Raw genomic sequence first — 244,132 nt, forward strand, 5'->3', positions numbered from 1 at the left:
GGTGTATGACTAAGTGGTCCTACCTTCATTTTCTTCCTATCTGGCAGGCTGAAATCTGTGAAGAAGGTCTAGGCTTGTCTGTGGGAAGAATGCATATGGGCCTGGCTCATAGAAAGGAGAGGATTTTGGCTCATTAGGAGAAAATTGTTATAGGTGTCCAGGGACATCCTGGAGACAGTAAGAATGGCCTTCCTGTGCCTGGCCAACTTGAAGCAGTTTTCCCACAGTTTCCGTCCGACCTCTATGAAGGAAGCCTCATACTGTACCAGGTGCCTGTGGATCCTCACTCCAGTTCCTGGCTTCAGTGGTCGCCTTGGCCTGGTGCTAGCGTGCGCCTACTTTCCCATTCGGGATTTTGCCCTGGGGAACCGTATTCCTGATCATTCTGTAGCCAGGTGGGCTCCGGTGTGGTAGGTCAGAGCTGTCTGACATTACTTTTAATTTTAGGTAATTTACAAAGTGAATAAACTCATATGTCATGGGTTCAGTCTGTTTACATGCATACACACATTTGTCTCGTATAGTTACGTTGTCCTTTTTAGTTTTGTCTTCTGTCCCTGTTGTTATAAATGCTAAAAAGCTGTGTACTGTAGCGATCATTGAGTATCGTAAGAATATGGTTCCTTATCAGGTTCATTTTTCTTTTTTATGAAAAAATAAAGCTCAGTTAAGTCTTTGCAGTGGAACCCCTCTGCCTCTTGAAAGAGAGCCTCTGTGGAAGGCGGAATGTAACAATGTTGGCTCTTATGAGATTATTTGAGAAAGATCAATGCATAAAATAGTATGGACATTCAATTAGTAGCTCAGATATTTAAGAGTAGGAAGTAGGAACATGATGGTCATTTTGGGAAATTGTGTTTTCAGAGTCACTCACTAATTGGATTGCTGAGTACTGCGTGAGTGGTTTCACGTAGCATCACATTCCATGGCCGTTCTGACCTGAGGTAATAGATGTGGAGGTGAAATGAAATCCATCTTCCCGAAGAACTGCTGGTTGTATGAAATGATTAAATTTGATTTTAAAATAAAGCATTAAGTGCAAACCACTAAGAGTTCAAAAAACGACTCACAGGTCCCATGAAAGACGATTGAAAGCATTTAGCTTCCAAACAGTTTGCTCATTGCAGATGAAATGCTTTTAAATTGATCCCAGTTATCATGCCAATAAATTAATAGGATGGGGAAGTTACTTGTCTTCCTCCATCTTTCAGGGACAGACTTCTTTCTTAGCAGACTTCCTTCTGAAGTGGTAAGATTGGATCTCAGTGTTTGACCTCTTTTCCTGAGCTAACAGAGGAATCTGTTATCTGGGATGTTGAAACCTTGGTTTGGTACTGTGAAAAGGAAAGTCATCATGCTGGGAAACGTTTCCTTGGTGACAAAGATACAGGTTTTGTAGAACTTTTAAAATTCTTAAGTACTTGTTATTTTAAGCGCCCCAAAACACTTGTGACTATAGCAAACTATGTCTTCAAGATGGCCCTGCAGCCTGAGCCTTTAGTAGCAAAGAATGTAGGGAGTGTCTTCACATTCCTGGAGAGTTTGAGAAACCCTTGGCAGTCTTGGGAATAAACAGATCTATATCTCTGCTAAAAATAAATCTTTATCTTCCACAGGATAATCTTTTCATCTAATACCAGCCTGAATGTTATGCAGTATAAATAGTTATTTTTAATGTTGAAATGATTGGTTTTTTTTAGATATTTCAATATCTGATACAAATACTGAACACTACTGTCTTCTGAACATTTTAAAGTAACATTGCAAAGTAAAAAATATGACCAAGTTTATGTTGATCCTATCTAGCAGGGATCAGCAGCATCGAATATGGGTGTTGGTTTAAGGACCAGCTGCTCCACTTCTCTTTCAGCCCCTTGCTAATGGCCTGGGAAGTCAGCAGAAGGCTGGGCGCCTACCAGCCATGAAGGAGACCTGGGAGAAGCTCCTTGCTCCTGGCTTTGGTCTGACCCAGCCCTGGCTGTTGTGGCTATTTGGGCAGTGAACCAGCAGGTGGAAGATTCTTCCTTCCTTCTTTTTCTTTTTCTTTTTCTTTTTCTTTTTCTTTTTCTATTTCTATTTCTTTTCTTTTCTTTTCTTTTTTCTTTTCTTTTCTTTTCTTTTCTTTTCTTTTCTTTTCTTTCTTTCTTTCTTTCTTTCTTTCTTTCTTTCTTTCTTTCTTTCTCTGTTTATTTCTTTTTATTGCAAAAACAGATAGACAGAGAGGAGGAAAGACAGAGAGGAAGATCTTCTGTCCGATGGTTCATTCCCCAAGTGGCTGCAACAGCTGGAGCTACACCAGTCTGAAGCCAGAAGCCAGGAACTTCCTCCAGATCTCCCACGCAGGTGCAGGGTCCCAAGGCTTTAGGCTGTCCTTGACTGCTTTCCCAGGCCACAAGCAGGGAGCTGGATGGGAAGTGGAGCTGCTGGGATTAGAACCGGCGCCATATGGGATCTTGGCACGTGCAAGGCGAGGACTTTAACTGCTACTCTATCACGCCAGACCCTATTTATCCCTTTGTTTCTCTGTAACCCTGACATTCAAATAAATATTTTTTAAGGAATATCTAGTGTTTTCTTTTTTCTCATTAATAGCAGAATATTCTTCTACATCCTTCTGATAATATTATTTGTGATATTGACCCCAATATCTATATTTTAACTATATCTATATTAAATTATCTATATTATCTATAATATCTATATTATATCTATATGTAACTATTCTGGAGGTCATTGAATTGCGTCTTCTTGGATGCTTGACTAGCGCAATCAGTTTTTTTCTTTTGCTTCTCTTATTTTTAAATGCCTCCATTCACTTTCTAAAATTTTATTATTTCATTTTATTTCATAGTTTCATAGGCTCTGGGATTCCCCCAACCCCTCCCCATTCCCTCCCCTCCATATTGTTACAGTAATACAGTTCATATCTAGTCATGATTCCTTCATTGCGGGCATGGACCATGCAGAGAGACCAGCATCTTATTGTCCAGATAAATTCAGCAGTTTCACTGGGAGACCATCCTTGGTCTGAAAGTAGAGTTCAAATGCCTCCATTCACTTTTAAAAAATAAATATTTATTTGTATTAGAAAGGCAGATCTGCAAAGATGAAAGACAGAAAGATTGTCCATCTAGTGGCTCACTCCTTAAATGGCAACAACGGCTGGAGCTGAGCCAATCTGAAACCAGGGGCAAGAAGCCTGGAGCTTCTTCTGGATCTCCCACGTGGCTGCAGGTCCCGAGGCTTTGGGCCATCCTCTGCTGCTTTCCCAGACCACAAGCATGGAGATAGCTGGGAAGCAGAGCAGCCAGATCACAAACTGGTGCCCCTATGGGATCCCGGTGCTTGCAGGGCGAGGGTTCAGCCGATTGAGCCATTGTGCCTGGCCCAAGTATCTCTCACTTTTAATTGCCTATGTGCTTCTGCATAAAGTGTATTTTTTTTCAAATCACAAAGCTTCTTTATTTAGAAGCTTGTTTGTTGAGTGCTTTCCTCATACAATTCAAACTCTTTAGCTGGTTCTTTGGGTTCAAAGCCAACATCTAGTAGTTATAACATGGATAGCCATGGCTGAATTCCAAACATTTTTGAAGGAACTAACAAAACTTGTTCACGGAGAGTAAGAAAGGTGAATAGGGTTGTAGATGATTGTCATTTTGTGATTTTCAAGTCTGCAGTATGATTTAAAAGAGAGCAGTAAATAATAATGATTATGCTAATTGTTTCATGAGTTTGAATTGATTTGTTGCTAATTAGTGACCATCACTCCCATTTTGTAGATGAGGCAACTGGGGCTTGGAGAACTTGCTTAAGATTACACCCTGGTGAATGGCAGAACGGGACTTCACCACAGATCTCCACAGAGCCTCTGCTTGTAACTATAACCTTAAGTATTTAAAGTGTAGTTTTTAGAATAGATAGTAGTTGTTCTTGGTGTCTAATTTAAAACTAGAAGGCTGAATATAGTGGGAGGAATTTGTTTTTGTCCATATATCTTTGACATCAATTTCCCCTGCCTGTGGACAAATAGCAGTAAGATGTTCTGTAAGTGTAAATTAAATATATGAAGATATTATGGACATGGCAGTTATGAATAGATCCTGCCCTTGTTTTGTGCAGATGATAATACCCTGTGTTGATATTACCCACACATGTTTATTTTTTTGTTAAACATATCTTGGACATCGTTTCAGTTATTATTTAAAAAATACTTCTTCATTTTCCAAAAGGCTGCATAATATTCTGCTGTGCCGATGACCACAGTTTACTTAATTATTCTCGTGCTGAAGGGTACACAGATGTTTTTGTATTTTGCTGTTCCAAGCATCCTATAATGGATGACATTGAATCTGAGCGATTATGATACATGTGTAACTTCGCTGTATATGCTAAACAAGAAACCGTGGGATTTCTGAGTGTGGGATATTTCAGTGTAGGAATAGCTATACTTATAACTAATATAGAAGTTGTAATGATATATTATAAGTGTGATATATTATATATTATAAGTTGCATGATATATTATAAGTGTGTATTTTCTATCAGGTGGGCTCTGTATCATGCCCTGTGACCACACACACACACTCACACACACACACACACAAGTTCTAGTAGAATTCAAACATGAGAAAAGGGGAGATTATGGCATAGTTGACCTACAGTGAGATGAGAGTTATCTGCCTATGAGCAGATGTTTACTAAGCAGCGAATCTTCCATTCCTAAGTAACAATGACATTAACAGGTGGAGGGACTTCCTTGGAAAAGCGCTGGTGCGTTGGGCCTGTATAAGGATTATGGTGTGATTCATGCTCAAGAAACAAGGCTGTGTAAAACGGGCTGTAACGGCTCTGTTGCCAGGCAGTGTGCCCACAAAATGGGCTAAAGGGAATTAATATTTGTGTAAAATGGGAGAGAAGCACAGTAGGCGTATGTGAAAGGGAGTGTGGAACTGCGTGGTAGAAGAGCATGCAGGTGGCTTGTACCCTCATCTTCCTGGCTTCTGCCTCTCTGGGCTGTACGGTGACCGTGAAGAGAAGTTAATATTGTAGTACTTCACATTTCTACATGTCATTGAGCGGAAAATTGCTGTGTCCAGGTGTGGTTCTAGGTATGTTGAAAAGCACATATGTGTAACAGAAAAATAATACATACCCTAACTATGGGTTTTTTTTGTTACTTTTTAAAAGTCATCTAGATTTTTGAAATGAGTTAAAATTGAGTTTGATTTTACTTCCTAGTGATCTGATTTTTAAATGGTACATTATTGAAATGTCTGTTGCGTTTCTTCTTGGCTGTTTGCTGTTCCTTTGTTATTAGCTGTAGAATCAGTGTTTCATGAACTCGATGCAGAATAAACCCACATTCATTATTAAAATTCTTATTTTCCTTTATCTGGAAATAGAGGTCCTTAGTTTATTTGCATTGTGTTTGGTACAGAGCAAATGCATGTAAAAGAGTGATGCTACCATATTTTTTAGTTGTATCGTGTTTATTTATTACAATAGTCTCTGATAAGCCTTAAGTAGACACATTTTAGGATCCTGCACTCCTGAAATTTCTTCTAGATTTCTCTCTCCAGTAGTTTCACCGTGTCATGCCGTAGAGTTCCTGTCACTGTCGAATACCTGCCTTGGAGTAGGGTTGGCAGACTAACTTGTCCCCTTTTCAGCAGTTTAATGACTCAATGTTGTTTGGCTCACGAAAGTGCAATGATTAGGTATGCTCTTTGTGTAATGCTTGACTGTGTTCTAGAGCTACTACTGTTTTCTTCCTGAAGTTACTTCTCAAACTTTCCTTTCCTTCTTTAAGACTTACTTCTTTCTCTTATTTATTTGGAAGGTCTAGAGAGAGAGCTTTCATCTGCTGATTTTCTCTCTAAATGGCCAAGATTGCACTGTGTAGAAGCTAGGAGCCAGGAACGCTATGTGTGTCTCCCACGTGAGTGGTGGGAACCCAGGTACTTGGGCCATGCTACCTTGCCAGGCACCGTGGTGGAGGGCTGGATCGGAAGCAGATCAGCCAACACTTGGATGGTGCCTTGATGTGGAATGCATTGTAAGCAGCAGCTTAAACCTTCATGTTTCAACACTTACCTTCAGCATCCTCTTCATCTGGGCTGAAGGTGGTTGTGGTGTTTTACTTGTTTGTTTGCCTCTTGACTTATCTGTCTGTGTCTTTACTTTTTACTTTGTATGTTTAGCACATTTTCTTATGCTGAAAAAGAAGGAATAAAATATGAATTCCCATCCATTTTTAGAATGTAATCACAATACAGCTCATTACTATTTCATTCAGTGTTTCGTGGATTGTGGCTTTCTTATGGAATGCTCACATTTCTATTTAGTCTGATAACACATTAATCCATTTATCAAGCACTACTAAATTACCAATCATTATAAGATAACCATGTCTCTGAGTCATGAGTTATTTATTTAAAGATTTATTTGTTTTTATTGAAAAATCATATATATATATATACAGAGAGAGAGCAAAGAGGAAAGAGAGAGACTAAGATTTTTTTTTACATTTTATTATTATTATTATCATTTTATGATACAGTTTCATATTCCCTTATCCCCTCCCCAGTTCTCTCCCCCCCATCTAGTTTCTCTATATCATTACTAAAATATAGTTCTTCATACATAGTCACATGTCCATCATTGCGGGCATGGACAATGGCAGAGAGTCCAGAATCCTATTGTCAAGATATAGTAAACAGTTTCATTGTAAGTCCATCTTTGTCTGGAAGCAGAAATGCATACCACACTACGTCTTCACATCTGGATGTTAGTCTCCATTTCACAGCTACTGTACATCCCCTCAAATGAAAAGTCATAAAATCAACAATAGAAAATCAACAATGCCATGAAATTAAATGACATGTTACTAAATATGACAGTCTCCATTACACAGCTACTATACATCCCCTTAAATGAAAAGCCACAAAACAAAATCAACATCCGGGAGAAAAAAGAAATTAACAACAACATGAAGTTAAATAACATGCTACTAAATGACTAATGTGTAGCTGAAGAAATGAAAATCAAGAACCTTCTTGAAGAAAATGATGCTACTGCATGATCCATGAGTCATTGAAGAATTTATTCAGAAGAAAGTGTTTTGAAGAGATGAAACCAACAGAAAACATCAAAACTCATGCGATATAGTTTCCGCCGATTTTTGTTGGTGAAGTGTGTCTCTTCTAGACAACAAATAGATGGGTTTTGTTTTTTAATCCAGTCTTCTAATCCATGACGTTTGATTGAGCTTAAGCCATTTACATTCGGGGTTAATATATATAGGTGGTACTTTGGTCCTATTATTTTAGGAATGAGTTGTTCATTGGTTTAGTTTTCTGTTGTCATTTTACTGGGATGTTCTTCCCATTTGTCTTTGGTTTTGGTAGGTGCTATTCCTCTTCTCTGTCAAGAGAACATCTTGAAGTATCATTTGTAGGACAGGTTTGGAAGAGGCAAATTCTTTTAACTTGATTGTGGAAGAATTTTATTTCATTTTCAAAGACAAAAGAAAGCTTTGCTGGATATGTTATCCTGGGCCGACAATTTTTTTCTTTTAGAATCTGGAATATGTCACTCCATTCTCTTCTGGCCTGTAGAATTTCCTGTGAGAGATCTCCTGTGTGCTTAGTTGGCGTTCCTTTATTTGTGAACTGATTTTTTTCATGTGCACATTTAAGGATCTTTTCCTTATGTTCGATTGAAGAGAGCTTGATGATCATGTGTCTTGGTGAAGATCGCTTTTGATCAAGCCTGTTGGGAGTTCTGTGCCCCTCCTGGATCTTGTTTCCCAATTCTTTCTCCAGATTAGGGAAATTTTCCTTTATGATTTCATTAAAGATATTTGTAAAGCCAGTTTCTCTTTCTGCACCTTCTGGGACTCCCATAACTCCTACATTAGGCCTCTTAATATTGTCTTTCAATTCTTGAATACTTTTTTTTGACCTGATCCAGCTCTGCTTCCAGCTTTTTGTTTGCTTCCCCCTGATGACAGGAAATATCTGCCAATTCTGAGATTCTTTTTTCTGCTTGCTTCATTCTATTTTGGAGACTATCGACTGTACTTTTAATTTGCTCTACTGTATTCTTAATTTCTGATATATCAGCCTTGATTTGCTTAATTGCTGCTGTTGCTTTTGTAAAATATTCCTTAAATTCTTTGAATTCTTGTATGAGCGTCTCATTGTTGATGAGAAGCTGTAAAATGCATTTTCTGAATTCTGTGTGTGCCCCATTTTCTCAATGTCTTCCTCAGTTAACTCTGAGGTTGGCATAGGGTTTTGCTACTTTGCAGGGGAGTTTTCAGTAATACTCATTGTGCCTTTGTCTCTTCTTTTGCTCTTGGTCATTGTACTTCTGGTTAGCAAAGTCTTCTCCTTGGAGTGGGTTTCTAGACTGTGTCACTCACAGGTCTACAGTTTGACTTTACTTATTGCAGTTGCTACACAACTCATTGCTTGCAGCCACTCGTGCCACAACCTCCAGTGAGTTCCAGATCTGGGTTCTTATGTCAGATTTCCACAAAGAACTCCGTAGCCCCAACTCCTGCCTCACCAATCTCCACCTCCTGTGATACCATGCTGAGGCTGCACCATTGTCTGTACAACCTTTCTCCCACTTCTGGTTGGAGTAGGTCCTAGGATTAGGGAGACACCAGGTGTCCTACCTAATTAGGTTGTTGGTGGTGCCGATTTTGCTGGAACCTGTTGGACATTAGGTCTGGGTGGCACACAGACCTATTTTGGCCGGTAGGCTGCCACAGTTGGTATTATTTTCCTGCAGGACCAGTGCAATCCACGGAACTCAGTGAGTTCTCACGAGATCAGTACATACGCAGTTCACTGTTGTCCCCTGCAGTCCTAAAGCTTTTGCCACAGTGTGCAAAATGGCACCTGACGTACCACTACTAGAGTTCTTGATCTGCTGGCAGTCAGGTCTGAGAGCTACCTAGACCTGTCTTGAGTGGAACCTGTAGAATGCCACGTTGATGCAGTTCACTGAGTCAGAAATGAGTTCACTCCCAGCTCAGCGTATGCTCAGTCCTTTCCCTTGCCTTTGTCTCCTTGAGCAAAATTGTGCCCAGTTCATCTCTAGGGGGCTGACTGGACTGTGAAATCTACCCTCTTCTCGCACTGTTCATCTGGGATCTGCTGCTCTGTCTTTGCTCCTGGTCAAATCAAGCAGGCCAGCAGGACGGACAGTTCTTTGTCTGGGTTCACCTCCTAAGCTCCCAGTAAAGTCCCTTCCCACCTGGTTGCTGGTGGAGTTCAGATTGGTGTTAGCTGAATGCTGCTGGAGTATCAGTCACTGCAACACCACACCATTGTGTCTGCTGCTTTCCTGTGACTTTCAGTCTTCAGGTACCCCTCTGCTGTTGTTCTGTCTTCTCCTATTTCCTGGAATGTGTCCTCTCTGCTTCTTCCTGATGAGATGTTTCTCAGTCCGTTTAAATGGGTCCTTACCCTATTCCACCATCTTGATTCTATCTCACTGCCAGGAACTTGTTAATACAACTCCATCACTCGATTCAGGTATCATTCAGTGTATCTACTTTTTAGTGTGTGCCCAGTCTCTCATGCCATTAGTACTTCCCTCTCATCACCTTCCAAATCCTCCAACTCTTCTCCATCTCTGTAAAGCTGCCATGTTGAGAATGTTGTACCTGTGCAGCTTATTATTTTTCTGTTTCATTTGTATGGTGTCTCAATAAAAGAATGAATACCTGAAAAAGGACAAAAGAGTCTTAGTATTTACTTCTATATTATTTGGTGTTTGGTAGAAAAACCTATTTTAATGTTTAGCAGCTAAGTTGTTTTCCTTAGATAAATTACAGTTTGCATATACTAAAATGATAACATATTCAATTTGTATAGCCAACACACTCAAAGATACCTGTAATTCAGTTTTCAGCATAAGTATCAACTTTGATGAGAGACGTTTACAAATGTATTTGTTTGAGAGGCAGGGATACAGAGACCAAACTTTCATTTGCTGGTTATTCCCAAACAAACCGACAGAGTTGAACCTGGGAGCAGGAGCATAAATCTAGATCTCTCGTGGGTGGCAGGAGCCCCTCGCTTGAGAGGTCACTGTTGCTTCCTGAGGTCCGCACTGACAGGAAGCTAACATCAGGAGCTGGAGCTGACCCTGCAGCTCAGGCTCTATGATACAGCCCACGCCATGGTGCTGGCAGCTGAAGGTCCCTCCCTGAGTGGCCTGTGTGGGTTACTCACACTGAAACCTCTCTCTAATTACTCCTTATGTCGATGGTGTCTTTGTCTGTCTCTCTCTCTCTTCATCCTTCGCATCCTTAGAAAATAAGTTGGGATCTTTTTATGTTTTCACTTTTTCTGACTGTACCAAGGTGCTTCCATACATAAAATGTCACTGTTGAATGAAACATTTTCATTCAATAGAAGAGGAACTGAAAATCCATTCTAAATCTGTTTTTTTTTAAACTTGGATCCTATGTTTTAATTTTTTATGATGTGTAGTACTGAAATCATGTTGAGAATCATATTCTGTAACGTAGTCAGCAGTGTGCTTTCTGCAACGTTGCACCGCGGAGGCAGAGCAGCTCCTCCATGCCCTATTCAGGGGTGTTTCAGGTTACCCGATGATCTTCCGTGAACTGATGAAACTTGGGAGCATCTGCCACTCATTTTTTATAAGCACTTCTGTTAGGAATTTGGCTAGCAGCAGGTTTCCAGGTTTTAAAGCTGTTTTCTGTCATTTATTAGCTGTGTAACCTTGTACAAATTACCCAACCTCATCTCTGTCTTAGCTTTATCATTTGTAAAGTGGGGATAATGATAGAACCCATTTTATAATGTTGTTACAAGAATTGAGACAATATCCCCAAAGTATCTTAGCCTGGCACAGGAAAGATGCCTAGTATGTGTTAGCTGTTATATTCAGTATGAGGAAGATAATATCTGGTGTATTCACCAAAAAAAACAACTGAAATAACAGATTTTGTGGCATACACGTAATCAGGAAGATGGTAAAGGATTGTAAGAATTTTTTCAGTAATCTGAAAATGAACTTCAGGTTTGTTTGTTTCCTCTTACTAAGTTAAATGGTTTCATAGACTTCAGATAGCTTGGAAAGTGCTAAAGGAAAGTAAAATCTTAAAGGCTAAGTAAATGAATAAATGTATTCAGTTTGGATTGTGATTCCTGTTTTGAATGAGAAAGGTTGCCTCAGAACTTGTGCCTGGGCTGGTCTTTTGTGGTCCATGCAAACTATGATACTTTATGATTGATTGCATAAGAGGAGTCGACCCTGTGGTTCTCTGCCTTCATGTCCCCTATCTCAGATGCCCAGCGTCTGCCTGATGCCCTCTGGTGCACATTTGCCGCACGCCATTGCATCTGAAGATGTCACTGTGTTCCTGACTGGCTCACTGGTTGAGTTAACCACCTTGCAGTCTACCTTCTCATGACTTGGCAGACTCCAGGCCTGAGCTTCTTGAGGCTTGTGAAGCAGTCCGTGACTTAGGCTCGGTCACCCTCCTGAGCAGTGAGTCGGTCTGTTGTTATGGTGAATTACTCTAACATTTTTAAATGTTAAACCAACCATGCAGTCCTACAGTGAACTTTGGTCATTGTGTATTATCTTTTTTTATTGGGGTGATTTATATTTAATCTCTCTTGATATATATGCTATATAATTATATGCCTTTTTAATTACTTTCACTCATGATTCAGGGACATTAACTCACATTCTTTCACTCTCATCTCCCCTGTTTTTCAACATCTTGAACAGAAGCTGTAACACGAAGCGATGACTAATCCTTCTTTTCCCCTAGTCCCTGGTCTCTGTATTTACTTTCTGTCCCTGGAGTTTGCCCATGCTAGTTGTTTTGTATTAAGTGAAATCAGACCATGTTGGTTCTTTTATGTGTATCCAGCTCATTTCACTTAGCCAGGGTGTGTTTCTGATGGTCTTCTACCTTCTGCCCTGCACGCATTATCAGCTCTTAACTGGAGACTCACGTGGACTTTTCTGCACATTTCTGAAATTCTTTTTCTGTACAAATGACCTTCCCACCATTAAAGTGGCTTTCTGGGCTTTTGGCAGGGGGGGCGGGGGGTGGGAATGGGGAACCTCCTCCCAGTGCTCTAGGTGAAAGTTGGTTTAATAGAACTCATTGTTCATTTTCCCCTTTCTTTCAGTTTTTAGAGTTTTTTTTTTAAAAATTCTAGTTATAAGTTATATATTTGTATATCTATATGCACAAACACATATACACAGAATGACCATTTTCTCATATTCTCTGACTTTCCTAGTCATTTTATTAATGAATTAAAGGTGTTTTGGGGCCTACATCACAGCTCAGAGAGTTTAAGTTGCCACTTGTAATGCTGACATCCCATATTGGCGTGCTAGTTCAGATCCTGTCTGCTTTGCTTCCAAGGTAACTCCTGCTGCTGCTCTTGAGAAGGCAGAATCTGATGGCTTGAGTGCTTGGGCCCCTGCAACCCACATAGAATACCTAGATGGAGTTCCTGGCTCCAGGCTTCAGCCTGGCCCTGCTGCAGCTGTTACAGCCGTTTGGGTAGTGAACCAGCAAATGGGAGATCTCTCCCCCGCTCTGTCACTCTGCCTTTCAAAAGGTATTTTTTGAAGATTTTTTTTTTATTTTTAGTGGAAAGAGTTGGAGAAGGAAGGAAGGAAGGACGGACAGACAGATAGGGAGAGAGATCTTCCATTCATTGGTTTACTTCCCCTGTGGTTGAAATGGATGGGGCTGGGCCAGTCTGAAGCCAGAAGCCTAGGAGCCTCTTTTGGATCTCCTATGTGGGTGCAGGGACCCAAGACCCTTGGGCCATACTCAACTGCTTTCCCAGGCCATAAACAGGGAGGAGCTATCAGAAGTAGAAAGCTGGGACACACACCATCATCCACATGGGATGCTGCTACTGTAAGTGGAGATTTTACTATATTATGGCGCCTTCCCCATCAGGAAAATATTTTGATAAATAAATAATGAACACTTCTCCTTAAAGGACCTTTCTTTTTAAAGGATTTTTATTTATTTGAAAGGAGGGATAACAGAGAGATCAATTTTCTATCTGCTGGGCCACTGCCCCCAATGGCTGCGATGGCCAGAGCTGAGTTGATGCAAGCTGGAAGCCAGGAGCTACTTCCAGCTCTCCAAAATGGGTGCAGGGGCCCAAGGACCTGAACCAGCCTCCGCTGCTTTTCTAGGCCATAAGAAGGGAGCTGGATGAGAAATGCAGCTGGGACTGAAATTGGTGTTCATATGGGATGTTTGTACTGCAGGTGGAGGATTAGCTCACTGAGCCATCACACTGACATTTGTTGTTTCAGTCTTCAGAACGTAAGTGCTGAGATTATACAAGATAAGTAAGAGGGCAGTATAGGATGTGTAAGATAACGAGTTTTCCTTTGTAGTGTCAGACGTGATACAGAGATTAGAGAACTATTCAGGGTAGGTCAGTGACTACGTAGCAAAGTACTAGGTGCTAAAATAAGTATCTGCTGTGCTTTTGTATTTCCTAATGTGCATTTTCTAAACTTTAAACTCTATTTTTTGCTATCTTGAAATAGATCTTGAAATATTCTAATAGTGTTGCATTTGTTAGTAGCTGGATGAATAATTACAGTACGTCTAATGCTTTAGTTTTTTTTTTTAAAGAGAGACAAAGAGTGGGAGAGTGAGAAGGAGAGAAGGAGAGGGAGTGAGGGAGAGAAAGCAAGAGAGAGAGACAGACAGATGTGCTGTTTCACTCTCACTGCCTGCAATGGCCAGGGCTGAGCCAGACTGCAGCCGGGACCTCGTGTTCACTCTGGGTCTGCTGTGCCGGTGGACGGGAATCAGCCGTGTCAGCTGTCAGATGCGGCCTCACAGGGTGCACTTTGGCTGGCATCAGGAGCCAGGTGTGTTTGAGCCTGAGCACTCGGGTATGGGATGCAGGCTTCCCAAACTGCATCTTCCCACCCCCCTAGATGATTTAAACATTTTATTGAAATACAGCATATATGCCAACAAATGTATATACATGTACAGTTTTTGAGTTGTTGGTTCTCTAAATAATACCTTAATAAAAATAAAAAGGACTAATACCCTAGTTTTTCATTTATGTTCTTTTTGTTTTCTTTGTTTTTGTGTATGTATATAGATATATGTGTGTATATATATTTTGTGTATGTATAATATATATAAAATAAATTTATTTTATTTTTGATGATGTTTACATAGTTAAGTAAGGAAGTATGTCCATGTGAACCACCAATTAGTGTGGGGAGGGTCAAGGAATGGGGGAAAGTGGATGAGACAACTGTTTCCAGTCTCTTTTTTTCTTCCTGTTATTTGGAGAAAGTGGGGAGAGAAGGGATGAGGACCACACCCAGCAGCCCATCAGCATCAGTACCCGGGGACGTGGGATGGCCACTCAATCTCATCCCAGGGTCCCTGATGTGGAGCATGTTTCAAAGGTACTGCTTAAGTGGTTTTGATAGTTCTGAGAGGCTGTTGTGTTTTTTTTTGTTTGTTTTCTTTTTAGAAAAGATTTATTTATTTTTATTGCAAAGTCAGATATACAAGGAGGAGGAGAGACAGAGAGGAAGATCTTCTGTCCGATGATTCACTCTTGCAGTGACTGCAACAGCCAGAGCTAAGCTGATGAAAAGCCAGGAGCCAGGAACTTCCTCCAGGTCTCCCAAGCAGGTGCAGGATCCCAAGGCCTTGTGCTGTCCTCGGCTGCTTTCCCAGGCCACAAACAGGGAGCTGGGTGGGAAGCGGGGCTGCTAGGATTAGAACTGGTGCCCATATGGGATACCAGCACCCATAGTGGATCCAGGCGCGTGCAAGGTGAGGACTTTAGCTGTTAGGCTACTGCGTCGGGCTCAAGCATTATTAAAAAAAATTTATTTATTTTTATTTCAACCCCCAGTCCTGGCTTCAGTGTACTGGCTGGTGATATGGCCCGACTTGGCCCCTCCTGCACCCCATCCAAGTTCTCAGATCTGCTAGTGGATGTTATGAACTGACCAAGCGTGGCCCACCCCCTGACCTGACCCACATGTATGCCAGCAGGTACTGTAACCTTGGTTCTTGCGCTCACCTGCAGGTACTGCAACCTGACAAAGGAATTCACCAAACTCCTCTATCCAGTCTCCTCCCAGTGGCAGATCTTGTGCATACTGGTGGATCCCTGGCTCAGGTTGATTTGATCCACCTGTTGTCCTGGCAGGAATGATGTCCTTACCCAGTTGGCCCTTGTTGGTTTTTACTGTTGGGTGTTGCAGCCCAGCCACACCTAGTCTGTGCCCAGACACAGCTCTCACATGGCTCAGTGGGAGCCGAGACCTATCCCAGCCCATTTTACACCCACCCTGACTCTCAAGAGTACCAGTGGGTGCTAGAGTTTAGCCCAGACCAGTCCTCCCCAGACCCAGGCCACACCTGTGCCAAGGGAAATTGAAGCCATGTTCAGCCCAGGCCAGTGCACCAATTCTGGCACGTGCACTCACTGATGAGAATTCCAGTCCAGCCAGGGTTTCCCCTTAGCTTCCCAACCAGGCCTATTCCTAGCCACAGTACTTGCATGTGCCAACAGATATTGCTGTTCCATACAGGTGAGCCCACATATTGCTCATGTATTTATTGACTTCATGAGCCAACCTCACAGAACCTGTTCTCTTTTCTGACACTCTGGTGGGTTCCATGTTGTAGCCCTTCAAGTAGAGTGGCATTGTCCATGGAAGTTCCAGAGAAGTCATTCCTTACCTGGACCTGAACTTTAAGGTACTTGCTGATTCCCACTTGTGCTATCTCTCAGACTCTCTGTAAGTCCTATACTCCCAAGATCCCAGAGCTCATTGCTAGGTGGACTGCTGGCTTGGCCCACGCACCATTGGCCTGGGTGCCCCCAGGAGCTGCCACGTGGCTGGGGGAGTCGAGTACCCGTGCCTCTAGCTTCAGACTCGCCTGGACTGCCACCACTAAGGTGCCAATAGTGAGCAGAGTCAGGGCCCTGCGTCTGCCCAGATCCAACCACAGTGTAATTACTGTGGGAGGGGGATTTCTCAGGGCCTGGGACAAGCTCAGAATTTGCCCACCACCTGGCAGCAGTGGCTAGGACCCCATGCATTGAGCCTGACTCGGGCTGGGTCCTCCCAGCAGCCGCCACATGACTGGAAGAGTCGAGCACCCGTGTTTCTAGCTTCAGACTCACCTGGGCTGCCCACACCAAGAGCTGTTTTCTGTATATGTTTGATGATGGACACTGTGGTTAATTCTGTGATTTAAGTATTGTGAAGAGTGACATTCTACCTGTGGTGGTGCAGGTATCTTTGTGCAGTGTATTCATGTCCTTCGGAAATTTATGATTTTTAGGTTTTCTCCATATATTAGCTCCCACAGATAAGAGAAAACATGATATTTGTCTTTCTGGGTCTAACTTTCTCTGATACAGCTATCCCACTCCTGGGAATATAGCCAAAGGAAATGAAATAAACATATCAAAGAGATACCTGTTTATAGCAGCTCCATTCACAGTAACAAAGATATGGAATCAACCTAGATATCTATCAGCTAGTGAGTGGATAAAGAAAACGTGATGTGTGTGTGCCTCTTTATCTGTCTATGATGAAATAGTACTCACATAATTTGGTATTTAGTTTTAAAAGAAGAATGAAATTCTGACATTTGTAACCAAGCAATGTGCTAATCTCCGTTAGGCCTAGTGCCCATCCTATGGGTGATGTTCTCTAGAATTCATCTAATCATACTGTGGCATTAATTTTTCTAATTGTGTGCTTTTTAAAATGTTTATTTTATTTACTTGAAAGGCACAGGAAGGTGGTTGGTATTAACTACCCCAGCTCAGTTTTCCCACATGTGCTGGTGCTTCAATGTGACCCTTAAAGGTCCTCCAGTTCCCGCCTTCAAATGCTGTGTCAGTCCCCTTGTTTACCAGCAAATACATTGGCCTTGTCTGTGAAAGTCCCTCAATAGTCATTCCTCACCTGAACCCTTAGGTCCCTGATCTCCCCAACCTGCGCCACCCTCCAGACACCCTGTAAGCCCACCCTCCATGTCACCAGAGTATGCCACTGGGTAACCTGAGGGCTTTGCCCTGTGCCATTGGCACCTGGGCTGCCCAGGGCCTCCCCTCTTCTGGGGAGTTAGGCCTGGCTCTCTGCACCAGTGCCAGTCCAAAAAGCACCCACGTTGGGATGGGGTAGGTTGGGCCTGGGAAGAGCATCTTTTGTTGGTTAAGCTCCCAAATGGCTTCAATGACTGGTTCAAAACCAGTAGCCTGGATTCCATCCTGGTCTTGCACATGGATGTCAGGGGCCCAAATACTTCCATTGTCTTCTGCTGCCTTCCCAGGCACCTTGGCAGGACGCTGGATCAGAAGCAGAGCGTCTGGGACTAGAGCTGGCAGTGCTGGCTTTGTAGGCTGCAGCTTAACCCACATAACCACAGAATCAGCCCTGTAATTGTTTTTCAGGTTTATAATTCTAGTTTCATAAATTGTTCCTTTTAAGTATCTTATAGTACGTATGTGTAAATGTTATGAATTAGATTTTAGAGGAACTTTTATGTCAACTTAATGGATTTGTGTATGTATTGAATAACTGAATTGCAACTTTTAATTTCAACTTGAAGTGTTCCCTGAATAAAAATTTGAATTACTGAAATGTATTAGGATATGTCAGGACTATGATAGAAAGTGCTAAGGACTATATTCATTTTATTTGAGTGATCATATTGTTTTATGGTAAAAACAGGCCATTTTGTTCTGGATGACAATTATTTTGTAGTGAAGAAGTACCTTGGAGTTATAGGCCCTTTTTCAATTTTATGTGCATTTCTGTCAGCTGAAAATAATTGCTGATTTGGGCTTTTCTTGGAAATAGAGATGAAAATTATATTATTAACTTTATAGGGAGGCATTTTTAAGACATTAATCAGATATATTGCTCTAGAAGCAGTGGAATGTTGTTCTAAAAAAGGCACAGGGCAATAAAGAAATAAGTTAATTATAGAAAAGCTGTGTTGTGATTTAGATAATCTGAGACTGATGGCTGATTCGTGTGTAGCTCAGTGCTAAATATATGTGCTGCAGTCATTCAATGTAAAAAGATCCCACAACCTGCCCTAACTCTCCGGGCTGAGGCTCTAAGTTTGTTTTTGGTTTAAAAGATGGCATCCCGTGTCCTTTGTCTTGCACATATGGGACAAGGAAACTTCCCAGCATTTCCCACAAAACGTATCCCACAAAATGTATTCCGATTCTTGCCCATGTTGTGTTTAACACACACACACACACACACACACACACACAGCTTATGTATTTCTGGGACTAGGAACACCTACTGAACTGGGCTGTATTAGTTTGTTTATAGCTGAGTGTCTGGAGAAATGTGTTCATGTGACTATACTTTGACTTTTCTTCATATCCTCCAAAATTATGGTCAGACTCAGCCACAAATAACAACTAACAATTTTGTAGCCCTGAACTATGTGTCATATAGTATTTTAGATCCTTTTTGCGTTTTAACTTACTTAATCTCCACATTAGCCCCATGAGTTAAGTAATACTCATTTTCCCATTTTACATATAGGGAGAAATACTATATACACAGACAGTGACAGAGATGAAATATGGACACAGGTGTCTGATATTAACCCTCTTATGCATTTTTAGATTTATTAATAAATCATTTTCATTATCAGTGTTTAAACATTGTTTTAATCCTACCATGGTTTATACTGCTTCTATCTGTTAGACTTCTCCAAGCTTGTTTGATAATTTTCAAAATTTCCACTAGAGGTCAGTCTATTACCTGGCAATATAAATATTGTCGCTTATCTGTTTTTCTAAGTGCAAAATTTTAATTATATGAAATTAAAGTGTGCTACGAAAGATACTTGGATACCAGAATAATTTTTGAGTTAGGGACATAGACTTTCATCTTTGTACTAGTAAAAATATATATGACAATTATGTGACCCACTATTAAGTCAGATTGTCTTTGCAGAATTTAATCAAGATATCCTGTGGCATGATACCTGCCAAGGAAGAAAGCTAATGACCTTGATCCTTATTTATTGTCTTTAAATTAACCATATATTAAACATTGAACCATTGGATCAGTAGTACTCCACATCCCCCTTTTCAGGATTCATAAATTAATCAAGGATTTAGAATATACCCAGAAAATAATGAAATGGGGAAGCAAGTTAGTGTTTAGTATGAGATATGCTGATAATTTTTTGTAAGATTTTATTTGAAAGGCGAAGTGGCACAGAGAGAGAGAGAGAGAGAGAGAAAGCACTCTATTTGCTATTTCACTCCCCAGATGGCCACAACTGGACCAGTCTGAAGCCAGGAGTCCAGAATTCCATGTAGGTGGCAGGGTCCAAGCACTTGGACACTCGCTGCTTTCCCAGGTGCATTAGCAGGGAGCTGGATCAGAAGCAGAACAGCACTCTTATAAGGGTCACCTATGTCTCAGGTGGAAGCTTAACCCACCACAGTTAAAACCCATGATATTCTGATAAATTTAAGACAATATGGGGGCCCGGCGTGATAGCATAGTGGTTAAAGTCCTCGGTTTGCATGCCCGGGATCCCATATGGGCGCCAGTTCTAATCCCGGCAGCCCCGCTTCCCATCCAACTCCCTGCTTGTTCCCTGGGAAAGCAGTGGAGGACGGCCCAAAGCTTTGGGACCCTGCACCTGCCTGGGAGACCCAGAAGAAGCTCCTGGATCCTGGCTTCAGATTGGCTCAGCTCCAGCCATTGCGGCCGCTTGGCGAGTGAACCATCTGATGAAAGATCTTGCTCTCTGTCTCTCCCCCTCGCTGTATATCTAACTTTGCATTATGGAAAAAAAAAAAAAGACAATATGGACCTAAGGCTTTTTTTTTAATTAGCTCAGGTGCCACTACGGTGGCTTAGTGAGTAAAGCTACCACCTGTGATACCAGCAACCCATATGAGCAATTCAAGACTTGGCTGCTCCACCTCTGATGCAGCTTCCTGTTAATTAATGTGCCTGGCAAAGCAGCAGAAGAAAATCAAGTCCTTGGGCCCCCGCATCCATGTGGGAAACTCTGGGGAGGCTGCTGGCTGCTGGCGTCAGATCGGCTCAGCTCTGGCTGTTGTGGCGATTTGGGGAGTGAACCACCAGATGGGAGATCTTTCTCTCTGTCTCTTTTTGTTTCTGTAACTCTGCTTCTCAAATAAAAATAAAATAAATAGTTTTAAAAAGTAGTCCAGACACTTTTATATCTCAGCTCTTAAGTTTTAGATAGCAAGGTAGGGAGTTAAGATGTAGAAACCTAGATACTCTGTTTAGAAACATTCTAAGGTAACTTATGTGCTTGCAAAAGAAGAATGTGATAATGCAAAGGGCTTGAATATAGTTATTTGGAGAGTCTGACGTGGTCCTCAATAGAGAGTAATTTATCAGTTGACCAATGGTGTTAGTGGTATGTTAAGTAATGGTTGTGGCTTCTGTAGGTTAAATAAACCCTTTTAGGCAGCCTTCAAACTAACTGAAACGATATGGCTTGACTTGAGATTTGTCACACTGGAAATGAATGGCAACATTTAGAAGAGGCTAGGACAGCGGGGAAAGTTGCACAGGCAGGACAGCCCCTGTGGTCTGTAGGTCTGGGTGGGTAATAAGTAAAAGCCAGGGGTTATTGGAGAGTGAGGGACAAGCAAGTCCGATAGATGATAGATAGATAGATAGATATGGAAGCAGATAGGGTGGTAGACAGATTGCGTCTAAGAGCAGAGAAGTCTTCACAGGCAGCAGGGAAGAGTAAGTGAGCTTGAAGGTAAGAGTCAGTGATGTCTCATAGGACTAACCCATTCTCGTGTACTCATCATGTGCTAGCTAATGTGTTAAGAGCTGTGAATGTATTAGCTTGCTTTTTCCGTGTCCTGCAAGGCAGGTCCTAATCTCATTTTATAGACAAGATGACTGAGGCTCAGATACTTTCAATAACATGCGTGCTAACATCTGGCATATCAATTTTAAGACTGACATGGGAACACAGGGCAGTGGGGCTCCAGCTATGTGCTTCCTGACACCAAGACCTGCTTCTTTTTAGCCTGATGTTAAAAAGTATTTATTTTTTGGTTATTTATTTGAAAGAGGGGTGGGGATATATCTAGAGAGAGAGAGAGAGAGAGATTTTCCACCTGCTGATTTTTAAAAGTATATTGTTTCTTTCATATATGTAATATAAAAGGGGATTTTAAGGGAGAAACCCCACCCAGTCTCCCACCCATCCCAGGTCCTGGATGTGGGGCATGCTCCGAGGGTCTTGCTTAAGCAGTCCCGATAGTTCAACAGTTATGAATTGCTGCCAGTCTCGCCGCTCCAAGCATGATGAGGTCGTTGGAGAATCCACTGATTGACATAGTCCATCAGAGTCTCCATTTGCCCAGTTTTTCACTGCCAACATATGGCTGAGGTGGTTGATGGACTACTTCTGTCCTCTGTCTTTTCATGGCCAGGGTTCCGAGTCCGGCAGTTTGTTTTTAAGTGTTTGCCAGGATGGGGCCAACCAGGAGCTCATTCTGCTTTCTCTCATGTGGGTGGCAAGGATCCAAGTGCTTGAACAGTCACTTGCTGCCTTACTTGGTGCACATTCGCAGGTGACTGAAATCAAGAGCAGAGAGATGTGGGATGGGGATGCTGGATGGCAGTGTGACTCCTGCACCAGGCACTTGCCCATCTCTGCCCCAGTTTTATGCTGCCTTCAGTGTAGGGATGGTTCTAGGCTTGTATTCAATTGCAAGTTAACCCATAGGTAAACTTTAATTACAACAAAAGCAGAGGTTAGCACTTTAAGGAGATGAAGGCAGGTGTATTTTTGTTACAAAAGTGAAGTTTCTTAACCTTTGCCTACAAATCACAATGAAGACCTCTATTCCCCATGTGGTGCTGGTTAGATGGTGGTGAATTTGTCTTGTACTCCTCACTACTTTGTTGTCTTTTCTTCCCCCCCCCCTAAAATCCACTAATTATCTTACTAGGTGTTCTCTCTGTTGGCTTAGTTTTTCATAAATGACACTCCTGGAGGTGACCTCTCAAGGACTTTCTAGAGTCTTAATAGGGAGAGTAGTGGGCAAACCTAAAAGGAAGTTTAGGGATCACTAATTTGGTCTGTCAGTATACTTTTGTCACTTTATTTTTGCACCTGCAGGCAGCAGTGCTTCTGAGACCTTTGAGTCCTTTAAAGATAGCTTTGATCCCAGATCTCTTTCTGCTTGGGATATGTTTTTGAAGGGACGAGGACAGGATGTCAGCTTTCTTCTCCCAAAGGCACCCGTTGCTGCATTTCCCCTATAATCTAGGACTTTCATCATTTCCTCCATGTTGATGGTAGCACTAGACCCGGGGAATAGCATTTGTCTTTTGTTTTTTGACCTAAGTGACTGGTAATGGGTGAAAGGTCCATCAGCTAAGAATGCTTTAATAAGGCCCTCTTTTTTTTTGTGGCCTAGCCAGGGTCTGTCTACAGCCAAATGCAGAAAGTATTTCCCAAGTTCCTTCACTTTTTTCTTCTGAAGTTCCTTGAAGGTGAGAGTTAGGAAGAGCACATCACGTGCTGCACAAGGGCAAGCAGATGGAAAGTTCTCTTTATATAGCGTTTAATCTCTTGGAGAAAACTTTGATTTATTTGACAAAATAATACAGAATTCTTAACCCAGCAGTACAATTTAACACTGTGTCCGCAGGCACCACAACTCCTTTCTCAGAAGAGAAGGCTCTGCAAGATTCCGTAAGGGCAGCAGGGCTATTTCTCGCCCACAAGGCTTTTGGGATTAAATGTGCTCATCCCTGTGTTTAATCTGTCCATGCCTCAAGTTGTCTTTCTCTCCTACTTGGTTTTTCATAGAGAAGGAAGCTATTTAGTAGAAATTCCTTATAGTCAAATCTATAAACTCACCCATGCCCATCCATTCCTCTTCCAATAGCTTTCCAACTAGCCTTCCTACTAGTCTTTGCTCTGGCCTCTGACAGCCTGTGGAGGAAGTCATATTTTACCAATGCTGAAATGATCACGCCACTACTTTACTTAGACTTTGTCTAGTGCTATGAATTATCTTTAGGATATAGCCACCAATTTTTATTATAGCTTTTGAGGTCCTATAGAATGTGGCTTTTGCCGTCTTTTCATTCAAGTTTGTTTGCTTGCTTATTCATTTTTATTTATAAAGACAGGCAAGAAGAAAGAAAGAAAGAAAGAAGGCAGGCAAGCTAGCTAGCTCTTATCCATTGCTTCACTCTGCAAATGCCCATGGCTGTAGCAGGGAACTGAGAACTCAGTCCAGGTCTTCCACATGTGTGTTAGAGATGCAGGTACTTGAACATTGTCCTGCTGCCTCCCAGGGTGTGCACTAATATTAAGCTATATGTCCCAGCCACTATATCAAATGGTTGTCCCTATCTCAACATGTTTTTAAAGATTTATTTTTATTTGAAAGTCAGACTTATAGAGAGAAGTAAAGACAGACAGACAGAGAGAAGGAGAGAGAGAGAGAGAATCCTTTATCCACTGGTTCACTCCCCAAATGGCCACAATGGCTAGAGCAGAACCTAGCCTAAGGAACTTCTTCCAGGAACCTGGGAACTTGAGCCATCCTCTGTTGCTTTCCCAGTCTATAAGCAGGGAACTGAATGTGAAGTGGAACAGCCTGGACTAGAACTGGCACCCACATGGGATGTGTCAGGGCTGAAGCGGAGGATCAGCCTGTTGAGCCTTTGCTCTGGCCCCTATCTCAACATTTAAAAAATGTTATACGTGTTTGTTTTTATTGTTTGAAACTCAAAGTCATACATAACTCCCTCACCACACACACACACACACACACACACACACACACACACCCCACACACGAAGAGAGAGAGAGAGAGAGAGAGAGAGAGGAAGAGAGAGAGGGAGAGAAGAAGAGAGTGCACTTGTAATTACTGGTTTACTCCTCAGTGCCTGTAAGAGCTGGGGCTGGGGCTGAGGCAGGAGCTGGGGCTGGGGCTGAGGCTGGGGCTGGGACTGGAGCTGGGACTGGAGCTGGGGCTGGAGCTGGAGCTGGGGCTGGGACTGGGGCTGGAGCTGGGGCTGGAGCTGGGGCTGGGGCTGGGGCTGGGACTGGAGCTGGAGCTGGGGCTGGGACTGGAGCTGAGGCTGGAGCTGGGACTGGAGCTGGAGCTGGAGCTGGAGCTGGAGCTGGGGCTGGGGCTGGGACTGGAGCTGGGGCTGGGGCTGGGACTGGAGCTGGAGCTGGGGCTGGAGCTGGGACTGGAGCTGGGGCTGGGGCTGGGGCTGGAGCTGGGGCTGGGGCTGAGGCTGGAGCTGGGGCTGGGACTGGAGCTGGGGCTGGGGCTGGGGCTGGGGCTGAGGCTGAGGCTGGGACTGGAGCTGGGGCTGGGGCTGGGGCTGGGGCTGGAACTGGGTCTGGCTGAAGTTGGGAACTGGGAATTTATTTCAGGTATGTGCTGTGACTCACCATTTCACTGTCAGTAGCATCGTTCTTCTGCATGGTCTAGCCATATTGGTTCTCTTTGATTCTCACCATGCTGCCAAGTTCCTTCTCAGGTTTTTGGCATTCTTTGCTTTCTCTAGCTGACTGCCCATTGTCCTTTACATCTCTGCTCCCACCATTCTTCATGGACAGTCCCAGTGTAGTCATATTTCTTTCAATTATCACCTCAGTTTGTGTGTGTGTGTGTGTGTGCATGTTTTAGTTGCCTGAAAATTGTGTCTCCCTCTTGAGTGTCTCCTTTCACTTTGTGTGTTTTCTGAGAACCTGGGAGTTCCAAAGGAGGGCTCGTTCATTTCCTTGTATAATTCGGAGAGTGAGCTAGAAGCCTGGTGAGTGTAATAGAGCTTTCATTGGTAAAGACTGCTGCTGGTGAAGAATGGTTCTGTATAGCCCAAAGGGACACATTATCCGCTGTGTTTGTGATGACCTGCCCCAGCCAGGGAATGTCTTTTTTATATTCATATGTGTGGAGATTGATGTTTGTGCACATAGTCATTATTCCTCTAAGTATAATCTTATGTCATGGTGGTTATAGGCTGGGCTAGGGTTGTTTCGGCCATGACCTGGTAGGCTGGCTGGAGCTCGGGTCACCAACCCAGAAAGCCATTGCTGAGAGTGCTCTCTTGGTACCATGTTTATACTCTCACCGAAAGACGGAACAGAACCATGTGAGGCTGTCCTCCTCAAATTTAAATCCCGTTGGACACTCCCAGCAAACTTCTAGGCTTTGCATTCCAAGAGAAAAGATGGTTATTGCCAGATTGAATACTCCAAAAAGGTCTGATTATACCCAGCCTCGGGGTACTTGTACTTTTTGTAATTTGTCACTAAAGGAAGAGGCTTAGTGACTCTCTGCAAAGTGAGCTCCATAGAGTCTGTGTTTCCTTGAAACGGGAAGTAACTCAGAGGTTTTTTTTTTTACTTAGATATTGTAATCCATGCTTCTTGCATATTCTAATATCTGCTTAAACAACCATTCTTTTACTCATTCATAGTTCTATTATATTTGTAATTATGTGTTTATAAAAATTGTCTGCCCCCTATAATGTAAGGTCTGAGAAGGTAGGAAGTATTCCTTTCTTCTTCATGGGTGTGGCTCAATTTTCTCAAAATGCTTTGCATATAGTTAACATTCCATGCATATTTGGTGGGTGAATGAACTATAAGTTTTCAAAGGGGAATTTCAAAAGTAGCTATCACATTTAAGAATTCATAAGGTATTTAGGAAAAAATTGGCATGTTTGCCCAATATTCTTTATCGTGGAACCAATTTAAAGTCAATACATAGAATGAAAAGCAAAAAAATCCTATGAAACTAAGAAATGGCTCAGTTCTAAGCTATAGATTGCCTTCTGTGGAGTATAATAAAATGTGGGTGAAATCAAAGGATGTCAAAGCTAGTACACACCTCTTTAGATTATAAAGAGAGTGCAAGTGTCACAGAAAGGGAGAAGACCCCAAGAAGCCCGTCTTGTGAGGTGTGCTAGGAACAGAGCCAGTGTCTTATCTCAGAATAGGGAGAGGTGAAACTAAGGGGACAGAAACTTTTTATTCTTTACTTCTGTTCCTTACCTACAAGGAAGTGGCAAAGAAGAAAGAATTAGTGATAGTGAGTATTGCAGCAGTTGACCAGAATTAAATGAACAGAAATGTGGAACCAATAAATTAGGAAGCAAAAGTTGACTACTCTGCTCTACTCTGAGTATGCAGCCAAACACATTTTGGATTAAGACTTATTTAAAAAAAAAACACATATTTACTCAAAGAAATTGAAGGGGAACATTATTTTAAAAACCTGAAATTAAGGAAAGCAAGATAATCCCATGTGCTGGTGAGATGCATGGAATTTGAGGCTTTTGCCTGTTGCCAGCCACGTTTCTTGCCTTGTGGAGAAAGCTGGGCCTGTCTGTGACAACGAGCCGTGCCACATGAATAGTCCCAGTGGAGATAGACATTCCTGATGATGTTTAACTCCACTGGTCCAGTTATCCTTAGACCCAGTGCACTTTATTCACGTCTCTGAGTTAAATGAGGTATTCCAGTGTTCCTCTAATAAATTCCTTTTATGTAAGCTATTTCAAGTTAGACTTTTACCATAGGCTTGTAACCTAAGTTTTATCTAATGTAACATAGATAATAAAGAGACTGAGAAGATCCAACATATGTGTCATATGTCTGATAAAGAGGGGAGAACAAATGACAGAAACATTTCAAAATTTAATGGATAACAAAGTCTTCAGAGATGGAATTAATCAGTAATCGGTTTATCAAAAAACACAGTCGGCCCGGCACAAAGGCTCAGTGGCTAAATCTGCACTTTGCATGTGCCGGATGCTATATGGGTGCCAGTTCATTTCCCACCTGCTCCACTTCCCTTCCAGTTCCCTGCTTGTGGACTGGGAAAGCAGTAGAGGATGGCCCAAAGCCTTGGGACCCTGCACCCACACTGGAGACCCGGAAGAAGCTCTTGGCTCCTGGCTTCAGTTTGGCTCATCTCTGGCCGTTTGGGAAGTGAATTAGAGGGTGGAAGATTTTTCTCCCTGTATCTCTTTCTTTCTGTAAAATGTGCCTTTCCAATAACTATAATAAAAACACAGAGTTTATAAAAAACTCGAACAGGTTGATTAGTATCAGGTAAACATGTAATAGTAGAGTAGGTTGTACTTTAAGATGGAAAGAAATCCTATAGACATTTCCAAGCAAAAAAAGCAAGTCACCCAAAAGGGGGAAAATCAGACTGGCCTCAGGTCATGGTCAGTAGCCAAAACCAGGAGGTGGTGAACAGGTCCTAGAGCTCCAGTGGGAGTTAGTGTGACCCACAGATTTGATGTCTAATTAAGCTATTGTTTATGTATAAAGATAAAAGACAAGATTCTCAAACATTGAAGTACCTTCTGCCTGAAAAAATGTCTCATGAATAGATGAAATCACCTAAATGATAAAGAGAAATTATTTAGGACTGGAGAAGCAGAGGTATGAAGGGCTTGGTTACGGAGTTTATTTAAGTGTAGAGTTAGCCAAATCTAAGTAACTGTGAAAACAGAGGGAAATGCAAATGATCTAAAGTTACTAATGAGTAATGGATTTATACCACAAAGTGGGAGAAGTGAGAAGAGGTAGAACTATGTTTAAGTGTGTGAACTACTCTTTTATTTTAGTGAAAAAAGGTCGGTAGATACAGCCTGAAGTTGAAGAATTTGCTAGTCTGAGTTGAAATCTTTTCATGGATCCTGCTAGCTTGTGTAATTTCAGATAAGTTTGAATCTCATGTACAGTTTTAGAATGTGCATCTCTAACGTGGCGATAATGATGCTACTTCACTGACTAGGATTGTGAAAATTAAATGTCACAATGTGTGTGAGGTGCTTGGAATAATACCTGGCTAAGAGTGACCATTCCATGAGAACTGTGCATTTATTGTTGTGATTATTACCATTTTTAAAGAGAAAAAACAGGTAGATAGTTTCATAATTTGGGACAGAGAAGGTCTTTTAAAGTTGTTTATCCTAAGTGATGATTAAGGATAAAACTAATAATTTGACTTCATAAAATCCAAAACCTTTTGCAAGGCGAAAACATCATAAGAATCAGTGAACACACACCCAGATGGGGAAGGATAATTGCATCATTTTTGATAGAAGATGGAATCATTTGAAAAGTCAACAAGGAAAAAAATGAGCAAAAATCAGTATGAATTAATTTGCAAAAATTTACAGCAATAAATGTTTAAAAGATAAGAACTTATAAAGCAGTAGAATTAAAAAGGAGATGCTGTTTTTCATTGATTAAATTGACTGAGGGGGAGGTTGAAAATATCTACTAATGGAAAATAATGTGATGAAGTACATATTCTTGTATTCTTTCTCGAGAATTTGGCATTTATCATAATTGTAGAATGCTGAGGCTGCCATCCACCACCTCAGTGTCAGCATCCCATATGAGCACTTTATGAGCTGCTTGAACTGCGTGTTGATTCGAGTCCTGGCTGCTTCACTTCTGATCCAGCTCCCTGCTAATGCACCTGGGAAGGCAGTGGAAGATGATGACCTTAGTGCTTGGGCCTCTGCTACCACATGGGAGACCTGGATGGAGTTCTAAGCTCCTGGCTTAGTCTGGCCCAATCCTGACTGTTACAGCCAGCTGGGGAGTGAACCAACAGATTGAAGAGCTCTGTTTGTCCCTCTCTTGCTCTTTTTAGCTCTGCCTTTCAAATCAATAAAAAAAAAAAATCTTTTAAAAACATTGTAGGGTCCAGCTCGGTGGGCTAGCGGCTAAAGTGCTCGCCTTGAATGCTCCAGGATCCCATGTGGGCGCCGATTCTAATCCCAGCAGCTCCACTTCCCATCCAGCTCCCTGCTTGTGGCCTGGGAAAGCAGTCGAGGACGGCCCAAAGCCTTGGGACCCTGTACCCGCGTGGGAGACCTGTTAAGAGGCTCCTGGCTGCTGGTTTTGGATCAGCACAGGGCACAGCCCTGGCTGTTGTGGGAGTGAATTATTGGACGGAAGATCTTCTTCTCTGTCTCTCCTCTCTGTATATCAGACTTTCCAATAAAAATTTAAAAAATCAGTATTTTATTAAAAAAGAATATGCTCTTCTTTAACTGATGTTTCTTGTAGCTTTATAATAGAAATAAATTGGAAATATCTTGATTATGGGTATGAATTTGCTAAATAATTTCGAGTGCTTAAATATAACATTCTGTACCCATGAAAACAAAAGATGTATAAATATATGAGGCTACTGTGTAATATTTATGGAAAGAGTATAATTAAAAAATAAATACTTTGGTACAAAATTATGAAATTATATCAAGGGTATTTAAGAGCAAAAAATTTTATCATGAGAAAAGCACATAAATCTCAAAAAATGTTTACACCAGAATAAACATTTTAATTCAATTATTTGACAGGTATTTTGAAATATTCTCATATGCAGTTTGCCTTTATAGTCTTGAATTCTGTTTCCATAGATTCAGTCAACTATCAGTGGGAAATATTTGAGAAAAAGAATTGCCTGTACTGAATATGTAGGCTTGTTTTTTTGTTGTACTTGAAACAATACCCTAAGAAATGCATTTATATAGTGTTTATATAATTTTAGATATTGCAAGTTATCTAGAGCCGATTCAGAGTACTCAAGAGGTTGTATTATAGATTACGCACAAGCACTGTACCATTTTTGAATAAGGGACTTGAGCAGCCTCAGAGTTTGACATTTATAGGGGATCATGGAACTGATCCTGTATGGCTATTGAACAACAGCTCTAAATGAATAATGGAAAAATGATCGGGGGAAAGTAATTTACATGAGAATGGGTATAGTATGATCTTACTTACTAGAATAATAAATGTATTTATACTTCTGCATGTGCATAGAAGATTTCTAGAATGTTATACAAAATAGATTGAAAGTATTTGACCCTGAGGTAGGGACTGGAGATGCTGTGAATTTTTCATTTTATACCCTTGAAGCTCTTTGAATTTTTATTTTAGCAATTCTTTTTAAATTTTATAGTAATTGAAACCAACAGGAATATTTCAATTGGTGGTTACTATATTCTTTTCAAAATGGAATTTAAGGGCTCAGTGTGATAGTTTGTGTCCCAGCTGCTCCTTTCCCGTCCAGCTCCCTGCTTGTGGCCTGGGAAAGTAACAGAGGACAGACCAAAGCCTCCCTGCACCCACATGGGAGACCCAGAAGAAGCTCTTGGCTCCTGGCTTCGGATCAGCTCAGTTCTGGCCCTCGAGGTCACCTGGGGAGTGAATAGATGATAGAAGATCTCTCTGTCTGTCTCTCCTTCTCTGTATATCTGCCTTTCCCATAAAAATAAATAAATCTTTTAAAATTGAGTTTAATAACTGGGAAATAAAATTATTTTGAGTGAAAGATACTGCAGTTCAGGTAAGTTCAACTAACATTTATTCAAAATTTAGTAGAATTTCACTTTATATGAAGTACTTTTACGAGAGCTTTTACTGCTTATCAGCCAGTAAGACATGTAATACTTGACAGATGCTATAAATGAAAGTTCAGTTTTGAGATAGAGGTTCGGTTGTCCTAATTAAACCAGAAGAAATGAGTCTGTTAGCGAACAGTTTTTTTTATTGCAGACTGTTGGGTACCAAACTGGAAAGTAGCATCAAGGGTAGGGAAACACTGCTGTTGCTAAGTGGTGTGCATCCAGGTCTGGCATTTTGTTGGCTTTATGCTTGGGTTGTTGATCTGATGGTTGCTGAAGGTGTTGGGATGTGTGAGAAATGATATTAATGATAATGTGGATGACAGGAAAATAAGATCTGCCTTCTAAGAGAAAACTAGAAATGCTGTATCTGCCCATGATGTTATGTCACTGTTATATGGTTATAAGGGCAGTGACTTTATCAAGAGTGATGTACTTCTGTGTAGTCAAGCAGACCCCTTTCCCCAGCATTTTCTGGAGTTTGGCCATGTGGTTTATTTAGAAATTATGGCTTTTTTATATTAGAGAGTCTGTGATTCTTCAAAATCTTGTGCTCAAGACATTTGAGCAATGAGAAATGATTGCCCTATTCTGTTGACATTAGCTGTTCAGATCCCTGTATTCCTGTGGGCATTTCCGCTATTAACACTTACATTGACATTGTTGATGTATTAGGAAACAATTTGAACATAAATGTGTTTGTTTCCTAATGATCTAATACATGAAAAATCACACTGCTGTTTTATTAGGTTCTGTGTGTGTGCACATGTGTGTTTACATACATGCCATAGGTATTTCTCCCATATCTATCTATGTATGTATCTATCTATTTGTTCTATGTTTTATATCATGTGATGTGGACATAGTGTAGTGATGTTTATAGGGCTGTAGGTATCTGTTTATAACAAGAGTATGTCTCCTTGAACAAATCTATGTTGATCTAAAAAAGCAAAAGCTTTTCAGTTTAAGTTTATGTAGTCCATCTATTTCATAGAACTCAGTATTTGCAAAAATATCTGCAAATGAATGATAATTACATTTTACCTCTTTTGTAGGCATTGTATTGAAGCAAATTAATTCAGCATTTCCGATTTTATACTAGTTTCTGTAGTTCCTTCTTGGTGGTTGACTAGGCTTTCCTAGTTCATGGGTGCTAGTGAATTAGGTCATTTTCTAAGCTAGAATTTTGTGGAGGACTATAACTGGGAATAAAGTTCCAAGTGCCTTGTGTCAAATTCCTTTGAATTTCTCGAAACTTCTGTGACTCAAAACTTACTGCACTGTGCATCTTCTGCATGTTTATTAACATATGAAGAAGTCCTTGCTTTTTTGTGAAATTGAAATATATAAATGTAAATGGCATGTGATTGAAGACCCAGGATTTTACTCTTTGCCAATGGATTGTTTGAAAAAGCCTAGCTGTCTCTGAGGGCTTTTTTTCTACACTAGCAATGATCTGAGTTAAAGTTAAGTCTTTTGAAGTTCTGACACAGTATGCATGGATTAAGGAGTTGTATCCAGTTTATATCGCTTTCCTCAATCTGACTTAGGATACTCAGATTCTGCTCATAGCAGTCCACCTAGTAGTTGTGTTATAAATTAGTAAAAATATGAGACAAGAATGTATATTTTTACTGGAATATTTAATATTTTCGTTGTGTAAATATGAATATTCTGATTCTAGCACAGGAATTCAGCTTTAAGTTGAAGTTTGACTTCTTTGCACTTTTTTTTTAAGTAGAAAGTATTTTAGTTACTTGTACATTTTTCAAAGAGTGCATTGGGGGCGCGCCTTAAAAGTCTATGATTCTGATTCATTATTCATAGAACAAGTATTTGTTAAGTGCCTACTTTGTGTGGTACTGTGTTAGGCTCTGGAAAATGTAACAGCAAGTGAAACTATAGTCCTTTCTCTCACAGTGGTGTGTGTGGGGAGGTTGTATAAGTGTTATGAAGAAAAAGTACAAAATTGAAAGAGAAAACTGGAGGAGATCAATTTGGGTTAGCTGTTTTAAAAGGCCTTTCTGAGGAAGTGGCATTGAAACAGATCCAAAGAAGGAATTTATCAGAAGGGGAAAGGGTTGGAAGGAGTTCCAGGCAGAGGCAAGGGGTTCTGTGATATCATTTTATAGTACTTATGACCTTTTTAGATGCTTATGTAATTAGGTACTAGTCTATGAGCAAGACAGTTTATAGAGCTGTGTTACTGAAAAGATGCATATAAATTACGTTTTTATAAATGAATTCCTGAATTCCTGCAGGCTTATATTATATTCACTGTGCTATATCATCTGAGCTTGATTGATGTTCAGTTGCTTCAATTACTGCTAGATTGATCTTTTTAAAGCACAACTTTGATGATCTCTTTTTCTGCTCAGAAATCTTTACCAGCTCCCCAATTACCCAATAAAATCCAAACTTCTCCCCCTATGATCTGGCCCTCCTAAACAGGCTCTACTCCAACGTTCTCTGATTCTGTCTGCAGTGCACTCTGGCAGCCGGCAGACCCTGTGGACGAGCGTGGGTGCTTTCTGCTGTGTTCGCTTGTACTCACCTTGCGTTTTTGCCTTTAAAAGTGTATACCTCTGAGAAGGTCCAAATTGCAGGTGTGTTCCAGGCCCATCCTGAACGTGACCATGTAGTCTGTTTCTTCCCTCATCTCCTCAGCTGGAAGTTACTTTTTTCTTCCCATTTCCTTTGACACTTTATTTTCACTGTTCTTTAGATATTTTTTGTTTGTTATTTTTTTCAAATTGATGTTTTTAATCAACAAAGAATTTATGCATTATGAGATATATAGTGTTCTGCCTTGATCCATGTATACAGTGTGAAATGATTAGACAGCTAATTGACATCTGTCACTCCGCCTATAATTTTTTTTTTGCAGTGAGACAGTTGAAATTTACTCAGTTTTTTTTAAAGTATACATTAAAATTTATTATAGATACTTTGCTGTAAACAGATATCAAAACTCAATCTTCCTAAGTAAAACTTCATACCCTTTGACTAACACCCCTCTTCTCTCACCATTTGGTCCCTGGTAACCATGATTATTTCCACAGGGTTGAGATTATATGTGTTAAGTGTGATCATACAGTGTTTGCTTTTCTGTGCCTGTTCATTTCAAAATAAGCTTAGTATAATGTCTTCTTTGCTTATGCACTCTGTTGAAAATGGCAGGGTTTCTTTCTCTAAAAGAATAAGCAGTATTTCATTGTAAATATGTGAATACACCTGGACGTATGATGGGGTTATGTCCTGATACATTGAGCATAAATTAAGGCAAAAAACCTTTAATACTCCTAACCTGCTTAATGTCACACCTTATCTGAGCTCATCTAAATGTGCTCAGAACACATTAACATAGAGTTGAACAAAGTAATCTAATTCAAAGCCTTTAAAGAAAAAAGAAAATAGAATGTCTCATGTAATTTATTGAATATTTACATAAAATGCTGGCAACATGGTAGACTGTAGACGTTGTTGTACCTGTTGGGTGTGTGAACAGGGAGCTGTGTCCTGCTGCCCAGAATATGGAGCGAGTATAATACCATGTCTTATGAGCCTGAGAAGAGGCCAAAATTCAATGTACATTTTCTACTGAACGTGAAGCATTTTCGCACATTGTAAAGTTGAAATATCATGAGTACAACTATAGTAAGCTGAGATCCATCTGGATACCACATTTTTTTTCCATTCATCTGCTACTGAGCACTGAGGTTGTTCCTGAATCTTGGCTATTGTGAATAATGATGCAGTGAACACGGAAGTTTAGCTGTCTTTTTGACATATTGATTTCAATTTCCAGGAGTGGAGTGCTAGATTGTATGTTAGTTCCATCTTTAGGTTTTCAAGAAACCGCTATATTATTTTCTAATATCTGTCCTAATTTATATTCCCACCAACAATATGCAAGGGTTCCCTTTCTCTACTTCTTCGTCAGCAGTTTTGTCTTTTTGGTGAAAGCTGTTCTTGCAGGTGTGAGGTGAAAGTTCACTGTAGTTTTTTTCTAGTTTACTAATTTATTTTTTATTAGAAAGGCAGATTTACAGAGAGGAGAGACAGAGACAAAGATCTTCCATCCACTGGTTCACTCCCCAAATGACCACAGTGGCCAGAACTGAGCTGATTGAAGCTAGAAGCCGAGAACTTCTTCCAGGTCTCCCACGCGGGTGCAGGGTCCCAAGGCTTAGGGCTGTCCTCGACTGCTTTCCTAGGCCACAGCAGGGAGCTGGATGGGCAGTGGAGCTGCCAGGACATGAACTGGAACCCATATGGGATCCTGGCAGATGGAAGGATAGTATTTAGTCACTAGGCTATCGCACGGGAACCCTCACTCTAGTTTTAATTTGCATTTCCCTGATGATTACTGATGGGTGTTCTTCGTGTACCCGATGGCATTTGTATGTCTTTTTTTTTTTCAAGAAGTGTCTGTTTAAGGCCTTTGTTCCTTTTTTATTGGGTTATTTGTTTTCTTCCTATGAAGTTGTTTGAATGCTTGCATCTCACAGAGGCTAACTTCATTTTCAGTGGTTTTTCGGTTATTGTGTGGGATAAGTATACAGTTTAATTTTGTTCTGAATATAAATAACCTGTTTTTCCAACACCATTTATGTAAGCTGTTCTTTCTTTCTCTTTTGTTAAGGATTTGTTTATTTTTATTGGAAAGTCAAATATACAGAAAGGAGGAAAGACAGAGAGGACGATAATTCACTCCCCAAGCAGTCACAATGGCCAGAGCTGAGCCAATCCGAAGCCAGGAGCCAGGAGCCTGTTCCGGGTCTCCCACATGGGTACAGGGTCCTCTGCTGCTTTCCCAGGCCACAAGCAGGGAGCTGGATGGGAAGCAGGGCTGCTGGAGACGTGATCGGGTGCCCATATGGGATCCTGGCGCATGCAAGGCAAGGACTTTAGACACTAGGCTACTGCTCCCGGTCTGCTGTTCTTTATTTATTGTATGTTGTCAGCACTGCTGTTGAAAATGAGGTGACTGTAAATGCTTGCATTTATTTTATTGGTTAGTGTGTCTTTTTTTTTTTTTTAATGCCAGGACCACGTTGTTTTAGTTACAATATCTTTACAGTATTTGTTGGATGCTGAATGTAATGCCTCCAACTTTGATGGTTCTCCCCCCCAAGATTGCATTATTTGTCTCCCTTCTTATTTTGAAGTTATTTCTATACACATTTTATCTTCATAATTCGAGTGGTAAGCTTCTTGAGGTCAAAGCCTGTGTAGATGAGTCTTTACTTCTCATTATGCCCAGCATAGCCCCTTTCATGTAGTAGCTCTCCATAAAACTTTGTTGAAGGAGTTTGTAAGCTAATTGAGGGCAGTTAGGTTGCCTTTAAAAAGTAGTCATCTTTAAACAGATACATGAAGGGACTGATAATATATGTAAATCTTGTAACGTTAGTAATGTTGAGTTCATGTTTTCTTAACAAAGGGATACTGTTTTATTGCACTGTTCAAAATTTTTTGTCCATTTCAGTGGCATTGACTCACAGAGATTATTTTAGATTCATAAATGATGCTGTCATTTCCATTTTTGCCTCTCTTTTGAAGGTTTGCATGCTCATTTAGCTGTAAAAAAGATTGAAAAGAACAAATAAACACTCTTCCTGGGTGCTGATATCCACTGGGGAGAAACAGATTTGAAAGCATGTCTAGGTAATGTATTTAGTTTGATTGTTTGGGGTTTTCCAAGTGCATGTGGCTTCAGATAAGTTTGGAATAATCCCAAATAGAATTTCCTTATTCACTGGTACATTTGAACTTTTGCTTCTGATAGACAACTTCCTACCTACAGGTTTTATTAAAAACCATTTTATTTTGAGAAGTTGTGCCCTTTACTTCTGACTGAATAAACATCTGAATAGCTTTTAGACTGCTCGTCGGGGTGGGGGTAGGTGGGACTAGGCTATGGTTTTAACTGACGAAGTTCTCAGGGTGTTTCTTAATGGAATAACATTATCCCCAGGTGATATTGAAATACATGGGGCAATGACTCACTTCTTAAATTCATTTTCAAGAACAACAAAAACAAAGCGTAATGGCAAAACAATGTGTAAATGCTTGTTATTGATTTAGTACTAGATTTAACAGTATTGTCTTGGCTAGAAGTGCTTCTTTAAAAGTCACTTTCAGTTATATTTACTTTTCCTCTCTTATATAAAATGGTGAGTTATTTACAGGGAAATAGCTTACTAATTTCAGGCTTTAGATTGATTCTATTGTTCTGAAACTTTAACCCTGAAATAATGTATGATTCTGTATAAATCAATGAATATATGTGAGTCATGGGATTTGAAAAGTTTAAACAGGTCATTGACTTTCCTTACAAAAATTTTTATCTATCTAATAAAACAATTGAAGAATTAAAAAACTGTAAAGAAAACCTACAAAGAAATAAATTATCCTTAATTTTAAAAGACAGTCATCATTTTAGATACCTGTTACTAAATAAATCTTTAGGTCTAGGCCACAGTTAAGGATAATGTAGATCTAGAATTAAAAAAATGTAAACATAGATTTTCACTCTGGGGGAAGTTTTCATATTGGATTAGATTTGGAGCATCAGAGTTTTTAACAACTGCTTTAAGGTCATTTTGAACTGGAAGTTGTGAATCATTATTCAGAAAGACCATATGGGCCTTTTGGCTGTTTCTGTTTTCCTTGTTCACATTATGTTTCGTTTTTCTTAAAGAAGAGAGAGGGAGACACACACACACACACACACACAACTAGAGAGAGTACACGTGCGCAGGAGGAAGAGAACAAGAGTCAGGGATGTGCTGTTTGCTAGTTCATTCCACAAACAGCTGCAGTGCCCAGGCTGTGGCCAGACTGAAGCCAGCATCCAGGAGCTTTGCTCAGGTCTCCCAAGTGGATGCAGGAGCCCAACTTGCACTGCCTGCCCAGGCATGTTAGAATGATGCTAGATCTGGAAGTGGAACAGTTAAAACTCATTGTTGTAGGTGGCAGCTGACCAACTGCCCTTCACAATGCTGGTCTCACATAATAAGTATTTTATAAAGAGTGTTATAATTTTATAATTATTTGGTTTTAACATGTAAACACCAGAGAGATTGATTTTTCATCAGATGTGACCAAATAAAACAATAGTGTTTTAATTTCCATAGTTAAAGAAAAACCCTTTTTGAGCTCCTGGAGAGTGAAGGTATTTGAAATACTTTCATCTGCTGACTTTTTAAAATATTTTTATTTCTTTGAGAGGTACAGAGAGATAGAGAGAGGGAGAGAGATAGAGAGGGAGTGTTTCCATGTCCTGGTGCACTCCACAAATTCCCTTGGTTAGGAGTGAGTAAGGATAAAGCTGGGAGCTGGGAGCATGATCCACTTCCTTCACATGGGTTGGAGAAATCCAGTTACTTAAACCACCATCACAGTCTCCTAGGTTGGTATTGTCAGAAAGCTGGAGTTGGGAGCTTGAGCTGTGTATTAGGTGGGACATGGGGTTCTTAACTGTTAGACTAAATGCCTGCTCCTCTTCTAATGTGAATGTCAATTACATGGACTCTAGTGTCCCTCTTTGGAGTCCTTGAAGCCAGCTGGTACGGCAACATCTCCAGTGAACTTGTGTGTTTTTATCTGCCTGGCCATTTTTGACACTGTAGGGGATTCTGATGAATGAATAGATACAGACCCTAAGAACAGAAAACAGTCTGTATTAGGCAGAATCAAACTGATGGGACTGCTAAGGTGTGAAATGTGGAAACTCATTCTTTTTCATTTATTAAAATTCATTCATTCAGAAAATATCCATTTATTGTTCAAGTGCTTGGTATTAATTTTGATCAGGATTTCTCAACCTTGGCACTGTTGACATTTTGGGTTGGATAATTCTTTGCTGGGGATGTCCTGGGCTGGGCAGTTCTATGAAATGTGTAGCAGCGCCCTTGGCTTCTGTTCTGTGGATGCCAGTTGTACTTGTCCTGTTGTAAGAACTAAAAATGTCCCTAGTCATTGCTATCTGTCTGCTGGGAGAAGACATCGCCTCTGTCCGAGGACTACTATTTTACATGACAAAACATTTTAAAAGTATTTCATATCTACACAAAGGGAACAGATTTTTAAAAAAGATTTATCTACTTTTTAAATTGGAAAGTCAGATAGAAAGAGAGGAGAGACAGACAGGAAGATCTTCTGTCTGTTGATTCACTCCCCAAGTGGCCACAGTGGCTGGAGCTGCGCTGATCTGAAGCCAGGAGACAGGAGCCTCTTCCAGGTCTCCCACGCAGGTACAGGGTTCCAAGGCTTTGGGCTGTCCTCAACTGCCTTCCCAGGCCACAGGCAAGAAGCTGGATGGGAAGTGGGGCTGCCGGGATTAGAACCAGTGCCCATATGGGATCCCAGTGTGTTCAAGGCGAGGACTTTAGTCATTAGACTGCCATGCTGGGTTCAGGGAACAGATTTCATTTGTTTTATGCACACAGTCTTAAGAACACAATGATACCAGTTTGCCATCTCTATATCCCTCGCTCCAACTCTCCCTTCTAATTTCTTATTTTTCTTTTAATTTTTATAATGACAGAGTTTCAGTTTACATGTGAAATGTATTTTGTGTTGTTTTTCTGTCTGAAATTTGCATGCTTTCCCTGTGATTTGGTCTGTCAGTATTTCCAGGGAGTTTTCTCGTTCAAAAAGTGACTCAGATTTTGTAAAGCCAAGCGGCACAGTCCATGTTTGCCTTAGTCACAGCAGAATAAAAAACTTCCATCATAAGAAAAAAAATAAATAAAAATTAATCTAATCATGACTCTGTGCCATTGTGACACCTTCAATCCAAGACCCTACTACTTCTTGGTATTTTGATCAAGAACAAATTCTCACAAAGAAACCCAAGTCACTTTATTTTTCTTTCTTTAGTGATAATCCTATTCATCTTTTGTCTTAAGGGCTCTGTAGGGTAAGAATTCCATTACTATGGGGACTAATCTATTTCTCTCTGCTGCATCTTTTTTTCTAAAGTTCTTATGAGAGATATGAAACGTATTCTGAAAATTCATTCAAAGCTTTAAAACGTATTATATTCAGGAGAGACAGATTTAAAGATTGCTGAAGTTACTGGATGAAATACTTCAAGCAGAAATCCATACTCCATTAGCCTCTCTAACATGGTGACCTTAATTTTCCAGATATTTTGCCCTTTAAATTGAAAGTAGTATTTTAATGCTAATTTAAGTCTTTTGGAAAGGCTTATAATGTCACAGACTTAAGTTGTGAAACATTTGAAACAAATGAAAAGTAAAATAGCAGCTGACTTGGGACCGTGCAGTTTTACGTATTTCAAAATACATGGTGACACAAGATACACATGGAACAGCCTTAATGCAGTGTAGTTGGTGAAAAAACAGTCTGGGTAGGACTTGCTCACACTGAGCCTGAACAGAATTTCTTCCGGTGGATTTTTCTTGTCTCTGCCTGAGGAGTTGTTTAGTTCTGTGAAAGCGTGGTGTGCATGAAGCGACCGTGCACCTGCACAGCAGCTCCCGAGGTGCCTGCCTCAGCAGATGAAGCTGAAACTGGAAAGCTGTTCCAGTGGCGCATCTGGAAACTGAGAACCAGTTTTTCAGAATCTTCTAGAAGAGATGACGAATCTCTGGTTCTTTCATTAATAAATTAAGTCAATTTTCGAATAACATACTAATTGAAAATGTATGCATTTGTCAAGTAATTGGTTTAATGTACTCTAATTCCTAAAATTATAAGTGACTGAATTCTTTAGAAGTCTTTAATTTCTTTATGCTTAGATGCTAAATAGATCTTACAGTCTTCACTTTGTGGCTCGCTGAAGGATGATACATCAAATATTATTTATTGATCAAGAATGATAAAATTTATATTAGCCTCTATTTGTGTATTTTCTTTTGAGTTACCTGTTGAGTGTACTGTATCCTCACCAAGCCCCTTCCCATACATTTATGTTAGTTGCTTACCATATAAATCACGTATCGTAATGCCAAGGAGCTATTTAATGAGTTACTAAGGAGCATTCTTTAACGTAAAGAAACAACTACATATCGATTTACCAAATCTTTCATTGTCCTGTTGAAGTCCAAACCTATTGCGTAGTTTATTTTACTCTGTTGTTGATGCTTTGGGATGCTCTGTTGTTTTACAAATGAAATTATTTCTAACTGTTTGTTGGCTGTAACCCGTTTTTGCTAAGAGATTGCTTGTGACAAATCTCTAAGTCAGTTTTGAATCTGTGTGTTGGCCAACTGGTTTGCTGTTTTGCCTTCCTAACCCCCGCATTACTTATTACTGCACTGAGCGAAGAAGTTGTGAGATGCAGCGCAGTGTCCGGAGTTGCCACCAAGCTTCCGAGTCCTCGGGTTGGTAGCAGTGCAAGTCTCCATAATGATGGGCTCAGCAAAAAATCTTTAATTTTTACCTGGATTTACATTTTTTCCAACAAAACTATCTAAAATGTTATTTTTAAAAGAAAAATTTTACTGATTTTTCACCCCTCTGAATACCTTTTCTTTAAACTTTCTCATGCAGAAGTAAGTCCTGACTAGATATGATGTTTCTTGGACGTGACTACATTTATTCAGGGTAGATGAAAGTCTGTAGAGCTCACCAACTTACACATCCCCACTGATGTCATTAGAATATTTGGGAACATTCTTAGCGTTTAGACACTTCTTACTGTCAGAATGATAAGGTGGCCAGGCTATAGCCAGTTTCCGCTGACTCATTTAGGGACTATTCCTAAAAGAAGATTGTAATCTCTATCATTGCCTTTTTAACATCTTATAAGAAGAGTAGCTATCCCACTTCTTTTTCAGAGTCTATAGAGACAAACTGTCATCAATGTGTTGACTGATTCATTCATCCATTCATTCAACAAGCATTCATTGAGCATGAGAATGCAAGAGAGAATACATTGAGTTAGCCACTCAGCAATACTTATAGGAAACTTCCTATTTTTTGGAACCCATTTTTTTTTCTAGAAAAATTCCTGTTGCTGGCTTTTTCCTTTTGTTAGTGGTAATGCACCAATCTGTAAAAGGGATGTAATGGCTATGGAAATGATAAAATTCATCCTTAATTGTTGTATATTGGGAAATAATAATTTAATGCAAATTAAAATTCAGTAATAAATTACATTATTTTATATTGTATATATTTACAAGTCAGAGCTGTTGAGAATCAAGATGGTGGAATAGGGTAAGGACCCATTTAAATGGACTGAGAAACATTTAATCAGGATGAAGCAAAGAGAACACATTCCAGGAACTAGGAGAGGAAAGAACAACAGCAGAGGGGTACCTGGAGACTGACAGACACAGAAATGCAGTGGACACAATGGTGTGGTGTTGCGGTGACTGATACTCCAGCAGCATTCAGCTAACACCAATCTGAACTCCACCAGCAGCCGGAACTCCAGCAGCAACCAGGTGGGAAGGAACTTTACTGGGAGCTTGGGAGGTGAACCCAGACAAAGAACTGTCCGTGCTGCTGGCCTGTTTGATTTGACCAGGAGCAGAGACAGAGCAGCAGATCCCAGATGAACAGTGTGACAAGAGCATGGATTTCACAGCCCAGTCAGCCCCCTGGAGCTGAACTGGGCACAATTTTGCTCAAGGAGACAAAGGCAAGGGAAAGGACTGAGCATACACTGAGCTAGGAGTGAATTCATTTCTGACTCAGTGAACTGCATCAACGTGGCATTCTACAGGTTCCACCCAAGACAGGTCTAGGTAGCTCTCAGACCTGACTGCCAGCAGATCAAGAACTCTAGTAGTGGTACGTCAGGTGCCATTTTGTACACTGTGGCAAAAGCTTTAGGACTGCAGGGGACAACAGTGAACTGTGAATGTGCTGATCTCGTGAGAACTCACTGAGTTCCATGGATTGCACTGGTCCTGCAGGAAAATAATACCAACTGTGGCAGCCTACCGGCCAAAATAGGTCTGTGTGCCACCCAGACCTAATGTCCAACAGGTTCCAGCAAAATCAGCACCACCAACAACCTAGCTATATAGGACACCTGGTGTCTCCCTAATCCTAGGACCTGCTCCAACCAGAAGTGGGAGAAAGGTTGTACAGACAATGGTGCAGCCTCAGCATGGTATCACAGGAGGTGGAGATTGGTGAGGCAGGAGTTGGGGCTACGGAGTTCTTTGTGGAAATCTGACATAAGAACCCAGACCTGGAACTCACTGGAGGTTGTGGCACAAGTGGCTGCAAGCAGAGAGTTGTGTAGCAACTGCAATAAGTAAAGTCAAACTGTAGACCTGTGGGTGACACAGTTTAGAAACCCACTCCAAGGAGAAGACTTTGCTAACCAGAAGTACAATGACCAAGAGCAAAAGAAGAGACAAAGGCACAATGAATATTACTGAAAACTCCCCTGCAAAGTAGCAAAACCCTATGCCAACCTCAGAGTTAACTGAGGAAGACATTGAGAAAATGGGGCACACACAGAATTCAGAAAACACATTTTACAGCTTCTCATCAACAATGAGAAGCTCATGCAAGAGTTAAAGAATTTAAGGTAGCAATTAAGCAAATCAAGGCTGATATATCAGAAATTAAGAATACAGTAGAGCAAATTAAAAGTACAGTGGAGAGTCTCCAAAATAGAATGAAGCAAGCAGAAGAAAGAATCTCAGAATTGGAAGATATTTCCTGTCATCAAGGGGAAGCAAACAAAAAGCTGGAAGCAGAGCTGAATCAGGCCAAAAATAGTATTCAAGAATTGAAAGACACTATTAAGAGGCCTAACATAAAAGTTATGGGAGTCCCAGAAGGTGCAGAAAGAGAAACTGGTTTTACAAATATGTTTAATGAAATCATAAAGGAAAATTTTCCTAATCTGGAGAAAGAATTGGGAAACAAGATCCAGGAGTGGCACAGAACTCCCAACAGGCTTGATCAAAGTGATCTTCACCAAGACACATGATCATCAAGCTCTCTTCAATTGAACATAAGGAAAAGATCCTTCAATGTGCATGTGAAAAAAAAATCAATTGACTAATAAAGGAACGCCAATTAAATTCACAGGAGATCTCTCACAGGAAACTCTACAGGTCAGAAGAGAATGGAGTGACATATTCCAGGTTCTAAAAGAAAAAAATTGTTGGCCCAGGATAACATATCCAGCAAAGCTTTGTTTTGTCTTTGAAAATGAAATAAAATTCTTCCACAGTCAAGAAAAGTTAAAAGAATTTGCCTCTTCCAAACCTGCCCTACAAATGATTATAAGACTGGATTAAAAAACAAAACCCATCTATTTGTTGTCTAGAAGAGACACACTTCACCAACAAAAATCGGCGGACTGCTTCCAATTTTGGGTCCCCACCCCCTCTCGTAATAACCATCAGGAGCGTTCCAGATACCCCTCAAAACAAACAAACAAAACTAGAATAGATAGACAGAGAACAACAAGGAAAGCTTAGAAACAGACAGGAAACAGTCAGCGTGGATGCACTTATAACTCACTGGGTGGGACACAAAGATTAGTTACTCCTCACTGGGGTATGGAAGATTTCTCTGCACACCCCTCCTAAACATGCTCACCTAAACTGTTGACATATATCCTGTTAGAATTATAGAGTTAGACCACCTGAAAAACAGCCAGGTTCAGCGAAAACATGCTTCAATGCTATAAACTGCTAAAGACTAAAATTAAAATAGGCATGAGACAGCTGAATAGCAATCTATAGCCATTTTAAGGTGTATAGAACACGGTTGAATATAAACCAAAATTGAAATGTCTATGAAGAAATCACAGGTTGTGGTTGAGAACCTGCATTTTCCTAGTAACATATTAGTTAATCAGTACCATGTCAATTAATGTCACAATGTTGTAAATGGTTGGAAATATTATGTTGGGGCTTTTAATTGATTGGGATGATACTCTGCCGGCTCTACCTTCAGACCAGAGATGGTCTCACCAACAAACCACTGACCTTACCAGGACAATAAGATGCTGGACTTTATGCTTGGTAAATACCTCCAATGAAAGAATGTCAACTGAATTTGAATTATGGAAATGTAACAAGGTGGAGCAGTCCGCCGTGGGGGGAGGGTGTGGGGAGGGGCGGGGGAAATCCCAGTGCATAAAAAATGTATCACATAATGCAATGTAATTAATTTCAAAAAAATGAAATGCAATAGAAATATGTTTAAAAAATCGGCGGAAACTGTATCACATGGGATTTGATGTTTTTTGTTGGTTTCATCTCTTCAAAACACTTTCTTCTGATTAAATCATTCAATGACTCATAGATAATAAAGTAGCATCATTTTCTTCAAGAAGGTTCTTGATTTTCATTTCTTCAGCTACACGTTAGTCATTTAGTAGCATATTATTTAACTTCTTGGTGGTGTTAATTTCTTTTTTCTTCCTGATGTTGATTTTGTTTTGTGGCTTTTCATTTAAGGGGATGTATAGTAGCTGTGTAATGGAGACTGTCATATCTAGTAGCATGTTATTTAACTTCATGGTATTGTAAATTTCTTTTTCTTTCTATTGTTGATTTTGTATTATGACTTTTCATTTGAGGGGATGTACAGTAGCTGTGAAATGGAGACTAACATCCAGATGTGAGGATGCAGTGTAGTATGCATTTTTGCTTCCAGACAAAGATGGACTTACAATGAAACTGTTTACTATATCCTGACAATAGAATTCTGGACTCTCTGCCATTGTCCATGCCTGCAATGATGGACATATGACTGTGTATGAAAAAGTGTATTTTAGTAATGATATAGAGTAACTAGGTCAGAGGGGGAATTGGGGCTGGGATAAAGGAAATACCAGGAGCCTATGGAACTGTATCATAAAATGATAACAACAATATTAAAATGTAAAGAAAAATTAAAAAAAGAAGCATGTCAGAGCTGTTGGGTGGTGGTGGTGGCCAAGGAGAGAGAGAGAGAGAGAGAGAGAGAGAGAGAGAGAGAGAGAGAGAGAGAGAGAGAATGTTCCACCTGCTGGGTTACTTCCCGGATGGCCATAATGCTGGCCCCAAGTGCTTCATTTTTTTGGTTTCAGATATTCCTGAACCCCAAAGAGGACCTGTTCGAGGGGTTTGGTTTCTAGTCTGGAGGGATAATGGTCTTGTTGTACAGAATTTAATGATACTTTTGAAGTTCCTAAATTTCAAAACGATCAAGTGCTTTGGTAACACTTTAGGTGCTAACTAGCTGTCAATGCTTGGACCATCAGTGATTTTGATGCCGAAGCTTAGAAGAGAGCACAGCACCAGACAATGTGCCAATTTGGACGAGGTACCCTCCTGACGTCCAGGCAGTCATGGCAAAGTCTCTGCTTTCTGTTTCTTTTGTGTAAAGGAAATAATATTTCTCTAAATAATATTTCTCTCAAGCTCATTACATGTCAGGCTTAGGGAGGAATTTTCCTACTCTTTGCCTCCCTGCTATCTTTCTGGGTGCATAGGGAGCTCCATTATCCCTATTATCTCAGAGACATACCTGGACTGCTTGCACTCCTAGCCATTTTACTCAATATTTCGTCTTTTCCCAGAGACACCCAGGATGCGTTTCAATGGTAACCTCTTCTTAGTCCTTGGGCTCCTTCAGATCAATATGACTGTACAAAGGCACACTTTCATTTCTGAGTGTTTCAGTTTGCAGTTCTCTAATAATAGCAATTTCATTTTAGTGGATCGTGTGCCACTCAAACCGGTATACTGCATATCAGAGCCACAGATTACCTAATTGTTTTCCGTGGGTGATAATTTAGTATGTTGAATCTTGGCCATCCACTGAATTTAGCAGTCTTTCCTCTCTTAGGAGAGTGACTTTGAAACTGTCTGACCCTGACCTCAGTATGGAAAAGATTGACTTTGCTTACACATTCCCCTTCCCTCACATACATGCAGACAACTGAAGCAAGCTTGAAGAAATCATTCCTTTATGACCAGTGCTATACTTTTTTTTTTTTTAAGAAAAAGATTTGTTTTGTTTGTTTGGAAGGCAAAGTGATAGAGAGGAGGAGAGACAGATCTTCCATCCATTGGTTTAGTTTCCCAATGCTGCAGTTAGGCCTGGCCGAAGTTGCTATCTTGAAATCCCAGGAAGGTCTCCCACATGAGTAGCAGGGACCCAGGTAGTTGAGCCTTCTTCTGCTGGTTTCCGAGTTGTATTAACAGGAAGTTGGATAGGAACACAATAGCCAGGACTCAAATCAGAACTCTGATGTGGGAAGCTGGCATTGCAGGTCGCAGTTTAATACACTGTGCCACAATGCTGGTTCTAGTGTTATATTCTCTCTTTCTCTCTTTAAAAGATTTATTTTATTTTTATCTGAAAGACAGAGTTACAGAGAGAAGGAGAACCAGAAATACATATATAGAATCAAGTGTCTGCAAATGGCTGGAGAGGAGCTCATCCAAAGCCAGTCCCCTCTTCCAGGTATTCTACATGGAAACGGGCTCAGTGATTTGAGCCATGCTTTGCTGCTGTCCCAGGCCAATAGCAGGGAGCTAAATGGGAAGAGGATCCGTTGGGACACACAGCAATGTTCATAAGGGATGCTAGCACTGCAGGTGGAGGCTTAGCCTACTATGCCATGGTGCTGGTCCTAGCAGTCTTCCTTCTTTGCTTGCTTCTGTATTTCCTACTTTTTTATTATATATATTTTTTATCAATTATTTTGCATTATGTGACAGTTTCATAGGCTCTGGGAGTCCCCCACCCCTCCCCCTCCCCTCCCCCCTGGTGGATTCCTCCACCTTGATGCAGTATTACAGTTCAAATTCAATCAAGATTCTTTCCTTGCAAACATATACCAAGCATAGAGTCCAGCTACTTATTGTCCAAATGGGTTGAACAGTTTCTTGGGGAGACCATTTCTGGTCTGAAGTTAGAGCTGGTAGAATATCATCACAGTCAGTTAAGAGGTAGAGACAGAGATCTTCTATCTGCCGGTTACAGCTCCAGATGGCACAATGGCTGGGACTGGGATAGGGTAGAGCCAGAAGCCAGGGACTCTGGAAGGGTCTCCTGTGTGGGTTCACGGGCCAAGCACCTGTGCTACGCTCTGCTGCCTTTGTAGATGCATTAGCACGGAGCTGAATCAGAAACAGAATAGGTGGGACTTGAAGCAGTGTCTGTATAGGATGGCAGTGCTGCAGGTTGTGACTTAATTCACCATGCCACAATGTTGGCCCTTATACATACATACAGTACATAAAACTTCATCTTCATATCAAGATTAAAAGTCTTAGAGAATCTTTATTCTTCCTGCATATGTAGTTGTCTTCCTAATGGCCAGTTTATATGGAACTGGAAGAGACAGTGCTTGCTCCTGATGTGTTAAGAGCTGTTGTACCCTTTGCAGAATTGCTCCAGTGCATAGCAAGTGAAACTCTTAGCAACCGCAGGCTGAGTCCCTGGCCGTTTCCATTTCTGGGGGAGAATCTTTGCTGCACCAACAGTGCCTTCTCCACCAGATCTGGATAACCACCATCCTGTAATTACAGTGGAACCACAGCTTTGTTGGATGTTTAAAAAACTGTTTCTTTTTCACCTTTCTTAACTTGCCTGCTTTGAATATGGAGTTTTCTGTGTGTGCTGGGCTTTGTTCATTTGTGGGATGTAATGGTAGGAAAAGCGCCAGGTCTGGCTGTACCTGGCCAACCTTCACCTCACTCTTTCAAGACCTTTCTGTGGCATTAGTTCTGCAGCACTGTCAGTACTGTTGGTGGCAGCCCTGCTTGTATTCAGCTGTGGTGGCTTTTGGTCTTTAACTGTTTCCTATACACCTTGCATATTTTCATCTGCAATATTTCTTCTGCCTATGACAACAAACACACATAGATATCCTTCTTCAATTTTTCTTTTTGCTTAGGATGAAAATGATTTTTTTGTTTTAAATAATAATATAAATATGTAAATCTTAAGATGTAATTTCTGTTGTTGATATGTTCTGGGCCACTATTTTGGTACTAACATCATGGGAAAACAGTGTTAATGTGCAAAAATCATTTCCAAAGCCTAGAGTTAGAATGGTTGAAAGATGTCTTAATAATAGGAACATTTTCAACTGATAAATATAGGCTCATAGCATCTGAAACATTATTAGTATTCTTTTAAGAGCAGACATCAATCTCAGAAATCTTATGTACAAACATGACAAAATTGGTCTGTATTGCACTCTGATAAAATTACAGATGGTTTTATTTTCTTGATATTTTTATGAATGTGAAACATTTGCATATTATTACAATAACTTCCACAGCTGTCAGAGCAAAATCTGATATATTGTTAATGATGCATTTTAAAATGGGGTGCATTCCATACATATTTTGTTGCAGTTATCTTATAGGTTTTTTTAAGATTTATTTTTATTTTATTACAAAGTCAGATGTACAGAGAGGAGGGAGAGACAGAGAGGAAGATCTTCCATCATATGATTCACTCACCAAGTGGCCGCAATGGCCGGTTCTGTGCCGATCTGATGCCGAGAACCAGGAACCTTTTCTGGGTCTCCCATGTGGGTGCAGGGTCCCAAGGCATTGGTTCGTCCTTGACTGCTTTCCCAGGCCACAAGCAGGGAGCTGGATGGGAAGCGGGGCTGCCGGGATTAGAACAGGCTCCCATATGGGATCCCGGTGTGTTCAAGGTGAGGACGTCAGCCGCTAGGCCACGCCGCCGGGCCCTATAGTTTTTTTTTTTTTTTTAAGAAGAGTCTTAAACCTTGTGTGTATTATAGTCAGGCTCAGCAGATAGAGCGTGCACTCTCCAAGTTTCCCCAGGAGTGCCCATGGCAGACATCTCTAATCCATCCGTCACTCTTGGGCAGTCTCACTTCCTCTTCTGCACAGTGACCAGGCTTGTCGCTAACCGAAGAGACAGTACCTAAAATGAAAGTTCTTTGGTGTATCAATTTTGTATCTTGTCTATAAAAGTGAATACATGAATATAAGATCCAGATTGTGCTGAGGTTTGGAAAAGGGAAAACACGATGAACAAGGTGGTGGTTTCAGCAACAGATGGCCAACTCTTGGTCAGAATTTACGGACTGTTACATTCTCTGTTGTGACCTACTCAGATCTACCAGGCAATAGCTAGATGATTATTTATGGGGGTATTCCAATACAATTTTATTTGTAAAAATGGGCAATGGGCCTGGTTGGGCCACCAGGTCATAGTTTGCTAACTCCTGGTTTAAATCATTGCTTCTCAAAGTGTATTTTCTGTGGACAGGTGGTATCAACATCATATGTACATTTTTGTTTGAAATGCGCACTCTTGTTCCATAGTCTGAACTTTCTGAATCAGAGTAAAGGAATGAAGACTAGAAATACGCACATTTACTCAATAGTGAATTGACTCTATGCTCATTAAAATTTAGGAGCCCTTGTTTTAAACAATATTGCACTTCTTCAAAAGTTATCCAGAATCAGCTGTGAAAATACTGATCTTTAATCATTTTTTCTGTTTCTTCTGTGACAGTTGATGGATGTAGTCAAGTTTTCTACTTGTTTACACATTTACATGTAACTAGAAGATTAGCTATTTCCTCTAGGTTTGAAATTTGTTGCTGTAGTGATTTTAGATTGTTGCTCCATGATTTTTCGCATTCTTATCAAGGTGTGGGTTTATATCTAATCTTCTTGTATCTAAGGAGGCTTGTGTCTATTTTTCACTAACAGAATTTAGCAGTAGTGATGCTGTGTAGCTCCCAAGGCCATGTGACTCTACCCAGGTATCAGGGATGCTCACTCTGGGGAAATCTGTGCCCAACTGAGATACATGATTGTGCTGGTTCCAACGTGCCAGAGTGGCCACATGTCAGCATCTCTGTTGATGGCCTCAGCCTTTGAGCAGCATCTATTGTCAGTCAACTGAGAGAGCAATACTGGAAAAACAATCTAATTTGAATCTTTAGGTATCAGCAGCCAACCTGTCATCTCACTGTAGTCATGTGAAGTATCCTGGCCTGACCAAGCCCTTCCTGAATAGTAAATTATGTGACCATAATAACATAGTCATTGTTTTAAAGTCACTAAGTTTTGGCGATAGTTTGTTATGCAGAAGTTGTACCTGGGACCTAAAATTGCAGGTACTATTGCATTGTTTTATTGTCTTTCTTATCTATGCTTATAGTATTTATTTCATATACTCTAATATTTTGTATATTTGCTTTCAGTTTTCTTTGATCAGAATTGAGGGGATTATTTTATTAACTCAAATAATCAGTTTTTTTATACTAGAAAATGAGGTTTATTTATTTTCACTGATATATAAAATTTGTATATCCTAATGGTGTACCATATGTTTTAATACATGTCTCCATTGTGTAATGTGTGATTCAGGGTGAGTATCTCTAGCTCCTCAAACATCCATCATTTCATTATGATTAGAACATTCAAAATGATTTCTTCTCATTTTTGCTAATGTACAATACATTATCATTACCTATAGTCACCTTACCGTGGAACAGAATGCCCGAACTTCTTTAGCTCATCCAATTATAACTTAGCTCCCACATTTCAACCTTCCCCCAACCCTGTCCTCTCATTTTGACCTCTGCTAACTGTCATTCCACTCTCAACTTCCATGTTTTTTAGAATCCACGTGTTAATGAGGTCAATGTGGCATTTTTTTCTGTGCCTACGTTATTTCAGCTAATGTAAGGACTTTCCATGTTGTTGCAGTTGGTAGGGTTTTATCCTTTTATGGCTGAATCATATTCCATTGTTAAAGGCACCACCATTGTCTTTAATTCATCAGTTGATGGATATGGGTTGTTTTGTTTCTTGGGTATTATGAATTGTGCTGCAATAAACATGTGAGTGCACGTATTTCTTCAACAGATTGATAGCATTTTGTGTGAGTAACATGGGATCTTCAAAGTATCCATGCCATGTAAGGTAGGATATGCTCATGTTCCAAAGATTAGGATATAGGTATTTTTGCGGGACCATTCTCTCCATCACAGAGGCCCATACATGGCTCAAGACTAAGCTTTTTGGGACTGGCATTGGGATGTAGCCGGTATACCCATGACCTATGGTGCCAGTGTCCCGTGTCAGTTGTGCTTCTTGCCTCTGCTACTCCACTTTTGGTTCAGTGCACTGTTAATGCACCTGGGAAGGCAGCAGAGGATAGTTTAAGCGCTTGGATTCCTGCACCTACACTGGAGACTTGGAAGAAGCTCTGGGCTCTTGGCTTTGGTCTGGCCCAGCCATGGCCATTGCAGCCCTTTCTGGAGTGGACCAGTAGATAGAAGATTCATTTTCTGTCTCTCTTTCTCTCTGTCTCTCACTCTGTTTGTCCTTCTGTCTCTTTAGCTCTGCCATTCAAATAAATAAAACAAATATTTAAAAGAAAAACTAAGTGTTTCCCAGGAACCTTAGGAATTGGTTTGTGTGCTATACACTGGTCGTTAGTCTATGTTTTGGCTTAGCAAAGAGAAAGTCCTGTGCTGACCTTTTTAACTGGGGCGTATTAGAGCAGAGGTTCTCCTCTCAGGCTCCAGGCCCTGCCTGCCTACTAATCCTGCAACAGGCAGACAGACAGTTAAACCCCAGTTAGTAGAAGAGACAGCAGTTACCTTTTCTGGCTGCCATTACCTACGATCTTTTCTCCCAACAACCTATTTATTGAATAAATGACATACTTGGTAAACTTAGACTTCAGCAGAGAAAATAATTTAATGGTTAAGTTTGGAATCAGTCTTGGTATTCAGATCCTAGTTCCACTGCTCACTGCGTGTGTGGCCTTCGGTGAGTTACATAGCCATACTGACTTAATTTTTCCTTATCTGAAAATGGTGATAGTGATAGTGACAATAGTGATACTTGAAGTTTAAGTGAGCTATTAACCATTCATGGCAATTTCTTGCATTATTTGATCAAAGTAAAATGGACTTATATGGAAGCATTTCATTTTGTTTATCAGCTGGTACCATGTCCTCTAACCATGTCACAAAACTCATTGTGTAAGTTTTGGTTACATCTTTTCTTTATTATATTTTATTTTTTTTATTCATTGATTACATTGTATTATGTGATACAGTTTCGTTGGAACTGGAAATCACCCCACCCCTCCTCCCGCCCTCCCCCCATGTGGAATATTCCACCTTGTTGCATATCCACTATTAAGTACAGTTGAGATTCCCTCTTTGCAGGCATAAACTAAACAAAGAGTCCAACATCTTATAGTCCAATCTAGTTCCTCAGCTTCCTGGGGAGACCCTGTCCGGTCCGAGGGCAGAACCATCAGATTATCAACCCGATCAATTAAAGGCTCCAACATACCCTCAGCAACAATTAACTTCGTTGTGTAACTAATAGTTATAGTATTGAGTAACCAGTATGTTAAAAACAATTGCAATTTCTTAACCATCTTCTGTGATCACCTCATTGTCAATTCAGTTTTAGTTTATACACAACATATAATATACATAAAATAACATGGTTTACATAACATCCTATCCTCTTAAATTAACGCAAACATGTGGTATCTGACCTTTTGGGATTGGCTCATTTCCCTTAGCATTATGGTTTCCAGTTTGGCCCATTTGGCCACAAAGAACTGCATTTTGATTTTTTTAATAGCTGAGTAGTATTCCATGGAGTAGATGAACCATAGCTTTCTTATCCAGTCTTCTGCTGATGGGCATTTCGGTTGCTTCCATGTTTTTGCAATTACTGATTGTGCTGCTATGAGCATAGGGGTGCATGTTGGCTTCTCATAAAACAGGTGTTTTGGGTATATTCCTAGGAGTGCTATTGCTGGATCATACGGTATGTCAATTTTGAGTTGTTTGAATGTTCTCCATACTGGTTTCCATAGAGGCTGTACCAACCTGCAGCCCCAAGTTTTGGTTACATCTTGGGCTTATTAGAGATGTATGGCCAAAGAAGACCAAGAAGCCTTATTCATTATTTTGGGTCACTGATTTATGTCTGAAGCCTTGGCTTTTAGTCTTAAAGGCTTATTACAAAAATAGTCTTACCTGTGTCTCAGAATTACTTAGGTTCAAGATTACAGAGAGATTCAGAGAGATACCTGCTCCACCATGTTTATTGTGGTGCTACTCATAGTAGTCAAGATATGGAATCAACCAAGGTGCCTGTTATCCCAATCTATGGGTTAAGAAAATGTGGTATTTACACACAATAAAACATCACATATACATAAAACAATGAAATCTTATCATTTGCAGTGAAATGGGTGAGATTGGAGACTATCGTGTTAAATGATACAGCTAGACACAAGAAGAAACACTGCATGTTCTTCCTTGTTTATGGAAGTTCAAAAATACGCAGCCTGAAACAAAGTAGAAACTGGGAGGAAACGGGAAGTTGGTTAATAGATGCCAAATCAGAGTTAGACTGAAGGCATAAATTTCTGGTGTTTCTTCCATTTTGTGAAGCAGTACCAAACAAAAATTTTTGTACAAGGGTGAAAAATATTTTTTTCGTGATTTAGTCTTGACAAATCATATATTTATTGGGAATTTAAAAAATTTATTCTTGATCATCCAGTTTACTGATTATTTGTATTAATCTTTTATGATTCTTTTTATTTCTTTAGCATCTGTTGTATGTCCCATTTCTGGCATTATTGGAGTGTTCTCTGACTTTTTTCTTTAGTGTAAGAGTTTGTCTATTTTGTTTATTTCAATATCACTTATATTCTTATTAGTGTCTTCTGTTTTTTTCCATGATTCAGTCTGGATGTGTTCTCTCTCTCTGTCATCTGCATGTGCACGCGCGCACACACACAGAGACTCCCAGTTGATTTGAGTTCAATCTACTGTTGTGCCCACTTCTTGCTACCAAAATGTGCTAATATTTTTCTTCTTGATAGTTATTTAAAATCCATGACTAATAAATTGGGTGTTTGAAGGCTCAGGTGATAAGTTTATGTTCCTAGTTTTATTCATATCATCCACTCATGTACCTGTTCTTTAAAAGTTTTTAATTCTGTGTGCTAGACATTATGTTTGCATAGCTGTTTGTAGCAATAATCAGAGGTGATGTCAGTGATGTCAGCTACTCCTGATAAGGAGGATGTTTGTTTCTGCTGGCGTCTGATGGGGGATGGGGGTACAACCAGTCCAGGATTCTGCCATCCCAGTTTGGAGACAGAGGTTTCTGTCTGTTGTTATTGGTTGTAAGTCCAGTAAGGGGCCTTCCTGAGGCTCTTGGCTTTGGTGGGCTTTAGATTGCAGTTCTTTTCCCCTTACCTCCAGGAAGTTGGAAGAACCATGCCTCCAATTGTCAGTGGTTTGCTCAGGAATTGGCAAGCGCTGTCCTTCCTGGATTGCCATTATTTCCCCCATTTTGGCCTATTGATTCTTTCCTTTTATCTTAGCTCTTTGAAGCCTTTAAACAGATTTTTTTTTTTTGCCTTTTGGATCTAGTCTTTATAGTTGTGCCCAGCAGACTAGCTGGTCTGAATTTTCTAGTAGTACATAATCCAAATGTCACTTTCTTTGTGAAGTATTCTAATATCCCTAGGCTGAATTAATTACTCTCACCAGGGCCTGTGTTGTATTTTATAGCATTTATTGTAATATGCTGTGTACTTATATTTTCTGACTGCTCTCCCATTACCACAAAACAACTCAAACTTTGTAACCATCTTAATTAAGTTTGGCATTTCAGAATATATTCCATAACTCTTTTATTTTGTGCCTTTGGCACATGAACACATTATTTCTTTATTTCAAATAGTATCTATAAATTAATTTTAGTTTAATTTTTTTAAAGCTTAGATTTTCCCCAAAAGAGTAGTTTTAATCATGATAGCTGAGTTTCCAGGATAACTCACAAGAATGATTTAACCCACCATTGGATAAAACTGAAAAATTATAAGAAGGGTGTTAATAGTGGTTATAGTAATTAATAAAAAAGTGCTGTGATTAAAATAGTGTTTAAAAATCTTGAGTATCTTTGATTGAGAAAGGTAATCGTAATTTTAGTAGGGTAAAAAAGTGAGTGGAGGTGTTGTAAGATTTTAAGAAGACAATGTGAGTGTGCAAGCATTGTCAAAGACTGGTAATACCATCTTTATATGGAGCCTAATTTCAATTCCAGACTCACAGCTGGCAACCCCACGCCGCCTGCTTCCCGACCTACAGTTCTGTTTGGGTTGGTCCAGTTGTATGGATCGCATTATAGATTAAATCAACACCCACGATTACTGCCTTATTATTTCTTTTTAATTTTTAAAAATCTTATGATATAGTTCCATAGGCTCTGGGATTGCATCTCCCTCATCCACAAATCCTCTCCCCTCACTGATTTCCATTATATAATTACAATAGGATAGTTCTTCATAAACAGTCATGAGTCTGTCATTCTGCTATTTAAATGAATCTTGACATTGTTCGAGTCTAGCATCTTATTGTTGAGTTATACTTAACAGCTTCATTGGGAGTCCATCTTTTATTTAGAAGTAGAGATGCATACTGCATTGTGTGTTCACATCTCGATACGATAGCTTTATTTTGATTGCAAATGACACACGTGTAGCATGCTGGAGGAAAAGCTTTTTGAGGCACCAGGCAGCATTTGGAAGGGCCTAACATGCAAAGATGAGGAATTAAATTAGGTAGAATTAACTCTACTATAATAATGAACAAGGGTCAAGGACAAAACCACCAGATTCTGGCACCTGTTTAAGATAGCTTTGGTTTGGTTAGCTCCACTGGCTGGCCGTGAAGGCACGGTGGCACAGAACTCCTTGCTCGGTTTTGTTGGCAGTTTGAGTAAGTGACAAAAGAATGTGATCATAATCATTAACAACCTACATGTGTTATTGTTCATGAGTCCCAGAAGGCAATCCCAGAGGAATTAGAAGTATCATTTCAAGAATGGGGGAATATATAGTACTCAAAGATGAATATTCCTTGGGGCCTGGAGGCGTGGCCTAGCGGCTAAAGTCCTCGCCTTGAATGCGCTGGGATCCCATATGGGCGCTGGCTCTAATCCCAGCAGCTCCACTTCCCATCCAGCTCCCTGCTTGTGGCCTGGGAAAGCAGTCGAGGATGGCCCAAAGTCTTGGGACCCTGCACCCGTGTGGGAGACCCGGAAGAGATTCCTGGTTCCCGGCTTCGGGTCGGCGCAGCACCGGCCATTGCGGCTCACTTGGGGAGTGAATCATCGGATGGAAAATCTTCCTCTCTGTCTCTCCTCCTCTCTGTATATCCAGCTTTCCAGTAAAAATGAATAAATCTTTTTTAAAAAAAGATGAATATTCCATCTTTTGCTGAATTGTTTTTCCTAATTTGGGCTGTGATAACACATTTGTAAGAAATCTGCTGTGAAGAGCAACCCAGCCCTATACTTGAGGACACTAAATATGTAAGAAGAAAGAAAAGGGGAAAAGAGGTGATGATGTTTCTGAGGCAAGCCAAGGTCAAAATGTAATCACAGACAGACTGAAAAAGATTTGGCACTTACCTAGCAAAGTCACACTGTGAGACGGGGAACAAACTGATTGGACAAGAAGAAATCTGAATTAGCAGAATAGAAGCAAGAACTTAAGAATGCCAAGGAAGTTCAGGAGGAGCATCTAGGCTTACATTTTTGGTATTGTACGTGTTACCTTTCACAAAACCATCATTATGGCACAGAGAGTGAAGCAGTTGCTTGCCTTATCATAGTGCCAGTTTGAGTCCTGGGCTACTGTGCTTCTATTCTGTCTCCCAGCTAATGAACTTGGGAAAGTAGCAGATGGTGGCTCCAGTGTCTGAGTTCCTGACACCCACATGCAACACCCAGATGGTGGTCCTGATTCCTGGCCTCAGCCTAATCAATCTCTACCTCTTCAGTCACTGGGGAGTAAACCAGCAGGTGAACGATCTTTCTTTCTGTTTCTCCTTCTGTCATACTGCCTTCCAAAATAAATATTTTTTTAAAAGCTACTAGCTCAGGGAGCTCCTAAGTAGTAAGTTTTCAACAAAATTCTGAACATTGGCTAAAATTCTTCTTAGGACTCTGATGTGATTATTTCAGAAATGCTTTCCAGCTTTTGTCAATAAAACTCAAACTGTCCTTCAAGATTTAGGTCAAATGCTACTTCTTTTTATGGATTTTTCACTTCTCACTTTGCTCACTTTGCTGGAAATCACCTCTCCCTTCTTTGAGAGCCAGTAACATTTTTTAGCCTTTGTGTATGTATCGTGTCCTACCTTAGTTCACATGTGTTAGGAACCGAACGGTATTTTTCTGTCTCTCCTCTCTAATTCTGCAGGGGTTAGAACAGAATCTTACATAAATTATGTACACAATAAATATGAACTATGACAAAATGGAATTATGTATGGCTATGTAAATTTCTATCAGTTACAGAAGGGTAGCAAGAAAAACTTGAGAAGTCATTAGAAATAAAGAATTGAAAGACTTTTATTTTGAAGTTCTTAGCTTGTTTTCATACCATCTACTTAAGAGAAAGATCTATACTTTAATCTAGATCTTCACTTATGACAGTTGATGCAGGAGTATGTGCACATTGAATCCTTTGTAAGCAGTTTGCTTTGATCATTTCTGCAGAATCTCTATTATAACTTAGAATTGCTACATGTTCATAAGTTGTGAAAAGTATTTTAAATACTACTGTTTTGTAATAATTCAGGATTATGGGATCATTAAACATTTTTATTTGTCTCAGGACATCCTAAAAGATGTTTAGTTAAGTAATGTTTATTTAAATTCTGCTGTTTCATTTGGACATTTTTTTTAAAGATTTATTTTTATTGCGAAGTCAGATATACACAGAGGAGGAGAGACAGAGAGGAAGATCTTCCGTCGGATGATTCACTCCCCAAGTGAGCACAACGGCTGGTCCTGTGCTAATCCGAAGCCAGGAGCCAGGAGCTCTTCCAAGCCTCCCATGTGGGTGCAGTGTCCCAAGACTTTGGGCTGTCCTCGACTGCTTTCCCAGGCCACAAGCAGGGAGCTGGATGGGAAGTGGAGCCGCCGGGATTAGAACTGGTGCCTATATGGGATCCCAGCGCGTTCAAGGGGAAGACATTAGCCGCTAGGCCATGGCGCCAGGCCCCATTTGGGTGTGTTTTTATAGCCCATATTTTCTGTTTTAACTGTTGATTTCATTGTAATTTTGAAAGTAAATATTTTTACACATGTAATTCTATAAGGTTATATAATTCAATTGTAGAATGGAAATCCACCACAGTTGCATGGAAGGTTTTCACTTGAGACAGGAGTGTGGAACCACCTGCCCATGAGCCTTTTAAAACCCACAGAATCATTTGATCTTTCTCTGGCAAGGCAACCACAGTGAGAATTGAAACCCAAAAAAATCAGAGAGCAACAGGGCAGAACAGGGCGAGGACATGTTAAAATGGAGAAGCATTAATGAAGGAGAAGCAGAGAGTGTGCTCCAAGAAATAGGTGTGAGTATGTCAGTGGCAGAAAGACACCTGGAGACCTTGGACCTACGGGAGCAGCAGAGACCACAGAGTGGTGCTGCTGCTAACAGCTTATCCCCGTGGTGATCAGAGCCCTGCCACAGTCAGATGGGAGTGGAAGGTCACTGGGAGCACAGGTGGGCAATTAAGCCATAGAACTGTGGATCCTGCTGATCTGTTTAATCCAATTAAATGCACCTTCTGTAATATCCAGGATTTATAATGATGGTAGAACAAACAACCGTGTGAAGAAATGGATGAAGGAAATGAACAGGCATTTTTCAACAGATCAAATACAAATGGCTAATAGACATATGAAAATCCTCAGAATCCCTAACTACAAGGGAAATACAAATGAAAACCACATTAAAGTTCCACCTAATTCCAGTGAGATTGGCCTACCTTCAGCACTCAACTAACAACACATGTTGGCATGGATGTAGGGAAAAAGGTATCCTCTTCCACTGTTGGTGAGAGCGTAGGCTAGTACAACCACTATGGAAGTCAGTATGGAGAGTGCTAAGACAACTGAAATTTGATCTGCCATGTGATCCAATTATCCTACTTCTGGGAATATATCCAAAGGAATTGAAATCTGCATGTGAGAGTCCCACAACCTAAATTTATACGTAGCCACACAATCCACAGTGGTGAAGTTATGGAAACAACCCAGATGCCTGTCAAAAGATGAATGGGTAGAGAAACTGTGGTACAACTACTCCATGGAATACTACTCAGCCATTAAAAAGAATGGAATTCTAACAAAGATGGACTTACAATGAAACTGTTTACTATATCTTCACAATAGAATTCTGGACTCTCTGTGATTGTCCATGCCCGCAATGATGGACGTATGACTATGTATGAAGAACTATGTTTTAGTAATGATATAGAGGAACTAGGTGGGGGGAGGGAATTGGGTAGGGGATAAGGGAAATGCCAGGAGCCTATGGAACTGTATCATAAAATGATGATAATAATAAAATGTAAAAATATTTTTAAAAAGATAGCATATAGAAAAAAAAGAATGGAATTCTACCATTTGTAACAAAATGGTCCCAACTGGAGACCAATTATGCTAAGTGAAATAAGCCAATCCCCAAAGGACAAATATACATTTTCTCTGATAAAGGGCAACATTCATGCAAAATAAAAAACAAATAGATATGTAGGTGAGCAATATATATAGATACACATACACATATATATATACATACACATATACATATATGTATTCACATAGATGAACTGTATAATGGAGGTAACATTTGATAGTGAAAATACCTTGCAATATGTATTTCTACTCTTGATTAAAAAGAAGACTGTCAGTGAAACAGTTAAATATACCTTAATAATATGATGCTAGATTTTCTATCTTTGTTATACCTGCAGTGCCATGGTGCATGTGAGTAGCAGAAGGGTGAACTTATACCTGTTTCTGGAGGAGTATACTGTTGCAATAATACAGGGCGAATGGTGGGAGAGGAAGGAGGAGAGGAGAGGTGGGAGGTAAAAGGAAAAACCCTATGCCTATAAAACTGTAGTATGGAAAATAATAAAAAATAATTTTAAAAGAAACTCAGTAAATCTATAGCAGGCTAATTTTTAAGTTGATCACTTTGTATGACCCAGGCATGATGTTGTAAATATCCATAAGTTCCTTGGCAGGAATATGGCCCCTTCCCCATGATATAAACTGTCTCTAGTTATATGCATCCCCAAAAGGATGAGATTTAATAATGGAACTTTTTTCCTGCAGACGAGGAGTGTAGTTAATCTAGATTAGACTACTGTTTGTTATCTGGATATATTGTAGTGAATGATCTTTCCAGATTCACTGAAACCTTGATAGTTAAGGAGGAACTCATTCTCCAACCCTCTGCATAAGATTTTGCTTTCTCATGGAGTTAAATGAGGTTTCTTTCCTACTTCCTTGGGCCAAAAATTTATCTTATGTCATAAGTAATACTTATGTTTAAGTCCATCTTGAGCCATATTACTTTTTTAAAAATTTTGCTTAGTTATTTGAAAAGCAGAGTTAGAGAGAGGTAGAGATCTTCCATTCACTGGTTCACTTTCTTTTTTCTTAATTTTTAATTACATTTCATTTTGTGGCACAGTTTCATAGGCCCTGGGATTCCCTCAACCCCTCCCTGTACCCTCCCACCCCCGGTGGATTATTCCACCTTGTTGCAATATTATAGTTCAAATCCAGTCAAGATTCTTTCATTGCAAGCATATACCAAGCATAGAGTCCAGCATCTTATTGCCAGATAAATTCAATAGTTTCTTGGGGACACCATCTCTGGTCTGAAGGTAGAGCTGGCAGAATATAATCTCAACCAATTAAAAGCCCCAACATAACATCAACAACAATTTACAACATTGTGGAGTTAATTGACATGGTATTGACTAACCAATATATTAAAAAATGCAAGTTCTTAACCATGTCCTGTGACTACTTCATTGACATTTCAATTTTAGTTTATATACAACCAGCTTCTATCCACCTTAAAATGGCTATAGGGTACTATTCAACTGTCTTGTGTCTATTTTCATTTTAGTATTTAGCAGTTTATAGTGTTGAAGCATAAGTTTAGTAAACTTGGCAGGTTTTAGGATAGTCTAAACTGGCTTATAACTCTAACAAGACATATGTCAACAGTTGAGGTGCAGAAAGTTTTAGGAGGGGTGTGCAGAGAAATTTTCAATACCTTAGTGAGGAGTAACTAATCTTTGTGTCCTACCTAGTAAGGTATGTGTGAGTCCACGCTGACCATTTCCTGTTTGGTTCTAAGCTTTCCTTGTTGTTCTCTGTCTATTCTAATTCTTTTGTTTGTTTGTTTGTTTTAAGGGGGGGGGCAGAGAAAGCTCCTCTCCCTGGTTCCAAGGGAAGTTTATTGTTCTGCTGTTTCTGCGGACCAGTCAGGGCTCCTGGCTGTTGTTCCAATGACCTTGGATCCTGCGAGGAAGGATTTGGGCTTCTTCCATCCCATGTGGTAGATCCAAACAGGAGTGGATGAACTTAGAGTTCTTGGCCTCCAAGGGCGCTCCAATTCCCAGTGGTCTCCTTGGCAGTTGGGATGTAGTCCTTGGTGGCTGTACTGATAGTCCTTGGTGAGGATCCGGGAGTCTCACTGGTTCACTTTCTAAATGGCTGCACCAGCCAGGGCTGGGTCAGACCAATGCCAAAATACTGGAACTCCATTCTGGTCTCTGAAGTGAATGGCAGAGGCCCAAGTACCTGCACCGTCTTCTGCTGCTTTGCTGGGTGTGTCAGCAGTGAACTGGGTCAGAAGTACAGCAGCCAGGACTTGAACCAGTGCTTCTGTTAGATGCCTGTCTTGTAAGTGTGGACTTAGTCTGTAAGATCATCCTCGATTTTCTTATTTTAAAGGTGTAACAACCATTTATTATTACTTACACTTGATCTAAACTTTGGTAAAATGAAGTTTGCAACTGATATTAGATTTTTTTTTTTGGTCATCCAAATTAGAAAACTTGTTCTTTTTGCTTTGTACCTTATTCCTTTGTTTTCTGCTTTACACTAAAATTAATTGTTAGGCTATATTGTTCACTTTAAGATCAAGGAGCTTATTATTCTGTTTCCTTCGTGGAACTCATCATTCCTTACACATAGTAGAAGCTTGACAAGCACGATTAAATAAATAGAACTGCCATTGGGATAATAGTAAAGTAATTTTAATAATGGTCCTACAAATATACCATGACAATATTTTTATTAAAGTAATGTCCTGAAGAACAAAGTTATTTTCTGGATATAATCAGTATGCAAGTACACAGAAACTAAATTCTTAGAAGCATGTTCATCTGGGAGATTCAAAATATTTTGGTGCTTGACAGTTATTCTATCATAATTGGTTATGGTGTAATAAATGAGTTAACTGTTAATTTACCTATTGAATGCAGATGAAACATGCATAAACAATCTAATATTACCTCCCTTTCTCTCTCTCCAAAGAAGTTTTGATAATGCTTCAGAAGGCCATGTAGTATTAGGAAAATGGAAAATTGTGTGCCACAGCTTGGGGCAAATTGAAGACTGGAGACATGTCTGAACACCTTGGGAATCTAACAGAGGCAAGCACTGTGAATACTTCCTGGACTGAGTAGGTGGGTACTGGGGACTGTACCCAGTAGGTCCTCAAGAATAGTAGCTGCCAACTTCATGAAAGTGGAATAGGAAAGCTCCTCTCTGCCCCTTCCCTTGACTCCTGGTTTCTAGCTCTGCCACTTTACCAGGCTTCTGACTGGTTCCAATAGTCTTTTGTACTTGTTTGGATTTTGTTGTTGTTATAGTGTAGAGAAGATAAAACATGGAATGGGGAATTTTTCTCACTTTAGGAATTCTTGTTGATAGGCAAATGACTATTTTTATGCATTAGGAACACAAGAAATGTAGCTTTAAAACCTGTTGTGGGACCAGATGTTTGACCCAGCAATTCAGATGCTGCGATAGAGTGTGTGGGTTTGATACATGGTGCTGGCCCATGACTTCTGTTTGCTCCTAATGCAGACCCTGGCAGACAGCAGTGATGGCTCAGTAGCTGGACTGCTGTCCCCCCACACGGGATACCCAGAATCAGCTTGTGATGGCTCTTGCTGGCATTTGGGAAATGAACCAGGTGTTTGGAACTCTGTTTCTGTTTCTGTCTCTCTTCCTTTCCAATAATCAAAAAAGGAAAGGAATCCTGTTATGGAAGCAATTTCTATATAATTGCGTTTCAGATAATGTTTTTGTTTTTTAATTGCTGAGGGAATAAAGAGGGTCCAGTCCACTTGAAACTCTGAAGTCTGTTTTAGTTCAACATCAGGAGAAATGCTCAAAAGAGGAAAGAGCTACTTAGGGTTCCTTTATCCTGTGGACAGGGAGATGGCTAGTTAGCAGAGGTGCAAGAATGAGGTCTAGCCTTTATCCTGTGGACGAGAAGATGGCTAGTTTGCAGAGGCGCAGGAATGAGGTCTAGTTGGCAAAATAAGCGTAAGGTTGGAAGGTGTAGACTTGGAGACATTAAGAAAAGCCTCTCTACCCAGGAAAGAGAGAGCAGCAAGCTGTAGTGGAACTGGCTGAAGGCTGAGGGAAGATCTGGCTCCTCTGAGCTGCAGCTTTGTTGAAAGTTAGTACATCTGAGCTGGAAACCCTGCCTCTGTCACCCGGAGCCTGAGCACATGGCACAGGACCGATATACACCTGACAGTGATACCAGACAAGTGAGTTTAATACACAAATATTACATCAACATTTTGTCATTGTCAGTATATATAAATACATGAAGGATAAAAACACATGAAAGATATAAATGCACCAAGTTCCTCCTTCCCACTCTTGGGAGACCCAAAGTCCAGCCCCACCTCTAGGAGGAGCCGTCCATAGCCAAACCGTCTAACACACTATATATAATCATTAACTGATAGCTCTCTAACATATGTTCATACATACATTATAATATGATCGTATTCCATCCACTTTTCTTTTTTAAGAAGTTAATGTCTTAGATCTTTTAGTGTGATTATCTTTGTAACAGCTGTATAGTGTTCAGTAGTATGGATAAATTGTCACATTATTTGACAATCTGTTGTAGATGGGCATATCTTTATCCCCTGGCCCCTTTGTTTGCTATTAGAAGCAAGAATGAATACCCTTGTGCCTACCACCTAATACATGTTTCTGAGCATTTCTGTGCTGTTAGTTCCTACAGATACAGTTGCTGTTTATAAGACATGTGTGTTTAAGATCTGTGCAGAGGCACCTTCCTGTGGTGGGAAGGACTTGCTTTATTGGGGCCTACACCATGGTGTGGTAGGCTAAGCCTCTGTCTGTGGCATTAGCATCCCATATGGGCACCAATTTGTGTCCTGGCTGCTCCGCTTCCAGTCCAGCTTTCTGCTTATGGCCTGAGAAAGCGGTGGAATATATCTCCTGTTCTTGGACCACTATACCTACAGGGGAGACTTAGAAGAAGCTCTTGGCTCCTGGCCAAGCTCTGGCTGCTGTGGCCATTTGGGGAGTGAACCAGCAGATGGAAGACCTCTCTCTGTAACTCTGATTCAAATAAAAACAAAATAAATCTTTTTTAAGAAATTGTACAAGAGGGATCAGCAATGTAATGTGTAGTAGGTTAAGCTTCTGTCCTTGTTGCCAGCATCCCATAAGGGCACTGGTTCATGTCCTGGCTCACTCTATTCCTATCAAGTTCCCTGCTAATGCCCTAGGAAAGCAGCAGAAGATGGCTGATATCTTTGGGCCCTTGCTTTTACCTACATGGAAGACCTGGAAGAAGTTCTAGGCTTCTGGCTTTGGACTTGTCCAGCTCTGGCCATTGCAGCCATTTGGGAAGTGAACCAAGCTGATGGAAGATTCATTCTCTCTCTCTCTCTCTCTCTCTCTCTCTCTCTCCCCCCCCCCCCACCTTCTCTCTCTAAGTCTGCCCTTCAAAATAAAAATACTAAGAAAAAATCTCTACAGAGAGCTGACACTTAGCAGTGAATACACCTATGTCCCACATCAAAGTGGCTGGATTGATTCCTAGTTCCAGCTCCTTGCAGACCAGTGCAGACCCTCAGAGACAGAAATTACAGCTCCAGTAGTTGAGTTCCTGTTACCCACCTAGGAGACCTGGTGGGAGCATTGCCTGTCTTTCTGCTTGTCAAATCACAAAAACATTTTTAAAATCTGTATAGAAATTTCACATCTGCACTCTAAAAATGGTATATAATTTCCCTCCAGCTAATGGTTATGCTTCTTAATTTTTTCCCCAAACAAAAACTGAAATTACACTTACATTTTTTTCCCATGTGTCATTCATCTTCCCTTTGCTGGTAGTAGTTCTGTGATGGCCTTTGGGCCAGACACCGTTTCCTCAGGAGTTACTAAGCCTGCAGAGCCTGTGACCCTCACTGAATCCCACTAGTCTCCTAACTGGCTTAGAGACACAGATGGCGACACCCTGGGAAGTCGGTGTAGTTTCCTCTGATCATATTCATTGTTCCTGAGAAGCATTTCTAAAATTTTAGAGTTTGTTTTTATGTGAAAGAGTCACACATACCCAGAGAGAGACAGAGAGAGAGATCTTTCTGCTGCTGGTTCACTCCCCAAATAAACACAGTGGCCAGAGCTAACCAGACCCAAAGCTGGGAACCAGGAGTTTCCTTCATGTTTCCCCTGTGGATTCTGGGACCCTAGGCTTTTGGGCATCCTCTGCTGCTTTCCTAGGCCATAAGCAGAGAGCTGGGGTCAGAAGCAGAGCAGCTGGGACTTAAGCTGACGCCCACATGGAGTGCTGGCTTCGCAGGCAGAGGATTAGTTTGCTGGGCCACTGCACCAGTCCCTCCTGGGTGGTGTTTAAAGCCCAACTTGATCTGGGAACAAATCTTTATCTCACTCCAATCTCATGTCTGTTGTACCACTTCACTTAAATGAATTCTGTCAGATGTTTAGGAGAAACTTCATTTTTTAAATTTCAAATGCAGTTTTCATACCACTTGTTTAGTGTCTTGAAATTTCAACTGTGGTTGTATAACCATGATCACCCTCTTATTAGATAATATTTTTGTCTCCCCGCAATGAAACCTGATACTCTTTAGTGGCCACTTTCCTTTGCCTTATACCAACATCCACTGACCAGCTTTATGTTGCCATGGATTTACCAATTCTTGGGCATTTCACAGAAATAGATACATATAGTGTGTAGCTGTGGCATCTGACTTCTCCAACTTAGCATGATAGTTTCAGTGTGTTGGACATGTAACAGTGGGCAAATAATATTCAATGTTTATTCATTACTGATGGGATTTTGGGTTGTTCCTTTATGGCTATTATACACAATGCCGTTATGCACATCTTGTATAAATTCTTGTGTGAACATGTTTTTTCTTCTTTTAAGAAATTATTTATTTATTTTTATTGGAAAAGCAAGGTTACAGAAAGAGAGGAAGAGTCCCAGAGGAAAAGATCTTCCAGCCCCTGATTCCCTCCCCATATAGCCACAATGGCTAGGGCTGGGCCAGGCCTAAGCTGGGAGTCTGGAACTCGTGCTGGGGTCCAAGCACTTGGGCCATCTGCTGCTGCTTTCCCAGGCACATTAGCAGACGCTGTATTAAAGGAGAGCAGTGGGACTTGAACTGATGCTCATATGGGATGCCAGCATCATAGATGGCGGCTTAACCCACTGCACTGTGACACAGCTCCAAGTATGTTTTAGTTCTCTTGGGTTTATACTGTGCATTCTAGGTCATGTGATGACTCTGATTCACCTTTTGCTGAACACCTGACTGTTCTCCACAGCAGCCACACCACTTTAGAGCCCTAGAAACAGTGTATGGGCATTTCGTTTCTGCACATACCTTAGTTTTATTTGTTGTTTACTATTGCCATAATGATTGTGAAGATGTGCTTTTTTGTATTTGTGTATTTTCCTTGGATAGTCTGTTAAGATCCCTTTTCCCATTTTATTTATTTATTTTTAAAATTTATTCATTAATTACATTGTGTTGTAATTACATAGAATCTGGGATTCTCCCCCCCACCCTCCCCCCATGGTGGGTTCCTCCACCCCGCTGCATAACCATAGTTCAAGTTTAGTTGAAATTCCCTCCCTGCAAGAATTTGCCAAGCATAGAGTCCAACATCCCATAGTCCAGACAAGTCCAACTACTTATTGGGAAGACCCTCTCTGGTCTGAGGGCAGAGTCAGCAGAGTATCTTCCCGGTCAAATAAAAGCACTAATATACCATCTGCAACAATTAACATCATTATGGATTTAATTGACATGATATTGAGCAGTCAACTTGTTAAAAATAAATGCGATTTCTTAACCGCTTTCTGTGACCCCCCATTCACAGTTCAATTTTAGTTTATATACTACAAATGACATAATATCCATAACATAACATGATATGCTTAACATCATATCGTATTAAATTAAGGCAAACATGGTATCTAACCTTTTGGGATTGGTTCATTTCCCTTAGCATTATGGTTTCCAGTTTGGCCCATTTGGCCACAAAGAACTGCATTTTGTTTTTTTTAATAGCTGAGTAGTCCCTTTTCCCATTTTAAAATAAGGTATTTTTTTTCCTGAGTTGTAAGAGTTTTTCAAATATTCTGGGTACTAGATCCTCGTTAGCTATGATTAGCAGGTATTTTCTCTAGTTCTGTGAATTTTTTTTATCTTCTCAATAGTATTCTTTAAGGCACAGTGTTTAAATATTTTTTTAAAGATTTATTTATTTTTATTACAAAGTCACATATACAGAGAGGAGGAGAGACAGAAAGATCTTCCATCCAATGATTCACTCCCCAAGTGACCGCAATGGCCGGTGTTGCGCCAATCTGAAGCCGGGAACCTGGAACCTCTTCCCGGTCTCGCACACGGGTACAGGGTCCCAATGCATTGGGCCGTCCTCGACTGCTTCCCCAGGCCACAAGCAGGGAGCTGGATGGGAAGTAGAGTTGCCGGGATTAGAACCGGCGCCCATATGGGATCCCGGTGCATTCAAGGCGAGGACTTTATCCGCTAGGCCCCGCCACCGGGCCCAGTGTTTAAATTTTGATGAAGTACATTTATTTACTTTTTTTTTTTTTGCTTTTTAAACCATCTATTGCCTTGTCATAGGTCACAAAGGCTTACTTTCATGTTTTCTTCTTAGAGTTTTATCATTTCACTTGTAATATTTAAGTATTTGATTTATTTTTAGTATTTTGTATGTAGTGTAAGTAGGGATTCACATTTTTTATTTTGTGCATAGATGTCCTATTGTTTGGTTGAAAAGACTGTCTGTGGGACCAGTGTTTTATGATGCAGAGCCTTAAGCCATTGCCTGCGATGTTAGCATCCAATATGGGCACTGGTTTGAGTCCCAGTTGCTCCACTTTTGATCCAGCTTCCTGTTAACTGATGTGGGGAGTGTTGGAAGATGGTCCATGTACTTGGGCTCTTGCACCCATGTGAAAGACCTGGATGGAGTTCGAGAGTCCTGACTTCAGCCTGGCCCAGACCTGACGTCTGTGGCCATTTGGGAATGAAGCAGAGAACAAAAGAATCTCTCTCACTCTTTCTCTCTGGCTCGCTCTCTGGCTTCCTCTCTGTGTGTCTTCAGGTAGATAGATAGATAACTTTTTTTAAAGATTTATTTATTTTACTACAAAGTCAGATATACAGAGAGAAGGAGAGACAGAGAGGAAGATCTTCCGTTCGATGATTCACTCCCCAAGTGAGCCGCAACGGCCAGTGCAGCGCCAATCCGAAGCCGGGAACCAGGAGCTCTTCCGGGTCTCCCACGCGGGTGCAGGCTTCCAAGACTTTGGGCCATCCTCGACTGCTTCCCCAGGCCACAAGCAGGGAGCTGGATGGGAAGTGGAGCTGCTGGGATTAGGACCAGCACCCATATGGGATCCCGGGGCGTTCAAGGCGAGGACTTTAGCCACTAGGCCACGCTACTGGGCCCAGATAGATAACTTTTTAAAAAATGGGAAGTCTGCCCTTTCCTCTATTGAGCTGTCTTGGCATCCTTGACAGAAATCAATTTACCATAGATGTACAGGTTTACTTTATGTCGTTGTTATTAAACATTTATTTATTTTTATTTGAAAGGCAGATCTACTGAAAGAAGGAGAAATAGGAAGAGACAGAGCTTCCATCTGCTGGTTCAGTCCCCAAATGGCCACAGTGGCCAGAGCTGAGCTGATCCAAAGCTGGGAACTAGGAGCTTCCTCTGGGTGTTGTACATGGGTGCAGGGTCAAGGGTTTGGACCATCTTCACTGCTTTTCCAGGCCGTAAGCAGAAATCCGAAGTAGAGTAGTGGCATCACAAGCTGGTGCCCAAATGGAATGCTGGTGCCAGATGGTGGAGGACTAGCTTCTTAAGCCATCATGCCAGCCCCAGGTTTATTTCTAGACTCACAATTCTGTTTTATTGTATGTATCAGTCTTTCACTGGTATCATACTACTTTGATTACTACAGTTTTTTATGGTATTATTTTTTATTAGCAAACTCAACTTACATAATTAGCTGTTTCATGTGGGGCGGAATAGATTTGTAATAATTCCACCAGTATCTGCAAACATTTATTAACTTCTTTCTATGTGGCAAGTACCTAATTTTTCATTTTACTCATACTATCTTTATAAACAGTATTGTGAAGAAAAAAACTACCATTCCTATTTTACTAATCAAAAAGTTGTTTTGAGAAGATTGAATGATTTGTTTAAGCTCATGGATGTGTAAGTGGTCCAGTTGTGATTTGGGTTCTGGCAGCACAGTCTTTGGTATCATACACTGCTATCTCCAAGAGTAGCCAAGTCTGTTAGAAGCCTTCTGTCTTGGGGCATGGGGACAGTTCTGCGCTCTCTTATATTCTGTAAATTAAGCAAGCTATAAAATGGCAGCATGGTTTAGGCAGAGATCATGCATTTTCACCCATACTTATTTTTTGTTATCTGGTCTTACAAAGTCAGAATCTCTGTTTCCATCTCTTTAGAGTAAGGAGAGTGCAATGTGCATGTGCTACTCTTGGAAACAGTAAATCAAACAAGAATCTCAATTGACTGACATTAAAGTTCATTGTTTCTTCTTTCTGCTAAAATATGTTATTGTGATTCGTAAAACTTTCACATTCACTATTGTGATTTTCCTATCAATATTTCTCTTCATTTAAAAATAATTTATGTATTTTTATTAAAATAATATATACTTGTTGATTATACTTTCTCTTCATTCTTTACATCTGATTTCTTTCAGCTGTTCCGACAGATTTATAGTAAGTCACTTCAAGTGTTTGTTTAATGAGCCCAACATCTGAACCTCCTTCAGGACAGTTTCTACTGATTATTTTTTCTTTTTGTAGGGTACTACTGTCTTGTTTAGGTTTGGGGGCGTGTGCATACCTAATTTTTTTTTGGAAATTTTACATTTGGAATTAATTTTTAAAATTTGTTGAGGGGCAGAAAGAGAGAGTTGATAGCGAGCTAGCTAGGTAGATGGATAAAATGAACTCCCGTCTTTGGTCTACTTCCCAGGTGGACCAGATGCAGGAACCAAAGCTAACAACACAGTCTAAATTTCCAGTTTGGGTGGCTAGAAGCCAAATATTTGAACCATCATTGCTGCCTCTAACTGTGTATTAGTAGAAACTGGAATCATGATCCAGATACTCCCATGCGGAATATGGTGTTCTGTCCAGTAGTTTAACCACATAACTAAATGCCAGCCCCAGTAATTGACATTTTAAATAAAATATTTGTTTATTTATTATTGGAAAGTCATATATACGGAAAGGAAGATCTTCTGTCCACAGATTCACTCCTCAAGTGGCCACAACAGCCGGAGCTAAGCTGATCCAAAGCAAGGAGCCAGGGACTTCTTTTGGATCTCCCATGTGGGTGCAGGGTCCCAACGTTTTGGGCTGTCCTCAACTGCTTTCCCAGGCCACAAGCAGGGAGCTGGATGGGAAGCAGGGTCACTGGGATTAGAACCGGCGCCCATATGGGATCCAGGTGCAAGTTCAAGGAAAGGACTTTAGCCACTAGGCTACCATGCCGGGCCCATAATTGGACATTTTTAATGTGATAACTCTAAAAATCAAATGCTCTTTCCTCTCTGAGTTTGCTTGTAACTGCTGCTTCTAGTTGTAGTAGTAGCAGTTGTTTTTTTTTTTTCGTGACTATATCCTTTAGGCACTGAAGCCACTTAGTTTTATAAACTATGGATTTGAGCAAATTTCCATAAATTTCTGTAATTCATAGGTTGGTAAGTCTCTGCTAAGGAATTCTGTGTGCGTGCTGGGACATACCTTCAACATTGAGCAAAACAGTTGACAACTCTACCTTAGCGTTCATTTCCTATTTATGCAGAGGCTCGAGGTCAGGCGGATAAGTGGCTCAGTGAGTCTCACGTCTTTCCTGTGCCTTTGCGCAGCCCCGTGTGTGTGGCCTCATAAATTCCCAGAATTACGTCAGAGTGTTTCAAAGCCTCCCATAGACATTTCATTACTTAGCTTTCCCTTTGATCTATTACTGTCCCAAATATGATCTACTACCTCAGGCAGCTATGAAATGAAATTAAATATCTTCTAATTGTTTTTTTTTTTTTAATGCCTTCTGGGAGAAAGGCTTTTTGTATCGGTGATCTCTGGGTCAGGTCAAAATCAGACTAATTTGTGTGTGAAGTTGCAGAGGATCACCAGACAGGTCAAATAGTGGTGGTTCTTTAGGAATGGAAAGCCTTGTTTAGTTGGAATCATGGTGACCAGTTAGGATACAACAGTGAAGTGGGTCTTCCAGCAAGCAAGCTTCTTACTCAGGAAGTAAGCACAGGGGTGTTTTTAGGCTAATCCTCTGCGTGTGGTGCTGGAATCCCATTTGGTCACTGGTTTGTGTCTCAGCTGCTCCACTTCCCAAGCAGCTTCCTGGTTATGACCTGGGAAAGCAGCAGAGGATGGCTTAAATTCTTAGGCCCCTGCACCCTCGTGGGAGACCCAACAGAAGCTCCAATTTCCAAGTTCTGGCTTCAGATCAGCTCAGTTCTGGCCATTGTGGCCAGAGTGAATCTGCAGAGATGAAAAAAACTGTCTGTCTCTCCTCTCTCTGTAAATCCGCCTTTCGGATTTAAAAAACAACATTGAAAAGAAACTTCTTTAATCAAGATGATGTACCTACAGAGTTTGACAAGTGTATTACTTGAAAAATTTTTTTGTTTGTTTTGGATATGACTTATGTGCTTTTTCATGAGTAAAGAATGAACCGGTGATTGCTATAGGTACCAAAAATTGTGATCTTTTGCTAAATGAGGATCTTAGCACTGAAGATGATGGTTTCTGTAGCTCTTAGGGACTAGAAAACCTTTGTGGTTGATTTTGATCCATAACTGAAGGGAATATTTGCATGTTTATGTTCTGGACTCCTGAAAACCGAGTGTGGACTAGAACATAAGCATGTGAGTGTGGTTGTAACAACCATGTAGGGGCTTTCAGGATCAGGTGGAAATCTAGCCTAATAGAAAACAGATTTGGCTTAGGGGTTCTGGTGTTTTGCTGTGGGATAAAAGCTACAAGGTGGAGTAATGAGAGAACTGTGGGTGGAGTTGTTACATTGTTTACATTTTCAGGCCATTGGATATCTTACACAAGGGCCTATATTGTATATGTTTGTAAATTTTGGAATACTGATTGTGTCAACCAACAAATCATATTTAGTCACTTATCCTGACTTAATAGAAGCCTTGTGCTAGACACAAAAATGACAAGGTGACTAGGATGTGCTTTCTTCTGTGGAGCTTATGGTTCAATAAAGCAGTTTTTGGTATTTTTTTCTTCCTGTTTGATCAGGTTAATATTATGTCTACTGGAATTGAAAACTAGGGATCATTAAATCTGTTGGTGTGTTGTTGTAGACTGTTCGGAGTTACCCAGTTTACAGAGAGGTCTGGCAACAAGGGGGTGTTCTCTGGACCCTGCTAAGCTATGCATTCACTCCACAGATTCTCTGGGGAGTTGCATTTCCTTAGCTACCTGCAGAGCCCCTGAAAAACTGCTGGTTTTGAGAAATTCTTGTCTCTCAATATACTGGAAATAACCAACATTGAGATCATGCTCTCTGATTATAGGATTCTATATTGATAGATACATTATTAATGAAAAAAATGTGAGCCCAGCACAATAGCCTAGCGGATAAAGTCCTTGTCTCATATGCACCAAGGTGCCTGTTCTAATCCTGGTGGCCCCACTTCTCATCTGGCTCTCTGCTTGTGGTCTGGGAAAGCAGTCAAAGATGGCCCAACACCTTGGGACCCTGCACCTGTGTGGGAGACCCAGAAGAAATTCCTGGCTTCCGGTTTAGGATCGGTGCAGCTCTGGCTGATACAGCCACTTGGGGAGTGGATGGAAGATCTTCCTCTCTGTCTCTCCTCCTCTCTGTATATCTGACTTTGCAATAAAAATAAGCAAATCTTTAGAAAAAGAGAGAGAAAAGAAAAAATGTGAAGTTTTTGATAAAAGCAGAAAGCCCCTCAAATTTGCCATCAGGTTCCTGTTTTTTACTGATTTCTTGATTTTGTTTAGGTTTCCTGGGTGAGTCATGCTGGAACGTCTGTGCCATGACACGCCCCCTCCCCCCAGCAGTTTTATTTCTCCTCTGGAAATTGTTAGCAGCTTGCACTTTTTGCATGCCTTAGTGCAAGTAGGTCTGCTTGATTTGGCCTAAATTTCCTAATCTCTGATCTCATTAGGTAAAAGTAGCTTTTGTGTCCTTTTTCCCTTTTTTTGAATATTTATTTTTGCTATTTAAAAAATTTTAGGTTTGGGATAAAAGCCTCCTCCTGTCCGCCTGCTCCACTCTGGGGACCCCTCCCTGCTCTGTGCGCATGACGTCCTGTTAAGAGGTTGTTAGGATTACTCCTGATTCCCCCATTTGCCTTTGTAGTTTTGCTATTGTCTAATGCTAATTCGAGTCTGTTGTCTATGAGTTACCAGTTATGATCCTGATAGGTTATATATTTCCTGTCTTCCTCACACCTTCTAGGGTGATGTAAGATTTCTTTGCTCTCCCTCCCCATTTCCAAGTATCATGGGGTCTTACAAGTACATTAGGTTTTACAATTCTTTGATGTAGATCATAAGCAATCTGCCTCATATCATTGGTCACTTCACAATATCTTATTGCATGAGATACAGGCTGTTTGGGGTTGAGATAATATTACTGTTTTTCGGATTGACATCATTTCATAACAGCCACATTGATCACAATCACAACAACAACAACATCAACAACAAATTGTAGCACCCTGCTAAAATAATGTGCCACTGAGTAAGCAACACATGCTTAACTAAAAGGAAACACAGAAGTCTTTTGGGAAATGTGATGCCATCATATACTTCATGAGCACTGGATGCATTCTACTAGAGAATAGAGATTATTTGGAAGCAAACAAACTGACATAAAAACATCAAAACATATGAGATCCAGCCAAAAGAGCAAACAGACAATCACCGAAAAAAAAAAAAAACAGTATAGATTGGACTGTTGGAGTTACACTTTCCATGTTGGCCTCCTTATATGAGAGAGAATATATGGTATTTGTTCTTTTGTGATTGACTCATTTCACTGAGCATAATGGCTTCTAGTTGGGACCACCTGGTTTTAAATAGAATAATATCATTCTTCTTAATAGCTGAATAATATTCCATAGAGTAGATGTACCACAGTTTCTTTAACCGCTCTTCCTTGGACGCACATCTGGTTTGTTTCCATGTCTTTGCTATTGTAGATTGTGCTGCTGTAAATATAGGATTACAGATCCCCTTCTCATATGCAGATTTCACTCCTTTTGGGTATATTCCTAAGAGTGGGATTGCTGGGTCATATGGCAGGTTTATTTGCGATTTTCCAAGCACTCTCCATACTGATTTCCACAGTGGTTGTACTAGCCTACACTCCCACCAGCAGTGAAGGAGGGTGCATTTCTCCCCACATCCTTGCCAGCAGGTGTTGTTTTTCGAGTTCTGAATGTAGGCCAATCTCACAGGAGTTAGGTGGTACCTCAAGGTGGTTTTCATTTGTATCTCTCTTATGGCTAGAGAGCCTGAGCATCTTTTCATATGTCTGTTAGCCATTTGAACCTGTTCTTTTGAGAAATGTCTGTTCATTTCTTTTGCCCATTTTGCTTCAGGGTTGGTTTTTTTACTGTCCCTGGGTTTCTGAAGCTCTTTGTAGATTCTGGATATTAGTCCCCTATCACTTGTGTAGAATGCAAAAATTTTCTCCCATTCTGTTGGTTGCTTCTTCACTTTGTTAATTGCTTCCTTTGCTGTACAGAAGCTTTTTAGTTTGATGTATTCCCATTTGTTCATTTTGGATTTGATTGCCTTTGCTTTAGGTGTCTTTTCTAAGAAGTCTTTTCCTGTTCCTATATCTTGGAGTGTGTTTCCTTTGTTTTCCTTTAATAGTTTGATGGTTTCTGGGTGTAGATTTAGGTCCTTGAGCCAGTTAGAGCTGATTTTTGTATAGTGCGACAGGTGCGGGTCTTGCTTCTTTATTCTGCAAGCTGCTATCCAGTTGTCCCAACAGCATTTGTTGAATAGACCAGGTTTTTTACCTGGATTGTTTTCCATTTTCTTGTCAAAGATTAGTTGACTATACATGTGTGTATTCCCTTCTGGTGTTTCTATTCTGTTCCACTGATCTTCTTCTCTGTTTCTGTACCAGTACCAGACTGTTTTGATAACCACCGCTCTGTAGTATGTCTTGAGGTCTGGAATTGTGATTCCTCCAGTTTGATTTCTATTTTTCAGGACAGCTTTAGCTATTCGTGGTCTTTTGTGATTCCAGATAAACTTCTGTATCATCTCTTCTATTTCTGAGAAGAATGTTGCTGGGATTTTGATTGGGATTGCGTTGAATCTGTATATTGCTTTTGGTAATATGGCCATTTTGATAATGGTGATCCTGCCAATCCAAGAACATGGTAAGGTTCTCCATTTTTCAAGGTCTTCTTCTATTTCTTTTTTAAATGATTTATAGTTTTCATCATAGAGGTCTTTCACATCTTTAGTTAGCTTAATTCCTAGGTATTTAAGGTATCACATAATGCAATGTAATTAATTTTAAAAAAATGAAATGCAATAAAAATATGTTTAAAAAATAAAATAAAAAATTTTAATTATTCTTTGGAAAGCAAATTTGCAGAGAAAGACACAGCAAGGTCTTGCGTTCATAGGTTCACTCTCCAAATAGCTGCAATGGGCCAGAGCTGATCTAGTCCAAAGCCAGGAGCCAGGAGCTGCTTCTGGGCCTCCTACACTGGTGCAGTGGCCCAAGAACTTGAGCCATGTTTTGCTGATTTCCCAGGCAGCTGGATTGGACATAGAGGAGCCTGCACCATATATGGAGGCTTAAGCTATGAAGCCACAACACGGGTCCCTATTTCCTCTTTGTTTACATATTTGTTCTACTGTTTAACTGTTTATTTTCTAGCCAGAGCCTCTTTGCACATCTAGTCTTTCATGTCATTTTCTTCCTCCATCTCATTGTCACTCCACCCATGGGAAATACTAACAATTTTCACCTATGGTAACAATATCATAGACGAAATTCACATTGGCTGAGGTGTGTTTAGGGCTGTACCTGGTTTGGCCTGGTCTGTGGTGTGAAAGCAGGATCCCCATTATAACATAGAGATCTCCACAGTGCAATGAATGCCACTTGACACTTCAGTCCCCTCCATGTGATTGGTCTTATTAAGTTGTTAGGGCTAGGATGAACCTCACCTTGTACCCCTGCACTGACTCAGCTCGTCCTTCCTTTTATCGTTGACAGCTAAAATGTTAGGAAGTCCTATTTCTTTGAGACTGAAATTGGTATGCCCTCTATTCAAATCATGCAGAAGACTAATCCCTGATGCCTGATTCTCTAGATCGTGTTCAAGTTAGAACCACTCCTTTGGTCACTTTTCCTGTACATTGGCCTATTTTTCTGCATCAGTGATGTATAATTCCGGATCTTTCCCCAAAAAATCAATATGCAGGAATTTGCATGAGCACCCTGAGTGTGCTGCTGTAATGTCCTTGATTTCCACTTGTTTAATTGTATCATTAGTGTATATATGGAGACACTGGGTGGCATCAGGAAGGAATCAGATAAAAGTGGGCTTCCTGATTCTTCCTAACCTCATTCTGTTCTTACCTGAAATTATCAACTAGGGGAACCATGTTTCAGACTCTCTCTCCATATTATAGCATAACCAGTGAGGAAATATTGTGCAATTTAAGGTTGAAAAAACTCCCAATTGGTAACATAACCTCAACCATTAAACATTTTAAAAAAAATCTCTGGAAATGAGGGTCAGCATTGTGGATTAGCATGATAAGCCATTGGGTGCTTCTAATTATATAAAGCAATGAGAAATTTTGATGGGGGGCCCCTGCTGGGCCATAGCAAGTTAAGCAAGTTAAGCACTGGCATCTCATATAGATACCAGTTTGAGTCCCAGGTGTTCCACTTCAGATCCAGCTCTTTGCTAGTATGCCTGGGAAACCAGCAGAAGATGGCCCAGATGGTTGGGTTCCTGTTAACCACTTGGGAACCAGGAAAGAATTCTTAGCTCCTATCTTCAGCCTGGCCCGGCACTGTTATGGCCATGTGGGGAATGGACTAGGGGATGGAAGATCTCTCTCTTTCTTTCCCACTTTTTAACTATGCCTTTCCAGTAAGTAATTTTTTAAAAATCCCTGGAAATAGCAAAAATGTAAAATACACTATAGATCATTTTATAAGATATTGCAGACATATTTCTCTAATTATGTTTGTAGTAGAAATAATAAGTGATTTTTTTAAAGATATAGAAATATGGCATGTGGGAGAGCTGCTGGTTAAAAAAGTTGCATTTCGGGCCCCAGCGTGATAGCGTAGTGGCTAAAGTCCGTGCCTTGAACTCGCTGGGATCCCATATGGTCACTGGTTCTAATCCCCGCGGCCCTGCTTCCCATCCAGCTCCCTGCCTGTGGCCTGGAAAAACAGACGAGGACGGCCCAATGCATGGGGACCCTGCACCCTCATGTGGGAGACCCGGAAGAAGCTCCTGGTTCCTGGCTTAGTATTGGCTCAGCTCCAGCCATTGCAGCTGCTTGGGGAGTGAACCATTGGACAGAAGATCTTCCTCTCTGTCTCTCCTCCTCTCTGTATATCTGCCTTTCCAATAAAAATAAATAAATATAAATTCTTTAAAAATTTGCATTTCATGTTGGAGTATCTTTCTGGGTTTAAGTCCCTTCTGGGTTCAAGTTCCATCTTCTTGCTGAAGCTCACAAAGTAAGACAGCAGGTCAAGATTTTGGTAGCTGAGTTCCCGCCACCCACATAGGAGGCCTGAATCGAGTTCCTGGATTCCAGTTTTTGTCACGCCCAGCCTTGGTTATTGTGGGCACTGGGGGATAATCCAGTAAATGAGAGCTCCTTCTGTTTGTCTCTCTCTGATGCAAATATAATTTAAAATAAATAAAATAGGGACTAGTGCAGTGTCTCAACTGGCTAATCCTCCACCTACGCGAGCTGGCATCCTGTATCAGTACAAGTTCCTGTCCTAGCTGTTCCACTTAGTTCCCTGTGTGTGACCTGGGAAAACAGTGGAGGACGGCCCAAAGCCTTGGGACCTCGCACCCACTTGGGAGACTTAGAAGCTCCTGACTTCAGATTAGCTTAGCTCCAGCTGTTGCCATTTGGCGAGTAAACCAGCAGATAGAAGATCTTTCTCTTTGTCTTTCCTTCTGTCAGTCTGCATTTCCAATAAAAATAAATCCATATTAAACAACTAATATGATTTAAAGAATTGGTTTGGTTCCTGTTTAGTCTCTGTAAATGTGCTATGAAAACACGTAGTTGCAAAATGAATATTTGCTTGTCCAGCTTGGCCTGCATAATGCTGAGCAATCTAGAAGTTTATTTAAAAAAATTTATTTTTATTGGAAAGGCAGATATACAGAGAGGAGGAGAGACAGAGAGGAAGAGCTGTCCGATGGTTCACTCCCCAAGTGACTGCAACAGCTGGAGCTGAGCCAATTTGAAGCTAGGAGCCAGGAGCTCTTCTGGGTCTCCCACATGAGGGTGCAGGGTCCCAATTCTCTGGACTGTCCTCGACTGCTTTCCCAGGCCACAGGCAGGGAGCTGGATGGGAAGCAGGGCCGCGGGGATTAGAACCAGTGACCATATGGGATCCCGGCGTGTGCAAGGCGAGGACTTTACTACGCTATCGCGCCAGACCCTAGAAGTTTGTTTTTTCTTCACTTGAATAGAACAGTTTTTTTTTTTTTTTTTTTTACTGAATTGACTGTGTTTAGGTTTTTTGGAGACACAATATTAGCAAAAAACAAACAAACTAAACAGAAATGCTTTGGGGAAGAAGATTGTAGCTTGTTATATCTCATAAAAGCATTCTTGTGTTCATTTTCTTGAGGAAATTGCTGTTAAGTGTGTCTTTATGGCCAATATGTAAGAGACCTTTCTGTGATTAGATCAAAGCTCAGAGGTTTTCAGTATCAGAGTAATTCCATTGGCTTACCTTAGTTCTGAAAATAAAATGAAAACCTTTAGCTAAAGGAAAGCTCCTGCGTTAGTTAAATGCTGTCATGATTTGACTTTATTTTATTTGGTTATATTATATCTAATACCTATGTATGTCCAGTCTCTGGGGGCAAAAGGAAAACTTCTCTTGTCAGAAACTTCTTTGATTTTCTAATGCCTCTTTTTACATCTAAAACCCTGTTTAAATATAATTTCATGAATCTATAGAAGGATTGCTATTAATCTTTGTGTTTATATAAAGAAAGGTTTGCAATACTTGATTAATTCTAGTCCTCTAAAATATGAATGATATCATTTGACTTGTTAGATAGAAGATTTATTTTAGTAACGAATCTTTTAAATCAGTTCACAAATGAGAAATAAATGTGAGTAAACATTTGCTCTCTATTGGTTTTTGTTTAAGCTAAAATAATTAGAATTCAGCCAGCCAAAGAGAAGTTAAATTTGAAATCTAATTCTTGTCGAGAAATTTTGTGTGCAGCTATTCAGCCTTTTGTTTTGGAACTGCTGTGGTGAGAAAGCAAAGCATCATGCCAACAAACGTAGTGATTGCTAGGCTGGAGAGCGGAAATGCAACTGCGTAGTGAGACTAGGAGCTCTCGTGCTTCCTGGGTATAGTTCCCAAATGCATCTGAGACAACCGGTAAGTCAAAAGACAGGAGCAGGACAGTAATCAGGCGCTTATGCCGGTGTCAGTGGTAATAGGATAATGATTTGTTGAGCAAGTGTTGAAAAATTAAAGGAAATGCTTTCTGAACAAAGCCAAGAATAACTGTTCCCCAGTCTGTCTTACAATGAAAAACTTATTTATGTATCAGATTTTATTGTGTATATTTAAAGTTTACAACATACTATCAGCTACATGTTATGTTAAAATGGTTATTAACATATCTAGATGTTTTTGTAATAAGAGCAACTATGACCTTTTTCTATTTAACAAAATCCCCTAAACGATGCCATTTTATTAATTTTAGTCCTCATGAAATACATTAGATATCTAATCTTTTTTATTCTGCATATTTACTGTTTCATAGTCTTTGATGTACATGTCCCTATTACCTTGTCTCTCTACCATCGCAACTATCATTCTCTTGTGTATGTTAATTCTTTTTAAAAATATACTCCACATACAAGTTATCATGTAACACTTCCTGTGTTTGGCTTATACTACTTAGTAGAATATGTACCAAATTTACCCATATCATTCTAATGGCAGAATATTGTTCTTTATTTAAAAATATCCCATTGGGGGGTATTGCACTTCCCTGCTCCATTTGTCTGTTTAGGAGCATTTATTTCATATTTTGGCCTTTGTGAATAATGATACAATGAGCATGAAAGTACATACCTCTTTATACAGTGATGATTTCAACTCAGGAGAATTATTTTTGAGTCATATAGCAGTCCTGTTTTTACATTCTCTAGAGACACCAGTCTGTTTTTTGTAATGAACGTACCAGTTTACATTTCCACCAGCCTTGTGTGAGAGTTCCCTTTCCTCCGAAATCTTGCCAACATTTTTTATCACTTGTCTTTTTGATAGTAGCATCATAATGAATGAAATGGTATCTCACAGTGGCTTTTCATTTGTGTGTCCCTTATGGTTAGTTATGGTGAACACCTTTTGTATTCCTTTTGACCATTTTTGTCTTCTTTGGAGAAATGTCTGTTCAATCCCTTTGCACATTTTTAATTGGATTATAATGAAGAGATTGAAGAAGTAATTAAATACTTTCCAACAAAGAAAACTCTAGGACCAGATGGCTTCATGGCTGAATTCTACCAGAGTCAAAGAAAAATCATCGCCAGTACTAGGTAAACTCTTCAAAAAAATATATCTGGAGGGAATACTTCCAAACAGATTTCACAAGGTCCACATTACCTTGACCCATAAGCCAGACAAAGACACTGCAAGAAGAACAAATCACAGACCGGTATCTTTGATAAACACTGCAAAAATTCTGACTAAAATATGAGTGTTGCGAATTCAGCAACACATCAAAAAGAGTGTACATTGTGCCATTGGGATTTATCTGCAGCATGCAAAGACATTTTAACATGTGCAAATCCATCGGTGAGATTCATTGCATTAATAAAATGTGAAAGGTAAAAACCACGTGTTCATCTTAATTGATGCAGAAAAAGCATTTAACAAAGTTCGTTCTTTTTTGGTAAAGACTCTTATAGTTTAGGTTTAGAAAGTTGTTTCTTGGGCCCCAGTGCAATAGCTTAGTGGCCAAATCCTCATCCTGCATCTGGTGGGATTCCATATAGGTGCCGGTTCGTGTCCTGGCTGCTCCATTTCCCATCCAGCTCCCTGCTTGTGGCCTGGGAAAGCAGTCAAGGACGGCCCAAAGCCTTGGGACCCTGCACCTGTGTGGGAGACCCAGAAGAAGCTCCTAGGTCCTGGCTCCTGGCTACAGAATGGCTTAGATTTGGCCATTGCAATAATTGGGGGAGTGAACCAGTGGATGAAAGATCTTTCTCTTTGTCTCTCCTTCTCTCTGTAAATGTGTCTTTCTAATAAAAATAAATCAATTTAAAAAAAAGTTTCTGAGTGCAAGAAAGGTGAGGTATGAACAACTGAACAACTAACATCATACTAAGTGAGAAACACCTGAGAGATTTTCCACCAAGACCTAGTGCAAGGGCAACCATGCCCACTCTTGCCACTTTTATTCAGCAAAGTATTAGAAGTAGCAATAAGAACAATCAAGCAATAAAGTAATGTCCAAATTAGAAAAGAAGAATCAAAATTATTTCTTTTCAGATGCCATAGTCTTTTATGTAGAAAACTTGAAAGACTGTGCAAAAAGCTATTAGGATTGATAAGTAACTTTAGCAAATTTTTAAAGATTTTATTTATTTATATATTTATTTACTTATTTGAAAAGCAGAGTTACAAAGGAAAATCAGGAGAGAAAGAAAAAGAGACAGAGACAGAGTGGTCCTCCATCAACTGATTCACCCCAGATCTGTGTTTGTCCAAAGCCTGGAACCAGGAACTTCTGCATCTCTGAAATAAGTGGAGAGGCCCAATCACTTGGACCATCCTTTGTTGGGTTACCAGGAGTATTAGTGGGGAGCCTGATCAGAAGTGGAGCAGCTCAGACTAGAACCCACATCCATATGGAATGTACTGCAGGTGTTAACTTAAACTACACCAGCCCTACACTTAGTACATTTTTAGGATATAAAATCAGATGCCAGCGTGGTGGTGTATCAGGCTAATCTGCTAACTTGCAGCACTGGCAGTCCCTTATGGGTGCTGGTTTTAGTTCTATCTTCTTCACTTCTGATCACTTCCCTGCTGTTGGCCTGGGAAGGCATCAAAAGATGGTTCAAGCCCCCAGAACTATGTGGGAAACCTGGAAGAGGCACCTGGCTCCCAGCTTCGGAACAGCTCAGCTTTGTTCATTGCAGCCATTTTAGGAATCAGCCAGCAGTTGGGAGATCTTTCTCTGTCTCCTTTTCTCTGTAAATTTGCCCTTCCAATAAAAATAAGTAAATCTTTAAAATAGTAGTATTAAAAAAGATAATATAAAATCAACATACAGAATTTAGTAGTAGAGAAACGCAAGCCCGAGGAGAAACCCACAGGCACTTGAACTCGCCCACCGCCCTCCTGCCCCCACCAAATGAGCCATTGAATAGGGAGCAACTGGGGTGTGGACCATCTGAGAGAGGGACACATGGCATAAGAACTGATTCTGCCCAAACCCAAAGGGTCTGTGCGCTGAGCTCCCTGGAGAGATTCCAGAACCACCTGAGAGGGAGATGCAGAATCCCTGGGGGCAGAGTCTGGACCAAATAACAGGAGAGTGCGGAACCCCAGACACACAAAGTTAACTGCACGCCTAATACACTGCTTGCTACAGCCATAGATTTCAGCTTGTGTCCACCCAAAATGCCACTTGCCCTGATCCGTGTACCCCCACCTGCCACTTGAAGGTGAGTGGGACAGGAACCCTACCAAACAGGTGCACAGCGTGTGTCCATGTGCCTCATCACCCTCCTCAGTCCCAGATAGGCGCCCCAGAAAACTCCAGCAAAACACCACAGACTTAAGGTCCTTAGGAATGAGGGCCTTAATACCAACAGGAATGAGAAAGCCCACAGATTCTAAAGGGCACGGGGAAGGCCAAAGAAACACAGGAAGCAACAAAAATGAGGAAGCCAGTGCTTCCCTCGAAAATGAGCAGAAGAACATGTCAATCTTAGAGCTGCAGAATGAAGATATTGAGGATCCCCCAGACAGGGAATACAAAGAGTCCACCATAAAGATCTTCAGAAACAAATGATGGCAAGAATTCAAGCTTTTAAAGAATATATCACCACAGAGATAGAGATCTATAAAACAGGTCCAAACTGAAACACATGAGCTAAAAAACACAATAGAAATCCTTAACAATAGAATGCTGCAGAGGAAAGAATATCAGAATTGGAAGATAAACAATTTGAGAACACACAATTAATTAAACATATGGGAGAGAACCTGAATAAAGCCAAGAAGTCTATCCAAGAAATGAATGACATCATCAAAAAATCAAATGTCAGAATTATAGGATCCCTGAAGGTATAGAAAAAAAGGCAGGATTACAGGAGGTATTCAATTAAATTATAAAAGAGAACTTCCCAAACACTGGGAATGTAAAGGGGAAGCCAAATACAGGAAGGAGAGAACCCCAAACATTTGATCCAAAAAGACCCACACCCAGACACATCATTGTCAAGCCCCCCTCAACTGAACATAAAGAATACTGATAACATATAGGGCAAAACAAATCAGAAGCACTGCCTACTTCTCAGAAGAGATCCTTCAAGCAAGAAGAAAATGGAGTAACATTTTTCAGATCCTAAAACAGAAAAAACTCAACCCAGGAAAATATATCCAGCAAGGCTCTCATTTGTATTTGAAAATGAAATATTTCCACAGTAAAGAGAAATTAGAAAAATATGCCAGTACTAAACCAGCCCTAGAAACACTGCTCAGAAACATGCTGAAGTCATAAAGAAAGGAAGGCAATCATAATCAAAATGGCAAAAGGGAAGATATTCCCATTAAAGCCCACAAAAGTAACTAAAGTTAAACAGAGTCCCCAATAGACACACACACGACTAAATCACAACCTGTCAATATTAACATTTGAACACAAATGGCTTAAGCTCATCAATCAAAAAATATAAATGAACAGAATGAATCAAAAAGCAGGGCCCATCTATCTGTTGCCTACAAGAGACACATCTAATGAAAAAAAAAATACATGGAAGCTAAAAGTGAAAGGATGGAGAAGAACACTTCATGCCAATTGAAAAGAAAAAGTACCAGTGTAGCCATCCTATTACCAGACAATATAGACTTCAACATGAAAAACATTAAGAGATATAAAAGGACATTACATAATGATAAAGAGAACCATCCACCAAGAAATAATAGCAATGATAAATGTATACACACCAAATACAAGAGTGCCTAGCTATATGAAACCATTATTGACAGACCTAAGGGTAGGGATAAATGCCAATACAGTAACAATGGGGACCTCGACACCCACATTAATGTCAATAGACAGGTCAGTGAGACAGAAACTCAGCAAAGAAGCAAAGATCTCACAGAGATAATAAACAAATGGACTTTCTATATATATATATATGTATAAAACCTTCCATCCCACAAACACTGAATGTGTATTTTTTTTAAGCTGTACATGGAACCTTCTCCAGGATTGACCACATGATAGGTCATAAAACAAGCCTCACTAGCTTTAAAAAAAAAAATTGAAATCATATGATGCATCTTCTCAAACCACCTTGGAGTGAAACTAGAGATCAATAAATCAAAATACCCCAGGGAAATTTATAAACTGTTGGAAGCTGAACAATATGTTACTGAATGAACAATGGGTTAGAGAAGAAATTAAAGAAGAACTTTAAAAATTCATTGAAACTAATGAAAACTCAAACACAGTATACCAAAACCTGTTGGACACTACCAAAGCAGTGTTAAGAGGTCAATTTATCACAATTGGTGCCTACATTAGAAAAGAAGAAAGACACCAGGTAAATAAGCTAAGTATACACCCAAAGAAGCCAGAAAAACAACAGCAAAATAATCCCAAGAACAACAGAAAAAATAATCAAAATAAGAAAAGAAATAAAGCAAATAGAGACCAAAGGAACAATACACAAAATCAATGAATCACAATTGGTTCTTCGAGAAAATAAACAGAATAGAGACCCCACTGGCCCAACTGACAAAAAAAAGCAGGAGAAGACAAGAATTAGTAGTATCAAAGATGAAAAAGGGAGCGTAACAACATATACAGCAGCCAGAGAGAGAATAATCAGAAATTACTACAAGCAACTATATGCCAACAAGTCAGAAAACTTCCAAAAACATGGGTAGATTCATGGACTCACACCATCTCCCAAAACTAAATCATGAGGCAACAGACAATCTAAATAAACCTATAACTGAGGCAGATATTGAATCAGTAATTAAAGCTCTCTAAACAAAACCCCGGGCCCAGATGGCTTCACTGCTGAGTTCCACAAAGCATTCCAAGTAGAACTGACTCCAATTCTTCATAAACTATTTAAACAATAGAAAGGGAGATAATCCTCCCACACTCTTCCTACAAGGCCAACATCACCCTAATACTAACACCAGACAGAGGCACAAGAGGTAAGAAAAGCTATGGACCGATATCCTTGATGAATATTGATGTTAAAATTTTCAAAAATTTAGCCTAGCAGCTAAAGTCCTCGCCTTTAATGCACCTGGATCCCATATGGGCCCTGGTTCTAATCCCAGCAGCCCCACTTCCCATCCAGCTCCCTGTTTGTGGCTTGGGAAAGCAGTCGAGGATGGCCCAAAGCCTTGGAATCCTGTACCCGTGTGGGAGACCTAGAGGAAGTTCCTGGCTCCTGGCTTCGGATAGGCACAGCACCGGCTGTTGCGGCTCACTTGGGGAGTGAATCATCAGATGGAAGATCTTCCTCTCTGTCTCTCCTCCCCTCTGTATATCTGATTTTGCAATAAAAATAAATAAATCTTTAAAAAAAACACTAGTGAACAGAATGCAGTAATACAACAGACAGATCATTCAACCGAACCAGGTGGGATTTATCCCTGTTATGTAGGGATGTTTTAACATATAAAAATCTATAAATGTGATATACCACATTAAGAAACTGGAGAACAAGAATCATATTATAGTCTCAATAGATACAGAGAAAGCAGTTGATAAACTCCAACATTCCTTCATGCTAAAAACTCTAAGCAAAAAAGGCATAGAAATAACATTGTGCAACATAACCTAAGTAATTTATGAAAAGCCCAATGCCAACATCATACTGAATGGGGAAAGATTGGAAGGCTTCCCAGTAAGATCTGGACCTGGACAAGGATGTCCGCTATCACCAGTGCTATTTAACATAGTGCTGGAAGTACTCGCAAGACCTATTAGGCAAGAAAAAGAAATTAAGGGAATTCAAATTGGAAAAGAGGAAGTCAAGCTATCTCTGTTTGCAGATGACATGATTCTATATTGCACAGAACCCCCAAAAAATTCAATAAAGAGATTGCTAGAACTTGTGCGAGAGTTTGGTTAAGTGGCAAGGCACAAAATAAATGGACGGAAATCAACAGCACTAATGTATGTAGCTTTCAAAATAACAGAAAAATACTGAAATATCTGGGAATAAAACTAACTGAGCTGATTTGTTTATTACTCTTATCTTCTTGAAATGTGCTGTACCCATTGTCTGGATCAATGTGAGTGCAATATTTAGGACTCTTGAATCTGTTTATGAGCAGGATTGCCAGTAGAACCTTCCCTGCCTTTTGGACATACTGCCATAGTCAAATTTTGGTTATTCTAACTGAATAAGATGAACTGAATGGCTTTATAATGCATTTGAAGCAAACCTCATTGTAGTTTTTATTTGTATTTCTCTGATGGTTAATGATACTGAACATTTTTTTCAAGTGACTGTTGGCTGACTGTGCTTCATCCTTTGACAATTGCTTGTTCATGTCCTTTACCTATTTGTTATATGTATTGTTTGTTTTGTTACCAAGTTCTTGGGGTCTTTATAGATCCTGGATATTAACCAGTTGCATAGTTTGTAAATATCGTTTACATTTTGTTGGTTGCCTCTTCCCTTTGTCAATTTTGTCAATGAATTCCTTGGTGGTGCAGAAGCTTCTGAGCTTGATTTAATCCCATTTGTTTATTTTTGCTTTCATTGTTTGTGCTTCTGGGTTGTTTTCCTTGATGTCTCTGCCCTGCCTATGTTTTATAGAGTTTTCTTGATGTTTTTCTCTAGTAATGTGATGGTACAAGGTCATAGATTTAGATCCTTGATCTATTTTGAGTTGAGTTTCATGTAAGGTATAAAGTAGCAGTCTCATTTCGTATGTCTGCATATCTAGTTTTCCCATCACCATTTTTTTCTAAAGTTATCCTTTCTCCCTGGATTGATTTTAGTTCACTTCTCAGAAATTAGTTCCCTATAAATGTTTTGGTTCATTTCTGGGATTTCTGTTCTGCTCCATTGAACTGCATGTCTGGTTTTGGGGTTGTTTTTGTTTGTTTGATTTTGTTTATTTTTTTGTTTTTGTGTTGGTACCAAACTGTTTTAATTACAACTCCCCTGTAGTACATCTTACAGTCTGGTATTGTGGTTCCTTCAGTTTTGTTTTTGTTGTTTAAGATATATTTAGCAATTAGGTGTCTCCTGTGTTTCCATATAAATTTTAGCATGATTTTGTTTTCCTGAGAAGTTATGTCATAGGTCTTTTAATTTGGATCACATTGAATCTGTAAGTTGCTTTTGCTAATATAGACATTTTGATGATATTGATTCTGTCAATCAAAAAACGTGAAAGATTTTCCATTTTTGGTGTACTATTTTATTTTGTTAATGTTTTATAATTTTTATTGTAAAGATTCCTCACATCCTTGGTCAAATTTATTCCCAAGCATTTGATTTTTTGCAGCAATTGTGAAAGGGACTAATTTTACAAGTTCTTTCTCCACCATGGAATTGTTTGTGTACACAATGGCTGTTGATCTTTGTGTGTTGATTTTATATCCTGCAACTTTACCAAATTCTCTTAGCACTTCCAACAGTCTCTTAATAAAGTCCTTTGGTCCGCTTTATAGAGAATCGTGTCATCTGCAAATAGAGATAATTGGGTTATAATTTGTCTCTCTTTGAGTTCTTTCTCTTGCCCAAATGGCTCTGGCGAAACTTCCAGGAGTGTATTGAATAGCCATGGTGAGAGTGAGCACCCTAATCTGGTTCTGGATCTTGGTAGACTCCCACAGTTGTAGGGTGCTGGGACCCCACTCACGCAGGCAGCAGTGTTGTTTCCAGAGTGAGCTACCGCTCCACCTTGGCAGTTTGTACCTGAGCCTGTAGACTCAAAAGTCATTGAGCAACAGGGGTTTGTCTCTTCCGTAGAATTGTCTAATCGTGTCTACTCATGCAGACCTAGGTGTGCTCTGCAGCTACGGCTCAGCAGCTGCGCACAGCCAACACGGCCTTTGCTAACCTGAAGATGGCCTCTCCTGGCTGATCTGGCTGCTTCAAAATGATGTTTCCCTCCCCATCTCCCTCCAGCTAATCTGGGTGCTTTGATAGGGAAATGGTGGAGAGAAGTGAGCTCCTCCCCTGCGATGATCTCTTGGCTCCAGGTGGATCCTAGAGCCAGTGTGGTCTTTGTCAGGCAGCCACACCACCGTCTGGCTATGATGGTCGGCTCTCACCTTTCCAGATCTGCTGTCTTCTCCACTCCCTGACAGTGTGCCCACTTGCTGCTGCGTGATTGCGCTGTTCACACTTTTCCATGGTATCTGTCCACTGCGAATTTCTCTTCAGCTGTCCCCTGTGAATGCACTTCCTCTGCTTTTCTTTCATTATCTTTCTGTAGACAAAATCAGCATGTCATTTCCCTCTTCAGCCATCTTGGTCCCCCTGGAAGATATTTCTTCAGTGAAGTAAAATATTTAACATGCTATTCTGGTGAAGTTTATTCCAGTTTGAAAAGCAGAAGCATATTCTGTATGTCCTCAGGCCTAACAAGTCTGCTACTACAAAATAACTTTTTAAAGAGTGTCTGGAATAGTAAGGCGTAAAACCATGGCAATGTTCTTTCAGTTGGTCACATGAATTTCTCAGGATTCTGCCTTATATGTACTGCAGAGACCGCAGAGCCCAATCTTTATTCCCTCCAATCTTTTGAACTTGCTGCAAAAATGGCTGACGCTGACCCTAGTCTAGATTTGGTGAAAAATAGCACTACCATCTTTACATTAATAGCATTCTTGTTTTAGTTATGTGATAGTGAAAACGAGGGTGCTTCTAAAATTGCCTTTGAACTTTTAGAATCAGGTGATTTGATAAAATCAAATTATATTCTGTTTGTAGAAGTTCTAATAAGAATTTCCTCTGATAATAAATAAAATTTTGAATTTTGAAACCATAGTGACATACGTGTTTTGCAGTTTTTTTTTTTTTACTTTTTAAAATTATAACCAAGGGCCCTGCATGGTAGCCTCGCAGTTAAAGTCCTTACCTTATATGTGCCTGGATTCCATATGGACACTGGTTCTAATCCTGGTTGCCCCGCTTCCCATCTAGCTCCTTGCCTGTGGCCTGGGAAGACAGTCGAGGATGGCCCAAAGCCTTGGGACCCTGCACCTGTGTGGGAGACCTGGAAGAGCTCTCGCTTCTGGCTTCAGATTGCCTCAGCTCTGGCCATTACAGCCACTTGGGGAGTGAATTATCAGATGGAAGATCTTCCTCTCTGTCTCTCTTCCTCTCTGTATATCTGACTTTCTAATAAAAAGAAATAAATCTTTAAAAAAATTATAACCACATTAAAGGTACATTTAATATTGTGAGCAAGCATACACAATGCACACCCACTCTATTTCTGTATTTATTTGTACAATTGAAAATTTCAAAGAAATTACTGAGGTTCCGTATAATATATTTTCTACTCTACTTCATTTTAGAAAATTGGTATTAATCTACCAAATTTATTTTATAACCCTTTCCTACAATTTGATAGGATGCTGTTTTAGACTGTTTTTCAGTGGTTTTGTGGTCCATTTTTGTCACCAATGTTTATTTTCTGTTTCTGTGCTGGTTTGGTTTGGTACTAGTTTTTGTATGATTTCTAGGAGGACAGTAAAGTACGAATTTTCTAAGCGACAATGTCTTCTTTTTCTGCAGCTCTCATGTGTGAAGCTACCCCTGGTGCGTCATTGACCTAAGGACCTCGCCAACTGAAAGCCACAATTTTCATCAACAACCTACCATATCCTTTCTGGTTTGGTTGTGTTACTCAGAAAGTGGATATTGTCTTTCAAGTGCTTTTGATGCAGAGTTAAGCAAATGGCTAATAACAAATCCTCAGAATGCCCCAAATGTTCGTCATCTTCTCAGAAAGATGCACTTTGCTTATGTTCCAGTACACCAAAGTCTTCTCCAATTTTGGTGGTGGAAATGTCACAGACATCAAGCATGGGCAGTACGGAAGTTTTAGCTTTACCAGAGAGAAAAAAAGAAAAAAATAGCAGCAGAGACTTTCTCTCTGTGAAAGATGTGGTAAATATCAAAAACTACATCTCAATATCAATTGACATGCCATCCCCTAATAGCATCTCTGACCTTGTCCGTATCCCATAAATCCTTGTCAGCCAGTTCGTTTCTTTAACTGTTAAAGGAACATTCTTTATTACAGCAGAAATGAGCAGAGGGGTGCCCGAATTAATTATTTTTCAGGATCCTGAGTAATCAGAAATGTTACTTCAGCTTTTTGATAAATGGATTTTGTAGAAAGGATCTGATTTTCAAGTGGGATTAAAGCTGAAAGTTTGAGTATTCTCTTCAACTGACCAGAAAGAGATTTATGGTTGTGGTTAAATAAAGAGCAATTGTAGCTTATTATTTAAGACAATTTCCGGTGATCTATGAAATATCAAATATACTTCATAAAATTATTTTGCATTAGTTATAAACAATTAGACACACAGTTGGTCTGATATGCATATATTCACATATATAACGAAGTAATATGGAAGATTGCAATTGTTATAGCCCAGCTCTGGAGACAGAGTAGTCAGTTTAGGAAAAGTGAGGGTCCTACCCTTCAAAGTTGGCCCTTGATTATATTTTTTAAGTATTATTTATTTTTGTTAGAAAGGCGGATATACAGAGGAGGAGAGACAGAGAGGAAGATATTCCGTCCAATGGCTCACTCCCCAAGCAGCTGCAGCAGCTGGAGCTGAGCCAATCCAAAGGCAGGAGCCAGGAGCTCTTCCAGGTCTCCTATGCGGGTGCAGGTTCCCAAGGCTTTGGGCTGTCCTCAACTGCTTTCCCAGGCCACAAGCAGGGAGCTAGATGGGAAGCAGAGCTGCCGGGATTAGAACCGGCGTCCATACCCAGTGTGTGCAAGGCTAGGGCTTTAACCATTACGCTATTGTGCCAGGCCCCCTTGATTATATTTTAACCCCCCAGCTACTACTTATAATTTTGTTGGTGATATGATTGTTGCCATAGAGATGTTTCTGAATGAATTGTTGTTTTCATTTAGAGCATATTTTGACTTTCTAACCAATAATTCTTGTAAAATCTGTTGAGATGTTTGTTACACTTGAAAACAAATGTGATTGAGAAAACTGTGAATGTGGGGCTAGCTGTTTGACCTAGAGGTAAAGGTGCCTGTATTTCACATCAGAGTGGCTAGGTTGAACTCATGGCTCTGGCTCCAGGCCCCAGCTTCCTGCTACTGCAGCCCAGTGTGGATGACTCTGCCACCCTCACGGGACAGCTGGATTGACTTCCTGACCCTAACCTTTGGGAGATGGGAGATCTCTCTTGGTCTCTCTTTCTTTAACTCTTTCATTGTCTATCTCATTGTCAAATAAATAATATTTTTTAAAAATTGGAAAGGAATTATCAGGTAAACTGATGTTATCTGGTGTTCAGGTTATCATGTAGTTTCAGAAAATTTGACTGAATGACTTAAGATCCCCTTTGGCCTGATGAGCCACTGAATCATGTAGGGCTTAGGTTTTCAAAAAGACAGTAAACTATCGAACACACAGTAAATATGATGGTACACATAGAAGAGTTATCAGATCATCTGCATTAATATTCAGCAAGAATATTATCTATTTACAATTTCTGTGGTTCCAGCCCTCAAGAACCTTAAGTGTAGAGAGAAAAACATCTCAACAACAATGGAATCGAGGCAACATTACGGAAGGAAAAATTCCTCACATAAGAATGGACAATGGAGCTGCTATTGAGGTATATACAGAGCAAAGCTAAACTACTGGGAATTTCCAAGTTTCTTTTTTTTTTTTTTTTTCTTATTTTCCAAGTTTCTAACTTAGTAGATCGATTGGAAATATGACTTAAAAAGGAAGTAGTGAAAAAAGGAAAATTTACCATTTGGAAATATGTCAAAGTTTTTACTAAAAAAAAAAAAAACTGAGATGTGAACTAGTTTCTGTTCATGGAAGACCAAGTAGTCTTTGATGAAAATTAAGGGCGTTTTTGTGAGACTGGATGTGAACATTTAAGTCTTTGGGTCTTGTCTGAGAGTGAAGGCAAATCTGGTCTTTTGCAGACTTCATCAAGGAGGGCAAACACCAGACAACCACAGATAGTTCAGTACTTCACTTGTTGGTGAGCCGGTAGTGATTCCACAGTGTTCCTTGGGAGATTCTCTGTTTTCCAGATTCAGTAAATACCAATGTCATTCTTCCCAGGATTCCATTATCATACAAAATACTAATTAGAGATTAGAAACACTATAAAATTAAAGGATGTTCCATTAATATCAGATTAAAGAAATGGCAACAAGAACGTTCTTTTAGTTGTTTAGTAGCTTTAAATATGTCAAGAGATATTTGGCAGTTTAGTTGAAATGATCACAAAAACTTGCTAAGCAATTGCAACTTGAAAGATTTAAATAATTTCTTTTGGGTTATATACTCAGTGTTGGATCATAAGGTAGTTCCATGTTCAGGATTAAAAGAACTTCCATGTCTTCCACAATATTGATACTAATTTATACTCCTACCAACAGTGTACAAGGACCCTCTTGTCTCTACATCCTTCCTACATTTGTTCTCTTTTGTCATTTTGATGATACCACTCTAACTGGGTTGAGGTTCTATCTCATTGGGATTTTGAGTTGATGGTTAGTGATGTTGAGCATTTTTTTTTTTTTCATGGACCTCTTGGCTCTTTTTCTACCTTCCTTTGAGAAATGTCTGTTTAGATCAATTGCCTATTTTTAATTGGGTTATTTGTTGTTGGGTTTCTTTTCATATTGAATTGCTTTGCATTTCTTATATATATTCAAATTATTAACCCCTTGTCCGATGTATGAATTGCAAATTTTATCTCCAGTGTTGGAGATCATGTTTTCACTCTGCTGTTTCCTTTGCTGTGTTGTTCTACAGTTTGGTGAATTTTGCTTTTGCTTCCTGTGCCTTTGAGATACAGTAATAATTTAAAAATCTTTGTCCATTTCAGGGACCTAAAGCTTTTCCTATATGTTTTCTTCTAGTACTTTTGAAATTTTAGTTCTTACATGTAAATCTTTATTTCTAATTGCTTTTTGTATGTTATAAGAGATAAGGGGTTTAATTTCATTCTTCAAGCAGGTATCTCAATTTCCCAGCACTTGTTATTGGTAAGACTGTCCTTTTCCAATACATATTTTTAGCACCTTTGTCAGATTTGCTGGCTGTAGATGTATGAGGTCTATTGTCTGTTTTTATTCCATTATTTTGGTGTTATAATTATTGTAGTTTTGAAATGGATTTTTGAGTCAAGGGGTGCAATGCATCTTTGACCTTTTGCTCAAGCTTGCTTTTGCTATTTGGGCTTCTTTATGGTTCCATATATATTTTTCTGGTTTGTGAAAAAAATATTGATATTTTGACAGGAATTGAATTGAACCTACAAATTATTTTGGATCATGTAGCATTTTAAATGTATTGATCACTCTAATGCATGGGTAAAAGATGTATTTCTAGTTTTTGTGTCTTCTTCAATTTATTTCATTAATGATTTATAATTTTTACTTAGATATTTTTCACTTCTGTGATATAATTTATTCCCCAGTATTGAATTTTATGGCAGCTATTGGAAGTGGGATTGCTTTCTGGATTGCTTTTCCAGATAATTTCCTATTGGTGTATAACAATGCTACTGATTTTTTTTAAAAGATTTATTTATTCATTTTTATTACAGCCAGATATACAGAGGAAGAGAGACAGAGAGGAAGATCTTCCATCCGATGATTCACTCCCCAAGTGAGCCGCAACGGGCCGATGTGCGCCGATCCGATGCTGGGAACCTGGAACCTCTTCCGGGTCTCCCACGTGGGTGCAGTGTCCCAATGCATTGTGCCGTCTTCAACTGCTTTCCCAGGCCACAAGCAGAGAGCTGGATAGGAAGTGGAGCTGCCGGGATTAGAACCGGCGCCCATATGGGATCCCGGGGCTTTCAAGGCGAGGACTTTAGCTGCTAGGCCACACCGCCAGGCCCTACTGATTTTTTTTTTACACATTGACTTTGTATCTGGTAATTTTGTTGAATTCATTTATTGATCTCATCAACCTTTTGATAACATTTTTAATTTTCTGTATATAAGATCATGTCATTCACAAAGCGACCGTTTGACTTCTTCCTGTGTGATTCGAATTTTTATCAGATGTTTTTACTGTATCATATGATTTTTTTCACTCCATTCTGTAGATATGGCAGAGTGCATCTGTTGATTGGCGTAGTTGAACCATTCTTGCACACCTAGGATGAGTCCATTTTGCATAATCATTTTAATGTGCTGTTGCATTCAACTTGCTAATATGTTGCATTCAATTTGCTAATATGTTGTTGAAGATTTATAAGAGATTTATTTATTGATTGGATATTCAGGGCAAGAGAAAGAGAGGAAGAAAGAGAAATCTTTCATTTGTTGGTTCATTGTCCAGATGTCCCAACATCCAAGACTCGGCCAGGCTGAAGCTAGGAACCAGAAACTCTTAGAACATCATCCACTACGGTCCCAGGTGCATTTACAGGAGGCTGGATTGGAAAAGGAATGGCTGCCTTCCAATATGAGTTGCCTGTGTTGCACGTGTCAGATAACCGTCTGTGCCGCAACACTGTTCATTAAGGATATTCCTCTGTGGTTTTCTTTTTCTTGCTGTACTCTTCTTGGGGCTTGATATCACAACAGTGCTGTTCTCATAGAATGAGTTTGTGTTCATGGATTTGTGTTCATGTTTTTTGTTAGAATTAAATGGGGGAAAACATAGGGTCCTGGAGATTTGTGTGTGTGTGCTGATAGACTTTCTATTATTAATTGAATCTCATTGTCCTTTTATGTGTGTTTAGGCATTCTGCTTCTTCTTGATAACATGTACATCTTAAATATTGTCAGCTTCTTCTAACTTATCAGACTTAGTGGTAGAATAAATACAGTGTATTTCTTTGATGTTAGTTGTAATGTTTCCCTTTTAATCTCTAATTTTATGTATTTCAGCTTTTTTCTATAGATAAAGTTTCATTGGTTATATCTTTTAAAAGAACCAACCATTCATTTCACTTATTTTTTTTTTTTTAGTATGTTCTTGGTACTTCCAGTTTTATTATTTGCTTCTACTAACTTTGGATTTGTTTGGTCTTATTTTTCTAGTTCCTTGATGTATAGAATATTTATTAATTTTTGCTTTTTTGATATTGGCAATTTTTATCTTCCCTCTTAATACTGCTTTTGCTGTGTCCTTTAGATTTATGTATTTTGTGTTTCTGTTTTCATTTATTTCAACAAATTGAAAAATTTTTTCTCCTTAGTATCTCCCTTGGTCCATTGGCTATTTAAGTGTAAGTTGCTTAATTTTCATGTGTTTATATCGGTTCTTAAGTTTTTCTTGTTATTGATTTTGGTTTTATTGCACTGTGATAAGAAAAGATACTGTATGCAGCACCTGCCTATGTGCACAAAAATTGGATTGAGATGTACCTGGAAGGGCTTTTTTTTTTTTCTCCTAGAATTAGGACTCTTTGGGGATTGCCTGGGGAGGCCACAGCACCAGCCAGTACATGCAGGAGCGCATGCAGGAGCCAGGACTGGGGACAGGCCAGGCCAGACTAGACTGCATCACTTGCTGACAAGAGCTGGGCTGGAGGCAGGCTCAGTGGAATTTTTTTAAGAGTCTCCTCAACTAGGCCACTGTGCATGCTGGTTCATGAGAGAACCAACCCTCTCCTTCCTAATCGGAGGCCCACATGGGTATGTGACCCCCTTGCTTATGTAATAAATATTAAAATAAAATAAAAATTTAAAAAGACACTTTATGCAATTTGTATTTCTTAGAAATTGCTGAGATTTGTTTTGTTACCTGCCGTGTGATATGTGCTATTGAGAGGAAAGAATATAGGGCAGCTGCAGGATGGAATATTCTGTAGATTTTTTTAGGTCCAGTTGTTCTAAGGTGTAATTTAATTCTGCTTTTTGTTGGTTTTCTGTCTGTGTAATCTGTCTGTTTCTGAAAGTAGAGTGTTAAAGTCCCCTACTATTATTATAGTCTTTCTCCCTTCTGATCTATTAATGTTTGCTTTATGTAGGGTACTCCAATATTGGGTGCACACATATTTACAATTATTATTTTCCCTCACTAGACTGAACCTTTTATCACTTTATATTGACCTTCCTTGTCTCTTTTTATTGCTTTTTATTTGAAATCTGTTTTATATAATTTTAGTATGAGTATTTCTGCTTTCTTTTGAGTTCCATTTGCAAGGAATATCTTGTTCCACCCATTCATTTTCAATCTATCTGTATTGTTAGAGGTGAAATGAATTTCTTTTAAGTAGCATATGGTTGGGTTTTGCTTGTTTACTCATTTATTAAGTTATTCTATATCTTTTAATTGGAGAATTTAATTCATTTATGTTTCAGATAATTATTGACAGGTAAGGTCTTACTTCTGCCATTTTAACTCTTGTTTTTTAGTTCTATTGTAGTTTCTTTTTAAAATCCCTCTCTTACAGTTCATTTGTGGTTACATTATTTTGTTTAGTGGTGTATTTTGATTCCTTATTTTTGGTAAGGCTGTCGTGGGTTTTTGCTTTGTGGTTACCGTGAAGCTTACAGAAATTTTTTCTGGTTATAGGCTATTTTGGAATAATAATAACATAACAGTGATTATAAAATAAGGACTCTATGTTTGGTATATGCTTGCAATGGGGGAATCTCAACTGAACTTGAACTGTGGTTATGCAACAAGGTGGAGGAATCCACCATGGTGGGAAGGTTTGGGGAGGGGTGGGGAGAACCCAAGTACCTATGAAACTGTGTCACATAATACAATGTAATTAATGAATTAAAAATAATGAATAAAAAAATACATAAATTTAAAAAAGGAAATAAACAATAACGAAGTGGTAAGAAATAATAAATTACTCCATACTTGAATTTTTTAAAGATTTATTTATGCATTTACAGATCGGAGAGAGAGGCAGAGATAGAGAGGGAGATCCTGTATCACTGCCTCTTGCCACAGTAGCCAGAACAGCTGGAGTTGGGCTAATCAGGAGCCAAGCACCAGGAATTCCATCCCTGCCTTCCATGTGGGTGCAGTGACCCACATACTTGAGCTATCCTTTGATACTTACCTAGGCTCATTAGTAAGGAGATGGATTAGAGGTGGAGCAATTGGGTCTCAAACCTGTGTTCATATGCAGTATTGACACTGCAGGTGGCAGCTTTACGCACTACAACACAACATTTACACACACCTCCCACTTTGAATTTTTGTAGCTTCAATTTTGTCTTGTGCTTATCTCTTAAAACTTTAGTGTAACTAGTATATTTTTTGAACTTTTTAGTTGTCACACTAAAGATAAGAATAGTTTATGCTCCATATTTGCAGTTTTAGAGCATTTAAATTTGCATGTATAGGTATTCTTACCAGTAAGTTTTCTACATTTTAATGTTTTCTTTGAATATATTAATATCTCTTCTCTTTAGTTTGAAGAACTCCCCATAGCATTTCTTGAATAAAGCTCTTGTATTAAAAATTTTTTTCAAAAGTTTAAAATTTGAAGGATATCCTCATATCTTAAACACAGTTTTGCTGGCACTATTTTTGGCTGGCAACTTCTTTTCCATTCAGTCCTGTGGAATCTTGTTCTTTGAGGCCTCTGAAGTTCCTCCCTCCCTCCCTCCCCTTCTTCCTTCCTTCCTTCCTTCCTCCCTCCCTCCCTCCCCTTCTTCCTCCCTCCCTCCCTCCCTCCCTCCCACCTTCTTTCCTTCCTTCCTCCCTCCCTTCCTTTCTCTCTTCTTCCTTCCTTCCTTCCTCTCTCCCTCCCACCTTCTTTCCTTCCTTCCTCCCTCCCTTTCTCCCCCCTTTCTGACACTTCTTTGTTTATTCTGAAAGGCTTACAGAGGAAGAAAAATGGAGGAGAAAAGAGCAGGGGGGTAGAGAGAGTGAGAGAGAGATCGTCCACCTGTTGGTTCACTCCCCCAGATGGCTACAGTGGCTGGAGCTGGGCCCTGCCTAAGCCTCGTCAAGGGCCTATAAGCTCCATCAAGGTCTCCTACATGGGTGGCAGGTTCTCACATACTTGAGCCATAATCTTTTGCCTCCCAGGGTGTGCATTAGCTGGAAGATGGATTGAAAGCAGAGGAGAACTTGATCCCAAAGACACTCTAATATGAATATGAGCATCCCAAACAGTGGCTTAACCCACTGCACCAATGTGTCTACCCTACAATATCATTTTTAATAATCTGTTTATTTATTGTCACCAACTTGAAGGTTGAAGAGCCAGAGGTGAGGGGAAATCTTCTATCTACAGATTCACTCCCCAAATACCTGTCTTAGCCAGGGCTGGAACAGGCCAAAGCCAGGATCTTGGACCTCCATCTGAATGTCCCACTTAGGTGTCAGGGTCCTCAGCACTCAGACCATTGTCTCTTGCTTCTTGGATGTATTAGCAGGGAGCTGGATTGGAGATGGGGGAGCAAGCACTTAATCCAGCATCCTGGTTTGAGTCCTCCTCTGCCCTACAGGAAGTGATAGTGTAAACGAGTTGCATGTTTATTATTTTACAGTGTGAGCCTGAATGCTGCTGTTGGCAAAACTAATGCAGTTTCTCTGTTTAAGTAACAGTTCAACAATAAGCAGGAAGAGCCTTCATCTGGATGATGACTTTATGAATGGGTTCTTTTCTTATGACTTTCTTCACATATTTCTTCTTAAAATACAAAATAGAGTTTCATACAAAAAAAATAATGGGACCTATGGCTCAAATGGATAGAATTTAATAAGCTGCTTTTGTTTTTGTCAAAATGGGGAAGGAATTCTGACTTGTTCTCCTTACCCATAACTGATGTTGGAATTACTCTTTTAGCGTTTATAATTTTCAACTATTGTTTCTTGTGTGTGAAACATCAATCAGAACATCATTCAAGATGTTCTTTGAAAGAATAGATTTATAAATGAAATACCACTCAAAAGCTGATTCCTTTTTTAAAAAAAGCATTTATTTTGCCTTATGAATAAGCTAACAAACATGAGTTAATGGAAACAGTGAAAATAAAGAAGAAGCTTACTTGTTGAAGCATTAGTTCAGTGGTTAGTGGGTGTTGATCTTACAGTATGGCTCTCAGTTTGGGGATATTTTTGGGGTGATGATGTTGCATGTATACAAATACACACATTTAGAAACACCATATGTGTGTTTAAATAGTACAGCCTCACTTTTTCTTATGAGTTAATTTAATTTATATTATAGCTTGAAATAAATTATTTTTTATACATTTGAGCTTTTCCACATTTTACCATTGTGGGAAGATTTGGCTTCTTTGTTTTTAAATTCATTTATTTTTATTTGCAAGGCAGATTTGCAGATAGAAGAAGAGACAGAGAGAGATATCTGCTGGCTTATTCCCTCAAATAACAGCAACAGCAGGAGCTGAACCAATATGAAGCCAGAAACCAGGAGCCAGCAGATGCCAGCACTGCAGGCAGATTATTCACCTAATAAGCTACTACACCTGTCCCCAAATGTGTTTTTCTTCCAAAACACATTTTAACCAAATTCATTAAACTTTATTTTGGGTTAATTAAGAGGTTTATTAAAATTGAAGTAAATATGTAGTATCTTGTGGGGTGTTTTGGTTTTTTGTTTGTTTTTGTCATGGAGCAGAATGTCTACCATTGCATGAATATCTGTTAATATCACTTGTTTGTTTTTTTCAAGTTGTAATGAAATATTTATTTTCATTTTTCCTTGGTTTTCATGCATTTTGATTTTTTAAAATTAGTTACATTGCATTATGTGACACAGTTTTATAGGTACTGGGATTCCCCCTACCCCTCCCCAAACTCTCCCCCATGGTGGATTCCTCCACCTGTTGCATTACCCAAGTTCAAGTTCACATGAGAGTCTTTCGTTGCAAGCGTATACCAAGCATAGAGTCCAGCATCTTATTGTCCAGACAAATTCAACGGCTTGTTGGGGAGACCATCTCTGGTCTAAAGGTAGAGCCAGCAGAGTATCATCCCCATCAATTAAAAGCCCCAACATAACATCATCAACAATTTATAACGTTATGAGATTAATTGACATAGTATCGAGTAACCAAAATGTTAAAAAAAATGCAAGTTCTTTACCACATCCTGTGACTCCTTCGTTGACATTTCAATTTTAGTTTATACACAACTGGGTTCTATACACTTTAAAATGGTTATAAATTACTATTCAGCTGTCTTATGTCTATTTTCATTATAGTATTTAGCATTATATAGCATTGAAGCATAATTTTGCTGAGCTTGGCTTATTTTGGGGGGGGGGTTAATTTGCATGAGACAGAACATTTCCTCATCCTGTAATTCATTCCCCAAATGCCAGCAATGACTAAGGCCGAGTTATGACCGAAGCTGGGAGCTAGACACTCAGAGCAGGTCTCTTAGATGAGCGGATCAAACTCAGTGATTCGAGCCATCACCTTCCACTTCTGGAGAATGCTTGACTGGCAAGCTGGACTCGGGAACAACACCAAAGCCTGAACCCTGGCGTTCCACCATGGCCTGACTGCTAGACCGAACACACCCTGGGCATTCATTTTTAATACCTAAAGTATAATAGAGTAAGACTAAGCAACTCTTCCTTTTTTTTCACCAGGAAATCTATACGTTTGGAAGAGTATTGGGACAAGGGAGCTTTGGCTTGGTTGTTGAAGCTACAAACAAGGAAACGGAAACAAAATGGGCAATTAAAAAAGTGAACAAGGAAAAGGTAAGGCTTATTGCAGCATCTTAGTAGGGGTGCAGTGCCCGTGCAGGGTGGGTATGAGCACTAACACGGTCTGCTGTGACCTTGAGGGCCAGTGCCTGGGCTGACCCGCTGAAGTTTAATTCTTAAGTCTTCTGGCAAGGGACCTTTTCTGAAACGCAGGTGTACAAATGTTTTCTGTAAAGAAAACGGCAAGTAAAAGTATTGACATAACCAAAATTATCGGCTAAATTGATTTTAGCTCATAGAATTGAAGGTGAAGGCTGGTTTTCAAAATGTGTAGTAGAGTCATGGCCTAGAGAAGCCTTGACCAGAATAAGGCCTGGAATTCTTTTCCGGTGTTGTTCTGCCATGCTTTTTACTGTTCTCTGCTCATGTTGGATTTCCAGTATCATCACCATTAGCTGATTATCTGTTTATTCCTCCTATCTGCTCTGCCAGTTTGAACCACTTCTCACCTGCTGTCCAGTATCTTATTCACTCGTATCCACCATCTGTCTGTCTTCTTTACTGCACTTCATTATGGAATGGAAAACAACTGGGCTTCTCGTTAAGATTTAGAGTCTAAGATCTTCGACCTTACACCTGTTCATTTTATTGCCTTTAAAGTTTTCTGTGGCTGGTGAAGAAAGAAATTGACAATGCCGTGGTGGTTTCCTTTGAATTTGTGCAATAAATATGTGTACTAAGTGTTTACAGTTAAGCAGCAGGTTTTATGTATTCTTTAAAAGGAACCCTGGCAAATATCCCTCTGAAACTTAATAGAGTAGCATATCAATCTTTTTTTAAAAACATTTATTTTGATTAGAAAGGCATATTTACAGAAAGGAGAGACAGATAAAAGGATCTTCCATCCACTGGTTCACTCCCCAAGTGGCCACAGTGGCTGGAGCTGAGATGATCTGAAACCTGGAGCCAGGAGCCTCTTCCATGTCTCTCATGTGGGAGCAGAGCCCCAGGGGCTTGGGCCATCCTCCATTGCTTTCCCAGGCCACAAGCAGGGCGTTAGATGGGAAGTAGAAAGGCTGCAATACAAACAGGCACCCGGATGGATACCGATGCTTGGAGATGGAGTATTAGCCAGTTGAGAGCTATTGTGCTGGCCCCAGCATATCAATCTGAATAAAGTAATTAAGAGGCCCCAGCGTGATCGCTCGGTGGCTAAAATTCTCACCTTGCATTGTCCAGTTGGGAAACCCAGAAGAAGCTCCTGGCTCTGGCTCCTGGCTTCAGAACCGCTTGGCTCCAGCCATTGTGGGCACTTGGGGAGTGGGCCACCAGACAGAAGATCTTTTCTGTCTGTCTGTCCCCTCTGTGTATTTGGCTTTCCTACTAAAAAACAAATAAATCTTTTTAAATAAAGTAATTAAGAGACTTTCTAGAAATCTCTAGGATTTAGACTGTGGGTAACTTCCCAAATGTAGTATACTGGTGATATAATTTCCTTTACTTTTTTGGTATCATGCAGGATTATATAAATAACATTTAGGGTTTTATAAACAGTATACCTGCTTGTAATTTTAAGAATTAATAATTTTCATCATGCATTTTAAGAATTAATAATTTTCACATAATTATTGATATTGAAAGTTCATAGAACAATATAGCAAAATAAAATTTTATAGTCTTTATAATGATCAGAGAATTATATTATTGTATTACAAAAGGTCAAGCCATTTCGGAAGTGGGGAGAAATGCTACTGATATGAATATTAGGAATAATAGTAATAACTTTCTATATCTTGCACAGAGAAGAATTCGCTGTTTGTGGTCACTATTTCTTTTGACCCATTAGGTTAAACTTACAATGTGGCTTTAATCCTACATAGATGGGGGCATAGTAGAGGGGTCAGTATCCTGTTCATCTGTAACATGGTAAAGGTTGAAGAGCACAGGTTATTGGAAGTAGAAATGCTCATAAGTAAAATTTTAACTGGTCCAAGTTTGCTATATGACCTGTCTCTTTCCACCTGTCTGCATATGTCCTCACTGAAGCAGGGGTTGGGAGCCAGGACCGGAGTAGCAGGACATTTCTCATCCCTCTCATGGATTTTTTTTTATTAATGTGGAAATAAGACTCATAATTGAAGACAGTGCTTATCCTCAAATAATGGTACTTTCGATCATATTAGGAGTAATGATTGTGATAAGAAAGCCCTTCTAGAATTTCTCTGATGACATTGTAGACGATCAGCTATCTTCTATCCTGAATACAGTCCTTGTGTTCCCTGGAACGTTCGTGCCTTTACCTTTTGCTGGCCAACATGGTAAGCGTTGGATATTAGAAGCTAAAGCTGGGATCAGGTGGATCCGAAGGGAATGTCTTCCTTCTCCTCTCTCACTCCTTTTCCCTCTTCTGCCTCCCTTGTCTCTTCTCCCCCTACCCCTCTGTCTCTCTGCGTCTCTGGTGGAACAAACAGCAACCATTTAAAGAAAAATCTTTCAAAAATGGAGGAGAAACTATTCAGTAGCTTTAATGTGAGTAATGTAGGAGTGATATTTTCATGTGAAATCTGTTTCTCATTAATTAAGGCTGGAAGCTCTGCTGTAAAATTACTTGAACGGGAGGTGAACATCCTTAAAAGTGTGAAACATGAACATATCATACATCTGGAACAAGTGTTTGAGACACCCAAGGTAAAGCTGTAATGAGTGTTGCTTTCTGAAAGTTGTTATTACCACAAAATGAATATCATTCCATTCTCAGATAATCTCTTTGGGGGACAATTTCTCATGTCCTTGGCATGAGTCAGTCACTGGCGATTGATGAGAACATTCTGGAGAACTTTTATTATTGATTATATAATTAGGTTCTGATGATTAAATTGATGTCTTTAGTAATATATTTTGCCTGGCAGTTAAAAGCAAATATTTTAAATTAGAACAGCATCATACACAACCAGTGATTTGAACTTCCTTAAATGTGGCTTCCCATCTGCTTGATCCTTGGTTCCTCCACTAGAGCCTCTTGGAATAGTGTTGTGCTTTTGCACAAACATCTTCATAATCCAGTTGGCACAGGGACCTTGGATACTATGTTGGAAGTATTTTATCAACTGTATCTTACCTATGTGATTGATCTTTTTTTCCTCCCCTAGATATTATTTTTCTTTTTAAATACTTCTGATTTTCAGTTAGAGTTGTTCAAAAGCCTGGATTATTTGGTCTTTTGCCTCTAGATTGTTTGGTAGTTGTGTATTTGGAGGTTTTTTTCTAGTGGCAATAGTTGTGTAATATAATGAATAGACACATGAATTCTGGTGTCAGATTATGTATTTGACTCCTCTGTCTGCCTCTTATTAACTGAAAGACCATGAATAAGTTACTAAACTTCTCTTTGCCTTAGTTTCATCAGCATAAAATGTCTTTACTGGGGTCACAAAGATTAGTTACTCCTCACCATGGTGTTGAGGATTTTCCTGCACACCCCCCCCCCAAAAAAAAATGTTCTGCACCTAAAATGTTGACATATATCTTGTTAGAGTTACAAGCCAGTCTGGATTATCCTAAAATCTGCCAAGATCAGCAAAATTTTACTTCAACACAACAACTGGCTAAATACTAAGATGAAATGGACACGAAACAGCTGAATGGTGCCTTATGGCCATTTTAAGGTATAGAGCAGCCGGTCCTGTATATGAACTAAAATTGAAATGTCAATGAGCTAATCATAGGTTGTGGTTAAGAACTTGCTTTTTTTTTTTTTTTTACATACTGGTTACTCAAAACCATGTCAATTCCATAATGTTGCAAATTGCTGTTGCTGTTATATTGGGACTCTTAATTGACTGGGATGATATTCTACCAGCTCTAACTTCGGACCAGAAATGGTCTCCCCAAGAAACTGTTCAACCCATCTGGACAATAAGTAGCTGGACTCTATGCTTGGTATATGTTTGCAAGGAAAGAATCTTGATTGAATTTGAACTGTAATACTGCATCAAGGTGGAGGAATCCACTAGGGGGGAGGGGAGGGGGAGGGGAGGGGGAGGGGTGGGGGGATTCCCAGAGCCTATGAAACTGTCACATAATGCAAAATAATTAACAATAAAAAAAAAATGTCTTTACTGACTCGTCCAGTTGTTGAAAGATTCAGTGGAGCATTGGTTACACAGAGCATGTCCCATTGAATGCTAGTTAGTTTTCTTGTTTTCCTTTACCTGTCTCTAGGAGAGTAATAGTTTGGATTTTGTGTTGTAGGCATACTCAGTAACAGTTAAGAGCACGGTTGCCCTCCCTTGGCGTAGTGACGGCAGTGAGACCACATCCTCCGGAGGATGGTTTTGTTCTTTGTCTTCAGTGGAAGCCATGTGATTATGTGTGTCTTGATATGGTTTCCTTCCTGTTTCTTGTGCTTGGGGTTCATGAAGTTCTTGGATCTCAGAGTTTATGGTTTCCATAAATTGAGGACATTTTCAACCATTATTTTCCAGAATATTGTTGAATCTCTCTCTGCTCCTCTTTGGAAATTCCAAGTACACATTTTAGATTGCTTCATGTTGTTTACTAATACTCTGTTCATTTTGTTTCAATCATTTTCTCCTCATTTTATTTATATTATTTCTATTGCTGTGTCTTTAGATTCAAAAATCTTTTTCTCTAGCATGATGTGTTCTGTTACTTTCTTCCAGTGGAAATTTGATTTTTTTTTCTAACATCAGGAGACTTCAAAAAGTTCATGGAAAATGGAATTAACAGGTGAGTTTATTTTAGTGCAAATTTTTCTTTTTTTTTTAAATCCACAATTTTCTGACAAACTGCATTTTTCATGAACATTCTGAGCTCCTTTGGATATTACATTGTCTACAAAGTCAATATTTTCTCTTTCTTTTGAAAATAATTATGGTAACTTTGAATATTATTCTTTAAGTTTTTTATGTGTGTCATTTCTAGGTCTGTTTCAGTTGATTGATTTTTCTCCTTTGTTATAGATTATATCTGGGTGCTTGTTTGCACGACTTTAATTTTCTGTTAAAATGCCAGCCATTGTGAATTTTGCTTTATTGGTCATTGGGTATTTTAATATTCTTGTAACTGCTTTTGAACTTTGTTCTGTGATATAATTAAGTAACTTGAAAAGTTTAATTATTTGCTTTAAGCTATACTGGATAGAACCCATGCAATCTTTAGGACCGATTTTTCCCTGCTCCTGAGTCAACAGTCATTCTGAGTACACATACCTGCCTTTGAAGGCACCATAGGATTAATGGAAATTGCTGTCTGATAGAGTGTGCCATGGTATTGGTAGTAATCATCCACTCTTTGCTGTGGTTTCTTATGAGAATAAATGTTCTCCAGACCTACACAGTTGTTTCTGATAATTATTTCTTAAAAAGACTTGTTTTATAAGCTTTATTGATTTTTACATTGCCATCAATTTATATTGTAAGCACTGCTAATGCAACTTCTTCCAGGAGTTCATTCATCATTACCTGTACCAGTGATCCCTGTAGTACCGTCAATGGGAATGAAATATGTCCCAATTGAAATGGTAATTCATGTTTTAGACTTTGAAGTTACTTTTGGAAATTTTAAAGCAGCTTGAGGGTCAATGAATCTGAATCCATGGCCGCAGAAAGAAAGGGTGTTGAGTTTCTCCTTGTATTTTCATTCTCACTGATTGAACTCAGAGATTGTCCTCACAGTGGTAATAAAAGTGGAATCAGACTCCACATCTTAACAACAACAAAAAATCTAGCAGCATGGGTTAGAATGGGGATGTGGAGGGCGTCTGTGTCTTAATGTTAATATGTATGGAAATGACTTTGCGTTTTAGTTGATTATGAATCTTTCTTACTGAGTGGATGATTCTTAGAATTTCTCAAATAATGTTCCTCTGCTTCAACAGAGCAGCAAATGAGGAAGAGGCATTTCTTCCAGGCCTTTTCACTGTCCACACCGTTCGTCACCAGATCCCAGTGTTTCTTCCTCCTATGTGTTTTCCACATCTTATTCTTCTCCTGTATCTTGTCTCCCTCGCATGCTTCACTTATACCTTTGTAAACAAAGGACAACATTCTTGACCTGCAAACCAGATCTGGCCTCCTGCTCATTTTGAATGGCACAGGCTATGTTTCCCACTCTTTCAACTGGTTGTAAAAGGTTGAAGAGTAATATTTATGACATATAAAAAATTTATATGAAATACAAATACCCAAATCCTCAAAGTTTTGCTGTATTGTTTATGCCTGCTTGCATGCTACAGCAGTAGAGTTGAGTGACTGTGAAAGAGACCATATACCTTATAAAGTCCAAAAGATTTACTTTGGATTGGCCTTTATGGACGAAAAATGTTGTTGCGCCCTGCTTCACCTCACCGTTGCAGTGTTCAATTTGAAATACAGAATTGATAGAATCATATCATTTCCCCCCATACACATACACCATCTTATCCTAGATACAATTTTAAAAATTTTCAATAGTTCTTTATTGCATATTAAGAGAAAAAAACCCTCACAGTCTTCGGCATGATATTTAAGACAACCTGGTACCAACCTATTCTTTTAAGCCTTCCTGCTCCTCTCTGCCACCCTACCATGCTCCCAGCACAACTGCAGAAATGCTATTCTTTTAGCAGCAAGCGTTATTTCTAACTTTGGAGTCTTTGTCCTCATTCTCTGCTCATAATTACCTATTCCAAACACCACACCTGGCTTTGGTGTGGCTCCTGGGTGAACCCTTTTGGGGCAGAAGCTGCTGTTCCCTGGTTAGTGTGAATCATTTGCACTTGTAAGAAATTGCAACTGTAACTCTGCTGTGAGCTCCCAGAAGGTAAGGACTATATTTTATGAAGTTGTTCCTCTAATATGCATTGGAATATCTGGTGCATAATAGATTTACATGTGTTTGAGTGGATAAATTGATTAATATTGTGACCTTGTATACAATATGAAACGTTTCAAAGCTTCCCAGCCTTATAACCTGTGCTCTCTCTTTCTCTCTTTAAATATATATTATCAGAAAATGTACCTTGTGATGGAACTTTGTGAGGATGGAGAACTCAAAAAAATTCTGGATAGGAAAGGGCATTTCTCAGAGAACGAGACAAGGTGGATCATTCAAAGCCTCGCATCAGCCATAGCGTATCTTCATAATAAGGGTAAGACGGGGAGCATCGACCTGACCAGCTCCCTGCATGCGCCGAAGGTTGTTGCAGTCAGGATTTATAATTACATTAGGTAATATCTGCTAATATAGGAGATTGATTTCTTTGTTTTCTATTTTCTTCTTTTTAACTCTATTTGCATTCTTTCTTTTTATTTTAAAATATTTCAAATAGTACAGAAAAGAATTTATTGAGTGCATGTAAATTTAGCAGTTTTTAACATTTTGCTGTTTCATAGGCACATGTTATACACATTCATACTATGTTTTGAAAGCAGGGATGGATGTATTAATGTTATAATTTGAGCTTTGTGACAAAAATCATAAAATGAGGTTAGAATGGAATATTATTATATAAGGAGTATAATTCAATGAGGGCTATTTATAAATATCTGTAACCAATAAGGCATCTACATATTTTATATATACACATACACATGTGAAAGAAAATGTGGTATTTGTCTCATTTTACTTAGCACTTCCATCTGTATTGTTGCAAGTGTGAAGATTCCTTCTTTTTTTATGTCTGAGTAGTCTTCCATTACATGTACGTATCACGCTTTGCTCAGCCAGTCCCCTGTTGGTAGACATCTGGGCTGCTCTCCTGTCTGCTGCTGTGAGTGAGCACTACAGTAAACATGAGCACCTCGCCACTGCTTTCACTCCGTGAGGACGTATTCCAGGAAAGGGGATAATTGGCTCATGTGGCAGGCGTATTTTTAGTTGTTGTTGTTGTTTTTTTTCCAAAAAAAAAATCTCTGTACTGTTTTCCATAATGGTTATAATTAGAAACAAGGCAGGTATATAATTACATTGTACACAGGCAAGGATGAAGTTATGAATGTTTCTGTTTGAAAATTAGAAAAAAAGGCAGCTAACATTACCAAATCAAAAGCAGATAGATATGATAAAAGTGACATTTTCCAAAAATAGTTGCTATTAATAGTAATATTTAAAAATATATAATTTATTCTTATATCAGTTCGTGGGACAACTTATGTTCATGTTCGTGAACAAATGTAGATTCATGGAACAACCGAGCAAAAGGTATAGGCACTCCCGCACATCCCTCAGCTCCCTAGCATGCGTAGCTTCCTCCGCCAGCCAACTCTCCACAGTGATGCACCCGTTCCCGTGAGTGAGCCTTTACAGTCACCTGAAGTTCATAGTTCACATTAGGATCCACTCCACATTCTGTGGGTTTTGAAAACACGTAATTACATTTATGCACCATCATTGTATCAGCAGTTTCACAATAATTTTAAGACCACATTTCAAAAATTAGTCTGATTATTGAAATTACTTTGCTTTTTTGTTGTTATTGCTGCTGTTTTGTCTCCCTTTATTTTTTGGCTTCCCTATAACTTTAGGAACTTTTAATTTTTATATTTGAGGAAAACAACTTTGTTCCCTGTAGGTACAAAGGTGGTGTGGTTTCATATGGGACAGGGTTAGTGTTGAAAACCTTTGGGGGGCCCGGCTCAGTGGCCTAGTGACTAAAGTCCTCTCCTTTCATGCGCTGGGATCCTATATGGACACTTTTTCTAATCCTAGTAACCCTACTACTATCCAGCTCCCTGCCTGTGGCCTGGGAAGGCAGCTGAAGATGGCCCAAAGCCTTGGGACCCTGTACCCGTGTGGGAAGCCTGGAAGAGGCTCTGGGCTCCTGACTTTGGGTTGAAACCCATTGGTTCATTTAGCTATTTCCTGATACTGCATTTGAGTGGTTGGTTCTAGAATTACAGAAATGAAAAACTTGCTTATGGAAAACAAGTCATAATTGAACAGGATGCTTTCTGTAATGGGGAGTCATGAACAGCACAAGGAGCACAGGAGACACTTACAGGTTTCAAACCCAGGGAAGAATTCACAGAAGAAGTCTAACCTGAGGAGTATAAATACAGATGAGAAAAGGAGGGTTTTCCAAGAAGAGGAAAATCATTTTTCTAACACTTAACGTAATGTCAATGTCAGTCCTCCCATATGAAGCTATAAACTCAGTATAGTTTCAAACAAAATGTTAACATTTTTCATGAAACTTGATAAGATTATTCAAAAATGGGAAATAGCCAAGACAATAAAAAAAGAACAAGGGAGGCATTAGGGAGACTTGCTGTGCCAAGGATGAAAACATATAATAAATATGAGTTACTAAATACCATGTGGTATTTATGTGAGAAGAGAAAGGCAGCAATAACTACTATAAAAATTCCCAAAAGTAAGCCTAGTCACTGTATAAGGAAAGTTCGGATGGTTTGATAGGATTGTCAATCTTAGGGTTTGGAATGTTATATTTTTCTGGCAATTGCACGTACATCTAGGAAGATGATTGCCATGGATATGAAGATATGAACTGTATTTCCTCAGGAAATACGTGGTAAATGACTATCTGCACATTCACAAAACTCCTGCCTGAGCTCTCTGGCAGGCTCCACTGAAGACTGTGTCTCAGGGATTTCAGGGGTGGGGAGTTGTTTTATTTTACCTACAGAGAAAGGAGCCAGGTGTGCTAATGGTATAGGAGAACATACTGAAGTAAATATAGCTTGTATACTTGCAGCCGAGTTACGGTGTGCTAAGATGGTTGTGTTGATAGTAAGCATGTACGTGGAAACAAAGATGTAAGCGTGTGTTTGGAGTCCTGAGGATATGGAAACCTTACTTAGCTCTGGGCAAATGTTGTCTCCCCTAGCTGGTCTTACTTAACTTTGGGTGTTCCTGTGCTTGGACCAGGCCACATTCATTGCGAAGCTGGCCGGGGCAGCAGGAGGCTGTGTATAGATGAGGAAGTCAAAGAGAACAGTTCTCTAGGTTAGTAATGTGGGAAAGAGGTTTGCAGAGCGAAGAGTGAGGTCGGACAGAATTATACTGTGCCCTCCTCAGACCTTTCAACAATGAGTATTAATTTGTCAAATAGATGTTTTTGTTCTATTTGTTGTCTTCTCTATTTTTTTTATTATTCATTTGATTTGACTTGTTTATTTCCTTGGTAGATATAGTACATAGAGACCTAAAACTGGAAAATATAATGGTTAAAAGCAGCTTTATTGATACCAACAATGAAATGAGATTAAATATAAAGGTAAGATATTAGAATTAGTGATAAATATTTGCCTGTGAGCAGTTTGATAGCACAATGGCAACATATATCCTCTTTTTGGATACCCTTGTTAGCTTTTGAACAGCCAGAAAATAAGTGACTTGTGCTAAAAATTAAAAATTTCACAGAAGAGGTTTACTGACAATAATAATTTTACAAATTAAATATTGCTATTGAATATGTTTTTTAAGTACGTATTCATTTGGATAGTTTCAAATCATTATTTCATAGCAAACAAGCAGATGCTCTGAAGTCTAATTAATTTCTAAATTATGCCTGGTAATTTAATGCAAGTGTGCTTCAGATTTAGAGAAAAACACACACCTTGACTGTCTTCTGATACTAAATTAATTCTCAAGTCTTTATTTCTCATTGAAAATTTTCCTGGGTATTAATATTTAAACCCTAAGCACAATTAATGTGTTGTGTACTTAAAGATTTTTTCAGATGTTTCTTAATGTTAACCAAACGATACATTATTTAGTAATTACCACTTTAGTAGTGGTTGCTTTCAAAATGTACAAATAGGTTTGTTTCGGAATAAGATGCTGTCTGTGAATAGCTCACTTTGTCGCGGATGCTGAACCCCTGTGTATCATAAGTGCGTTTAGCACAACTGTTGGCTGTTGCAGTAAGTGTTCTCTGTAGTTCCGTTGTAGCTCTATGAGGACAGAGGTTGTGTCTGTCTTATTCACCGCTGGTACTTGGAACAGAGTCTGGAATCTAGAATGTGCCCATTCAATATTTGGTTAATGAGGAGATGGATACTCCACAAAAACTAACCTAAATTACGAAACTTAAAAATATCTGACACTTGTATTCATTTTCTATAGGGAAAGATTCATCTCCTGATTCTCCAAGTGAGCCATTCATGAAAGCTTTTAGAGAAATGGATTTATCTACTTAGAAAACTAATGATGTCACATAATAAAAGGGAACTTTTCTTACTCTTAAGGCACTGGAAACTGTGTTCAGTGTGTGGACCAAGGCTTTGTATTTGCTTGTATGATCAACGAAGGAGGATGTTTTTCTGCTCTTAGCTCAAGGGTGTTCCAACTTGGGCAGCAGGACCAATAGCATAGAGTGAATACTCAATAAGCATATGTGTGAGGAGGATTTAGAGCAGGCACTCGAGCAGCGCCCCCCCCCCCCCCGTGCGTTTGCAGCTATACCATGCTGCTGTGGGGGTTTTCCTGTTAATTTGCTTCTCATAGTTCTAAATAGTGTAATAGTTGTTCAAATTAGTATTCTCTTGAAAAACAAAAGGAAATAATAGCACTGAAAAGATATTGCTTAACATTATGAATAATTATCAAAAGGGGGCTTTTCAGTGAATGCTGATAAGGATAATTATTTCCATCTATACCAGTGCTTTAAACTGGAATGTAACTTGAGGTTCAGAAAAATAGGTAAGTATAGTAAGGTAATAATGTAGTTTATAGTGAAAAGTTTTTTTTTTTCTTAAAAAAACCAACTTTGTTATCTGGAAAAGTTAAATGCGTTCTTTCAATATACAGCTTCCTATTTTGAACTGTTGAATTTAATTAGAAAGCATGAACAATCAACATTATGGTTTTCTCTCAAGACCTGAGAAACCAATATTTTCGTTACCAGATTTCCCTTTACAGTAAGGAAGGGATGAGGGCCACAGAAGAGGGAATGAGCAAGATCTTTGTTAGCATACAAGTCAGTTTCTCCTTGGCCTACCAAGAGCCGAATTAATTACAGTTACAGTGAGGTGTAAGTCCTGTCTGCAGAGCAAATGAGATGTGGGGAGGAGACCCAGTAACTAACTGTCTTCTGCTAGGTGACTGATTTTGGCTTGGCAGTGAAGAAGCAGGGCAGGAGTGAAGCCATGATGCAGACCACGTGTGGAACTCCCATCTATATGGGTAAGTTGGTCATCTTAAAATGATGCTTTGAATAGAATGTCAGAATAACACACAGATTACGACTTGAAGGGCCTTGATTGAGCTGCTTTTTCTCTTCTTAGGTCAAATAATTTAATTTGTTCTAGCATTTTTTCTGTTGGTACTTTCAAAGATTTTAGGAATTTTTGTCGTTTCTCTGGCCTCTTCTTTTATTAATGGGCCAAATTCTAGTTTTATTTATTTGAAAGGCAGAGTTAGCAAAAGAGAGACAGAAACAGAGAGAAAAGTGGTATTCTACCTGCTGGTTCACTGCCCAGCTGACAGTGATGGTTGGGGCTGGGGCGGTCAAAGTCAGGAACCTGGAGTCCAGCTGAGTCTCCCACGAGAATCGCAGGAGTTTCCACTCGGGCCTTCTGCTGCTATTGTTCTAGGCATGTCAGCAGGAAGCTGGCTCAAAAATGGAGCAGCTGGTGACTCAAATTGGCATTCAGATGGGATGCTGGCATCACAGATGTCCATTTGAGCTGTAGCCATTAATTCTAGCCCTGCTCTTTAAGTTTTAAATTTCCATATGTTGACTTAGAATTATTTCTTACCGCCCACCCACCCCCCCCAGTAAGTTCATTTCTACCAAAACTTAGCAAGCAATTTTGAATTGTCATGTAGCAACAAGTCATGAAAACATTTACCAAAAGTCTGGCCTCTTTTTAAAAAAACTGTTTTTACTTATTTTTATTGCAAAGTCAGATATACAGAGAGGAGGAGAGACAAAGAGGAAGATTCTCTGTCCAATGGTTCACTCTCCAAATGAACACAATGGCTAGCACTGCGCCAGTCTGAAACCAGGAGCCAGGAGCATCCTCCAGGTCGCCCACACGGGTGCAGGATCCCAATGGGCCGTCCTCCACTGCTTTCCCAAGCCACAAACAGGGAGCTGGATGGGAAGCGGGGCAGCCAGGATTAGAACCACCACCTATATGGGATCCCAGCGCGCCCAAGGCAAGGACTTTAACTGCTAGACCACTGTGCCAGGCCCTGACCTCTTTTTAAAGTTGCTTTTTATCTCTTAAGTAATCAAATCTTAAACTTAACTGTTGTTTTTGTTAACTTTTGCTAAAATTGTGTGTTTTGTTTTCTTGCATTTTTCATCCAGTTTTGTTGCCACCAAAAAATGCTTCATTAAAGGTGCTGATTAAATTTATTATGTAAAGCAACAGTTTCTCATTTTTAAAATATGAATGTTAATAGCTTTGTTGGAATTTAGCTGAAATGCGCTAAAGGTTGTACAACTCACTGACCTTTCATACAGAGTTGTGCGACCATTACCACAACCCAGTTTAAGACAAGTCTATCCCAAAATGATTCCTCACATTCATTTTTTCTCTTTTTTTCTTTATTTTTTGACAATCTTTACGTAGTTAATTAGGGCACAAAATTTCAAGGAAAGTGGGTAAGACTATTATTTCCACATTGTTTTTGTCATGTATCTGGGGTAAAGGAGGAGGTAAAGGGAGAAGCCCCACCCAGTCTCCCACCAGTCCCAGGTCCTGATGTGGGGCATGCTCCAAGAGTCTTGCTCAAGTGGTTTTGATAGTTCAGCAGTTCTGAATTGCTGCCAGTCTCGCCATTCCAAGCACGATGAGGTCGCTGATGAATCCACTGATTGATATAGTCACCTTAGAGTCTCCGTTTGCTCAGTTTTTCACTGCCAACGTATGGCTGGGGTGGTTGATTGATTTGTTCTGTCCTCTGTTGTGGTGCCAGGTGTCCTCTGCAAGTTCCGAAAGACTGCCATATCCTCATTGCCTCACACTCATTAATATTGTAGGCATCTGTTAGAATCTCCAAATACACCTTTTTTTCTCTTCTTGTTTGCCTTTTTAAAAACTGCTCTAGATTCTCTTTTCCTGGACATTTCATATGAATGGTTTCATCTGTTGTATAGTTTCTTAGATCTGGCTTGCTTTCACTTATGCCTCTGTCCCTGTTGTAGCGTGTCTGCAGTCTGTTCCCTTATATTGCTGAATCCTCCTCTGCTGGATGTGCCTCCTTCGGTTTATCCACATGGAGTTGTTTCTAGTTTGGGACTATTATGAATAACCTTGCTGTGAACGTTCTTTGTGAGAACATTTGGTTTCATTTTTTTTCTTGTATAGTTGGGTCATACATTAATGATGAAATTACTGGATCATATATTAGGTTTATGCTTAGCTTTTTAAGGAACTGCCAAGCTGTTTTGCAAAGTGACTCTTACCTCCTCAGCAGCAATGTATAAGGGTTCTGGTTTCTTCACATCCTTGCCAACTCTTGATCTCTCTTTTTAGTTAATGCCATCCTAATGGGAATGAGTTAATATTTCATTGTAGTTTCCAGTTTGCATTTCCCCAGTGATTTTAAAAACCTAAAGCATCTTCTCCTGATTGCTAGTCATTTGTGTATTTTTTTCTGTTGAAATGTCTGCTCAGACTTGTGCTTACTGAGATGCTATTTCTTCTGTCAATGCATTCATAACGTGATACAATGTTGAATCTTCCTTGCATTTGTGAATCAAAACCTGCTTGGTTTCATATGCAGCTCTATTCAGTTTGCTACCACTTTATTAACTTTGACCTGCAGCTTGCTTTTTTCCATGCTTGCTGTCTTTTTAGGTGTTGCAGTTATGCTAGTCTCATTTAAAAAACAAAAAAAGCCTTTTGAACAATAGACACTGTTGATTAGTAATCTGAAATTTCCTCTTGAAATTATTTGACTTTCATACCCTTTAGGGGTTAAAGTGTTTTTTATTAATTTTCAGTTTATAATAGATTTTTCACATTTCCTACATCTTTTAGAATCATTGTGATAATTTATACTTTCCTAGAAATTTTCCCAATTTGCTGAGATTCTAAATTTGTTTATATAATTGTCTAATTCTGTGATTATATTCCCATATTAATTCCTAATTTTCTTAAGGGGATAGCATATGGAATTACTGGTATGAACTCTGAAGTCTCTTGACTATAACTCAGGATTATAATTCTACGCTTGTTATCTGCTCTTTTTTTAACAATTTCTACATCTGTTTAATTAAGAGAAAGTCACGCATTTATCTAAAAATTGTAAAGGTCTACTCTGTATCAAATAGCAATTGGGAGTATAGCCTCAGGGGAAAAAACATAAATGGCTTGCCTTTCTATAGCTTAACATTCCAGTGGCATGACATGAAAGTCTCTGGTATGTTACAATGCTGAGCATGAAAAATTAAAGGGGGTGGTAAGAACTGTTTAGGGTAATAGTGCAATCTTCCTTATTAGGTTGATGTGAGAATTAAATAAGAAGATGTAAAGTGCGTTAACACGATGCCTAGCACTTAGTACCCAATTTTAGGCCTTTACTGTAAAAACACTATTTATTTTGGGCCCGGCGGCGTGGCCTAACAGCTGAAGTCCTCGCCTTGAATGCCCTGGGATCCCATATGCGCGCCGGTTCTAATCCCGGCAGCTCCACTTCCCATCCAGCTCCCTGCTTGTGGCCTGGGAAAGCAGTCGAGGATGGCCCAAAGCCTTGGGACCCTGCACCCGTGTGGGAGACCCGGAAGAGGTTCCTGGTTCCCGGCTCTGGATCAGCGCAGCACCGGCCTTTGCGGTCACTTGGGGAGTGAATCATCGGATGGAAGATCTTCCTCTCTGTCTATCCTCTCTGTATATCTGACTTTGTAGTAAAAATAAATAAATCTTAAAAAAAAACTATTTTTTCTTGGTTGAGTTTGCTAGTGTTTAAAATATTTTACTGGGTTTGTCAAAAACCATCGTTTTCTGCTTTTGTCTCTGAATTAGCTTTTTCCTTCTTCCTTTTTGTTTACGTTCAAACTTCCAAGAATTGAATGCTTATTTCCAGTCTTACTTTCTAGTAAATGTATTTTCCTCTGAGCACTTTGAGCGTTTCTTTTCTAGTGTTCCTAGTGTTCTGGAAGCCTGTGATCCATCTCTTACTATGTGATGATTTTAGTTTTAGTCTTACTGTTTAATCCAAACATTATTTAAAAGTAACTGAAGACTTTACCAGGTGGTTGCAGTGTGTCTAAAGCTCAGGTGAATGTAGGTTAGTTCCCTAGCTGTTTGATTCTCTGTCTGATTTTCTTCATTATAGTGTGTAAGTATGTCATGAAATTTTTAAAACTGTAGAAATTTTTATTGTGATGAACACATCCCCAGTTCTTGCAAATGTTGCATTGGTGTTTTAAGTGTGTTTGCCCAATTCTTTGAGCATAAAGCTTTCTCTGCGTATGCTTATTGAATTAAATATGAAACTTTTATGATTGAACTTCTTCATATTAATTTATTTTTATTTACTGCTTCTCTTAATCTCTGAGAATGTTGTTGAATTCATCTACCAAGATAAGACTTTCACAATTTCTTTTCATATTTCTAGTATATTTTTAGAGATACAATATAGAAATACAATTTGTATACAATAAAACTACACATTACATGTAAAGATCTCTGAGTTTGAAAGGTGCATGTACTTGTGTAACCACCACAGTAGTGGAGATATCAAATATTTCTGTCACCCTTGAAAGTTCCTCTGGGACTCTTTCCATCCATCCTCTGCTAAACCCAGCAACCACTGATAATTTCTGTCACCAGAAATTTTTCAGTTTTCCTTGTTTAGAAGTTTATGTCATCGAATGATCTGTCTGTCTTTTATGTCTGCCTTCTGTTCCACATAATGACTTTGAGACTTACCCATGTTGTTGTATGTGTAGCTTATTCATTTTTATTGCTGAGAAGTATAGCTTTTTTTCCCTCCTCGATGCATAAAGTATTGAAATTGTTTTGTGTTATTTGGGAAAAGACTACTTTAGATTCTGTTCATATCCCTCTGTTGGCAAAAGACATCTGGTCTGTAGTTACGTAGGGAAAATATATCCAAGCACCCAGAGTTTTATGCCTGCTTATTAGTTGTCTACATTGATAACAAGTGAGAGAACAAGAGAGAAGGCAGATGGTTTGTGGAGCTTTCCTGACTTCCTAAATGGCTCCTTGGCACAGTGATCCTGGCTTCTGCCTCCCTGTGAGGGCTGGAATGACAGTGCCAATAGAAGTGCTCCTGATAATTAAGAAGATTCTGAAAGAGGGGGAAGCAGGAATTCCTCGCCCCTGCTGTGGGATGCTCCAGTGTGGAGCGCCTTCGCCCAGTCTCAGGCACAGGACAACCTGAACAGTCCATAGTTAGATTCTAAGTAGAGCTAAAGAATTTCAGTAGTTTCTTACATGGAAATATTAGCAACTTTTCAATCATGTGGAAAAAAACCATTCAGTTTCATTATCTAAAGATCAATCTTTTTACCATGTCAATTCCATAATATTGCAAATTGCTGTTGATGTTATATTGGGACTGTTAATTGACTGTGATGATATTATACCAGCTCTGACTTCGGACCAGAAATGGTCTCCCCAAGAAACTGTTCAACCCATCTGGACAATAAGTAGCTGGACTCCATGCTTGGTATATGTTTGCAAGGAAAGAATCGTGATTGAATTTGAACTGTAATACTGCATCAAGGTGGAGGAATCCACCAGGGGGGAGGGCAGGGGGAGGGGTGGGGGACTCCCAGAGCCTATGAAACTGTCACATAATGCAAAATATTAATAAAAACATAAAAAAATTAATCTTTTTGATTTCTGCTTACCTTGTAATTTTGTTGTTGTTTCTTTACCTTTAATAATAGGCAGAGGGAAGAAGAGAAGTGAAGTCCCTTTTGTGTTAGTTATTATAAAATGTGTGTGTGTGTGTGGTTGTGTGCAAGGTGTGGGAGGGGGAGATTAGCACTGCAGTACACATCTTTACTTCCGAATGAAAGGAGGAATCCCACGAAAGTGTTAAGTTATATCTTGACAACAGAATACTAGACTGTCTGCCATTGTCTATGCATACAACATTGTGACACACTTAGATAGCAGAATGTTGGACTTGTGACTGCCGCTGAAGGATCACACTATTGTACTAATATAGGAGAAATCAGTGGGGGAAGGAATGGAAGGGAAAAATCCCTGTGCCTAAGGAACTGTATCATGACGAAATCTTTATAATTTAAAAAAAGGAAATTGTTTCTAAAATAAAGACCTGGAATCAAGATGGCGGAATAGGGTAAGGACACATTTAAACGGAAGGTAAAACATTTAATCAGGATGAAGCAGAGAGGACATATTCCAGCAAATAGAAAGGACAGAACAACAGCAGAGGGGTACCTGGAGACTGACAGTCACAGAAATGCAGCGGACACAATGGTGTGGTGTTGTGGTGACTGATATTCCAGCACGGCGATCTGAACTCCACCAGCAGCCAGAACTCCACCAGCAGCCAGGTGGGAAGGGACTTTCACTGCGAGCTTGGGAGGTGAACCTAGACAAAGAACTGTCGATTCTGCTGGTCCGTTTGCTTTGACCAGGAGCAGAGACACAGCAGCAGATCTCAGACGGGCAGTGTGAGAACAGAGTGGATTTCATAGCACAGTCATCCCCCTAGAGCTGAATTGGGCGCCATTTTGCGTAAGGAGGAAAGGGCAAAGGAAAGGACTGAGCATACGCTGAGCTGGAAGTGAACTCATTTCTGTCTGGGTGAACTGCATCAACGTGGCATTCTACGGGTTCCACCCAGGGCAGGTCTGGGTAGCCCTCAGATCTGATGGCCAGCAGATCAAGAACTCTAGTAGTGGTACATCAGGCGCCATTTTGTACACTGTAGCAATAGCTTTGGTAATGCAGGAGGCAACAGTAAACTGCGCATGTGCTGAGCTCGAGAGAACTCGCTGAGGTCCGGAGATTGCATTGGTCCTGCAGGAAAAAAATACCGACTGTGGCATCATACAGGTCAAAATAGGTCCGTGTGGCACCCACACCTAATGTCCAACAGGTTCCAACAAGATCAGCGCCACCAACAACCTAATTAAATAGGACACCTGGTGTCTCCCTAATCCTGGGACCTGCTCCGACCAGAAGTGGGAGAAAGGTTGTACAGACAACGGTGCAGACTCACCAGGGCATCACAGTAAGTGGAAAGTGGTGAGGCAAGAGCTGGCTGTGGAGACCACTGAGGAAATCTGACATAAGAACCCAGACCTGGAACTCGCTGGAGGTTGTGGCACAAGTGGCTGCAAGCAAAAAGGTGTGTACCGACCGCAATAAGAAAAATTGCATTGTAGACCTGTGGGTGACATAGCTTAGAAACCTACCCCAAGGAGAAGACTCTGCTAACCAGAAATACAATGATCAAGAGCAAAAGAAGAGACAAAGGCACAATGAATATTACTGAAAACTCCCCTGCAATGTAGCAAAACCCTATGCCAACCTCAGAGTTAACTGAGGAAGACATCGAGAAAATGGGGCACACAGAATTCAGAAAACTCATTTTAAAGATTCTGATCAACAATGAGAAGCTCATACAAGAGTTCAAAGAATTTAAGGAAGCAATAAAGCAAATCAAGGCTGGTATATCAGAAGTTAAGAATACAGTAGAGCAAATTAAGAGTACATTGGAGAGTCTCCAAAATAGAATGAAGCAAGCAGAAGAAAGAATCTCAGAATTGGAAGGTATTTCTGTCATCAGGGGGAAGCAAACAAAAAGCTGGAAGCAGAGCTGGATCAGGCCAAAAAAAGTATTCAAGAATTGAAAGACAATATTAAGAGGACTAATATAAGAGTTATGGGAGTCCCAGAAGGTGCAGAAAGAGAAACTGGCTTTACAAATATGTTTAATGAAATCATAAAGGAAAATTTCCCTAATCTGTAGAAAGAATTGGGAAACAAGATCCAGGAGGGGCACAGAACTCCCAACAGGCTTGACCAAAAGCGATCTTCACCACGACATATCATCTTCAAGCTCTCTTCAGTTGAACATAAGGAAAAGATCCTTAAATGTGCACATGAAAAAAAATCAGTTGACATGTAAAGGAATACCAATTAAGCTCACAGGAGATCTCTCACAGGAAACTCTACAGGCCAGAAGAGAATGGAGTGACATATTCCAGATTCTAAAAGAAAAAAATTGTCGGCCTACGATAACATATCCAGCAAAGCTTTCTTTTGTCTTTGAAAATGAAATAAAATTCTTCCACAGTCAAGAAAAGTTAAAAGAATTTGCCTCTTCCAAACCTGCCCTATAAATGATACTTCAAGATATTCTCTTGACAGAGAAGAGGAATAGCACCCACCAAAACCAAAGGCAAACGGGAAGAACATCCCAGTAAAGTGACAATAGAAGACTAAACCAATGAACAACTCATTCCTAAAATGACAGGACCAAAGTACCACCCAATATATTAAACTCTGAATGTAAATGGCTTAAGCTCAATCAAACGTCATAGATTAGTAGACTGGATTAAAAAACAAAACCCATCTGTTTATTGTCTGGAAGAGACACACTTCAACAAAGATAAACGGAAACTGTATCACATGGGTTTTGTTGCTTTCTGTTGGTTTCATCTCTTCAAAACACTTTCTTCTGATTAAATCATTCAATAACTCGTAGATCATGCAGTAACATCATTTTCTTCAAGAAGGTTCTTGATTTTCATTTCTTCAGCTACACATTAGTCATTTAATAGCATGTTATTTAACTTCATGGTGTTGTTAATTTCTTTTTTCTCCCGGATGTTGATTTTGTTTTGTGGCTTTTCATTTAAGGGGATGTATAGTAGCTGTGTAATGGAGACTGTCATATCTAGTAACATGTCATTTAACTGCAGGTCATTGTAAATTTCTATTTTTCTTTCTGTTGTTGATTTTGTATCATGACTTTTCATTTAAGGTGATGTACAGTAGTTGTGTAATGGAGACTGTCATATCTAGTAACATGTCATTTAACTTCATGGCATTGGAAATTTCTGTTTTCTTTCTATTGTTGATTTTGTATCATGACTTTTCCTTTAAGGGGATGTACAGTAGCTATGAAATGGAGACTAACATCCAGATGTGAGGATGTAGTATGGTATGCATTTCTGCTTCCAGACAAAGATGGACTTACAATGAAACTGTTTACTATATCTTGACAATAGGATTCTGGACTCTCTGCCATTGTCCATGCCCGCAATGATGGACATATGACTGAGTATGAAGAACTATATTTTGTAGTAATGACATAGAGGAACTAGATGGGGGGGAGGGAATTGGGGAGGGGATAAAGGAATATGGAACTGTATCATAAAATGATAGCAGTAATAATAAAATGTAAAAAAAAGACGTGAACCTGCCTGTTGTATATGGGAGGCCCTCCGTGGCTGTGAAACATCAGCCAAGTCACTTAACATATAGTAACTTCAGCTCATTGATAAAGGGAATCAAATGCCTGCATATATAGCTCACATAATTAACAATATAACTTGAGCGAAATGATACATGGATTCTGTAGTTATCCTGGAATATGTAAATTCTTGTGTTTATAGCTTTTTTCTTTTAAGAAGGATATCTGATTATAGTTGTGAGATATCATAGCTATGTTCCTTCAGTATTGTATGTGGCTTTAAAAAACTAGCCTTTTTGAGAAAATAAGATAACTAAAATGTACTTCCTTAAAGTTTAAAAAAAATAGCACAACTTTTTTGAGATTATTGCTTAAAGGAGCCCTACTTTTTAACACTTTTGTACAGCAAGGAGCACAGAGTTGAGGTGCCAGGAAGATTCGGATGCTAGGCCTGAGACCGTCTGTGATTGCCACCTTATGCAGTCATGTAGGAGCTCTCTCTTTGTCTTAGTCTTTCTCATTTAGAAAATGTGGAAAATAGTTTGAGCCATTTCATAGGAGTACTGTGTTGTTGTTGTTGTTATGCTGAAGTGATTTATCACCATTTATCTTAGTTTTTCTATGAATCAAGATTTCCACGCCTTGGCCTTGCTTTAAATTGCATCTGCTTAAGGCATGTTTTCTATTTTTGGAAAGAACTAAGATATTGTTTCTTCTACTGTAACAACGGAATCTTTGCAAGGAACTTTTTAAAACGATTTCAAAGGAATGAGGAATAGTACATGTAGTTACATAATTTATGCCATCATTCCATTAGAAGCTAAATGATAGGCGAGCGGACACAGTGACATCAATTGTTAAGGCCGGTGCATTATTCATTTAACATCTGCTGTTGGTTCTTTTTTCCCCTGTAGGGAATAAATTACAACATATCAGCACTTTTTTTTTATGCTTTGTGTTTAAGCATTTAGAAGTCATTTATTGTATTATTAATGCTATTTTATTTCTGCTTGTTTGGCAGCCCCTGAAGTTATCAATGCCCACGACTATAGCCAGCAGTGTGACATTTGGAGCATAGGTGTCATAATGTACATTTTGTAAGTAGACTGCTAAATGTACACTTTGAAATGAACGAATGGTCTCTGACAGTTTGATGACATAGATTTCAGATTAAAGTTAAGCAATATGTATTTTTTAGAAAGTGATCTAAAAACCAATTCAGAAGTAATTGTAGCTACATCCCTTAGAATTTTTTTTGTACTGTAAAAATTTAAAGCCTTCAGCTTTGCTTTTCATTGATTTGTAAATGTAGCGATGCACTGTATGATCTGAGGAAGGTGAAAAATTGTCCTGAACATCTTGCTGAAAACCTCCTTGTGTTTTCTCAGGAGACTGACAGGTAGCTCATCAATTAGAGAGGTGCTGTGCCCTGGCACTGAGTAGACAAGGCATATGGAAGGAGTGGGCACAGGTGAGAGAGAGAGATTCAGCCAGCGTCTGGGGGGCGTTCTCTTAATGCTGTGGAGAGTATCAGTCATCCGTGGTCTTCCTTCCCTGCCGCTCAAGTCTCAGTCCAGCCCCGTGTCCTGCCTGTACTTCTTTTTTTTTATTATTAAATTTATTCATTAATTACATTGTGTTGTAATTACATAGAATCTGGGATTCTCCCCCCCACCCTCCCCCCATGGTGGGTTCCTCCACCCCGCTGCATAACCATAGTTCAAGTTTAGTTGAAATTCCCTCCCTGCAAGTATTTGCCAAGCTTTCTAAGTGTTTTCACTTACTCTTTGATTTCTCTTCAACCGGGTCATGCCTCCTTACACTCTTTTTCTAGAACATTTCTGGATGATTCTCACTGTTCTCCCTGCCTCTGGTCATCCTCTTCCTCTTCATCCTTCACACTGCTGCCAGAATTGTTTTTCTAAGTAACAAATCTGGTCATACTACTTTCCTAATTAAAAAGCCCTGATAATTATTCCTGGCCATGGCAAAATATCAGTGCCCCCTGACTGGCAAGGCCTCTCCAGTCGCCACTTGGAAGCATCTTGCCGAGCACCCGCCTTGCGTCATGGTGACTCCGGGGCACTCTTCGTCACTCAGACACACTCAGCACTGCACGACACTGGGGCGTGTACCTTTTCTCCTCTATAAATCTCTCTCCTGATTTCTCTATTTTCCTACCTGCTACCCTGCTCTAGCAGTTATTACATTTCCTATGTATTGTTTGGAGAATTTAAACCCATTTACCAAAATTCATTCTAGACAGGAACATTGAAAGAATAGTAAAATGAAATATTTAGAACAAAATTTGCACATATGTAAATTTGATAGAATTAGTTGCTCATTATTTTTTTTTCTGTGTGAGCAGTAACAGTGTTGTTCAAACTAGATTACATCATGTATTTCTATTCCTACCCCAAATCCCATGAAGGACAGAGGTCTTAGGCTATCCATGTGTGCATCTCTGCTATGTGATACAATCAACAGTAGGCACATATTCGGTGCTCAATATGTTTGTTAAATTGAATTAAGTGAATTGTCTAAGAGATGTTCTGAAAAGTTAGTGACCGTTGTTCTGCCTCTTGGTGAATAAGAACATTTTTGCATTGACGCTACATTAGTTTTATGGTCATATTGAAGATTTCACAATGTACTACCTCTTCCAGATCGCTTCTAAATATCGACATCACAGAAGTTACATTTTCACAGCTCTGTGAAATGGAATATATAGACAGTAGAATTTGGATGATGTGATTGTAGCTGTTACTCAGCTGGTTAACACACATCATTGCTTAAATTGTTTAAAGTATAAATGTAGTTATATTTTTTTATCTTTTCTGTGATAATTGAAATCATTGTCTAAAAATTCTGAGCCTTCGTCTTTAATTAAAATATAACTTTTAGGTATTTTTTTTTATTATTTCCAAGACCTTTCAGACAACACAAGTCAAATACAATATTAGACAACTCATGTTGGTGTTTTTCACTTCTCCGTTCAAAGTTGTTGATAAGGAAAATGAGTATATTCCATTTCTTGAAATTCTTTTTCTCAAAGGTAAAATTAATTCTGCTGCTTTAGGGGGTGGCTGTGTGTCCTCATCCTGACGTCTGCCCAGGTGAACAGAGCCTGTTCATTAACCTGGGCCCGGCAGTGTTAGAGTTTCACTCACCAAGAGTCCAACCTTATCTCCTCTAGGGGGACTGTCTTTTTGTTGTTGTTTGTGATCCAACCCTTCTGATTCATTTCTACAACTGGAAGGGGGTGACATACTTTCCAAGGGTGAGATTAACATAAAGGCGTGCCCTTTATGGTTACTGTCCTCCGCTGTTTTTGAATCCTGAGAGTACAATAGGAAATAATAGGAAGGCTTCAAGAGGCATTTTTCATGTCTTGGATTCCCTTTGCTGAATGTGCATCAAATTGCTGTCATAAAATTTCACATGCTGCTGATTGACCAACCATTAGGTACATTTTTTTGTAAATAAAATTGCAAAGGACAGAAGAAAAAGTGGAATTTTTAAAATGTAGCCCTTAAGCTATAGTTGGAAACTCATCTGGCAGTGCAGAGACAGCTAAGAAATTGGTGGATGTGCATAGCACTGGGTGATAACAGGCTCAATGAACTGGGCTCCTGGGCTGTGCTTGTGATATTAGATAGTAATTGTCCACAGGGCTGTGTTTCTGGCTTTTTTGTTTTTTATGACTGTTTTTATTGCATTTTAAAGCTAAACAATAGCAAAAAGGACGTGGGTAAGATGAGAGGGAAGGAGATCAGAATGGCCTACAGAAACAAAAAGTGTTGAAACGAGAGTTCATAGAAGACTTCCATAAATGCTGACCTGTTAACGGGAATCTGTTGGCAAATTAAAAGCTCTTATTTCCAGTCTGCCTTGACGGACTACATGAAAGTCATAATCAACAGCAGCATGAAAAGTATTTATCAAACTTTGACTTATCCAGAGGATATCTGTGAATAAGATTTTTAGAAAGAAAAGTGTAAAAAAATAAGTAAAAATGTAGCTGTCAGAAGACTTTGAGATTGTTGTCCTTCTATATTTAGTTAACCTGCAGTCTGAGAAGTGAACTATAGTTATGCTGTTTTATTCTTTCAACAATAAAATAGGAAAATATAATGCTGAGTGTTGAAAATAGATTACCTCTGTGATGAATGTAGGTCCAGCTTGTCTGGTAGTCAGTGGGCAGGTCTCGATGTTGGCTGGAGGCTTGCCCTCAGTGCTGAGGCTGAGCGCAGTGATGATGGAGAGTGGACTGCAAAGAGCTGAACTCAGCGTTTAAGCATGCCCTTGTAGTTTTCACCTAGATTACCTGTTGAAGTAGTAGTGTCATAGACTTGGCATGTTCTGTTAAGTGAGTGGCGGGGGGAGAGAAGAGGGAAGATGCAGTGGAAAATACAATTATGCTCTTAAAACTGTATATGTAAAATATGCAAAATGTATTCCCATTGTATAAATCTAGAAAAGACCCTACAAATAGTTCCTGTATTATAGAGAGTATAAACAAGGCTGTATGTACTTTGTATGCACTGCTCATGTTTTAACTGGTGCTTGAAATGGATACTCAGCTTTCACCCTTTTAGGATGAAGGATAAATTCATTATTTCAGTTTTTTCATCTGGGTCTTTTTCATTGTGTGTACCATTGAACATTGGATGGGCTTTGACAGAGAGCCTATAAAAATTCTCAGGTGAAGCCAGTGCTGTAGCATAATAAATTAAGCCTTCACCTGCAGTACAGGCACTGGTCCTAGTCCTGGCTGCTCCACTTCCCATTCAGATCCCTACTAATGCACTGGGAAAGCAGCAGAGAGGATGGCCTTACTTCTTGGGCCCCTGTACCCCCTTGGGAGTCCTGGAACAAGCTCTGGCTCCTGATCTTAGACTGGCCCAGTGCCAGCCATTGTAGCCATTTGGGGAGTGAACCAGTGGTTGGACGATCTTTCTCTTTGTCTCTCCTTCTCTTTCTGTAAATCTTAAATTACTAATACAGTGTATTATGTTATATTAATATGAATACAGTGTTTTATCATGCATAAAGTTGTTATGTGATCATTAGACTGAAGACAGTTCATTTTTCTGAAAGTCTGATTTGCATTACGTCATTTTCTTACCCCTGCTCACACACAAGTGTCTCTCTCCTGTTAGCTGCCACTGTCATTGTACATTTAAATTCACACACTTTCCTGTATTTAAGTCCATTTAGGCATAATGTATTCCTCCCTGGAAGAACACTGGATCATTTATGAATCTGAAGGTTTCGAGATAACATGTGGGGCCTGTCGTGATAGCGTTAGAGGCTGAGGTCCTTACCTTGAGGGCGCCGGGATCCCATATGATCGCCGGTTCCCAGTGACCCTGCTTACCATCCAGCTCCCTGCTTGTGGCCTGGGAGGGCAGTCGAGGACAGCCCAACACCTTGGGACCCTGTGCCCACATGGGAGACCTGGAAGAGCTCCTGGCTCCTGGCTTCAGACTGGCTTGGCTCCGGCTGTTGCGCTCACTTGGGGAGTGAACCATCGGATGGAGGATCTTCCTCTCTGTCTCTCCTCCTCTCTGTATATCTGCCTTTCCAATAAAAATAAATAAATCTTAAAAAAAAGATAACATGTGTATGAGGATATATGTTCATGGAAAAATGAAATTAAAAAATAAGTTTATATTGGTGCAAAAATTTTGAAATCCATTTCAGTTTTTAAAAAATGTTTTATGACCTTTTTGAAGATTCCAAGTATGCATGGATTTAAAAGTTTTGCACCAAAATGCATTTATATTTTAATTCCATTTTCCACAAACTTTTGGGAGTACTCTTGTACTTCCTCTACTTAGTCATTTCTTCCAATTTTGAGACAAGAGCCTAGCGCTCACCTTGGGAGATGCTGTTGCTGCCATTTTCATAGCCAGGGAGGTTCCCATCTCTTCTTACCCATTACTTAAACACCAAGCACCACTATTCCCAAGTCCTGTGAAAACTTCAGTTTTAATTAATTAACCTTGTGCTGACTTTTTAAATTTAAATAAATTGATTGCCTTTGTTGTAGGTTATGTGGAGACCCACCCTTTATGGCAAGCTCAGAAGAGAAACTTTTTGAGTTAATAAGAAAGGGGGAACTACATTTTGAAGATCCAGTCTGGGATTCCGTGAGTGAAAATGGTGAGTGTAAGGTTCTTTAATAATTTACCAAGGAAAATGTAAGAAACAGAGCAAGTTTGGCTAGTAATTTAAATGTTTTAAATCTCTGGTTAGTCATCAGATTTACTTATGGAATTAAAGACTATTTTTAAAATATTTATCTATCTGTATCTACTTATTTGAAACATAGAGTTACAGAGAGAGGAAAAGGCAGAAAGAACTCGCACAGCTCTTTGCTGATGCCTCATTCATTCCCCAGTTGGCCACAATGGCAGGGCTGAGCCAGGTAAAGTTTCCTATATGGTTGGCAGGGGCCCAAGCACTCAAGCCGTCTTTCCTGCCTTAGCAGGCACATTAGCAAGGAGCTGGATCTAAAGTGGAGCAGCCTGGATTCAAACTGGTGTCCACTTGGGATGCTGGCCTCTCAGGCAGTGGCTTAAACCACGTTGCCATAATGTTGGTCCCTGAAATGAATACCATTTACTTGTAGAAACAGAGAATCTTCACTGTGATTGTTGATAGTCAAAAATCTACACAAAACCAAGAAAATACAGTTACAATTAAAAGCGAATTTACTCATCAGTAGCTAACTTTTACCATAGACCAATAAACTAGGTAATCTAGAAAATAAGACTTCACTTTAGGGGCCAGCATTTTGTTGCAGTAGGTTAAGGTGCTGCTCACGTCCCATGCTGGAGTTCTGATTCAAGCACCAGCTTCTACTCTGCTTCCAGGTACTGCAACTGGCAAGGCAGTGGAAGAGGGCCCAGGTGCTTGGGTCTCAGTCACCCGTGTGGGAGACCTGAATGGAGGTTCTGATTCCTGCTTTCATCCTGGCCCAGTCCTAGCTATTGGGATCATTTTGGAAGGTGGACTGGTGAATGATGTCTCTCTCTCTCTCATTCTCTCACTCTCTCTCTCTCTCTCCCTGCCTGCCTGTCATTCTGCCTTCCAAATAAATAAATAAATATTCAAAGGAAAAAAAAACTTGGGCCCAGTGTGGTAGCCTAGTGGCTAAAGTCCTTACCTTGCATGTACTAGAATCCCATATGGATGCTAGTTCGAGTCCCAGCTGCTCCCCTTTTCATCCAGCTCTCTGTCTGTGGCCAGGGAAAGCAGTGGAGAATAGCTCGAAGCCTTGGGACCCTGCACCTGCATGAGATCTGGAGCAGGCTCCTGGTTCCTGGATTTGAATTGACTCAGCTCAGGCCATTGTGGCCACTTGGGGAGTGAACCAGTACATGGAAGATCTTTCTCTCAGTCTCCCCTTCTCTCCATAAATATGACTTTCCAATAAAAACAAAACAAAACATGATATACAAAAAATTGTAACAAATTAATTTTTTAAGATGTATTTATTTTTATTACAAAGTCACACATACAGAGAGGAGGAGAGATAGAGAGGAAGATCTTCCGTCCAATGATTCACTCCCCAAGTGAGCGCAGCAGCTGGTGCTGTGCCAATCCGGAGCTAGGAGCCAGGAACTTCCTCCGGGTCTCCCACATGGATGCAGGATCCCAAAGCACTGGGCCATCCTCGACTGCTTTCCCAGGCCACAAGCAGGGAGCTGGATGGGAAGTGGAGCTGCCGGGATTAGAACTGGTGCCCATATGGGATCCCGGTGCGTTCAAGGTGAGGACTTAAGCCGCTAGGCCATGCCACCAGGCCCAACAAATTAATTTTTTTAAAGACTTTATTATTATTGGAAAGCCGGATATACACAGAGGAGGAGAGACAGAGAGGAAGATCTTCCGTCCGATGGTTCACTCCCCAAGTGAGCCGCAACGGGTTGATGCGCGCCTGTTCCGATGCCGGGAACCAGGAACCTCTTCCAGGTCTCCCACGCGGGTGCAGGGTCCCAAAGCCTTGGGCCGTCCTCAACTGCTTTCCCAGGCCACAAGCAGGGAGCTGGATGGGAAGTGGAGCCGCCGGGATTAGAATTGGCGCCCGTATGGGATCCCGGTGTGTTCAAGGCGAGGACTTTAGCCGCTAGGCCACGCCGCCGGGCCCAACAAATTAATTTTTAACAAGAAGAAATCTTCACTTTAGACATTCATCTTTATTAGTTTTTTTTTGCTAATACTTATAATTGGCACCTTTCTTTTATGTTGTATAGAGTAGTTCTAAATAAATCAGAATACATAGTAATTGTAATTAAGACAGATGAGATTTTCAATATTTTTCTTATTTGCAGCTAAAAGTGTTTTGAGGCAGCTTACGAAAGTAGATCCCGCTCACAGAATCACAGCTAAGGAGCTCCTCGACAGCCAGTGGTTAACAGTAAGTCACAGGGTGATTTTTCATCTTTCAGACTTACCATCATTGGTGGTTTCTTTTCATTTAGCCTTAGCTTTTTAGTTAGTTTTATTAACAGCTAATGTATTTCATATTTTGACAAGTTAAAAATTGTTGAGTGTTAATATGTTTCTGAAGCAACTATTTTCCGAATGTTAGAACGTTTACCACAGTTCTGGTTGGCTGGATATATAGAAAGAACTTAGGTAAGCTGTGCCTTTGTTCAGTGCTATGCATGTATCACAAATAGCATAACTGAGAAATGTCTGTTATTAACACTGTAGAATGGTGAAGCCGTTTGGATAGTTCCATGGTATAAAGGCACTGGAACCTTTTATGTCTCTTTGAATACAGGGAATCTTCTGGGTCTCAGAAAAGCCAGCATTTCCAAACAATGGCTGTTGTCTCATTTTACAATTTGGCATGGGGTTTTTTTTTTTAAAGATTTTAGTTGTATCGCAAAGGCAGATATACAGAGAGGAGGAGAGACAGAGGGGAAGATCTTCCGTCCGATGATTCACTTCTCAAGTGACCGCAAAGGCCGGTGCTGCGCTGATCCGAAGCCAGGAGACAGGAACTTCTTCCAGGTCTCCCATATGGGTGCAGGGTCCCGAGGCGTTGGGCCATCCTGAACTGCTTTCCCAGGCCACAAGCAGGAAGCTCGATGGGAAGCAGGGCTGCTGGGATTAGAACCGGCACCCATATGGGATCTCGGCGCATTCAAGGCAAGGACTTTAGCTGCTAGGCCACCGCCCGGGCCTGGCATAGTCATTTTTTTAATGTCTTGCTTTCTGACATTATATTAAATGACTCAAGCTTAGCTCCTTTGTGTTTCACATCTCTGTATCCCCAATCCTAGGACATGACTCAGTCACAAATAGGAACTTTGGAAGAGGCTGCCACTTACTGTTCAATGTTTAGTCTCTTTTACTTCTGCAGTAATTAGAATCCTGACATTTAGCTTAACAACATTGCTATCCAGTTAAAAGGCTTTTTTCTTCAGTATTCTTATTTATTTATTTATTTTTTTATTCCTCTGTCTTCTTTACCAGTTGTGATGGCCAGTGGTATGCAAGTAGCAGTGACTAGCACTCCTAGCACCCTTTCCTTTGCTAGTGGCTACAAAGCGGACATGATGGCTGGAGTCTGTAGCCTTGTTAGACTGCAGGGTAGAATGCATAAAAACTAAGGATGACAGAACTACTGGAAGTGAAGAACGAGGACTTCTACTGATAGAACCGCCCTACCACCCTCCATACTTTCTGTTAGCCAGAATCAAAATAAAACTTGCAGCTGAACCTAATCCCAATTAATACGATGTTCAATAAGCAATTGCTAAATGAGTGAATGTCTCAGCAAAGGAGCAGGGCTGTTGATATTTCGGAAAATGTCTGAGAACTGAGACTGGAGATTAATAGAGATACATGGGATTATTACTGACTAGTATTCTGTGAATAAAATTACAGATCTATTATTTGCTAGACACTGTGTTAGGTACTGGGGATATGTGATATAATTACATTTTTAATGCAAACTACTATATAATTATTAACTTATCACTCTGGCTGTTAGATGGGAAATAGCTTAGAAATGGAAAATTAGGTAAATATTGAAGTAGTGTCTCTGGGAGACTGTGGTGGCTTAGGTAGGGAGGTAGCAGTAGAGATGAAGAGCAATATACATGAAGTATTTTTTAGAGGCAGAATTGGTGAGATTTGGTGATTGTCTATGTGAGGAATGAGAATAAGGGAGGGATTGAGGGTGACATGAAGGATTTCCAGTAACCAGTCAGATGGGTGTGCGTTTACTGAAATGTGGACTACTTTGGGAGAATCCGAATTTCTTTTTCCCAGAGCAGTGCTGCTGATTCAAGTTTTCAGCTACGTGATGAGTTTTGAAATGTCTGTCTCCACCAAAGTGCAGATATCAAATAGATCATTGGATTCACGAATCTGAAACTGGACAAGTTTAAGCCAGAGCTATAAATCTCTAAGAGTCACAAGTATATAGATGTTATCCATGTAAATCCATTGATCTGGAGAGATAAATCAGGAAGAAAATTTGGAGCGAGGAAAGAAGTCCCTGAAACCTGCCTTTAGACAGTGCAAGCCTTAGAAGGGGCACAGGTAGGTTTAGGTGCCGTAGGCACTTGGTAGTATCACTTTCTTTTCAAATTCCTTCCTTTTCCATGGGTAATTTCTAGTCATATCTTTGAATAATATTTTCTAAGAGCATAAAAAAGTCTTCACTCAGGAATGGATTCTATTTGCCCTCTCCCGTGAATGTGTTGATCTCAAAAGATTTGGTGCAATAATTATTTCTGGCCTAAAGATATTGTGCAAATGAGTTAGCAGCAAGACAACTGCAAAAACCATGCTGAATAGATTTGTAGTACAGCAAGACAAAAACTGTAAAACAGATGGTGTGCCTTAGAAATTTATCTCTTGTCAGCATCACACAACATTCGGGTTTGGCCATTTAATTATTTGTTTTCTAATTAGTGCAACTTTATTTCTGGCTTTGGTCATTTTTCCAGAAGTCTTCATTTTTTTGAGCCTCTTTTAACATTTATCTCTCTGAAGTCTTTGCCAAATGGATAGAGGAGTGACAGATATTGTGTACTATATCGGACTACCCTGAGGAGTTCAGTGTATGAAATTTAGAATACTGGCATTTTACAAACTTCTGAAAGACAGAACTCTTTTCTTCTTAACCACTTGAAGTCCTACTTCCTACAATTCATATCTTCTGTTTGAAATAATCCAAAGAAAATATGATAGTTCTCTCAGTGCATTGTTGCATTATATCCACAGCTTATCTTTTGCAATTCCTAGCCCACAGTAACATTTTTCTCAAAGAGCTTTATTGGATAAAAGTTTCTGTGGTTTAGCCTATACAATGTGCAATTTGAAGCATGGTTCAAATCTGAAAAGTATTATGAGAAAAATTGTTATTTCCCTATGTGCATTTAGGCGATTGGGATTTCAAGTGAGCCCAGGGTTGTCATTTTGATTTTAGAAGCCAAAGGTTACATGGAAGGAAAAACAGCCAAGAAAAGGTTTTCCTGCCATTGCCAGGGGTTTGCCATTATTCTCTTATATCTGTTTCTTCATTTTTACCTCTTTATTGTCAACAGTAGTTCAGGAAATAATTATTTTGTATTTGCAGTGGCCTCTTGATATCCATTCAAGTCCCCTGGTGACAAGCAACAGCAAGAATTTACATTTTGAAACAAGTTTCTCAGGTTTTTTATTATGCCCACTTACAGTTGAATCCTACTGCCATATAAAATTAAGGCAATAATTTACATTTCATTGCTTGTCAAAAGTGAGTTTCCAGTTTTGAGTTTTCTTGGTGGTGTTCCTACCTCAAGTATTTCATTAACACATTTTTTAAGCCTACCATATACCAGGTCCTGTGCTAGGTAGTAAAATATGAAAACAAATAAGGTGCTGGGTAATGAAATATGAAAGTAGATAAAAAACAAGCTCTGACATAAAGGATTTACAATCTGGTAAGTAAAACAAGGTATTTATAAGATATAATGCAATAAGGAAAAAATGAGTTAAATGACCCAAGAAATTGCCAAAGAACTAACAATACAGATAAACAAGTTTGAAAATTAGGATGTTTACTTTGATTAACAGGTATGATGTTTGAAAGAAAGAAGTGGAAATAAAAGTAGAAAAGGAATGAAAATTGTGAAATTAGAGGAGAAAATAATGATGGGACTTAACTTTCAATTTAGAGTGTCAACTTCATTCCATAGACAGTAAAAAAACAATTGCATGCTATTTGAAAACCTTTGTTATGATACAGAAAAATATTTGTTATGATACAGTAGCCTTTCAAGGTGACTTATTTTATACAGAACAATAATTTAAACTTGATCTTAGCCAAAAGGCCAAGAAGCTATGAGAACAGTAATTTAAATGGCTGTATTGATTTTCTTATCTTTGTATTTTAATTCATCAGACACAAAGATGGATAAAACACGTTCCCTTCCTTTGAATAATTTATCATAAGTTATACTCTTTTCTTGGCTCTATAATCACACTTTGCAAAGGCCCTTGTAATCAAGGTGTAGGGTCTAATTTCAGAGCAGTCTTTCGTAATTTTTGAACAAGGCCCTTGTTCATTAATTTACAAATCATTATTCACCTTTTGATCATTAGTGATTGACTTTTAGGCTTAACAGATATGTAAGAGGGTGGAAATTTTCTGATGCCCTTTGTTGGCTGTTATTCTTTTTATATTTTGCTTCTAATTATATTAATACTCTTGCCTTTATTTTACCATGCATAATTTTTCTTAAATTCTGAATTATGTATATAAATATGCTGTTTCATTCTTGATTAATGAAACTTTTAGTAAAAATTATGCTAGGAAGATGCTCCTGGGCCATGACACTTGGGGATTGATTTAATATTCAGTTGCAATGTATGCCCAATAGTCCGACAAACTGAGTAACTGATGGGTGCCATGGATGATACACAGATCTGTTTGGCACAGCCCCTGCCCACAGGTTACCTGTGTAGTCAAGGAGCTAAAACCAACCAAAGGCAGAGAATTCAAAATCAACAAGGATATGGGGTGGGATTGTGCCTCATAGTAAGTTAAACCACTGCCTAGGACACCCACATCCTGTATCAGAATGCTGGTTCAAATCCCAGCTTCTCTACTTCCAATCCAGTTTTCTGCTGGTGCACACTGGGAGACAGGGAACAATGACTTCAATGCTTGGGCCTCTGGCATCCATGTGGGGTGGAGTTGAACCCTAGATGGAGTTGTGTGCTCCTGGCTTCAGCTTGTCCCAGTCCTGGCCATTGCCTGCATTGAGGGATGAACCAGCAGATGGAAAATCTTTCTTGCTCTGTTTTCCTCTCTCTAGCTATGTGCTCACATAGATTAAATAACCATAAATATTTTAAAAATATTAAAAATCTACAAAATGTAAATGTAGTGGATTCACTTGAATTAAAAAAATATATATTATTCCCTTTAGGGCATTACAAAATGTATGAAGGTAATATGTAATAGTCACATATGGCTTTGAAAGAATGGGTGAAAATGACTTATTGTGATTATTAGTAGTACATAGTTAATCTAAATAACATAATCATTATAACCATTAAAAATAACCAGCAAAGTTATATTGGGATTTTATCTCATTAGTGGATGACTGGGGCTGGTATAATACCCCACCCCTAGTTATTTCATCCATCCAGGATTGAGTGTGATTTGTACAGTAAAGGTTCAGTAACAAGTATGCTGTTGATTGGAGTGTTTACTGGTACAGGCGCTAAGATTTTAGTTAAATTAGTAGATCAGAAAGGAAGGAAAGTGGTGTTGTTCAGTGTCTTAATGCTGTTTGAGTTGTATGTCAGAAACCACCAAGTGAAGCACCAGCTGGATGAGGCTGTTGGTTCCTGGCAGGATACTGCATTAACACCGACTACTGTACCTTCTCTGAAGATGAAACCTGGAGTAACTTTAGAGAGAAACCTCATGAGACCAGAAATCAGAGAATAGTGTGAGAAACCCTGGAAAGATGAAGGGATGTTTTGAGGTGATATGTATGGTAGATGAGACTGCAGGTAAGGCAGGCAGTTAAGATAAGAAGACAAAAGCAACCCTATCTCCTCCTATGCCTTGAGACATCAACACCTGGCCCCTCACAGGGGGCTGAAGTAATACAATCGGAGCAGCACTGTAGTCATGCTGGAGTGAGAAGCTAAAAATAGGGAGGAATGGGCTGAATTTAGGCATTGAATCTTACCCGTTGGCCTTGAAAGGCAAGAAGTGATGGACTTTGAGTGTACTTTATGCGTACCGCATTCCAAAGTTGTTTCTCCTGGAAGAGGAAGCGGGTAAGGGTGGGATCCTTAAGTGAGAAGCAGCTTTACAGGGACAGGTTATGTAGGTGCCAAGGATTCTTCCCTCTACTTGTTTTCCTAAGAAGCTAGTACTACCTAGGGAATGTACATATACAGGCCAAGGTTCACACAGCATTTACAGCAAGAGAGTGTGAAAGTGGGTACTTGGTGCAACATACCACATTGGAGTCTTTGGTTTCAAGTCCTGATTCCATTTGCAATCCAAGCTCCTGCTAGTGCCCACTCTGGGAGTCAGTAGATGATGGCTCAGGTGGTTGGTGCGTGCCACAGCTGTGGGAGAACTTGGCTAGTTCGAGGGTCCTGGTTTGGCCTGGTCCAGCCCTAACTGTTATGAGCATTCGGGGAGCTGACTAGTGGATGGAAGATCCAGCTCTGTCTCGGCCATTATAAATAAAAAAGACAAGTTTAATGAATAAATGTAATGAAATTTAAGAACATAGAAAAAAAGAGAAAAGTCTAAAAACTCCCAGAGAGAAGAGACAAATGTTATAGTTTTAAAAGAACAAGAATCATGTTGACATCCCAATTTTCAGTAGCAATATTGAATATGAAAATAACTGAATATTTTAAATGCACTAAAGGAAAAATGTTTGAAATTTACAAATTTGTATTTATCTAAGTTGTCATTCATATGAAAAATAATGATAAAACTATTTTCAATTATACAAAGCCTTGGAAGGTTTTTCACAAGAGTCCTACTCTTTTAATTTTTAAAGAATTCTAAGTTTTATTTTTAATATCATTCACATAGTTAAAAGCGATGCACGCCCATGTGGGCCACTGATTAGGGTGGAGAGGTTCAGGTACAGGGCAAGTTGGGTGGGACATATAATTCAGTGTTTTGTGTCCACAGGGAAGGAAGGGAAGGGGACTGGTCCTTACTGTCAAACTACATCCACACCAAGGGATGGAGGATGGTTCTTTGATGACACTTTAGAGACCTTGATGTGGGGATGAATGTTTCAAGGGTGTTTTACTTGAATGGTTTTGATAGTTCTGAGATGTTGTTGGTTCCATTGCTCCAGGTTAAGAAAATCTTTCCAAGGTCCACTTTAGTGCATCCATGCACCCAATCACTTACTGCAAAGATTGTCCAGGAGAATGGTCTAACCATATCTGCCCTCCATCCACCAACAAGGTAGTCAATGTCCTGTGCCAGCCTAGATGAGCTGGCCATCTTGACTCCCATGCGCAACTGGACATTCTGACCACTGCACAGGCATCAGCAACTGAGGAGGCCTAATCCTGAATCATGCATTCCAAGGTCTGACCATACATCCTGTAATTTCCTCTGTGGCCGAGATTTGAGTCCAGCAGTCTAGTTGGAGAGTCCCCCAAGACACCTCACCTGAAAAACCCCAGACCTGATTCTTGTGTGTACTAGCTATTGCGGGGTCCACTTCAGTCCTTTATCTGCATCAGCCTACACAAATATGGAGAATGCAGTTTCCTGTTAAGTTCCGCCCCCAACCGCATCTCCAATGCAACCTGTTGGGTACTGTGGCCTAGGAAACCCAGCCTGCCACAAACTCAGCCCTTGTGCACACCAGAAGGAACTGCAGTGTAGTCAGTTCTGCTCCAGCCCCATATGTCATGTAAACCAGTGGGTGCTGTGGTCCAGCCCAGACGGCTCCCAGCAGACATACTCACGCATACCAGCGGGTGCTGCAGCCTGTCAGGGGCAATCCCCAGTAACCCCCACCAGGCCCACCCCCGGTCCTGGTTTTTACATGTGCCAGCCTCTGCTGTGTCCTAGCCCAGCCCAGCCTACATCCTGTCTGGCTCTCATGCACACTCATTGGTGCTGTGCCTTAGCTCAGCCCACCAGCACCCAGACCTGGCCCTCAAGTATGCTAACAGGTGCTACCCCATTGGCCCACATTTGCCTGTCCCAGTCCTGCTTCACCAGCATTCCATATGAGCACCACTTCTAGTCCTGACTGCTCCACTTATGATCCAGCTCCCTGCTTATAGCCTGAGAAAACAGGAGGATGGCCCAACTCCTTGGGCCCCTGTCTCCTGGCTTGGATTGGCTCAGCTCTGGTAGCGGTAGCCATTTGAGAGAATGGAACCACTGGATAAATGACCTCTCTCATTCTCTCTGTAAACCTGCCTTTCAAATAAATAAATAGATAAATAAGCAAGTAAGTAAATAAAAATAAATAAATCTTTTTTTAAGAAAAAAGAAAGTAACCAAGACATTTCTGTATGTTTTGTCTTTTCAGATATTAAGCATATAAAATTATGAGTATTAATAAGGATATATTTTTAAAGATTTATTTATTTCAAAGGCAGAATGACAGAAAGAGACAGGAAGAAAAGGAGAGGATATTTTCCATCCACTAATTCATTCAATGGAAAATAGAGGTGAGCTTAGAGGTGATAAGTAGGAAAGGAGGTCATGAGCAAAAGACCGACAGTACTAACATAAAAGGAATGGATTGCTTGACCGTTTAATCTTAGGAACTTCTGCTCATAAAATAACACTCTTAAATATTGGATAAGTTATTATCTAGGAGAAGGCTTTTGTAATTATTATCATGAAATTTAGACAACAAGCCAGGTGGGGTGCAGGCTGAACCAAGTTGGGCCATGACACCCAACAGTTCACATGAAGGATAGGAGTAGGGGCTGGCTGGGCTGGGCTAGGCTGCAGTACCCACCAGCATGAGATGTGACTGGGGCAGACTGGGCAGAGCCAGGCTGCAGCACCTGCTGGCAAATGTCAAAGAGAAGCAGGCCATTCCAGATTAGATTGCAGCACCCACCAGCATGGGCAAGTCCCAGGGATGAGGGCAAGACTTTGTGGACTCCCCTGCTAAGACACTGCTCCCACTTGTGAGCATGAGAGCTGGGACTGGAGGCAGACCAGGTTAGGCAGGACTGCAACACCCCTGGGCCTACATGTGAGCTATCTTTAAGGGAAGATCGCATTAATCTAGGCCACCACATTCGCTGTCACATGCAACAGCCAGAAAAAGTGTGGGCTATCAGGCTTTGCCACGTACCTGCTGGGGCTAGGTGCAAGTCATGTCAGGCTGGACTGCAGTACCTCCCGACAAGCATGATATCCAGGACTGTTTTTCCCAAGTGAGTTGTCTTGGAAGACTCCCCACTAGACTGCTGAACTCAAACCCTGCCCACAGAGAAAATTACAAGTTATGCAATCCAACCGTAGGGTGCAAAAACCACTCAAGTAACATCCTCAGATCATTCTTCCCCACATCGGGGTCTCTAAGTTGACAGTAGATGACTGTCCCCCATCTTTGAGTGCAGATATCATTTGGCAGGAAGGAGTGGCTGGTTCCCTTCTCCACCCTTGAAGGTACAGGAGAAAAAGAAAAAAAAAATAGAAACAGTTGTCCTACCCTCCTTTCTCCATAGCTTGACCCTTGCCATCCTAATCAGTGTCTCATGTGGGTGTACATCCCTCTCAACTATGTAAACAACATTAAAGATACATTTTTAAAAGAATTTAGAAAACACTTATGAATCAATACAAAGGGAGACAACACGATGAAGTGCAAAGGAGGCACAAAGATAGGGCCGTGCATTTTAACCCAAGAGGAGACATTTGGCTAGGCAATATCCTACAAGATGTTCAGTCTCATTAGGAACAAGAAGTACAAACCAAAGCCTCAGTGTAATAAGCAAATTTCAGAACCCTGGCAATATTAGATGATGGGAAAATATGGAGTATTTCTTGATCATTAGTGTTAGGAATATTAATTGTATAACTGCTTTGGGGAAAGGGTCTGGTACATTCTCTTCCTTTACAACCAGGAAATTTCGTATCTAAAATGTACCCAAGAGGAACTTCTGTGCATTTACTCCAGAAGACACAGACAGTAATGTTTATAGGACTGTGTAAAGGAACAAAAACAAAGAATCAATCTACATGTCCTTTGATTGTATAATGAATAAAATATGCTATAGTCTAATAATAGAATACTATGCAGCAACAAAAAATATGCATGATGCTATCAAAAACCTCTGAAACTCTGATTTAAATTAATCATAGTTTTACAAAGATATAATTCATTTACCATAAAATTCACAGATTTTGGCTGTATAGCCTGATAAATTATTTATACATGAGGAGGCTCCAGAAAGTTTAAAGAAATTTTGTGCTATATTTTAATTCCATTTTTCCATAGACCTGTTGAGATTCATTCACATATACACATGGTGGTTGTTTCCTCCAGAATGATAAACAAACCATTTCAGCCTTTTGTTCCCTTTTCTTGCTAGTAACTCCCTTTCCCTCTGTTCAGAGAGAACTGCTCTTCTTATTTCTTTCATCGTAGATCTGTTGACAAATTTACATAAGTGGAATCTACAATATATACTCTTGTGGCTCCTTTCCCCCAGTATTCTTCCAGTGAGACTTGAGTTCCCGTGTGGCCGCTGGTCCTTAAGTGCAGTGTGGCATTCTGTCGTGTGAACATAGCCCAGTGCGGTTAACCTTTCCCCGGTTAGGCATTTGGGCAGCTCTAGTTGGTGACTGGTATAAATGAGGCAGTTGTGAACAGTCCTACAAAAATCTTGTATGTACTCTCTTCCCTGGAGTATATATTTCAGAGCGAAATAACTGGAAAACAGGGTTGGCCTTTGTTTAGCTTTATTGGAAACTTTCAGAAAATCTCTTGAAGTGATTCTACTACTCACCAGTGTCTGGGAGTTCATATTCCCCAGTGCTTGTCGCTGTTACAATTTTAGATGTGAATATTCTAGTAGACATGTGACAGTATCTTCCTGTGGTTTAACTTGTATTTCCTACACAACAAATGAAGCCGATTACCCTTGTTTATGCTTTCTGACCTTTTGTATGTCCTCTTTTGTAGAATGGCTGTGTCAAGTCTCTTTTCCATTTTTCTCTGGACTTTTTTATATTTATTTATTATTTCTTTGTAGAGGTTCTTTATGTACTCTCAAAATGAGCTTTCTGTCATGTATTTGATATCACACAAATTTATCTTCAATAGATATGTGATGAATATATACACAAATGTGTGTTATGTACATTATATATTAATATATTACATATTTTATATACATTATGCATTGTGCATAATATGTAGCCAGTATTTTTATATTTGTGGAATACATATAATATTTCCTAGTTTATTGCTTGCCTTTTTGCTATTTTAAAGGTATCTTTTGATGACCAGTGTTTAGCTTTGATGAAATTTCATTTCTCTTTTCTTTCATGGCTGGTACCCTGTGTTCCACCCAATTATTTTTGCCTACCCCAAAACAATGAAGTCAGTCTCCTGTGTTTCCCTTCAGAAGGTTTTATATTTTTACTCCTAACAGTAAAATCTTTGTTCTGTTGTGAATTAATTCTTGTATATGGTGCAGTATAAAAGCCAAGATTGAACATTCCCCACTGCCCCTTCCCCCCACAAGGATATCCAGTTTCCTCAAATAATGTAATTTCGAATGATAAAAACATGTATATCATATCTTCATATGAAGTGAATATAGCAAAAAAAATATTTGAATGTTAAATCTTAAAGCTAAAAAATTTTCAAAAAGAACACCAGGCCACAAATAGAGGTGAAGGAACTCTCTTGGACTATTTCCAACCAAGAAACTTTCTCTTCCTATCTTCTTATTCCCTTTCACTGCAGACATCCATTCTTGGGTGTTTTTTACATATCCTTTCATAAAAGGCTACGATGTTTTTATGTGTGTATTTCAAACTAAAATGGGTTCATATTATTCAAATTATGTTTTCACCTAATATAGGAAATGTTTTGGATTATCAAAAATTGATATTGTTTCTCAAATTGTTGATGCTTTTTTGTAAATGGCCTTCTGTGAATATGAAGGGCTTCCATTGTTCCACAGTTTTCCTATGAAAATCAGTGGTGCAACAAAGGCTCTTTTAAATATGTTTCATTCCATGTCAGCTTATCTGTAGGTTTAAATTCTTACTAGTGAAATCACTGGTCAGACATAATATGCATTATGTGTTTTTCATAAGCTGTTGCTAATTTATTCCCCCTTGAAAAGCAGGCGAAGGAGAGTGTTTATTTCTTTACACCCTCATCAGAGCCAAGGTATCATCAGACTTGCTTTGCTTTTATCTTTTTTCCTTTTTATTATTGTTATCATTTATTATTTTGTGCTACAGTTCCATAGACTCTAGGATTTCTCCTACCCCCGCCCCTAAACTGCCCCCACACGTGAGTTCTCCCATATTGTTACAACAGCATAGTTCCTCATAAACAGTCGTAAGTCTCCATCATTGCGGGCATGGACAATGGCAGAGAGTCCAGCATCTCATTGTCAAGAAAGATCCAACAGTTTCATTTTGAGTCCATCTTCAATCAGGAAGTAGAGATGCACACTAAACTGTCGGTCTCCACTACACAGTCACTATACATACCCTCAAGTGAAAAGCCCCCCACCCACCCACATACACACAAGACCAACAACAGGAAGAAAAACAGAAATTTACAATGCCATGAAGTTAAACAACATGCCACTGGATATGACAGTCTCCATTACACAGTTACTACACATCTCCTTAAATGAAAAGCCGCAAAACAAAATCAACAACAGGAAGGAAAAATACAAATTTACAACGCCATGAGGTTAGATAAAATGCTACTGAATGACTAATGTGTCGCTGAAAAAAATGAAAAAGGAAATCAAGAACCTTCTTGAAGAAAAAAATGCTACTGTATGATCTATGAGTCATTAAAGAATTTAATGCAGGAGGGAGGGAGGCAGGGAAAAAAAGAATTTAATGCAAAAAATGGATTTTGAAGAAATGAAACTAAAACAAAAACATCAAAATCCATGAAATATAGTTTCTGCTGATCTTTGTTGCTGGAATGTGTCTCCTATAGGCAACAACTAAATGGGTTTGTGTTTTTAATCCTGTTTACTAATCTATGACATTTGTTTGATGAGTTTAAGCCATTTACATTCAGGGTTAATATAAATGGGTGGTAATTTGTTCTTGTTCCTTAGCAATGGGTTGTTCATTGATCTGGTGTTCTGTGACTATTTTACTGATATGTACTTCACATTTGCCTTTGGTTTTGGTGGCTGCTATTCCTTTTCTGCTGCAAGAGAACATCTTTAAGTATTGTTTGTAAGGCAGGTTTGGAAGAGGCATATTCTTTTATTTCATTTTCAAACACAAAGGAAAACTTTGCTGCATACGTTATCCTGGGCCTGCCATTTTTGCTTTGAGAATCTGGATTATATTGCTCTATTCTCTTCTTGCCTGTAGAATTTCCTGTGGAGGTCTCCTGTGAATTTCATTGGCATTCCTTTATATGTTACTTCTTTTTTTCATGTGCACATTTAAGGATCTTTTGCTTATGTTTGACTGAAGAGAGCTTGATTATCATGTGTTGTGGTGAAGATCAGTTTTGGTCAACCTTTCTGGGAGTTTGGGCCCATCCTGGATGTTGCTTCCCAATTCTTTCTCTAAATTAGAGAAATTTTCCCTTAATATTTCATTGAATATACCTTTAATTCCCTTCTGGGACTCCCATAACTCTTATGTTTGGCCCTTTAATAGTGTCTTTCAATTCTTGAATACTTTTTTTTTAGCTTGACACAGCTCTGCTTCCAGCTTTTTATTTGTTTCCACCTGGTGACAGAAAATATCTTCCTGTTCTGAGATTCTTTCTTCTGCCTCCTTCATTGTATTATTGGTACTTTCCATCGAATTTTTAATTTGATCTGTTGTGTCCTTCATTTTCAAAATTCGGCTTGATTGTTTCAGTGTTGCTATTTCCTATGTGGCAAATTCCTTAAATTCATGCATGTGTTTCTCATTGTTGATAAGAAGCTTTATAACAAATGTTTTGAATTTTGTGTCATCTGTTTTCTTGATGTATTCCTCAGTTAACTGAGATTGGCAAAGGCTTTTGCTCCTTTGTGGGGTGGGGAGGTGGTCTTCAGTAGTATTCATTGTGCCTTTGTCTCTTCTTTTGCTGCTGGCCATTGTACTTCTGGTTGGCAGATTCTTCTCCTTGGGGCAGGTTTCTAAGCTGTGTCACCTACAGATCTACATGTTGACTTTATGAATTTTGTACCCACTGATTGCAGTCACTTGTGCCACTTCCTCCAGCAAATTTCAGATCTGGGCTCTTATGTTAGATTTCCATCATGGTCTCTGTAGCCCTAGCTCCTGGCTCTGCACTCTACTTGTGATTCTGCCCTGTTGTTGCACTTTCGTCTGTACAACATTTCTCCCAGTTCCGGTTCACACAATTCCCAGGATTAGGGAGACACAAGGTGTCCTGAATAGCTAGGTTGCTGGTGGTGTTGATCTTGCTGAAACCTGCAAGCTGTTAGATCTGAGGGCCACTTGGACATATTTTGAGTTGTAAGATGCCAAAGTTGGTATTATTTTTAATGTGGGACCAGTGCAATGTACTGAGCTCAGTGAATTCACTCCCAGTTCAGCGCATGCACCAGCTCACTGTTGTCCCTGCAGTCTTAAAGCCTTTGCAACACTGTACAAAATGACACCTTATATGCCACTACTAGAGTTCTTGATCTGCTGGCCATCACTTCTGGGAGCTACCTGGACCTATTTTGGGTGGAACCTGAAGGATGCTACATTGTTACAATTCACTGAGCCCAAAATGAGTTCACTTCCAGCTTAGTGCATATGCAGTCCTGTTCCACAGCCCTTGCCTCCCTACACAAGATGGCGCCCAACTGAGCTCTACTAGGGGGTTTGGGCTATGAAATCCACCTTGTTTCTGTACCACCTGTTTGGGAATCTGCTGCTCTGTCTCTGCTCCTGATCAAATTAAACAAACCAGCAGGATGGGCAGTTCTTTGTCTGGGTTCGCCTCCTGAGTTCCCAGTAAATTTCCATTCCCACCTGGTTGCTGGTGGAGGTCCAACCACTAGTGGAGTTCAGATCACTGCTTGCTGAATGCTGCTGTCATATCAGATCACTGCAGCAACACACCATTGTCTCCACTGCATTCCTGTGTCCATCAATCTCCAGGTACCCCACAGCCATCGGTCTGTCCTCTCCTAGTTCATAGAATGTGTCCTTTCTGCTTCACCCTAACGCTTCTCCATCTCTTTAAACATTTCCTCACCCTATTTCATCATCTTGACTCCAAAGCTTAAATGTATATCCACTTGTTAGGTGAAAATTTGTATCTCACTGTTTTGAGTTGAGTTGAAATGTATTAGTTCCATGAAGTTGATTATTAATTAATTAATTTATTTTCAGGGCCTGTCTGTTAATTCCAAAATTGTTTAATTCTTTTATTTTGATAATCTTTACATAATTTATTAGGGCACAAAGGGCCAAAGGCTACAGGAAAGTGGTTAAGACCATTGTTTCCACTTTAACATTATTTTTTCTTTTTGTATCTGGGGCAAGGGGAGAAACAAAGAAACTCCACCCAGCCTCCCACCCATCCCAGGTCTCCAATGTGGGGCATGCTCCAAGGGTCCTGCTCAAGTGGTTTTGATAGCTCAACAGTCCTGAACTGCTGCCAATCTTGCCGTTCCAAGCACTATGAAACCTATTCAGAATCCACTGGCTGACATAGTCTCTTCATGGTTGGGGTTCTGAGATCAGCAGTTCAGTTGGAGGGATCCCCAAAGAAACTTCGTCTGGGGTGATCCCCAGACCTGATTCTTGTGTGTGCTTGCCAGTACAGGGTCCGGCACAGTCCATTGCCCCAATCAGCTTATGCACATGCTGGTCATTGCAGTTGCTGGGTCAGTTCTGTTTCCAGCCCTGTCTTTCACACGAACCAGTGGGTGTTGCAATCCAGCCCGTTTCTACCCACTTCATACTCAGTTCTCATACAAACCAGTGGGAGCTGCAGCCTGGTTGGGGTGACTCCCCATAACCCCCACCAGGCCTGCCCCCTACCCTGGTTCCCATGCATGCCAGTATGTACTGCAGACTTGTTCAGTCTGTCCCACATCCCATTTAGCTCTTATACATGTCAATGGGTATTGAAGCCTCGTTCAAACTAACCAGCCCTACTATGCAGCCCACACACATGCTGGGGGGTGCTGTTATGTCTAGCCATGCCTGCCTCTGTCCTGGTTTTCATGCTCTCCAGTGAAAGTGGTAACCCCAAGGGAGGTGCCCACTATTTCCCTCCTAAGCCCACTCCCACATCATGCACTCTCCAGGTGGTTCTGCAGTTAAACTTGACGGAATTAGCCCCCAGTGCCAGCATCTGCCAACTGATGTTGCTGCAAAGCTGAACCAACCTCATCCTCTCTGATTTATGCTTGCACCAGTAAGAATAATCAGCCCAGCCTGGCTTTTCCCTGATCTGGCTCACATGAGGCTCAGTTGATTGTGTGTTTGTTTGTTTTTAGGGCCTCTCTGTTAATTCCAAATCTTAATATTTGACCAAAGTATCTCCTCAGCAAGTGTTCATTTTTTTTCATTTTTTGCAAAATGACTAAAAGACTTTTCTATCTGTTGGTTAAACAAGTAAATATTTATTAACCAAAGGCTACTTGTGAAAACTTTGTATTTTCAAACTGTGTTGCTACCTGCATGCTATTTCCTGCTTCATGATGAATGAATTTGGTGTCTGACTTCCCGGGTATAGCCAATGAAGAAAGTTCAGATGTCAGTGCTCTAATGGTAAGGGTTGGCTTATCCACAGAGTGTGCTGCAGCAATTCTACCCCATTTTTTAGTTAATTTGTTTACACTATTTGTTAATCTAGAAGACTCTCAACACATGTCTTTGAGCCACTTAGTTTTTGTTTAGTCCAAGTATCTGATGTAAATCTTCCACTAGAAGATAGCAAATAAGAAGAATGCGTGTGCTGGGATTTCAGAAGGCCTTTAGACAGCTCAGTATCAGAGTCCAGGCTTGATAGCACATGTAGATGGAGAAGGTCAAGAGCTAGAACTTTCCAACTGGAGTACAGTGTTTTTGTGGGAACTGTGTTGCTATTCTTGATTCTTTCTCCACAGTCTCTTTGGAATGAAAAATGAGATCAATTCTTTAACCACAATGGCAATCTAGAATCAACCACTAGCTTCTTAGGTGTATGTAAATGTGAATTTTTAAAAAATGATTTATTTGTTTTTATTTGAAATACATATTTTAGAGAGAGTATGGAAGAAGTAGAGAGGGCCCGGTGGTGTGGCCTAGCGGCTAAGATCCTAGCCTTGAATGTGCCAGGATCCCATATGGGCGCCGGTTCTAATCCCAGCAGCTCCACTTCCCATCCAGCTCCCTGCTTGTGGCCTGGGAAAGCAGTCGAGGACGGCCCAATGCTTTGGCATCCTGCACCCGTGTGGGAGACCTGGAGGAGGTTCCTGGCTCCTGGCTCCTGGCTCCTGGCTCCTAGCTCCAGATCAGCACAGCACCAGCCATTGTGGCTCACTTGGGGAGTGAATCATCAGATGGAAGATCTTCCTCTCTATCTCTCCAACTCTCTGTATATCTGACTTTGTAATGAAAAAACATGAATCTTTTAAAAAAAAAAAGAAGTAGAGAGAGAAAGGTCTTGCATCTGCTGATCCACTCTTCAAATGGCCACAACCATCAGGCCAGAGCTTATCCAAAGCCAGGAGCGAGAAGCCTCTTCCAGGTCTCCCAGCTGGTGCAGGGTCCCGAGACTTTGATCCATTCTCTGCTGCTTTCCCAGGCCACAAGCAGAGAGCTAGATAAGATGTAGAGCAGCCAGAACATGAATCAGCACCCATTTGTGATAATGGTGCTTGCAGGAGGAGGATTAGCGTGTCACACCACCATGTCTGCCTATAAATGTGAATTTAGCATTCAAAATATTCCTAAGAGGTGTAGGTGCAAGACAATATAGGCTGTCTTTGCTTTTCATGGTAATGCAGGACATTGAAAATGACAGTGTAGGCTGGAACTATTCAAATGATCTTAATAATGCATGGGAAAATTAAAATGATTTTATGCCCAAAGTTGTTGGCAAAACATCGACAACTTATTAGTTTATTCTGAGTCCTCGGAGAAGTGGCAGGAGTAAATGTAATGTTCATTGAGGACACTGTGATTTAAAATGTCAGAAATTACTGAGAATTAAAGTGTGTCTGTTGTAAAAATACTTGTCAAGATTACTTTAAATAGCACTTACCTTCTTGTCCTGATTTACAACGTAGAGGAAGCATCTTTTTGTGCATTGCAATTAGTCATATGGCTTTTCTGGATCTGGATTAGCTTCCAACATTTTGACCTTTGTACTTGCAGTATCATGAAATGTCTGTGAAAGTTCTTGGAGCAAAGATTTGCGCGGGTGTCGCTTTCTGGGACACATTCATTCTTTTTGTCACAGCTGCCTCCTCATTTATGTGAACTTTCCAGGAGTTCACTTGGCTGTATATCTGGACTCTAGAGCAGTGATCATTTCAACATTCCCTTTCTCCCCTATTTCTTCTGTTACTTCCTTTACATATGATTCAGTTTCACTTCTAAAATGATTACTTTTAATATCATTGTTATACTTTCACATCTGTTGGATAATTCTCCAGGAGACAAAAAGGCAACATTACTGCTCACATAACTGTGGGTGAGCTTCACGGCAGAAGCCCAGTGTCCAATCACAAACAAGCTGAGAGAAATTATATGACTCTTCTCTGATCAAGATAAGCACTGCTTTGATTTGTAGACTGAAGAGCTGGCAGGGGAGTTTGAAGTTTATGCAATTAAAATTAATATAGGGCTGGTGCAATAGCATAGTGGTTAAATTCCTCACCTTGCACTTCCGGGATCCCATATGGGCGCCGGTTCTAATCCTGGCAGCCCTACTTCCCATCCAGTTCCCTGCTTGTGGCCTGGGAAAGCAATCAAGGATGGCCCAAAGCCTTGGGACCCTGCACCCATATGGAAGACCCAGAAGAGCTCCAGGCTCCTGGCTTAGGATAGGCACAGCACTGGCCATTGCGATCACTTGGGGAGTGAACCAGTGGACGGAAGATCTTCCTTTCTGTCTCTCCTCCTCTTTGTATATCCACCTTTCCAATAAAAATAAATCTTTTAAAAAAGAAAAAGTTAATATAGCCTCCCTGGGGGAGGGGAGAGTCAGCAGGCCCACAGGTTCTCCTCAGCCTGCAAGCTTTTTGACCGGCACAAGTGGATTCAGCTGGGCCACATGGCTCCCCGAGTGAGGGCCTGGGAAAAGCCCTCAGGCTGCCCGGTGGTGCACTGTATATGCCTGAGGGAGTGGATTTGCGGGGAGACTGGGGGATTGCACAGGTAGAGGTGAGCGATGACCTGTGGGCTCATTCCCAGGTAAAGAATCATAGCTGAGGGACTTCCATGGATAAGGCCACTGTGCATGTAGGTAAGCAAGGGGCTGAGGCCAGAGGGTTTGGAGAGAGGAACCGGAGGGCTTTTAAGGGTCAGGCCAAAGTATGAATACACGTGGGAGACCTGAGCTGGGGTAGTTAGCATCGACCATCGCCAAGCACCACTCACTGTGCACACACTAAAGCAAAGGCCGGGGCCTACCAGTAAGGTGGAACAAAGAATGGGTGATGTTAGGATGGACCGTGACAATAGCTAGCACCCGAGAGAATTGGTCTGGTTCAGAATCTCTAGGGGTTATTTAGGCTTACCCCTGTGGAACTGTAGTCTCTGCTGGTATGCCCAGGAGCTGTGGGTGGGTGGGAACAAGCCTGGCTGGGTTGCTAACGGGATGCCCCAGCTGGTTGGGGTTCCCACTGGTGAGGACAAGAACCGAACTGGGGGCAGCGGTCTTGGTTGGACATGGCTACAGTCCTCCTCTGCATGGGTATGGACTGGGTCTGGGGAGCAACAGACTGGGCCAGACTGTAGCACATGAGATCCAGGGTGGGTGTAGAATGGGCTGGGCTGGGTCTTGACTCCCGCTAAACCATGCAAAAGCTTGTCTAGGTGTGGATCAGATGTGGCTGAGCTGCAACACCCAACAATAAGAACCAGAATGGGTGTGGGTCAGTTGAGCAAGGACACTGTTCCTGCCAGAACAAGAAGTAGACAAAGTCAACCTGGCCAGAGACGAACTGGCGTGCGTGGCATCTGCCACTGGGAGGAGATCCAATAGAGGAGCTTGGGAAACTCCATCAGGATGCAGTCCCTGCCTCCCTGCAGGTAAGTGCAAGAATCAAGGCAAGGAGCAGCCCAGACCATACCAGGTTACAGTACCCGCCAGGGTACATGTGGCTTAAGTCTGGGGACAGACCAAGCTGAGTCAGTTCATAACATCCACTGGTGGATCTGAGAGCCAAGACAGTGTGCAAGAGGAGCCAGATCAGGCCGCTACATCAGCCAGTTCACATTAGGACTGGGACAGGGATCTGGCTGAGCTGGGTTAGGCTGCAGCACCCACTGGGGGCAGGCTGCACTGAGCCAGGCTGCTCAATGCGATAGTGGAATGCTGAGGTGAGGCAAGCCATGCCTGCCTGCGATCGGTGGGTGCCGATTCATGAGCCCTGGGGGTAGGGGATCTGGGAGAATTGGGCTGCCTGGCCCGGATCCTGGGGTGTGTGCTGGGTTCGTTAGCCCTGTGGATGGAGGATCTAGCAAGATTGATCGCCTGGCTCAGGTCTCTTGGCCAGCTTGCGTGGCGGGTGCCAGGTTCATGAATCCTGAGGGCAGGCGATCCAGTGGAGCTTGGGTCACCTGACCTGGGTCCTTGGGACCGCCTGCAAGAATATGACCTCAGTGAAAAAGGCGGAGCAGTGGCTGCAGACCCTGATGCTCATGGAGAATACGGCAGCCCATTTGGTGCCGTAGTAGAAGGACAACAGAACAAATTGGACAACTACCCCAGCCAAACAATGACAGCAAATATCTTGGTGAATGGAGACCTGAGGTTGGCTGTCAGCCAGTGGACATTGGGAGTACTGCATCATCACTGGATTGACAAAATCGACAACATTTCAGAACTATCCAAATCACTTGGGCAGAGCCCTCAGAACATGCACACATCAGGACCCTGGGTTAATATCATGTGGCAGTTCCCCATTTCTGGGTACTGAGACATTTGGGAGACCAAGTGTGGCTTCCCGCTTTATCCCTCTCCTTATCCTAAAAACAAGGAGAAATAGAGAATTTGGAAACAAAGTTTTCACCTGCTTTTCCCTAGTGCCCAATCCTTCCCACCCTGATCAACCATGTAATCATCATGAAAAATTTAAAAAGAAAAAAGTTAATATAGCCTGGTGACTTTGCTTTTGGTGAGGGGGCACTGATGCTGTTTAGCTAAATTGTGTTAACTGAAATAATGTGTCTTAGGACTGTGCGAAGCAAGGGCTGCCTAAATAAAAGACTGTCATATCGTACTGACTGCATGCATGTTTTGCAGTAATTATAATTTTGTTGATCGTGGCAGTTGTAGATTAAGCTTACTCTTGGAAGTGATTTACAGAATGTCAGTGTTTACTTTGAAATCTGTATTAGGATGTGATAGCAAATGGCCCCACATCTCCATGTGCTTAGTACCTTGTGCTGTCATCTGCCGAGAGAAAGGGAAGCTGCTGTCTGTTACTTGGCACCCACTCAGGGACCCAGGCAGAGGGAGGCTCCATCTGTGTGCTTCTATAGTTACCAGGCAGAAATTGGGACATAAAGGAACATACACCATCTCTGTTCCCACTTATTAAGTGAAATAAACCAGAGTAAATCACATGATCGTGTTTCAGTGGGAAAAAGGGAAGTGAAATTCTGCCATATACCTTTATACAAAAAGGGAAAAGTATTAGATGAACAGCATTAGTGACTGCTACAGTACCCGGAGTTACCTGTGCAGTTAGTTCTGCAGGAGCCTTTGAGGACTAGGGCTATAGACGTAGATAACGTAGCTGCCAACCCAAAAATCAAGTTCAGGAAACGTTCTGTGCACTTGCATTCCAGGAGCCTAGACACTGTGGTGTTTCCTGAAAAGCAGAGCTGGAGGAGTGATGAAGCTAGGAAGTTTTAGTGGATGGCAGGTGGATCCTAGGGATGAGCGACAGCCCTTTAGACCAGCTGTTGTTGAGGTGTGAGGACTACCCGTCCATCTCACTGATCTCAGAGCTTCCAGGGCACTGCCCTGGGCTGCCACCTGAGCTCTGCCTGACTGTCACTAGGCCATATCTTTGGCAGTTCTGGAATACTTCACAGAGGTGATTCTTGAAGTGAGCCTGAAAGGAAATATAGGCTGTGGCTTAGCAAAAAGGAAGGAAGAGGGCTTCTGCACTAAGTGGGAGCAGGCTGAATGAGTGGAACAAGTGCAGGGTGCACTAGGAGCCGCAGAGGTGATAAGAACATTGACTTTCTTAAAACAGAGTGAAACAGAAGAAACCTAGGGAATTAACTACATGCTAATCCTCATATAGTTATTGCCATTGTGTTTTCACTGTTGTCTCTATCTTCAGCTCAACAAACAAATCTTCAACGGTATATTCAGATAGCTGCTCTTAAAATGCCCTGTCTCCAAGTCAGCATTTTGCATAGTAGCTTAAGCTTTCATGTGCGATGCTGGAATCCCATATAGGCACCAGTTCAAGACCTGGCTACTGCACTCCCAATCCAACTTCCTGCTAATATGCCTATGAAAGCAGTGGAAGATGGCCCAAGTGCTTGAGCCTCAATACTCAGGTGGCAGACCTGGAAGAAGCTCTGAACTCCTGGTTTCAGCCTGGGCCAACCATTTAGGGAATTAAGTCAGTGGATGAAACATCTCTGTCTGTCTTTCTGTCTCTCCTCTCTCTCTAACTCTGCTTTGCAAATAAATTAAAAATAAGTGTTTAAAAAAATTCCCTACCTCATGGTTATCTGTGTTCTGTTGCTTATTCCTGAATGCTACCCACATACTGGATTGTTTCAGGCCACTCCATAATGGTGCCCACATCTGAACTTCTCATTTTAATTTAAATGTAATCCAAACTTCTTGTTCAGTTGTTTTCTAACTGTCTGAGTTAGTAGCAAAACTGTTTATGACATTCCTAGTCAACTTGGAGTCATTTGAGTATGCATTGTTGGCACATTAGGTGGGATATTGTATTTGTGAAAGTATAGTTAATATTAAATGGGCAGCGTTAGTATACTCTACTTATGTCTGGGATAAGGAGATTGAGTCAGTAACAACAAACAGCCATATTCCATCTAACTCTTCCAGACAGATAAGGGCTTTCAAACAAGTGTCTATATTCTTAGGTGTGACATTCAACTTATCAATGGAATTTAGTCAATTTGACCTTTTACAGACTGATCCTTGGTGTCGGACTCATCTTGGGAGCTCTCATTCTTCCAGCCTCCTTGTCAGTCTTCCAGGAACGGTACTATGAAGGGTCTGCAGGTGCTGGAGAATGGCCTGTGTGGTGTGCCATGCCCCAGCATGCCTCATGGTCTTTCAACCCTGAGTATTTCCCATCAACACCCTGACCAATTGCTGTCACACACGCAGGGTCAGGGTACATGCAAGGTCAGGGCACACGCAGTGTCAGAACACACGCAGAGTCAGGACACACGCAGGGTCAGGGCACACGCAGGGTCAGGACAAACGCAGTGTCAGGACACACTCAGGGTCAGGGCACACGCAGGGTCAGAACAAACGCAGTGTCAGGACACACTCAGGGTCAGGGCACACGCAGGATCAGGGCACACGCAGGGTCAGGACACACGCAGTGTCAGGACACACGGAGTGTCAGGGCACACTCAGGGTCAGGACACACGCAGGGTCAGGGCACACTCAGGGTCAGGACACACTCAGTGTGATCTTGATGGGCACCAAGAGTTTAGCACTCTCATTTTTCCAAGTGAATTTTTCTGAAAATGGAGGAGTATATTATTAAAAGATGTAGATCTTTTAAATTGCCTGAAGTATTTATAAAAATAAACATTTATTGTTATTATTAGGGCAACACACTGGCTTCAGGGAGACCATACAATGTATTAGAAATGATGAAAGAATGGAAAAATAATCCAGAAAGCGATGAGGAGAACACAGCAGATGAAAAGACTTACTGGTCCATTCAAGAAAAATTGAAGAACTACCATCTCAAAGGAAATGCCCATGATGGCAATGATAGTTCAGATGGAGAGGAAGGAAAGCAGGTAAGAGGGCCCACAAAACAAGTTGGGAGAACGGTTGTTTAGTCTCCAAACTGGGAAGCACCCTCACAGCATTCGAAACATTTTTTTCCCGGCTCTTTTTTGTTGTCCATCTGTAACAAAGGACCTGCATTAGATGGAAAGTACTCTCCATCCTGTGGGCTGCTATCATTTAACCATGTGACCTGCATGTATATTTTTAAGTTCAATGATTACGTAGAGCAGGAGTCAGCAAACGGTCTCTGCCAGGGCATAAATACAGGGTTGAATATACTTAATCCCCAAATCCCAGAACCCCTGGGGGGAAAAGGTATAGTCAACCTGCTGTAAATGTATTTTCAGCTTTTAAAAAAAAAATTTTTTTATATTAAAGAGTGACAGAGAGAAAAGAAAAAGGGAGGGAAGGAGAATTAGAAGGAGAGGGGCCAGCACTGAGGTACAGTGGGTTAAGCCCATAGGCATACCATTGGCATGCCATAGCAACATCTGTTCAGGTCTCTGATGTTCCACTTCCAATCCAGCTGCCTACCTGTGTACCTCAGAAAGCAACAGAAGGCGGTCTAAGTGCTTGGGCCCCTGTATGCATGTGGAACACCTAGTTCAAGTTTCTGGGTCCTGGCTTTGACCTAACCCAACGCCAGCCTTTGTGCCAATTTGAGGGAGTGAATTGATGATGGAAGAACTCTCCTTCTGTCTCTGTGTGTGTGCCTCTGCCTCTGTAACTCTGCCTTTCAAATAAGTTAATCTTTTTTTTTAAAGATTTATTCATTTTATTACAGCCAGATATACACAGAGGAGGAGAGACAGAGAGGAAGATCTTCCGTCCAATGATTCACTCCCCAAGTGAGCCGCAAAGGGTCGATGCGCGCCGATCCGATGCCGGGAACCTGGAACCTCTTCCGGGTCTCCCACACGGGTGCAGGGTCCCAATGCATTGGGCCGTCCTCAACTGCCTTCCCAGGCCACAAGCAGGGAGCTGGATGGGAAGTGGAGCTGCCGGGATTAGAACCGGCGCCCATATGGGATCCCGGGGCTTTCAAGGCGAGGACTTTAGCCGCTAGGCCACGCCGCCGGGCCCAAGTTAATCTTTTTAAAAGGGTGTACAAGTAACCAATAAGTATATGAGAAGCTGCTCAACAGCATTACTCATCAAGAAATTGTAAATTAAAACCATAATAAAATGTTACCACCTATTTACTAGAACAGCCAGAACTAAAGACCTGCAAGTTCAAATATTGGCAAAGACACGGAACTGCTGGGATTTTCCTGTATTTTTTGTAGGAATACAAAATGATACATTCCTCTTTAAATATAATTTGGCAATTACTTATAAACTAAACATTAACTTATCATTTACCTAGCAATCCCAAATATATAAAATTTTAATTTCACAAAAATGATTGTGGGATATGTTTATACCAACTTTATTTATGATAGCCATAAAGTAGAAATAATCCAAATGTCCATTAAATAAAAATGAGTAAGCCAATTTTGGTGTATCCATGCAATAGAGTATTACTTGGCAAGAAAAAATGAATTATGGATACATGATGAACCCAAAGACCTGTATTTTGGTAGCATGAGAACTTACAGATATCTCAGTAAAACTTTCAATTAGCGGTATTAAACGAATAAGTCAGATATGCCATTTTTGACTTATGAAGTTTTGGGAAAGTCAAACTGATGTTTTTTAAAAATCCAATCATCCCAAGAAAAGAGGGTAGAGTGGGAACTTGTTCTGTTTCTTGATTGTGATTTTGATTATATAGGTATATGCATTTGTCAGAACTCATCGGGATGTACAATTGAGATCTGAGTATCTTACTGTATGCAGATTTTACATTAGTTACCAAAAAAATTCACATCTTTCTCTAATTTTCAAAGTAAATTTTATTTTCAGTAACTCCCAACAAGATCCAGATCTTTATATGAATAATCATTATAATGGAAGTTGATTTCTCTTATTTCCTTTGATTTTCTTTCTGTCCTTCCTTCCAGAAGTCATAGGGAATGAACATGAGAGAAGGTTGGTGACCATTGCAAGCAAACTACAGCAGAGAACTTAAATCAGAATTTTGTCATTTGGAACTTGTGCAGGTCTATAATTTGAATGTGTGACTCTGGAAATGGTTGCTATGGTGATAAACCACTTTACTTAAATAGCATGTATTTTACTCAAAATTCAGAGAAGTGGTAACAGTTTCCAGTAATCATGCACTGGTATTAACTTGCAGGGATATGCCTAGAGCTTACAGGTTTTGCATCCATTATCACCAGATAAGTTCATCAGGTTAAAGTTACGCCAGTGAATAATGAAATATATATATTTAGTCCAATTTTCTTGCTTGTTACATATCTTCACTTGCACACAAAGGGTTTCTCCCCACTTCTCCCTTCCCCTACCCTTCTTCCCCACTCAAGATTAATAACATGAACTAGAGGCATCAAGGCCAAGGTTACTGAAGTACAGAAAGGTGACACTGGAAGGAACCCCATAAGGGCATCTTCTCCATCATTCCACCTGTAAATGGTAAGAATTTCTCCAAGAGTAATGATCGAAGGGCTGCTTGGAGCAGCCCCTGGTATGACCATCCTGACTTAGTGCAGCACTCAGAGATACCATCCAGCTCCATGGTGCTGAAATCGGCTCACTCCTTTGATTGTATATATCCTCTTATTTTTTATCTCTTTAGACTAAGGGCTCTCTTATATGGAGGCCTCCAACCCTTTATCGCATTAGCAGCCTGGCTGTAAACCCTTCTGGCTCTTTTATATCTTCTCAAGCCAGTTGCGTTGTTTCAAGTATGAATCCACCACAGTTTCATATGAGGACAGAGAGTTCCTTTTTTTTTTATTTCTAAAGTGTTTTTCCAAGGATGGCCCATTTTCCTAAGTGCTGTGAAATGACACACGAGGGCAGTGATTTCAGAGGACACCCACAGCAATCTTTAGATTTGCCCTTGAACTGACACATGGATGACCAGTAGACTCGTGGTGCTCAGTTAGAATCTTTCCCCTGAAACTGAATATTGAAATCCCTCTTTCATCTTTCTCCCCTCTTGTATCATCTTATGGGGGCTTCTGTCCTTCTGTTTGCCTGTCATGAGAAAGATCTTAGAGCCTTAACAATTTCACTCTTCATTTCTCTGTCCTTTATTTACAAAACTGTAAAACTGCCTCGATGACATCTTAGATCCCTAAGGAATCCCACCAGCTTGAGAAAGGAAAAGGAGAAACCTAAAATTCAGATAATCTATAACCTAACAGAAGAAATCCCTGAAAAATTAAGGTTTGTTCACAGTCTTAGGAAAAGTCTGGAAGCTGGAATTTGCCCTGGCCTTTTTATTCCAAGAAGGTGAGAGGCTTGACTCTTAATAAAGAAAACTCCAGCTCTCCCTGCAAGACACCGTGAAGGTCATTCCGTGTCCATGTTCCGCTAGTGTCAGAGCACAGTTTCTATGAGCTGTTCTGGAGTGGAGGCTCAGATCACTCAACAGCTAGAAAGATCCTGCTGCCTAAGCAGTGGCTTTAGGACACACACACACTACAGATGCACACACGTGCACACAAACACATGCTACACGTGCATACAATACATATTACACATGTGCACAACATATGCATGCTAACACAGTATTTTACATGGTATACCCAGCTACATGGAAGCTTCTAAACATTTACCATCAGCATTTGCCTAAAGGTGAGTAGGTTTGCATTGATGTTACTAGGAGAGTGAAAAAACTGTCATTTTTGCAATCCATTTTAGGTCAGTTTTAGAGATATTAAAATATGCTTGTCTGTATTAGTTTGAAAATATATTAAACATCAAATTATCACATTAGGAAAACAGCCAACTTTAGGTTTGGGCGTTTGACCTAACATTTAAAGTGCTGGTCAAGACACCCACAGTCCATTTAAGAGTGCCTGAATTCAAGACCCAGCCCCCTCCTGCTAATAAACACCTTGAGAGACAATAGTTGATGCCTCATGTTAGTGTGTTCCCCCTATAAGTGTGGGAGACCCAAATTGAGCTCCCAGCTCCCAACCTTCATGGAGCCCAGTCATGTCACTTGGAGAGTTAACTAACAGGTGGCACTCTCTCTCTGTCTCTCAAATATATATAAGCATTTTGAAAATATGTTCTTATATTTACTGTTAAGCATATTAATTTTCATGATTGCAGTAGAAGATAAAATGGTTATATCTTTCAAAATTAAAGACATGTACCTTTTGATACAAAATGTTATTTTGAAAATGCGTATTCTATAAATACACGGATGTGCAAAACTGCATGAGTACAAGACTGTGCTCCACAATATTATTTGTATAAATGGAAGTAAGTAGGGCTCGGCGGCGTGGCCTAGTGGCTAAGGTCCTTGCCTTGATCCCATATGGCCGCTGGTTCTAATCCCGGCAGCTCCACTTCCTCTCTATCTCTCCGCCTCTCAGTATATCTGACTTTGTAATGAAAATAAAATAAATCTTTAAAAAAATAAATAAATAAAATAAATGGAAGTAAGTAAAAGATTGTAGGCAATTTGACTACTCATTGTGAAAGGACTAGCTAAGTAAATTATGGTACATCTCAACAAAAAGATAGTTCATAGCCAGGAAATTCTACCTTTTCTGTGACGTTCAAGATAATAATTACTTGAAAACGTCACTATGTAAAAGAATATGTACAGAGGGATATCACTTGCATAAAAACAAGGGAAGAAAACATGTTGACCTGTGGCTTAGGCTGAACCATGTGGGATTGCCATTATTACTGTGTTGACCTGCAGCCAATGGAAATGACAGTAAATGCCAACCAATTCTGTTTGCTTAAATATGCATCAGAATGCTCTGGCAGTGCCCACTATAGACCCACAGTTCTCTTGTCTTTGATGAATGCTGAGCTAGCCAGGGGCAGGGAGATCTTGAACATTGTGAGTATAAGTCAGGAGATATACTACCTATTTAAAGAAATGAATCACTGAAATTCTAAGGCGGTCAAGGATTTTCATTTTCCTATCTTTCAGCAACACTGAAACAGTCAAACATGTTGATTTAGTTTCCTTTTTCCTTCCACCTGGCCAGAAAATTTTGAGAATTAGCCCAAGATACTGTAGCTATAAGGTACTAGAGCCTTAAAAATCCCTGTGGGATCCTGCCCACTGAGACTGTCTCCAAATAGTTGCTCCTGCTAGCTGCAGCTTCTGAGTGTAATGATTCAAAGCCATCAGCAAATGGGCAGTGCAGAATGCAAGCACTGAGCCAACGTCACTGTCTCTCTCTTCCTGTCCTGCAGAGGGCCAGTTGTGGCAGACATGTTCAAAACATTGCCTCAGGGCTGGCATATTGGCTGAACTGGCTAATCCTCCACCTCCAAGGCTCGGCATCCCATGTGGGCCCTGGTTCCTGTCCCAGCTGCTCTGCTTCTGATCTGGCTTCCTGCCTGTGGCCTAGGAAAACAGCAGAGGATGGCCCAAGTCCTTGGGACCTTGCACCCACATGGGAGACCTGGAAGAAGCTTGTGGCTCCTGGCTTTGAATCAGCTCAGCTCCGACCATTGCAACCACTTGGGGAGTGAATGAGCAGATGGAAGACCTTCTCTGTCTCTCCTTTTCTCTCTGTAAAGGTCTTCCTTTAAAAGAAAAACAAATGTTAAAAAAAAAAAACTCTCCAAAGAGAGAGAACTACTGCTTGTTTCACCTTTTAATAGGTTGTGTGTGGACAGTTAATTTCATGAGCTGGAATTCCCAAGAGCAGTTCCATGTCCTAGGGACTGGCACCATACTAAACAAAGCAACTGACTCCCAGCCAGACATTAGGACATCGGCGTGTTATATCCTCACCCTTTGGTTGAGTATAAGGAGCTTTCAATGAAGGGATAAAAGCTGCATTAATGAACATTAAAGAATTTTTAGTACTTTTTTTTTCACTTCTTCAAAAGAATACATAGAGAAATAACCCAGTCATTTTCTTGGGGAAGATAACCAGAAAAAATGGATCTTTTTACTTTCAAAATGTATGCAAATTCAGGTTTTTTTCCTTAGTGCAGAATGCTTTTTAAGTTTACCCACTCAAGATTTAGCATATGCTGTTACAAAGTCAGACGTGAGGGGGTATTCTGAGGAGGTGCTCTTTTAAGGGCTGTTTGCAGTTAACAACCAGCAGGTAGATTTTCTCCATCCTGAAAGTATGAATGGCCCAGTGTTGTTCTGCAGCCCTGGAAAGTCACTTACTGCCAGCAACATGTCTGCTTGCGTGAAATGTGGTCACAGTGTCACAAGAGCCCAAACAGCCAAGGAAACACCAGGTCCCTGTCTCTGGTGTTACCTGTGATCTTTTCGCGGTCTTTGGGAGTTGTCCACTTCCTGCTTGTTTATCCTAGCGTTGTACGACTGCCAACCAGCAGACTATTAAACGCGGGGCCACTTCTCGGCCCACTCTGCCCAGGAGCTTGCCCACTCAGTGCTCCTGGGTCCTGGCTGTGTTCTGCATGCGAGGGCCCCGAGGCATCTCTGCACCTTTGGAGCCCTGCAGTCAATGTGATGTGGTTGTGTGGTCACTTGGTAAACAGGCCTGAGCTCAAAATGGAGTCTGTTTCAATCATGACAATAGATGCAAGATTGATTCCTCCTCTAATGTGGAGTGAGGTGCCTGAGAAATCACCACTGCTCATTAAAAACCCTTTCTGTTGGTTTTGTTTATTAAAGCTACATAATACATTCCGTTTTTTGGGGGGGGGGGTATTTGGTTTATTTGTTTAAGGTTTATCTGTTTGAAAGGCAGAGTAGGAGAGGGAGAGAGAGAAAATCTTCCACCAGCTGACTGATTCAATCCCAAAATGGCCACAACGGCCAGAAGCCTGCAGTCTCACCTGGGGCTCCCATGTAGGTGCAGGGACCCAAGCATGTGGGCTGTCTTCTGCTTTCCTAGGCACATCAGTAAGGAGCTGGATTGGAAGTGGAGCAGCCAGGATGTGAACAGCACCCATATAAGATGATGACATTGCAGGCAGAGGCTTAACGTATTCTCCCATAGCACCCACAGAAATTACTCATGACCACTCTTTCAGTTCATTCTCAGTATGGACCTCTTAGTAGACATGAAAGTATTATTTTTCCCCCATTTGCCAGTGAGGCATCAAGACTTGATGAGATCTCCAAACCTGCCCAGGCTCAGGTGGCTTAGAGAAGCTTTGGTGTTTTGCTTGTATGGACACCCTGAATTAGTACATCCTGGTGATTCTAATCCAGGCACAAAGTTGCTGCAGACGGGCCACTCGCTCATTCTCCCCATGAATTCCAGGAAGGATGAAATGAGATGTCTTACAGTGTGTCCCAGTGGACTGACCTGTAGCCAGATTGCCAGACAGACTCTGACTTTGCATTAGTGAAGCTTTTAAAATTGAGCCCGTACAGTCTGCTCCACACCAAACACTAAACAAGGCAGCTTTCCTCAAGGTGCTAAAGGAGCTGTTTCTGGCATTTAATGGTTTTACAGTGTGACTGGTTTATAGCCTGGATTTAGAGAGTGCTTCACCTGACGAATCCAGGACAGAATTGTAGTTCCTTGCTGTGCATTTCTGTGGGTAGCTCTGTGTCTGAAAGTTAATCTGCTCCTGTCCTTTTATGTTTGGCCCACTGTTTCTGCAAAGGAGTCTCCTACATCCCACAAGAAGGCAACTGCAAACATCGTTGACACGTGCCATTCCACTTGCACTTCCGCTTCCACATCTAGCAGGCTCCTTCCGGCCGATCTCAAGGGCGAAGCAGAGAAGACCCCTGCGACCGCAGGCCAAGGGACTGCAGCCAAAGTCACTGCAAAATCCACTGCCCAGCCTAAAACCAAAAAAAAACTCTAAGGCCCCTTCTCCGCTGAGTGGCACAGAAACAAACCCGTTCTTTCTAGTGCTAAGGTGAGGGGGTGGGTGGGGACAAGGACAGCGCTCTGCCAAGCTGTTAGCCTCCGGGCTCTGCTGAGCCCCGCCGTGCATTTGTGCCCATGTAAAACCAAAGCGGGTTATCTCCAAAGCAGCATAAACTGCTGCACATGGTCTTAAAGGACAGGCAACGTGGGCCTGCCAGCAGCTGGAGCCAGCATCATCAGCTCTGTGCATGCCAGCGCTAGGCGGGATACGACGGAGGCAGAGTCCCTCCAGTGCAAGGTTGTGGGCACACTTGGCTCGGTTTTACTTCAAATTCTTTTATTTAGGCAGTTATTTATAGGGGGAAACAAGAGGCCCAATACAGTAGTGGAGGTTCCCAGTGATTGTCTGCACTTTGCACTGCAAAACTGTTCCAAAGTGACAAATAAACTTGCCAGAGGGCGTCAGTCATTCCTCTGTGTTCTTGTGATTTCAGGTTGCTGTGCATGGTTTCAAACAACTTATTTTAAATAAGTAGATAACTAGGAGATTTTATATCAAATTACCGTTAACTTGCTGCTAAATTTCAAATGTATTGATTGCATCAATAAAAAAACGATGTTAAACATGCATGTTAATTTTTATGCTCACCAGGGGTGAACATAATTAGGTACTATAGTTCCATACACTATGGGTTTTGCTGCCGGCGTGGTCAGCACGAGCCACCTGGTAAAGTGATTTTGCCCTTTGAGGTCAAACCAGGTGAACAAGTGTTTTCCTTGACTTCCCTGCAGCAGCTTGCATTGACCTTTACCTCTGTGAAGCACTGCCCTAGCTTGCTCCCAACCCCCTCCCACCAAGCGATTGTTGGTCAGGCCTCCAAAGTGACCCGCCCCTCGGCAGCCACATAGGAGCCTGTGGTGTACAAACCCAATGCACGGCTGAAGGTAAACACGAGTTTCTTGCAGTTCCTTGTCAAAGTGCTGAGGGAGGCGAAGAGAACGCTGGTGTGCGTTGCCTTCATGGCTCTGTCAGTGCTTTGTTAGCACCCTCAATGGGCTTTTTCTGGGGGTGCCTGCTGGCCAGAGCAGCCCGTGTCAACATGTCCTAATTGGACTTTCTAATTGGTGCTCATGTAGCTTCTTCAACCTTCTTCTCCTGTCCTGATTCTCATTTCCTGTCAGGAGCCCATAGATTGTCTGCTGAGCTTGAAGCATTTTCCAGGGCTTGCGAGCCACTCTTTGAGAAGAACTCTGGCCCTGTCGGCTGGAGATATCTTTCCCTTCCCCATGGTACTGGCAGAGGCCGAGGGGTGAGCCGTTCCCCTTGTCCTCTCTGGCAGGGCTGAGCCACTGGGCAGTTTGGCTGCTGGTCTCCTGCAGAAAAACCCCAAGATAGCAGCTCTGATTCTGTTTCGTAACTCCATCATCTTTTGGGATTGGAGAGTTCTGCTATTAAATTAAGTACCATCAGAGCTGGATTGTGGTATGGCATATAAAACTGCCACCTGCGACGCCAGCATCCCATATGGATGCCAGTTTGAGTTCCAGCTGCTCCACTTCTCATCCAGCCTCCTGCTGGTGTGCCTGAGAAGGCAGCGGAAGAAACTCAAGTGCATGGGCTCCTCACTCCTGGCTTTGGCCTTGCCCAGCCATGGATGTTGAGACCACTTGGGGAATGAACCAATGGCTGGACAGTCTCCCTCTCCCTCTCTCTTCTGTAACTCTTTGAAATAAATAATCTGTAAATGGAGTTTCATCTTTGTCATCTGCTTTTCTCTGGCCCTCAATTGCCTGGTCTGCTCAGGGGTGCAGAACTAACCACTGTCTGAAGGTACAGTCATTGTGTGACACGTTAGTGTGTCCCCACCACACGCCAGGCCCGGCCACCCATCCTCCCCACCATTCTGTTAGCTCTGCTCCAGCTAGATCTTCATTTTATTTTCATGGAATCATTGTGATCCTCATTTAACTCACTCTGGCTAGACTGAACACTAGAGTATTGTACTTGTGAATTGTTTGGGGACCCAGCTGGGCCAAGCCAGAACTGAGCTTTGTTCTCTGCTGATGCAGCTCGCTGATATCTGGGGGCACAGCCCTGCTTTCTGAGGACCTTCCACTTCAAATGGGCTCTCAGTGGGTAGAGGCCGACTCGAAGGTGTCCACAGTCACCAACCTGCTACCCCACCAGGCCCCTCGGGGACTCCCCCTGTGGGGGAGCACAGAACCAGCATCATTCCAAGGAAGGCAGACACCGACCACCATTATCACCTGCATGACAGATAACGCCTGGGCAGGAGAAAAAGGGCCAAAGAGATGGAGACCAGGACCCCAGGACAAGGTCGGTTGAGTAGAATTGAGGATGATACCTAAGAAGGACTTAAATCTGAGAGGAAAGGGAAATGGGCTGAGGGTAGAGGAGACCAAATGAAAAGAAATGTAATTAATAAAGGAAGCTGGATGACAACCCGTGGCTTTGCCAAAGTGGGAGCGGGAGGCCCAGGGCGCAGCCCCACCTGGTGAGCAGGTAGATGCTCTTGGCTAGTCACTGGCTTGGCCCTGCTGCACGGGCTGCACCCAAGCAAACCTGGGTACAGACACAGGCCAGAGAAGCAAAGGCCGCAGGGAAGCTTGGGCTGAGGGCAGCAAGGGTTTTGGGAGTTAGCCACAGAGTGGTCCTTACATTCTGACCTGAGATATTCTATGGGGCTTTGGGGTTGGAAGGAAAAGGAGATAAAAATCAAAACATTCATTGCAATACTTTGTTTAAGGAATTCTATTTAACTCTGAAATGTACGTTCCAGGTTAGCCAGATGAAAAAGAGACAGTGCTGGAAGTGGAGCTTTTTAAGTTGCGACCCTGCTGCTGACGCCGCTGAGGATGAAGGCTTTGTTCAAACATGTGCTCCCCACCACAAGCACAGCCCAGACCGGCGCCTAGGACACTGTGTTCTCTGAAGGCAGCACTGGACTTCAGACCATGAGGAAACATCCCTGGACCCCACATTTAACACCTGCCTCTCCAGGACCCCAGATCCCTCGGGATTACAGCAGTGGAGGTGCCAGCAAGGTCAGAGGGGTGGAATGGGAGGTCCAGCTGCTGGTTCACTCCCTGGCCCCTGTGCCGAGCTCCTACATGCTGCGGTCTCTGCTCCTCCTGCCAGCCATTCCCTCCACATGCCTGGGGCCTTCGGGCCAGCAGAGGTTCCTGACCCAGGGTGCCATCTGTCTCTTCCTTTCGGGTTTCCTTGAACCTTCTCACAGCTAGAATTCCACCTTGCACACCAGTCTGTTTTCCCCTGAGATCCAAAGCTGCCCAGCACCCTCTCCCTAGCAGTTGTGCCTTGCTGTCCAGCAAGGGCAGGCACACCTCTGGTGGAGCCCAGTGGAGAGCATACACTTAAAAGGAGGCCCTCAGGAAGAAGCTACAGAGACGGGGTGGTCGCAGGGGCTGAGGGGTCCTGCAGGCAGTCCCTGACATTGGCCGGCCCAGCACTGCACTGCACTGTCTGAAACTGGACTCAGCAGATCAGCAATTAGGAGTCCAAGTCTAACCTTGGCTTGGGGAGCCTTAAAAAAAAAGCAACGCTTGCCTTTTAACAGCCAAGAGTCCCTCTGGCCTGGAGGGGACTGCCCCAGGGCTGTTGATGAGCCCCCACCCTCTACCCCGATAGCTTCTGGGAAACCCATGGTGTGACCTGAAGACCAGACACCTCCCCAGGCCCTGATTTGCTCCATCTCAGCGAGCGCCAAACTCGCTTTACAGAAGCATCTGAAGGTAAAAAAGTTTCACCCTTCAAAGGCCTCACATAGTCCCCCTGTACTCTTCAGGATCCCGTACTTTGCCGAGGGAGCTGGCTTAGAACTCATTTTGATTTCTCTGGAGTGCATTGTGACCACTCCATTCTCATCCCGGAGCCAATTTCCTTTGCTTTTGTTCTTCAAAGGAAAGCTGCCGTCAGCCCCCCTCAGTTGTGGCCAGATGAGCTCAGCTCTGTTCTGGCGCTCCTGGTTCTCTGCCTCCTCGCTCCCGCCGTGTCTGGAGCAGCCTTTAGGAGGAGGGCTGGGGGTTCCCACCACTGCCCTCATCGGCTTCACCTCAACCAGTCATGTGCACCTGACACTGGGACCAAGAGCAGCTTGCAGGGGCCACCAGAGCATCACTCTGAGGTCTTAGGGACTCCCTCTTCCTGTTGCCCAGAGCCATCCCAGACCCCTTAGCCAAACCCCGGGAACACGGGGTGAAGACCTCAGGGGAGCACCTCTCAGAACCACACCAGGAGGCAGCAACGCAGGTGGAGCAGAAAGCACTGAGACTCTCCCTAGCCCCGGGGGAGGAAGTCCTGGTGTGATGGTGGCAACCAGCATCTCCTGCTTGAGCAATGGTTTACATCAAGTTTCCTAAACATCAAAATGCTCTTACAAGCCTGGCCCCTGGGCGGTGTTAGTGGGCGGGATCTCTGCTGGCCAAAGCACCTCTTCTAAGCCATGGTGTGACCATGGCAGTGACATCTACAGAGGTGTCATCGGTACAGAACCATCCATGCCAGACACCATCCTAAGCTCTTGCTGCAGGATCATCTTTACCCTCATAACCCCCAATGCAGTTAGTGCAGTTCCTGCATCTACAGGGGAATCCATCGAGGCACAGAGAAAAGCTGCCCTTGCCTCCACAGGTGCTCCCGCGGGTGGTCCTTTCCATGGGGACATGGGGGGTGGGCAGATGGCGACCAGGAGCAGAAGGCTGTGATGCCTGTCGCAGGGCAACTAGGGGTGAAGAATCGCCGCCAGGCTTCCATCTCCCCCATGTCTTCATGAGATGGCGTGTGTAGCTGTGGGGCCCGGAAGTCACTCACATCCCTCTCCTGCTGCCCTGCTCTGGGATGTTGTCTAGTACAGGAACATTCCAGCAACACCGCCTCCCGCCCCTGTACCATCCTACTTTGGAGAGCGCACACCGTGTGCACAGACTGATCCATGGAGCCCACAAGGGGAGGCTTCCCAGCCGACCACCTGCTACTCTGTCCCAGGAAGAGAGGCACTAATGACTCGGGATTCCCAGTGCTGTCCAGGAGCACTGGAGGATGAAGTTCCTAGCAGGGCACAACCCAGGCCTCCTGGGCAGTGCGACCTGAGCTGATTTCCCATCGGTGCCCTTGAAGTGGACTCTCAGTGGCCATTCAGGAGCCCTTTGGCACTGCAGTGACTGCCATAGTGACAGTGTATGTCTCCTGGGTTGGACCCAAGTCACAGAGCCCTCAGATCACCAGGCAGGCAGGCTCAGGTTCCTGAAGTTTCCATCTTGCTAAATGCCCGCTGAGCTATAGGGAAAAGGAAGAAGGTAGAGACTGAATTACAGGCCCGCCTGCCAGAGAGTGCATTAGCGTCTCAGCCGAGTGTTAGGCGGCAGAGACAGGAGAGAGAGGCTTGGCAACTTCAGTTGGGCCTGGCCTGAACCCTTGCAAAGGGACAAGGGTGAGTCACGGTCTGTATCTGTGTGACCTGGCTGTCCCCACATGGCACGGAACAACACTAGTCCTCCCCACACACCTCCCAGTGCTCCCAGGTGCTTGCGTCTCTTCGGGCAAGCAGAGGTTCATGTATGACCCTCAAGCCTCTGTCGCTTGCTTGCCGCATCCTTGTCCAGGGATTGGACTTTGCTGGCCACTCTGCAGCTTCTGGCAGCCAGGGACTGGGCCATGCAGTCTGTCACAGTCCCTCTTGAAATGTGGTCCTTGACAGAGCCCCAGGCCTCAACAACCCCCAGACCCCAAAAGCAAAAGTGACCCTGGCCTCAGCCCTCAGCTATTTGGAGGGCTTCTGCGGCAACCCCCTGGCTGAGCCCTGGCTTCCAAGCCAGATTAACAGGACCTGGCTCCCCAGTTCATGGGGCATGTCATCCCCACATCTGAGCCGATGGTACTGGAAAGAGGAGACTTAATCCAATTCTGGTGTCTAGGAGGTGGGCAGTCTTGTAGGTCGCTGCCTTGAGAGGGTGCTGCTTATAAAGCCCCAGGTGGGCTGGCGGCACTCCCAGCTTCAGGGCTGGCCCTGCGACCCGCCCTCCCGACAGGCTGCACCTCAGCCACCCTGCAGCCCTGCCAGGCAGACACCCATGGGGCGCACAGTCTTAGACTGTGAACCCTAGGAAGCTGTCTTCCTTCAGCCATAGTCTGGGTTTGTCACAGTTATCGGGGTCTCCCATCCCGCGGAAGAAATCACCCGACACTCCAGGCTCTGTTTCAAGAGGCACTTTATTCTTCCAACCAGTTGCTTTCCCAGGCGGTTGACTCGCCTTCCTCTTCTTCCCCTTTTTCTTCCCGTTTCTCTCTGCTTCATTCCCCAGTCTCCTCATCGCCCCCCAGTCTTCTTGTGTCCGTCCATCCCAGTCGTGCCCTGTCCTCCATCTTCGTCCGTCTGTCAGTCTGTCTCTCCGTCTCTCTCCTCTTCTTCTTCCTCCCTAGCCCGAACCCCCACCGCTTATGTACCATCCTAATCCAATCAGCTTAAAGGTCACGATGCATGCCGCGGGCACACCAATCATAACTCTGATCACGCGTAGCACATGCGCCAGGCATGCGGCTACGGGCCAATCAGAAGGCACTTCCTGAAACCTGTTTACCGCGAAGCTCTGAGAGGAGGAACGGTCTCGGCGCCATCTTAGGGCAGGGTACTCGTGCAGTGCTCCCAACAACAGTGATGAAAAGCTAACAAACATGGTAAATGGGTGTGAGCGCACCTGAAGACATGGAGGCTTTTGGAGCTGGTCAAGCAGAAGTATTCAGTCAGCTGGACCTTGGAGATTTAGAATCACGCTGAGAACAGAACGCTATGGGCGAGCCTAACCGGGGCTTAGCAGACCAGGCATTAAGGCCACATGGCTGATGAAAGTGAGGGTTCCCCCTGGGAATTGCACCACCAGCCTTCCTTCTTCCTCCACTAGGAGGTAGAAGGACCTGGCTGTGCTGGGGCCCTGCCCTGGGACCATGGGAGCTGAACTTGGAGCTGAAACCCGGGTGGGTCTGGCAGAGGATTCGACAGTCAAGTGTCCTGGCCGGGCTGGGGCATGGCTGGCCGCTGTGAGTAAGCTTCACAGTGAGAATCCAGAGCAAAATGGAATAGGATGGAAACATTTGCAGAATTCTCAGACTGCCCCAGAAAGAAGCCAAGAGAAAGGTTATTTGGGATGGGAGAGTGAGGTGAAAACTTGCTTGTTAAAAACATGAGCATTCGTGAAAGGAACTACAAAGACACGGGAGAGACTGCTGCATGGCTGAGAGCTTCAAGGTCCAGAGACCTGGCAGGGTGGAACTGTTCCGTGGCTCCCCGTGGCATCCCAGCGAGCGCAATCTGCGACTGCACCACGTTCAGCTGGTGTAGCAGCCACGGCTTCAGTGGACGCAGGTGCAGCTCATGCTGGAGGCAGACCCCAGTGCCGTCCAGGAGGAGCTGGTCAGAAAGCAAGAGCTGTGGGGCATGGCGACTTCCCCAGAGCTTCCCTGGGAAAGCCTGGGAGGCTGGCAGGCCTGCCGCATTGTGCTGCAAGGTGGGAGTCTCTGGCAGGCAATGTCCAGTGAAGACCCGAGAAGCAGAGGCACTGGAAGTGTGAGACACTAGCCAAGCAAAGTCACGAGCCAGGTAAGTGGGGGGCAGTCACTGATGTAATTGGCGTGAGGTCTCAGAGACCAGCAGGAGCATGGGGTCACAATGTGGTTTGTAAAGGAAAAACCCAGGGTCTTGCTGAGGGTCAGGCAGAGACCTGTAGCAGGGACAAAGCCCCTGTATGGAGTCTGCCCACCCCAGGGGCAATGTCAAGCAGAATTGTGGAACCTGCTGCCCCAGATTGTCCCCATGAACACGGGGCATGGTGGAGCTGTAGAGACAAAACCACAACCCACAGGAACTGAAGCCCAGGCTGTGGCCAGCAGAGCCCCAGGGGTGGGCAGGGCCGGCCACCTCCGCGGGCTGGGATGCTGGCTGTGGGGGCTTTTGGACATGGCATTTGCGCTGCTCGTTCTCGCTCTGCTTTGGCTTGGTTCCTCCTCTCTGTTGCCCTGTCTGTTCCTTTTGGAATGGCAGTGTATACTTCGTGTCTGTCTCACCATGGTGCCTTGGGATTCTGAAAGCTGTTTTTCCAGCATCACAGCTGAAGGAGTTTGCCTTGATTCTCAGGTGAGACTGAATCGGTGTTGAGCAGAGTAAGGGCCTTGGGGATGCATCATTGGGTGTTGTGTGAGCAAAGCACCTAAGGCTTAGGAGCCAGGGGCCACAGCTGTGGCGTGAACCAGGATTTGGCTTCTGAACTCATGCAGACATTTGAACTCTGAGGTTGACAGTGGCACTGAGGTGGCGGAGCCTTGGTGTGGGAGGGGGTGGGGACGTGTCTTTGGAGGCTGATTCTTGTGTGGAGGGTTGGCAGCCCTGAGTCAGGCCTAGTGTCTCTGACTCCCCATGTGATTGTTCTGGGTGTGCTGAGCCATCACCAGCCTCTGGTCTCACCCAGGCCAAGTCCTGACCAACAGGACCACCTGGTCCTGGTGCAGAACTGTGAGCCTACTCAGCCAGGAGTCACAGGAAACCTCTTCATGCACAGGTGGCCTGCAGCAAGTACGCTGCTGCAACACCGACGAATGGCGACTTGGGGAACAACTGACCGTCTTGATGATTTCATAACCTCAAGAGGCATCTCCCTTGCTCTTGTTCTCAGTGAATAAGACTTGATGTGGCCTATCCTAAACTCACGTTAGTCAGCCCACGTTTCTGCCGAGATGGTGGACCAGACATGTCTTCCTGGGTGCAGAAGTGCCGTCTTCCGTTGCTGTTGTGTAGCTGTGCGGTGGTCCCAAGTCCCTTCTTGATGGACATGGCACTTGGCGTGCGCCTCTGTGCTACTGCTCCCCCATGACTGCACGCCGCTTGCTGTGTGACACGCTCCATCCTATAGCTTTCTGGGTGAGGACCGGGAGTGAAAGGGCACGTGTGTTTTTTATATCTCCAACTGACTGTGCCGTAGCATGGGTGGTGGGGGCCCTTGCTGGGGCAGGCAGTGGGGGAGGCTGTGCTAACTTGCTCTGATCTCAAGATAAGCATGAATCTCTTTCAATCAGGGGAACAAAACCAACTAGACTGGGCTCCTGGAGGCAGGGGTCAGGCTCCCATGCATGGGGCGAGGGCAGGGGTTCGGGTCTGGAGAGGTTAATTAAAAGATGGCCTGAGAAATGACTGGCATGTGCTAATTTCTTTTTTAGTATTCACAGTGGCTTTCTGTTAATTAAGAAGAGACGAAGCCCAGGGGAGGCAGTGAGCCAGGCATTCTGGCGCTTGGCGGGCTGGGCAGGCTGCCCACATCAGGCCTTCTGGGGAGAGGGAGGGGCCACGGGGCGCAACTTGACCTTGAGGCCACAGGCTGGGAGTGGGGGTTGGGTGAGGAGTAGGCGGCAGCTTTCAGAATGAGTGTGTCCCTTGGTGGCTGCTGGCCCATGAGGAAAGGAGTAGAGTGGGGCCCCTGAGAACCTGGTGGGTGCTCCTGGGTTCCTGTTCCCAGAGAATCCTTGCCACAGGTGGGCAGCCACTGGAGCAGGGAGGCACTCCAGAGTGCGCAGGTTGGCTAGCAAGGATCCTGCCACCTGCCACCTGGCTGTACAACTGCAATGACAAGATGGAGGCACCTCACCTCCTGCCCCAGAAACCCTTTCCCATCTCCTTGCATTGCACATATGCTTCCCTGCCCCAGAGATGCTGTGGCTGGATGCGAGCATGCCAGTGGCCTGTCATCTCGCCTCCCTCTCCTCTGTGCCAGCATGAACATGTACACGTAGGGGAATGTGACCGTACGGCTGTTCAGATCCTGTGTGTTCAAGCTGTGTGCCTTTGGGCAGGTGACTTGGCTCCTAACTCACCTGTCGAACAGATGCCACATGCATGCATGAGACACGGGGCATGGCCTGGCATGCACAAGGACAGTGGGTTGCTTGGCTCTGGCTGTGTCCTTACCCTGGTAATCCCTTTCCTCTACTACTACATTTACTCAGGGAACTCCTACTCAGCGTTCCCAGTCAAGGGGTTCACACACAGTACACAAGCCTTGTGGAAGTATAACCTGTTCACACAGAGATGATGTGTACATGCAGCCCTGCTTGCACATGTGCAAAATGTGCATTTGTGTGTACATGAGATGTCCATGGGTGTCAGCTGAAGACAGACATGTTCTCACACCCAAGGGTAATGGGTCCACACGCATACAAACGTGCGCATGCACACATGCATGCTGCACACGCCAGCCAGTGCTGATGCAAGGCCCCAGACTCATAGTCACACAGACAGGCCTGCACCTGCCGTCCCAAGGGAAAACGCCCTGAGCCAGTCCCCTCCCTTTCACCTTCAGCACTGAAGGCTGCATTGGACCCACAGATGGGGAATTAATTGGTGTCATTAAGATCTAGCAATGATAATGACTTCCCATCGATCCCTGTGGCAGATGTATGGCTGCCCCGAGGTGGAACGGCAAGTCCAGGATTGGGGTCCTGGCCTCCCTGGCAGAGCCTTGGCCTTTGGTGCCCACCCCGGGAGCTCCTGCTGCCTACCCAGACTGTGGTCAGGCCCCACCAGGCAGGCTTCCTCACAGAACACAAAAGTGGAAATGGAATCATGAATCTCTCAGGTAGGATAGCCACTTGCCCTAGGTCGCCTGAAACGCCCCCACCCCGGCTGCATCACCCCATCCTGCGGCAGACAGGGCTCTGTTGGACCCTCACAGGAACTGAGACCATGGAGTGGAAGGCCTTGGCTGTGCGGAGGGGAGACTCTGGGTCACGTGTGGAAGTGAAAGTACAAAGGCAGGCCCAGCGAGGGGGACAGGCAGATCCACAGCTGCCTGCTCTTCTAAGATGCTGCCACCTCCCAGAGCACCCCTGGCCCCGGTCTAGCCAGGACCTCGTTTTGACACTGCTGTGGTTTTTCTGCCTTGCCAGACCTTCTCACTGAGGTGGTGATGTCCTTTCCTGCTCTCCCTGGCCACTGAACTGGAGCTCTCTGCCTGTGGGCTTTGTGGAGCTGCTCTTTATGGCTGCTCCCAGACAACCTGTGGGTGCCTAATGGGTGTTGGAGAGGTGGAGATGGACTGAGATGGACAGGCAGGTACGAAGTCTGGGACCAAAGGCTGAGGCTGGCTGGAGGGATGGGGGATTAGGAGCATGGGCTCAAGAACACAGCAGGTAGGAAGTGGGGACTCAGATCTCACAGACTTCCCTGGGGAGGGCCAGGGGTTGGGCTCTCGCACCCCCTACAGGCCACAGACCGCTCCCTGCCCTGGAGCCAGGCTCCTTTAAGAGCCCAGAGAAGGCAGCTGCGGTACGGCTGGAAAGGGGCATGGGGCAGGTGGAGGAGGAGAGTTGGGACATTTTCACTGGATCCAAGGAACAGGATTCCAATTCTTGAGGGTTCTGACACAGGCGCAGAAGCTGAGCTCGCTCCCTGCAGCCCCCAGAAGCCCAGCCCAGGTCAGGCCCCCTGGGATACCCCAGACTGCCTGGCTGCACCGAATTTGTTACTGTCACTGCATTTCCAGAGCTTCTAATGAGCTGCTAATGAGCTGTCAGCCAATTATGAGAATTAAATGGGGCAACGGCTGAGCCTTTTGCTGAAAGCTTCGGGAGTATCAGGAGAAGGCAGGTTCCCAGCAGCCTCTGGGCCCTGCGCACCCAATTTGGCTTCCAACCCTGTGTGTGGTGCAGAGGAGTTTGTCCTTAGAGAGGAAGAAAACTGCACCCCCTCCAGGAGAAGTCCCAGAGCAATCCCACAACTTGGGGGCAAGGGGCTGCATCTGAAGTTAGCGCTTGGCAGAACCGACAGGCCTCTCAGGCTTTCAGTGTCCACCTGACCTCGGGCGAACGTAAAATGGGCTTGGAGTGGGGGAAGAGCCCAACGTCTTATCTGCTTTCTCAGTCTCAGTTGAGTGACCCTGTGAGTCACCTGCTTTGTGGAGTGTCGCAGATGTCACCAGCTCTTCAGGGGGAGGGGCTTGCTCAGACTCTCACGATGCAATTGTGAGGCTGCACAAAAGAGTCAGTAAGAGAGGTGTGTGCACAGCTTGACAAAGACAGGTGCAGCGGTATCTACAGAAGCTGTCCTGGTAAGAGCTAAGCCGGAAATGACCCCCAGGAAGAAAGGACAAGTGGCTTAGCACCAAAAAAAAGAAGAACAAAAAGTAACATGCATGCCATGGAATAGTACACGACCGTGAACAGTAGTGAACCACTCATCCAGGCAGTCTTCATTTTGTATGGTTGGCATGTGCATGGGTTTCAGTTACCATGCCTGAGTTAAGTGATGGCCATCTGCCAACCATAGGCTTTCCAGTTTCAGTTGCTGGGTATGTTACTGAGAGTAACAACACAAACTGCAGAGACCTCTACAGCTGTGCAAAGAAGACACACATTGACAGCCCCTGATGAGTCAGTCCTTGGGCAGCCTGTTGGGGGTGGCGCCAGACATCTGCCAGTCAGCTCATGCACAAACAGCAAAATGTGTAGTGCTATCTCCTTATCTCCTGTTAGAAATGCCCATGGCATTCAGGAAGGAATTAAAGGTGGCAGTGCAACCACAAACTGAAAAATGATAATGCTGGGAACGAAACCCAAATCAAACACAAATGAAGTCACCGAAGAAAGGCTGATTGTGGCATTGGCCCCAGCTCACCAGAGCCAAGGGATCTAGCAGAGTCCGGCTAATCGACACAAATGAAACTCCTGCTTGTGACAGAGGGAACCTGTCCCGGATCAAGGGACTCGGCACCAGAAGGGCTTCACAGCTGTGGCAACACGGCAGGTGGAAGGGCAGAGGCCGATCCAGGCTTAGAAGTACCGCCACAGCTCACCAAGGTACCAGACTTGCCCACCGTGGCAGTCCCATAGCAAGCATTCTTCAAACTGCTGTTCGTTTATGAAGAAATTAAACATTTAAGAATATATTTGTTTGAAAAAAATTAGGGGGAAGACAGATCGTCCATCTGCTGGTTCACTCCCCAGGTGGCCATACTAGCCAGGGTGGGGCCAGGCTGAAGCGAAGAGTCTCTTTCTAGTCTCCCATGTGGGTGGCAGGAGCCCAAACACTTAGGTCGTCTTCTACTTTCCCAGGCTCATTAGCAAGGAGCTGAATGAGAAGTGGAGCAACTGGGACTTGAAGTGGTACCCATATGGGATGTCAACACACAGCTTTTTTTTTTTTTAAAGATTTATTCAGTTTATTACAAAGTCAGATATACAGAGAGGAGGAGAGACAGAGAGGAAGACCCTCCATCCGATGTTCCACTCCCCAAGTGAGCCGCAATGGCTGGTGCGCCAATCCGAAGCCGGGAACCAGGAACCTCCTCCGGGTCTCCCACACGGGTGCAGGGTCCCAATGCACCGGGCCATCCTCGACTGCTTTCCCAGGCCACAAGCAGGAAGCTGGATGGGAAGTGGAGCTGCTGGGATTAGAACCGGCGCCCATATGGGATCCCGGGGCTTTCAAGGTGAGGACTTTAGCCGCTAGGCCACGCCACCGGGCCCCAACACACAGCTTTAAACACTCCATTACAATGCTGCCCCAACCCTTTTTAAGAAAATATTTATTTGAAAGGTTTACAGAGAAATGGATAGACATGAAATTAATCACTTTATTTGTGTTTCTGGTGTTTTAAATGGCAGCGTGCTAAAAAAAGTGCTAAATGAATATTGTACTGTTAGTACACTATACATTTATAACCAACTGGAAGTTTTTCCTATTTTGACGGAAACACTTATCAAGACCACAGAGCAAACCTGCATTCCTCACCAGTTGCTGAGCTTGCTGTGTCCTGTTGCGGCCTGCCCAGCTGTGTCAAGCTGTGCAGAGCCAGGGTGCTGGCCCCTGTGACAACAGGGAGGGACCTCGTGGGCAGGATGAGGAGGGAAAGAGGCAAAACAGGAAATGGGCTTTGGGATTCCATTTGTGTGAAGTTTGGAAGCTGGTCTAAGGGCTGTGGGGCTGATACCCAGAGCTAGGGGTCCTTGGGAGATGTGTGGGTGACAACCAGCAGGTGTTACAAAGAAAGCTGGTCAGGAGCTGGTTATACTCTGGACTTTGAACTGGGTGGTTGGTAGGTACAGACGTTTGCCAGAAAACTCAGCTGCACTCATGATGTGTGTACTGCCCTGTGTGCTGGTGGTCCAGGACCACTTTGTCAAGAACAGGAAGTGAGCGAATGGTGTGATGTTTTACAGCTTGGATGTCTGCAGTCTCACAGTGCCAGGTAGCCTGGGCACTTCCTCCTCCTCCCAGCCTCACCCTGTGCTGGCCACCTGTGCAGCTTGTCCTGCCCAGGGCACCCCTCCGCCCCTGAACCTGGCTGCATCCTGATGTGACAGTGGCTGGAGCCTCCCACACAGGGCTGTCTGCTCACCTCTCTCAGAAGGGAGGAAGCAAACGGGGAGGCGGGGAGAGAGATCAGGAGCTGCTGGGGGAGGCTTTGGGCTGGATCCCAGTTAAGCAGCACCCTTCGCCGCTTTTCTGGCCACCGCTGTGGCTCCTGGAGTCAGAATTCTGTACTATTAGCCACAAATGGCATTTTGAAATGGCTTTTTTTGAGGGGGGAGATGAGGAAGCGAACCCCAAAGACATTGCTAAGATTTACATTTTCAAATATATGCTGACCTTTTTTTCCTCTTTCTTTGAGTTCATTTGTCATCAGTGTATAATTGAATCAATATATTTCCCGATCAGCCCCAAGATTGAATAAGGTCACGGGGAGCCGTGTGTGGGCATTAGACATCATTATTTCACTCCCAATGAGCGGCCCTGGCATGGAGCATTCCGGGCGCCAAATGAAATTCTATTAGATTCTATTACACTTTTACAATTATAGAGACGTTCCAATATTACAAGGGGAAATGAAGTCATAATAAAAAAGCCCAGAGGTGTATTACAGAGAAATGGGCACACTATTTTTCTAGTTAAAAACTTGATGGAAGGAACCGGCTGGCTCCTGGTTGCTGAGATGTGACCTTGGTCCCTCTGAGCCAGCAGCTGCCCTGCCTCATCCCCTGCCCTGAGCTCAGGAAGCCCTCCAGATCCTCCCTGCTCAGGTACCCCCGCCACCTCTTCCACTCCCCTTGTGAGGCACAGACCTGTTTCCAAAAAGATATCCCAGCATGGGGCTAACTTAGATAGCCCGGACACTCAGTCTTGCTGGGTGAGCCGCCCAGGATGTAGGAGAGCCAGCCAAGTGGCCACCAGCAGTGGACAAGGCGTGTGGGCAAGGGGTGATGGCTGCTACCAGCCCGTTCTCACAGGGCAGAGTGGAGTGTCTCTGTGACGTGGGACACCTGTGCCACTGTGCTATGGGATCCCAGCCCTGCTGTGCTGCCCTTCCCCCCCCCACACACACACCTAGGGGAGTGCTACCCAACCCTGGAGGGAGTGTAAGAAGGCAGGGCCCTAGGGGGCTTCCAAAAGGGGCACAGCAGACTACCCAGGCCTTGGAAGATGCAGGGCCTGGGTATGGGGTTGGAGAGGAAGCACTCTCTGCCTCCCCACCAGGCCCTGGGGAGGAGAGACCAGGATGATGCACCAGCTGGAGGAGGGGACATGGCTGGCAAGTTGACCAGCTGGGGTGGAAGGGGCGGGAATGTGAAGAGGGGGGAGCATGTGAGAGCAGACAGGTGCCCTGGGGTCAGGAGGAAGGGGCAGACCTCAGTTCCTAATGTCTTGCAAGCTCCTGGGAGCAGGGAGGGGCCTGCTCAGAGCTGGGTTGGTGGCTGCTGGGAGGAGCTCACTGTGGGGTAAAGCAAAGGCTGAATGGCCGTGCTCAGGGTCACAGGACAGGGAGCCCAAGAGGCGGGCCTGGAGCCTGGGTTGGAGCTCAGACACCAGGTATGAGCCCAGGGGCTTCCAGGAAAGAAGCTTTCTTTTCTTTTTTTCTTCTTTAAGATTCACTTATTTTTATTGAAAAGGCAGATCAGATTTACGGAAAAATGAGTCAGAAAGATCTTCTACCCACTGGTTTACTCCCCAGAATGGACTCAAAGGCTGGAGCTGAGCCCATCCAAAGCCAGGAGACAAGAACTTCTTCCAGGTCTCCCATGCATGTGCAGGGCACAAGGCTTTGGGTCATCCTCTGCTGCTTTCCCAGGCCAAAAAAGCAGGAAGCTGGATGGGAAGTGGAGCAGCTGGGACATGAACTGGCACCATCAGGTATCCTGGTGCTTGCGAGGTGAGGATTTAGCCATTAAGCCATCACACCAGGCCCTACAACCCATTTCTCTAGGCTCAGTGCAGGAGGTGAAGGGTGTGGTGGGCAGTAGGTGTGTGACTGCCCACTCGCTTCTCCCTGCAGCCTGTAGCGGCGCAGGGAGAAGCACTTTTGATCATGTGACTAAAGTGACGGTCCCCAAGCCTTTGCACTACAAGATGACACTTTGTTATTAATACCTGGGAATATATTTAAGACTATATAAATGCCCCATTATTCTTTCGACTTTCATTGTATTTGCATGTATTTCTAAAAATTCATGGTTTCTTACATTTTCAGTGGCTTATAAGTTGCTCATCTGATGTTCATATTGCCACACATTTGGCCAGGGGGAGCCCCTTCAGGCTGGGGTCAGTGTCCTTTTGGTGTAAGTCCATCATTCTTGACTCATTGCTTCATGGCCCAAAGAGAAGTTCTGGGCTCTCCTCCACAATCCCCTGCTCCGGCGCTAGAACCAGAAGTCCCAGTTCATTTTTGCAAGCAGTCATGCATAGAAAGCAAGCTCTGGGTGTAAGGTGTGCTCCGGCTATTATTGGGGCATTGATGCTCCTGGCACCCCAGTACACTGTGCTAAGGAGAACACAAACGTAGATCAATACTATGTGGATCACATTCACATTTACAAAAGTTCTCTTTCACTTAAATCAGCAGATCTCCATCGACCTATGACATTGAGCCCCAACAGACCTGTCATAGGCTGAGAGGATTGTAAGCTGACCATGCATTTGGCACCCCAGCCTGCCGAACACCCTGGCTCAGCATTATGGTGCTATAGGGTGCCTGGCGCCTCACAGGAAGCCACCATGGCTCACAGCCTGCCTTCTGCTTTCCCACCGCTATAAGTGTCATGGAACAGCCAGCTGAGCCATTCTAAATCAGAGTCCTTCAGTTCTTGTGTTGGAACTCCCTACTCAAATCCAGGGTTTGTCTCATTTTCTCCCTTTCCTGATTTGCAACTCCCCACTGCTGTAGTGAGGAGTATGGCCCCCATGTGTCCCGGGTTCCTGTACTTACCTGTGTTGGATCAGCCCCCTGCATGTGATTGGTCTCATGTGGTGCTGCCCACACTTCCTCTGCCATCTGTTCTGCCCCACAATAGTGAACACCCCCGTCCACCTTCAAATCTGTTCCCTCCCCATATGGGCATCCCTTGCCAGCATCCTGAGTACTCATTCTCTCTCCCCTGGAGTGGTTAGAACCCTTGGCCTCTGGCTCAGTGGCAGATCTTGGGCCCTGCCTCTGGCGTAGAGCAGATCTGAACTGAGCCCACAGCCTCTGGCTGAACCCCTCCTCTCCTTGCTGGTGGCTGCAGGCAGAGCTGAGCTGTTGCCTCGGAGGATCGCTCTACTGTGTCTTCAGAGAAGGGCACGTTGGGCTTGGCTCATGCCCAGTGCTCAGATGAGTTCTGTACCTGGGCTGTGACTCCCTCAGTCCCTGAGCCCTCAAGGCTTCCAGTATGGGACTGCACATGGGCTCTGGAAGGCTTTGCAGCCGCTCCCAGGCGGCCTGTGACTTACTGCAGCAGCAGCAGCAGCTGCAGGTGCTACAGAGGGCCTGGGAGCAGCAGCTGGTAACAGGCCAGGAGGGTAGAGTCCAGGAACCAGAAGGGACTGCTTTGAGCTGGAGCTCAGGAGAGGGCTTGAGTGATCCCTGGAGCCTGGGGACAAGGGAGAGAAGGGGGTCATTTTAGCCTCTTGGACTGGGCCCTGGGGAGCCAGACTTTAGCGTGGACAGCAGCAAGGTCTAAGGTTGGCTGGTATGGGTTCCATGCAGCTCCAGCCACTGCCTAGTGGTGGCATGAGCACATAAGTACTGATGGTGCCACAGGGGACCCTGGGCTTCCAGGTGTGAGCATGGTGGCAGGGGTGGGCTTGAAACCTGCAGTCCCCAGTAACTCCTACAGATTCCCCCAGGCTTCTCATGCCTCAGAGGCATCGCTGGGCAAAAGGGAGGACCCTGGGGTGTTCAGGGGGCTTCCCTGAGGACAGACCCCATACCCCTCCCTCCACTGATCCCAGGTTCTGGCTGTGCAGAGGCCTGGAGCTCAAGGCTAATTGTGAATTAGGAGCCCAATTATGCCCGGCACAATTGGCTCTGCGCTGCCTCCTCTTCCCGACAGACATGTATATTAATAGTTGGCACTTATTGAACCAAATATGAATATTCATCTTCATTTATATTTCAAGGCCTTTCCTCCTGGAGGCCCGCGGGGCGGCGACCAGCTCCAGCCTCATCACGAAGCTGACAGCTCGCACTCCTGGGCCCTGACTCCTGCCTCGGAGGAGCCGCCGGGCGGGCTCCCAGCTGTCCACAAACATTCATTAGGGGGGCCGGACCCAGCGAGCTGCGGAGAATGTGTAATCGCTGTGTGCTGCTAATTAGGGAGCTGATGGGGCATTGAGGGCGAGAGGACGAATTCTTTAAACCGAGGACGGGAAACTTGAAGAGCCGTAATTACTCGGAGCAGAGTTCATTTCAGAACTTGGGAGCCAATGAGTCTGATGACAGCGCGGCTTGCAGGGGCTGGGAATCTGGAGGTTGGCAGGGGACACAAGTGGAGAGCAGCTGGGCGCCACGGTTCCCAGGGCCGGGGGAGGGGCAGCAGAGGCTGTGTCTCCAGCCCTCCTTCTGTGTGATGTAATGTGAGTCTCCACCTCAGAGGTCAGATCTGGGTCTGTCCTGCAAGGTCAGGTCCCATTTGTCCCGGTGGTGAGCTGGTTGTGTGTGTGTGTGTAATCCAGAGGGTTTCATGGCTGATGCCCTTTCCCAAGCCAGCAGAGATGAGGGGCTTGAGGTTCCCTGGAGATGTAAGCTGGGGCCATGTCTAGAAGCCATCAGGGGCAGTGTCAGCTCCTGGGTGCTCTGCCTGCCCCCAGGCTGAGTCCCCGCCCCTCCCCCACCATGGCATGGCCTCCGCACAGATCTGCAGCTGCATCTAGTGCTCTCAGGGTGATGGTCTGTCCCACATCTGCCCTCACTCTCTGGCTCCTCCCCATTCTGCTCCTATGCCCTCGGTGCCTTGTCAGACAGCTCAGGGAGGGCGAACTGTAATCTATAGTCAACCATGGACATGAGGGCTCCTGGGAGCCTGCTCTCTCGGGCAATGGGCCACATGCCCACTGACCAGTCCCTAGCTAATGAGCAGATTGCACAAGACATGTGTACACCTCCTGCAAGCTCCGCCGGATTTTCAGCCGTGGTTGGAGCTGAATGAATCCTCTGCAAGGACAGTCATCATCTGCATGGTGGATGGATGTCCGCCATCCACCCCGTGGCTGTGGGACAGTGTTCAGGCTCTTGCCTGTGCTTGCTACTGCTCAGCCGGAAACTCCTGACAGCCACTGCCCATTCTCGCTGAGTCCTTGCACACACAGCTGCTGCTGCATACATGCCACCCAGCAACCACAGGGCTGGCCTCAAGAGCCACACCGCCCTGGCACCACCCCTGTGTACCAGGCTCAGGTCTGGGGGCATTCACATTCTCACCACAGCTCTAGCTAGATGTCACTCTTTCTGAGTGTGCCCATTTCACAGGTGAGAGAGTAGCAGCTCAGGAAAGCTTGGTAGCTTAGGGGTAGTGGCAGAGCAGGTATCTGAACTCCAGTCTGTCTGGCCCTGAAGGTATGCTCCTAGCTTCAGCCTTGGCTGTCTGGAAGACCAGGTAATGGCGCCTGGGGCTTCTGGGGTGCAGGCTCAGCCCACGTGTGGTGAGAGGGCAGGCTTTCTCTGTCGTGGTAGGTGGAGTGGACAGTGTCAGAAGAGTACTGTGTCCCTCCACAGGGTCTCCACCTACTGGACACAGCTTAAGGCACCAGAGGGACTCGGCAGCATTTTCTCCTCTTTTATGTTGCCATTAGGCGCCTACTAACCCCATGTGAATTAGATCACATTTCTGGGCTGCTTACCCAGCCCCATCGGCCACATAGCCATGCACGGTTATCACATTAACCTCCGCCATCAGCTGTCACTCAGGACCGAAGGCGGATGATAGAACACTGAGCCCCAAGCTTTCGGGAACCTCCCTGGATCTGCAGGAGGCTTCTGAGCAGGAAGTGCCAGGGGGAAAGGCACCTCCGTGGTCCCAGTTCAGACATCAGAGGTTTAACGAGCAGGCAGCAGCACTGTTGCTTGAACCAGCCAATCCCTGCCGCCCCATGCCAAACAGCTCCGGGCAGCTTTGCAGTTTGAAGAGATCCAGCTCCCTCCCTGGCCTGTGAAGGCAGCGAAGGATACCCCAAGTCCTTGGGCCCCTGCAGTGCACCATGTGGGAGACCCAGAAGAGGTTCCTACTTCGGATTGGCTCAGCTCTGGTCATTGTGGCCATTTGGGGAGTGAACCAGCAGAAGGGAAACCTCTCTCTTTGTCTCCTCCTCTTTGTAATGCTGACTTTCAAGTAAAATAAGTCTCTAAGGAAAAATTGTTCTTTTAAAAAAGATTTATTTATTTGAAAGTTAGCATTTCAGAGAGAGCATTTCCCTCTACTGATTCGCTTCCCAGGAACGGGCCAGGCGCAGCTAAGAGCCAGGAAATTCATCTGGGTCTCCATGGAGGTGGAAAGGCTCAGACACTTGGTTAGTCTCCACTGCTTTTCCCAGGCCATTAGCAGGGCATTCTGTCAGAAGTGGAGCAGCCAGGGCTCAACGAGGCGGCCCACCACCAATCCCCAGGCCCACCTCTAAGTTACAGCAGTAATGGGCCCCGCTGTAGCTACCATGTCCCTCATGCCCCCATCTGTCCAGGCAGAGCACGCTGTGCTGGGGCCTCAGGCACTGAGGAGCTGTTGATAAACCAGGCGGTGATGCCTGCTCTGCTCTGGCTCCCTCAGGAAGCCACTGGAAGAGTCAGGTGTGCAGGCAAGACAGCAGGCATTCCTGGGTCCCTGGTAAAAAAACCCTCTCTGGTAGAGCCCCAGCCTGGGACAGTTATTAGCATATTAATTAATATTTAAAACTCATTATGCCTTGATGATGGCTTTCTTAATCTGCTTTTATATTAATTGAACCCGCCCAGGAGCAATAACCATACTTCTGTGGCAAAGCGCAGTCATTCCACTTAATTACTGAGCAGGCTTTATGGCAGCCTGTGAGCTCACCAAGTAGCAGGGAGTGGATGGGCTGTCATCTTTTCTGTTGGCGCTGAGCATTGTGATGCTCAGAAAGTACTTTCTCCTGTTGAAATGAAGCCTCTCTCACCACCACCACAGCCCCCACAGGGTGTCCTGGGGGCCAGGAGAGGCCCTAACAACCCCATGTGCCTTGGGGCTGCCACCCTGGGTGGCACCAGCCGCTGAGGTTCCCTTGGTGGGCTCAGCCTCTCAACCCAGGCCTGGGGCCCCCAGAGTTCTACCCACACTGGCCCCTGTCTTCCCTGTGAGTGGACCTGCCACTTGTTCAGTCACCAGGGAGGTGATCCTGTCAGCCTGTGCTCCTAGTATGGTACCTGCAAGCTGAATTCTGTACCCCATGGCCTCTAACCATTGTCCAGCTCTAACATGACTCATGCAGCCACTTGGCTCGCAACCCTGGTGCTCTGGGACAATGGAGCAGCTGGTGACCACCCTGTTGAGATGGTTGAGAATGGGGTCAGTGGTGGACAGAGGTGCGCCTGACTTGGAGTGGGGAGACCGCAGGTCGCCATCCCTGGGCTCCTCTGGGGAATTCAGAATTTCTGTCCTTTCCTGGAGAGGCTGGAGGCACATCCTGGACAGGGAGCCCTGGCAGCATTTGCCTCACCTGCCTTGCTCAGCAACAAGGTGATACAGAGGTGCAAGGTGGCACTGAGGCCTCAGCTAATCAGGGAGTGCCTAGGCTATGCCAGGCTGAGTGGGGGCAGAACCTTGGTCTAGGAACCCTGAAGAATGTGTGACCACTGAGGTGGTGTGCCTGTCACACCCAGGAGGAAGGTGAGCACATATCCTGGTTGTCCCATCGGGGCAGGGACGGAGTCTAATGTTGCAGACAGCTGGAACCAGCTTCCTGTGCTTGGAAATCTTCCTGAAGTGACAGGCAGGGGAATTGGTGACCCTGCCCACCAAGGTCATCCCTTACCATGCAGTGTTAGGCATGACCGAGTCCAAGGTGACCTCAGGGCAGGGCAGGAAGAGGCTGTTGGCAGGTGCCCAGCGTACACCTGATGAAGTGCAACCCTGGACACATGGAGGCCAGGGTGGGAGGATGGGCGTCGTGGAGCAGTGGGTTAAGCTGTTGTTCAGGATGCTTGCATTTCGCATCAGATTGCATGGGATGGAGTCCTTCCCCTGCTTCCCAACCCAGCTTCCTGCTAGTGCACACCCTGGGAGACAGCAGGTGGTGGCTCAGGAACTTGGGTTCTTGTCACCCACATGGAGACCTGAATGGAATTCCAGGCTCTGTCTTCAAACTGGCCCAGCCCTGTTGTCATGTGGAACAGTGAACCAGCAGATGGAAGATCTCTCCACCTTGCTTTACCACTCAAATAAATAAACTTTTTTTTTTTAAGTGGAAGTGGGGTTAGAATAAGATTTCCAGTTTTCTCTGAGGTCAGAGCATTTAGGCTAAGTGAGGGGTCAGACAAGGTGCAGATGAAGGAATAGACTTGATGTTTGTGGGCAAAGCTGAAGTATGTGAAGTGCCTGTAGGTGGCAGGGAGAAGGAATGCTAATGGAATCACCCTCTAGGAACTGGAAATGTCCCCCAGGGTTTTTTGTCCCGAGTGAGGCTTCCATTAGGGTTGATATGCATCAAGGTGCAAGAATTTCCTAGTGAGGAGTGCTTGTAAATGATCCTGTCCAGGACCCACTGGAGCAGAGAGTGAGAAAGGTGTGGCGTCCCCAGGCCAGCTCCAGCTCCCCTGCAGGAGCACCTCCAACTCCTCTCCTTGTCCTGATCCCTCTCCTGACCTTTGTCCCAGTGCCTGTGACTCAGCCCAGCCTGACCTCTTTGCCTGTGGTCGGCCTCTCCACCTGCCACTGTGAGTGCCTTCTGTTTTGCTTTTCTGATTTCTTCAGGAAGGATCTTACTTTTCGGCTGCATTGACTGCCCTACCTCCTGCTTGTGGCACCTGGGCTCTGTGCCTGCCTGTTGCCCATGACGTTAGAGTTGGGCTGTGGAGTTCCCCTGGTCTGGATCTAAACCCCACTTCTTTTGTACCCACTGGGTGGCATTTAATGAATCACATGACTGTACTAAGCCTCAACTCCCTAGTCTGTAAAGTGGGAGCACTAGGGTGCCCCATGGGATGGTCGAGTCTGAAGCTTCGGTGAGATGAGGCCCGTAAAGTACAAAGCACACAGCAGGTGCTCAGGCCGTGGCTGGTCCTATAGCCCCACCTGGGCATGAGCACAGCTCTGTGGAGCCTGTGATCATCACGTGGGGCAGGACCCTCAGAGATGGACCCCGTGATGAAGGTGCAGGTGGCTGATGAAGCAAGAAAGGACAGGAGGGGGAAGGTGCCAAGCTGGGAGTGGGGACAGGGAAGGGTTTTCATTAGTTTCCCTGTAGTGAAATTGTGCTTTCTATTTGTCCTAACTGGTGGCAAAGAAACTGGGGTTCATGCTCCAGCCCTTACCAGTCATGACCAAGGCCCACCCAGGAGTGTTAACCCTAGACACTTGGTTCCATTGTGCTGGGGGTGGTCACTCAGAGGAGAGCTGCATATAAGGTAGCTGGGCACAGGTATGCCAAAGGCCAAGAAGAAGGGTGTGAAGACATCAAGGTAGAGCACCCTCTGTGCCCACTGCCATGACTCTAACTGTGGGGCCCAGCCAGAGGAGCCTGAAGGGGTCGGGATTCAGCAAGGACTGGCTGATACCACCCTAGGCTGACCCAGGCACTGGGACGCCAGGCTGTAAAGTACAGAGGATTCACCAGAAGGAAAGGAGAAAATGACAGTCATAATAGGAGCTAGCATATGCATGGTGTGCCTCCTCTGCCTTCTTTTTTTTAAGATTTATTTTTATTGCAAAGTCAGATATACAGAGAGGAGGAGGGACAGAGGAAGATCATCTATCTGTTGATTCACTCCCCAAGTGAGCACAATGGTCAGAGCTGAGCTGATCCGAAGCCAAGAGCCTTCTCTGAGCTTCCCATACAGGTGCAGGGTCCCAAGGCTTTGAGCCATCCTCAACTGCTTTCCCAGGCCACAAGCAGGGAGCTGGATGGGAAGTGGAGCCACTGGGTTTAGAATTGGCACCCATGGGCCTGGCGGCGTAGCCTAGCGGCTGACGTCCTCACCTTGAAAGCCCCGGGGTCCCATGTGGGCGCCAGTTCTAATCCCGGCGGCTCCACTTCCCATCCAGCTCCCTGCTTGTCGCCTGGGAAAGCAGTCGAGGACGGCCCAATGCATTGGGACACTGCACCCGCGTGGGAGACCTGGAAGAGGTTCCTGGTTCCTGGCATCGGATTGGCGCACATCGGCCCGTTGCGGCTCACTTGGGGAGTGAATCATCGGATGGAAGATCTTCCTCTCTCTGTCTCTCCTCCTCTCTCTGTATATCTGACTTTGTAATAAAAAATAAATCTTTAAAAAAAAAAAAAGAATTGGCATCCATATGGCATTCAAGGTGAGGACTTTATCCACTAGGCTACCATGCCAGGCTCATTTCCTATGTCTTCTATTAATTCAACCCAGTGAGCTACCAACATCAATTACTGTCTGCTGCTCACAGCGGAGGAAGTAGGGCCTGGCCAGGGCAACCAGCATGTCCAAGGGGGCACAGCTGAATGCCAGAGAACAGAAGATGTCGCCAGTGGAGTTAAGAGGAAAGCGAGGCTGCCCAAAGCTTGGGAGGGCTCGAGGAAGCAGGCCTGGATCTAGGGTACTTGATGATAGCTTTAGGAAGTTGGGTTAGGCGAGTCACCTAAGGCCATGCACTTGTAGAATTGAAACTCTGACTTCAAGGGGATGATGTATCTCTTTAAGATGTGTTTATTGGGGCTGGTGTGATGGCTCATCAGGCTAATCTCTACCTGTAAGTGCCAACATCCCATAAGGATGCTGGTTCATGTTCCTGGCTGGCTTCCCATCCAGCTCCCTACTTGTGGCCTGGGAGAGCAGTCAAGGACAGCCCTGCATCTGCATGCATCTGCATGGGAGATCTGGAACAAGCTCCTGGCTCCTGGCTTTGGATCAGTTCAGCTATGACCATTACAGCCACTTAGGAAGTGAACCAGCAGATGAAAGATCTCTCTGTCTCTCCTTCACACTATAGATCTGCCTTTCCAATAAAATAGGTCTTTACTTTTAAAAAGTAAATGAAGGTATTTTTATTTGGGAGAGTTACAGAGAGAAAAAGCAAGTTCTTCTATCCTCTGGTTTACTCTCAAAATGGCCACAGTGGCCAGAGCTGGACTAGGCCAAAGACAGGAGCCAAGAATTCCAGCTAGCGGCACCAGCTGAGGGATACTGGAGCAACATTGCAGACAGACCCAGTGTGTAGATGGACCCACCAACTTCCAAACAAGTCTTCTGGGGCTAGGTGAGACACCACTTAATTTAGAGAGAACGTTTTCTTGGGGCGGGGGTGCAGTGTGAAAGCTAATCCTCCACCTCCAAGCACCAACATAGCTTATGGGCACTGGTTCATGTCTGGCTGCTCCACTTCCCATCCAGCCCTCTGCTTGTAGCCTGGGAAAGCAGTGGAAGGTGGCTCAGGTCCTTGGACTCCTGCTCCTGTGTGAGACTCAGAAGAAGCTCCTGGCTTCATATTGGCTTGGCTCCGGCCATTGTAGCCGTTTAGGGATTGAACCAGTGGATGCAAGATCGATCTCTCTCTCTCTCTCTCAGTAAATCACCATTTTCAAAAGAAAGTAAAGAAAAAAAATGAAGAAATATTTTCTTGATTCCTGGAGCTAGTTTTACACAACCGGTCACCTGGTGGGCTTGGCTCTCAAGGGGACCAAGGATACCGTGTTTAACGTGAAGGAAGTTCCTCTCAATGGGAAGAAGTGGAACTCAGCTGAGACCCGGGGTTAAGTTGGCTGCAGAGCGCTCACCCTACTTGTCAGGCCTCTTTTACTCTCCCATGCTCCGATGCCAGGCCTTGTACACACAGTATCTGGTCTGCAGTGCTGCTCATACAGACACAGTGGCTCAGTGCGATTAGCCAGAACTTTGTTTTTGTAAAATTTGTTCCAAATTTAAAATATTTTTTTATTCTTTATGTTTCATGATACAGTTCCTTAGTCTCAAGGATTTCCCTTCTACCTCCCCACTGTTTTTCCCTATATTGTAATAATATTGTCCTTAGGCAGCAGTCACATGTCCGTCATTCTACTATTGCAGTGTATCCTGACATTGTAGGTATACCCAATGGTATAAAGTCCAGCATTCTATTCACAAGATATATTTAACAGTTTCCACTGGGAGTTCATCTTTTATTCAGAAGTAGAGATGCATACTGCAATGTAGCCAGAACTTTCTAAGTGATACCAGGACTAGAAGGCTGGGATTGTCTGGGATGACAGACTTTAACCACTGCAGGAGCTCATGGGGTCATGTTCTGCAGGTGCCTGATGTCCTGGGCTCTGACCTCCTCCTTCTCTGGAGCCAAACATGGCATAGCATGGTCCTGGGGATGTAGACTTGGAAGGGGAGTTTCTGACCTGGAGTAAGTTCCTGAACTGACCTTTCTACTGAGGATGCAGAGTTTATGTGGGAACTGCCAGGTCCATCCTGAAGATCTTTACCAAGGGCTGGCGTTGTAGCCCAGTCAGTTATGCAAGTGCCTGCAATGCTGGCATCCCATATGGCCACTGGCTCAAGTCCAAGCTGTTCCATTTCCAATTCAGCTGCATGCTAATGCACCCGGGACAGCAACAGATGATGGCCCAAGTTCTTGAGCCTCTTGTTGCCCATTTGGGAGAAGGTCTTGGCACTTTGTTTCAGCTTTGGCCAGCCCTGTCCGTTGTGGCCATTTGGGAAGTAAACTAGCGAATAGAAGATCTCTCCACAACCCTACCTTTCAAACAAATATTTTAATAAAAAGTCATTGCCAGACAGAAAGAGGCAGCTTATAGGCCTATGGGAAATGGGAAATGCCCGCTTGCTGGAAGGGAGGAATGGAGGCAGAAGACGGTGCCTGGAGGAGACCTACACCTTCCCAGATGCTCCCAGTGCAGCGCTGTGGGGGTGCGGGGAGAGCAGGGTGCCCCACCTCCAGGGCCACCTGCCCACTATGAAATTTGATCCTTCTCCAGGCTGGGTGACGTGCAGTAACATGGACGTGGGTTGACGAACTCCACTGCACAGCAGAGACAACACATGCAACTGCTGCTCAGACCTGTGAATGTGATTGGGGTTGCTCTGCGCTATCTAGGGGAGTGCTTGCTAAGACCCTCAGTGGATGTCTGAGGAAACAGGATGGAGCCCTGAGCACCCTGTGCTTCTCCCCGTGTGTCACTGTTTCCATGTGGTACTAGGGTCAGTCTGTCCTTCCTGTGTCAATACCTGGTGCTTCGCTTGAATCGCAACTCCTGTGCTTTGGGGTAATTAAGTGAAATAGGGACTACTTTGAAACAAGCATTGGAATACCAAGAGTGCGGATAGAACTGCGCCTAAAGGGTGGGTAAGGTATATAGCGTGGACACCCTGGGCAGAGGGATGATTTACATCCTGGACACTGTGAGACCTCCCTGTCCCACCCAGGTTGGCATACCATGCATAACTTAGATATTGTGTATTCCTGGAGTCTTATATCTGACAGTTTGGTACCACAGTTGGCCATGAGTCAGTAAAACTGCAGAAGGCAACAGAAAGCAGGGCCACTGTGACAGCTAAGACTCCAGAGCCACAAGGTCCAGGCTTGAATTCAGCTCCATTCCTTCCTAGCTGAACAACCCTGCAATGTTACCCTTCCTGTACTCTGTCTTCTAATCTATTACAATGGGTACTGTGTGATAACCACCCCACACCATTGAAGGACAAAAATGAGTTCTTAGTGTGAAGCTCTCAAAACGGCCCTGGCACACAGTCAGTGCTGTAGAGGAGTTTACTATTGTTCCTGGTAATCTCCTGGGAGCTCAAAGGCTGTGGGAGAAGCCACAGCTGACCACGGGCTGGAGCTTTGCAGGATTCCTGTGACTTCCTAGAGAGAAGAGTGGAGGTGCAGCTGGAATTGGTCATTAGGTGGCCCTGTGCAGGAGGGGAAGGTAACTGGAGCCAGGGAGGGAGGGACTATGCAGGGAGGTGTGGCCAGGCTGGAGGGCTGGGTTAGGGAGCCACCTGACAGCTGACCTGGGCAGCTTTGTGTTCAGGAGTAACAGCCTGGGGCAGTGCAGGGAGGCCAGAGAAGGCCCCCTAGCCTCCCTGAGGGAACTGAGGATGAGGAAGGAAGGATGCCCTCTGGCTGAGATAGGGAGGGTCTGCCCTCTCCCCTGCTTTCTCCCCTGAGCCTGGGGCTTGCCATGCTCTCCTCTGTGGGGTTCACCTTCCTTCTTCCCTTTCCAGCTAGCAGGATGAGCACCCCTCCATTTCCACAACTTTCACTGACCCCAGCTTGGCCTCTGGCTCGATCTTCTGCTAGCAGTTTTCTGAGATGCTGCAGAAATCACAACCCTGGGTCCTGGCAGTGAGGTGCCTGGATACAGAGGCACGTGAGACCCCAGAGGGCCTGTGCCTCAGGCATCCCACCAGCAGGTGGGCCTTACTTATCTGTGCTACTCCCTGCATGGAAGGCCCAAACTTCTGTCCAACCAGAGGAAGACAGCTGGGGTCTTCTAGCCCCAAAGAGAGCTCTCCAAGCACCTGCCTGTACTGATGGAAGACAGTCTAGAATGGTGGCTAAATGTGGGGGAACCTGGGGCCAGGCTGCCGGGTCTCATCCTGGTGCCCCCACTCCCTGCCCGTGTGATGCTGAGTTGTGTGCTAGGCCTCTCTGGACCTCAGTTGCTCCATCTGTGGAATGGAGATAAAAATACATGGCTCGCCTGTCATGAAGCTAAGAACCATCCGGACCCACAAAGTTGCGGAGACACATAAACCTCTAGGTAAATGTTAGCTACTGGCCTCGTCTCCCTGTTTTGCTCTGTTAACATGTGGGTCACACAGAGAGGAATTTATTAACTTCAGAGACTCTTAAGAACAAACCCAGCAATTGGCAACTGGGATGAGTTCCCCACCCTCTTGAAGGGTGCAAGTGGAGGCCACACCCCTCTTCCAGTACTGCGGTTTCCTGCCCTGCTTGCAGAGGGGTGACACGAGCCTTTCTGATTTGTCTTGCTTCTGGGCTTTCTGCTCTCCCTGCCCATCTCACCAGCACCCAGGCATGCCAGATATCCAATAACGTTTTCTCTAAGGGTGTTCCTCCCTGCTTTGGACTTGAGACAAGTCTCAGAGCTTCAGTTACTCCTGTAGGGAAGCAGGGCAAGTTACATGATCACAGGGCAAAGCCTTTCCAGCCCGGGGGTGGGGAACCTTTTTAGCCACTGAGAATGACACTGCGCCAAAACAACACCCCAAACCAATTGGAGCAGTTGCTGTAAGAACCCCCAAACCTGGGACCACACGCCCAATGTGCAGAAAGCCAACCATTGACTTTGGAAGAAAGTAGGTGTTCGTTGCAAAGCACAAAGCAAGGAGCAGGACAGCTGTTGCTTCCTCTGCAGGCTCCCCGAGGACTTTGGGGTGAAGATCACATCAGGGCTGAGATGTGCTTGACCAGCTCATGGTCACATTCCTGGTGTGTCTGTCGTGCCCATGACCTTTCTCTGACTGGGCAAGGATGTCATGCTCTTTAGGGAATTTATGATGGTCAGATGGAGAAGAGAGGGTTGCACATGGATGGTAGCTACCTTCTGCCCTGGTCTGAGGTTCCCAGAGCTCCTGTTACCCTGAAGGGGAAAAAGGGGGTGGTCAAGATCACAGGTCACTAGTCCCTCCAGACAGCACTGGCCACCAAGGTTCTCATCTACTGGACAAGTGAATGACTTGAGTCTGGTGGTTGGAACCTTACCAGGCCAGTTGGCTCACTCCTGGGAGGCAGGGAACTCCCTGGGAAGGACCGTTAAGGTCACCTTGGGCTCAGGGAGTCAGACAAGAGGCTGGGTCCTGCTTTGTATTTTAGGGGTTTGGTCTCAGTACCTGGCTTCTCCGTTTTAGTTTGTCTAACCAGTTGATAGCAGGCAGTCTTGTGGGCACTGGGGACACATCCTGAGGGCAGCTGGGGCACATGGAGTTGGGGCATCAAGTTGTACCATACATGGTTGGAGGACACCTTGCTCTTCTTCCAAGGAAAGCGAGTTGGCATCACTTTGTAAATCAAGGGAAGTCCCATCATTTCTCTCCTGATAAAGACCCAGCTTTCATAAATTGTGTTTGCTTAAAAGAAAGCGATCAGAGACCAGGCTGTTTGCAGGCTGCTGGGGGTGCTCATTTGCATACAGATCTGCTGTTTACAAACGCGCTTCTATTCATTAAAGCTGGTCCCCAAGGCCCTTAGCTGCAACCACCAGGTACTGGCTGCTTGTACACACTGGGCGCTCCATGGAGCCCCTGCCCTGTGCCCTCAGCTTCTACCTAGCCTTGGACGGTAAGAAGGTGGTGGTTGGGTTGGGGCCAGGCAAGACCAAGGAGAGTGGAAACCAGTGCTGACCTGGCCCAGGGTGAGGTGGGAAGGAGCTCAGGGAAGAGGCTGAGCTCCAGGGCTGTGCAGTGGCCTCAGGAGGAACCAGGGGCACCTGGGACAGCCTCAGCGCTTTGCTCCCCTTGACCCTGGTGATCGTAGCCGGGTACCAACCTCTTGCCCACTCCTGCCCCAGCCCTGACAGCCCATCTTGCAGGCTGGTGCCCGCGGCTGTCACCAGCCAGGCGACAGAGCTGTGCGCGGCAGGGGGCCCCTCGCTTGCCTGCGGGAGCGCCCTCCACCCTCTAAGCGCACATCTTTCTAATGGGATTAGGCGTCACACAGGTCAGGGAACAATTTATTATTCTGCTGGCTAGAGCCAAGTTTCTCTTTGAAAAATGGTTACTCCCGGAGTCGGCAATTACTTCAAAATAAATTTACCAAAGACAAAATTGTGCCTCTTGGGTCAGTAAGCGACTTGCCTGTTTGGGGCTGAGACGACAAGGTGTTTATTAAGGACCGCCTTCGTTTCCTGCACAGGTTTTTCAGTTTGAATAATTGTCCAATTAAATATAATTTGGAACCCAGTGCTAACCCAGTGCCCGGATTGCAGGAGAAGAATCACTCCAAGGCGCACATTAATAAATCCCTCGGAGCCCCGGCTCTCCCCAAGCCCCTCCTTTGCTTTAGTTTTGACGAATTTTTGTGTCCTCCCATGGCCCATAGCCTCCCATTTGGAAACAAGCCGCTTTCCCCCAAAGAATTCGGAGGCTGCGCTCGCTTCCATCTGTCGGTCTGCCTCTCTCCAACAAGTGGAGCGTGCGTGGGGCTAACGGGCCATTCCTTTATGGGCCGCTCACAGGTGGGTTTGCACAGGCATTCATCCATCTATCGTCTCAACAAACCCCTCCTGAGGACTTAGCTCTGAGCCAGGTGGTGGGCAGGAAAGGGGCCAAATCAGCCACAGTCCCACTCAGATTCTTGGCCCCAGGGAGAGAGGGAGACACAAAGACCACTGCCAGGTGTACAAAGGAGGGATTCTCTGGACCTCGCTACGTGTGTTACTGCTGGAGCAACTGAAGTCCAGAAATGGGAAGAGAGCCCCTAGGGATGTGAGTGGTGTGGTCAGGCCTCCCACCAACCAACAGGGCAACTGGGTAGGAATGACTGCTTCCTCTGACCGGGTGTGGGGGTATGGGGGGGCGTGGTGAGGGAGGTGGATGACAGCCCAGCCTGCTCCCCATCCTCTGCAAGCGGCTTGTGGAGAGTAGCCAGGGTCTCAGAGCATCTCTCTGGTACCATCCTGGCAGCTGAGTGCCATAGGGTGAAGTTCTCTCGCAGGGGACCCGTCCCTAGTAGGAGACTAGCAGGACCCTGCAGGGGCCAGGTATGCCGTGCTAGAGCCTGGGCAGGTGGAGGCCAGGCCCAGCTGCAAGCCTTAGGAAGGTTCAAAGCCGAGCCATACTTGAGGACACCTGCAGTCCTGTGGGACAGGAATGATGGGTGGAGGCTCCGGCTAGGCAGCCCGTGGAGCACCCCCTGGAGGGTACTGGCCCTGCTGCCACCGGTGTGGCCTGCTCTGGTCACCCAAGCAGCGTGTGGTGACATGCTGAGCATAGCTCCATACTAGTATGTAAGTCCTGGTGACATGAGTGACCAGGAAGAGTATAATTCCCTGCTGCCATAGTTTAGATTTTACAGATTTTTGTTTTGCTTTGCTTTTTTTTAAAAAAATATATATATATAGTATTTAGGACCCGGCACAGTGGCCTAGTGGCTGACGTCCTCGCCTTGAACGCGCTAGGATCCCATTTGGGCACTGGTTCTAATCCCAGCGGCCCCACTTCCCATCCAGCTCCCTGCTTGTGGCCTGGGAAAGCAGTCGAGGACGGCCCAAGACCTTGGGACCCTGCGCCTGTGTGGGAGACCCGGAGGAGGTTCCTGGTTCCTGGCATTGGATTGGCGCGCATCGGCCTGTTGCGGCTCACTTGGGGAGTGAATCATCGGATGGAAGATCTTCCTCTCTGTCTCTCCTCCTCTATGTATATCCGGCTTTCCAATATTAATAAAATCTTTAAGGAAAAAAGAAGAAAAAAAGATATAGTATTTATTTAAAAGGTAGAGTTAGAGGGCAAAAAACAGAGAGAAAGCTCTTGCATCTGCTGGTTCACTCCCCAGGTAGTCACAATGGCTCCCTCTGGGCGCATCCCAACTTGGAGCCAGAAACCTCATTCCAGTGCAGAGACCGAAGGACTTGAGCACAACATACTCTGCTACTTCTCCTGGCCATGTGCAGGAAGCTGGATGGGAAGAGGAGCAGGTAGGATGCTGGCACTGCGGGTGGCGGCTCTGCTCCCTAAAAGCCACAGTACCAGCCTTTGGGGTTTGGATTTCAGCGCTAAGAGATCCCAGGCAAGGAAGTAAGATAGTGACAGCGCTGTGCCAGGAAGGGGAGGGGGCCGAGGGATGGGAGAAGGTTGGATTGAGAAGTCTGGGGAGACTCAGGGGTAAGGGGATGAGGCCTGGGCACGTGTGGGGCACACTCCTCTCGCAGCCTCTGCTGGGTTTCCTGCTTAAGGCTGCTCCAGAGACCCATGGCACTGCCGCTGCCATCCAGGGTGCTGCAGGAAGCATGCCCGGAGATTGTGTGAGGAGGGTGCATCCTGCCCTCACGGAAGAAGTGAGCGATGGCCATCCTGCCTGTATCCGCAGCCATGGAGGTGATCCAGGTTGAAAGGGAATCAAGATGTATCCGTTTCTGTGGCACAAAGGAAGGAGGGGTCTGCAGACAGAACTAGGCCGGGATTCATACACAGGTGACTTCATAAGACTTTCCCCCAGTTTGAAGAGGACGGTAATTTAGATTTGCCTTTGAACATCTCCCTGTGTGTGTGTGTGTGTGTGTGTGTGTGCGCACGTGCACCTCAATAACTCCCGGGATCAGCCTGCTTAGGAAGCAAGGGAAAGGAGATTGGCTGCCTCCTTAGAAGACAAGCCCGTTTGGGAAGGCCGCTGGCTCGGGAAAGTTCAAACACAGGCCTTGAGAAAAGATGAAAGTGCCGCGTCAGCACATCCTCGGCCCATTGATCACGGCTGAGGCCTGGGCCTGGTTGCATTTGGGCCGGCGCAGGACAATGAGAACAAGGCCGGCTGCCAGGCGGCCTCCTCTGAGCCTCGCTGGGGCAGGAGGCGCTCATTACCAGCGTCTGGGGCAGAATGGCCAGCTGGGGGCGCGAGGCAGCCTGCCCGGCCTGCAGAGCACAGAGCCCCGTAGGCCACCCGGCCCAGGAGGTGCCAACCTTGACCTCAGACTGTGACCTCAGCTCCTGAAACTCAGGCGGCCTCTTCTAAGGGTAGGCAGGTCCAATTCATCCCTCTGCCCCAGGACTTTGAGCCTCAGGAGCAGGAATGCCTGCAGGCACACAGCTCACCTGTGGGTAGGGCTGGGCGGCCGCTGCCTTTGTCCCTCTCCTCTCCTCTCTCCTGCACTGTTCACTCTGACCAGAAGAGGCGCTGGGTCCTGGGGGTTTGGGGCAGCTGGCTAGGTCACAGCCCCCACATGAGGTCTTGGACAGACTTCCCGTCCTGCTGCAACAGCAACTTCCTGGTTGCTTCCTCCTTGATGCTCCCAGCATGCCACTGTGTGTGCTGTGTGGCACAGGAGCCCCAAGCCACAGGTTGGCCCGTAGGGCGGTAGCTATGGCTGGTGGGCATGGAGGGGTGCTGTTGGAAGTACAGAGGGCATTCTAGATTGCTAAGACTACCAGCAGGATGTAAAATATCTCAGTAATTTTTATGTTGGTCATGTGTTAAAGTATGTATGTGGAGCTAAATAAGCTGTTAAACTGAATAGTTTCAAATGTGACTGTGTAAACTTATAGAAGTAGCTCACTATTTTTATTTGTATTTGAAAGGGCTACACAAAGAGAGACACGGGGGGAGAGAGAGAGAGAGAGAATCCATTCACTGGTTCATTCCCCAACTGGCTGTAATGGCTGGAACTGGGCCAGTCTGAAGCCAGGAGCAGCTTCTGGGTCTCCCACATGGGTACAGGGACCCAACTAATTGGACCATTTTCAGCTACTTTCCCAGACACATTAGCGGGAAGCTAGATAGGAAATGGGCAGCCAGGACTTGAATTGATGCTCATGTGGGATGCTGGCACTGTAGACAGAGGCTTAACCTACTACTCCGTGACACTAGCCCCTCATTGTCAATTTTTGTTGGCAACTGTAGTTCAGGGGTCTCTCTGCTTGTGTCTTCCAGGCATAAATGACCTGAAGTAGTGGGTGTGAAAGCACTTTGGAGAGAACTACTCTCACATGCAGGCCTGCCTCAGAAAGCATTAAACCCAAAAACCAGGCCTTTGGGAAATCTCCAGGCTGTTCTAGTACCAGGAGCCAATGGACCTTGTCTTGGAGGGACCTTCCAAGGACCTCTCTCATTGGTGGGCAGGCATGTCACTGGTGAGCAGAGGCGGGACCTTCAGGTGTTTCCTCCTTCCCCTCTTGAGAATTTCCTATGCTGCCTGGACCTCTCTCGGAGGTGCTCCTGAAGTGCCATCTCTCCCATCAGGCGCCTAGCAGGGGGCTGGGCACCAGCAGGTGCATGTAAACAAACAAATCTGGTTCTGAATCAGGCTTGGCGGTGGGAGGGGGAGGAGGTCTCAAGAGGGGACTTGGGCATGAGATCTAAGATCTTGGGATGGTATAGAGTGGTACATGTTGGAGAGATGGCGAGGGCAGCAGAGAAACTGAGAGCCCCTGGGAGTTTCCATGGTCCCTGAACTGACAGCTTCTAACATGGGAGGCGTCACTACTGTGGTGACACGAACAGATTGAGGTGGGGGGACACCTGCCAGGGTACAGATCCCTGCCCCAGGATGGCCCAGGACACTGCTGCCCTCCCTAATTCCCAGTGCTCCTTGTCTGCACTGTCCTCTGGGGCAGCGGCTACTTTATGCCCACCGTGGAGGTGGGGGTGCGACCCAGCCTCTGCCCCAGGTGGAGGGGGCTCCCTGCTCAGCAGCAGGAGCAGAGCCCCGAGTCCCCTGGGGAGTGGAGTGGGCACATGAAAGGCAATTGCCATCTCCCTTGCCAGCCCCAGGGCCAGTCGCTGTACTTCTCCTTCTCGCTGCTGCAGAACTGTTAAGAATTATTATTTTTTAAATCCTCATTGGAATGCTAATTTTGATTTTGAGTGTCTGTCATGGGCTCTTTGAAGTTTTTCAGACAAAATAAGTATCTCCTTAACAGAGGGGATTAGTGCCCACTTGTTTAGAAACCCTTGCCTCAGAGTGACAACCAATTTCAGAACCTGTGGGGTTTAGGGAGGCTGCAGGAAGAGGGGCCGCCTCCCCCGCCCCAGTGGTCAGCTTTCCGTCAGTGCCTTAATGGGGTTAGAGTTTAGCCCCTCCAACAGGAATCAGAGCCCCCAGCTGGAGCGCCCGGGAGCCTCAAGCCTGCAGGCCCAGGTTAGACGCCTTTATTCTCTGGAGTGTCAGGCAAGCAGCTTTTTCTCCTGGTGGAATTTAGGGCCTGCACCAGCCGGCTGCCCCCAGCCTCCCCGCTGATGCCCTAGCTCCACAGGTAATTCACGGCCTCCGGGCTCAGCCAGGTTGGCTTTACGATTGTGTCAGTTCAGGGGTGCTAATGGGGCAATTTGTAAAGAAAGAAATAGAGTTATCACCAAAGCCCAGGGAGAACTCGAAAAAACCAGCCACTTCCCATCCATCAGGCATCCTAGCGTAGTGGTGGTGGGCCCTGGCAGCACCAGCAATCTCCGGAGACCCCTGGGAATGCAGCCTGTTGTCCTCCTGAGCAGGCACTGCCTCCTCCACGCTGTCCTCCCGGGCCACTCTGCCTGGGGTGCCAGTGTGTACTGCGTGGACGCAAAGGGAGGGGGATACTTTAGGAGCTAAGATGAAATAATCCTGTAGGATACTTTTTTAAAAGATTTATCTATTTTTACTTGAAAGGCAGAGTTTACAAGAATAAGAACGAGAAAGAGAGAGAGATTGAGATATCTTCTGTTCACTGGTTATTTCCCCAAATGGCTACTATGGCCAGAGCTGAGCTGATCTGAGGCCAGGAGCCTCATCCAGTTCTCCCCCTTGGGCACAGGATCCCAAAGACTTTAGCCATCCTCTGCTGCCTTCCCAGACCATAAGCAGGGAGCTGGATCAGAAGTGGAGCAGCTGGGACTCGAACTGGTGCCCATATCAGATACTGGCACCACAGGGTGGATGATTAGCTTACTGCATCACCGTGCTGGCCCTCTGCAGGCCACTTTAAAAAGAGTAGGTGCAGGCCATGGCATCCCTGGTGGTTCCCTGGACCTGTCTCCCTCCCCACCACTACCACTGTCAGCTCATGCCTAGGGAATGGAGCCTGGGGCTCAATCTTGCAGCCACTTGATCTGCTAGGTCCTCAGTGACCACCATCCAGGCTGGACCTGAGAGTGGGACCTAGCGGACTCCTTCAGTCACCAACAGGTGACATCAACTTGGATTGTAGGTCCACAGGCAAGCAAGCCCCCTCCTTCTGCTCTTTCAGAGGGGGAGTGGCATACGGAATAGGGGTCTAAATTGACAGTGGCAAACGTGGAGGAAGCATGGGCAGAAGGGAGAGTGAGGCCTGCATGGAGGCTTACTCCTAGAGGCCCAGGGGCCAGGCACCTGGGCTCAGCCCCGGCCTACCCTGCCCGACCTTCATGGACATACACCCTGGCTTCTTTTTTCCCTGCCTTCCCCCCATTGCCTGTTCTAGCTCTGGCCTGGAAACCCTGAGGGACATACTTGGGCCAGCCTGGGAAGGAAGACTGGCCATGATTCTGGGGTGAGACACCCTTGCACTCCTGCTCCTGCCCCTCCAGCCTCTGCCACCTCCACAGCTGCCCCGAGCTCCGGGGGACTCCTGCACTACCAGCCACCTCAGGAAGTTGCAGGGAGACCCCCATGATCAGCAGATTGGGCACAACCTGCACGGGGACTTCTTCGTCCCTAATGCAGTGTGATGTGGTCCTCGAATGGCCACATCCACCCACACAGCTCCAGCCACCTGTTGTCCAGGGAGAGCCTACCTGGGGCTGCAGACCAGACAGGTCCCCCAGGGAGGGCCCCAGTCACCTCCTCTGGAAAGACCATAGACAAAAACCAGCCCAGCTGGCACTTACCGGAGACCACATGAGAGTCTCCACTGTGTACCATCAACTCGCCAGTCCTCTGAAGCATCTTCTGATCATATCCTATCGTTATTCCCATTTGGCAGATTAGGAAACTGAGGCAAACAAAGGCCAAATCACTTGCTTAGGGTCTCCCAGTGAGTGAATGACAGAGTAAGAGTTCCATCCCCATCACCCTGGTCCAGAACAGGCAGCCTTTCTGGACAACGCTGTCCAAAGCCCAGGGGGTACCCAAGATCTAGCCCTGTCCCCTGCCCACATAGGCCAGGTGGAAGGACAGACTCCTTGCCACAGGAGGGTCCCAGAAGGAGCCAATCTGAGCCCCAAAGCCAGACCCCTCCTCTGCTTGGGGAATGAATGAGGGCCAGGGAGTGGGCAGTGGAGACAGGTGCGCTGGCTCAGGTTTGAAGCAGGTGCAATCAGCGCCTACGCTTTGCCCACAGCATTTCACTGCATCTCCTGGCAGCCCTACAAGAGAACTGGTGAGCTAATAACTAATAGGTGGGCTCAGAAAGGCCAGGTCACTTGTTCAAAGCCACACAACTAGTAAGGAACACAGCCAGGCTGCAGTCCAGGCCCATGCCTCCACAGTGCCAGAGGCCTGCGAGGTGGTGGAAGAGTGGGAAGGATGGCAGGGACTCGGATGATGTTCCTGGGAAGGTGGGCACAGGTGGACAGCTTCCCGGAGGGGGAGAACACTAGAAAGTCACACTCCCAGCCTGAGGGCACTAAGCCAGATGGGAATTCATGGGACAGGAAGACCCCGACCCAGGGGAGGTAGCAACCGGGACCCACAGCAAGTGACCTTCCGACATCTGGTGAAGGGCGGGACCCTGTGGCTAACTGGGTGGAAACCAGAGCCTGAGAGACGGTGGTCCCAGGGCAGTATCCACGGTACCCCCGGGGCTCCCTCCTCCACCGCGGCCTTTGTCTTGGCCGTCCTCTGGGGTCCCCAGACCCCAGATCCCATCCTGGGAGCGGAAGGGTTACGGCGTCCACCATGGAGAGGAGTCTGCCTGTTCCCCCTTGCGTTAAGCAGCTTTAGTGTCTCCTACCCCAGCCCTGATTTAAAATTCATAAATGCTAATCCTTCATAATTTACGGTTTAAAAGCAGCCCCACTCACAGGCCCCGTGGCTACAGCTCTGTCAGAGTAATTACGCCGCTGAGCTGAAATTGGACTACTAACTGAGATATTAAACAGGGGGGGCCTGCTCGCGCTGGCAGCCGACCCAATTACTCCAAATAAGCAAACAGATTAGTGAGTAATTTTCCAGTTAAATTTGGTGATTGGTGCCAGAATTGTATGTTAAATATTCAGAAGTAAATAGATTAAAGATGAAATGTGCCCCCCTCCTCTCTCTTTTCTGGGCTTAATTTACTGTGTATATTAAAACTTTTTCATGACGAGAAAAAAGTAAAAAAAAAAAAAAAAAAAGGTAATTAAAAAAAATCCAAATAAACTCCTTTGGGTTTTCCCCAGTACAGCTCAGCAGAGGAAGGAGCCAGGCCCTCTGGCCGCCTGCCTGGGCCTGAACCCCAACCTTCGGGGGGTGGGGCAAAGGAGAGGATGTGAGGCTCTGAGTTGCCTGCCTAAGAGGAGTCCAGCTATGTGCTCTCTTCTGCCCCCTAGGGGACCCTCACTTCCGGTACAGGCTGTCTCAGGCAGGTGCATGGCGTGGGGCGGGAACAGTTAGGGGAAGGGCGCCTGAGTCAGGTGGCTGTCTGGGGGAGGAGGAGAGGGTAGTAAGGCACATGTGCTTTGGGAGAGAGGACAGTGTTGGGGTCAGAGCCTCCTGATTGCACTGTTTCACTCCCAGTCAGGCAGCATCCAAGTCCAGGGCTGGCACCAACCTTGGCCTCAGCGTCTCCCAGGTCAGTTCTTCCCTTAGGCTGCAGATTCTAAAGCACTGGGGGGAAAGGCAAGGCTGGGCATAATCTAGCTCCCTACAGATATTCCTAGGAAAGCAACGAAGGATAGCCGAACTGCGTGGGCCCCTGAATTCACACGGGAGACTCAGAAAAATCTCCTAGCTTCAGCCTGGCCCAGCCTTGGTTGCTGCAGCTATTTGAGGAGTGAACCAGAGGATGGAAGATTCTCACAATGTCTTTCTCTGAAGTTCTGACTTTCAAATAAATAATCGATTTAAAAATAATAATAATAATTGGGCCCAGCACAATAGCCTACTGGCTGGATTCTTTTTGTTTTTTTTTTAAAGATTTTATTGTTATTGGAAAGCCGGATATACAGAGAGGAGGAGAGACAGAGAGGAAGATCTTCCATCCGATGATTCACTCCCCAAGTGAGCCGCAATGGCCGGTGCGCGCCAATCCGATTCCGGGAACCAGGAACCTCTTCCAGGTCTCCCACACAGGTACAGGGTCCCAAGGCATTGGGCCGTCCTCGACTGCTTTCCCAGGCCACAAGCAGGGAGCTGGATGGGAAGTGGAGCTGCCGGGATTAGAACCGGCGCCCATATGGGATCCCGGGGCTTTCAAGGCGAGGACTTTAGCCGCTAGGCCACGCCGCCGGGCCCTACTGGCTGGATTCTTGCCTTGCATCTGTCAGGATCCCATATAGGTGCCCATTTGTGTCCTGGGTGCTCCACTTCCCATCCAGCTCCCTGCTTGTGGCCTGGTAGGGCAATGGAAGATGGCCCAAAGCCTTGGGACCCTGCACCGATATGGGAGACCTGGAAGGAGGCTCATGGCTTTGGATTGGCTCAGCTCCAGCAGTTAGAGCTACTTGGGTAGTGAACCAGAGGATGGAGGAACTTTCTCTCTGTGTGTCTCCCTCTCTCTGTATATCTACCTTTCCAATAAAAGTAAATAAACCTTAGAGGCTGGCACTGGGGGCTAAATCTGAACCATAATCAGTGCATAATCAGGGAGTGTGAGTGGTCTAGGAGGGAAATAGTGGGCACCTCCCTTGGGGTTACCACTCCCACTGGAGAGCATGAAAGCCAGGACAGGGGCAGGCATGGCTAGACATAACAGCACCCCCAGCATGTGTGTGGGCTGCATAGTAGGGCTGGTTAGTTTGAACGAGGCTTCAATGCCCATTGACATGTATAAGAGCTAAATGGAATGTGGGACAGACTGAACAAGTCCGAGGTACATACTGGCAATCATGGGAACCAGGGTAGGGAGCAGGCCTGGTGGGGGTTATGGGGAGTCACCCCAACCAGGCTGCAGCTCCCACTGGTTTGTGTGAGGGCCGAGTATGAAGTGGGTAGGATCGGACTGGACTGCAACACCCATTGGTTCGTGTGGAAGACAGGGCTGGAAACAGAACTGACCCAGCAATTGCAATGACCAGCATGTGCATAAGCTGATTGGGGCAATGGACTGTGCCGGACCCTGTACTGGCAAGCACACACAAGAATCAGGTCTGGGGATCACCCCAGACGAAGTTTCTTTGGGGATCCCTCCAACTGAACTGCTGATCTCAGAACCCCAACCATGAAGAGACTATGTCAGCCAGTGGATTCTGAATAGGTTTCATAGTGCTTGGAACGGCGAGATTGGCAGCAATTCAGAACTGTTGAGCTATCAAAACCACTTGAGCAGGACCCTTGGAGCATGTCCCACATCAGGGACCTGGGATGTGTGGGAGGCTGGGTGGGGCTTCTTTGTTTCTCCCCTGACCCCAGATACAGGGGGAAAACTGGCGATATTAGCGTGAAAGTAATGGTCTTACCTACTCTCCTGTAGCCCTTGACCCTTTGTACCCTAATCAACTATGTAAGATTATTTAATAAATAATAAAGATGTAATGAACAATAAAAAAAATCATCATCATCTTTGAACCCTCTCTCTAAAGCAAATGTTTTGTTCCAGCCCAGTAGACAAAGCAGAGCTGTGTCCTGTGTCACCACCAGGGGAACGCCAGGGATTGCCTAGGGAGCAGAGACCAGGGTGGAAGGCACTCATGGAATGCAGATATCCCAGGTCTTGGCTACATTTTCTAGGCAGAAGTGATTAGAGAACCCCCACCCCACCCCTGCAACAACACAGAAGCATTTATGGAGCACCGACTGTGTGCGATCAGCATAGGAAATAACACGCTGCGTCTGCCTCCCAGGTGTGAGTGCTCCCAGGGGTGCCGCCTCTGCAGGGGCTCAGCCCAGTGAGTCCTGCTCTCCCATCCTTGTAGTCATAGGCGGGCTTGTTGCCCTGGTAACCAGCCCCTCTTTTTCTGCCTCCTTCTGGATCTGCTCAGGATTTGGTGGGAAGGTAATTTGGCATGGAAAACCAAGATTAGCTCTTAACTGCCTAGTAGGTTTTATTTGACTGTTTTTCATAGTAGCAAACTGTTTTCTCAGAGTATTCATTAAAAATCATAACCATGACTAAAATCAAAGGCATCACAAGAGTGTTGAACACATGGGCCCGGCGCAGTAGCCTAGCAGCTAAAGTCCTTGCCTTGCACACACCAGGATCCAATATGGGTGCTGGTTTTAATCCCAGCGGCCCCACTTCCCATCCAGCTCCCTGCTTGTGGCCTGGGAAAGCAGTCGAGGACAGCCCAAAGCCTGAGAACCCTGCACCTGTGTGGGAGACCCAGAAAGAGACCCTGGCTTTGGATCAGTGCAGCTCTGGCCGTTGCAGCCACTTGGGGAGTGGATCAACAGGTGGAAGATCTTTCTCTGTCTCTTCTCCTCTCTGTATATCTGACTTTCCAATTAAAAAAAAGCAGGGCCCTGCACGATACTGTAGCGGTTAAAGTCCTCACCTTGAACGCCCCAGGATCCCATATGGACGCTGGTTCTAATCCTGGCAGCCCCGCTTCCCATCCAGCTCCCTGCTTGTGGCCTGGGAAAGCAGTTGGGGATGGCCCAAAGCTTTGGGACCCTGCACCTGTGTGGGAGACCTGGAGATAGCTCCTGGCTCTTGGCTTCAGATCAGCTCAACTGTAGCCGTTGCATCTGCTTGGGAAGTAAACCACCAGATGGAAGAGCTTTCTCTCTGTCTCTCCTCTCTGTAAATGTCTTTCCAATAAAAATAACTAAATCCTTTTTTTACAAAAAAAAAAAAAAAAGCAAAACACAGAAGTGTTGAACACAGTTAACCTAGACCAGTGGCAGCCCCTGTCACATTCTCTGCAGTCTGGGTAGGGACCGAGACCTTGGAGGCCAGATGGGAAGATCTGTGTGGGCACAGGGAGTGTGCACTGTGCCCAGCACCTTGCTGGACCTCCAGAGGACAGTTGTCCTACAGCCTCTGCCCATGGCAAGCTTCTGTTGTCAGAGAACCAGCTCTGCTGGTGTGCCCTGGGTGACACACACATCACGCATGGTCCTGTATGCACACAGACATGTATAAGAACACACACCCCAGGGAGTCCCGTGGGCCTTCCCAAACTCTTGGAACATGGAAGGAAGGGGGCAGGTACTAAACCAGCTTCCTGGGGGAAGGCGGGGGACTGATTGTCAATGTTTGTCTAAAGCAGTGAGTGACCTGATGCAGGTGGTCTAGGCAGATGGGGCCACAGGGAAGGGTCCTGGCCTGGAGCAGGTCTCACCTGCTTGCGACAAAGAGCCAGTGAGCTCCTAGGACTTGGCATTGGATTCCCTAAGTCTGGAGGGGCTTTAAGGGGCCCAGTTAAGCTCAGGGAAGAGGACCAGAGGCAGGTGGGGTGTGGGGCTGGAGTGGGGAGTACCCAGAGCATAGTCCCCTGTCCCCCAGCACACCCTGGGCACCCTGCCACCAGACAGTGGAAGCAGGCCCAGCCAGCTGCACACTAAGGGGGTGTTTGTGCCGAGCCTCTCCCCCTAGGAGCTGCACCAGGGCCTTAGCCCCCTAAATCACACCACAGTGTGATGGGACACTCAGGTTATTTCTATTGTACATCCTGCATCTCAGAAACCTGGCTGTCTGTGGTAGAGCCCGGTACCCAGGCCTGGCCTCATGGGACACCAGGGACTGCTTGGTTCTTGCAGTGGGCTCATTTGGCTGAGAGCCAGGCTCTGCCTGTTTCCTGGCTCCTGTCCATGCCCTCTGTGGCTTATTGGCTGGGGAGTGGGCATGCTCAGGTGACAGCATGGCATGCCAGCCTACTTCCCTTGCAGGACTCACACCTCCCAGAAAGGGTCTTCCATGTTCAGGCTAGGTGCCTTGACCTGCTGCTACTGTAGGAGGCAGGTTCCCAGTAGAGAGCCACAGAGGGATGAATGGGTGATGAATGCAGGGGTGCGGGCTGTATGCCCCTATGTATGTATATGGGGCGTACTGTTCAGAGTAGAAACATCACTGTCACCTCCAGGCTGCATAGTAGGGTTGTCATAGTGCAAGCTTTGAAACCAGACCCCCTGAGCTCCGACACATCGGTTTGCTTTTCTCCCTTCACCAGAGTATAAGGCAAGACACTACTGTCTCTTAGGCCTCAGTTTCCCTTCTGTAAACAGCTGTAAGAACAGGATGCCCCACCTTCCCCGTGGCCGTGATGAACACTAAGTGAGCTCACCTGCTTGGAAAGGGCCACGTATGGGGCCTGGCATACACATGACTCCAGAGCCTGTGGCTGCCGGATATGGTGCTAACCAGCTCTGGGGGAGGGGGCTGTATGAGCCTCAACAGCTGCATGGGGTTGGCACGTTCAGAGATGGTGAGCTGTGGTTCAAAGCGGTGAAGTTGCTTGCTCCGGGTCCCCCTAGGTCACAGAGCTGGGCCTCCAGCTCTTAACCCCTGGAGGCACCTTCATGGAGGCCCTCACAGCCTCCTAAGCCACAGGAAGGACTCAGTGAGCAAATCTGCAGGAAGCGAATCCACGGAGCGCCTCAACACCTGCAGCAAGTGCCCAGCCTCTGTCTGTCTCGTGCCTCATGTCCTGGTGACCAGCAGCAAAGGAGAAGTCAGCGCACAAGGATGGATGGTTCAGAGTGGAGGTGCTAACTGGCTGTGTGCCCTGTGTGCCAGGGAAGCCAGGCCTGTGGATGCTTGGGATGGGAAGCTGTGCCCACCAACCAGAAGCCATGTGGCTGAGACCAGTTGTCCAAAGCCCTCTCTAATCTTATTTCCACATGCTCATCTTTTCCACCACGGGTCCATCCTTCATCCTCCAGCCCTGTCCAACCTTTCATGGCTTCCATCTGTGTGTGATTTCCTTTGTCATGCTCATCTGTATCAGTGGTCTCTAAACTTTATTATTATCCTGGTCCATCACTGAAGGTTTTAAGGTACATGCGCCCAACTTGCATGGGTCAGCTGGGAACCCCAGTGTCATTTTTCAGAGCTTAGTTCAAAAAGAAAGTAGGGCAGTTGGTCCACCCCATCAGGGCCCTGCATGACCCTGGAACATGGCTTAGTGGTGTCTGACCAGCTGAGGATGGCTGCCGCACAGCCCTGCGCTACAAGTCCCAGAACCTGCACCTGACTTCTCATGTCTTTGCACAAGGCAGGGAGGAGTTGACTGTGCTGTTACCTGGAATAGAAGGTGGCAGTGGGCATGGGTAGCAGAGCCAGTGGAGAACCAGTCCTGGGGGACACTAGTCACTGCATGCAAATGCTGATGTTGGTGGGAGAGTGGTTTGAACACAGCAAAGCAAGCTGGCAGAGCAGGCAAGACCCAAGGAGGGGAGGTGCAAAGAACATTCCAGACCTGGGAGACTGGTTCTTGAATGGCTGCTCCTACCTGATTTCTTCTGACTAGTAACACATTCTTCTAAAACCAGTGAGGGCCAGTGGTCCCACATCACATCTCATGTCCTTCTGCCAAATGATGATTGATTATCAGGAAATGTAAAGACTCTTGGATCATAGGGTGGGGAGTTTTGTTATAGCTCGGAGAGGGGTCTATCTCGTTTCTTTACACACTGGTTCACTCCCCAGGTGGCTGCAACAGCTGGGGATGGGGCAGGCTGAAAGCCAGGCACCCAGAGCTGCTTCCGGATCTCCCATAGGAGTGGCAGGGGCCCAGGTGCTTGGGCCATGCTCCATTGCTTTTCCAAGGCCATTAGCAGGGAGCTGGATCAGAAGCAGAGCAGGGGGACCTTTGTCTGTACCTACAATGTCTACAATGTTAAGATTCACTTAAATAGCTGAGTGACAGACTTGTGACCCATGTCCCCTCCACCATTACCACATGACACTTAGCAGTCTACCTCCCTCTGGGGCTCCCTGCCCACTGTCTTCGGAACTCCCACCACTCCCTATCAGGTCTCCACAGACCTCATGGCTGGCCTGGCGCCTGGGACTCAGTTTTCCGGTCCCTGCTGTCTTCTGACCACTCCTCCTTGCTCTGCTCTTGCCCTGCTGTGACTGCGAAGTGGAGCTGGCTCAGGTGCCTTCCCATTCACTGCCCTTTCTTGGCCTCTCCCTCTGTTGAAGCGGGCACTGAGGTCCTCACACCTGCGGCTCCAGCCTTGGGTCCCAGGCCCTCTGAGCATCCAGGCGAAGCTGTTAGTTTTCTAAATGTCCCCAGTCCTACCCCCAGCCCTGGCCTTGTCCTCAGCATCCTGGTAGTGGGCATCACCATCACGCAGCCACCTGGCCTTCTGCCAGGCCCTTTGTCTCGCTCGTTCTTCTCTTCATTCAAACTCCAGGATCCTCAAGGCCTGTCCCTTCCCTAGACTGCCTCTCCTGTCTACTTGCTTGTCACCATCAGTACCATCCTGGCCCAGCCCTCTTTCCTCTATAGACCCAAAGATGGCAATGGCAGCACTTCCTGTCTGATTTCCAGTCTCTGCATCACATCCTAAGACAAGGAATCAAATCCTGGCTTTGGGCTTCAGGGCCTTCCTGCTGCCTGCAGAGAAAGGGCAGTCTCTTCTCACTGAGGCTCTAGCCACCACCCTCTTCACAGGTTACCCCTCAGGACCACCCCCAATGGCCAGATGCTGGGCTCAGCAGCTTGGCTTTCTACACCACTAGACGCAGGGCCTGTCTTGCACTCATTCATTCAGCAGGAGCCTGCTTGGCTCCCAGCACTGCACTAGCTAGGCCTGGGCACACAATAAAAACCAGGGCACTGTCCTGGTGGGTCTGTATGACCATCCACAGGGAAGATGTCAGGGAGGATAGGCAAGTACATCATGAGAAGGATCCACTGCAGATGCCACATCCCATGTGCTGGAACCCGTGACTGCTTGGCACATCAGGTGCTGAGAGCAGTGGAGAGGGCAAGAGTGGGCCCTGGGAGGAGCTGCCCTGGAGGGAAAGCATGGTGCCCAGGTGGGAGAGAGAAGTCCAGGACGAGGCCCAGGGCTCAACCCCGGACAGCTATGGGAACGGGTGTGGCCTCAGCCCTGCCTCCTGACTGTTCTGGTTGCTTCAGCCAAAGGCCCGTAGAGCATCCTGAAGCAGAGCAAGCACTAAGGCCTCTACCGCTGTATCCTGACCAGAAACCCTGAGGACACGATTCATGTCCCCACTTTATAGATGGGACTACTAAGACCCTGGACTGTTAAATCATTTGCCTGGGTTCTCCCCATCCAAGCCTGGCTGACTCCAAAGACCCTTCTCTTAGCAGCTGTATTTTGTCACCTCCTCCAGTGGTAACCCCTGCCCTGGGCTCCAGGGCTCTGCAGGGTGCCCTAGGCCACGTTCAGGGCTGCTTCCGTCCTCTGCTCCCTGCCCCTCATGAGCTTGCCCTTCTTGCACATGGCTCCCAGGGAGCTGGCTGGCAGCTGGTGATTTGGCAAGGATGGGGACTCAGAGCCAGGGCTCCGTGTCTGCTCCTTGTGCTGGGCCTGGAACAGAGGGCGGCAGACACACTGGAGTCTGGAGCATGGCATGGCCAAGCACGGCGGGCAGGGGGCGCCACAGGCCTTGCGCGCCCTCCAGGTGAAAGGCCCCATCTGCGAGGTTGTACCTGCCCAGCTCCCCTGAGCAGCCAAGCGCTGGAAAATCGATACTGTTTTCCACTTTCAGGGCCAGCAACTCCCTTTCATGATGTCTTGCACTTCCTCCGTTCTGCCGCTGCCCAAGATGGTTTTTCTGGCTGTGGCCCCGGCCCTAATCTCTGTGCTGGCTGATAAGCCTGCCTTGCACACAGCACGAGGCCCAGAGCTCCCATGCCTGCTGCCCGGGATGCTCCTCCTTGGGGACATTGTGCCCTTGGAGACACTCTGCCCTTGGGGACACTCATCCCTGCCTCTCTGCACACAACGCGCATACACATTCTCATGCTTGTGCGTGCACACACACACACACACACACACAGCCCAGGGGTGTTATCAAGTCACCCACATTTCTCGGATAGTAAAAACGTGTGGCCATGTAAGCACAGCTTATCATTTTAACCCTTCAGATGAAAATCTCGCGCAAATGTTTGTGATTCTCCCTTGGCAGAATTAAGGAATTCTTTTTATTACAATAATACATATGTGTTATGCCGAATTTGGCAAGTGCAGGCCGTTAGGAGGAATCATTTCATTCGAGAGTCCTTAAGGAGATGAAAGCACACAGGTGTGTGCATGTGGCAGCTGGGAGGACTTGCGAACGTGCAATGAGGGAGAGGGTGTTTTTTTCTGAACTCCAAACTTCACCTTCTCAAAAGAGGGAGACTCCGCGCCTCTTACCAGTTTCCGTTAGGCAGCCAGCTTACTTCCTTGGTCTCTGTCGCCCAGGGCTGTGACGTTGGCACCACAGTCTTTCGGCACAGCACACCCTGCAAAGCCTCTTGCACTGTGCAATCTGTGACTGCCCGGGGCAGCCCTGCTGACTCCTTTCCTCAAATGTGAACTCAGTACACTACAGTGAGGTGTGACCCACGGGGTATATTTGGTCGGTGTCTAATGTGTGCAGTTTGTCGAGTAGGTTAGCAAATGGGCTCTGTATAAGGCTACAGCTTCTTATGGTGTCTGTGTACACCCCGCCAGCCCCAAGTCAGCTGAGCCGCAGGCAGGAACCCAAGTACTCTGACAAAAATGCATGTCCCAAACCTTACTGTGGAGGAGAGTCCCCATGTTCTCAGCCACAACCTGTCACCATTTCTCTCTCCATATATAAAAAATATATAGATAGATATGAAAGAATTACAGAGAGGGAGAGACACATACACAGTATGTGAGAGATCTTTCATCTGCTGGTTCATTTCCCATACAGCCACAATGGCCAGGACTGGGCTGGGAGCTTCATCCAGGTCTCCCATGAGGGTAGCAGGAACCTAAGCTCTTGGGCTGTCATCTGCTGCTTTTCCCAGGCGGTTAGCAGGGAGCTGGATTGGAAACAGAGCAGCTAGAACACACACACACGAGCACCTGCATGGGTGCTGGCATTGTGGATGGTGGCTTTACCCACTATGCCACAGCACTGGCCCCATGTCACCATCTTTCACAAAGAATTCATAGAGTTTAGTTTTCTTGTCCTGATGCTCCAACAGTTGATCTCCAGGCCTCCAAGCTCATAGAAGGCTAGGAGTGGTCGAGGAAGTGTGGGTGCTATGGAAATCAACCCAAGGGGGCTCAGTTAGACAGCCAACTCAGAGCTCAGGAAAGACAGACCTGTGCAGGGCCAGGTAGCCTCCAAGGGCATCGATAGGTCACACCTCCAGACACAGCAGTGACCTTGGCCGTCACAGGAAGATGAAGTTCTGTCCATAGTGCTCTCTCTGAGACTGTGTTTAGTATGAATTTAGTAATGAATTTAGTAACTCATATTGTATTCTTTTCTTCCAAATGGCTCCCACTCCAGCCATTTGGGGCCCTGGGACCGCTGGGATGCACTTGCCGACTTTGAAGACAAGCAAGTTCACACACCTGTGTCGTCTGTAGTGATTTAGGATGACATGGGAAGCCCAATGGTGGTGCCTAGCTCTCCCTCAGCCCCCTGCATCCTGTCCCCACCTCCGCCGCCGCGCCAGGGTGTCACCCCACCACCACCCATCCCGGCTGGTTCTCCTGTCCCTGGAGCAACTTCCCCTGTGCAACAATGATTAATTGGGCCTAGCAGTTTAAGAATGCTTATTTGCACACAGTTATGAAGTGTCACAATGTCTCCAGTGCAAGCGGCTTCCATTAGAAGCAGAACGGCAGAGCGGGGAAGCGCCAGCAATATTTCCTTAAAAGTTCACTGCAGCCAATGGGGTGGTGTGCGGAGCTAAACAAATCCAGGCAATAATGGAAATGTAGCATGAAATTACTTCTGTAAACAACAACCATTCATTATTTGAACATTTTTCATAAGTGAGCAGGCAGGGACTGGGGCAGGGATGGCAGTGGGTGGGTGGGAGGGGAGGGGGCTGCGGCAGGCCCTGGACCCCATGCACCCCTGCAAGTTTCCAGGCGGAACTTTGTCGGGCTCCTCGTGCCCATCTGTCTTCAGGAAAACGCTGGACTCGGGCCCCCTTCTGCCCGGCGCCTGCCGCCAGCTTGCCTTCCTTCATTAAGCGGCCTCTGCGCAGGCAGAGGGAATGTATGATTTAAGAAGGAAAGAGAGACCCACTACTTAATGTTGATTTGGCGGAGTGTATAACCCCGGAGAGAAATGTAAATAGCAGCCTGCAATAACATGACAGCCCACTAATCATATTTACAAACGATATTAAATCTGTCCGCACGCAGGCCTGCCTGCGGATTGGCCCGGCCGTAATTGTCATTGTAACCAGCGCCGGCTTATGGGAGGATTTAACTGCGGTGATATAAGGTGAGTCGCGGGCTTATTATGACTTTATTATTACCCGGTTTATGTTTATTAAAACAATTTGTCATGCAGAGCAGGAGTGGAGGAATGGGAGCATTAAATCGTGCCATGCTCAACCTGCAGGCCTGACTCCAGGGCTGAGTGGCAGCCACCCAGATCCCCTTGCTCAGTGACTCGGACCGGGCCCCACCCGCGCCGGCCCCTGCAGGACACCCTGCCAGAACCTCAGAGCTGGCTCCCTGGCACTGGGGCAAGCCTTTTGCAGCCACCGTCTCTGTAGGCGTTAACTCAGGACAGGGAGAGGAAGCGCCAAGGCCCCCCGGTTATTGCCAGGTGCTTGCGGGAGTGGCCTCGGACACGGGCCGCCCCTGGGGCTGCGCTGGCCAGCTGGGAAAGGAGCCAAAGCCGCGAGGGCTCCACTGAGACATTCTGCAGCGGCTCAGCACAAAAGGTCTTGGAAGAAGTTTAATAAAAACTGTTTGATTTTCTCTGGGGGTCCTTATTGGTTATTATCAAATTTATTTCATCCCCAATCTTTGTTCTTTGGCAAGGCAGAGAAAAGGGGGGGGTGGTGGGCCTAAGAAGCACGCGTCCACACAGCTAGTAAATAATTCTCCTTTTCCCCGATCCAATTACCCGAGGAAGGGAGGCGCTGGGAGGTGGGGGCCCACAGAGCAGCTCCCAATGCTACTGTGAGGCCAAAGCTTCAGGAGTGGACAGAAAAGTGACAGGAACCTTTTGTTTGTTTCTTTTTAATTTGAAAGGCAGATTTTATGGAGAGGAAGAGACACAGCGAAAAGAGGTGTTTAATCTGTTGGACCACTTTCAAATAGCTGCAACAGGCAGAGATGAACTTAGCCAAAGCCAGGAGCCAGGAGCCTCTCCTGGGCCTCCCACACGGGTGCAGGGTCCCAAGATTTTGGGCCATCCTCGACTGCTTTCCCAGGCCACAATCTGGGAGCTGGATGGGGAGTGGAGCGCTCAGGACACAAATAGCACCTTTGTGGGATGGCGGTTGCAGCAGGTGGCGGGTTAATTTGCTTTGCCACTTCACCGGCCCTAGATGGGTACCTGTCTTGATGACCTGTCCCAGGGAAAGGCCCCACACACATGCTGGGGTCATGGACCCAGAGGCATCAGAACTGAGTCTGTGGTTGTCACAAGGACTTCGGAGATGACTCTTGTGGTCACTGTGCCCTTCAGAGAAAAGAGCTGACCAGCGGCAGGGCCAGCTGGCTGCCATGTGGTTCAAAACAGCCTCCTGCCCCCAGAGCCACCACTGACTCTTACTTATGCACCTGCACTTACTAAGAATGGTTCCTGCCAGCAGAAAAAGGCGAGCCATGCAGGGCCCATGCATGGGAGAGGAAGACAGTCTAGAACCCCATTCCCATGTGCCACTTTAGCATTTGTATAGTGAACAACCTACCCCATGGCTCTCCCCAAGGCCAGCAGCCCTGTGACCTACGGTGCTGGCCATGCCATTATTTATGGAACTCATTATCTGCTCAATGTCTCCAAAGCTACGCGTGTCCTGGGCAGTGACATAAGGAGTCTCCTGAAAGGGCAAAGGAGGGGTGGGAGTGGGGGAGAGACGAAGGTCCCGTCTTCATCCTCACTGACAGCCAGGAGGTGGTACTCAGGCTGGGTGAGCAGAGGCTCCCGTCTGGGTACCTGAGTCATGCTATTTATGGGGTACAACGTGGATCCCAGGAAGGAATGCAGCAGGACAGCCCCTATTCCTTGGGTGCGCAGCTCCCGGGCATATGCAGCACTAGGGGCAGCCTCTGGACAAGGCACCACGTTGCTTGGCTCTGCCTACCCCTGCCCAGGCAAGAGGGTCTATTAGGCTGGAGGCTCCTAAGCTGCTCAACTGGGCCCTGAAAGTGCCCCTGCCCACCAGGCCAGAGCTCAGCCTGTGTTAGGGGCAGCCCTGCAGGCGGGTTTCCAGCCTCTGCTCACACACCTCCTACAGGCTGCATGAGCTTAGACCCATCCCCCACTACGTCTGACAGCCACTCCCCTAGGCTGTGGGGTACCCACCCTCCCAACCCTCCTGTCAATCCTCCCTGAGGAACTCCTGAGCCCCCTCATGGCCAGACCCAACCCCCTGGAGTGTGGGTTCCAGTAGGCAGTGTCCCAGGCTTGCCTACCCCTGGGGGGTTCAGGCCACATGAAGATGGAGCTGCCCACCCCCTGCCCTGCCACCACCACAGAGCCTGCTCCCGAGGCTGCCGGCAGCTGTCATTGGCTAACTGTGGGCTCGGCTCTTCCGGCAAGGGGCCGCCTATGGACCCTGGCTTCCTTTGTCTCACTTAAGAAAGCGGTCAGCGAGCATGGCTCCAAGGAGGAACAATAAGCCTTTATTGTGGCTGCCCTCTCCACGAACGCTCAACCTGCTGCTGCCCTGAGAGCCGTGCAGGCAAATTAAAAGTCGCTCAACTTTCTTTATGTCTCCTTGGATGCTCCGCTGGCTTTCGCGCTGAACTGGCTGGCCTGGCTCAGAGACAAAGAGGCCACATAGGAATTGGGGCCAAGGCCAAAGGGCAGGAGGACCTGCATGGTCGTGTCCCTGCCCCCAGCCAGTGGGTGTTGGATGGGTGGACACGAGTCTGGGTGGTTTGGTTCCAGGAACCTCACAGACTTGGCAAGGCTTCTTGGCAGGGTTTGGCTCAGGCAGGGGTATAGGCCTATGTTGCCCAACAATCTGCAGGACTTTGGTTACCAAACCCATCCTACGTCCTCCTGGAGGAAGTAACAGTCTGAACCCAAGGCCATGGGAGCCTCTCCCAGGCTCTGACTGGCAGTGGGAACTGAGCAGGGCTTGTTGGCCTTGGTAGGAGGGTCGGGGAGAAGGGCTGGATGGTGTGAGCAGAGGCCCCATAGGGAGAGCGTGGCTGGGACTGACTCCCTAGGAGGAGGTTCAGGCCAGGGCTGGGGGCCCTATCCCCTAGCAGGTGCTCTCCAGGCCAGACAAGGCCCCCTCCTCCTGAAAGGGCCCTTTCCCTGTCCCTCTATCTGATTGTCTGCTAGGCTGGTTCTGGCAATTTCTTGCTCTGTTTCTTTAATCCCACGTTCTCTTCCAAGCAGAAGGCCTGGGGTAGAGAGGGTCAGGACGGGGAGACAGGAATGGGGGAATTGGGAGGGTTGGAGGGAGGGAGGAGTGGATGTGAAAGGAGAGGACTCCGCGTGGCTCCAGCCTGAGACTGTGGGGACAGCAGGTATCCCTGAGGCTCTGTGACTGGGAGGTGGGAGGCAGTGACTGTCCACTGACGCTGCTGCTGGCCGGGTACCACTTCTGCAGGACAAAGTGAGAGCCCTGAGGGACGGGGCAAAAGCCAGACTGCCTGGGAAGCGACACCGTCAGTGCACACTAGTCCTGCAGCTCTTAGACAACACTCGGCCTGGGGCTCAGACCAGGGAAGGCCAGGCTGGCTGGAGCCTGGGATGGCCACGGAGCCACAGGGGGGCTGGGGCCAGACAGCCGAGGTCAAGTGGCTTAGCAGACCTGCATGTACCTCATGGGGCCTGCCTACCCACCCCTACCCAGGCTGTGGCACTGTGCCTGGGCTGGCAGGTGGGTGGGGCAGGAGGCTTCAGGGGCATCTACAGCTTTTTATAGGAAATACTTACCAAGCAACTTAAATCCTCGCACAGATGAGGGCACTGATTTTGCAAAAGTCCAAATTAGATGGAAAATTTGGTATTACTTGAGCATGTTCCATTTTCCCATTGTATGGACTCGAGCCCCATGGCTTCCTCCACGCGGCCAGTACCGGGCATCCTGCTGGAGAGCTGCTGAGGCAGAGCCGAGTGCACACCTGGGGCCTCCAGTTAACCGCGGAAGCGCCGTTGAAAAATGTCCTTCATAAGGCAGCGGCATGAAGCTGCCCCCAGCCACCCACTCCTGCAGCTTTTCCCCTCCTTCCCCCAGCCTCTGCCAGCGTTTTTTTGGGCCTGTTGCTATCCGCTGCACAGCTTCCTACCCTCTCAGGGGCCTAGCCCGAGGAGGGAGGGGCTGGAGTGCTTCCTGCACCTTCCACCTCACTTCTCTGTCTCCTGGAGCCCAGGAAATGCCTGAGCTCGGCTGTCCTGCAAGAGAGCCTGCAGGCACCGTACCTTGAGGTTGCTGGCCTCCCCCACAGAAGTCACAGGAAAGGCTAAACCCCCCAGGAGCCTGGTTAGACCCATGCCTGGGTCCCCTACTTACTTGGGAACTAGGGCACCCAGTTCCTGCCTGCTGTGGGGGTGTGAGTGGAGATGAGATGTGTGGGATAGTGGGTGGAGGGCAGAGGGGCGGACTCTGGCTGGCTAGCCCCTCTCTGGAGGGGACCTTCCCTGAGGGTCAGGAGCCTCGAGCCTCTCCAGGACTTCCTCTGGAAGTTTGGTGGGAATGGGAAGAGAGGGCCTCAAGACACCTGTCACCACCTGTGTGCCAGGGAAGATGTCAGGGAAGATGTTGCCTCGTTGGTCCTTCCCAGGGAGGCACCTGAACATCCGCACAAGGATGCAGGCCTCAAGGAAGGAAGTGACTCCACCCAGTCAAGATGACAGAAAGAGGATACACAGGATTTTAAAAAGAGGCCTGTGCTACTTCGTAGAAAGGATTTTTTTTATTTATGTTATTATCTTTTTGACAATCTTTACATAGTTAATTATGGTAAAAAGGTTCAGGGGCTATAGGGAAGTAGGTAAGACTATAATGTCCATATTGTTTCCTTCTTGTATCTGAGATAAAGGGGGATATTGAGGGAGAAGCCCCACCCAGTTTCCCACCCACCCCAAGTCCCAGATGTGGGGCATACTCCAAGGGTCTTGATCAAGTGGTTTTGATAGTTCAACAGTTACGAATTGCTGCCAGTCTCACCACTCCAAGCATGATGAGCTCATTGAAGAATCCACTGATTGACATAGTCCATCATAGAGTCTCCGTTTGTCCAGTATTTCGCTGCCAACATTTAGCTAAGGTGGTTGATTGACTTGTTCTTTCTTCTGTCTTTTCTTGGCTTGGGTTCTGAGTTCAGCAGTTCGATTGGGGAGATCCCCAAAGAAACTTTGAGGTATTCCCAGACCAGATTCTTGTATGTTCTAGCAAGCACAGGGCCCGGCACAGTCCATCTCCACGTGGTTGTAGTTGCTGGGTTGGTTCTGTTTCCATCCCTGTCTTCCACTGGAACCAATGGGTGTTGCAGTCCAGCCTGGTTCTGCCCAGCACATACTCGGCCCTCACATAAACCAGTGGAAGCTGCAGCCTAGTCAGAGCGACCCACAATAACCCCCACCAGGCCCGCCCCCTGCCCTGGTTTACCAGTATGTGTGGCCGACTAGTCCAGTCTGTCCCACATCCCATTTGGCTCTCGTACATGTCAATGGGTATTAAACGTAGAAAGGATTTTGCATGTTGTTAGTCTCTAGGCTATCCTGTGGATACCGAGGGACAGCTATGGGTCCTTTCACGTGTAGTGTCACTCACGCTGATGAGCAAAATTAACTGAGGGTGCTCTTTTGGATCCATCTCTGTTGTTGTTTTATGATTTTATCCCACTGGAGCCATAGAATGTGTCATTAATTATATCAAAAATTTTAGTGTCTGTTAAGGCTTCCTTTGAGGCCTATTATGCAGTCAATTTTTAAAATGTTCCATGTGTACTTGAAAATAAAGTATACTCTTGCGTGATTAGACCCAGAATTTTATATATGTACATTAAACAACTGTTAATTGGGTAGCTCAGTAACACTCATATTCATGTATTAAACCCTGCATGTTCTCCCTAACTTCTTGTACATCCCACCTGTTTCCGAAAGAAGAGGGTTATAAGTCCTCATTATGATTTTAAGTTGACCAGAATCTCCTAGAGCTTGGTCAATTTTTGGCACGTATTTTGTTTAATATACTCGACTTTTTCCTGCTAATTCTGTTATTTTAAAAAAATAATAATGTGTCTAACAGCACTCAGATTTAGCATTGCCATAGACTCCTGTTGAATTTTGCCTCTTGGCAGGAAATATTTCTTTAAATCCCAGGGCATTTCTTTGCCCTACAATTCTTCATGCATGGCGTCCTCCAGTTCAACCCATTGTGCTGCAAATGGCAGAATTTTTGACTAATATTTGGCTGTGTGCCTCACATCCAGCAACCCCTCTGTAGGTGGACATTCTTGTTGGTCCCCTGTTTGCTCACTGTGAACAGAGTTGCGGGACATGTGGAAGAGCAGAGGTCTGACTCAGAGATTGCAGGACAGTTGGGTATCTGCCCAGGAATGGGCTTGCTGGGTCACCTGACAGTTCTGGTTTTGGTGGCTGTACAGTTTCCTGCCAACAATATCTAAAAGTTAAATAGTGCCGCCTCCTCCCTGGAATCTCTAATTCCAGAATTTTGGTTTGTTTGTTTGCCAGTGTGCACCCTAGGAGGAAGCAGGTAATGACTCAAGTAGCTGGATCCTTGCCACTCACGTGACAAACCCGAACTGACGTCTGAGATCCAGGCTCGTGGCTCCAGCCTGGCTCAGTCCCAGCTGAGGAATGTACCAGTGGATCAGAGGTGGTTGGCATCTGTCTCTGTTTCTTTGCCTTTCAGATAAATATTTTTTTAAAAAATCTCATAGGCTTGTCACTAATGTTACTGCATTTCATTTGTTTGTTTAATGATTGTTTCTATCTACTTGAAAGGCAGAGAGAGGGAACTTTCTTCTGCCTGCTCATACCCCAAAAGCCCTCAAGAATTGGGGCTGGGCCTGGCTGAAGCTGAAACCCACCTCCCACGGGGTGGCTGCCTCCCAGGCTCTGCCAGCAGGAGACTGGATCAGACACGGAGGCCTTGGGACCTGAGGCAGCACTGCAATACAGGATGCAGTGTCTCAGCACTGGCTTAAACTGCTGTGCCGCGATGAATTTTTCCATCCTTCTACATGTTATTCATCGCTGTTCAATTATATTTTAGTTATTATGTCTCATAAACCAGACATAACTAAATTTTATCTTTAGTATACATTTTATTTATTTGAAAGAGAAAGAGAGAGATCTCCCATCTATTGGGTCACCCGTCAAATACCCACAGTTGCTGGGACTAGAACAAGTCCAAACTAGGGAGGCAAGGGTCCAAACCCCGGAGCCATTGTTTGCTGCACATTGGCAGGAACAGGGACCTGAAGCACAGCTGTGGCTCCAAGCCAGGGATTCTGATGAGGAATGCAGGTACCCTGGGGGTGTGTGAACCACAGGGCCAAAGGTCCATGCCCAAAACCGGATAGTTTAAATCTTACGTGAAAATGTCTCAGAGTAAGTGGGTGTAACTAATTTAAGCTTACTGTGTTTTCTGATAAATCTGGACTTTAGAAAAATCTTTGGGGATCACTATTGGGACATACAGGTAAAGCTGCCTCCTGCAATGCCAGTATCTCTTGTGGGCACTGTTTTATGTCCTTGGTGTTCTGTTTCCAATCTAACTCCCTGCTGATGGCCTGGGAAAAAGCAGTGAAAGATGATGATGGTTCAAGTGTTTGAGCCCCTGCCACATTAGTGGGAGACCTGGATGAGGCTCCTGACTTCAGCCTGGAATGGCACAGGCTGTTGCAGTCATTGGGGGGTGGGATATCAGATAAAGGGTTAATTCATTCTCTCTCTCTCTCTGACTTTCAAATAAATGAATGATTTTTTTTACAAATCTTTAAAAAATTATCTTAAAATTTTAGCATGTTTTCTCTGGGTTTTATTTTTTCTTGTGTTTAGTTGGATTTGAATTTATTGAGTTCTTTTTATTAACACTTGATTTTTTCTAATGGCTTAGATATAGCTTTTTTTAAAAAGGCTGTTTTTATTTTGGGTTGGCGTGGTACAACAGATTAAGCTGCCATGTGGGACATTGGCATGTCATATGAACACTGGTTCACATCCCAGTTGCTCCACTTTCTATCCAGCTCCCTGTGAATATGTCTGGAATCCAGGGGGAGATGGCCCAAGTACTTGTGGCTCTGCCATCCACATGCGAGACCCAGAGAACATTCCTGCCTCCTGCTTTTAATTTGATTTGGGGCCATTTGAAGAGCAAACCAGAGAATAGACAATATATTTTCTCTTTTGTCTCTCTGTAACTCTGCCTTTCAAATAAATAAGTAATTTTTTGAAGAGAGTCTAAGTGTAATTAGTGTGTTTTCTTCCTACAGAACAAAAATCTTTGATTTAACTTCAATTCTTCCTCTAGGCTGTGCCAAGCTGAGTCAGAGTAACCACTGGCATGCTGAACACTGGCTGGGAACAGGCCCAGTTGGGGAACTAAGGGGACACCCTAGCTGGGTTGAGGTTCCTACTAAGGGGCGCACGAGCTGGAATGGGGCTGCGTTCTGATCAGGATACAGATGTAATCTGCCTTGGCACTAGTGTGGACTGGGACTAGATGCACCAGGCCGGGCCAGACTGCAACACCTTCTGGTGCTCTGGAGGACCAGGGTAGATGTGGGACGGACTAGGCTAGGTCTCAACCCATACTGAGCCGTGTATGAGCTGTATGTGGGTATGGACGAGCCGTGGCTGGGCTGAAACATCCAACAGCAAGAACCAAATTGGTTGTAGGCCAGTTAGGAAAAGCCACTGTTCAGGAGGTGAACTGAGTAGTGCTGGCTCATGGACCCACTGGTATGCGCAAAATCTGGTACTCAGAGGGGTTCTAAGGGAGGAGCCTGGGCAACTCCTCTGGCAGGACACAGTCCCTGCAAGTAAGTGCAAGAAGCATGGAAGGAAACAGCCAAGAGGTCAGCTGGCATGGGTCGGGGGCAGACCAGGCTGAATCAGTTCATGTCATCCACTGGATAATCCAAGCACCAGAACAGAGTGTGGGTTGAGCCAGGTTCAGTCGCGACAAAAGCATTGCACAGCACAGAATGGCAAGGCGAGGTTGCCTGTGCCAGATGTGACCGCAGCACCCAACCAGCACATCTGAGAACCAGGAAGGGAGGGGGCAGAGCCAGCAGGGGAATAAAGGTAGTTCCCTTGCTAGACAGCTACTCTCACTGAAGAGTGTGAGCTGGGATGGGGACAGACCAGACTAGGCAGGGCTACAACACCAGCATGTGGACTAGATCAGGGAAAAACCAGGCTGGGCTGATTATTCCTACTGGTGCAATCTATAATTAGAGTGGGTGAGGGTTGTTGGGGCTTAGCCACAGCATCAGCTGGCAGAAGTTGGCACTGGGGGCTAGTTCTGCCAAGTCAAACCACAGAACCACCTGGAGAGTGCATAATCCGGGAGTGGGAGTGGCCTGGGAGGGAAATAGTGGGATCCTCCCTCTTGGGTTACCACCCCCCACAGAAGGGCATGAAAACTAGGACAGGGGCTGGGGTGGCTTGAGAGACACCCAGCAACATCCGTGAAAGCTGGATAATTGAGCTGGTTAGATGGAACAAGGTTTTAATACCCATTGACATGTACGAGAGCCAAATGGATGTGGGACAGACTGGACTCATCGGCCACACATACTGGTAAACCAGGGCAGGGGGCGGGCCTGGTGGGGGTTATTGTGGGTCACTCTGACTAGGCTGCAGCCCACATTGGTTTGTGTGAAGGCTTTGTATGTGTTGGGCAGAACCGGGTTGAACTGCAAACATCCATTGGTTCCAGTGGAAGACAGGGATGGAAACAGAACCAACCCAGCAACTACAACCACCAGCTGATCGTGGTGATGGACTGTGCTGGGCCCTGTGCTTGCTAGTACATACAAGAATCTGGTCTGAGAACACCTCAGACAAAGTTTCTTTTGGGGATCCCCCAATCGAGCTTCTGGACTCAGAACCCTAACCATGAAAAGACAGAAGAAAGAACAATTCAATCAACCACCTTAGCTATATGTTGGCAGAGAAAAACTGGGCAAACGGAGACTCTATGATGGACTATGTCAATCAGTGGATTCTTCAATGAGCTCATCATGCTTGGAGTGGTGAGACTGGCAGCAATTCGTAACTGTTGAACTATCAAAACCACTTGATCAAGACCCTTGGAGCATGCCCCACATCTGGGACTTGGGGTGGGTGGGAGACTGGGTGGGGCTTCTCCCTTAAAATCCCCTTTTACATCAGATATATTAAGGAAACAATATGGAACTAATTGTCTTGCCCATTTTCCTGTAGCGCTTGAACCTTTTACCCTAATTTTTTTAAGATTGTAAAAAAAAATAAATAGGAAAAAAATTCTTCTTCTAGTCTCCTTGGCATTGCTAGCAAATATTTTAGGCTTACTCCTTTTTAAACTTTCTCTAGATATTCAAGTTTTTGAAAATCCAGTGCTGAGATTAACCAAGCATGTTTTTTAATTTATTTGCTGATCACAGATTCATTTTCCTTCTTACTGAGGTCCTCCACTTAGCTGTTCGTTCAGAGCAGTAAATTCTCCCTGAATTTTTTCTGACGCATTATTTTGTCTTTATACTGAATGAATTACAAGTTGCCAGGTACACTCATAGATCCTGTTGATGAGGATACTCTGAGAAGTGCATTATTCTGTGACTTTGTCACTGTGTAAGCATCAAACTGTATACTTACACATACCTTGACTTAGGTCAATCGTTTGATATGACTGCTTGATACAAAGTAGATGAGGTGAATACAAAGTGTTTCAGGCTGCTGCCAATGTAACTTAGTACATTATTTTGCCATATCAGTAGGAGTTAACATATAATAATGACTAGGTACAAGATAGCAAAACAAACCAGCCACATGGTCACTGTCATTATCAAGCATCGCCTAACTGTACTGCTACACTTTCATACAGCAGCAACACTTTGGGTCTGTTTACATCAGCATCACCACAAACACACGAGGAATGCATTTCACATGATCTGATCACAGCTACAATGTCATTAAGCAATGGGAACTTTTCATCTTCTTCATTTTCTCACAGGACCAGCATCAGCCATATGGTCTGTCGCTGACTGGAACATGGCTATACAAAGCATAGTTGCAATTTCCTTCAGCACTTTGTCTTAATATATTTTTATTTTGAATTCTGAATTATGTGGTACAATTTAGTATAGGCTGGAAGATGTCATTCCATTGTCTTCTGGAACCAGTTCTGCCACCAGGAAGTCTGCTGCCAGCTCAGTGGTCCTTCTCTCGGTATTCCTCATTATGTGGTTGCTTTGCTCTTTAATTTGATGTTTCAAAGCTCCCAACAATGGGCTTAGCCTTGAGGTACAATGGATAAACCCACCACCTATGACACTGGCATCCCATATGGGCTCTAATTCATGTCCGGCTGCTCCACTTTCAATCCAGCTTCCTCACAGTGGCCTAGGAAAAAATGAAGATGATCTGCTCCACTTTCAATCCAGCTTCCTCACAGTGGCCTAGGAAAAACAGAAAATGAGCTGAATGCTTGGTGGGAAACATGCAGCTGCTGGCTTCAGCCTGGCCCAGGGCTGGGTGTTGCAACCACATGGGGAGAGAATCAGTGGATAAAGATTTCTTTCTCACTCACTCTCTCCTTTCCTCTCTCCCTCCATCTCTCCCTCTAGCTCTTTATGTGATTCTGACTTTTAAGTAAATAAACTTTTTTTTCAAGTAAATTAAAAGAAAAAAACAGGCTCCCCAACAGTGCATCCTAGTGTGGATTTGTCAGGATTAGTGACCTTTAAGGAATCTAAGGACTCATTTCTTTGGTCGATTATGAGAGATTCGTAGGCATTCTCTCTTCTAGCTGTGCCCACTCCCATTCTTTCTTCTCTTCTGGAGCTGTCAGGAATAATTGAACCGTCTCATTTCTACTGGTTCCCCTGGTGGTGGCTTATGTCCTTGTGTTGTTTAAAACTGCTCCTTGAGCTCATTTTCAGAAGGGTTGGGCTTCTACTGTGTCACACATGCTATAATTGCCAAAATAGCCCTTTCGGGAAGTTTTGTGGCTTTTGTTGCCAGGACTCCTAGACTGTTTTCACTCTGTAGCTGTGGACCTTATGCCACATAGGTCGTATATGATTTCATTTTCATTCCTACTTCTGGCCCATTCCCAAGGCTAAACTCCTTGTAGACTCTCTACCTACATCATGTTCACTGCCTTTCACTGTTGCTTCATTAGCTTCTGGATTTAGCTTCTCTCTCTCTCTCTCTTCCTTCCTTTTAAGATTTGAAAAAAAAAACAAGCAAACAAACAAAAACTTTTTTGAGAGGCAGTTACAGATAGAAGAAATACAGAGAGATTGCTGGTTTACTTCCTAAATTGCCACAATGGTCAGAGCTGGGCCAATCCAAAACCAGGAGCCAGGAGCTTCTTCTGTGTTTCCAACATGGGTGCACAGACCCAAGGACTTGAACCAGTTGTACTGGAAGTGGAGCAGCCAGGACTTGAACTAGCACCTATATGGGATGCCAGCACCACAAGCGGAAGCTTAGCTTACTCTATCACGGCGCCAGCCCCCTGGGTTTAGCTTTTCTAGTTCCATGTTCAGATAGCATGGTAGACTTTAGTACTCCAGCCATCTCTAAGGGACTCAGTTCCAGCTCTGTACTTTTTGTGGAAAAGAGGCTAAATCTCTTGCTCTTATCCAGATGTAACTCTGCAACCACCAGCCCCTAGAGCTTATATTTGTGTTTCACTACCACTACTACCACAAACCTCCACAGACCTCTTTCCATTCATCACTCGTAATAAACACTGCTTAACTTCTTTTTGTACATGTAAACTATCAGCATCATTATTATTTTTTTTATAATCAGTACTTAATTGAATTCACTAACTTGTCTTTCCCATTTCCTGTGGTCTTCCATTGTTTCTTGAATTCCAATTTCTTTCTTTGTGTCCATTTTTCTTATCACAAAGAGAACATATTGATTTCATTGAGAGGCTATGGGGTGTGTTAGCTTAGGCTTTGCATGTCTGTAGGGGAATTTATTTTGCTGACACTTTGGGAAATAGATTAGCAGGGTATAAAATTCTGTATTGATTGTTATTTTTCTTTGGCATCTTAAAGATATTGCATTTTCATATGGCATCTACTCTTGCTGAAACATCCTGTTATTGGTCCAATTTTATTTATATTGTAATCTGTCTCTTCTTTATCAAAAAGTATTATTGTCTTTTCAGCCTTGATAACACTAAAGTTGCACTGTAATGCCTTGGATTTATTTTTATGTTTCCAACTCATACTTTTTTAACTCTGGAAATTGATGTCTTCAACTTTGGAAAATTGTTGGTAACTATATATTATTTCTCTATTTTCTTCTTATATAACTTTTTATTAGGTTTATATTGGAGCTCTTCAATCTAACTTGCAAAATTCTCTTTTTCTCTCTCTTTCTCTCTCTCTCTCTCTGGGTGCACACTCTCTGCAATGCTTTTAGAGTGAATATCCCAATACTAGCTCGCAGCTCAGTTCCGTGGTTCTCTTTTTTTAACTGCACCCAAGCTGAAGTTAATTTCACCTACTAGAATTCCATTTCATTTCAATGACTGAATCTTTCCTTTCCCAGAATTCTAATTGGTTCTTTTTCACATGTATCTGTTACCTGTGATTGTTTTTATATTTTTTATTTTTTATTTTCTGTTTATTTATTTGTGAGGCAGGGAGAGCTCTTATCTGTTGGTTTACACAATCAATGCCTGAAACGGCCAAGGCAAGGCCAGATTCAAGGCCTGTGTCCACAAGCCAGAACCTCAGCCTCGGTCTCCCACTTGAAAGTCAACATTCTAACACCTGGAGCCATCACTGCAGCCTCCCACAGTCCACAATACCCAAAGTTAGGAGCAGAGCTAGGGAGCAAATCCAGGTAATCAGACTTAACCTCCAGACCAAAGACCTGTCCACTTTGCTTTCTTTTAATGAATTTTTTACCTTTCCTTCTTTGAACTTCTAAACATGCCTGAAGTCCCTGTCAGACTCTCCTATTAAATGAACTGTCCCTAGAAAACTGTTCTGTTAAGATTACTGTTTTTTTTCCCCTTTGCAATAAATCTCTCCATCTATCTTGGAATATTGATTTGTGGAGCAAAATTGCTCTCTCCCTCTCCTTCTTTGCTCCTCCTTTGTCTCCTCCCCTCGTCCTTTCACCTTCCCTCTCGCCTCTCTGGTGTCATCTCTTCCAAGGCAGGAGCAGGTCATGTAACCATGCCAGCCCCTGAGATGCAGTGGGGTGTCGCAGTCATAGTGGGCCTTCATCCCTAGTCATAGAGTGGTATGCTTATTCATTTCTTTAGGAGCACATTTGTCCCCTTTAACCTCCCCATCTTCAAGTGTTGCCTGTGTGGCTATATGTCACACTCAGAACCCAGCACAATGATGACCTTGGTTCCATTTATCCTTTAAAATTCCTGTTTCATCTATGATCCATGGAGCTGTTAATTTTGCTCATGACCTTGCCTGTGAACCATGGGTTTTTTCTTTATATAATGGGCTGTCATAACTTCTTGTATACAGCAGAACAGGCAATCCAAGTATGAACCAGTCCCACCTTTCTGAGGTTGACAACACCTCCTTCTCGATTCAGAGAATCTGGGTCAAGAATGCCCTGGGTCCTGCGTACACTGCAGCTGTGTCCAGAGTGTGCAGGTCAGTGATAGGTTCTGCCTGGACCATGTGCCAGCCTGGTAATGAAGATGGCACCAGGGCCCCGGGACTGAGCCTCATCATGGCCACATGGGGACAGAAAGAGGCGTTTCCAAAGGGAAGCATGACTAATTCTCGAAAGAAAGGAGATGTGACTGTGCTGGGCACACCACAACCCTGGCTGCCATGCTGGGAGCCACACTCATGGTCCAAAGCACCTATCAAGCCAAAATGTTCCTTTGAAAAAGCGTATCTTATCAATTTGAAGGAGATGGGGAGACTAGGGTTTTCCATCTCCTAGTTCACTCTCCAGATGCCCTCGATGGCCATTTGCACGGCCAAAGCCCAGAGTCAGGAACTCAGTCTGAGCCCCAAGTCCTTGAGTCATCACCTGGTGCCTTCCCAAGATCATATTAGCAAGAAGCTGGAATCCTAAGACCCAAACCCAGGTACTCTAACACGGGAGGCAGATGTCCCCAGGGGCATCTTAACCTCTGTGCCAAGTGTCTGCTTCAAGACTTAATATTTCCACTTCAACACTTTGAATGCCTAGTGGAGGCCAAGTGCAAAACAAGAACTTGGCAGAGCTGATGAGAGAATACATCAGTAGAGCACAGGAGGGAGGTGGCCCCGGGAGAGCTTCACCCCTCCCCGACTCCTTCTTTCAAGACAGCGGAGACAGAAGTATGGCCGTGGGCTTGGCCAGGGGACAAAGTTCCTCCCACTGAGGCATTGTCTTCCCTTTCCCTCATGCCCCCCTCAGTCACTGGGGACCCAGAGACTCATGGTTGCAAAGGGAAGAAGAGGGCCTGGTGCCATGGAGGGGGCATAGCTGCCATCTTGTCTTGGTAGTCAGAGCAGTGGTAACTTGAAGACCCATGTGAATAACTAGCCTAGAGTCCTGGGATGCAGGCCAGCTGGCCAGTGCTATGGGATAGGACAAACAGGCTCAGAGTGCTGTCTACCCACAGCAAGACTCTTGGGTAGGGGAAGGTTGGATGGAGACAGGTAGGTTCCCAGGCAAGGTGTGCTGGTGAGCCCCCACCCTGGTAACCTAGCCCTACTCAGTACTATCACTTCTGCCATCCCAGTTAATGGCGTCTTCCATTTCATTTAGAGCTTGATTTGTTTACAAACTAATAAATATGATTTATCAAATGTGCCTGTGGTTTGCTAATTGCTGCACATATGGCATTTTCATTTTGTAAAACTGGTATTTGCATTCTTTGTAGATTATGACTTTATGTCCCCACTGCTAATTAGTATGATTATGCAGATAACTTCGTCGTTCTTAGGCTCAGAGGCCGAAGGCTTGGGCACTGGGGGTGAAGGAGCTGGGGCTGTGACTGGCCTTGGAGGGAGGAGCTCGGGAGGCGTGGGCTGCTGCTGAGGACCCTGGAATGTCAAGCCGCCCATTTGATGTCCTTCCCTAAATCCAATTAAGCACAGTTCGTTAGCACAAATTTCTTAATCAGGCCTAATCTTCTCACTGAATGCACAATTTCTGAATTGTCACAGAGCTGGGTCAGCTTGCAGGGGATCGAGAGCCTGGTAAACCCTTCAGTAGGGGAGCGGAGGGGCAGCAGGTTGCTGGGCCTTCCCTTATGCGGCCCTGGAAAGTGCAGATGGTTCAAGGGCACCTTGGATGGGAGGGCCTCCAAGAGGTCAAGGCCACAGGATCTGTGCTTGGCCCCAGCACAGCCTTGGAAACAGCACTTCCACCTCCACTGGAGGAGCAGGTGGATGCTGAGCCCCAGACACCTTAGGAGGAATCCCAGGCAGAGCCCACAGACTGTAAACAGGCCCCGGTCAGGAGCCAAGGCAGCTCTGCATGGGTTCCTTGGGTGGTGTTACCTCCAAGGTTCTTACATAAGGAAGAGCAGAAATAGTCCCCATACAGGCAACTAGTATTAGATCTTTTGCCAGTATCAGGGAGCATGCCTGGCACCCAACTGAATTTGTATTAGACAATCAAGAAACTTGCCAATGTTCTTGCCCCAAGTATCATACCTTGTCCCTCGATCTCTTTCCTGCCCTTTTTTTTTTAAAAAGATTTATTTTATTTTATCTGAAAAGCAGGGTGAAAGAGAGAGGCACAGAAAGAGATCTTCCATCTGTTGGTTCACACCCCAGATGCCAAGATACTTGAGAGGTGGCTAGGCAGAGACCAGGAGCCAGGAACTCCATCTAGTCTTCCACATGAGTGCAAAGGTCCCAGAACTTGGACCATGTTCTCCTGCTTTCTCTGGGTGCATTGGCAGGGGTCTGGATCAGAAGCTGAGCTACCGCAACTCCATCTGGTGCTCCAATATGAAATCGGTCATTGTAGATGGCAGGTTATCCTGGGGTGCCACAATGCTGGCCCAACCTCCTTCCTGTCTTACTCCAATGTTGTCTGTTCAGGATGATCTCTGATCGTTCCTTGGTCACTACACCTCGTACAAGGTATTACACACATCTTTGACATATTCCTCCCACAGCAAGTTCTGTCTTAAGCTCTGTTTAGACACCTGCTTGCCCTCCCCCGTTGATGAGTGCGCAATGGCAGATTCCCACTCAATGTGCCGTGGAAGCAGTGGCTGTGGGCTCTGGAGAAAGCCGCACATGGCGGGTGGATCTCTACAGTTTCTTGGAGCTGTCTCCTTGGACTTGAAAGGGCTAGTGTGAGGCAGGGGTGGGGAGTGCCTGGGGCAGGGCTGGAGCAGCAGCGAGGCCTCACATCCCACTTCTTTATCCCCTTGGACAGGGGAGGGGAGGAGGCACTAAGGTCCAGGCATGACCCTGGTCTAGGCTGGCGTCCCACATGGAGCCAGGAACCTGGGAAACACTTCAGACCTGCTTGTGGGTCTGGAAAGTTCTAGAAGAGTCTTGACTTTGGAACGCACGGTCCTCAGATCCAGGCCTGGCTGACCTTGGGAGAGACTGCTGTCTGAGCTTCGATTTTTCTCCTCTGAACAACAGGGATCAGGTAGCCGTGTAGGCCCCCTCCAGGGACAATATAATGATGTCAGGGAGAAACTGAAGCAGACAGGCAGGGACCTACGTGTGCATGTGAGCGCATGCCCAAATGTGTGTGCTGTGTCTGTAACTGCACAGAAACGTGCAGGGTGAGAAGGGAGCTGTGTAATCTCAGGACCTTGGGTGTGGCCCCGAGCCCTCGTGCTGTGCCCCAGGGTCTGGCATGGGGGTGCTGCTTGTAAGAGGGTTGCCTTAGCTCTGCTGTATGTAATTTCATAACCAATGTCCCGGAGTGGTGATATGATTTTTTCTCTTCAGAAATTCTGCTTTTAAGTTGTCTTGAAGTAATAAAGGGATTTTCATAGGCAACAAATGAGTCTCTGGACAGACTTAATCTGAAGCCAAAAGCCAGAAACCAGGATTTTCCTCCCCTCCCAACTCCTTTCAAGTGAGACAAAAGGGAAGCCCAGCTTCCCCTCCTGGAGAGCAAGGGGCTCCCAGGGCTGGCAGAGAGCGCCCCCGGGGCCCCACTCCCACCAGCATGGCCACAGTCAAGGCTGGGAAGGGAAAGCAAAGCTTAAAACAGCCAGACAGGAGATCAGGCACAAGGCAGAGAGCTCAGTGGCCAGTCACAGCCCTTGCAGCAGACCTGCAAGCACACCACTTCCTGGTCCCCTGCCGTTGGCCATCCCCCAAGAGTGCCCCACTTCCTGCACACACAGCTAGGTGCCTTACCGCCCTCCAGGCTTACCCTGCCTGCTGTGCTGCCCAACATCAAGACCACATCATCCCTCCCAGGAGGGAGTGAGATAGAGTTACTCGCCCAAGTGCTTCACAGCATAAGAGAGGCCATGGCTGAGTTTAACCCAACCGCAAGTCCCTACTCATGGCTCAACCCCCCAAATCCTTCTCTCTCTGGGAACCAGGCTGACTGGAGCCTGCACTATAGGAAGTTCTAGGGAACAGAAGGAGGAAGGGGCCACCAACAAAAGACCCACCTTGCTCTGCCCTTCCCATCACCTCCTGTGAGGCCTTCCCAGATGCCCTGAGACCCAGTCTTTCGTGATCTTAGTGCTCATGAGTCTGTGGGTCTTGGCCTTATGAGATCACATGGAATGGGCTGGAGTAAGTACGCAAAGTGTTGCACTAATACCCATTGCCTGCCTATACCCACCACGTGCAAACTGCCCAGGTGCCCATCCAGCACCTCCCTGACACAGGTAGACACACAGACCCAGGGGGCACACAAAGATCAATTCTCACTCCCCAGACTTGAAAGTCTAACTTTGCAGCCCAGGGGCTGATCATGGCAAGCCTGACGGCAAAGGAAAAAGGAAATGGTAGCACCTCTGGCGAGCTGAGGTCCCCAGTGGCCTCAGTTCACAATTCACACGTGGATCAAAGGCCCACTCTGGGGGTTGAACCTCCTGCCCAGAGCTGTCCTTGGGACAGCCACCAGGTGGTAGAAAAAGGACTCAGGAGGTGGGACCTGGGTGTTTTTTCTAGTTCCGTTATTTGCAGGCTGTGTAACCTGAGACAAGTCACTTCACTTCTCTGAGATGAGCATGAAGATGCTCAGCTGTCTGTCCCAGGGATGAGACTCTGTGACCGTGGAGTTCCTCCAGAGCCTTTGTTTGCTTGAGGGATTGTCAGTGTGCGCTCTGCCTCCGGAGCTGGCTTTCCCAGAGGAGACAATGTAGTGGTTCTAAACACAGAGTGAATTCCCCAAATTGTGTCCTCCCCCACTCCGATATTTCTGCCTTGGGTTGTCAAAAATGGTAATCTTCTCTCAGGCCTGAAATTATGAGCCTGCTTTATTGGTCAAAGGCCATAATAATTTGAGCTCTTATTTTATAAACTCATTTCTGCACAGTGATATCCTGATAGGAGCAGGAATAATAAATCACAAACATGTCCCCCAAGATTGCATTGTAAATGTCAAACTAGACAGGAAATTGTAATTAAAGAAAGGAAATTGCTACAAAGAAGCACTTGATTTTAAAATGAGCCAAGCATAGAATTTTCTAAGCATTTAATTATAGTCCAATTTCAACTGACTTGGCTTTTGCAGTCATATTTCTTATTATAACTCTTCTACATAATAACCAAATCTCCCTGCTCACATAGGTCCAGCCTGTTGAAGGGTAAGGACACTGTATCAGTATGGGATTAGGAACTTTATGGAGACAGTAATCACGGTGGAGTCGGGGTGATGGACACAGGTGTCAGGATTTTAAATCAACCACAGATGAGTTTCCAGCCAGCAGGGCGACAACCTCACACCTGCATGGAAGCCGATTCGGCCTGACTTCAGCTCTGAGAGAAATTCACTCAGGCATGTGTATAGTGTTATACAGCAGGCAGACAGGCCCCAACTTCCATGATCCGTCCCTCAGCCCCTCACACATCCACCCCCATGGGCAGGCTGTGCCTGGACTGGAGCTTGCCCAGGGCACAGCCCGACATCTGCCTCTGACCCCTGGGTGCTGGGAGGTTGCTCTGTGTATTAGGCCAGGTGTTTGTTTCCAGAGGCTCTGGGGGCAGGCAGGAGGGGCCAGCGCAGGGCCTGCGGGATGTGGGACACACAGAGCTCAGATCTGCATGCGTTCCTTACTGCGAGGTGGGCTAAATCACGCAGTGTGCCTCAGTCCCTCTAGAGAGGATGAGGAGACTCATCACCATCCCTCAAGCAGTACGTGCCCAGTTACAATTCATAAGTGGAAGTGACAGTCATTATTAGTCCCTGCTGTCCCCCAGGAGGAAGATGGGGAGCTGAGGTTTAACTTGATTGACAGGGTGGCTCAGTGGGAGCAGCGTGTGCAGTTAGAGGTGGATGTGGAGAGTAGGGGTGGAAAGTGGGAGTGACTGGAGCCACTTAGCCATCACCCCCATGATGAGGAGGGATCAGTCTACCTCCAGAAATTTTTGCTGGTCCTGGGATAATCCCCAAAGTCCCCTGCCTACTGAGTCTTCTGGTCTCCACCAAATTTGTGGGGCCAAGAAACTAGTTCAACTTCTGCTCCTATGAGGGAAAGGGGACCGCTCTCAGCTGGGGTTCCCCATGCCCTCCTGTGGCCTTGCCTTCCCTCTAGAAGTAGGCTGGAAGACTTGGACCTAAAAGATCCTTCTCTCCGGAGCTTCTCCCTCTCTCTTCATACACTCAGGCTTGGGTGTGGGCGGCAGGGCAGGGAGAGGGTCCAGGGCTGGTGTCCGCACGTTGCCGCTGTCTCAGGGGAAACCCTGCCCCATGAGGCACCTGTTCAGACTTCAGCCTATCTGTGTTGCAAGATCTCTGGGAAGTGCTGTTTATACAGGCCGCAGCTGAAGTCCCCCCTCTTTGAGTCGCACAGTATACCATCATTGCAACTGATCATGGAGAACTCAGAATTTGGGGAGTGATAGAGTGTCAGGACTTGGGGGAGGTCAGGTTGGAAAGAGGTGTGGTAAATTTTGAAGATTAGAACTTAAAATGAAGAGTTGAAGGCTAGGACCAGCCTCCTGGGCTATGAGCATCCCTCAGCGAGGAAAGGTGGTCCCAGGAAACATGTGTCGGGGTCTTATAGGTGTTGTGAGGCAAGACAGTTCAGCAATGTATTTGGAGCAAAGTGTACGGCAGGAGAGAGGCATGGAGACACATGCCCCCATCTCCCCAGCACTGGCTGTGACTCCCACGGGCCAGGCTTGTCAACATGAGGGATACTCCAGGGAACAAACTGGGGCCAAAGTTCTTGCCCTCCTGAGGTCTCTGTTCCAGTGGAAAATGGGAAGATGGCAAGTAGACAAGCTGAATAATATGGCCCACTAGGTGATCCTGTTATGCAGAAGAAATCAGGCAGGGAAGGAACTAGGGCATGTTGGGCAGGGGGTTGTGAAGGTAAAACCTAAGCTAAGATGGGAAAGGGGTGTGGGAGTAGGGCAAGCAGACAAACAGAACAAGTGCTGGCCGGGCAGCAGGGGCAGGGAGCGTGCAAAGGCCCTGAGGTTTGGTCCAGCCAAGAAATAGCTGTGAAGCCACTGTGGACTGAGGAGGGCAGGAGCAGGAGCAGAGGGCAGGAAAGGTTGCAGGTGACTAGAAGACCACAGACAGGACCAGGAACACTGGGAACAGAACGAATGCAGCCAAGGTTGGGAGTAGAGGTGGTCTGAGGTTGCAGTCTTGGCTTGGCCACCTCCCTCCTCTGTCACGCTAGCCAGTTCCTCAGCTTCTCCAGTTACCTCGACTGTCAACTTCACAGGACTTCCCCAAGATTTAAGACAGAGTTCTCCTAAGATACTGAGGATGGCAGCCAGCTTGTAGCAAGCGCTTGCTGGGCATAAGCCACTGCTGTGAAGGGAGGCATACGTCAGGGCTGGGCGACATGGCAGGTGCATTTGGTGACAATCAGTTGGACTGTTCAGGAAAGAGTAGAGAAGAGGTGAGACCTTCCCCAGCAGCATCCACTGCCTTTCTGTGGTGCGCTGTTCCCTTCTGTCTCCAGCACGTCCTTCTCAGGTGGGTACCCCCTTCCCAAGCTTGTGGGCTCCCCACCCCCAGCAGGATCCTGACAGGGTCAAGTCCACACCTGACTTGGCAATCAAACCTCCTCTCACTCTGCCCCTAGCTGGCTTCCTCTCACACCTCTCTTCCGGCCCCCCCGTCCTCTATCCCTGGACACCCTGCTTCCTTCTGCCTGGGCTGCTTTTTCTTCTCAATTCATCAAGGTCAGCTCCTGAGGGCCTGCAGGCCTCGCCAGTGGAACAGCGCTGCCTCCTTGGCACCACAAGCCCCTCCCCAGTGCCATGATGGGGCTGCATGCCTGCCATAAAGGGACTGGATGCCCCATCTGTAATCTTCACCTGTGACCCCCATCTGTGACCCCCACCTATGACTTGCTCCAGCTGCCGTGGAGATCGGGTAAAGAGCAGGTTTTCCCCTAGAGCCCAGGTGCCTCTCGCTGACACCAGCCAGGGAATTTCTAGGATGACAACTTAGTGCCCCCTGCTTTGGATCCTTTGGTGGGGAAAACCCAGAGGTTTCCTTGATGAAGTAGAACTTTCAGGAAAACACCCCAATACCCTGATAGGATGTCACATTTGCAGGGGCTCATGGACCTGGGGAAGGTGGCCTAGAGAGTGGACCTCTGGTGCCAGGCTGTGGAGTCAGACCAGGGCTGCACCTCCTTTGGGCTAGGGCAAGAGATATGGCTGAATTTTTCATGTAGGCCTCCACGGCCCCTGATGGTTCCCACCAGGAGCTCCAGAGCCTAGCTGTGCCCAGTGGCTCCCCTGTCCCCATGACCTCCTCCCTGTCTGGCTCACTCTTATACCCTATTTTCTGAGCCAGCTCCTGTACCCTTCTGCCAAGGAACACATCTCTGCTACTCACTTCATTGGGGCTCCTCCATGCAGCCCTAAATCTCAGCCCTGCCTGCCCCAGGCCTTCCAGGGTCTCCTACCAGGCTTTCTAAGGCCATGAGCCCCCCAGTGGGAGACAGGGAACCCCTGCTTTCCTCTGGGAGAACACAAAATTGTGTCTGGGGAGTGACCTGGAGAAGCCAGCCCAGTGGGGGCCTGGGCAACAAATACTGACAACAGGATTGGGAAGGTCCAGAGAAGGCCTCTCGCCATGGGCAAACAGGTCCTTGAGCCAGGAGTCCGAGCCCCATCCAAGGGAAAGCAACTTCCATTAAGTCCATTAACTTTAACACTGAAATCAATGTTGCAGCCACCAGAAGTAATTAGCGTAATTCACATTTCAGACCAGGAGATTTTTGAAAACCAAGTTTAATTACATTGAAAAATGACAACTTCATTTTCCCTCCCTGGATAGACTCCCCTGATGCTCCCCACACTTTCATTAAAAAGAGGACTGGTCGCAGGGTTTCGCTTAAAAAAAATCCATGAAGCAAGAGAAGAATTTGGCTATTTCCAAGCTCATGAATCAGTTCAGATGCCCACAACATGGTTCAAGTGGCTTGGAAATGTTTTCTGCCCTGTATCCAAACAGTATGCTGGCACCTGGGGCTCTTGGGCAGTCAGCGGCTCCCAGAAACCATCAAGCCCATTTTACAGAGAAACAAACTGAGGACCTGCCAAGAAAGGACACCCACTCAAGGTTGTCATGTCCACCTAGGGGCAGAGGATGCACAGCTGGATCCTGCTACCAGGGAGTGTACTGCAAAGAGTCAGCATAGTCAGGAAAGGCTGGTTGGCACAGGTGACATGGGACTGAATCTTTTTTTTTTTCTTTTTTTTTTTAAGATGTACTTGTTTATTTGAAAGGTAAAGTGACAGAGAGAGATTCTTTTTTTTTTTTTAAAGATTTATCTATTTTATTACAAAGCCAGATATACACAGAGGAGGAGAGACAGAGAGAAAGATCTTCCGTCCGATGATTCACTCCCCAAGTGAGCCGCAACGGGCCGGTGCGCGCCGATCCGAAGCCGGGAACCTGGAACCTCTTCCGGGTCTCCCACACGGGTGCAGTGTCCCAATGGGAGCTGGATGGGAAGTAGAGCTGCCGGGATTAGAACCGGCGCCCATATGGGATCCCGGGGTGTTCAAGGCGAGGACTCTAGCCGCTGGGCCACGCCGCCGGGCCGGACAGAGAGAGATTCTTACATTGACTGCCTAAATCCCTAAATGGCCAGAGTTAGACTGGTCCAAAGCCAGGAACCAGAAGCTTCTTTCCAGTCTCCCACATGGGTGCAAGGGCCTAGGGACTTGGGCCGTCCTCCCCGTGGCAGGTGGTGGCTTTACCTGCTAGGTCACTGGGCAGCCTTAGGTCTGAGTGTTAAAGAACCTAGGATTTAGCAGGCAGAAGAGAGGACTACCATTCCAGGTGGCAGAGAATGGACAGCAAAAGCTGTGCAACGGCAGGAGGCTGTTGTCTGCCATGGGCCCGGTAGAGGATGCCCAGTCAGCACACACAGCACAGCCCGCTGGCTGTGAGTTCCTGAGCAGGAGAGATACAGGAATGCCCAGGAAAGCTGCCACACCTGCCTCATACCCAGCTCAGCCACGCGCCAGAAGCACTGTAACCCCCACCCCAAGCACCTTACCCCTTCTCTCCACTGCCCCCAGATGGCCCCACCTGCCAACAGCATGGCCCCGCCATCCATCCGTACTTCTGGTTCTATGGACTCAAACCTCATCTCCGCAGCCTCTGGCCTCTCCAACAGATGCTTGCGCATCCCCCTCCCCCACCCCGGACTTGGTCCCATGTGTTTGTTTGAAGAGGCTGCCATGGTGCTAATTGCTGTGTTTATTCCTGCTCACCAAATGTGCGTGTTCGGCGGGCATTTGCTTTACCAGCTCTGGAGGCCTGGTCTTGCTAGTTCTTTTGGAACTGGAATGGAGGTGGGGGATGGGTTGGAGAAACACCCTTCTGACCTGAATCTCTTAGCACTGCCTTTCTGGGGCCACCAAGTGGAACCAGCACTGGAGCCGAGACTCCTCTCTGGTTGCTGCTGGGGGCTGGGGTAGCATCTCCCTCCTTGGACTCGTGTCTGTTTTCCCAGCAGCCCCCATGACCAGCAGAGCAAACATGAGCTCATTGGCTGTGCAGTCTGGCCTGCCCTGTTCTCTAAGTAAAGGAACAACCTAGATGAGAATGTCGTGCTTCGCTGGATCTCAGAAGATGAAGCAATAAATGTGAGCCATCCCAGTCCCCCTCCCCCGGGATCCCCAAGAGGGCTGCTCAGCCAGGCGGGCCCCCACCTCCAAGCTGCTCCATTGTGCTGGCTCTCGGGCCAGGCTGGGGCTGGGTGGGAGGGCCGAGCCTGCCAGGGTCTTCTCATCACAGCCCCTTGCTGAAAGGCCTTGCCCTCACCCCTCCCCTCCCCTGGGCCCCACCAGCCAGGCCAGGGTCAATGGGATTAAAGGCTCAATTCACGCCAGTCAGTTCTCTGGTAACACGATTTCATTAGAGGCAGGCAGGGAGGAGAATGGACGGAAACAGCTGGTGTATAAATTATAAAGTCTACTTTGTACTGAGTGAGCACACCTTTCCCCAGCCACATGACTAATTAATGTGGCGGGGAGTGGACTTGAAGTCAAATTGCCTTCCCCATCTCTCCTGGGGCCTGGTTGACAACAGGTCCCTGCAAAGCTGGGAGAAGGGAAGATTATGCAAAGCTATCATCATATGAAAATAGCGTATTAACATACTGTCTGTGAGCTGTGTCCAATCAGTTCCCTCCCAGTGGCGTGTGTATGAAACAATTAGAATGGCATTTCTACCACGCTTCTTTAATACATTTTGGCATTAATATAATCGAGAAGAGGAGGCCTTAGACATCTTGCAGGCGAGGTTTGCTGGGACACCCCTGGGACCTGGGAGGGTGGGTGGGGAGTTGGTCCTGGGGATGGGGGTATGCATGGGGCTCCTCTGGGCCAGAACCTCAGGCACTGGTCCCTGAAGACAGCCAGCCTCTCACAGCCTCTGTCTGCCCCCTGGGCAAGGGCCCATAGGCCCCCAGGGCACTCTTCTGCCAGCAACTGCAAGAAGTTCCAGTGTCAGAGCGGTGGTCCCTTCGAGTGCCAATCATGTCTTCTTATCGTCTCCTCTGCTCAGTGCCCGCCGTGACTTCCCGTCTCACTACCAGTCAAATTCGAGCTCCCTCCCCGGGCCGCCTTGCAGCCCTATCTAACTTAGTTCACCTAGCACAGCTCTTCCTTTGGGGCCAGCTTCAGCCGCCCCAGCCCTCATTCTGTTCCTCACCAGCATCAAGATACCCTCTTGACCCCCCCCCACCTTCATCCTTGCTCCTTCTCTGCCCCAAGTCTCTGCCTTGCAGGTCCCTGCTCCTCCAAGGGGCCTTCCCTCACAGACCCCCATCTGAATGAGCCACTCTAGGCCTCTGGGTTGTGAACCCATCTCAGCTGTTTTGTGTGTGGCTCTGTGCCTGCAAGGAAAGCTCCCAAGGCAGGGGCCTCTTCTGAGTTCCCAGAACCACACTGAGAGCTGGCCCACGGTAGACACTTGGCAAATGTTTCTTGGATGAGTAGATGAATGAATGACTCTAGTCTGGGCATCTGGGAGCTCCAGGCAGGGAACCAGTAAGGCCTGGTGGAGACCCTGGCTCTGCTGCCACCTCTCTTCACGTCCTTGGGCAACCTGTCACTCTTTTAGCCAGGCCTTCATCTAGCATCTGTTGGTTGCCCAACCTAGAAGAACCAGCAGAAGGAGGAGCCAATTGTGGCTCCTGCCTAGAGTGGCTTGGAGCCCAGAGGAAACAAGTCTAGGTATGAGAAAAGAAGACCCATTGTCTGAGTCAGGACTTGAGCCCAGGGCACAGGGGAAAAACAAAGGAGAGGCAAAGGCCTGGAGCTAGCTAGTCTTGTCACTTATGTTGTGTGACCTCAGCCCTGACCTTGAACCTCTTTAGACTTGAATTTCTTTATTTGTAAGGCCAATGCCAGTCTTGAAGCTGAATGTATCATCTCAGAGATGGGTAAACAGATGTCCAGGAGTTAGACAAAGCCTAGCAGAAAGTCACAGGATGACTTAGTGACAAAGTCAGGAATGACACTCAAACAAGAGTTTATGTATTTAAGTGGAGGGACAGACCCTCCTCTCCCCTCCACCATAGCCTCCTGAACAGATCTAGATTTCCCTGGATGTGGCTGGCACATGAGCCCCGCACCACCGTCCTGAGAAAGAACCTGAACCCCAAGCCTGTTCCTCTTTCCCTCCTAACAGGTGGGGACTGTGAGGGAGCACAGCCCTAGCCTGGTAGCCCCTGGGGCCTGGCCAGGAGACATCTGGAGAGAGGTTTTATACAAACAAAGCCTCATTTCTATGTGCCAGACCCAGCACAAAACAAGCCCTGGCTCTGAGCCTTCCTCTCTTCGCCTGCTCTGCCGCCCCTGCCAGCCCATCTCACTGAGCTCTGGTGTCCATGCTCAGCCTCGTGCCAACAAGTATTCATTGGCTACCATGTGCACGGTGCTTGGGGACTGAAGATGCAGGAGACGAAAAACAAATTCTTTGCACACTTTGTGCTGTGGACAGGGACACCCACTATACTGTGCTGTTACCACACCTGCTGCAAGAGACCTGGCTAGCAGCAAACAGAGGAGGCGTACAGAGCGCGAAGGAAAAGAACAGCCACAGGGTGGGCAGGGGTGGGGGGCTCACGGATCAAGTGGCAGACATCTGGGCACAGCCCTGGGTGACATGATGGGACAAGGACTGCAAACCTCCTGAGACAGCAGGCAGAGGAGACCGCAAGCTCAGCAGCCCTGAGCCAGGAAGCTGCTTGGCATATTGGGAGCATAACAAGGAGCCTGTGCAGGAAAGGAGTCAGCTAGTAAGAGAGCAGGAGAGCAGGAGGAGGCAGTCCAGGTGGGAGGAAGGAGAGGAGAAGGCAGTGGGGCAGCAGGGATGGGACAGACAAAGGAGAGGCCCAGAACGACTTCAGGTCAGGTTGCACTCTGTGAGACCTGTGAAGCCATCGGTGAGTGACCTGACCTGATGCGGATTTGTAAACGATCATTCTGCAGGTGCAATAGTCTGACACAGGCCACACAGGAAAGATGGCCAGGGGACTAATGCACTTACCCAGGCAAAGCATGATGGTGTCTTAGCCTAGGGTATCCGTGGTGAGAAGCAAATGGATCCTGGCCATTTGTTGAAGGGTTACTTTTGAGCCAGGCACAAGGATGCAGAGGAGGAGCAGTGCAGGGAACCTTGGAAGGTCCTGAGGCAGAGGTCCCTTGGAAGGGAGAAGGCTCCCTCCGAGCTGAGACACATGCAGGCAGGCAAGACACCTTCAACCTTCAACGGCCTTCAGCCACCCCAAGAATGCCAGGGTTATGTTGATTGGTCCAGGATGAGTAAAACAAGAGACTTCTTCAGCTTGCAAACCCCAGTCAGACTCAGGCCATTCTCTCTTCTCTAGCCCTCCTTAAGTGTGCACTCTGGGGTTCTAACATGTCCTGCTCTAGAGACACAGGGTCTAAGGCAACTACTTGCAGCCATAAAGTGTCCCACCCTGGTACTGGCGGCCCTCCCTGGTCCTTTGCCAGTCCTTCCTGAGTTCTGCACGGCTCAGCACAGAGAGAAGGTGGCTCAGCCCTCTCCCCTCACACACACAGTTCATGCCCTGTGGCAGCCCCAAGAAGCAAATCCATTGCAATAGCTGCTGGGGTTCCTGCAGACGATTTTTCCAGATGCCATGAACTCATGCAACTAATGTGCCCCCATGTTGCAGGGGGGAGAGAGTGGGGTCCATACATGCTCAAGACTGCAGAGCTGAACACAGGCCATTATCGCTTCAGGGTCCATGGTCTCAGCTGATGGAGTGGGGTATAGGGACCATCAGGGGTTGAGGACAGGTCCCCCCAATCCCTTCCCTCAGCTGACAGTGCCCCAAATCTATAGACACATACATCCCTAGTCCAGCCACTGAGTCTGTTCATCTTGACATTCCCAGTGCCCAGCACACAGCCTGGCCAATGGGAAGGAAGACCCAGACCGTAGCAGCAGGTGCTTCTCCAAGCACTGAGTACAGACTCAGTCATTTAATTCTCAAAATACCACAAGGCATTTACACTATGATTCCCATTCTACAGGTGGGGAAGATGAAGCCCAGGCAGGTTAATTTGCCCAAAGACACACAGTCATATCACTCATAATACTTATATAATAACAAGTGGTAGAGCTGCGCTTGTAATCCAAGGGGCTACACTCTCAGTCCTGTCTTCATTTCCCCTCCCTGAGCTCGCTGGTTAGGGTTGAGGACTTGGGAAGTGAATAAAGATATGAAAACCCAGAATGTCTGCTGTGCACCTGTCCCTAGCCAGGCACAGGGGACTCGGAAATAAAAGCCAATTCCTACTTTGATGTTGCTTGCCATCTTGGAGGAGAGGCCAGAGTAGACAATTGCAAGGTTAAATGGTAAGACTCCTGAGAGCAGGAAGACAGTGCAGTCTGGGAGGCACTTGGTTAAGCAGGCTGGGGGAGGCAGGAGCGGAGGGAAGGCACTGCAGGCAGTGGAAACAGCCTGTCCAAGACGCAGAAGAGGAAAGAGGGCTTCCCAGTCTCTAGGAATTGCCTGGTGCGGGGAAGACCAGCATGGAGGGATTGTGGGGGCGACTGCAAGGCCCTGAGGAGGGATGCTGGAAAGGCAGCAAGGGAAGAACACCGCGTGTTGTTTCACACAAGCCCCGACTCCTTCCTTCCCTAGAATCTGGGAAGTGCTACATAATCTTTTTCTAATTATGAAGCA

At 44.3% G+C, this 244,132-nt stretch overlaps 1 protein-coding gene across 2 annotated transcripts; it reads left to right on the forward strand.

Annotated features, from left to right (window-relative positions):
* Positions 1 to 3,854: 3,854 nt before the first annotated feature.
* On the forward strand, positions 3,855 to 164,371 carry STK33 (serine/threonine kinase 33). Of its 2 annotated transcripts, none has more exons than XM_058663428.1 (13): positions 3,855 to 3,874; positions 91,257 to 91,631; positions 93,225 to 93,338; positions 102,246 to 102,359; positions 104,889 to 104,993; positions 109,317 to 109,455; positions 112,454 to 112,542; positions 114,368 to 114,452; positions 124,672 to 124,747; positions 129,706 to 129,818; positions 131,993 to 132,078; positions 155,827 to 156,023; positions 163,648 to 164,371. In XM_058663428.1, exons 2-13 carry the CDS (start codon positions 91,419 to 91,421, stop codon positions 163,871 to 163,873), a joined length of 1,557 nt encoding a protein of 518 aa, XP_058519411.1. In that variant the 5' UTR covers positions 3,855 to 3,874; positions 91,257 to 91,418; the 3' UTR covers positions 163,874 to 164,371. The 2 variants fall into 2 exon arrangements, with proteins under 2 accessions (XP_058519411.1, XP_058519410.1); XM_058663427.1 differs by lacking the exon at positions 3,855 to 3,874 and adding an exon at positions 36,088 to 36,193.
* Positions 164,372 to 244,132: the final 79,761 nt, after the last annotated feature.

Source organism: Ochotona princeps, chromosome 4 (assembly GCF_030435755.1).
Source record: "Ochotona princeps isolate mOchPri1 chromosome 4, mOchPri1.hap1, whole genome shotgun sequence".
NCBI classification, from domain to species: Eukaryota; Metazoa; Chordata; class Mammalia; order Lagomorpha; family Ochotonidae; genus Ochotona; species Ochotona princeps.

Excerpts from the sequence above, each read along its gene's own strand:
- STK33 (XM_058663428.1), top strand. The coding sequence starts at position 91,419 with ATGGCTAATAACAAATCCTCAGAATGCCCCAAATGTTCGTCATCTTCT. Across the intron at positions 91,632-93,224 it reads TTCTCTCTGTGAAAGATGTG|CCCTCAAGAACCTTAAGTGT; the intron begins GTAAATATCAAA and ends CTGTGGTTCCAG. Across the intron at positions 156,024-163,647 it reads GATGGAGAGGAAGGAAAGCA|GCCCACTGTTTCTGCAAAGG; the intron begins GGTAAGAGGGCC and ends CTTTTATGTTTG.